Raw genomic sequence first — 288,358 nt, 5'->3', positions numbered from 1 at the left:
TGCTCACCTCCATCTGAGCTGCCCCAGGCAGGCTGCTGTGTAAGAGCAGGCTCACTGATTCACTGATGCCACATGATCACAAGTATCACAAGAGACTTGGAATAGATGTTGAGATAAACCTCGATGTTTTAAGGCACTGAGATTGTAGAGGATGTTTGTTTCTGCAGCATACCCTAGTTTGGCCCAACTGATATACCCCTAAAACTTTTTGAGTGGAAGTAGGGAGAGAGACTCAATTTTTCTCTGACGAAAAAGACAGAAGCCACGCAGATTGCTAACAGCCATGGGTCCAGTCCACTGGAGAAAGCTGATCTGAGAAAATGAGAGAGAGGCAGGGATGGGCAAAGTGTGTTGATAAGCGGAAGTCTGTGGTTCTACATGGCTCTGAGGTCCAACGGGGCCTCTCCCCCCCCGCCCCCCATTACTGTGAACCTATAAAATCCTGGGCTGCCTCTCCAAGAAAACTACATAGCGTAGTCAAACTACCATCTACTGAGTTCCAGAAAAGCAGCAGATGTGGGGATAATAAAACTGGAACAGATCTCAGAGAGCCAGCCCTGTGACAGAGAGGTGATCTGCCTGTAACCACTGCAGAAAAACCATCACAAGAACTCAAATGAGAAGCAACCAGTGTCCTAGGCCTCAGGGACTACCACAACTCTGGTGCTCTCTGACAAGCTCACATTGAGAGACCAGCTAGTAAAAACTCCACTTCTGAATTTTGAATTCAGGCACTAATGATGAGGCTCTCAGGAGAGTGAGTGTAAATCAACCAGAGAGCCATATTTAAGTAGAAGGAGTGGGGGAATTTGCCCTGGAAAAGTGGGCTGTGTGTGTTGGGAAAACAGCCTTCCAGCCCTCAGTGAGATAGAACCAAGGGGAAGGGATCCCTGGGTGGCGCAGCGGTTTGGCGCCTGCCTTTGGCTCAGGGCTCGATCCTGGAGACCCGGGATCGAATCCCATATCAGGCTCCCAGTGCATGGAGCCTGCTTCTCCCTCTGCCTATGTCTCTGCCTCTCTCTCTCTCTCTCTCTGTGACTATCATAAATAAATAAATTAAAAAAAAAAAAAAAAAGAACCAAGGGAAAAGAAGCTGCAAAGCCATATGCAAATGAGCCCTGGGGCGGGGGGGGGGGTTGGGGAGGGTGCCCATGGGAATGGCCTGAGTGTTCCTGGGGTATGGGAACTCTAACACTGGTCACCAAACACCATCAGCTTCTGGATCGGTGATCCAATGAGTCCTTGTTTGACTCATTACAAAACTGAAATGAGTGTAGAGGGAGACCTGGGGATTGATTGGGAAGACCCCAGCTCAAAGATCAATCTCCTCCAACCCCAGGCCTTCTGGACTCTTCATAATTCCTCCCACTTGTAGCTGTAGCTGACACTTTTCTGGGTACCTGGGTACCAAGCCCTCCCACCACTTGCTTCCCTGCGAGCTGCTCCCACCCACCCACCCGCAGAGCCTTTTCCGTTACCCTGTGCCTGCCAGCCCTGGCCCAACCTGGTGGCACAGGCCCAGGTAAAGTGCAGTCACAGTATGGTACAGACAGCAAAGATCCTGTGGCTCTAGAATGCCACAGGGAGTTACCCCAAAGCCCTGGACTTTCCAGGACCTTGCTGGAGGCCTGGGGCACTTCTATCCATTTGTTTGTTTAAGCCAGTTGAGAGGGTTCTAGCAGTGGTTCTTAACCTTTTGTGGGTCACAGATCACTCTAGGAATCCAAAGATGTTAGAACCACCCCTAGAAAAAAGTCACATGTACACACGATTTGACAAACAGCATCAGGGGAGTTGCAGACTTCCGAAATGGATGGGGGCCCCAGGTTAAGAAACCCTAGACTAGAGGCCAGGAAATTTAGGCCAAGAAGGCTAGACAAGAGGGTCCCAAGCCCATGGCTGAACGCTAGAGTGGTGGAAGAATCAGGGAGATTTAGACTCAAATTCTAGTCCCGGTAATAGTCACGTACAAGAACGTGTGTGTCCTGGGGGTGTGAGGGGGGCGGCAGGGCAGGGACAGGGGCCTAGCAGCATGCAGTCATAAAACCCAAAGGTAGAGCTGCATGAAGTGTCCTTAAATGCATGCCTGTGAAGCTCCAAGTCAGAAGATGAGAACATTGCCAGCACTCCAGACACTTCCCTGCTTTTTTCCAGTTGTAAATCATCCCCATTCCACCCCTCACCCAAGGGTAATCACTGACCTTGACCATAATTTTCTCCATGTTCTTCTCTATTATTTTACTATCCCAGTGTGCATCCCTAAACAGAGTGACTTCCTGTTTGCTTATTTTTGAACTTTATATAAATGGAAGTTTAGGAATTCTTTTGGTTCTGACCTCTTTCCTTTAATGCTGTGACATTTATCCTCACTGTTCCATGTACCTGTGGGGTATAGAAGTCCATTCCATGACTACGACAATTTATCCCTTCCATTGTTAATGGACATTTGAATTCTTTCCAGATTATTACAAATAATGCTTTTAAGAATGCTCTTGTACAAGATCTCCTGATAGTTCTGGGCTTACTTCTTAGGTCACACACCTGAGTGAACATGCTGAACCATAGCATGTGAAGGTTTCCTACAGAGGACATATGGCAAATGGTTTTCCAAAGTGGATGCATTACACATACTCCTTACAGTGATATCTGCAAGTTCTTGTTGTTCCTATCCTCTCTTCTGTTTTCCAGAGCTTCCAGTTAGGGTCATTGAGGTATCTGGACTTCATTTCAGATGATGCAGAAAGCGGGCAGCTGCTTGGGCCAAACCCTTGTGCTCCTGGTGACTCTTTTAGTGCCCACAGGACTGTGAGCTCTGTAACTCTGCTTTCCTAACAAGCATCAGAACCTTCCTGAAGACTGAGCATGAAGGGAGCTGTCTGGAGAGCTCAGGCTCTCATGGAGGGAGTGAGGGAAGGGGAAGATAGGATTGGCGGACTCAGGAAACTGGACCAGCATTTAGGACATCGGTATCCTCTCTCTGCAAGTCCATTAATTAGTTCTGTTCTTGAACTACCCATTAGACTCTCTGTGCACCCATTTCTTCCTCGGGAGGAAAAACCCACTAACACTTGCTCAGATAAGGACACTTCTGGACATCACAAAATGATAGAGAAGAAGGTCATCAGAAAAGATTGCAGTGTTCATTGCTTCTTGATTTTGCTGATTAGAGTACCATACAAAACCACCTCTTCCCCTTGTTTCCTATATATAAAAATTGTGTGATGGATGTTTTACTTCATAACATCTTCTGAAAGCCTCTCCAGGGCCTTTGGGGCTTCAAACATGGGAAGAAAGCCAGTTGATGAAGAGGAGACAATATAGACTCCCACCCCGGGCAAGAGTTAATATTCAAAGAAAACTAGTTGTCATCACCACTCGCAATGAACAGTTGGAACTCCCTAGTTTCAATCTCCAGGTCACCTCTGACTGCAGAGGTCACACATTGAGGGCTTCTATGTGATATAAACCCCAGGGGTTCTCTAGCAGATGCCACCTCCATCTTGTTAAGTGATGGTGAGGAAGCAAAGTACATTTGATACCAAGCCAGGCACCGGACCTCTTTGACACATTTGAAAGAGCTCGACTATCCTTATTTTCCAATGGGGGAAACGGAGCCTCAGAGCAACAAAGTTTTCCCAAGGTAACTTAGCCAGGAAGTAGGCTGCAGATTCTGATGGCAAACCTGAGTCTGCCCTGGCTCCAGGAGCCATGCACCTTCCCCGCCAGCTTGGTGTTGGAACCACACTTCTTGATTCTGTTTTACCAGACCAGGCGTCTCTACAAAGGAAATTTCACAAAGTCCTCAGTCAATCGTGAATTGGAAGATCTTCCCATGAAAACTCTATGCATCTATCAAACGCAGGGTAGGAGAGGGGCTAACACAGTTTCTAGTTCTGGTCCTTTCTGAGACCTGACTACATTTTTTGCCCTTGGAAACTGTGAGATGCCCCCCATATCCTTCCCTTACACTGACTTTTTTTTTTTTTTCACTAAGCTGGGAGAATAGGTTTTTGTTTCTAGTAGTCATGTGCACCCTGATTAGGATAGAAATAAAGCCATCTGGTCCTTTTACCTCTCCCTTTTCAAAACCTTTCCAGGAAGCCTCAACAATATTTATGAAGTCTCAGACACCAAAAATGTCTCCAGAGCTGGTCAAGGTGAGGAGCACAAACAAGTTCTTCTACTTTGTTTCCCTTTAGTATCAAGCTCTCTGTTTTCACACCACACTTCTTCCCAGCTGCTCCCTGGGTTTACAGGAGGCATAGCTTAGTGGGAGAAGGTTGGGTTTGTTTGGTATTAGAGCAGAGTTTGAATCATGGCTCTACAGATTTGAACAAGCAGCTTCACTTCCCCAAACCTCAGCCATGAAATGGAAATATCTCCATCTATGATTGTTTGTCAGGGCTGTTGTAATGGATACTGCAGACTATGCAGCTTAAGCAACAGAAATGTATTTTCTCATGTCTCTGGAGGCTAGAGGTCCAAGGGCAAGGTGTCAGGAGAGTTGGTTCCTTCTGAGGCCTCTCTTCTCCTCTTGTAAATGGCTGTCTTCTCCATGTGTCTTCACGCGGTTACCCCTCTGTCTGTGTGGTCTATGTCCTAATCTTGTCTCCTTAGGACACCAGTTCTATTAGATTAGGGCCCACTCTAATGACTTCATTTTAACTTAATTACCTCTTGAAAGGCCCTATTTCCAAATACAGACACATCCTGAGATATGGGGGTTAGGGCTTAAAAAATTGGGGGGCACACAATTCAGCCCATAACACCATTGCAGGCTATTGTTTAAGGGTCTTAGAAGATGAACCAGCACAGAGAAGGTATCAAGGGTGAAGGCTTCAAGGCCTAGCCCAGCCTTGCGCACCCACCCTGGGAGCTCAGCAACCACCTGGTGGAACAGCTCAAACTGGAGGCCAGGGTGGAGAGGTTCCAGGTCTCGGCAGCTGCAGAGCTGCACCAGTCAGTGCTGCATGCAGAATGCCTGCAAGGGTGCCCTGCTGGTGAGAAGTGCAGCCAGAAGCAACACGTTCCAGGAGCCTAGATCTTGGGCTTTGCTTTGGTGACTGTGAAGAAGTCCACCAAGGAATACTTTGAAGCACAAAGTGATGAATGCCTCCATGACTCAAGAAAACACTTTTCTCTAGCCAAATAACTTTAAGATATTTCAGATCTTTCTTGTGCCCTGGTATTACAGCCAAAATTCTGCAGAAATTGGGTGAGTCAGTTCAAATAGGGAAATTGGGCAGAGGAGTAAACTTTTAAAGAATAACGGCCTGGTTCTTTTGGTGAAGGGCTTTATACTTGACAAAGTCTTATCACCAAACATATCAAAATACATTTCTTTCATAAGTCAACTAGTGGTGTTTCTATACCTGGAATATTATATATGTTTTATTTACTGCATGTTTACATTTTAGGAAAGAAAACATTTTAAATTTTTTTAAATTGAATATTTGCAATTTGTGGCCCTAAGATATACTGCAACAAAATTTGTTCTTTTCTCATGGATTTATAATTTATAAATGCAAACGAGTATAAAATTAGGGGAAGAATAGGCTTTAGTAATCAAATTATATCTTGGTTTTTCTAAATGAGATGATTTATTTTTAAACACTAACTATGGGAGCTGTTACTTAGCAGACTTGTTTGGAAAGATTAATGCTGTATTGTGTACTAGATTGCCCCATCCAGTATATTAAATAGATTTGATCTTTGTCTTAAGTTCCTTTCCTTTATATTTGTGGTTGTCCTTTTTAAAAACAATACAGTACTTCATGCCTTTAAAAACTGCTTAAAATATGACCTAGAGAACATTGCAGGTGGTTAAAAACAAAGTAATGTGAAAATATTACAGCCTAAAAGAACTCTCCACATCACAAATGTTTGATGATGTGCCTTTGATTTCATTTCATCTGGGACACTTTTTAAAAGGATACTTTATATTTGTAATAGTTTTTGAAGAGTTTGGAAATAAAATTCCTGCTTAATTCATTTTTAAAAAGTGGTAAATATCACTTTAACTCGAACCTCAAAGTCTCAGGGATGATCCTTATTACAGTATTCACTCCTGTTGTTCCCAGAAACCATTGGATTATCCTGGACATTCTGATATCTTGGCATCCAGTCTCCAGAACTGAGCCCTCACATCCCAGAATCTTGTGTGACATTTGTGGTCCTTGCATTTGAGAGAGATGTGGGCTCCAGGAGGGGTGGACAGGGGCGGCGGCAGCTTGCTGGTCCCTAACAGAAGGACGTTATTCCTTTGAGGCCTGAGAATCCTGCTCTACGGTGACGGTATTGTCCCTGCTGCCCCACAGAGCCACGATTCAGCTCTGCCAAGCTCCCGGGGAGCTCTGGATCCGACCCGAGTGGTCATCGGCCTCCAGTGCCAGCCGTGTGAAAAGAGGCCACTCTACATTGGATACAAAGCGTTAGCCAGGCTCATTCACGGTGCCTGGAACATACTAAGCTCCGGACGTAGGGCTGGAGAGTGGCACTTCAGCACAAATGCGCTTTCCTGCCTCCCCACCCACAAGGCTTTCACAGGCCGGGAGGAACGCGCAGTGGCTTGTCTCTTCCACCCCTCGCCTCCCCAGATGTCAAGAGATGTTGTTCTGGGGAACAGCTTGAGAAAAGCCCTATTCTCGTTCTTCCTCACCTGCCAAGAAGCCCTGGCCTGCAGGTGCCTGGTGGCACCAAGAAGCTGCCAGGAAATGTCAGGCCATTCACAAAGGCTGAGAAGTGGCTTCCCTTCTGCCAAGTCCCAACCTTGGCAGCTCTGTCCACAGGGTCTATTCTCACCAGCAGCACCTGTCTTATCCGCCCCACGCCACAAACTCCAGCTCCGGCCTGCTTGCTTTCCACAAACTCAGGTGACCTCGTGACCAAGGCCTCCCTCAGAGCCGTGGCTCCTCCCCCAACAACACCCTGCTTGTTTGAATCACTGAGGCTCAAGAGGGTCTCAAGTCCTGGAATGAAATGAGAGATGAAATCAGGAGACTGATAATATTGCCCTGAGTGCTTTTGATAGATGGAGACATTCAGGTGGAGGTAGGAGAGGGACCCTGGAGAGTATCATCAGGTCCAAGGGTTCTCAACCCTGGCTGCAGTTAGAATCGCCTGGAGGAGCTTTAAGAAACAAGATCCTGACTTAGATGGTCTGGAGTTGGGGTAGGGGTAGAGCCCTGAGAATACTAAAAATCCCTCATCTGGCTTAACCCACTTGTTTTACAGACAATACAGACAAGAAAAACTGAGGTTTTGACAGAAGGGATTTTTGAGACTGTTGTCTAATCCACTTGTTTTACAAATGGGGAAACTGACGACCAGAAAACTTAAGTAGAATCATCCAAGGCTCCATAGCTAGTAAGTGGTATTTTAGTATTTTGGCAGCCTAACTTTTAATGGTCTCAAAATGCTTCTACTTTTCTATCATGTCTAGTTTTACTATCATAAACTCTACTTTAAACTCATGTTCGTTCCCTATAGCTCCTGAAATAAAATCTGCTTTCCACAGCATGGCATTCAGGGCCCCTTCACAACTTGGCCCTGCTTACCTCTCTAAAGGTATCACCTTCGTACCCAAGCAAGAGGGGCCTCTGCCCTGCTTCCTTCACTCTGGAGAGCTCCACTCCAGCCTTTTTCTGACTGTGTCACACAAAATGGAACACAGTCCGTGTGGTCAAGAAGACATGATCACCCAAGTACTCTGGACCTCAGATAGCCCAAGTTCATCGACAGGACCTGTGTAGGCCTCTGCATAAGTTAAGTACTGCTGAGTCTGAGGAATGGCCCCACAGCAGCTACTCATTGGGACTTGGACATGCAGGGTGAGTGTCCACACATGTACATTCAAGTCTCCTCCAGATACAGGCTGGAGTCCAGAGTGAGAAGAGCAGAGGGGGACGTTTTTAGGCCAAGAACTGGCTCCTTTGGACTCTGAGGAATCCAAGAATTCGAATTTCAAATGTTGCCTTATAGACTATGACAGAGGTACATTTGTTGAGGTAGGAGGATAGAACATGTTACATGGTTTGATTTGAAAATTTTAAACATTTGGACATTGTATGTAGGCCTCCATGTGTACCCTTGGCCTGATGCTCTATGTGCTAGGGAGGGCGGCTGATTCCTGAGGATGGTCAGCCTCGCTGCTGGAAGGTAAGTGGCCCAGCCCTTCAGTAGGTATGAGATTTGCCCTGGCAGTTCCTGGATCTGGATTGTGGGGTCCTCTTGGCCCTGGCTGATGAGTAATTCCTCCCTTTCTTCCTGCAGTGTAGTTTTTATAAAGTCCTGCCTTTAAATTCCTAGGCTGTGACCTTTTATTCACAATAGAATTTCCAGGGAGCATATAAATACTAGGAACAGGACTGCTCGGTCAGAGGATATTTCAGAAATCAAATTGTCTAAGGAATTCCAGATTGTTCTTAGAATGGCTGAATCTGCCTACCATCACCCCAGCTGGCTGTATATGAGGCTTCCATTGGCCCTGTGCCTCTGCCAACACTTGACATTATTCAGCTTTCTAAGTTTTGCCAGGTGGTTGGCAGAAAAGTTATACCTCACTGTTGCTCTAATCTGCAAACTTAAAAAATTGCTGTCTTGGTCTGTTCGGGCTGCAGTAACAGAATTCCATAGACTGGGTGGTTTATACACAATACAAATTTCTCAGTTCTGCAGTCTGGAAGTCTGAGATCATGGTGCCAGCCTGGTGGGGTTCTGTGTGGCAAATGGCCATTTTCTTACTGTGTCTTCCTTCACATGGCAGAGACACCAGAAAGCTCTCTGGGGCCCGTTTTATTAGGGCACTAATTCCATTCATGAAGGCTCTACCTTCATGATTAAAATATCTCCCAAAGGTCTCACCTCTCCTAAAATCATCACACTGGAAGTTAGGATTTCAGTGTAGGAATTTTGAAGGGACATATTTCAACCTGTAGCAATTACTAATGAATTTGAGTAGCTCATCATATGCTTGTTAGCTTCAATCAGCTGCAAATACTCCCACTGACTTTTCAGCCAGTCACCTTTCTCTAGGGTTCTCTGCAAAAGTAGCTTGAGAGGCCAGGAACCAGTCTACTGACATCTAGATTCACTGAGACACTAATTAATGGAGATGCCCATGATGCTGTAGCATTTGCCATTCCTGTTTATTCTCAACTTTCAGGAACTTCATCATCTCCCTTCTTGCCCTTCTAGCTCGCTGGTCTCCGGATGCACTGGCCAGGAACATGCAAAGCCATTCCCACCTCAGACACTTTGGCTCCCCTATTCCCTCTGCCTGGACATTTTCAAGGCTTGTTGACTTCCTTCCCATAAGCTTCTATCCAAATGTCAACTCATTGTTGACAGCTTCTCTGTCCTTTGTATCTAAAAAAGTAGCTCTTTGAATTCTTTCTCTCCTTAAGTTTTTTTTTTTAACTTATTAAAAGTTTAAGTGATCTCTACACCCAACATGGGATTTGAACTTACAACCCTGAGAGCAAGAGTCGCATGTTCTTCCAAATGGCCCCGCCAGGTGCCCCCCTCCCTTCAGTTTTCTTCTTAGTATCCTCCACCACCTGGCATTCCCATTGCCTGTTAGTGTATACTTACGGATCTCTTTATTTAGTGTCTGTTTCCGAGGTGCCCCAATAGCAAAGGCCATGTCACTGCCATATCCCAAGTGCCTGGAAGGGGGCCTGGCACACAGTAGGCAGTCAGTGATCACCTGGTGAATTGAAAAAAATTCTTATTAGTTGCATATAACCCATATCTAATGGGTTAATGTAGGAAGAGCCATTATAGAATGACAAAACTCACAAACAGGGGAATAAACTATGAACTGAGTAGATTTCCCTGTAGAAATTCAGTTAGCTCCCCGGGGTCTCTGGTGTCTTTCCCAGACTGACTGAATCAATGTATTTCCAGATCTGGCTTTGAATAAAAAAAAAAACAACTTTTCTCCTAAATGTGAAAATGTTTCCTAGAGATCATGTGGCACAAATTACTTTGGTTGTCTTATGCTGCTTCTACGGACCCTACTCTGAATGTTAATTTCTTATTTACCAGAAATATATCTTTCCATAAAAAGCAATGGGCTTTTAGGCTTAAAATTTTAGTCCAACACAATTGACAGATCAGAAAAACACTCTGCCACAGTCACAGAAACCCTTTCCCAAAAACTTAGTTCCACTTGCTTTCTCTGAAAGTTGGGGGGGAGGGGGAAGTGGTTAGGAAACACGGGCTATAATTCAGTCCCAGCCATGTCTTTCTTAAAAAAAAAAAAAAAAAGAAAGAGTCAGTTGGAGTGCTAGTTGTATGGGGCTGTCCATTGTTTAAAAAAAAAAAAAAGTTTTAACCCCAGGGTGGAAAAACTAACATTGTCACTAGGATATGAAGAAACCATGGTGAAGAACTAGCGACAGGGAGGCCCCACAGAATGGCCGGTGGCATCTGCTCCTAGGGCCTTTATCAGCAGTCTTGTATGTTCTATTCAAGGCTCTCAGAACGATTGTTGGCATGATGTAGACAAATTGACGCAAATTAGTTTAGCACGGGCTATGCAAAGTTTAAGCTTGTTGAGCAACACACGTAGGCCACATAGCAACAGCTCCCAATCCCATGCAAAAGGTGTTGATGCAAAGTACTAACTACCCAGACTCTCCACTTCTAGATTGGAGAATTTGCAAATTACCAGTAGAGACTGGGAGAGAGCTTCAAAGCGGGGGAGGGCAGGAAGTTGGTAACAGAGGCTGGAGCTCCCACAGGGACCCTGAAGTCCGGGGATGACTGAAAACAGCTCCTGAAAGAGCAGCTTGCAGTGTCTAACGCCCACTGCCTGTTAGATCATGGCCACGAATCCTCAGAGGATTGTCCCCCAAGATTAAGGAGATTCCACCACTTTGCTCTTTACCTTTGGTTCAAATATCTCAAGACAATTCTTTCTGGGCTGGTGTTGCACAGACCACCTAGAGGGGTCTTCTAATTGTAGTTACAGTAATTTAATTACAGCAGGGAGAGCTTCAGAAGGCAGGGTTTATAGAGATCTATACGTGTCGCTGGCAGAGTTTTAATCTGTTAAACTAACAGAGGAATGGTAAAAATAGAGCCACTCCAGAGTTTGGAAACCACTTCATGGACTTCCACCTCTGCTGCCTTTATTTATTTATTTATTTATTTATTTATTTATTTATTTATTTATTTATTTATTTGAGGTTGGGAGGGTGAAGGAGACATCTTCCTGAGGTCCACAGCTCTCCCACTTTTGTTCATATTATTTTATATTCCATACACATCTTATATCCATCTGAACACACACAAGCATACACATGCAAATTAGATATCATAAATGCACAATAGACGTGCGGTGGGTGCATGTATGTGTATGTGTACATGCGTTTAATTAAACATATCTCTGGATGGTTGTCCAAGAACTTGGTAATAGTGGTGTTTCTGGAGTGAACATCTAGGAGAGTAAGAGTTGGAGTGAGAAACAGACTAACTTTTAAACTATTCCTATGTGTTATGGCTTTTTTCCCCAAAAAACATTTTTATAGCAAATAATTTAAAATAGTTCTTCAATGAATTCACAAGGAAACTTTTCCTGCAAATACTAAATCACAGAAGTCAGCAATCTGTATACAATTTTGATTATTTGGCGAACTACCTACCTAGCCTTGTAGATAGATATCTTTCTCTTTGGAGGCCTCAGCTCTCCAAAGTAGCTATACAATGGGAGAGAATGGACCAGCTATTCCTGAAGGCCTCTTCCTTTCTGTGAGATTTATTAACCAGAATCTAAAAACAGCGTGTGCTACTACTGCCATCTAGCAGTCCAGCTGGGACCATGTGGGTTCAGATTTTCTTTGGCGTTTTAAAAAGAGGTCTGTGGGCTATTATGCAAAACACAAAGACTTCATGGGCTATGCAGACATCTTGCAGCCCCTAAGTGCTTTCTGGAGCATGAGAAAGTATAAATACATAAACAAATCCTTAGACATTTAAAAAGTAATTGCCCATCAAAAAACTATTAGAACTAACATATGAATTCAGTAAAATTGCAAGATAAAAAATCAATACACAAAAGTCTGTTGTTTCTATAAACTAATAACAAACTATCAGAAAAAGAAATTAGAAAATAATCCCATTTACAACTGAATAAAAGAGAATAAAATAAGTAGGAATATATTTAACCAAGGAGGTGAAAGACCTGTACACTGAGAGCTATAAGACACTGGTGAACGAAACTGAAAAAGATGCAAATAAATGGAAATATATTCCATGCTCATTAATTAGAAGAATATTGTTAAAATGTTCATACTACCCAAAGCAATCTACAAATTCAATGCAATCCTTATCAAAATTCCAATGGTGTTTTTCACAGAAATAGAACAATCCTAAAATTTGTACAGAACCACAAAGGACCCGAATAGCCAAAGCAATCTGGAAAAAAAAAGAACAAAACTGGAGGCATCACATGCTCCAATTTAAAATACATTACAAAGCTATAGAAATTAAAACAGTAAGGTACTGTCATAAATACAGCCACATAGATAAATGGAACAGAATAGAAAGCTCAGAAATAAGCCCACACATGTATAGCCCATTAATTTACTATAAAAGAGCCAAGAATATACAATGGGGAAAGGATAGTATCTTGAATAAGTGGTGTTGGGAAAAATTAGACAGCCACACGTAAAAGAATGAAACTGGATCACTATCTCACACCATACATAAAAATTAACTTGAATTAGATTAAATAACATAAGACCTGAAACCATAAAATCACTAGAAGAAATATAAGCAGTAAGCTCCTCAACCTAGGTCTTGCTGATAATTCTTAAAATTTGATTCCAAAAGCAAAAATAAGCAAAAGGGACTACATAAAACTAGAAAACTGCCGCACAGCCAAGGAAACTATTCAGCAGAATGAAAAGGCTACCTATTAAATGGGGGAAATAATTGCAAATCGTATACTGAGAAGGGGCTAATAGCCAAAATAAATCAAGAATTCATACAACTCAATAGCAAAAAAACGCAATCTGATTTAAAAATGGCAGAATATCTGAATAGACATTTATATAAAGAAGACATACAGGTGTCCAAAAGGTACCTGAAAAGATGCTCAACATCACTTATTATCAGGGAAATGCAAATCGAAACAACAATGAGATATCACCTTATACCTCTTAGTATGGCTGTTATCAAGAAAAGAAGTAGCAAGTGTTGGTAAGGATGTGGAGAGAAGGGAACCCTCATGCACTGATGGTGGGAATATAAATTGGTGAAACCACTGTAGAAAACAGTATAGAGTCTCTTCAAAAAATTAAAAATAGAGCTACCAGGTGATTCAGCAATTCTACTTCTGGGTATTTATCCAAAGAAAATGGAGACAGTAATTTATGTCCATGGTAGCATTATTTCCAATAACTGAGATGTATGTCACAACAAACTAACTGTCCATAGATGGATGAATGGACAAGGGAATTGTAATATGTCTACAACAGAATATTACTCAGCCACAAAAAGGAATGAAATCTTGCCATTTGTGGTAACATGGATAGACCTGGAGGGCATTATGCTAAGTGAAATAAGTCAGGCAGAGAAAGAACAAATACCATATGATTTCTCTTATATGTGGAATCTAAAAAACAAAACAAAACACCAAGCTCATAAATACAAATTGGTGGTTACCAGAGATAGGGGGTAAGAGATGGGAGAAATGAGTGAAACTTTTTTTTTAAGTCTAAACAGAATACAAATTAAAAAATAATAATTCTGAGCCTGTAATATTTGACCAACAATAAAACCCTCATTGCAGTTCAGTGGTCTCAAGGGCTTTTGGGGATGTTCCCAAGCTGCTCCGTGTAACTGTTGGGTTCTATGTGTGTAGACCACTGTGCAGATGTGGCGGGGAAAAGCAGGAATTTGGTTCTTTGCATTTTAGACACTGTAGCCCTGTTAGGATGAAATATATTCCTATTAGGAAATATATTTCTGATCTCTAGCAGCTGGCATAGCACTGGCACATACCAGGAACTTTGCAAATTCTTGCTTTCAATGAATGAATGGCTTGGATTTGAATTTGTGTTCCCTGGGTTAAAAGGGTATTTTCGTCTCTGAACTTCTATTTCCTGGTCTGTAAAATAGAAAAAATAACCCTTAGCCCTGATTGTGAGGATCTATTGATATAACAAAGGGTGATGTTTTTGTCAACTGGAAAATATAAAAAAAGGAGGGGAAAGGGAATCTCTACATTTTAAGGCTCACCAACCATTTACTTTGCATAAATAAGAAATATATTCCTTTCTCCCCAAAGTTATATTTCCATTTGAGAACTAGAAAATATTTTCTGCCATATTTTCTAAGTTTACTTGATTAACTAAAAGGAATACTGTGGAAATAACCCAAATTCAATGTGAAGTACAGACTGTTCCTCCCATCTCTTCTCCCAACCCCTCACTCTTTCCTGGCAAATGAATAGGTTGTTTTCTTTGCTTTTACTTTATTTTCAGGTTTCCTTATTTACCAATTGAAGGAGATAAATTAAGTGAATTCTATAGCCTCTTCCTTTTAAAATAGATTGTAACAGGGACAGTTGTCCAGCAAGGACACCATAGCAGGCCCAATGTTGTGGAAAGACTGTGACATGCTGCCACCTGTTGGTGATACATTGGATTATTTTTAATTTTTTTTGTCCACCTTGAAGTTTAGCATTTAAACATTATTAGCTACAACCTGAATTTACACACATATTTACAGTAGAAACTCACTACAGTGCCAAGGGAAGGAGTGCCCTCCAGTTAATAGTTAACACTTAAGAAGCATCCAGTACCAAATGCTACATGTATTTTCCCACTTAACTCCTCATCTCCATCTAATGCAGAGATTCTTGGATTATCTCCACTTTACAGATGAGGAAAAAGATGTAGATAATAACCTGCCCCAATTCACAAGGGTGGTAAATATCAGAGGCAGAACTCAAGCCCAGTCCTTTCTGACAAGGCCTCGGGCCAGACATTAACGTATACCCCCAGGAGGAATATTTTATATTATGATTTCCTTGCTTCTGATTAGAAAAGTAACATCTTTGTGGAAATTTTATAAATTGCAAAGAAAATAACTTGAAATCCTATGACTAAAATGAAATCAATGTTAACATTTTGTGTATATCTATGCAGTATTTTTAAGTTTATTTATTTTAAAATAATCTCCACACCCAACATGGAGCTCGAACTCATGACCCCGAGAGCAAGAGTCACATGCTCTTCTGACTGAGCCAGCCAGGCACCCCTCTATCCAGTATTTGTAATGCTTATATTGTGTATATATTTGTACTTTAATATATCATTTTTGTCAAAAGATCTCCTTTTCCTTTTAAAAATCCATTCACTTATCCAATTGAATTTAGCAAATGCTTACTTTGTGCCAGGTGGAGGTATAATGGATAAGATGAAAAAACAAAAATATGACCACCACCCTTGTGAAGCTAACAGTCTCAAAGAAGTGGGCAGATAATCACAATAAAATAAATACTTCAGAGTATTCCATTCTGGAAACTGTGCCAGGAGAATAGGTGACAAGGGAAGCTAGACTACACTGCGAGAGCACAAAAAGCTTTTTTGAGGAGGTGTTTAGAAAAATATAGACATGGCCACGTGGGTGGCTCAGTCGGTTAAACATCTGCCTTCGTCTCAGGTCATAATCCTGGGGTCCTGGGATGGAGCCCCACATCAGGCTCCCTGCTCAGTGGAGAGTCTGCTTCTTCCTCTCCCTCTGCCTGCCACTCCCTCTGCTTGTGCTCTCTCTCAAATATATACATAAAAATCCTTAAAAAAAAAAGAAAGATATGGACAGTTCACATACTTTTTGACCACCTTCATCCCCCTGCCCTTGCCCCCCACCACACACACACTGCCACAACCAACTTCCCAAGCAATTCTTGGCTTCACAGAGGGAAAACCTGGCCTCTCCATTCTCTTCCCACTGCTCAGGTAAGCACAGGGACAGACAGGTAAGCCCTTCTCTAAGCAGATGAAAGAGTGGGAATAAGGTATTATTCTCTTCCTCCAGGTACTCCGATATTTACAAGCGATTTTGGGGGGACCTTCCCTCTCTTGGCTTCAGGGAAAGAAACACTTCTCCCACCAACTCCTCACTTCCACCTCCACCACTGATGGGATCTAGGTATCTAGCGCCGGTGGTTGGTGCCTCTCTTGGGGGAGAGCTAGAGTCTACAGTCTGCAGCTGAGATCCTCATGTCCATTCCTGGGTGACAGGAAAAGGCTCCCTTCACAGTTACCCCACTGGTTCCCAATCTTAATTGCACATTAAAATCCCCTGAGCTGTGGTTCTTGGCCTCGGAGATTGATTTAAGTGTTTGTTCTGGGGGCAGTGCCTGGGGACTTTTTCTTTCTGTTTTTTTTTTTTTTTTAAGCTATCTGTGCAAAGTAAGCAGACAACTGTGTAATTTTTTGGTATTTCTGGAACATTTAAAATTGCTCTCTACTTCCTTCTCCCACATTCTTAAAACGTTGGTTCCTTGGTTTCTGATGTGGTGTGGTTCTAATTGACACTTCCCTGACCACTCCACATTTTCGTACTTTGATGGCTCCTTTCTCCTCTTGGCCCCCAAATGTAGGTGTTCCTGTGTTTTTTTCCTTCACCTCTATTTTTACATTTGTTTATTTGGCATCACATAAACTTCCAGAGCTTCAGCTATCTCTTTCTAGTTCCAGTTTCTTTCCCTAAACTCACTTACATTATATTTTCATCCTCAACATTGATACCTGGACATCTGATAAGACCTACAGAATCATTACTTCTGGGATGCCTGGGTGGCTCTACTGTGAAGCGTCTACCTTTGGCTCAGGTCATGATCCTGGGGTCCTGGGACTGAGTCCCCCATTGAGCTGCCTGCAGGGAGCCTGCTTTCCCTCTGCCTGTGTCTCTGCCTTTCTCTCTGTGTGGCTCAAGAATTAAAAGAAAAAAAAAAAACAATCATTACTTCTATTAAATGTCTTTGCCACATTTTAGTTTCACAATACTGATATAACAAACAACCATAAATTTTTGCCCAAAACAGTATAAATTTGTTATCTTACAGTGGTCAGTGGTCAGGAGGTTAAAACTGGTCTCACTGAGTCAAAATTAAGACATGTCAGCAGGGCAGCCGCATTCCTTGCAGAGGCTTTAGGAGAGGATTCGTTTTCTTTCCTTGTCTAGTTCCTAGAGCCTGTTACACATCTTGGCTTTTGGCTCCCTTCCATCGAAAGCTAGCAACGGCCTGTGGAATCTTCTGCTTCCCTCTTCCCCATTTAAGGATCCACGTGATTACATTGGTCCCACCTACGTAATCCAGGATAACCCCTTTAATTTAAGGTCAGCTGATTAGTATGTCAATTTCATCTGCAACTTTAACTCCCCCGGTCATGTAACAGAATATTCGTTTCTGAGGTTTGGGATGTGGACGTATTTGGAGGCCTTGTTTTGCCTACCATAGTTGTCTCTTCACTACTTCCCAGAATTATTGCTTTCATTCAATTTTTGGTGGGGAGGGGTGCAGAAGGAGTCAGAATCTTAAGCAGGCTCCACTCTGGGCTCCATCTCATAATCCTGAGACCATGACCTGAACCAAAATCAAGAGTCAGACTTTTAACCCGACTGAACCACACAGACACTCCCATTGCTTTTAGTCTAATGCAATCCTTCAACTTTTCTCATCTAAATTATGGATGTTAGCTTCCTAACTGGTCTCTTAGTTTCTCCTCACTTAATATATCCAATAGTGGGCTATGCAATCAGTCTTTAAAGACAGCCCAAATAATACTATTATCTTGTTCAGAAACATTCAGCATATCCCTAAAGAGTTGCTTCAGTAATATTTTGTAAAACAATTAACACTCACTAATAACTTCCCTTTGTTTTCTTCAATTCCAATTTCTTCCCTTCCTTCCCAGGGATAGCCTCACCAAAAATTTTGTGTGACCTTTTGAGTGCATGAATTTATGTATTTCCCACACAAATACGTAAATATTTTGGATATGTTTAAGATTTTTTTTTACATAAATGATAACCCACTGTTTGTATTTTTCTGCAAGTTGCTTTCTTCACCTTGCTTTTGAGGTCTCCCTTGTTCATATGTATAGATCTAGTTAATTATTTCAACTGCTATGTAGACTCAATAGGATGAATATGCTACATTTTAGTTTTTGGATTCTTTGGAGTATATAATTCAGGTGCATGGTTCAGAATTCAAAATTATAGCAAATGGTACACACTGAGATCTTGTTCCGCCTTTGCTCCTGACTACCCATTTACACCCCATTACTTGTAAGTTTCTTGTGTATCATTCTAGCATTTCATTATGAAAATACAAGTATATGTTCTTATTTTCAACTTCTTTGTTTTACAAAAGGTCCAACATTATACTTACCTTTCCGCATTTTGCTTTTCACTTAACAGTATATTCTGGAACCACTATGAAGCTATGGGTCTTTAGCTCTATGGGAAGCAAAGGAATCCAAGCTCCTTCGGATAGAAGCCTCTGGAGCAGCAAGACCTTAACAGGAATGGTTCTGTACCCATCTTAAGAGCCTCAGCAGTGGTCCATATGGCCAATCTTGTCATGGTGAAATATGAACTATTTTCTAATGGAGCAAGGACCGTTTACATTTCTCTAGACTGTTGAATTTGAGAAACATTGTGCACAAGCAAGGAAAAAGACACAGAATAGCAAATAAAGGTCACATGTAGAAATCAACCATGTCTACACCTACTACTAGATGAAAGTAGTTCTGACAGCAGGCCTTCAAAGATCACCCCCCCTCCAACACAAAAATAACATCTAGAATATTATTTATGTTAAAAATCAGAACCCCTACAAGAAAGATGTAGGAATCTTTCTTTACATGAATCAACCAATTTAGCCAACAAAGAATCCAAGACATGTTTGAGAACTGGAGAAGAATATCTATGGTGTTATGATGAATAATCAGGAAAGATTTAATTCTGAATCAATGAATTGGTGACATCTAGTTTTGCCTCTTAGATAAAATGACTGCACACAATTTACTATATTCATGCTTCTAAATATCATCTAACAGCATGTGTTGTTAATAAAACAAAAAGAGGCTCAGCTATATGGATAATACAAAAACTCCTCCAGTGAACACACCAGCTTGTTAGAGCTTTATGATTTCTGGCTAGTTGCTTTTCTTGTTCTTTAATTCAACTGTAATTCAGTAGTCTTCTAACTTTTTTCTTCTTTATGTTAACTTGTACCCGCAAATTTGATACAGTATGCTCAAGAACTCTAAAGAAAGTTTAAATTCTATATAACTAATTATTTAAAAAAAAACAGATTTATTCACAAGCAACACAGAGAGAGTCCCAGAGACACAGGCAGAGGGAGAAGCAGGCTCCCTGAGGGGAGCCCCATGTGGGACTTGATCCCAGGACGCCAGGATCACGCCCTGAGCCAAGGCAGACACTTGACGGCTGAGCCACCCAGGTGTCCTCTCATAGGATGTTTAATATTTGATAGGATTTGTTTCTTCTTATTGTTTTATTTTTTAGAGTTTTACTGGCAACTATTGCTTCTTTTTTTGTATTAACTTCAGATTCAACTTGCCTAGATTTTTAAAAATGGTTTCTATTTTTTTGGAATCAGGTTAAATGAATATATGAACAGTTATAACTTTTTTGCTGCCAAAATTGTCCTATCTTTACCAGTGAAAATCATTTTAATTTGGCTTCAAGTGTTTTTTTAATTAAATAAAAATGGTTATAAAAATTTTAAAAATCCCCTTATGTACACATCCTCCAGGTTTAACTATTATTAATTGAAGGCCAGTCTTGTATCATCTATGATCCTCCTCAATCCCCCACGCACAGATCACTTTGAGGCAAATCCCAGACATTATATATATATTAGATAATTCATAAAATATGACAGTAGGTACTAAATTATAAGGACTCTTTCCCCCCAGCTTTTGAGATATAATTATAACATTGTATAAGTTTAAAGGTGTACAATGTGATTATTTGATACACGTATATATGAGAAATTATTAAGAACTCCTTTTTAGTTTTTATTTATTTTAAAGATTTTATTTATTTATTTGAAAGAGAGAGCATGAGCCGGGGGTGGGGGGGGGGGGAGGGTGCAGAGGGAGAGGGAGAAGCAGACTCCCCGCTGAGCAGGGAGTGTGTTGGAGGGCTCAATCCTAGGACCCCAGGATCATGACCTGAGCTGAAGACAGATGCTTAACCAATTGAGCCACCCAGGTGCCCCAAGAGCTCTTTTTTCAAAAAGGTAGCTGTAATGTCACTATCACAACTAAAAATCAACAATAATTCCTTAGTGTTACTAAATATCCAGTCGCTGTCTTACCATTTTTTTAAAATAGTGGTTAGTTTAAAATGGGACCCAAAGTCCATAACTTCATTTGATTGATATATCTCTTAAGTCTCCTAATCTAGAGGTCCTCCCTTGGTTTCTTTTTTTTTCCCCTTGCAATTTATTTGTTGATGAAATGGAGAATTTTTCCCACAGAACTACTTAGTCTGAATTTGTTGATTGCATCCATGTGCTGCTATTTAACATCTTTCTCTGTCCTTGTTCTTGAAAATCTCTGGGAAAACCTAGAGGTTGGATCAGATTCCCAACTTGATTATATGAGAAAAAAATCCTTCATAGGTGGAGGTGTATAGGCATTTAATGCTTGCTTGTCTTTTTTTTTTTTATAATGTTAGTAGCTAGTGATGACAATCATTAGTAGACTCATTATTTTGTTAATGGCTTGCAGAATGGTGATATTCTAATTTTATTAATTCTTCTTTTACTTAGCCAGGATACTTTTATAACAGAAGCTTTCTTTCACCATTTGGTTTGTCCTGAGTCACAGTTCATATAATAAAGGGCTTATTTCCCTTTATTAATTTTCAGAAAGATTAGTGGGCTCTCTCTAGCAACCTTCAACAATGACTATGAGGGTTTTTTTTTAGTTTGAATAACATCATAAACTCATGGATTCAATGATATTTTATGTTTTACTCCTCTGCAGTTATCATTTTTATCGGTTTAAACAGTCCCATCTTTAATCAGTGAAAAACTCATCAGTCTGGTGCTTGAGTTCCTTCTGATAAGGCTCTAGCAGTCTTTAGTAAATGTCTGATCTTATTCCTCTCTTAAATAGCACATACTGAAGTGCACACTTTTCTCTACCTTGCTTTTTCATTTGATGGTATATTCTAGAAATCTCTCCACTGAAGTGTATAGGGATTGTCCTCATTCCTTTGCACAGGTGCCTGTGATTCTAACGTGTGGATGTACCAAAGTTTATTCAACCAGTCTTCTATTGGTGGTTATTTGGATTGTTTCCAGTCTTTTTCTATTGCAAATAGTGCTGCAGTGTACAAGCTTGTATGTACATCTTTTCATGTTTTTGCCAGTGAATTCTTGGGATAAATTCCTAGAAGTTAGATTTCTGGATCAAAGAGCATTTGCATAAGTAATTTTGCTAGATATTGCTAAATTCTCCTCCATGATGCTTGTGCTATCTTTGCATTCCTAGTGGCAATATATGAAAGTGCCTATTAAACAGACTCCAGCAATATAATCTAATTGTCAAACTCTTGCATTTTTGCCAGTCTGAGAGGTGGACAATGGGATTTTATTTTGAGCCAGGTTGAGATATTTTCAAATGCCTTTGTATTTATTTTCCTGTGAAGAATCTACTCAATATCTCTTGTTCATTTCTCTATATGATTCTTGGTCTTTTTCTTTTCTAGAAATTATATATTAAGGACATTAACCCTTTGTGATATCAGTTGCAAACATTTACCTGAGAATGTGACTATATCGTATTGATGGGCCCTAATTCATTATGACTAATGTCCTTGTAAGGAGATTAGAACATAGACACTGGGGAAGACCATGTGAAGACAGAGAGAAGATGGTAATCTATAAACTAAGGAGCAAGACCTCAGAAGAAACTAGCCTTGCTGACAGGTTGATCTCTTACCCCTAGACTGCATAATTGTGAGGAGTTAAGTTTCTGTTGTTTAAACCACCAAGTTGAACTCTGTTATGGCAACTCTACCAAACACAAATACACAAGAGTTTTCTAAAACCTTGCCAGATTTATCAGTCTTTTCTTTAGGGTGTCGAAGTCTTTTTTTTTTTTTAAGATTTATTTATTCATGAGAGACACAGAGAAAGAGGCAGAGACATAGGCAGAGAGAGAAGCAGGTTCCATGCAGGGAGCCCGATGTGGGACACGTCCCGGGACCCCAGGATCATGCCCTGGGCAGCACTCAACCACGGAGCCACCCAGGCCTCCCAGTGTGTCTAAGTCTTGAGGCAGTTAGTAAATGTCTTGCACTCCCAATAGAGAAATTCACCCTCACCTTTTTTTCTAATATTTGATCATTTCAATTTGCCCATAAGTGTTTGATTTTAGAAGTTTTAGGTTTAAAGGAAAGTTGCAAAGATAGCAGAAAGCAGTCTTGTATAACCCTCAGTTTACCCTGCTGCTACCATCGTATATTACCATAGCATATTTGTCAAAACCAATGAACCAATGTTGACACAGTGCTATTAAACTTCACACTCTGTTTGGATTTCATTAGATTTCTTCTGATGTTTCTTCTTCTGTTTCAGGATCTCATCCAGGACAGCACATTACATTTAACTTGTTGTGCCTCTTTAGGTACCTCCGGACTATGACATTTTCTCAGCCTTTCCTTATTTTTGATGACCTTGATCCCAGAAGTACTGTTCACGTATTGGGAGGAATATCCCTCCATTGGGGTTTGTCTTGTGTTTTTCTCATTGTAGACTGGGGTGTTGGGGCTACTGGAAGACCACATAAGTGGAGTGTCGTTCTCATCACATCATATTAAGGGTACAAGATATCAACATGACTTATCATTGATGATGTTAACCTTGATCATCTGGTTGACGTAGAGTTTGCTAGGTTGCTCCACTATAAAGTCACATTTTTTCCTCCCCTTTTGATACCCTACTTTTTAGAAACCAAGTTACCCCCTCAAGTGTGATGAGGAGTTAAGCTCTTGTTAAGAAAAATGTCTGATGAATTCTTTTTAAAAGATTTTTTTCATTTGGGAGAGAGAGCACATGTGCATACAGGAGAGAGAGAAAGAAGCAGACTCCTTGCTGGGCAGGGAGCTGACATGAGGCTCAGTCTCCCACTGCGGGGAGGGGGGGGGGCGGTCCCTGCTCAGTGAGGAGTCTGCTTCTCTCTGTCTCTCTGTCTCTGTCTCTCTCTCTTTCTCTCTCTCTCTCTCTCAGTTCCCACTCCTGCCCCTCCTGCTTGCACTTGCTCTCTATGTCAAATAAATAAATCTTTAAAAAAAAAAGGAATTTGTAACTTCATTGGCAATTCAATTCAACCATTTTTCTATAATCACTATTTCCCTAAATACTTTTGAAAACAATCACATTGCCATAATTTAAATAAATGATTAAAAAATAATAATAAATAAATAAATTTCTTTAGTATAGAAAAATAAATGTGGTCCTCTTGAGGTTATGTTTTGGAGTATTTATCAGTAGCTGAAATTGTCAGTAACTGCTGTCAGGTATTGACCTCTTTAGCCAGTGTTTGTTTTTATTCTTGAGCTTGGATCAGTAAACTTTTTTTTGACTTAGTAAACTCTTTTTTGAGTTCTACCTGATTTGTATTGTTTTTAGCCAAATGGGTCACACAGCTCTGAAACCTACTATTTATAGAAACTATATTTTAAAAAATCCTGGTACAGCCACTCTGGAAAACTGTGTGGAGGTTCCTCAAAGAGTTAAAAATAGGGGGATCCCTGGGTAGCGCAGCGGTTTAGCGCCTGCCTTTGGCCCAGGGCCCGATCCTGGAGACCCGGGATCGAATCCCACATCGGGCTCCCGGTGCATGGAGCCTGCTTCTCCCTCTGCCTGTGTCTCTGCCTCTCTCTCTCTCTCTGTGTGTGTGTGACTATCATAAATAAATAAAAATTTTAAAAAAATTAAAAAAAAAGAGTTAAAAATAGAGCTATCCTACGACCCAGCAATTGCACTGCTAGGGATTTACCCCAAAGATACAGATGCAGTGAAATGGCAGGACACCTGCACCCCGATGTTTCTAGCAGCAATGTCCACAATAGCCAAACTGGGGAAGGAGCCTCGGTGTCCATCAAAAGATGAATGGATAAAGAAGATGTGGTCTATGTATACAATGGAATATTACTCAGCCATTAGAAATGATGAACTCCCACCATTTGCTTCAACGTGGATGGAACTGGAGGGTATTATGCTGAGTGAAGTAAGTCAATCAGAGAAGGACAAACATATGGTCTCATTCATTTGGGGAATATAAAAAATAGTGAAAGGGAATAAAGGGGAAAGGAGAGAAAATGAGTGAAAATATCAGTGAGGAAGACAGAACATGAGAGACTCCTAACTCTGGGAAATGAACAAGGGGTAGTGGAAGGGGAGGTGGACGGGGGTTGGGGTGACTGGGTGATGAGCACTGAGGGGGGCACTTGACGGGATGAGCACTGGGTGATACGCTATATGTTGGCAAATTGAACTCCAATAAAAAAAAATTAAAAAAAAAAATCCAGACCAGGGACCCCTGAGAGGCTCAGCGGTTTAGCACCACCTTCAGCCCAGGGCGTGATCCTACCTCTGCCTATGTCTCTGCTTCTCTCTTTCTCTCTCTCTGTGTGTGACTATCATAAATAAATAAAAATTTTTAAAAAATCTTAAAAAATAATAATAATAAATAAATAAGTCCAGGCCAATACATACGTAAGTCATGGTTGTCCTATATTGTGATAAGTTGTCAACTCTGCCTTGAGATGCAATATTGTTGCATCAAGTTTACTTACCGGCAACAAATCACTATGTGCTCTTCAGTGACAGGCAATGACAGCGCCTTTATCCAGGAAAACAGTGAGATGAAACCACTTCATTACTTGTACACTTACATAGTTTCAGTGATAAAGACTTCTGAAAAAATCAATTTTTTGCAAGTGAAACGACTTCTTTTTTTATTTTTTTTGAAACTTGACTTCTACAATCTGATTTTTTCTTAAAATTGTGATTTTAATTAACTTTTTAATGAGAAAATGTATGCAATTCTTTATGCATTTTAAGTTAAAATGCCTAAAATACAAATTGAGACACATCCATTTGTTTGTATCATAAACAGTAAGCAATCTGTTTGAGATGTTAGGTTTTATCACCCGCTGCTGTATTTGTAAACAAAGACAAATGTTGCTCTAAGATATAATTGTAATTGGCTATGGATGTGATACTTGATTCCTTAAAGATAAGCTTGTTTGCTCTTGCGTATTATTCTTAAAATTTTTTAAAATGTATTTCCATAACTTTAAAAAAGGTAAGTTCCCCCTTTCTGTTTTTTTTTTTCTTTCTTTCTCTTCCCCTTCTCCCTATTCTTTCTCTTTTCCTTCCCCATGTGACAATTCAGTCCAAGACCATTAAATGCCAGGGGGGCTTTCGCAGCAGGGTAGGGACACAGGGCTGGGGGAAGATGTTGATGTGGGGTAGGAGCTGTATGGGATTTTACAGCCCCTGTGGAGTTAAGAAAATGTTAGTGTAGGAGAGTGGCCATTCCTGTGGTACAGAAGCCCAAGTGGAAGAGGAAAGTGCCAACATGGAAGATGGGGCCATGCTGGTGATGAGAGATTGATTACATGGAATGGGATTAATCAAATAAGTAAATACATTAAAGATAATGGGAACCAGGTGTCTCATCATCAGAGAAAGGACAAATAAATATGGAAAGGGAGAAGGCAAAAAATGAACCTTGAAGTATTAATTTCAAATCAGAGGTATTGGTGTAAACTTATGGTTGTCAATATATAGGTATATAGAAATATAGATTTTATTAATATATCACTAAATGTGTGTTTGTACAACCTAACAGCAATGAGCCTACCCAGTGCCAGATCTTGGTTTCCACATACCACAGATAAAGTTGGAACATTTTGTTAGATGTTAGATGTTTCTGTTTCTTTTCTTTCTTTTTTTTTTTAATTTTTTTGTTTATTTATGATAGTCACACACAGAGAGAGAGAGAGGCAGAGACACAGGCAGAGGGAGAAGCAGGCTCCATGCACCGGGAGCCCGACGTGGGATTCGATCCTGGGTCTCCAGGATCGCGCCCTGGGCCAAAGGCAGGCGCCAAACTGCTGCGCCACCCAGGGATCCCGATGTTTCTGTTTCTAACAGAAAGTTAGAAACTGCTCAAGTTATAGGGACATGTCAAAAGGGCATGGAAGACAACTTAAAAGGGGTTCCCACTAGCCAAAACTAAGCCAATTTGAGCATCAAAATAATGATAAGCTATTGAATAAAATAGAAATCTATGAGTCCATAGTGATTTAAGTAAACAAATTAATTGAATGTTTGATGAGGAATGGGGATATTTACAAAGTGTCACGATCCCTCTGCACAAAATACCTATTAATTACAAAGGAAGAGTAATGTTATAGTAGATACCACCTTAAACAAGTGATCAAAATGAACATCTTGAGTAATGAGACAGATTGAAATCATGAGCCAAATGATTGCTTGAAATAAGAACACAGTATCACTTCTATCATACGCTCGCTGTTCTGGTTACCTCTTGTGGCTTAACAAAGCACCCCAAGCCAGTGGTAGGCAACAAAACCATGTTACATGGTCACAGATTCTACAGGGCAGGATTTGCATGAGGTGTAGCACAGATGAATTGTCTGTGTTCTGTGATGCTTCTGGTCTCAGTTGGGGAAAAGATTATAACTTTTGGTGGAGGGGGAGCACTGAAACAGCTGGGGGCTGGAATCATCTGGAGCTTTCTTTACTCATTTTGGCACCTGGACTGGGATGGTTTGAAACCTGGGCTCAGCTGGGGCTGTCAACCAGAGTATCTCCATGTGGCTCTCCATGTGGTTTGGCTTCCCACAGCCTGGTACCTGGGTTCTTAAAGGAAGCATCCTGAGAGAGATTCTAGGAAGTGAGTATTGCAAGAGACCTATGCAGAAGCTGCAAGACTTCTTTTAACCTAGACTCGGAAGTCACCAACATCACTTCCACTTCCTTCTCTTGGTTACAAGAGAGTCCCTAAGGCCATCCAGATTCAAAGGGGGAAAAATTAGACCCCACTTCTGCATGGAAGAGTGGCAAGGTCACACTGCAGAAGATCATGGGAGATGGGAAAAGTCTGGTTCAATACAATAATTTTGGCTACCCTTTCTTTCATTGTGTGTTTTGTAGTATTGCCTCATTGTCCTCTGCTGTTGAATGTTTCTGTGAGAAGTTGTATACTTCTGAGGAGAAGCTAATCTTTCTTCCTTTAAAAGTGATTTGATGTTTTTACCTGGTTGTCTAAATAATTCCTTATTTCTGCTTCTGGAATATTTACGTACCATAATATTTGCTCATTTTAAGTGTACAATATAATAATTTTTGGTAAATTTACATAATTCTGCAACCATTGCCACAATCCAGTATTAGAACCTTTTCATCACCCCAGAAAGATCCCTTGTGCCCATTTGCAATAGATCCCTATTCACAACTCCCAACCCCAACAACCACAGATCTGCTTTCTATCTTCATAAGATTTGCCATTTCTCTTATTTCAACATAGTGCTAGAAATCCTAACCAGATGAATTAGGAAACAAACAAACAAAAATAGTAAAAGGCATTCAAATCAGAAAGGAAGAACTAAAACTATTTCTATTTGCAGATAACATATTATATATAGAAAACCCTAAAGGCTCCACCAAAAAACTGTTAGAACTAATAAATATGGTAAAGTTGCAAGATACAAAACCAATAAGAGAAATCAGTTGCATTTTTATACATGAATAATAAACTATCACAAAGAGAAATTAATAAAACAATCCCATTTACAATTGAATCACAGTGATTAAAATCCCTGGGAATAGGGGCACCTGGCTGGCTCAGTGAAGAGAGTATATATATGACTCTTAACCTTGGGGTCCTGAGTTCAAGCCCCATATTGGATGGAGAGATAACTGAGAAAATTTTTAAATTTTTAAAAATAAGTAAAATGGGGCAACCTGGGTGACTCAGTGATTTGGCTCAGGGCATGATCCCGGGATCCTGGGATCGAGTTCCACAGGAAGCCTGCTTCTCCCTCTGCCTATGTCTCTGCCTCTCTCTGTCTGTGTCTCATGAATAAATAAATAAATAAAATCTTAATAAAATAAAATAAATAAAATAAAATAACTAGGAATAAATTTAACCAAGGAGGTGAAAGACCTATACATTGAATACTATAAGACAGTGGTGAAAGAAATTGAGAAATATGCAAATAGGTGGATAGCTATTCCATGCTCATGAACTGGAAGAATTAATATTGTTTTTTTTGGGAGGAATTAATATTGTTAAGATGTCTAAGCCACCCAAAGCAATCTACAGATTCAGTGCAATCCTTATCAAAATTCTAATGGTATTTTTCACAGAAATAGAACAAACAATTATAAAATTTGTATGGAACTACAGAAGACCCTACATAGCCAAAGTAATCTTTTTTTTTTTTTTGCCAAAGTAATCTTGAGAAAAAGAACAAAGCTGGAAGCATCACATTTCCTAATTTCAAATTATGTTACAAAGCAAGAGTAATCAAAATAATATGGTATTAGCATAAAAACAGACACATAGATCAGTGGAACAGAATAAAGCCTAGAAATAAATCCATGCATATATGGTCAATTTACAACCAAGGAGCCAAAAATATATAATAAAGAAAGGACAGTATCTTTAATACACAGTGCTGGGAAAACCAGACAGCCACATGCAAGAGAATAAAACTGGATTGCTATCTTACACCATACACAAAAATTAACTCAAAATGGATCAAAGACTCAATCATAAGACCTGGAGCCTAGAAGAAATCATAGGCAGCAACCTCCTAGACATTGTTCTCGGCAATGACTTATTGGATTTGACACCAAAAGCACAGACAATGAAAGCAAAAATAAGCAAGTGGGACTACATAAAACTGAAAAGCTTCTGTACAGCAAAGGAAACTGTCAACAAAATGAAAAGACAACTTACGAATTGGGAGCAAATATCTATAAATCATATGTTTGATAAGGAGTTAATATTTAAAAATATAAAGAATTCATACAACACAATTGAAAAACAATCTTTTTTAATTTTTTAAAAGATTATTTAATAGAGAGAGAGAGAGAAAATGAGAGAAAGAGAGCAGAAGCAGGGGGAGGGGCAGAAGGAGAGGGAAAAGCAGGCTGCCCACTGAGCAGGGAGCCACACGGGACCAAGGAGCCTGGGATCACAACCTGAACTGAAAGCAGAGACTTAGCCGAATGAGCCACCCAGGCACCCTTATTTTTTATTTTTTTTTTAAAGACACATTTATTTAGAGTCATGATCAGACTATAACATTTAGTCATCAATAGCATGGGTGCCAAAAAAAAAAAAAACATTAAAACCCTTTGGTGGAATGCTTTACACTCTCCATACAACAGAAACTAAAATAATCTGTTATACAATTTATCACAAATACAGTGCTTGGTTTTTGGTCCATACACACGAGTATTATCTAAATCATGTCATCTTTGTGGCCGGTAGGTCCTGCCACCACTGTGCTTGGCTGAGTTCTCCAATCTGTTGTAACCTGAGCTTCCCTGTCACTTCCCTGGCTCTCCTCTCCTGCTAAGCTTTGTTTCCTGGCAGGAATTAATACCTTCTGCCACTGCCTTAGCTGCTACTGCTGCTGGAACCATCAGAGCCACCTCGGTTTCGTGGTTTGGCAAAGTATCGGCCTCCAACATGACAGGAGCTAGAGCCACTGCCTCTGAAATGTCCTCCTCTCATGGCTCCAAAATTTGAAGGTTGATTGTTGTCATTGCCAGAACCATTCTACTCTGACATTTCCAGAGTTGCTTCCATCGTTACCAAATCCATTATAGCCATTCCCACTGCTGCTATATCAGCCACCACCTTGACTGCCATCAAAGTCTCATCACCCACGGAAGTTTCCTCCATGACCAAAGGCGTCATTTCCACCAAAACCACCTCCACAACCACCCCAAAGTTTCCAGAACAACTTTGACTTCTTTGGCCGGATGAAGCTCTCGCTGCCTCTTGCTTAGAGGCGGCTCTTCTTACCTCACAGTTGTGGCCATTCACACAGTGTGGTATTTTTGAATGACAGTCTTGTCTGCAGAGTCACGGTCATCAAATGTTATAGAAGCAAAGCCTGTCTTCTTGCCACTGCCTTGGTTAGTCATGATCTCAATCACTTTAATTTCCCCATACTATTCAAAATAATCCCTTAGATGATGTGCTTCAGTGTCTTCTTTCATGCCACCAACAAAAACTAGTTTTTAGAGATTTTTATTTATTTATTTATTCATGAGAGGCACAAACAGAGAAAGGCAGAAACATAGGCAGAGGGAGAAGCAGGGTCCTTGTGGGGAGCCCAAAGTGGGACTCGATCCCAGGACCCTAGGATCATGACCTGAGCCAAAGGCAGACGCTCAACCACTGAACCACCCAGGTGCCCCTAAAACCTTTTTTCACTGAAGTGGGCACCAGGTCTTTGAGATTCTTCTCTTTAAACAGCCCTCTTTAGTTCCACAACTCTTCCATCTACCTGGTTTGGCCTTGCATTCATAGCATCATCCACTTCCTCCACAGTGGCATACATGATAAACCCAAAACTTGCTTGGTGTTTGGATCTCTCATCACTACACAGTCTGGAAGCATTCCCCTTTGCTCAAAATGGCTCTGCAGATTCTCCTCTGATGTTTCAGAGCTCAGCCCTCAATGAAGAGCTTCCACAGCTGTTCAGGGTCTTTGGGAGACCTTGACTTAGATGTGACAACCATGGGATGGGAAACTTTAACAATGCTCATTTGGTGGTGTCCACATGCAGAAAGCCACAATCTGTTTTTTTAAATGGGCAGAAAATCTGAAGAGACATTTTTATTTTTAAAAGGCATTTAGGGGACAGCCCCGGTGGCGCAGCGGTTCAGCGCCGCCTGCAGCCTGAGGTGTGATCCTGGAGACACTGGATCGAGTCCCACGTTGGGTTCCCTGCTTCTCCCTCTGCCTGTGTCTCTGCCTCTCTCTGTGTGTCTCTATGAATAAATAAATAAAATCTTTTTTTTTCACAAACTTTTTTTAAAATTTATTTATTCATGAGAGACACACAGAGAGAGAAAATAAAATCTTTAAAAAAAGGGATCCCTGGGTGGCGCAGCGGTTTGGTGCTTGCCTTTGGCCCAGGGCGCGATCCTGGAGACCCGGGATCGAATCCCACATCGGGCTCCCGGTGCATGGAGCCTGCTTCTCCTTCTGCCTGTGTCTCTGCCTCTCTCTCTCTCTCACTATGTGACTATCATAAATAAATAAAAAATTAAAAAAAAATCTTTAAAAAAAAAAAAAAGGCATTTAGGGACGCTCCGGTGGCTCAGCGTTTTAGCGCCACCTTCGGCCCAGGGCGTGATCCTGGGGTCCCAGGATCGAGTCCCCAGTCGGGCTCCCTGCGTGGAGCCTACTTCTCCCTCTGCCTGTGTCTCTGCCTCTGTGTGTGTGTGTCTCATGAATAAATACAAATCTTTTTAAAAAATAAAAGGCATACAGATGGCCAACAGGTACGTGAAAAGATGTTCAACATCACTAATCATCAGGGAGATGCAAATCAAAACTACAATGAGATAATCACCTCACATCTGTTAGAACAGCTATTATCAAAAAGACAAGAACTAACAGGTATTGGCAATGATATGGGGGAAAATGAACCCCTGAGCACTGTTAGTGGGAATATAAATTGGTGCAGCCATTATGGAAAACAGTACAGAGGTTATTCAAAAAATTGATAGAACTATCATGTGACTCAGCAACCCCACTATGTATATTTATCCAAAGAAAACAAAATAACTATCTCAAAAAGATATCTGTACCACTGTATTCAGTATAGCATTATTTACAATAGCCAAGACATGGAAACAACCTAAGTGTCCATCAATGGATTAAAAAAATATTGTATACATACACAATGGAATACCATTCACCCATAAAAAGGGAAATTCTGTCATTTGGAACAATGTGGACAGAACTTGAGGGCATTACAATAAGTGAAATAAGTCACAAAGAAAAAGACAAATACCACATGATCTCACTTAAATGTGAAATCTAAAGAAACAAACAAACATTTAAAGGAAAGCAACTCATAGATACAGAGAACAGATTAATGGTTGCCAGAGGTGGGGGTATGGGGGCAGGCAAAATAGGTGAAGGTGGTCAAAAGGTACAAACTTCCAGTTACAAGTAGGCCCTGGGGTGTAACGTACAGCACGGTGACCATGGTTAACAATACTGTATCACATACTGGAAAGTTGCTAAGAGAGTAGATCTTAAAAGATCTCACAAGAAAAAAAAATGTAACTGTGGTAATGGATGTTAACTAAACTTACTGTAGGAATCACTTCACAATATACTTATATATTGAAACATTATGTTGTACACCTAAAACTAATACAACAGTACATGTCAATTATATCTCAATTTTATTGCTTTTTATTTTTTAAAGATTTTATTTATTTGACAGAGAGACAATGAGAGAGAGAGAGAGAGAGAGAGAGAGAGAGAGAGAACAAGCTGCGGGAGTGACAGAGGGAGAGAGAGATGCTGGGCATGATCCCAGGACCCTAAGATCATGGCCTGAGCTAAAGACAGACTCTTAACTGACGAGCCACCCAGGCACCCCTATGTCTCAATTTAAAAAAGGATTTGCCAGGGTGCCTGGCTGGATCAGTCGAGTGTGTGACTCTTGATCTTGGGGTTGTTTGGGCCCAATGTTGGGTATATAGATTACTTAAAAATAAAATCTTTGAAAAAATAAAAAAATTAAAAGGGAATTGCCCTTTCTGGAAATGTCACAAAAATGAGATCATGTAAAATGTAGTCTTTTGCATCTGTATTCTTTCACAAGTGGGAAGCATTACTGAGGAATGTTGAAACATGTAACTAATCATGTGTACTAGCTGCACTGGCAGAGGCAACCATAGGGGGTACTGATAAAAATTATGAAGAACAGAATATGAAAGTAAGCCTGATAAATTATGAAAATCAGAGTAAGCCTGATAAAAAATTACAAAATAGATGATGTCAGAGTAAGCTCAGTGTACCTAGTAACACAAATTGAAAAGTTGCTTCTATTGAAAAGTTGCTTTAGTTCCAGATAAATAAAACTAAAAATCCACTGTAGCTTTGTAGCCACTTGTGAGTAACTTGCATGCATTCTGGGTTTCTTTTTTTTTTAACTGGAGTTCAACTTGCCAACATATAGCATAACACCCAGTGCTCATCCTGCCAAGTGCCCCCCTCAGTGCCCATCAACCAGTCACCGCACCCCACCCCGCCCCAGCTCCCTTTCCACAACCCCTTGTTCATTTCCCAGAGTTAGGTGTCTCTCATGTTTTGCCACCCTCACTGATATTTTCACTCATTTTCTCTCCTTTCCCTTTACTCCCTTTCATTAATTTTTATATTGCCCAAATGAATGAGACCATATAATGTTTGTCCTTTGTCCTTCTCTGCTGTTTTTTTTTTTTTTGCTTAATAATAAAATTATCTAATTGTATACTTATGAACTGGCATGTTCCTTTGGGTCTCAATTTCTCATTTCTCTTACATCCATAGTGTGTTTATGTATGTTGTCACGTCTATCAGTGGTTTGTTCCTTTTTACTACAGTCTATTCTCATTATTCCTGGTAGTTATGTTCTATAAAATCACTTCAAACACTGAATTTACTGAATATTGAATTACTGGTCCTAAGGGAAATGCATGGTTAGGTGCCTGCAACATGTCATTTTCATATATATATATATATATATATATATATATATATATATATTCAACATATGTTATATATATATTCATCAACATATATATTTATATATAAATCTTTGTTTTGTGTGTGTTTCTGTTTAAAGACAGTAAATATATATTTAATATATATTGTTGATTTATTAACATTGAACTCATGGCAAACAGCACTATAACTCATGCCCGAATGAAGCTTCTCTAGCACGTGTATTTTTTCCACAAGGGACATCACAACCTTCTTGTGCTGAGGAATGCTAGATGGCACTTCAGCCCCAAGCTTGGATGATATTTTAAACAAAATCACCAACAAAAAGCACAAACAATGTGAAAAACATGGCACTAAATGGATTGCAAAAGGACAGTTCTGTACAGGAAGAGAGCTGAAACAAGAAGGCAGAGAGTGCTGCCCTGAGTGACCTCAGCTGGAAACACATTTATTGGGTGACTCAAATCTGCTGCTGCACATGTGTATATCCAAGAATGGCCAGGAAATTCCTATTGATTCTGAGGTTACAAATAAGTTTTAGCAAGTAGGCAAATTTGCAAATGTGGAATCCCTGAACAATGAGAACTGACTACTATATTTTATCTATTCACCAGTTGGTGAGCATTTTGATTATTTCTACATTTAGGCTCTTGTAAATAATACTGCTATGAACATTTGCAAAAAAGCCTTTGTAAAAATATTTTCCTTTTTTTTTCTCTCTAGGAGTGGAATTGCTAGGTCACGTGTGTTTACCTTTTTAAGAAACTATCAAACTGTTTTCCAAAGTGGTTGTACCATTTTATACCCTCACCAGCAATGTCTGAGAGTTCTAGTTTCTATATGGCTATAGTAAAATCACCATAGGTTGTAGCCTATCTTTTGATTATAGCCATTTTTGTGGGTATGAAGTGGTATTTCATTGTGGTTTTGATTTACACTTCCCTAATGACTAATGATATTGTGCATCTTCTCAGGTACTTATTAGTCATTCATATATCTTTTATAGGTAAAAATGCTTATTATTTTGCTTGGTGGTTTTTTATTTTTTAAGATTTTATTTATTTATTATTGAGAAACACAGCGAGGAGAGAGAGAGGCAGAGACACAGGCAGAAGGAGAAGCAGGCTCCATGCAGGGAGCCCAATGTGGGACTCAATCCCGCGTCTCCAGGATCACGCTGTGGGCCAAAGGCAGCACTAAACTGCTGAGCCATCTGGGCTGCCTTGGTTTTTTCATTGGATTGTCTTTTTATTGTTAAGGTCTTTCTATATTCTGGGTACAGGTCCTTTATAAAATGTATGATTTGCAAATATTTTCTCTGTGGTTTGTCTTTTTATTTCAATGGTGTTTCATGAAGTACAAAAGTTTTAAATTTTGATTAAGTCTAGTTTATCAATTTTATCTTTTCTGGAAGTGATTTTGGTGTTGTACTTTGTCTAACCCAAGATCATGAGGATTTTATGCTATGTTTTCTTCTAGAAGTTATATTCTTTATCTTTTAATATCCAATGATTTTAGTAGAATATTGTGTGGGCCATTGTTGAGGAATTTTTTTGTAAATTGTCAGGTATCAGTCAAAATGTAGATTTTAATTTGTTTCAGAAAAAAATATATTTTAAAATTTTGTCTTGCTTGTGCTTGTGATAACTTAGTCTTTTTTTGTAATGGTTTTGTTTTCTCTTGTTTCTCCTTTGATACCTACCACTTAATGCTTCACCCCCTCCTATTTTCTAGCTAGTACCTCCTATTATCTGGTCATTTCTTTTGTGAGCTCTTTTACCTCCACCATGTGTTTTTCCCTTCTCAGAATCAACAGTTTCTGAAAGATCACATTGGGATATTTGGTAATTATTTTCTTTTGCTTTGGGTGAACATTTTTCTGTTAAGTTTCCTGCAGGGAAATTTTGTTGCCCTTTGTCATCATTTTTTTTTTACAGTATTGTTGTAACAATATTTTTCTAAAGTTATATTTGATTTAAAGATTTATTAGTTATATATTTCTAAGGAAGTTAGATGAGGGCAACTTCTAGGTTTTGCATTACAAAATAGATTTGTCACAAACACACAAAAAAACCTCCCTAATAAAGTGACATTAGAGCAGATCTGAAGGAAGTGAGGTGGAAGCCAGAATCCCAAGCAATCTAGGGGAGAGAATAGCAAGTATGAAGTCCATGAGGAAGGAGAATATTTGACAGGTTTGGGCAAAGCTGGCTGGAGTAGAGTGTTTAAGGGGTAAGAACAGAAGATGAAGTCAAGGTCAGGATGGGGGAAAGAGTACAGCTCCCACAAGGCCTTTGTAGGAAGTGAAAGAATTTTGGCTTTTACTCTGAATAAGATAGAAAGCCACTGGGAAATTCTGAGCGAAAAGCTGACATAATATGATTGACATTGCAAAAGGATCACTCTGAATACTCTGTTGAGAGCTGACTTTATAGGTGGAAGTGTGAGAATAGGGAGACTGGTTAGAAGACTATGCAATAATTCAGGCAAGAAATGATGGAAATCTGGACCACAGTGGTAGCAATGGAAAAGGGAAATGATTGGATTCCGGATATGTTTTGAAGGTATAGATAACAATTTCCCCAAAGACTGAATGTGAGCTATGAACAAGTGCTCAAGATGACTCCAAGGCGTTTGAGCTGAGCAACTAGAAGGATGCAGTTGTCCTCAACTAAGTTGGGAATTTAGATTCTGCTATATTGATCAACAATTCAAAAGACATCCATGTGTCTTAGCTCCTCTGAAGCTCTGATAGCCCCAGTGGATCCAATTTACTCCCAAGCCTCAACAGCTTGAAGGCAGAAGATGTTGTGCCTTCAATTCTATCACAATACAAACAGCTAATATATACTGAGAACTTACTCTGTGAGCAAGCAGTTTAATACGTTGTTACTTGATCATCATCACAATCTTTTTTTTTTTTTAAATAGGTTTTTTCTTTTTTTTTTTAAGTTTTTTTTTTTTTATTTATGATAGTCACACACAGTTAGAGAGAGAGAGGCAGAGACACAGGCAGAGGGAGAAGCAGGCTCCATGCACCGGGAGCCTGACGTGGGATTCGATCCCGGGTCTCCAGGATCGCGCCCCGGGCCAAAGGCAGGTGCCAAACCGCTGCGCCACCCAGGGATCCCTCATCATCACAATCTTAGGAGATGAAGACTATCAGTCTACATTTTAAAGATCAGGAAAAGAAGCCCAAACAAGTAACCTGACCAACGCAGCAGAGTCACGATTAAAACCCAAGTCTGGTTGCAGCACCTGGACTTTGATTTTCCGTATTATATTGCCTAGTCACATCACCTTGAAACTTATATTTATCTATTCAAGGCTCTAGGAATCTTGAGGGAAGTGGGGGGGGCATTATTAAGGCAACCCACTAGAGACCAACTGAGTTGAGGAGGTTGGAGGTCACATCTTTCATAAGCGGAGAGGCACCGACAGATATATCTTGCTCAAATTTTGTCACTCCTATAATCTATCTTCCTAAAAAGCAATGGGCTGTGGGACTAGTGGTCTATTTTGGGACTATTAACTAGCACAGAGGCTCTGAAAAGCTAATTAATCTCTTGGCAAATAAATGATTAGACCCCATGTAAGGATGTGCCCTCAAAGCAATGCAGGAAAGTAGGTCAAGGAGTCAGTGATAACAAATTTTAGCTTGGCAGTTTTAGATCTAGGGAGAGATTAATGTTGGCTCCTTCACACTTTGGTGAAGGATTTGTGGTTATTTCTCTCAAATTCTATGTTGCATATACATGACAGATTTCAAAAGTTGTTCTAAAACAGGGTCTCTTCTCCTGGAACTCATTTGCCTTCACATATTGTTTGATATTAGTATTTCATGGTATGAGAAATACATCTTCCCTGGTTAACAGAGGACTTGACTTAAGATGCTAGAAATCCTCAGTTTTTCCTTCACCTGTAAAGGAAAGACCGTACCCTTTAAATTCATATAGTATTGCCTAAATCATAGATGGGAAATTGTTCCCAAACTGAGAGGCTTTCTTACTGTGGTTCATACAAATCCCAGAAAAATCATGCTGTGTTCTGGGGTCACATGGAAAATGTTAACTCAGTAAGTCTCCCACCTCAGGGCGAACATACATGTTCTTTCAATGTGACTATTGCAACTCTACTGTGTATATTTTTTATTTATTATTTATTTATTTATTTACTTATTTATTTATTATTTATTATATAATAAATTTATTTTTTATTGGTGTTCAATTTGCCAACATACAGAATAACACCCAGTGCTCATCCCATCAAGTGCCCCCCTCAGTGCCAATCACCCATTCACCCCCACCCCCACCCCCCGCCCTCCTCCCCTTCCACCAGCCCTAGTTCATTTCCCAGAGTTAGGAGTCTTTATGTTCTGTCTCCTTTTCTGATATTTCCCACACATTTCTTCTCCCTTCCTTTATATTCCCTTTCACTATTATTTATATTCCCCAAATGAATGAGAACATATAATGTTTGTCCTTCTCCGATTGACTTACTTCACTCAGCATAATACCCTCCAGTTCCATCCACGTTGAAGCAAATGGTGGGTATTTGTCATTTCTAATGGCTGAGGAATATTCCATTTTATACATAAACCACATCTTCTTTATCCATTCATCTTTCGATGGACATGTGTATATTTTTTAAAGCTCCACTTTGCCCATTCTCACCAATTGCTACTAAACCCTTTATCCTTGAAAAACTTTCTATCAGGTAAACTCTGCTACCACTTTGGGTGCTTTGTCCCAAGATGAAGTTTTTATTACTAGTTCCCTTCATGGGTCTAATATCTATACTGGATGTGGGTGGAAAATAGTAATTATTCCACTCTGCCTATTTATAAGTATCCAGCCCCAGTCCTTAAAAGTAGGCACTTAATAGTTATTAAAAGATGCCTTCCTTCCCCCTCTGTATCCTAGAAGCTCTCTGCAGGCCACATCCATATCTATTGTTTCTGTATTCATTCAGTCCTCATTGCCTGACCACTCATTTTGACATTTGTATTCTTCTTCAATGACTTATAAATGGTTAATGTCCATTAAGTAACTATCTTGCCTTAAGAGTGAACTATCTAGGGGTAAGGCTTATGTCACCGATCTTCTAGTGCTAGATATATGGATGATATGTAAGAAATGCCCGATGCTTTGGTTAGATTCTCCAGGCTACAAGAAACAAAGGCTACAGCAGTTCCCTCAAATAATGAGAGAAACTATTCAAAGAGAAACCCCCCCCAAAAAAAAATAAAAACAAAAAAAAAGAGAAACCAAAGCCAAACAGCCCATAGGAAGAGTAGGCCTGCAGCAGAGTCAGACTATAGGATACTTAGCATTCTATCATTCTAGGAGGCAGAGCCAGGAGTAGAAACCAGATTCAAACAGGGGTACATAGGCTGTTTTCCCTAGGCAGATAGACTTGAGTCCAAATAATTATAGTGGGAAAGCTGGTGTGAAGCAAATCTGGTAAGGGATATGGAAAGATAATAGCGGCTTCCTCAATCAGAGTCCACCAGTTCATGGTTAAAGACCTTTGTGAGGTCTGGTTACACTTACTGTTCTTGCCTTCCATGAGATGTCTACACAATCATCTTCCCAATTCCACCTCCTTTTTTTTTTTTTTTTTTTTTTTTTTTTTACTCTAGCTCAAGTGGGTTTTTCTTTCTCACAACAAAATGATCCCTTTCTGGAAACCAATTTCCTACAATAAAATGGTTCCTCACTAAGATCCCAATATAGTAGTAGTCTATGAAAGCACCTACATTATTTCAACCTTACCACAAATTTTATTAAAATCGTTTTCTGGGGTGCCTGGGTGGCTTAGTCAGTCAAGCATCCAACTCATGGTTTTGGCTCAGGTCATGATCTCAGAGTCTTGAGATCCAGCCCCACATTGGCCTCTGTGCTCACTGTAGAGTCTGCTTCAGATTTTCTTCCTCTCCCATCCCTTCTGCCCCTCCCCACTTGTTTTCAAGCTCTCTCTAAAATAAATACATAAAATCTTTTTTAAAAACTGTTTTCTTTTCAATAATCAAATTCCCTCCTTTTGGGAAATATTGGGAAGAGAGAACATTACCTTCAGTGTACACATTGTAGCCTGTGCTATCTCTTCTGACCATGGAGGGGTTAGGGAAGAGACTAAAAATTGCAGACTACACTGGACTTGAGAAAATTCTAAGTCATAGGGAGAGATGAGCCAGACAACCTTCAATGGCTAAAAGAAGAAGATCAAATTGCCAATTGACAGAAGAAATAAGAATCTTTAAACAATCTTAAAAATCTTAAAATTAAATCTTAAAAATCTTTAAAATCTCTGTCCTAGGTCTAGATTAGGAGACTTGGAGAGAATTGCAGAACTGGAAAAAAAACCTCACAAATGCCAAAGAGGAATTTGCATTCAGGGCTAGAAATGGGCGTAAGTCAGATGGAGATTTTTCTTTAAAATTCATGATTGCTGAGCAGAAGGAAGAGATACTAGGGAAATCTGATGATATGTACTCCCTAACTAGGAATACACAAAGATGATTTTCTGAAAGATCTGAAAGTACAAGTGGTTGACCCCAAAGACATACCAGATATGAAATGCTTAACTCCAAAACTTTTCTCCTTCAGGAAAAAAATGTCTTGAATCCCTGACTGGAAAGTTCAGGAAAACAAAGACAATTGTAGCTACTGATATTTGAAGAGTTGGTAGATAAACCAATCTGGTGCATTGAGACACTTTAAGCAAAGAGCTCTATGGCAGTCTGATGAAATTTCATGCTCACCCAGGGAACTATGAGTGAGACTGAATTCTGCAAGTGAAACTAGAAGGTTTCCAGGTACCGTGCAGTGCAGTCTTCTCTAACTGCTACTTAGAAGGGGTCTGTAGCACTTAAAGCAGAATGGAAACTCTGGCCACCACTGCCATAAAGAAATGGGAAACGAGAAAGTCCATCAAAAGGAGGCCTTCTAACATGCACATGAGAAAATGCTCTGCATCACTTGCCATCAGGGAAATACAAATCAAAACCACAATGAGATACCACCTCACACCAGTAAGAATGGGGAAAATTAACAAGGCAGGAAACAACAAATGTTGGAGAGGATGCGGAGAAAAGGGAACTCTCTTACACTGTTGGTGGGAATGTGAACTGGTGCAGCCACTCTGGAAAACTGTGTGGAGGTTCCTCAAAGAATTAAAAATAGACCTGCCCTACGACCCAGCAATTGCACTGTTAGGGATTTACCCCAAAGATTCAGATGCAATGAAACGCCAGGACACCTGCACCCCGATGTTTCTAGCAGCCATGTCCACAATAGCCAAACTGTGGAAGGAGCCTCGGTGTCCATCGAAAGATGAATGGATAAAGAAGATGTGGTTTATGTATACAATGGAATATTACTCAGCAATTAGAAACGACAAATACCCACCATTTGCTTCAACGTGGATGGAACTGGAGGGTATTATGCTGAGTGAAGTAAGTCAATCGGAGAAGGACAAACAGTGTATGTTCTCATTCATTTGGGGAATATGAATAATAGTGAAAGGGAATATAAGGGAAGGGAGAAGAAATGTGTGGGAAATATCAGAAAGGGAGACAGAACATAAAGACTTCTAACTCTGGGAAATGAACTAGGGGTGGTGGAGGGGGAGGAGGGCGGGGGGTGGGTGGGGTGAATGGGTGACTGGCACTGAGGGGGGCACTTGATGGGATGAGCACTGGGTGTTATTCTGTATGTTGGTAAATTGAACACCAATAAAAATTAATTTATTAAAAAAAAAAAGGAGGCCTTCTGAGCACTAGTGGGTGACATCCAGGATGGGCCATTACCATGGACTGTGAAATTAATCTCAAATTAATCCATCTGTATCTCTGCTAGATCTCTATATCACATGATAGAGGTTATAAAAGTATTGTACCATTTTAAATCACTCTTAAATTAGATATTTACCCAAGAGAAATGACAGCATGTTTACACAAAAACCTGGACACATATTTTATAATGGCCCCAAACTGGAAATAATCTAAGTGCCATTTAATTAATGAACAAGCAAATATTCTCATCTTCATTCCTTTTCCCTAGGTCCAAAGGAGAGCAGCCACTTATGCTCCTATAGGGTAGCACTTCATGGCATGCCCACTTCATAAGCATCCCATCAGTAACACAACCTGAGTTTGAAGATGCTCAATTTCTATGTTTTTAACCTACTTTTGCCTACTTGGCCACTATTGGCTACTGGTAGGCTCTCAAATGCCTTTACCTCTACAGTACAGCATTAGTATTCATCTGTGCAATAAACATGTTCCCACAAAGCTGTAAATAGAGTTTTTGAAATCCAAATATATTTTCCCAAAGTTCTTAGTTTCAGACATGTTTTATCTTAATTTGTGACTGATAATCAGTTGGCAGTGACTTTCAACTCCAATTTTAAGTTACTCCACTATAAAACAAGTAGTTCGTTTGTACCAAAACATTTCTTTTTAAAAATATTTATTTATTTGAGAGAGAGTGTGTATGAGAGTGCGCTTGCGCTTAAGTGTAGGAGAGGGGCATAAGGAGAGGGAGAGGAAGACAAGCAGACTCCCCACTGAGTGGGGAGCCCAACACGGGCTCAATCCCAGGATCTTGAGATCATGACCTGAACTGAACTAAAAGTCAGATGCTTAACTGGCTGAGCTGCCCAGGCACCCTGGCACAAAAACATTTCAATGTACTATGAACTTACTCTACAAGAAAGAAAAAAAAGGAGAAATTTTTTTATAATATGGATTATGCACTAAAAATTTCTTTTTAAGATTTAGAATTTAATTATCAGGAGGGCTACTGTTGTTGTCTTTGTATATTCATGGTGCCCTGTGGCCCTACCTCATCTCAATTTTTTTTTCCATTTCAACATTTTTCTCAATCAGGTTTATTGAGATGTAATTGACATGCAATAAAACTGCCCCTGAAATTGCTTCAAAATTTTGAGCTTTGAAAGATGCAATGTGTAACCCACATCACACTCAAGCTATAGAACTGTTACATCATCCCAAAAAGTCCCTTAGTCAACACTTCCAACTCCCATGCAACCACTAATCTGTTTTCTTCTTTTCCTATAGTTTTGGCTTTTACAGAATGTCACATACCTGGAAACATCAGTATACAGATTTTTGAATTTGCATCTTTCACTTAGAAGAATACATTTGAGATTTATGTTGTTATATCAATAGTTTGTTCCTTTTACTGATGACTAGATTCCATTGTATATATGTACCACTATTTGCTTATCTATTCACCAGTTAAAAGGAACTTAGATTGTTTCCAGTACTTGGCTATTATAAAATGGGTGTCCAGGTTTTTGTGTAAACACGTTTTCATTTCTCTTGGGTAAATATCTAGGAATGGTATTGCTGGGTCACATGGTACAGTTACACTTAGCTTTATAAGAGACTGCCAAACTGTTTACTCAAGTGTCTCTCTACTATTCTGCAGTTCCACCCACAATGTCTGGGAGTTCTAGTTGCTCAAACATCCTCAACAGCAGTTGGAATTATTTTTATTTTGGCCAAGGGGTGGTATTTCATTGTGGTTTTGATTTGCATTCCCTAATGATTAATGATGATATCATTTCTTTTGCCACCGATATATCTCCTGTGGTGATCATTCAACTACCCCCAATGTTTTTTGGCTTTAAGATTTTATTTATGAGAGAGAGAGAGAGAGAGAGAGAGAGAGAGAGAATAAATGAGTTAGAGAAGCAGAGGGAGAGGGACAATCAGACTCCCTGCTGTGGGAAGCTCGACACAGGGCTCAATCCAGGGACCCTGAGATCATGACCTGAGCTGAAGTCAGACACTTAACTGAGCCACTCAGGCACCCTAACTACCTCAATCTTAATTTGAGGCACCCTAACTACCTTTATCTTGTGATTGATAATCAGTTGGCAGTGACTTTCAACTCCAGTTTGAAGTTACTCCACTATAAACCAAGTAGTTCGTTTGTACAAAAACACTTCTTTTTTTTTAAGATTTATCTTAATTTGTGATTGATAATCAGTTGGCAGTTAAAAACTGATTTACTTGTCTTTTTTATTGAGTTGTGGTTCTTCATGTATTCTGAATACAGGCATTTATCAGATACATATTTTGCAAATATTTTCTCTCAGTCTGTTACTTGTTTTTTCATTTTCTAAACACTGTCAAAGAGAAGTTTTTATAAATTAATTTTTTAATGGATCATGCTTTGAGTGTTGTAAGAAATGTTTTGCCTAACCCAGAATCACAAAGACTTTCTCCTATGTTTTCTTCTAAAAGTTTTATAATTTTAGGTTTATGATCCATTTAGAGTTATTTTGTATGTGGGGCAAGGTATGGGTTGACAGGTTGTTCTCTTTTTTTCTTGCAAAATAATGTTCAATTATTGCAACATTTTTTTTTCTTTTCACTATCTTTTGGAGACTCCATCTATCACACACTCTATATAGAATCTACAAAAAGGACAACATTCTCTAGCTTTGGTGTGACAATCCTATGGCTAGAGATAAGGGGACGGTTCTCACTTTCTTTGGCACAAAATGCATAAGTAGTGTGCTTTCTGCTCCACAGATATGCATTGTATTGGATAGTCTAGAAAGAATTGTCAATGCTTTCTAGCCAGACATCACCAGGAACACCAGTGGTTGAACAAGGTGACCTTATAACTCATTTCAACAAGGGGAAGGACACACCACGGGCAACAGTGAGGCATCTCAGTAAAAGGATGTTGGAAAGGACTTACATTAAGATATGAATTTGTGTTAGGTGATTTGAGGAATTTTGCTTTAAAGTGGATGCTGTTAGGGAGCAGGGGTAAATCTATGATTGGGTATCTTAATAAATCTTATGTAAAAAAGAGAGACTAGCATGAGGCTTAAGGTGTAATTGGTAAAGAAGTAACAGTCACATTATTTTATATTTTCAGTTTGTATATTCCATTTGGGGGCATGGATAGGTTTATGTTTCTGTCTACATTCAGACATGGTTATGGAGTAGTCTTATTTTTGTCCTGATCCATCATGATCATGTGGTGGCCTTTTCTGATGCTGATGTTTTCTGAAACTGTTTATGTTCCACAGGAGACATCAAGGCCTCACTACGCCAGGCCAGCTCCTAGGAACACCAAGCCCTGGCTGATAGCACCAAGTCAGCCTCTTGATGTCAGAAAAAAAAGTGTTTGACTCCAGGATCTGCTCTTTACTGACTGTAGGCTCTTGGATAAATTATCTAACTTCTCTACGTGTTTCCTCATATGAATATTGCATCATTGGATTATTGGGAGGAATGAGATATGTGCCAAAAAATTGTGTAAATAAACCTTAGTTATATCACAGAAAAAGTTAAGGAAAACCAAGAATAGTCCAGGTAATTGTGCCAGGAAGTCAAAAAAGAGTAAGAAAGTGAGAAGAGAAAATCAAAATAATTTACATTATGTGATAATCTATATAAAGCTGTTAACTGTCCAGCTCATTTCAAAACGCCAAGATGATGCACTACATTCATAAAGACATGATGGAACATTGGAAAATATGTGGACCTTATACCAAATGATTTGTCATTTAAATGAGTTCACATAGAAACACTAAGTGGTCAACAGCTCAGCAATGAAAACTATTATTGTGCCTATGCTAGGAGGCAGACTCCTGCGATGGATAGACTTGGATTGGGATCTCTTTCAACTTCAATGCCTATGAAGAACTTATTTTTTGCTTTCATGTTTCTGGTGTACAGCTTGCTCCCTTCTGGCACCTACTTTTTGGATGCCCCATCCTGTTAAGCATGTGATATTACATCTAATTTCTAATTTTTCAATAATGCAGAAAGCTCTCTGTGTGTAACCAACTAGAGGAAAACTTGGTGATTTAAGAGACTGGATAATTAATATAGGTGCATTAAGAATTTGTTGCATTAAAAGACTGTTATTGCCTGAAGGTTCCGTGGACTCACCATTTTAAGACATTATACAGTCTTTCAAAATAACATCTAGAAATAGTTTCATTTTAATAATCTGAGAATGAGATTTCATGGAACAGGAATCAAGACCTGAGTGGATTCAGTCTATAAAATGAAGAGGGCCTGACTTCCTTGAGGCTCCTTCTGCTGCACCAATGTACATCAAATCAAGACAGCATCCTTCTGTAGAAGCCATTCCATCATGATTATAATATTTATTTTCATTTTAGATCTAGGGGTGGGTGGGCACTGAGTGGTGATATTCATTTTTATAGGTTTGAATACTGTGGTAATAAAAAATGATAGCGTCAACCTTTTAAGAAATACTGGCAGTTTTATAAAGGTCTGGTGAACTCACAAACTTCCAAAGAGCTCCCCTACATTTTGGTTGGTTTATGTGATGGTTTTTAACCACTGCTGTGGATTATGACTGTAATAACTAAAAATGTACAATCTCCCAGGAGTGGCCTCAATTTTATTAATCATTTATACTTTAATAATGATTAAATTCTCCTGTGGAGAGAAAAAAGTGCAAGGGAAGAACAGTGCAATTTTGTACTTTGTAATTCTGCTCAGTGTTCACCCTAGAAGTCATGTATTGGGGCACCTGGGTGGCTCAGTTAAGCATCTGTCTTCAGCTCAGGTCATGATCTCAGGATCCTGGGATAGAGTCTTCCATCAGGCTCTCTGCTCAGCAGGGAGCCTTCTTCTCACTCTCCCTACCACTCCTCCTTCTTGTGTCCTCTATGTCAAATACAATCTTTTTTAAAAAGTCATGTATTAAGGACAGAGGCTTCTGTGATAAGAAGATAGAGTACGTACCCAACTCTTCACATGTGATAAACACACAATCTGTAGAGCCTGCTAATCATCCAAATCATGTTATATTTTATTTATTTATTTTTAGAGGGGCGGGGGAAGGACATAGAGGGAGAGAAAGAATTCTAAGCAGGCTTCAGACCCAGTGCAGAACCAGAGGTGGGCTCCATCATGAGATCATGACCTGATCAAAAACAAAGAGTCCCACATTTAAGCCACTGAGCCACGCAGGCACCCCCATCCGAATTATATTTTAAAGTGACAATATTATTTAATTTCTCCTTTAAGATCTGGAAAACTAAAATATCTTGATAGTTTCAAATCCATAGTTTAAGTGGATCTGATTTGCTGCTTTGATAAATCAATGGCTAGGCTGAAACCATAAACTATATTTAGTCCACTACATTTATGACGTGGATCAAAGTTAGCTTCTTCAGGGATGCTCTCCTCGGTTAGCGTGTCCTTGTCTGCGCCTGGTCAACAGTTAAGATTCGGTTGCATCACCCGGATTATTTTTCATTGGGGCGGGGGATGGGGGGTCGGGGGGAGGGACATTTTTTGAGTTTCCTGACTGGTTACTTCGCATGTTTTGTCTTGCTGCCTGGACCGTGCAGGAAGATCTCACACTTGTATAGGAATTCACCTTTTGGAAAGCCCTTTCACACCCACCATCTCTTGATTCAAAAACAAACCTGTGATGGGCTTACAGTCCTCCTCCGGCTAAGGTGCGAAAGGAGAGAGGCAGAGAAAGGTCAGCGGGTCACGTTTACCTAGTCGAGCATCAGCCTCTCGCCTCTCATCGCCTCCATCCCCACACCTGCACAGGGCTCAGGTGCACGCAGCCTCCTCCCCGCACGGCTCGCTTGTCCACACCGTGCAGAACCGCAGGCAGAGCCTCCGCCACGGCGGGGAGCGGGCCGCGGCACCCGGCGGGTCAGCAGGAGCCGAGGGAGGGGCGCCGCGCCAGGAGTCTCGCTCCCGACTCTCCCGAGTCCTACTACCAAGCCCACTCTCCGGGGCCCATTTCGAGTGCCTGGCGAGCCCTGAGCCCTGAGCCCTGCAGGGCGCCGGGCGACCACCAACCACAGCGGTTCTCCCGCGGGGGCCGGGGCAGGGCAGCTGTACCGTAACGACCACAGGGGTACGCGGGCGGCGTCGCCGCGGAGGCCCAGCCCGCCTCTCCCCCGAGGGGCAGCAGGGAAGGGGAGAAGGTGCTGAAGCCCCCGGGCCACGGAAGAGCCCGACAGACTGGCGACCGTCCACCCCCCCAGGGCAAAGGTTCTGAGTTCCGACCGACCGTTACTCGCGGCGGGACGAGAGCTTCGCGAAGCCGCGGGGCCGAGGCTAGAGGCCTGAGGGCCGCGGCCGGCGCGTTCCCGCGGCTCGGCGCCCCCCGGCCGAGCTGATTGGACGGCGGAGGGAAGGGGGCGGGCGGCCCAGGCCCCGGCGCGCGCGCAGGCGGGCCCGGGGCGCCCGCGGAGGCTCCCGGAGGGCCGGGGGCGGGAGCAGGTCGCGGGGGCGCCGCGCGTGCGCACGCTCAGAGGCGGCCGGGGGGGGGGGGCCGCTGGGAGGGCGGGGCGGTCCGAGAAGCGGGTGGGCGTGTGCCGGGTGGGCGCGGGAGGGGCCTGGGGCGCGCGTGCGCGTCGGAGCCGAGCCGCGGGAGGAGGCGGGAGCGGCGGAGGCGGCGGAGGGGGCGGGTCGCGTCCGGCGCCACGTCCGCATCCAGAGGCCGCTAGAGCCGCCGTCGCCCGCGGAGTCTTCGGGTTCCAGAGCTTGAGGAGGCGCCTCCGGAGCCCGCGGCTGCCCGGGGCCGTGCCCGCCGCTCAGGCGCCCGCAGCCCCGCTCGGTGCGGCCCGCTCCCTCCGCCCAGCCCCGGCTCCAGGCGCCGACCCTCGACCCCGGAGGTGAGTGAGTGGGGCCGGGAGGGCGGGGGGCGCCGTCTCGGCTTCCTGTCCTCCTCTCGGCCGCCTCCTTCCGTTAGCTCCCCTGCGCCTCACCGCCCCGGGCCTGGCTTCCCCGAGCGCAGCCTTTTGGGGGGACTGAGCGGGAAAGGGGGAGGGGCGGGACGATGCTGGGGGCGGACTGAGGTTCGTGGCGGCGTTGTTATTCCTGACGTGTCCCGGACTCCCCAGCCCTGCTTTGTGACCGGGGCTCTCCTGGAAGCCGCCCGTTCACTTCTTAGCCCTCGGCGTCCGGCTGGGGGGGTGGGGGGAGGGCGTCCGCGGCTTGGGAGCGGAGAGGGATGCGGCCGGGGGCCGTGTGCTGGGCTTCCCCGCCGCGCTAACTCCCGACCTGTTGATGAAGCGCTCCTTGGGGCTCAGGCACACAGCTTTGGGCCCCAGTGCTCTTCCAGGTAGAAAGGCTCGACTCTGACGCCCAGCCTCAAGCTGAGAGTGTGGAAGGGAGAGGCGCTGGCGGCGCCCGGGGTGCCTGGGGACCGCGGCTGGAGCACCCGTCGGTGCCATCATTGCCTCCCGAGTCCACATAGGAACCGTGCCTGCTGTGCACACGCAGCCTCGGGACTGGTCCCCAAGCTCCCACTTCCAATCCGATCCCCGCCTAAACACATCGCCTTTTCCGCGTGAGAAGACAGGAATTCTGGAACCCGATGGGAGTGGGGGTGTGCTGGGTGTACAACGTGGAGCAGAGGGAGGAGGTGCTGAGCTTAGCCCTAGTCACGGCTTCTCCAGGGTCATTTTCTGCCTCTCCTGCCACGTCACTCCCTCTGCTAAAGAAAAAAAGAAAAAGACTTGCTTGTGACTAAAGAGAACAGTGCGGGGAGAAGGAGCCGCTGGGGAAGGTTTAGAAACCCCTAAAGAGGAGAGTTCTTATTTGTTACACCTTTGTGAACACTTGTGCTAGTTCCAAGTGAAAATACTTTATTTGCTCTCTCTGATTATTTGCTATATGTGATTGTTTGACCTTTAGAGCATTCACTGGTGTGGGTGCCCTAAAGGGTTCCCAGGAATATTGATACCACATCAGCAGGTCTGTGTTTGCGTATGTGGCCATGCCTGCTTTTTTAAAAGAAATAGGGAAATAATCTTTAATAAACCTATATGCACTCTGTTTTGACTTTTTTCCACTTTCATTTCTTTAGCCTGTTATGGCAGATGTACCAGAAACCAAGTTCAGTAAAAATATGTCCATATAGAAAGAAGAATATCATTAGAAAAGTTTCAGGATAGATGGAAAAGTTCCTCTGTGTGTGTGTGTGTGTGTGTGTGTGTGTTTTGTTAACTTTAGGAAAATCTTTACCTGCCTTTGTCTAGGTCATTGAGTACTTGCTGTTTATGCTACTTCCTGAAGATATCTCACTGGATTACATATAAACCTTCAGAGTAGGGCCTTCACATGCTTGTTCTGGTTGTAACCTCAGTGCCTAACACAGTGTGTGACATAAGAAGGACACAAATATCTGTGGAACTAATGAGGTATAATTTAGTGAAGATAATTGGTGTACTGGTTATCTGATTTGTTCTGCTTAATGTTTCATTTAAAGGCAACACTTAAAAATTGCCATTTTGATACTGTTAGTTGTTACTATCACTAAGGTGATCACTTAAAAGTTTACTGATGGATTACTTTTTCTTCCCTGCCAGATTCAATGCATTTCTTGTAGCCTGTGTGCTGTTGATTTAATGGGCGGGGGCCATGTTTAAAAGCAGCCTGTTCAGGAGAGTTGGTTAACTAGAGGAGCCTAAACACAGTAAGCTGGTGTTTTAATATACACTGCTTATTGGTGTATGTGTATTAAAGCTCTGTATAAACATATTTTTGAAACTCCTTGTAGTTACTTGGCAAAGAAGCTAAAATGGGAATGAGGATGTGGCAAAGTTCCTATATATAGAAGGTGTAGAAGAATTAAGCTAATTCATTTATAGTCTTTTTCTTACAGAAAATTGGCATTTACTATTTAATAACAGGTTTTTGAAGTGGCTTTGACGGTAAGCTGTTGTGTACTGTATTTTGTAGTTAGGCTTCATATAGTATGTTAGTGCTGTTTAACTTCCTTAGGTACACAAAGGAGCGTTTAGCCACAGGGAAATTTGTGTACTATTTTCAGACTCTGTCCTCACCATTAATGAAAACTTTATGTATCAGATGTTATAGATTTCCACAAACAACATTGATTCATCTGTTTTCCTTAAAAAAAGGGACGGGGGTGGGGTTCCTAAGAGGCATTTGTTTACTTATTTCTATTATTGGAAGAAATTACCCTCTAGGGAATAGTGTTGTTATTAATCCTAGCTCAATATATTTACCAGCTGCTATAATGCTATTGTACTGGACAAGAATTACTTCTCCTTGGCCCAGAATGCCTAGATAACTACTGACAAGTTGTAGTCTACAGCAAAGAAGTCTTTCACATTTCACAATTTCTTAAAAAAATACACCAATAGCCAGTTTTAGTTGGTATTCTAAATTTGTTCACATGTTAGGAACAAGTGGTAAAACTGATTTATATCCAAGGATATGCAATTATTTGTCCTGATCTAAAGGCTGTTTTCTGTTTTTATTGCCTTCCTTAGGAAGGTACTTTTTTAAATAGAAATTTGTGTATATTATGAGTTCCTAGAGAGCATATCATTTTTTGGTTTTTGAATGAAATAAATTGATAAGTGCCAGGAAGTGTGTCCGCTTTGGGTAAACTGGTTTAGAGGAGTCCTGTGTGTGCTGAATCACACTGAAGTCTCAGTGCCTAACAGGGTGTCTGGCAGATAGTAGGGACCCAAGTATATGTTGAACTAATGACTCATTGAGTTTTGGTTTGAATAGAGTTTAATAATTTTGTTTAATCTAAATGGTCATTTTGACATTTTGTCAATTGTTACTTGTCTCCATGTGTATACTTCTAAATTTTACATGCAGATTATTTACCTTTCCTAGTTTTAAGAGATTAGGAGTGTGTTTATAATTCCCAATTTAAAAGAAACAAGACTCATGTAATGATGGTGATAAAAAGAATAGTTCTCCTTAGTGATAAGGTGGGTCTGTAAAGAGGTAATATCACTAAAAGTTTGGGACATACATGTGTGTAGGGGTTGGGAATGATTTAGGTGAGTAAAAAGTACAGGTGGCATTGCAGATAGTTAAGGATTTTAGCAAAATACTTTTATAAGGTATTTTATGGCTTATGACCAAATTAGGAATTTAGAAAACAACAATATTCCAAATACTAGCAGCTTTTACACAATTTTTATTACCCTAAGAGTTCTAGAGGAATTTTACTACTACATGCTTGCGTTAACCCCAGTGATGTACAAGAAACTCAAACATTAAAAAATACATACAAAACAAAAATCAATCTCTATGGACTCTTAGGACTTTCAAAGCCCTCTAATAGCCAGTTCCTCTCTTCTCAGTAGCCAGGCTTCTAACCTGGCAGGACTCCAGATTTTCAGATTTTCTATCTACATTTTAAATTCTTCTATCAAAAATAAATAAATAAATAAATAAATAAATAAATAAATAAATAAATAACTCCATTCATTCATTCATTCTTCTACCAAACATATATCTAATTTAGGAGCAGAGTAAATTTGGGGGGTGGGGGGTTGTCGTGGGTTGGGGAGAGAGCTGGTAAATCTGAGAGTATATCCTGAAGAAGTTCCAAGCAGGAATGAAATTTCATGAGAGTCTAGTTATCCTAAAAATTCCCAAGCACTTTTCAATTATCTTTTTAATTAGTGTATATTTAAACACAAAAAGTATTTTAAATTACTGTGTAGTAAAATACATGCATCATATCTCTCTTGTGGTTCTTGAAGCCCCTGGCATACTGCTCTTAAAAGCACAATTCTAGCTTAAAGTATTCTCTTTCTTTTTAATGAAAAATTTGGGCCATATATTGGTATGTTTTTTTTCTTGTGATGCTTAAAATTAATGTGGATACAGATGATAATTTTATCCCATTTATTCTGCAAATACTGTGTGTTAAGCTTACAACAAAAAAAAACATATACTAACAAAATGGTAAGGATATAAGAAATTGAAATTGCAAACCAACCCTGGACAACAGCGATAAGAGTGGAAGTCCTGAGGTGTGAAGTTGGGGGAAAATAGGACAACTACGCAGGCTACAGGAACCTACCCAGTTAAGTTGGGATTTTAGCTGTAAGCTTCCTGGAAGCCAAAGGAAAAAGGGAATTATCATCTTTCTTTGTATCTTTTAAATAGAAAAGTACGTAGGTCTCAAAGAGAAGAAAATGTTCTAAATATGTTGAGGAAACAAAAGTTTTTCTGAATTCTGCTAAAGAAATTTCTTATGTGGAGTTCTGTATCAGAGCTATCGAGTGATGTAGTAGGTAACTTCTTTACAGCGCAGTAGTCAGTGTACTAGTAGCCTGCATAAGACTCTTTGTCACGGTTTCCTTACCAAGGACAAAACCAAGAATTAAACTTGCCGATGTCATTTTCTTCAAATCAGCATTTTGTGATTTAAGTATGTTGTTTGTTAGATGATCAATTTGATTTAAGGATAAAAACCTAAAATAGTATAAAAACTAGGAAGATGAGCTGCGTAATCTTTGAAAATCTCCTTTTTGAATATCACTGATTTCTAAGAATTAAAATTATGCAGTTTTCTTGAAGTATAAAAGCAATACATGTTTATGGTAAAAAATTAAAATACAGATTTTAGATATACATATGTATATCTATATATAAAGGGGAGGATGGTATTTCTTTTTCTCTCTCTCGTCTCTTTATATAAATATTTCTACTCCCTTAGTGGCAGTATTTATCAACATTTTGGTATACTTCCTTTCAGTCTTTTTATGTGCATTTAAAAAATTGGATTATATGATATATATGCCTTTTATATTCTCTAAATGTAACATTATCATTTCCCCATAGTATTTGGTCTCCATAAATTATATTAGTGTCTGCATTGTATGTGTCTCTGGGAAGCTTATAAATTCATCTCTTGCCTTCCATGAGGCTGTACTCATTTGTACACTTTCAGATGTATTTTATATTTTATTTGTTTTTGCTGGCTTCCCTTTCATTTACCTCTTAAATATGAGTAGTCTATTTAGGGTTATCAGTCTTCTTCTCTATTACCATTCTTTTCCTTGATCATATCATCAATCCCCAACATGTGTAGCTATCACTTCAAACCGCTCTCAGGGCCTCAACTCTAACTCAAACTTCATGCTAAGTTTCAGACCCCTTAAGTCCAGTTGCCTGCTAATAAACATATCCTGTAGATGTCCTGAAGGCATTTCAAATCCAGCTGTTCAAAAACAAATCCTTCATCATACCTATAGTCAACAGTAATGTAGTATACACTTATATTTTAGAGGGCAGATCTCAGGTAAGTATTCTTACCACAATAAAATAAAAATTTTTAAAAGTCCGTCATCTTCTCTCAGAAGTAGTTTCTTGTCTCCTATACCTTGTCTTTATCTTTTTTTGTCTACTTCATTGCTCACACTAGAAATTTTACATCCTATATTTTCCTTTTCTCTCATATTAATACCCAAGCTCTTTTCCACTTCATACAAAAAATCCAAGTATTGTCTACCAAGCATCAGGCATTGAAAAAGGCTCTGGGGATGGAGCAGTGAATAAAACCAAGCCTCGTTCTCCTGGAGTTTACATTCAAATTGTGGAAGACATAAAGTAAATATATTTTATATACATATATATGTATACATATATGTATACATATATATGTATGTGTGTATTTATATACATATATATGTATATATACATATATGTATATAAAAATATATATGATACATATGATCAAGTGACAAAGCAATAAAGAAAATAGAGCAAGGTTAGGTGAAAATGATAGGGAGAGGAGTGGAGGGGGGTGCTAATCTATTGTCAGGTGGTCTGGGAAGATCTCTATTAAAGGAAACATTTGCATAGAGACTTGAAGGACTTAAGGAAGCAAGCCATGCACATGTCTTGGGGAAGAGCCTCTCAGGAGAGGATGAGCAGGGAAACCCGTGTTTCTGGACTGCTACGAGTGAGAGGCAGAATGGTAGGAGACGCTATCAGAGTGTTAGATGTCAGGCCTCAACTCTAGATTTTATTCTGAGCAAAACAGGAAGCAGTTGTAGGGGTTTAAGCAGAGTATGGCAGGGCTAAACTGAAGAACAAAGGTAGAAGCTCAGAGGCCAGATAAGAGACTTTGTAGCAGCCCAAGCAAGAGCTACTATAGTTTAACTGAAAGTGGTAGCAGTAGAGGTGATGAGAAATGGTTGTATTCTGGATTGATTTAGGCAGCAGAATTTACCGATGATTAGATGGGAATGTAAAAATCAGAAAGTCGAGGGTTGACTCCTAGGTTTTTTTTTTTAAATTTTTATTTATTTATGATAGTCACACACACACACACACACAGAGAGAGAGAGAGAGAGAGAGAGAGAGAGAGGCAGAGACACAGGCAGAGGGAGAAGCAGGCTCCATGCACCGGGAGCCCGACGTGGGATTCGATCCCGGGTCTCCAAGATCGTGCCCTGGGCTAAAGGCAGGTGCCAAACCGCTGCGCCACCCAGGGATCCCCACTCCTAGGTTTTTGTTCAAACATTTATTTATACTGAAAAAACTGACAGTTTAAACTGTTTTTGTTTTTTTTTTTTTTTTTTGACAGTTTAAACTGTTACTCCCATCTCACCAAACTTCTAAAGTAGCCACTTACGGTGTTTAATCTCTGTCCTTCATCTGTTTCTTTTAAAAAATTTATATTTATTTATTTGAGACCAAGAGAAAGCAAGCATGAGCAGGGGGATGGACAGAGGGAGAGGGAGAAAGAGAATCTCAAGCAGATGCAGTGAGTGTAGAGCCCCACCCCGAGACCATGACCTGAGCTGAAATCAAGTCAGCCACTTAACCAACTGAGCCACCCAGGCACCCCACCTTCATCTGTTCTTGCTTCAGATAGCTTCTTAAAGCACAGATCTGACGATGTTATCTTGTCGTGGCTCTTCATTGCCTACTCATAGGAGGATAAAGTCAATTCATATTATATAAATGAACTTGCATATGTTTTTTTATAAAGCAGCTTTAATCTTTTAAAATGGTGGCCTTTTTCTTTTTTAAATTACGAGATATATGTGGGAAAATTAAGAATTTTTTAAAAAGGGATTCTGGGGCAGCCCGGGTGGCTCAGTGGTTTGGCGCCTGCCTTCGGCCCAGGGTGTGATCCTGGAGACCTGGGATCGAGTCTCACATCGGGCTTCCTGCATGGAGCCTGCTTCTCCCTCTGCCTGTGTCTCTGCCACTCTTTCTCTCTGTGTCTCTTAAAAAATAATAATAATAAAAAAATTAAAAGGGATTCTGTATTAGGAAAAGGAGTCTTTTAGTTGGGATTTGTGGAATATATCCAGAAAGGCAGTTTTGAAATATATGCAATTACTGTCACACCTGTTGTTTAAATAAGCTTTATGCCTACTGTGTGCCTTGAACTCATGACCCTGAGATCAAGAGTCACAGACTGAGCCATCCAGGCACCCTCCCCATTGCATCATACCTGTTTTTATACTCCAGTTCACTTGTGTCAGATGTATATGTGTATGTAATTTCCTCGTATTTCTGTACACAACGTGGTAGCATCTGTTAACCGGTTGATCTGCCAGGTGATCTGGCTTGCACCTATATGATATACAGATCCTGGAAACAAGCTAAACAGTCTCTCCTCTTGGAATTAACAGCTCAGTGGGGAAGAAGGTGGCTCCACAGTAGTTTTTCATTAGGAAGGGACACACATACTCTGCCAGAATTTCTGCATGTTTTGTTTTAAATTCTTTAAATAGTATTCTAATACTTGTAGTACTGGAATACTTGCTTTAATATTTTCTTGGTCAAATGACTATAAAAGCAAATATTTTAAGATAGTAAAGGAAATTGGGAAAAGAAAGTTTAACTGTTTTCGTCATTCCAGTGTAGCTTATTTTATTTCTTAGGTTCATTTCCTTTTCATACTGAGATAATCGCATATATATTTTTTCATAGATCTTGAGTTCTTTTGCTACCTGTGTTTTTAAGAGCTCTAAAAACAATAAAAAAGTAATCAAAATCCTTCTCTTAATGATTCAGATAGGTAATGCCACCTTTATAGAAGGATATCATGATTTTTAGAAAATTTTCAGATAGAACATATTTTTTAGTATAGTATAGGTTTTCCTTAAGTCTGTTGTGAAATTACAGTTAACCAATACTCTGTAGGAGGAAACACTCACGGTTTTTGTCTAATCCCCACCTTCCAACTTTGAATTAGTAAGCAACAGTAAAAATATAATACTATACTTGTTACTGTTTGGTGTTTGAGATAAGATTTATACTGTACACTAGTGTAATTAAAAGCATTTCTTAAACACCACAAAGAGAGGAGTAAGATGAAGTTTTGCTAAAAGTGTTTTAAAATGTTTATCTGAATAAAATGGATTGTCTTAATTTAGTATGTGACAGGAGGTCATCTCAGATTATTGAGGTTACAATGAAATGTGTATATGTTTTTTAGGAGATCATGAATCAGGCAGATAAAAACCAAGAACTCCCATCATACCTTAGTGATGAACCACCAGAAGGTAAGTATGCACCTGACACACCAAGAATGGAAACAAACATCCTACTGAATTAAAATTCTGATTGTTTTTGTTAAATTTAAAGTAACAATCTGTTTACCTTGTCAGTGAATATGTTCGAAAAATAGTTGAAGATCAGCATTTTTAGCTTTTAAGAAAGCACAGATATTGGTGAATGGGGACACCATGCAGCTGTTTTATTATGTAAGATCTTTTCTTTTGCTACTCTTATTAAGACCATTTCATAAGTTAGAGTATCCTTTCATTTGTTAAGAATGGGTGTAGGGTGCAGAGAAAGGATGGACTATATTTAATTTTAATGTCATGCATTACAAAAACTCAATTCAAGAGGCACTTGAGATTTGGAGATTTATTATTAAGCTGTTATTTGTAATTGGTAGCTCTTCTTTCTATATTAATACATGGTCTTAGGGTCTGATTAAATTCTCTTTTTGTTTGAAAATTGTGACATCATGAATCATTTTCTTACCTAAACTTCAAAAATCCTTGGAAACACTAACTGCAAATGTGAATGTCTTGACTATATACAGAAAAGGACTATAGGCATTTTCTACTTATGATTTTGCTGTAGAATATTATTATTATTATTTATTATTATTATTTATTTATTCGTGAGAGACACACACACAGAGACATAGGCAGAGGGAGAAGCAGGCTCCATGCAGGGAGCCTGACGTGGGACTTGATCCTGGTTCTCCAGGATCACGCCCCGGGCTGAAGGTGGCGCTAAACTGCTAAGCCACTGGGGCTGCCCTAGAATATTATTAAACTAAACCAAATAGTGATTTTGTTTGACAGCTGTATGTTCGTACAGGACAGTCATAATAGGTAAGATAGAGAATCAAGGTAAAGAATAAAGGATGAGGGATCCCTGGGTGGCGCAGTGGTTTAGCACCTGCCTTTGGCCCAGGGCACAATCCTGGAGACCCGGGATCAAATCCCACGTTGGGCTCCCGGTGCATGGAGCCTGCTTCTCCCTCCGCCTGTGTCTCTGCTCTCTCTCTCTCTCTCTCTCTCTCTCTCTCTCTCTGTGTGTGTGTGTGTGACTATCATAAAATAAATAAATAAACAAATAAATAAATAAATAATGAATAAAAGAATAAATAAATAAAAGAATAAAGGATGAAATGGTTGCCAGACCCCAGTGGAGTAGCAGACAGACTAGTATCTCTGTAGCTGTAGGTTGTAACTCTGGGTATTTTATTTTCTTCCCAGTTACCCACTGTCCAGAATTTTCTACTTATATTTCTTGTGTTGGTAGACAACAATGAAATTGCTAGGAAAACACAAAAGTTTGTATTAAGCCCTAAATGAAGATGGAGGTAACTAGGTGATTAGTTTTAGTTTGGTGGAAGAACAGCCTAGAAAATTACTAGTTCAGCTGTTTTCTTGACTTATTTTTTAGGCCTAGAACCCTAGGGTTTTGAAAAGTTAGGGCTTAATGAGAAAGTTAATAAGGACTTTTTTTAGGGATAAAATCAGGAAAGAGATAAAGCATGATTGTCAAGGAAGAGAAGGTGCTTTAGTAATGTCTTTATATGGCAACCTGCTAAACCAAGGTAGTCTGCAGAGCAGATAAGTTATAAGGTGGTAATTAAGAGCACGCTGTAATTAAAGAGATCAACAGCATTAATATTTATCTACTTTGACTAAGAAAAATTGTCTTCATCAAATGCGTGTGCACCAAATTTGGCATAGCAGGATAATACTCATGAGGGTATTCAGCCTGAGGCAGTTACCTGTTTTATCCATTTCAAATCAGGATTTTCTGCTTTTCCTACTGTTAGTGACCTTGATTATAAAAGAATTACCAATTATGTAACCCTTTTCATCATAATTTTATAATTAACGTATTCAGATGCTTTTCCACATCTTGTTTTCTATTTCAGCTACTTAAACATTTATATTAACTATGCTTATTACCCAAATAGCTTCAATTTAAAATTTGTTTTTTTTTTTTTTTAAAGATTTATTTATTTATTGATGAGACACAGAGAGAGAGAGAGGCACAGACACAGGCAGAGGGAGAAGCAGGCTCCATGCAGAGAGCCTGATGTGGGACTCGATCCCAGGTCTCCAGGATCACACCTTGGACTGAAGGCAGTGCTAAACCACTGAGCCACCCGGGCTGCCCTAAAATTTGGTTTTTATAAATTTAGCCATTACTATATCCTTATGAACTATTTTGACAAGTCAGTGAGATTTTCATACTTATTACATGATGTGAAAACCTCTTAAGCAGGGGCACCTGGGCAGTTCTGTGGTTGAGTGCGTCTGCCTTTGGCTCAGGTTGTGATCCTGGGTCCTGGGATCGAATGCCACATCAGGCTCCCCGCAGGGAGCCTGCTTCTCCCTCTGCCTGTGTCTCTGCCCCTCTTTCTGTGTCTCTCATGAATAAATAAATAAAATCTTTAAAAAACAAAACAAAACAATGGAAAGAAAATTTTTATCAAAGTAAAATTGTGTTGTATTAGAAAAGCTTGATTTTCAGAATTTTTTCTCCATCAAATATTATCTGTTTTCGGGCAGCCTGGGTGGCTCAGTGGTTTAGCACCGCCTTCAGCCCCGAGAATCATCCTGGAGACCGAGGATCGAGTCCCACGTCAGGCTCCCTGCATGCAGCCTGCTTCTCCCTCTGTCTGTGTCTCTGCCTCTCTCTCTCTCTCTCTCTCATGAATAAATAAATAAAATATTTAAGAAAATATTATCTGTTTCCCAGTGTTATCTTCCCTGATAATCATATTCTGCTAGGAGTTAGTAACTTTGATGGTCCTAGTTGGGCCTGTGTACCCAAGAATTTGCTTTTATTTGTGTCAGTGTACCTTTTCAGTGAATAAAGCCTGATCTGTTTCGTGACCAAGTGTTTTTCCGTGAAGTTTAGAAAAATATAGACATCATAGCTTACGTGTTGTTGGTATCTAAATCATTAGATTACAAAGGAGGAAAGACCTGTGTTTATTTGAGACTGACACAAGCAGATTTTTATGAAATATTCCTGTTATTTTATTCCTGAGTTTGAGGTTACATGCCAGTTTGGATGGCTCTATTGAAAACAAAGTGAAACAAACCAGATAACAATCTCATGACTTAAATAAATATAAATTTTCATATTGATACTACCCTTTCTGGAGTAAAGGAGTTTTTATAGACTAGATGTTTAAATCATATGTTCTCTCCTGTAAGAATTACTGAGGCAGTGAAAGTATTAAGCATAGCTGTAGTTTCTCAACATTACAAAAATGATTTTAGGTAAGTAACATGATTTTAAGAGATGAATAATTTTCCTATTTTTACGTATCATTAGCTCTTTAAATACATTATTAAAATGCAAATAGAGCAGACACCCATATGTATTTAAATTAGTGGTTCTCAAGCTTTTTGGTTGCAAGATGCTTTTAAAAATTGAGGACCCAAAAAGCTGTCTTTGTTGATATTTGGCATATAAATAATAATGGAAATTAAATATTTTATTCATTAAAGACTCCAGTGGACCCATTACATAGTAACACAATTAACATAGATTGTGAAAAACACCTATCCAGATAAAAACAAAACAAAAAATGTGAAGAGGGTGGGTGACCTTGTTTTTAAATTTTTACACATCTCTTTAGTGTTAGGGCTAATAGAAGACGGCTAATTTCTCAGCTGCTTCTATGTTTGGTCTCTTGAGTACTGCACATCATTTAGATTCTGGAAAATTCTGTAGACTTGTGAATGAATGTGAAAGAATAAAAGTGAAAGGATAGATGACATGTTATATTATTATGAAAATAATTTCTATCCTGCAGAGCCCCTGAAATGGTCTTGTTGGATCCCCAGCAGTTCCAGACAAAACTTTGAGAACCACTGCTTTAAATGGAGAAGGTTGTTTGACTAATGACTGAATTCTGTCAAGGAAATGAAGGCTAAATATATTTATCTTCTTATTTTTTCATGCTCCTTTTAGGATATAAAGATTTTTATTAATAACAACAAAACTGTAAATCAAGGAAACATTTAAATTTAGGTTTTAAAATATTTTATGATAGTCCCCAAAGCATTTTTTCTCAGATACCAAGACAGCATTGGACCAGGATATTTTAAAAACATGCATGACTATAGCCTTGAGGGAAGAGCTCTTTAGTGTCTTGATCAAATTTGTATTTATGTGGTTCACCTTATCAAAACGACCTCCTGATTGTTAGGAAGTCTTAGAATACTTAATGATTTGTACTGCTCTTATAAAGACTTAATATTTGACTGTCTTCGTATTTCTCTCACTAGGTTCAATGAAAGATCACCCACAGCAGCAACCAGGCATGTTGTCCCGTGTGACTGGCGGTATCTTCAGTGTTACAAAGGGAGCCGTTGGTGCCACCATTGGTGGTGTGGCTTGGATTGGTGGGAAGAGTCTGGAGGTGACCAAGACAGCTGTTACAACTGTGCCTTCCATGGGAATAGGGCTGGTGAAAGGGGGCGTGTCTGCTGTGGCTGGAGGTGTTACAGCTGTTGGGTCTGCTGTTGTAAACAAAGTGCCCTTAACAGGAAAGAAAAAAGACAAATCTGACTAAAATATGGAGATACACTTGCTCTCCACAGCATTATGATGCCAGTGGCATTGAATTGCTAAATTATGGACTACAACCAAGTCACCTGTTTGGACGTTTATCTTCTAAACTGCTGTGTTGAAAGTATTGATGACTGGCTTTTGTCTAAAAAGAAGAGACCAATACTAGCACAGTGTATGAAGGTTTCTCATACTTAAATTCCAGCTTTTTATCTGGTAAAATGTTACACTTATTCAGTTGTAACTGAAGATATGGTATATTTGAATATTTACTAGAAGTCTTTCAGTTTAAACTAAAAAATGTGAAAGTTGAATTTAGTTGATGATCTTTACAGTTCCATATGTATAATGTGCCAGGTAACTCATTTGCCCCTTAAGAAGGGAACCTTGAACTACATAAACTGTACCTTTGATGTGCCTAATAGTTTCAGATGTCTTAGTTTTTTTTATAACCATAGTTGATTAGGCCAAGAGGCATTCTTTTCTTATTTAAGCTGGTAAAAGTAGCAGGAATTAGAGAAATTTAAAAGAGTAAATGGTTTTATGATACTGAGTGTTAACCATCTTTTGTTAGATATGCATTTCATTAATTTAATCATTGATGCCTTATAAAAGAAAACATCTTTTCTAATACCCTAAACATGTGCAGTTCTTAGAACTATATATGGATTCTTTTTAAAATTGTTTGTGAAATTAGTTTTCCCTCTTAAGAATCTCAGGAGTAGTGGGGTAAAGGCATTTCTTGCGCTCAGCGATAAGGTAGTAAGTTAGTGCTTGTTAATGTTTTGTTAACCATCAGTGTAGTTACCAAACTGTATGCTTCAACCTGGTTTCATGCTCCATCTTAGTACACCTCACAGTGCCTAAGGAACATTTCTTTGCTGGTCATAAGCTGTTTTGGAAGTTTCATATTAAGGAGTAACAATTTTAAGTTCTTAATCACCTAAAGCATCTAAGATATAAAAAGAATTCTTCACACCAATTTTATCTCTAGGATGGCTTAAAATCCCCTTCTTAAAAACACAGTAAAAGCAGCCACAGATATTTGGGAACTGACTTTTAAATTGAATGAAACGGGCTCCATAGATTAGTTTTGAATGTAAAATATCTATAAGTGCTTTGCAGGCTTTTAAAATGTTATCTTATGGTCCTTTGAAGAAGTCGTAGACTTTGTACCATTTCCAAGTCAACTTCAGGCAGGGAATTGAAATTTTTGATTATGGATGATAAGTGTCATGTTTTGTTAAGATGTCTCATCATGTCTCATTCATTCTCAAAGAATATGACCCCTGGAATTCATCTTTTTATTTCATATTCTGTTTCATAAAAATTTTAAAAGTAGCACATACATTTGGCATTCCTCTTAACTAAGGGTTATAATCAAAGCCTAAAAAATCTTAGTTTTCCTTATACTGAAGTCTGGAAATTTGCCTCCATTTTGCAGAATTGTGTATGTGTGTGAGTGAGAGAGTGTGAGGGAGGGGAGGAAAGGAGGTGATGCTCTGGAGTAAATCAGAATACATCCTTGAGAACTTAAAACAGATCACTCCAACATGCAAGGCTTAAATGTTTGTTTCTAAACCACTAAGAGTTTTACATTAATAATGTAGAACAACAAATGGATAAGAACATAACTTTTAAAAGCTTTCATAAACACCAGTAGGGATCTTAAGCAAACCTACAAAGGTTCTTGAGCCCATCATTATATACAAAAAGTTGTTGAGTTTATCAGAAATTAAGTGGTTTATTTCATGTACTATGATTTAAGGTCTATTTGGTATATCTGGTCAAATGTTATAATCAGCAAAAGGGATTTTTAAAACAAACTCCAAAGTTAATAGATGAATACTAAACAGTGATCTAAAATAATGGTATTGGAGAATTTGTTTCCTGCTATTTGAAAGAAATTATTGCTTCATTGCTAGTTTATATTTCTAATTTATCTTCTACAGTCATAGGCTCTGCTGTGCTTTGTACCTGAATTTCTAAATATAGACCTTAGTTTACTGCGTGCTTGCATATTTATTTTCAACCTTGCTTGTCTTTAAAATAGCTTGAGAAAAAATGGTTGTAATTTCTGCCACAGAAAAGCCACCTGGTACGTTTTATCTCATCAAGTTTGCTTTAAACTCTGAACTATAACTTTATTCAGGGGAGGCTTTTGCAAGAATGGCAGAGAAGTGTACAAACGAACAGTCAGTTATAGAGGTTCTTGTAGCAATGAACTTACCATTCAATATGTATAGCCGTACACTTGGGTCTTTTCCAGCTTATTTCTGTAGACTGGCAGTTTGACCTGTGAAACAGTCCTGGTTCACTTCAAGAAACTAAGGTTGATACATACACCTGGAGGCATCTGTTATTCAGTGTATCTTTTGAGTGGGTATTTGGCACAATGCCGATGAACTTGTGTGACCCACTTGAATGACTGATCTAATAATGTTGACATTATGAATCCTGTACTTAGTGAAATGTCAGATGAAGATGACTGGTGATTGAATAAATTTTTTTTTTGTATTAAAGGAATGGGAAAAGAATACATAAGTCTGTTAATAAAGCACTATGATCTGCAAAAGATGAAATGTTTCATTAAGATCTAAGGAAATAAAGGAAATTTGAAAAACAGGGTAGTCTTAAAATTTTTAGTTACATAGTTCAGTAAGTTCCAAAGTCAGTTTTTAATTTTGGATACTAATGCACAAACATGAGTAAACATCTTCAAGTATGTATTTTGATACCAACACAATGAAATACAAATAGATTTTAGACAACTCTGATGAAGATTAAAAGTGCAGGTTTTTAGGTTTTTACCCCAACTTTCTCAGTTTCTGCAGGGTGGGGCCCAGGACTGCAGCTTAACAGCCTCCTCCACAGGTGATTATTGTCTACAGTTTGGGATCTGATGAAGTAGGAGGCACCTTACTCTGTCCTAAGCAACTGTGGCACCAACTTGCACCTCTCACTGGACAGAAGTGACGCAAAAGATGGGAACCAGGTTGGAGGAAGGTAGAAAATTGGTAATACCCTGGGTATCTACTTACCTGCCAGGTGCTGTCCATATATTATCTGATTTAATCAGAACCAGAGAAGTATCTCTTTTTACAAATACGAAACAGGCTTTCAGTGTTAGTTTCCTATTACCACTTTTAAATTCGTGTAAGTCACAACCTCTCCAAGCTTATTACCAGAAACAGAAATGGGGCTACTCAGTAACTAGTCCTTTATTCTTCGGTTGGCATTCAGTGCTGACTATATACGCTGGATTTACCAGGCTAACTTGAGTTCCCGGGAAATCTTACAGGTAATCCTATTTATTTTGGCAGCTAAATACATTGTCAGAGAAATGAATTTAGTATCATTATAAACTGTTTAAAAGAAATAATTTTGTTATTAGAGCCTTTTTCCATGAAGTAAAATTTGACTCTAGTGTTTTATGTAAGGCTGTCTCTTTGCTATGTTGTTGACTTTGAATATTTAAAATTTTATCTAGGAAGAAAGACCTGAATAAGAATGCAATTATGGAAAAAGGCAGAAAGGTTCAAGGACTAAAAACTATGGAATAGGATTCGGTCTAAGGGAAAATAAAGTCTGGATACTGCATGTTTGGCCATGAATGTGTATTTTCTAAAAATTTAATCTTAAGTCAGAGTAAGCTACAAATGTGTATCTATAACTGAAACTGCCTTTGGTTTTCCATACCTTCACCTAAGCACCTCAATTTTGCTGATGTATACTAAGCTTTTTTCAAATTAATGGCCACTCAACTCTGCCGAACTTTCTCATATACCCTCATGTATGTTCGTTTTCTTACTAAGAACCATCACCCCGTACCTTCCTTCCCAACCCTCCTGCAGTAACCCCCTCCCCCATTCTACTGCCCTGTGTAAAGAGGCAACCTAGCAGTAACTGTTCTCTCATGCCACTTACTCCATCAACCTGCCTGCATCCATTCCCGTGTTCTGTGGACCAGTGCTCTGACCCAACATCCGTTCACTTTCACTCCCTGCAGGATATTAATCCTGCAGTTTTTCCATCTCTTCCATCGTTCTCCTGAGTCATACCTATCAGCATAGAAGCACTTTCTGGTATTTGCTTTCTTTAAAGAAAAATTATGCCTAATCTTAAAACCTTCATTTTCTGGCTTCCCTTTGCAGTTCTTGAAAAACTTTATATAGTCCCTGCCTCTTAGCCATCTCCTGTCCTTGCAGTCCGCTCCAGTTGTCTTCTTACATTCTCATTGCACCACAATCACTCCTGATAGGGCCAACCAATGATTTCCTTTTTTTTTTTTTTAAGATTTATTTATTCATGAGAGGCACAGAGAGGCAGGCTCCTTGCAGGAAGCCCGAAGTGGGACTCGATCCCAGAACCCTGGGGTCACGCCCTGAGCCGAAGGCAGATGCTCAACTGCTGAGCCACCCAGGCACCCCCCACCAGTGATTTCCTTGTTGCCAAATCCATTGGTCACTTATCTGTATCTTAGTTGACCACTCTGTGGCATTCAATATTATTGACCATGCCCTCTTTTCTTGGCAGACCTCTTATTTTGATCAACTCTTCCCTGGCATGGCCAGCCACTACTACAAATCTATAATCTATTTCTAGGCAACCCCATTTAGAATTGCAGCTTTAAATATCATAGATACACAGATGATCCCTGAATCTCTCTCTCTCGCCCTGACTTCTCACAGTTCCAGACTTGGCCATTTGCCTGTTTGACATGTCTGCTCAGTTATCTAGCAGGCATCTCAAAATAGAACTAAGGTAACCATTTAAATGTATAATCTATTCCAAACTAGGAGACAGAGTGGAAGATAAAGTGCACCACTGATAATTATGTCAGGACAGCAACCAAAAGAAATTTTCCAAGGGTTTCCCATCACACTTAGAATGAGATGCTCTTCCTCAGATGGACAGGTGACACTCTTAACCTGTGCCACTCTCCCCTGACACTCCTTCCTGACCCAACTATTACTGGCTGCCATTCTTTTTCTTGAACAAACATTCCTGTTTAACTTTGGGTAGGTAAGTGACCCTTTTTGTGCCTGTGTCTCCTCATCTGTAGAACAGTAAATGGTGGCATTCAGCCCTTAGGGTTCTGAAGCACAATATGCCAGGCACTTAGTAGTTGCTGCACAGGAGTCTCTTTCACTACCCTAAGGAACCTAACAGATGTGGATAGTGAGAATTACTTGCATTTGCTTAATGAATAAAGGTCTTTCATTATTTAAGACCATGCACACACAGGACACAGATACTGGAGTGTTAAGGTCAACTGTATATTTGTTACAGAGTTCAAACTGCACAGCTGGAAGTGAGCCAGTCTTTATCTGGGTAATGTTTATCTTGGAACAAGATTTAGAAATAGAAACTTGGAATGCTACTAAAATCAGTACCATCACACACTTTCCCTTTCAGAGCCAGACCTGGATTTTCAGTTTTCTAAAATACTGCTTACTTCAAATGTATGTAAGTTAGATCATTTCATATTTAAGGAATTTTGCATAAAAATCCCTAAGTTTGTAGCTGATACTCCTTTGGCATGTCATGTAAGGGTGTGGCTTTTTTTTTTTTTTTAAAAAGATTCATTTACTTGAGAGAAAGCAAGCAAGAGAGGAGGAAGGGGCAGAGGGAGGGAATATCCAAGCAGACTCCCGCTGAGCACGGAGCCATGAGATCAGGAGCCGACCTGAATCCAAGAGTTGAGGTCAACCTCCTGAGCCGTCCAGGCACCCCAGGGTATAACTTTTCTTAATTAATGCCAATTCTTAAGCAATCCTTTTTCTATTCACAGGTTTGAACAGAAGTCAGATCACAATAAATCTGGGCTCTATCACTTGGCAGGCCTCTCTAAGCTTGTTTCCTCATCTATAAAATGGGGAAAGTAATCAGTGCACATAAAGGAGTTCTATGAGAGGAGATGGTCAGTTTTAAACAAACCACACAAGTAAGCTCTATTCTTTTTTGGATGAGAAATAGTTGGTTCTCAAAGGCACTCCTTTATCACAACCAAGAGATAAAATCAGCTTTCTCGAAAAAAAAAAATATTAGAAGTTTGCTAATTTCACTTAACACTAAGACACACCGGATTCAGACCACAGCAGAGTGATGTTTCAGAGCTGGTGGTGAGGAAGAAGACTGGATCTATGTCCCAGACGAAATGTGCTACACAAATAAAAACGTATCCATACTCTGCATTAAGGGAGTGCACCTGGCAATTTCTTAGAAAGGATTCTCTGATAAAGTTATCATTCTGATGTGCCACTTACTAGTATAGGAGTTTTTAAAAATAGCTCAAAATCAAAATTACCAACTTTATTTACCAAATTTATTTAAAATAAATGCAGTTTATAGTTTAAAATATAGCAAAGGAGTCAGATTGTCTACTTTGGAATTAACTTAGACACAACTCAAAAGGTTAGTAGTTTCTTAAAAGTAGTAGTGCCTATAAACTGCCTGAATCACTTAAGTCTTTGCTACTCAGCTTCACTACTCTGCGATACTATAAAGCAGCAGCAGTCCCCAAGTTACTCTTCAACATTTAATGGTGCCACAGGGTTAAATAACGGCCTTCCTTTTTTGGCCTGAATTTTGCCAAAGTTAGCCTCAAACTCTTTTTTTGTTCCATTTAAATTTGCTAGATGTCCATCTTTTATTCTGTAGCCTAGGGAATTCAGTTTCCTTATCCTGTACTGCACTATCTGTGGTGTTAATTCAAGAACCATGGGAGTCTCTTTTATCTGAGCTATGGAAATCCCTTCTTTCAGTAATCCCTGAATTCTCTCTTCCAAAACTGGAACAGAGTAATATAAAATGGCAGGACATTTCAAAACTAATTGCTTCAGGTCATGATCTGTGCATTTAAAGGCATTTTTAGAGAAGGAAATGCTATTCTGTATATTTCCTGGGCAAAGTTGAAAAAGAAATCCTTTGAGTTTGGATAAAAGCTGGAGAATTTCAAAGTTTGTGAAACGTTGCTCCTGGAGAAATTCTAGTGTTTTCTTTATAGCTGCAGAAGAATTTAGCAATATAAATGGATTCTGGCTTAATAATTTCAGTAACCAAACTTTCATGTTGGCCTCAGAGCCACCCAAATTTAGGTAACTCTCTTGGAGAATACTTATCATTTGCCTATTTTTCTCAATAGGGTTATGAAAAATATTAGATGCAGTTGTCAAAAATCTGCCAATGACCACATTTTTGAGTCCCAACTCTTGAAAGAACTGAATGTTCAGCTTCTGGGTTTCCTGGTCTTTAATAGTAAAGAAAGATTCTGGAAACTGTTCTATTAACTTAACTAACTCTTGCTCGTTTTTGCAGACCAACTGCCAGAGTTCTCTCTGAGTGTTAACAGTGGTTGGACTGCAGACAATTGCTTCTGGGCAGCGTTCCAAAATACTGGCAACAGTAGCTTCATCGGCACCTAGTTGTTGTAAAACATTTGCAACTTCTTCAACATAGGTTTCATCTTCAAAAAGGACCCAGCCTTTTAATCTGCGAATTTTCCTGATGTCAACTGAAAATTTATAGAGTTTTTCCACTGTTCTTTTATTTTCTTTGTTTGACTGATGATCAGTTGTATAGGTGAAGGACGCTAAAGAGGGTCTGTATTTTGAAGCCGACAGCATCTTTCTGAAGGAACACAGCCTGCACAGCTGGGATCTTATCAGCAATTTCCATAGCATGCTTGCACTCCATTGGTGGCTTCCCACTATCCTGGGACTCAGAATGTACTCATCATACCTGTAACAAAAAAAACACAGGTTTTAATATAAGGGGTTCTGACTTTCAGAATACAACCACATATTTGGGCTCTAAGCAATAAGCACAGAAATAACACAGATTTAACTTAGAAAAACTGAATTTTGCCAAAGTTAGCCTCAAACTTTCTGTGAAATATTATATATATCCTCTTAAGTAATTTATAAAGTAACTAATACACCTCTTCACAACTTAAGACATTTGTTACAAACACATTGTCTATGTTGAGCTTTGCCACAACCTTGTGAATAATTTCCATTTTATAGCTCAGTAGCAAGTCCATAGAGTTCAAGGATTCAAAGACCTCAAATGTTATTCTGACACAAATTCCCTTTCCCACAACTGTTGTTTTTCTTTAGGAGACATATTTTACTTTTCACACACACACACACACACACACACACACACACACACACACACAGGGTTTTCTTTTTTCCTAACATTTAGCTAGAGCAAATACTTATTGGGGAGTCATCTCTAATTTTATATTTTAGAGTAAATATTTCTGCTGAATGATTAATACCCAGTCAATTTATTTAAAATTAACATTTTATTTTATTTTATTTTTTTATTTATTTATGATAGTCACAGAGAGAGAGAGAGAGAGGCAGAGACACAAGCAGAGGGAGAAGCAGGCTCCATGCACCGAGAGCCCGACGTGGGACTCGATCCCGGGTCTCCAGGATCGCGCCCTGGGCCAAAGGCAGGCGCCAAACCGCTGCGCCACCCAGGGATCCCTAAAATTAACATTTTAATAATAGTAATAATAATGATAAAAGTATAAACTCTAAATATATAAAGTATAAACTTATTTTATGAGAATTATGTGAAAATCCTTTTTATAAATCCAAAATTAAAGTCCTAGCCAGATAAAGTGAGGAATGCTACGTAATTGCCCCAGAGGAGCAACGGGCAATCAAATTAAGTGGAATAGGGACCGTACTTCTTTACAGCAGTCTAACCAGCTGTCCCCACTTGACAGCCTTAGGTCCCTAGAGATGGCTATACTGTGCTTAATGCATATGGACTTTGGCACGATTTCCTTATCAGCGTAATGTAAACATGTCTAGTTTGCTGTCTTAACTTTTTTTTTTAAGATTTTATTTATTTGAGAGAGAGCATGTACAAGGCAGGGAGGGGAGGAATGGCAGAGAAAGAGGAAGAAGCAGACACTCCGCTAAGCAGGGACACCTTCCCACCAAACACAGGCTCCATCCAAGGACCCTGAGATCATGACCTGAGCTGAAGGCAGACTCTTAACCGACTGAGCCACCCAAGGCGCATCTTAACTTTCAGTACCTTAGAGGGTTAAGTGTCACATCCCTGCCACAAAAGCATGAACTACTTACTTAGCTAGTTAATAACCTTCCTTTCCTATTTATAGGTTTGAAGGAAAGTTGAAAAAAGCCATAATCCAACCCCTACCCTTAATAATGCCATTGCCATACATGCCAAGGACTTTTCACTTTCAAGCCTGTCCTAACTAAGGCAAATAAATCACTATTCTCTAAGGAAAAATAACAAGCAACCATGTTCTCAGTTTGGTTTACCATTTGTGATAATAGCTCATTGTGAGTGCCATGGTGTCCCAAATAATTATAAGCATAGTTTGTTTTACTTCTCATGGTTCAACCAGAGTATTTTTCATATAATTCCTATTACCAGTTTCCTTTAGATGACTCCAAACAACCAAAATGTAAATATTAAGCTATTTAAAAATTTCTAAGAGAAAAAAAAATTTCTAAGAGGATCATGGATTTTAACAGGAAGCAGGAGATATACTACATAGTAAGGATGGGTACAAGCAGATCTAATCTGGAGTCCCACCCAGTCTTGGGCCTCACATCTGTACCACATGCTGGAAGAAGCACTGGCTCTGTGGCCACAATGTCCGAGCTCAGTCCTCGTTCTAATTTATGGGGTCATCTTGTTGGGACAGTTACTTAGCCTCAGATTAAGTAAGTAAACAAGTAGTGATTAGAACAGTGCCTCACAGTAAATGTTCAATAAGTACAACTACTAATAGTACCAACTGTAAAAGGGAAACAAAGTACATAAACTTTTACAGTATACAGAGATACTGTGAGTCCAGTACTTTTGCACAGAGCCTGGTACATAGTAAGCACTCAATAAATAGTAGCCATTGCTAGCAAACACCTGGAGCTAAAATTCTTATAGTAATAGGACTTTAAATTGTATTTTAGACAGAAGTGCATTATCTACAAAGAATAAGTGAAAATTGTGAAAACTAATTTTTAAGATTTTATTTATTCATGAGAGACACACAGAGAGAGAGGCAGAGACACAGGCAGAGGGAGAAGCAGGCTCCACGCAGGGAGTCAGACGTGGGACTCGATCCCGGGTCTCCAGGATCACGCCCTGGGCTGAAGGTGGCAGTAAACCGCTGAGCCACCCGGGCTGCCCATGAAAACTATTTTAAATGCTTTAGTTGTCCCAAGTAATTGCTTATAAAAGCAAGATGTTCTCACCAAAGGGAATTTGCAAAAAGACTAAGGTGTGGGAAAGTCCTTCACAACTGTTCATAATTGACACATCTGTTTTTTTCTGATTCTTGTCCCCTTTGTTATGATTTTTAAATACATAAAGCAAAGCTACCTTGTATATGAGAATTAGGGTCTAAGCTCATCCTACAATTTGAACTTGTGAAGACTCAGAATTTTTCTCAAAAATATCTTAAGCAGAAACCATACTAAATACAGACATGTCTTCTTATAAGTCCAGTATAGCAAGGGGTTCCTCCTGCACTAGAAAATTCTGGTGTTTGGCCAAGCACCAGATGAAATATTTGGTTTAGTGAGGGGGTTGTACTATACAAAATGACAGATTAAACATTAGCACCATGCTGACCACACCAAGACATTCCTGCCCAATGAATCTGAGGGTAAAGCAGGCCGTCTCACATTTCCTGCTTACTTCAGGGTGAACTATTATGTGCTCAGTGAGTTGTCTCACAATTAAAGCCATCTTGCTCCTTCTCAGTCTCTCTCTCTCTGATGAGCAAACAGTTGACTGCAAAAGTGAAGAACACAAATGTTGTGACTCCTCTACAATTAACACACATTATATATACAAATTATTTCTTCTTTTATTTTATCCACTCTAAGTAACCTTGGCATCAAAAACACTCCATAAACATTTAAAATGAGTACATGATATATGGGATAGATATATTGTAATTCTGTAATTCATCCCCTAACACTGAGTATTTGAGCTATTTGTAATACCTGTTATATGGTGACTGTTACCTGTCCACATTTCATCGTTTTTTCTTTTAGGATGAATTCCTAGGAGTAGAATTACTGAAGGGGAGATGTGGGAACATTTGAAAAGCTAGGTTGTTAACTTACTATCCAGAAAAATAACTCAGTTGACCAAGCAGTATGACTGATTCATCAGTTTTTTAATTTTTTTAAAGATTTTATTTATTTATTCAGGAGAGACACAGAGAGAGAGAGGCAGAGACATGGGCAGAGGGAGAAGCAGGCTCCATGCAGGGAGCCCGATGTGGGACTCGATCCCTAGACTGTAGGATCACACCCTGAGCCGAAGGCTCAACCGCTAAGCCACCTAGGTGTCCCCTGATTCATCATTTTTAATTTTAATGTCTGAAAAATGAACACAATACTAATTTAACTTCATTTTCTTCTATTAATGAGGCTGAGCTTAATGCATTATTTTGCCCATCTTTAATTCCTTTTGTGAATGAACTATTCCTGCCTTTTTAAACTGCAATCTTTTTGCTTTTTAAAAAACTTATACGAACTCTTCATATATTAAAAAAAAAAAAACACAATCGTCTCTCTAGTTCACTTTCAGTTTTTTATGGTATATTCCAGAATTATCAAAGTGTTTACATTTTTTATTGTGGTAAGGTATAAACTTTACCACTGTAACCATTTTTAAGTATAAAATCCAGTGGTAGTAAGTAAATTCATAATGTTGTACAACCTCTACCACTATTTCCAGAACTTTTTCATTACCCCAAACACAAACTCCTTTCACATTAAACAATTACTCCTCAAGCCTTCCTCCTCTCAGCCCCTGGTAATTTCTTTTCTACTTTCTGTCTCTAGGAATTTGCCTATTCCTGGTACTTCACATAAATGGTATCAAACAGTATTTGTCCTGTTGCATTTGGCTTATGTTTTGCACTTGGCATAACATCTTCAAGGTTCATACGCAGTAGAGCACGTGTCAGAACAGAGTGGTTAATTTTTAGAGGTCAAGGGTCACAGAAGTTTTCCTTTCCTTGATGATTCCTACTGCTTATATGTATGTGATCAGATAAAAATTCACCCATATGTCCTTCTATATTTTTGATTTTAAAAAGTGAGCTCCTTTAATTCACTTGACATTTCTGGTGTGAGCTGAAAGTCTAAACAGATTATCAAAAGGTTAGTTTGTCTCTAAGCACTGTTTTTGAACAATCTTTCCTTTCTTCACCATCTGTGAGGCCTCCTTAACCCTACATTAGATGTAGCCTGGGATTCCACCTGCCTCTGCCCCCGCCCCCCATCCTACAAGTCCCTGAATGAGCCCTGAGGCTAATTTCTTTGCTGCACACTTGGCTACCTCTGCCACACCTTGTAAAACCACCTCTGGGTCAACGCACTCTTGCACATCCCCAACCAACGATGTCAAATCTCCTCAGCTCGGACCTCCAGCTTCCTCTGCCCTTTCCTATAGCTATACCTTTCAGTATGCAGGGTAATCCCTGCCGCTGTGCTGATCCTAACCTCTCTGCCCTGAAATCTCCAGAGCCCTTCTTTCTCACAGACTCACTCCTTCAGCTCAATGGCTCTTCTCACTCCACTTCCACTAAACACCTTCCACTCCAGCTAAAACCCTATTTTCTCTTACCCTCAGTTAATTCTTGCAGATCTTTCTTTCCACTTCCTCTCCTCCTATTATATAGATCGCAGTAAAAACCTTCCATGCGATTAGAGCCCATGAGTCCTGTTCGTTCCTCTTTTGACCTCTGCAGCTTTCAGCAGGGTTGACTACTTTCTCCATGAAATACTCTCACCTGATTTCCAGGACTTCCCCCTCTCTCAGCTTTCCTCCCCCTCCTTGCTACACTCTGACTTCCCTTTATCTCTCTCCTCTGCAGGCTCATCTTCAAGGCTTGATTCTAGACCTTCTCTTCTTACCTTCCAGTTTCTCCTCAGAGATCCTGTCCTCATCCAGGGCTTCAGTTAATCACTTGGGCTTCTCTCCAACTTCTTCTCAAAATGTGATCTTGTCACCTCCCTGCAATAAACTTTTCAATGGCACTTTAGGATAAAGACATAAAACAAAATAAAAATGTCTTTACACCATGGTCTAAACGGCCTTTCTGTCTGGGTTCTGTTACTATCCAAATCTGTGCTCGCCCGCCTCATCCCCAACCCCACAGCCACCCAGTTCTTTCCAGTCCCTGGTACTGTACCGGTTCCTACCACCGGGGCTCTGAAGGCTTTGCCCATGCCCAAAGTGCCCCTGCCTAACTCCTAGGTCTGAGTGTCACTTTCCCAGGGAAACTTCCATCATAAATGGATGAAGCCTCCAGTCCCCATTATAGGCTTTGATGGCACCACAGACCTCTCCTTGTGCCACTGTCATAGCTGCAGCTGTTCATGTGTTTTTCTCTCACCCTCCATGAGGGCCATGTTCCAATTCATGTTCCAATGAATTGCTTCCCTACCCTTCACTTCATTGGCATTGCTGACTCTAGGGGGCATTCCTGGACAGGAGGACCTCATGTGTGCTCTCACACAGCACCCTCTTGACCCTACTGTAGAAGTGAAACTCCTGTAAAGTTCTTCATTCATCCAACCAGTGGTTTTCCTTTTTTTTTAAGCTCATGCTGTGTTGTCAGTCATTACATTACATTTGTCAGGTCTGCCAAAATGTTTCTTCATATCTTTGGATCACAGACCCATTAGAGAACCTGGTAAGAGCCAGACTCTTCCCAAAAAGGGGCAGGGGGAAGACCTATACTCACATCTTGCAAAAGATTTTACCAGGATTCATGGGCACCCTGCAGCCCAGCTCTAAACAACCTGCACTAGATTGCAAGCACTGGGAGGACAGGGTCTGAGTGCTGTTTGTCTCCCTCTTGTTCCCAGCAAAGAACTTGGCCCACAGAGGAACACAATCAGTTATTTGACAACTGAGACTGAATGCACAAACCCACTCCATGAGGCAATCTAATATGGTATGTAAAACTGTGTTCTGCCAGAGCTTAATTCCTGGTCATTGGTTGTCTTGGGACTTGGGAAAAAGTCACATCACCTCTCTGTGCCTCAGTGTCAGAAAATGGGGACACCATATCCTGAGTGACTGTGAAGACTAAGTTAATACCATAAACTACTTACAGAGCATTTGGAAACGTTATTAAACCACCACAGCCCATTTTAAAGATGAGGAAACAGAGTAAAGTAACATTCCCAAGGCTGCTCAGCTAATAAAGAGCAGACCTTGGATTCAAACCCAACAACTTGGCTCCAGAGTACAGCTCTTAGCCTGTGCCCTACACAGTAATGCTCTTAGCAAATGTTAACTCATAACATGGTCTATCCCCAGATACTTCATGTTTCTTAAGCATTCTTGAGGAGTTAAGTTCAATTCTGGAAATGTGTGCAATTTTCATACTTAATACAGTTCGCTCCACATCATCAGTAATAATTAAGTTCTACTCTTATAACCTGTATGATCTGCTGACAGTTCCAAATTAACCCCAATATTTGTTAGGAAGTAAAAATGAGAACCGAAGGAAGAGAATCTCCGGGAATGAGCGAAAGTCACACATCCATCGTGTGGGGCCTGCGCTTTTCTAGAGGAGCTTCTGACTGCGGCGCCTGGGCATCCATCGCCAAGCAGCCCGAGCGCGCTGAGCGACTGGCGGGGGGCCGGGGGGGGGGGGAAGCGAGGGGGGGTCCGGTTCCGCGGTGCGCGGCCCCCGACCCACGCCTGTCAGCCGGGGCGTGGCTAAGGCTCACCCCCGGGGGCGGAGAAAGGTGTGCGACTCACCTGTCCACTCCATGCAAGACGCAGTGAGTCCCGGGTCCCTCCGTCCTTCCTCCCTCCCCCCGCAGAGATTTCCCGTAGCCTGCAGTCTTCCCGAGGCCTGGGAACAGGGGGCAGGGTCCCGAGACTAGGGTCCCGAGAACGCCGCGAACTCCCCTCAGCACCGCCGTCCCGGCCACCTGCCCCTCTACCCGCAGCCAATCGGAGCCCGAGGATGTAACCGCAGTCCCAACACAGCCAATCAAGGTGCGGGACACAGGCTACGTGACCCTCACGCAAGGCGTGCCTGCGCGGCGGGGCGGGGCTGCGCGGCGGGGGCGGGCTGCGCGGCGGGGGCCGGCCGGCGTGGGAATCCGCCTTCTTGGGAACACAGCCAGGTGCCAGCAGTTACTTCGCCTGGCATTTTCACACCCTTTCCCTGCCAGCAATTAGAAACCCGGGAGTGCGGTACCTTGGGGAATGTCACCAGCCCATAAGAAGAAACGTAAAAGTAACTCAGAAACCGCTGTACCTCTAAGTTATAGCCATTCAGAGTTCCAAAAATAATTTGATAGGTAAAGAACTAATTTACAAAAGAAATGTAGATCAAAAAACAAACAAAAACCTCTTTGGAACATATCTAGTCTTCCTGCTACCTCTCCCATCCACCCCCAGTAGTGAGCGACTGTGTCTAACTCGTCTTTGAAAGCCTCCCTCAAAAAAAAAAAAAAAAAAAAAAAAAAAGCCTGCCACTTTGACCTAAATACTTGCCTTTTCTGATGAACTGCCCAGTGGTTTACATTCTAATTATTACCTGTGATGCTAACCTCATAAACTAATCTCTCCTTAAAGCCAGTCTCAATGTCTATCCCATTTATTTTCACATTTATCTATCAATCAACAAATCTTTATGGTATGCCTATTAAGTTCCAAGCATGTGAAACAGCTATGAGAAGACAAGACAAGAGGGAATAAAGTACATTCCCTGTCCTGATGAAGTTTACACGTAGAACAGTGGAGGACAAAGACATTCACAACCCATAACATTAATCCCAACAAGGTCAATTTCGTTTCCAAAGACAGGGTGTCCCCACCCTGCCTAGTTGTCCTATACTCCTGTGTAGAGTTGGAGTGAGAAAACTGTGATTTTTCCTAGACTGGAGATCTCTCCCTTCATGTTTCACAGCACACCGTGCACAACTCTAACGTGGCCTGAACATACACCACTATAATTCTTCCAGACTGCCCTCTCATTTTGTGAACTCCTTGTGGATACTTATGAATTTATTTTCCTATGAACAGTATGTGACACATTATAGGAACCCAGTAATTGCTAACTGGAGTCTAGCCTTAATATAGTTTGTGCTCAGTAGGCTTTTTGAGAGGGACTGACATTTGTACTTTAATTACACAAAGTAGCAGCAAGAATTCTAGCTCCTTATCTCAAGATCAATTTTGATCTCCAGGACATTCTAGAATTAAATGAGTAGCTAATGTATGTGAGATCAGGGAGTGGTCTAGTAATCCTTCTCCTTCTGAGTTATCCTTATATAAAAATCCTATTAATTTGTGGCTTTATTGAACATTTTTTTCCTGCAATACAAGGATCTGGGGTCCAGATAAACCAAAATGTTTCACTGCATTTAGCAAAAGGGAATTAGAGTAGGATACAGAGAAGAGAAGGAAATTAAGGAGTGTAAACTCAAGCACTTTAGAAGTACATGCTGCAATCACTGATCAGGAAGACAGGAGCAAACATGCACACTAGGCGCTGGCAATTTAGCTTGTACCAGGGCTCCACATAATTGTGTTAAGAAATGGCAATACATATGACCCTGTGCATTGTGATCAAATTGAAATTGACCAAGTCAGCAATGTCAACTGTATTAAATAAATGCTACCTAAAATTTTTTCCATTCCACATATTCAGGGAATTTCTAGGACGCATGCAACCAGGGAAAAAAAAGTCCACTTGAATGGAGAAATGGAGGAAAGAAGCCAATATTATGGATATTACCTATAAGAATATTATAAACATGTTTGAAATTGTGGGCAGATCCTGAAGTGTCTAGTACTTAAGAGGTGCATTAAAAATATACTATTATTAGTCTTTTATATCCCAGGTTTATGAATTTATTTCAACTGAATGTAAAAACATAAAAACTTTGCAAAGGTTCTTTCAAAAGTTCATTTTCCTCAACCCAATTTTTCCAAGTTGCCAGAACAGAACAGTTTTTGTTAACAAGATATCAAGATATATTTCCTGAATGAATAAAAGTTCTTAAATCCCTCAACCACTAGCAGGGTTTTCAGAACACTAACCCTTCTTGCTTAGGGGAAAACACTATTCAAACACTTGCTCTACTGGAATACACTGATACCTGTCTTTCCCTTTCAGTGATTCTTTTTAGTTACAATTTAAACAAACTGAAAAAGCTTTCCAAAACTCCCCTAAGAAACAAAATCCCCTTACATTTAAAAGTAAAATATAAGTGTCAATGCTGAAACACTGTTATTTTACTTAAATATTTATTCATATTAAAACTGAATCTTTTAGGGGGGTACCCGGGTGGCTCAGTCTGTTAAGCATCTGACACTCGATCTCTGCTCAGGTCCTGATCTCAGGCTTATGAGTTCAAGCCCCGTGTTGTGGAGCCTACTTAAAAGAAAACAAAACAAAACAAAACAAAACAAAAAAAACAAAACAAAAAATGACACCGAATCTTTTATTCCCTTAGATGATGGCAAATTCCAGGTCTATGAATTTCTCAATGCTGTACAGTACAATCAAGTCCAAAGAGTAGTTTGTTAAATACAAGCCATCATGAAAAACAATTAAAATATCACTCTTTATTAACAGTGGTGAAAGAAAGGCATATTTTTCTTTCCTCAGTAATGAAACTTATTAATCAGTATTATCAATCAGTATTAATTCATTACTCAGGATGCTTTTTAAAATGCATATCATATAAAAATATATATTACTGTTTTTGGATTTTATTTATTTTTTTTGTTTTTTTTTTTTGTTTTTGGATTTTAGACTCAAATTATTCTTAAGTTATCTTCAAGTACAATTATCACACTGAACATCTATCACAACTAAAGACTGGGAAAATAAAAAGCCACAATTCCAAAAGGCAAAAACTAGCCTACAATAGACAGGAATGGGATAATAATAGTAATGAAAATAACAACGGCCAACCACAGCTGCAGCTTACAGTAAGGCAGACTATATACACACTGCACAATCTAAGGAGCTATACAACACAGAGCAGGCCTGCAGCTAATGCCTATGGACTATCCTGCCACATGCCAGGTGCACTTATGAACATTTCATATGTAGTATGAAGCAGATACTATTCCCATCCCTGTACTGTAGATAAGAAAAAAAAAAAAGGCACAGAAAGTTAATAACTTGCCCAAGATCTCAAAGCGAGGGATGCCTGGGTGGCTCAGCAGTTGAGCGTCTGCCTTCAGCTCAGGTCGTCATCCCAGGGTCCGGGGATGGAGTCCCACACTGGGCTCCCTGCAAGGAGCCTGCATCTCTGCCTCTCTATGTCTCTCATGAATAAATAAATAAAAAAATTTAAAAAAAAAAAGTGTCAAAGCTAATGAGTGGCGGAGACAAGCCTTGGACTCCAGAGCCCACATTATTAACTGTTATGACTAACTCATGGTTACAAGCCCCATTACCTGAAATAACCTCTTTGATTTTAAATCTTTCTTCCAGATAGGTATTTTTTAAAGTATAAAGCATTTGGAAGATAGTAATCTTATTTGGAATAATTTTGAAAAATACTAGACTACTAAATAAAAGGGAGCTGTTCCTTCATCCAGAATGGTTACATGTGGTTTATAGACCCTCTAGTTTGTAATCACATCTCATGTAACAACGCTCTCCCTCTTACCTAAAACAAAAACAAAAAAGAAGAAAAGAAAAAACAACCACCACCAAGTACACAAGATTCCATATATGCATATACTTTAATAACAAGGTCACTTAGCTGTAAATGAACAAAGGGAGACAGGGAGAACTTAACACATGATACTTCCACAGATTTGGGTCAAAACAGGCATACATGAAGCTTTAAAACATATATTGTCTGTGTTAACAGAGGCTCTAACTACCAATTTTGATTGCACACATTTTCTAAAACATTATTATCAAAGTGTAAAGTTAGATCAAACAATGATGTCAAGAAAATTTTGTCCTAAAATTTTAACAAAGTCTTTTAAGAAAATCTAAAAACCTCCTTATTTTCCCACATTGACTCTCAAAACTTTTTTATATCAGAATATCAGTTTGCCACTGTAACTTTTACCATACATGAAAAATTATCAAAAATATATTGATGGGTCTATACTAATTGTGACTATTTATATTTACATTAAGCAAATTTTTTACCAAGTTCTTTATATACAAGTTACCACTTGTCCTATGCGAAATTCATTAAAAAGTTTAAAACTACAGAAATGTCATTAGAAACAATGCATTTCAAAATGTAACTGCTTTCCATCAATGAAGAACATTTTAAATAATTTAACTAAAATAAGTATTGAACTCCCCACCAATTTCAGCTGCAACAGTATTCCTCCTGAATGTTTTCTGTGATTTAAGGGGAAAAAAAAAACTGGGTAAAGTTTGATTGCAAGGAATTAAATGATAAAAAATTTGATGAGTGTTTACTGATCTTCAAGAAATTTACAGTCTAATTAGAATTGATACTAAAAAAACAGCAATTTTTTTAAACTTACTTTTTATTATTGCTGTTTATATGTATATTATTACTGAAGTATAACTAACATACAGTATTATATTAAGTTTCAGGTGTACATCATATTGATTCAACAATTCCATACATAACTCAATGTTCACCATGATAAATATAGTTAGCAATAATTTTAAAAATGCAAACAGTTTAAGATAACTGAAGAAATAAGTCTTTAAAAACTGGCAAATATACTGCTATAGATGCTTTTCATATAAATTTAAATCATAAAATAATATTCCACATGAATATTCCACATGAATATAGCCATGGCTTTTTTATACCTCTAAGAAAAAGGACAATATCTTAAAAAATTAAACTATTCTTGAACTGGAAAGAATTTAGATTTCAGCAGTATCACAATAGGAAAAAGAAACAAATATTTAAGAGACAAAGATTTGGGAAAAAGTTCATAAAAGAATTATATTAATACCACTAAAATAAAAAGTCACTAATTGTTTTAAATTCATGGTCACATAGTAAGGAAATGAAAAAGATATCTTTTTCTGAGAAATCACTTAAGCACAATATCATAAGTTTTCCAAATTTAAAGATCAATTAAGATGACCATAAAATCTAGTGCAACAATTTGAAAAGTAGAGATGCACTTCTCTTGTCTAAGAATTAAATGATTTTATAATAATCACTGAAAAATGTATGCCTCAGTCTCTCTAGTTTGAAAAAAATGATTAGCCCCATTTTGGAAATTGTCTTAATTTATGTTGATTACACACTAAAACAAGAAATCGAGCTCTAAAATATTTACCTAATTAGTGCTCTGTCGCTGGACTTTAGGACCGATAGTCTGTGTGTCCTCTTCCTCACTAGGACGTTTCCCACTGCTGAGACCAGTGCCCATGGAGCTTCTTCCTATATATTTAAAAAATGTATATTTAAGATAGGAAAGGTAGAAAGAACAGTATGCTCAAATGCTTCATTCTTACCTTGCTTTAATAGGTGAGTTTGCTGACTGTCTCCATGAGCATAGTGTAAAATACCACTCCCTTGAGAGCAACCTGTTAGTATTTAAAACACAGTAAAATTACTTAAATTCCAAGTCATATATATTAAGACTACAAATTCATTTTTAAATAATTGTATTAAGGGCATTTATGCTTTTTAGGACTAAACCTCAATCCTTCACAGGAACCAAAATCACATGCCCAAATTAGGAAAATTTAAACTTAGGATCATAGAAATGTTGACTTTTGGTTCAAAGGCAGTATCACTAAAAATCTTTGTCTAAAAAACATTTCTTTACTGAATGACAATTAGACACTTGACCATGGAAGCAAAATATAGGGCAACAGTGAGATATATATCCTTTCACTTCTTCTCCCTCGATTCCACATTCAGTGCCTGGCCAAAACATCTGTCCTTGGAGATAAGTGAACAGGGTCTGCCAGATGAGAATTAAAGCACACAAGGAGGAGGAAACACAATGTGGCAGTTACCTAGCCTAAGGAATTATATTAATATTTCTAAAAAGAAATAATGTTATAGGAGAACAGGTTGACACAGATGGTAGGTCCTAGAGAAACATTTTTGTCAGTGTGTCTATATTATGGACAAATATGCACATTCTAGCCACTAAGAAAAGTCACCTCATGGTTTGAACAAGGCAATCTACTTAATTTCATGCTCAAGTTCCTCTGGATAAAGGATTCAGCTTTTCAGGTACTCCAAATTGGGAAAGTGCATGCCCTGATCCGGGATGAGGCCTTTTACCACTGGAAAGGGATACCTCCATCATAAATAATTAGTATTCCCTGCTTATATTTTAAATCACATGGTTTGTTTGTTTGTTTGTTTGAGGGGAAGGGGCAGAGGGAGAGAGAGAATTTTTTAAGCAGGCTACATAACCAGGGTGGAGCAGATGTGGGGTTTGATCTAACTACCTTGAGATCATGACCTAAGCCAAATCAAGAGTCAGATGCTTAAGGTCACCTCTAATTATACTAAAAACACTCAGTTCTTGGACTTGTAAGGTTGAAGGTCAGATTCTGGACTCCAGTAAATTCACCACTGAATGGTGCTACTCCTGGTTTTATCATCAGACTTACCCTAATAGTGATACTTGCTGCCTTGCATTATTGTACAAGATTATTTAAAACTTAACATAACAGGGACACCTGGGTGGCTCAGCAGTTAAAGTGCCTGCCTTCAGCCCAGGGAGTGATCCTGGAGTCCCAGGATCGAGTCCCACATCGGGCTCCCTGCATGGAGCTTGCTTCTCCCTCTGCCTGTCTCTCTGCCTCTCTCTCTCTCTGTTCTCTCATGAATAAATAAATAAAAATATTTTTAAAAAATAAAATAAAACTTCACATAACAATGTGAATGTACTTAATTCCACTGAATTGTACATTTAAAATGGTTAAATGCTAAGTTTCATATTGCATATATTTTGCAATCACGGAAACTTCAACAGGGGTGCCTGGGTAGCTAAGTAGGTTGAGCACTGGACTCAGTTTCCGCTTGGGTCATGATCTCAGGATGGAGCCCTGAGTCAGGTTCCCCAATCAGCAGGGAGTCTGCTTAGGATTCTCTACCTCCTTCTCTCCCTCCCCCTGCTCGCTTTCTCTCTAAAATAAATAAATTTTTAAAAAAGATTTTATTTTTTTATTCATAAGAGACACACACACAGAGAGAGGCAGAAATGTAGGCAGAGGGAGAAGCAGGCTTCCTGCAGAGAGCCCGATGAGGGACTCGATCCCAGACCCTGGGATCACGACCTAAGCCAAAGGCAGAGGCTCAACCACTGAGCCACCAAAGCGTCCCATAAATAAATTTTTTTAAAAAAAGAAAGGAAATCTCAACAAATACACCTTATACATTAGTCACACTTATACATTTGTCAAGTGCTCCTTTATGCTACAGATTATACCAGGTACTAGGGATACAAATATTACTAAGCTGGGGTGGAGGCTGCTATGGCATACAGTGGGGATACCAAGGAAAGAAAAGTCAATTTTACTGGAAGAATCACAGAGATAGGCTAAATCACGGACTAGTCACCTAATTTTCTCAACTTCATTAATTTTATTCCACTTCCAGTTCTAAGACAAATAAGAATAATCTCATAAACAAAAAATACTGAGTGAAAGCAGCCACATACAAAAAAGAATACAAACAGCAGGACTCTATAAAGTTCAAAAATGAGCAAAAAAAATTATAGTATTAATCAGGAGTGATTAGTTTTGAAGATGAAAGGCAAATTAATAAGCTCAATAAATACATTCAGAATTTCCTTAAGATAGCATTTTATTCTTTACAGAGCTAAATAATAAGCAGTCACTCAGAATCTTCCTGTGTCTCTAAATTCATGAATATCTCAACTGCCTTACTTTCCCATAAAAATACAATAAATTATATTTTCACAAGAATAACAGTATAAGAGACAATGAGTAAAGATCTTTGCTAGACCAATTGGTTTATGACTAGCATAGCTACTTAGAAAAATCAGAAATCCCCATATTCATTATGTCTTCAAAGACATAATGCAGTATTTAAATTTCAAATGCCAAAATTATATAAGATGGGAATTTTAGAATGAAAACAACTTTAAAAAACCCATATTTGGGGCAGCCCCGGTGGCGCAGCAGTTTGGCGCCGCCTGCAGCCCAGGGCATGATCCTGGAGACCCTGGATGGAGTCCCACATCAGGCTCTCTGCATGGAGCCCGCTTCTCCCTCTGCCTGTGTCTCTGCCTCTCACTCTGTGTGTGTCTCTATGAATAAAAAAAAAAAAAAAAAAAATTTGTTGTTTTTTAAAAAATCCCACATTTTCTAAGGGCAAAAAGTTTGTGTTTTTTTTTTTGTTTTTTTTTTTTTTGGGGCAAAAAGTTTATATGATCATACTCCTCTTATGTTACACTGTCCGTAGCACCAAGGGTTTTTCATTCATAAAATTCTAACTTAAAGATATTGTGGAGGGAAAACTGCACAGAAAAGATATTCAAAGGAAATATACCAAAATTTTTATAGTAACTGTCTTTACTGAATGGAATTGTGGGTGATTTTTTCTTCTCTATTTTTCTGAATTTCCGAAATTATATATAGTGAATAGTTTTTTTTAATTTTTATTTTATTTTATTTTTTTCTAAAGATTTTATTTATTTATTCATGAGAGACAGAGAGAGAGAGACTGGCAGAGACACAGGCAGAGGGAGAAGCAGGCTCCATGCAGGGAGCCCGATGTGGGACTCGATCCCAGGACTCCAGGATCACACCCTGGACCGAAGGCAGGTGCTAAACCGCTGAGCCACCCAGGGATTCCCGTGAATAGTTTTTTTAAAAAGCGGTTCTGAGGTACAATTTACATAACATAAAATTCCTGTTTTAAGTATACAATTCAATAATTTTTAGTAACTTTACAGAGTTCTGTAATCATCAGGACAATCCAATTTTAGAACATTTTCATCCCCATTTGCATTCATTCTCATTCCTACCCCGATATCTAAATTAACCATTAACTTCCTTGGTTTATTTTGAAGATACACCTTTTCTAGATAGTTCATATAAATGGAATTATGCAGTATGTGGTCTTTTATGTCTGGATTCTTAATATTTTTGAGGTTTATCCATGTTGTAGCATGTACCAGAATTTTATTCCTTCTTATTAATGAATATTCCATGCGCCATATTTTGACTATTATAAATAAAACTATCATAAACATTCTTCTGATTCTTAAGTCTTTGTGTAGACATATATTTTCATTTCTTTTGAATAGATACTTAGGAATGGAATTTCTGGATTGTATGTTAAATTAATGTTTAGCTTGTAAGAAACTGCCAACCTGTTTCCCAAAGTGGCTGTACCATCTTACAGCCCATCTCTCAACAACATATGAGGGTTCCAGTCTCTTCACATCCTCCACAACACTTTTTATGGTCTATCATGTTTTTAGGCACTGGAGTGAGTTCAGGGTAACCAATTCACTCCAGTTTATCTGGGATTTTTCAAGTGTTAGCACTGCAAGTCCCAGGTCTCAGGAAGCCCCTCAATCCCAGGTAATCAGTGATAGCTGGTTACCCTAAGTGGGTATGAAATATCATCTCTTAGGGGTTTTAATTTGCATTTCCCTAATGACTAATAATGCTAATTACTATTTTTATTTTTTTTTAAAGATTTATTCATTTTATTCAGCGAGAGAGAAAGACTGAGAGGCAAAGACACAGGCAGAGGGAGAAGCAGGCTCCATGCAGGGAGCCAGACATGGGACTTGATCCCAGGTCCCCAGGATCACACCCCAGGCTGCAGGCGGTGCCAAACCGCTGGGCCACTGGGGCTGCCCCGCTAATTACTATTTTTAATAGAAAAAAATTTTAAATAAAAACTAAAACATATTACTATCATAGATTGCGTTTTATCATAAGAACAACAATACTTCAAGTCATCTGTGTACAAGTCATAAAGAACCTTGCCCTTTGAGATACTGTAAAATAAAAGCCTACAAACAGGGTAAGTAGAGGGCATAAAGAGATATGCTACAGAAGTTTCTAAATGTCCTTTCAAATGGAACAGAAACCAGAAGGGAGAGAAATGTTTAATCGCATAGTCCAAACCCTCAGGATCTTTCCATAATCACTCTCATTTCCAGGTCCACAATGCTCTCTCCTTCAGCTGCCTACCCAAATGCTACCCAACCCACCATCTTGCAAGAAAACTTCTGTAGTTCCTTAAGTGCTCAATGATCTTTTTTTTTTTTTCCTATTGCATGTGGAAGCAGCATCTTACAATTTATAACTTTTTTCGCCTCATAGCACCTAATACAAAGTGTGTTACAGCCAACTATTTACATGATTAGAGTACTTCACGATTTATTAATCTTACTGTATCATAAAATACATGTGTATTTGTAAAGCAAAATTATTTCAATTTAACTTCCTACCATAATTATTTTTTATGGTTAATTCCAAATAATAAATACAGATTTGAGTGGAACAAGAGGCAGTCTGTACTATCACCACCCATTAGTTGGGCACCTGAAGCCTGTTGCTTCCTACCCTTCTGTTACCTGCCTACTATTTATGTGCTTCACAGAACTTCTGTCCCTCAAATTCATGTATGGACAGAGGAAGCAAGCTGTGAACTGAACAAGAGATCTGACAAAACTACTAAATTGATATCTTATTGAAGTTCAAATTGTAGGAGACTCTCAGAAGAACACTTCTGAAGTATACTGCCATCACTGACAACTACTAGACATTCCAGTAAAAAAATGCTTGATCTTATAAAAGTACATATGGCATTACATTTGCAGGGGAGGCCCAATAAGGACTTGAGGACTAGTCAGATCTGGATCTGAATTTTACTTACTGTGGAATCATAGTTAAGTTACCTAACCTTTCTTGGCTTATTTCCACCACCACCTCCCAGGTTATTGTGACAATGTGGCAAAAATCCCCTTGCACTGTGCACAAAGTAGATAGTTAAATTGAATATTTTGTTCCTTTCTCCTTAATCTAATTGTTAGAGAATAAATATATGCTCTCAAAAGGATGGAGTGTATTTCTGAATCAGAATGGCTCAATTTTTAAAATAAGTTTTATTCTTAATATCAATTTTAAACATGTGACCTTTTTGGAAAAAAAAATAAGTATCCCTCAAATGCTGCCTTGTTTTTAATCAAATTAATTACCATGATGCTATTTTTGGTTAGAATCTTTGAAAACTGACACAATGATTCAAATTACCAATAAATACTGGCTTCTTGACATTATTAATACACACATTAAGAATATATGTGGCAGAGCACTGGGTGTTATTCTGTATGTTAGTAAATTGAACACCAATAAAAATTAATTTATTAAAAAAAAAAGAATATATGTGGCAACCAAATATTTATCATATAGAAAACCACTATCAATCAGACTGTAAGGAAAAACTCCTGTGCAAAAAGACTAAAGACTATGCGTGTGTATGATAAATCTTTTGGCCATATTCACAGGACCCCTGACCTTAACTAATAACCTTATACCTGATATGCACCTAACAAACTAAAAAATAATGAGCCTTCAGAAAATATAAGTTTCATTTTACCCTTAAAATTGCCCTCTTCAGGGATCCCTGGGTGGCGCGGCGGTTTGGCGCCTGCCTTTGGCCCAGGGCGCGATCCTGGAGACCCGGGATCGAATCCCGCGTCGGGCTTCCGGTGCATGGAGCCTGCTTCTCCTTCTGCCTGTGTCTCTGACTCTCTCTCTCTCTGTGTGACTATCATAAATAAATAAAAAAATAAAAAAAAAAAAATCTGAAAAAAAAAAAAGATTGCCCTCTTCATTCAGTTTGCAAGATCTTTACCTTGAGCTAAATTCTACTACACATAATGTTTTCCATCTCCCAAATATCACTAATGGAATGAGGGAGGGTGTGTGTGTAGTGTGTGTGTGTGTGTGTGTACACATGTATGCAGAAAAAACATTACAGTGAGATTCAATAAAAATATATTTGATTATTAATCTCTTTATGTTAAGTACAGAAATTTCCTTTTCACTTACTTCCACTGCTGCTACAACCTGGAATATTTTCTCCAGGAGAATACCCCATGAGGCCTCCATTCCCATTAGGATTAGAAGGCACTGATGCAAGAAGACCTAAAGGGAAAAAAAACTCCTATTAAAATATGATCAAGATCAAATTCAAGGATAGGTACATAAACACCTGACAAAGAAACAAACCAAAGGTAATTACTGACATACCCAGTCCTCTATATCGTGAAAGCTGCTGGTAGATCTGCTTCATCCTCTCAATATTCAAACGGCTTGCCTCAGCATGATTCACCATTGGTTTAGGATAATTAACTCCTATCAAACATTTGGCTACCTTTTGGATACCTTCTGGTGCATTCCAGGGATCATAGATATATTTTGCAGGGAAACCTCTTAGGACAGGCAAATAACGCCTTTTGGGAGAAGGAAGAAAAACTATTAATAAAATAAACTACAAGCAAATTATAACAAACTTATTATTAGCTATGAATGACCAAAATCAAGTCAATACCATTTAATGATTTGTTTACCCATCTCCTCATCACTGCTGCCCATGATGAGTGGAAAAAAACCTTAAGTGTTGCTTAAACATGAAACGCTCTTCCTGGATTAGTTATTCCAAACTGAGTAATAATCACCCTTGATTTACCTGATATAGTCTCCATTGGGATCTGTTCTCCTACCAAAACCAACAGGGCAATAGCAGTGAAAAAACTGTTGGAAAAAGGAACTACAAGACAGCCACATCCAACTTCCAGCATTTATGCTCCAATCTGCATCAAGCAATAATTCTTCAAATACCTTCAGAAGTAACAGTAACCAATTAGTTTGTACACATATAATTCTCAAAGCAAGCATTTTCCAGGACTCTGTAGATCAAAAGTCAAGGCAAAGAAAATCTAGCACAGAACTGTAAAATTGAACATTCCAATGTGAGCCTCCTTGTCAATGTTCTATTCTGTACTGAGTTATTTCAGGGAAAGAAAAATATCAGTAGTATAAGTGAATTTCTGAATAGAATTTATCTCTCTGGTCTTTGCAATGTTATTGGGAAGAGGATAAAATAATTACTCAAGCTACTGATTCAATTAAAAATGCAAGAAAAAAAGCAGTAAACACTTTCAAGAAAGCAAAGATGCTACCAAGTAAATAACTAACAAAAACTTAGAAGTTTAATATACTGGTCTACATACAGGGAGCAGCCAAATATAAATGACCTTTAAAAATGCACTAGCGAAAAAGAAAAAAAAAAAAAAGCACTAGCATTATAGAGTTTAAATTTGGAATTCCTTCAGCAAAAGGGAAACAGAATTAAAATGCCTTTTTATAAAGTCATTAAGTGTGTACTATATACATCTATCTACCTCATGTACAACTTTGTACTAAGAAATACAGGAGATGAAAAAAAAAGAGGATCAGAAATGGTCCTTGTGGGATGCCCGGATGGCTCAGCGGTTGAGCATCTGCCTTTGGCTCAGGGCATGATCCCAGGTCCGGGGATCGAGTCCCACATCAGGCTCCCTGCAAGGAGCCTGCTTCTCTCTCAGCCTAGGTTTCTGCCTCTCTCTCTCTCTCTCGAATAAATAAATAAATCTTTAAAAAAAAAAATGGTCCCTGGATAGGGAAAATCTAATCCTATTATGTACGACCACAAGTTGATGTCACAAAATGCAGTATGCTTCACTTTACATAATAGATCACTAAAAAGTATAATGTTAAAGTGAGGCAAAATGTTACATAATTTTTATAATATAAATTCATTACTTCTAAGAATTCTTGGGCAAATCCATTTTTGTAACAGAAATGATCACTTATATAAATATTTCATCTAATGAGTCCAGTGTGTTAAACCTTATAGTTCCCTTGATGGCCAGGCTGGTTCAGTCTCTGAAATGACTTTAGGTTCATCAAACCAGTTTTCTGGGGGTGCCTGGGTGGCTCAGTCAGTAAAATGTCTGCCTTCAGCTCATATCATGACCCTAGGGTCCTAGAATGGAGCCCACATCACGCTTCCTGCTCAGCAGGGAGCCTGCTTCTTTCTCTCCCTTTGCCACTCCCCCTGCTTATATTATAGTTTCTTGCATTCCCTCTCAAATAAATAAATAAAATCTTAAAAAAAAAATCAAACCAGTTTTCACCATTTTTCCTGTCTGATACACCATTCTGCTCTCCAATAGTATGCCTGTGTTAGGGAATTAAAATCTTTACCTGCTGAAAAAATTAGACTATAAATGAATCTAAATAACTTCCAGGAATTGTCTTAATAAGGTATAGAGTCCTTCAAAATAAGACTGTGCTAACATTAGTTAGAAGAATACTGACCTTCATTCCTTCTTCCCAACTAATCCACAGGTCACCTCGGGTCAGGAAGCAAGCTACTGCATGTCTGGCTAAATGGTGAATCCAACCCTCCTGACGAAGCTGTGTCATGATGGCATCAATCCACGGAAAGCCTGTCCGGCCTTCTGCCCATTTTGCTAAAGCCTCGGGATTTTTATCCCAAGGAATCTGAACACAGATGGGGTTTCCTTCCATTTTATCAAAGCGTGGATTATTTGTTGCTGCTGTATAGAAAAATTCACGCCATAACAGTTGCCCATAAAGGGAAAGGGGAGGGGAACTATTCTTCTTCACCTAAGGTTAAAAAGCAAAGTATTATCATCAGCAATTTTTAAAGAAGTATTTTGAAAAATAAGCTTCAGTTTTAGACAATACCTTTTTGTAGAGATCTGTGAGTTTGAAGTAAAATAGTCGACATGACAAACAACCAAATCGGAGATAAGGACTGAGTCCAGTAGGGCTAGCGAGCAGGGAATTTGCATTCATTCGAGGTCTTTCAAAGTTTGCCACCCAAGCCTGAAAATACACAGAGAAAATTATACTAACTAACTGCCTTTTCCATATTAAAAGAGTGTTTAAAACAGACATATTTTTTAAAGGTTACACAGTTTTTGGAGATAAAATTTTATTTTCCCAGTCACAAACATGTTTTAATAAAAAAACACAACAGAATAAATGTGAGCATTCTTCTGTTTCAGCCATCCTCATGTAGCACATACTCATGTGAAATAAATTATATTCAAATTCCTAACACCAAGCTGAGAGGACTTTCAACCTGTCTCCTTGACATTGAGGTAAAGGTGAAATAGAAGAATAGCTTCAAAGTTATGGTCATCAGATACCAGCTTACACAGAAAGAATAGAAGAGGTAGTACTGGTAGTAGATAAAGAGGAAATAGCAGAGGAGGGAAAAAATATTCAAACAAAGAGATGGTTGTTAATTTTCAAACAATTAGGTTTATGCTATTTTAACTATTTCAATTCTTCTGTTTAACAGTCTATATATTGCTTTTAAAAAAGAGTGAATTTTTTTTTAATGCCAGTTTGGAAATATAAGCATGATCTATAATTATACTTTTCTTTCCAAATGCCTTTCCAAACGTGTAAGTGCTTCAGTTTCTCCGCCTGGCCATACTGCAGAGGGCAAACCATCTGTATCAAAACCTAAAAAAAAAAAAAAAAAAAAACAGAAAAAAGAAAAAATATTCTTCCAGAACTAAAATAATTTTTATTGAACCATAATAATTGGGAAAAACTATTTTGCAGAAAAATTATGACAGTAGCATAAAAATGAACTGAGGGCCCTGGATAGGTCCTCACATATAAGGATATAACATGGTCTCTATTCTTTTGGACAAACATCTTAAGGTGATAATAGATCATATTTATAAAACAAATAATGTACAGATTTATCACTTCTTTGCTTAAGAGTTTCTTTTAGACTTTTTTCTCCTTTCCCTTTTAAAGCAAAAACCTTATGTATCAAATTAGAAGTGAGATTTTCTGAGAGATTTATTAACTCTCAAACTTCATTTACACCTACCTAGTTCTTCCAGTGAAGGGACCCCATATTTCTCATCATGGTCATCAGACAGAGGAGTTGTGCACTTTTCTACTACTTCCGAAGTAATTGTCTCTACTGGTATCTCTAGTGGTTCCATTTTGCTGATGAGAGTCTGGAATCTTTTATATGTAAGAGGTGGTTGTCCACCATTGAGTTCGATGATCCTATTACAAAGTTAGTAAAATGCAAAAAAAACAAAAACAAAAACAAAAAACTTAGTAAAATGCAGTTAATATTAAAAAATGATAATATATTTTGTTGATAAGTTCTAAGAATACTTAAGATCAGAAAACAAAATTAATTACTTAAGACTTCCAGGAGGATATAAACTTCTTATATGGCCAGGAAACTTATTAAAATATCTAAAAATTATTCTCTTCATTTTCTAGACATCTGTTGTGTGTCAAAAATATACAGCATGCGAATAACAAAACCTTAAGACAAAGGGTATTATTAAGCACCTATGAGTGATGGCTAAATTAGCCTAAAGGCAATAACATAGAAGTTATAAATATATATATATATATATGTATATATATATATATATATATGAAAAGGTAAAAACATTACAACTCAGCTCAAAGAATCTCTTAATCATCAGTAAAAACTAAATCAGACCAATATTATACTGAAGGGCAATAAAGCAAGTATTACTAGGATTCTATAACTATAGAAATAATCAATTGCTACTTCCTGTTGTGCTCATCATGCCTTTGTTAAATTTGCCAGCATATGTGTCTTATGAACATACTTTATATTTACTTCTGATCACTAAATGCCTCAATCAAGTCATACTAAAAAGAGGATTAGAACACCAATAAAAATTAATTTATAAAAAAAAAAAGAGGATTAGCTTTGCCAATCATAGTGTGGATTAGACACTACTCACAAATAACTAATTATTCTTTTTTACTATGGCCATTTGCTTGGCATTTAGCCCTAACAAAGAATTACTGGTAAAATCCAATGCCATCATTTTATGGTTCAGAAACTAAAGCCTACCAAAAGAGCTAAATAAATTAGTCACGGTTGCATAATTAATAAATAGTAAATCAAGGTTTTCTTAATCCAAATATAGTACATTTCTTAAAAGTTTTAAATTCCAGTTAGTTAACATGCAGTGTAATATTAGTTTCAGGTGTACATTTAGTACAATTCAACACTTCCACACAACACAAGGTTGCTCATCGTAAGTGTACTCCTTAATCCCCACCACTTATTTAACCCACTCCTCACCCACCTCCCCTCTGGTAACCATCAGTTTGTTCTCTATAGTTAAGAGTCTGTTTCTTGGATTGCCTCTCTTTTTTTCCCTATTCTTGTTTGTTTTGTTTCTTAAATTCTATTTTTCATTAATAGTGTATAGGAATGCAACAGCTCTTTATACATTGGTTTTGTATCTACATTTTTACTGAATTCCTTTATCAGTTCTAGTAGTTTTTTGGCAGAGTCTTCAGGGTTTTTATATACACAGTATCATGTCATCTGTAAATAGTGAGAGTTTTACTTTTTCCTTTAACAATCTGGATCCCTTTTATTTCTTTATACTGTCTAACTGCTGTGGCTAGGACTTCTAGTACTATGTTGCATAAAAGTGGTGGGAGTGGACATCTTTGTCTTATTCCTGACTTTAGGGAGAAAGCTCTTAGTTTTTCATGTAAGGCCTTTATTATGTTGAAATATGTTTCCTCTAGACTCACCTGCAGAAGATTCTTATCATGAATGGATGTTGCATGCACTTTGTCAAATGCTTTTTCTGCATCTACTGAAATGATCATATGGGTTTTTAAAAAAGATTTGAGAGAGAGAGAGAGCGCACACATGCGCATGTGAGCATGTGAGCACCCAAATAGGGGTAGGCACAGAGGGAGAGGGAGACGCAAGGAGACTAATGTGGGGCTCAATTCCAGGATCATGACTTGAGCTGAAAGCAGATGTTTAACTGACTGAGCCACCCAGGGACCCAATGATCATATAATTTTTATCCTCTTACTGATGTAACATATCAGGTTGATTATTTTGCAAATATTGAGTCATGCTTACATGTTAGGAATAAATCCGACTTGATCATGGTGCATAATTTTTTAATGTACTGTTGGAATCTGTTTGCTAGTATTCTGCTGAAAATTTTTGCCTCTACATTCATGAGAGATATTGACCTATCGATCCTTTTTATGGTGTCTTTATCTGGTTTGGTATCAGGCTAACACTGGCCTCACAGAATGAATTTGGAAGTGTAATTAAGAAAACAGTCTCATTTATAATTGCGCCAAAATAAATAAATAAAATATCAGGGCACCTGGGTGGCTTGGTCGGTTAAGCAACTGCTTTCAGGTCAGGTCATCATGATCCCAGGCTCCTTGCTCAGTGGGAGTCTGTTTCTCCCTCTTCTCCCCACATCTACTTGTGCTCACTCTCTCTCTCTCTCAAATAAATAAATAAAATCATTTAAAAAAATTTTAATATATCTAGGAATATAGTTAACCAAAAAGGTGAAAGACTTGTACTCCAAAAACTATAAAACGCTAACAAATTCTAGACAACACAAAGAAAGAGAAAGATACTCCATGCTCCTAGGTTGAAAAAACAAATACTAATGGGGCACCTGGCTGGCTCAGTCAAAAGAGCGTGCAATTAATTCTTGATGTTGGGGTCATGACTTTGAGCCCCATGTTGGATGTAGAAATTACATAAACTTTAACTTTTGTTTAAAAATTAACAAAATTGTTAAAATGTCTACACTACTCAAAGCAATATACAGAGACACCTGGGTGGCTCAGTGGTTGAACATCTGTCTTTGGCTCAGGGCATGGTCCCAGAGTCCTGGGATCGAGTCCTGCATTGAGCTCCCCTTGAGAAGCCTGCTTCTTCCTCTGCCTATGTCTCTGCCTTTCTCTTTGTGTCTCTCATAAATAAATAAATAAAATCTTAAAAATAAAGCAACATACACATTTAATGCAATCCCTATCAAAATATCAACAGCATTTTACACAGAGCTAGAACAAACAATTCTAAAGCTGGTGTGGAACCACAGAAGACCTGTAATTGCCAAAGCAATTGTGAAAAAGAAAAAACTGGAGGTATCACAATTCCAAATTTTAAGTTATATTACAAAGTGGTAGTAATTAAAACAGTGTAGTACTGGCATAAAAAGAGACACACAGATCAGTGGAATAGAATAGAAAACCCAGAAATAAACCCACAATTATAAATGGTCAGTTAACCTTTGACAAAGGAAGAATGAATATACAATGGGGAAAAGTCTCTTTAACAAATGGTGTTAAGAAAACCTGATAGCTACATGGAAAACAATGAAACTGGACCACTTTCTTGCACCATACACAAAAATAAACTCAAAATGGATTAAAGACCTAAGTGTAAGATCTGAAACCGTAACAATTCTTGAAGAGAGCACAGGCAGTAATTTCTCTGACATCAGCTATAGCATCATTCTTCTAGATATGTCTCCTCAGGCAAGGGAAATAAAAGCAAAAATAAACTATGAGGCTTCAACAAAATAAAAAGGTTCTGGCAAAGGAAACAATCAACAAAACTAAAAGGCAACCTACCGAATGGGCGAAGATATTTACAAATGACATAGCTGATAAAAGGCTGGTATCCAAAATAAATAACGAATTTATAAAACTCAACACCCCAAAACCAAATCATCCAATTAAAAATGGGCAGGATAGGGATGCCTGGTAGCTCAGCGGTTGAGCATCTGCCTTAAGCTCAGGGTGTAATCCCAGTCTGGAGATCAAGTCCTGCATCAGACTCCCTGCAAGGAGCCTGCTTCTCCCTCTGCTGTGTCTGTCTCTTTCTCTCTCTGTCTCTCATCAATAATAAATAAATAAAATCTTTTTTTTTAAAGAGCAGAATATATGATCAGACATTTTTCCAGAGAAGACATCCAGATGGCTAAGAGATACATGAAAAGATGTTCAATATCAATCATCAGGGAATTGCAAATCAAAACTACAAAATCACCTCACACCTGTCAGAACAGCTAAATTTAAAAACACAAGAAACAAGTATTGGTGAGGATATGGAGAAAAGAGAACCTTCTTACACTCTCAGTGGGAATGCAAACTGGTGCAGTCACTATGGAAAATGATATAGAAGTTCCCCCAAAAGTTAGAAATATAATTACCCTAAGATCCAGTAATTGTACTACTGGGTATTTACCCCCAACATACAAAAATTAGTATTAAAAGGGATACATGCATTCCTACATGTATAGCAGCATAATTTACAACAGCCAAACTATGGAAGCAGTCCAAGTGTCCATCAATGGATAAAAAAGACACACACACACACACACACAGGAATATTATTCAGCCATAAAAAAGAACAAAACCTTGCCATTTGCAACAACACGGGATAGAGCTAGAGAATATAATGCTATGTGAAATAAGACCCCTGCCTGAAATCAAGCCATAGTTTTTTCATACATTTGTTTTTTTTTTATTTTTTTAATTTTATGATAGAGAGAGAGAGAGAGAGAGAGAGAGAGAGAGAGAGAATGGCAGAGACACAGGCAGAGGGAGAAGCAGGCTCCATGCACCGGGAGCCCGACGTGGGACTCGATCCCGGATCTCCGGGATCGCGCCCTGGGCCAAAGGCAGGTGCCAAACCGCTGCGCCACCCAGGGATCCTTTTTTTTTTTATTTTTATTTTTTTTAAATTTTATGATAGTCACAGAGAGAGAGAGAGAGAGAGAGAGAGAGAGAGAGAGGCAGAGACACAGGCAGAGGGAGAAGCAGGCTCCATGCACCGGGAGCCCGGTTTTTTCATACATTTGGAAGAGGAGAATAAAATTAACTAGTTTGTCATGTAACACAGAATTAGCTTTATTAACTAGATAAAATGATTAAATAACTAAAAGTAAAATAATTTAAAAGGTACATAAATTATGAGGTTTCAAGTTCAGGACTTACAAGGACAACAGTATGCCAAAACTTACTAACTTAATGAATCTTGTGAACCTTCAAGACTCAAACCATGTAATACTTCCTAAATTCAAACTTGACTACAGAATCTTTTTTGGACAAAGCATCACCAAGAAATGTTATTTCAAGAAATATACTTTGGGAAATAAGATACTATGCCACTGTTCAGAGGGCCACAGTGATACATAGTAATATCACATACAATTTGCAACTGGACTTAAAATCCAGATAGACAAGATAAACACAAATGAAATAAAAAGAAAAACTTCAATCATACTAAATATATCACAGCATTTTGTGTCATCTAAACTATGAAAGTAATATTGCTAAGAGCCCAAAAAGTCAAGACCACAGGCCAAGTTAGAATAATCAAGGAAACTTTTGTGATACTCTTAATAGTTTTTTATTTTTAAGATTTTATTTATTTCCCCATGAGAGACACACACAGAGAGAGAGGCAGAGACACAGGCAGAGGGAGAAGCAGGCTCCATGCAGGGAGCCTGATGTGGGACTCGATCCTGGGACCCCAGGATCACGCTCTGGGCCGAAGGTGGCACTAAACCACTGAGCCATCCGAGCTGCCCACTCTTAATAGTTTGAAATTGAAATTCTAAGTATTTTTATCTTCTGCACTCATTTGTCTGGATTCTGGCATCTGTCACTGAGTAAGTAAAAAATCAGAGAAGTTAAATAAAATGCTAAGGGTCTGACATATATTCATTTAATTCTCCCACAGTTCTATTATGTATATGTTGTTACTTCCATTTTAAAAAACTTAAGTCCTGTGGGTTAAAATTTAATGGTCCATGTATTTCTTTTAAAAGAATCCTGAGGGCAGCTCTGGTGGCACAGCGGTGTGATGCCAGAGGCCCGGGATCAAGTCCCACATCGGGCTCCCTGCATGGAGCCTGCTTCTCCCTCTCCCTCTGCCTGTGTCTCTGCCTCTCTCTCTGTGTCTATGAATAAATAAATAAAATCTTAAAAAAAATAAAAAATAAAAGGATCCTGAGATTAAGACATGAGCTGAGATCAAGAGTCAGATGCTTAACTGACTGAGCCATCCAGGTGCCCCTTATCCATGTACGTAACACCACCGATCTGTACACTTAAAAATGGTTGAGATAACAAATATTATGTGCATCTTATCAAAATAAACAAAAAGAAAAAAAAACTTACTTGTCCAGGTCATACAATGTATGTGAAATTCGTACAATTACTTCTACTCCAGCTTCAGTAGCCAGTTTCTTAATAGCTGCATCTCGTTCCTTTCCAAAGGGCTCAGAATCATACTCAATTGAAAGTTTAGTAATGTTCCATTCCTAAAATAAGGAAAAGGGACAAAATGTACACAAATTTTAATTATTATTTTTCCATTATAACAATATTCTGGTAAAAATGTGAAAAGCTCCAATTCTACATATAAAATGATCATACATAAACTTTGAATATGCAGGAAAAAAACACACAATTTATAAATTTAGAATTATGTAACTAAGAAATGAACACTCACTAGATTTTAGGCACTGCAGTAGGCAGTAGACAATCTAGTAGTATGCTTAAGATCAGCTTCCTACAATAATTGTGTTTGTATAGCACTTTACTTTTCAAATAAATTACACTTATATTATCTCATTTGCTCCTCAAAATAAACCTCAGTTTAGCAGGTTGATAACTCTGGTTGATAACTCCATTTGGCAGATAAGGTTATTTTAAAAATTTAGGGACCTGCCCAAGTTCAAAAAGAACAGGAATACTTAGAGGGTATTTTTGTCTGCTGATTCTAAGAACTGGTCTTACACAAACCTTTTTTTTTTAACTTTATTTTATTTTTAAAGATTTTATTTATTTATGAGAGAGAGAGAGAGAGAGAGATCAGCAGAGACACAGGCAAAGAGAGAAGCAGGCTCCGTGCAAGAAGCCTGACGTGGGACCCAATCCCGGAACTGCAGAATCACGTCCTGGGCCAAAGGCAGACGCTCAACCACTGAGCCACCCAGGCATCCCTTTCACAAACCTTTGATAGTTAATATGGTACTTTGCAGAGGTACTCTGTTTTACAATTTTTTTATTTCTAATTACCAAAAAAAAAAAAACTGTGGAGATACAAAGATAGTAATAATGTCAGATATTTATTGAGTATCAGGTGCTATATTGATAAGCTCTGTACACATTTCCTTACACATTGTGATTTTCAATGTGGAGGCTGTGACTTAAAGCAGTTGTGATTTCCGAAGGGGGTAGTAACTTTTTTAATTTATTATTTTTAAAGATTTTATTGGAATCCCTGGGTGGCGCAGCAGTTTGGCACCTGCCTTTGGCCCAGGGCACGATCCTGGAGACCCAGGATCGAATCCCACATCGGGCTCCCAGTGCATGGAGCCTGCTTCTCCCTCTGCCTGTGTCTCTGCCTCCCCCCCCCCCATCATAAATAAATTTAAAAAATTTTAAAAAAATTAAAGATTTTATTTATTCATGAGAATACACAGAGAGGAGAGAGAGAGAGGCAGAGACAGCCTCTCTCTCTCTTTAGACAGCCGAAGGCGGCGCTAAAACTCTGAGCCACCCAGGCTGCCCAAGTAGTAACTTTTTCAATTCTTAAATGTACTCTGATATATCTTACAAGAAAAAAAAAATCAACTGTTAAGTCTACTATTATTTAACTAACTATGTGGTAACACACTAATTCTCCAAATCTGTACAAATTAGACAAGGACTGTTCCCAATGGTAGGTTAAAAAAAATGCTAGTATAAACACTGCAGTGTATATCCTTATCTTTATGAATGCATCTTAAACATTTTGGGGCCTTAGTTCTATTTTTCCTAGAAACAGTTCCTTGAAAAACAATGAATAGATAAGTGCATTTAAAATTTTGACAAACATTGTCAAATTTTCCACCAGATATATTGTACCAATTCGCATTCTCATCAGTAGTATACCAACGTGTTTGGTCCCCATATACTTGCCAGTAGAGTGTGTTGAAGGTTTTTTGAAACTACTAACAAATACACATGGTATAGACAGAAAAATAATATCTCATTTTAAACATTTTCCTTCCTTGAACATTTTGAAGAATGCATACCAAGTCATAGATAGCTGTTACCTTTGGATAGCTGTTAGCTTTGAAATTTCAGAGTGCAAAAGGGAATTATTTTTATTTTACACACTGTTGCACTGTTCACATTTGTTAGAACAATCATGTATTGTTTTTGAAATTTAGAAACAAAATTAAAATAAGGGTGGGAAAGCATTATATTACTTTGTTTCTATACTGTTAGTATAAAATAGTAGTTTAAATCACAGGATCTAAAGTCAGACCTGAGTTCAAAGACTGGCTCAACTATTTGCACAAATGGCTAAATTCTTTATGCCTGTTTCTTCACCTATAAAATGAGTAGAACGTGAGTAATGTGCTTAGAGAGTACCTACCACATAATAAACACTATGTGTTTGCTGCAATAAAATGAAAAAAAAATCATACAGGGTTGCTGAAAAGATTAAATAATACATGTAAATTGTTAAGGATATAGTACACAGTAAGTCCTCAATGAATGGCAGCTATTATTACTAGCCATTTGTATACTTCTTCTTTAGTAAGTTGCAACTTATGTTTGCTTGGTTTTCTAGCACAGTGAATTTTTCTCTTGCGGACTTGTAAGAGCTCTCTAAATTTTAATGAACGCAACCTTTCTCTGCCATATATGCTACAACTTTTTTCCTAAATAGTTTGTAATTTTATGATTTTTTTATAAATTTTTTTTTAGTTTTTAGATAAATGGTAGAGTTTAAAATAAGTCAATAACACTTTTGAAAAGGAAGGGAATCAAAATATAGACAACATTACTAGTAAAGATAAATTGGAGAAAACATAATAGGTTTATGGGCAAGTAAGCTTGCTAATATTTCACCCCAGAATTAAAGAGATTAACCCATCCAATGATAAGCAGCACCTTCCCTTCAGTATATACTACCCCCATAAAACTTAGCACACAGGAGAAAAGAATAGGATGTATGCTCTCAGCCACTGAGAAGAAAAGGTACAATCTGAGCTATACTCATCTAGCTCCTTTTAGTAAACTGATCAATGAAATCTTTTACTTCTTCCTTGGGGATAAATTAGTGAACATCACTCCATAAGAAGAATGAAAAGCTAGGGAAGAGAAGGTTCCCCAAACATTAAATGTATTAATTCATACATGGAATATTATAATTCTTATTACAGGGGGATACAATGCTAGGTCCCTCCCTCTTGGAGCTTACAGGAAGACTGGCAACACAAAGGTAAATTTAAGAAATAAATACATAATAACTATTAGAAAAAAATATAATGCTATGGTAGAGAATATGGGGATGAGGGTAAGTTAGTAAACTAATTATCTACTCTTTCTTCTCCAATTCTACTTGCAAGGCTTTCAGTTGGTAGTGAAAGTTTATATCCTTGATTGCTCCCTATCTTAGGTGGAAAGCACTTTTTATTTTACCATTAAGAATGACATTAGCTATGTTTTTAGTAGACCATCATTATCGGAGCACCTGGGTGGCTCTGTTGGTTAAATGTCTGCTGTCAGCTCAGATCATGATCCCAGGGTCCTGGGATCAAGCTGCACATCAGGGAGCCTGTTTCTTCTTCTCCCTCTGTCTCTGTCTCCCTACTCATGTTTTCATTCATTATGTTCTCTCTCAAATAGGTAAATAATTTTTTTTAAAAGACAGCCTTTATCAAATTAATATTTACCAAGTTTATATTCCTAGTTTGCTTATTCCTAGTTTTAAGCAAACCATAAATGGATGCTGAATGCTTTTTCTTCATCTATTGTGATAACTGTAATAGCTTTTCCTTTATTCTTTTAATAGGAAGAATTACTTTAATTGATTTTTATAATGTTAAACCAACTCTGTATTCCTGGGATAAATTGAGGTAGCATTATTTTAAAATATTGCTAATTTCAATTTGTTAATATATTGTTAAGGATATAAGCCTGTTTCTGGGGGACACTGGCTATCCTTACTTTTTTTCTTAAGATTTCTTCCTCGGGTTTTGATATTAGAGTATGGTATTAAAGTTATGCTGGTCTCATAAAAGAAGTGTTTTGGGGAATTGTTCCCTACATTTTCCTATGTTTTCTGAAAGGTGTTGTAAAACTGGTATGATTTCTTTCTCAAATATGTGATAGAATTCACATCTAAAGCAATCTTGAGGGATCCCTGGGTGGCGCAGCGGTTTGGCGCCTGCCTTTGGCCCAGGGCACGATCCTGGAGACCCGGGATCGAATCCCATGTCGGGCTCCTGGTGCATGGAGCCTGCTTCTCCCTCTGCCTGTGTCTCTGCCTCTCTCTCTCTCTCTCTCTGTGACTATCATAAAGAAAGAAAGAAAGAAAGAAAGAAAGAAAGAAAGAAAGAAAGAAAGCAAGCAAGCAATCTTGGGCCTGGAGTTTTATTTATAAGGAAGGTTTTCAATTACAAACTCAATTTTTTTTTTTTATAGATACAAACTATTTTTTTTATTTTTTATTTATTTATGATAGTCAGAGAGAGAGAGAGAGAGAGAGGCAGAGACACAGGCAGAGGGAGAAGCAGGCTCCATGCACCGGGAGCCCGACGTGGGATTCGATCCCGGGTCTCCAGGATCGCGCCCTGGGCCAAAGGCAGGCGCCAAACCGCTGCGCCACCCAGGGATCCCCAAACTCAATTTTTTTTAAGAGATTTTATTTTGGGACGCCTGGATGGCTCGGTGGTTAAGCGCCTGCCTTTGGCTCAGGGCGTGATCCTGGTGTCCTGGGACTGAGTCCCACATCAGGCTCCCTGTGTGGAGCCTGCTTCTTCCTCTGCCTAATAAATAAATAAAATTTAAAAAAAATTCTAAAAAAAAAAAAAAGAGAGAGAGATTTTATTTGAGAGAGAGAGAACGAGACAGAGCAAGCACACACATAGGCAGAGTGGCAGGCAGGGGGGAGAGGAAGAAGTAGGCTCCAGGCTGAGCAGGGAGCCCAATGTGGGGCTCGATCCCAGGACACTAGGATCATGACCTGAGCCAAAGGCAGATGCTTAACCAATGGAGTCACCCAGGCGCCCCTATAAGTTCAATTTCTTTAAGAGATATAGGGCTATTTGTGCTTGCTTCAGCAGCACATATACTAAAATAGGGCTATTCATTTTTTTTCTGAGACTTTTATAACTCCTACTTTCAAGAAATTTTTCATCTTAGTCATATAATTTATTGGCATTATGTTTTAACATCTTTTACTATCCTTTTGAAATTTAGAGAATCTCTATTGATATCCCCCTTTTTATTCCTGATAAAAGTAATTTTCTCCCTTTTTCACCCTGATCAATATTGTTAGTAGTTTATCAATTTAATCTTTTCGAAGACCTAGCTTTTGGCTTTGCTGACTGAATCAATCAGGGTTCATTCAGTCAGGAAAAGAAACCACATCAGCAGTTTGAACACAGAAAATTTAATATAAAGGATTATTAGCAAGTAAAAGGTGGTCAACAATGACAAAGAGTAAAAGAGAATGAGTTAAGGGTACACTATCCAATATGGTATATAGTCACTAGCCATAGAAGTGGCTTCTGAGCACTTGAAATGTAGGTAGCTGGAACAGAGATGTGCTGTAAGCATAAAATATATGCTGGATTTCAAAGATTTCATATGAAAAAAAGTTAAAATAGCTTAAAATTTGAATAATCATCTTATATTGAAAGGAAAATATTTTGATATCCTGGGTTAAATATTTTTTTTAAATAAAATATATTCTTAACCTTAACTTCATCTGTTTCTTTTTACTTTTTTTAATGTGGCGATTAGAAAATTTACAATTGCTTATGTGGCTTCTGTTGTCTAAGGTGTCCAAAATTAGCAATTGCAGAATACAGCTACTAAGAAATTAAGAAAAGAACCCTCCATTGATATTCACACCTCAATGCCTGGGTTTTGCTGCCACAATAACACAAAACCTTCCCTGGAGGGAAAGAACTTGCCAAAGGGCTAGGCAGACCTGGTTCATAGGAATAGCACCTTGGGTGGCTGAAAAACTTCCTACAGGGTATAGGTGAGCTGGAGTTGGTCTGTGTAAGTGGCCTGGGGGCAGGGAAATTTGCCAGAGGATGTGGTTAGGCAGGGGCTTGTCCAAAAGGGAAGCTGAAATAAATACTACTGGGTCTCCCACATGCTCAACTGCTGGCTAATGTCCCAAGAAAAAAGCATAGGGCTACCAATAAGGAAAGCCACTTTTCTCCTATTATGACTTTGCAGAGAACTACCAACATCTGTTGACATAACCTAGCATCAAGCCAGCTGACAAAGGAGAAATATTAACAGCATCCAGCTTCACTATCACAAAGCAGGACCTAGAAGGATAGATTAGAACTGAGAGACAATAAACTGAGTATTGCAATTTATTTTCTCTATTGTTTGCCTGCTTTGTTTCATTGGTTTCCATTCCTCTGTTTATTATTCCCTTTCTTCTACTTACTATATACTATAGGCTTGATTTGTTCTTTTTTTCTATTTTTTAAGGTGGACTTAGTTCTTTGATTTTTTTCTAATAGAGTGCTAAAAGCTATTAATTGTCCTCAAAGCACTGCTGTAGCTGAATCCCATAAATGTTTGTTTTTTAATAGCAAGTTAAAGTTTAATATTTTAAAAACATTATCCTAGTATTAACACTATTTTTTAACTGAAGTATGTTAAGTCCCATAAATTTTTGTGTATTATTTCTATTATCAGTTATAAATATCTGCAATTTTCTTACCATTCATTTCATTCTATTAAAGTCAAATAATATATTCTATAAAAGATGCTGGTTTTTAAAAAATTATTGATATGTTTTGTGGCTGAACATATGGTCTTAGTATTTCATATGCACTAAAAAAAAAAAGTGTAGTTTTGGGGCATAGTGTTCTGCAAATATTAGTACACCAAAGTGGTTGATAGCATTATTCATATTATCCATATCTTCATTAATTTTTTTATATTCTATCAGTAACAGAGTTTACCAGTTTGAGATTAACATATTTTATACTGTTAGTTGGTATATATATATTCATTTATAATGGTTATATCTTCTTGATGTAAGATTGCTCTTAATTTCTCATATATATTTTTTAAGATTTTTATTTATTTATTCATGAGAGATGCAGAGAGAGGCAGAGACATAGGCAGACAGAGAAGCAGGCTCCTCGCAGGGAGCCTGACGCATGACACAATCCCCATACCAGGGATCAAGCCCTGAGCCAAAGGCAGACACTCAACAACTGAGCCACGCAGGCATCCCGATAATTTTGTCTTGAATTTGGCTTCCTTATGCTTACTGTTTACATCTTTTTCATTTCAAACTGTTAATTTTTTTTTATCTGAGTAGAGTTAATACAAAATGCTACACTGGTTTCAGACCTACAACATACTGATTCAAATTCTCTATATGTTATACTATCCTCACCACAAATGTAGCTACCATCTATGATTAAAAAACACTATTACTGTTACAATATCATGGACTACATTCCCTATGCTGTGCCTTTTATTCCTGTGACTTATTCATTCTACAGCTAGAAACCTGCATCTGTTTTTCATATTCTTATATTTTTTAAAGATTTATTGATTTGAGAGAGAGAGAGAAAGCATGAGCAGGAGGAAAGGCAAAGGGAGAGGATGAGCGAATCCTTAAGCAGATTCCCCGCTGAGTAAGGAGCCCAACACAGGGCTCCATCCCAGGACCCTGAGATCATGACCTGAGTCAAAATCAAGAGCTGGGAGCTTAACTGACTAAGCCCCCCAGGTGCCCCTCTTCATATTTTTAAAATGTCTCTTCTAATCAGTATACATTTGGGTTCTTGCTTATTCTTTATCCAGTCTGACAACTTGTGCCTTTTAAATCGTGAGCTTAAAGTAGACCATTTACACTGAATAAAATTGATATAGCTGAGCTTAAATTTATCCATCTGCTTTCATTTGAATGAGTCAAGTATTTTTAGTATTCCATTTTAAACTCTATTAACTTTTTTGAAATAGCTCTTTATGCTATTTTAGATCACTGTGCATTCTTATCACTGTCTACCTTCAAATCATATATTACTATTGAATAATATAAGAACTTATAGATACTTGTATTTCTTTTGCTTCCATCTTGTGTGGTCCTTTTATAAATTTTACTTTTGTATGTTATAAGCCTTTAATACTGGTATTATCTCTTACAATTCACTGCTATTAGTTGGTTTTAACCTGTTAATAGTCTTTTAAAGAAAATAGGATAAATAACATAACTAAAAATAACAAAAAGGTTGGTCTTTTATATTTACCCACATATTTAGTGCTCTTTCATCTTTCTTGCAGATCCTGTCTTTCATCTAGAATAACTTCCTTTCACCTAGCAGAGCTTCCTTTAGTATTTTGTATAGTATAAATCTGTGGAAATGAATTGTTCTGTTTTTGTCTACCTGAAAATGCCTTCATCTTACTTTTTTAAATCAATCTTTCTTTCTATCATCTATCTATCTATGTATCTATCTATGTATCTATCTATCTATGTATCTATCTATCTATCTATCTATCTATCTATCTATCTATCTATCTATCTATCTATCTATGCCTACAACACCAGATAGCTATCTATCTATGCCTACAGCACCAGGTAGGTATTCCCAGGCAGACTCCTATCCAAGTACTAATTGCTTAGCTTCTAAGATCAGACAAGATCAGGCACATTCATAATGGTACAGTCGTAGACTACCTTCTTCCTTTTTTAAAAAATTATTTATTTATTTATTTATTTTGGGGGAGGGCAGAGGGAAAGAGAATTTCAAGCAGACTCCCCCCTGAGCTCAGAGCATGACACAGGGCTTCTCACAACCCTGACATCATGACCTGAGCCAATATCAAGAGCTGGATGCTTAACTGACTGAGCCACCCAGGCACCACTACTTTTTTTTTTTTTTTAATGAATATTTCTGCTAAGTTAACAAAATTGTTTGTAGTTCTTTTTTTCTAAAAGATTTATTTTTAGAAAGAGTACCCAAGTGAAGGGAGGGGCAAAGGGAGAGAATTTTTTTCTTTTCTTTTTTTTTTTTTTTTTTTTTTTTTGAGAATTTTTCAAGCAGACTACCCACTGAGTAAGGAGCCGATCGATGCAGGGCTCAATCTCACAACCCACGAGATCATGACCTGAGATGAAACCAAGAGTTGGACGCTCAACCAAATGAATCTCCCAGGCATCCCTTTTGTAGTTCTTTAAAGATGTCATTCAAGTACCATCTGGACTCAACTGTTTCCGATACAAACAACACTAACATTCTTATTGTGGCTCCCTGAATATGTCTTTTCTCCTCTGGCTGCTTATAGAATTTTCTAATTTTGGTTTTCAGTTAATTGACTTTGATGTGGCAATATGTGGTTTTCCTTACATTTATGCTGTTTGGGGTTTTGTTGAGCATCTTGACTTGACACTGTCAAGTGTCAACTTTTATCAATTTTAGAAAATTCTTGGGGCACCTGGTTGACTCAGTCGTTTGAGCATCTGCCTTCAGTTCAGGTCATAATCCCAGGTCCTGGGATGGAGCCCTGCATCAGGCTCCCTGCTAAGCAGGGAGCCTGCTTCTCCTCTCCTCCTCACATGTGTGCTCTCTGTCTCAAATAAATAAATAAAATATTTGAAAAAAATTTTAGAAAATTCTTAATCATTGTATCTTCCAACATTTTTTTTCTGTCCCACTCTCTTTCCCCTCTTTTTTCCTAGGTCTATAGTTATACATATGTTAGGCCATTTACTATTGTTCCACAAGTGTCAGACTCCACATGTGACCATGAAAAGCTTGGTAGATTTTGACTGGTTTCTTTTTACTCTCAACTACAGTGGATTCCCTTCTTTTTCTGCTGTGTCCCCATGGATAGAGACATGAGTCTCTTTTCTATGAAAGGTTCATCTCTTTAAGGAATTTAGTTTAGGTTTCTCTGTGGCCTCAACTCCCTAGTAGGTTAACAAAAAAACAACCATGATTTTGTGGCATATTCACTTTCTTCTCATTGTTGAGATATTAGCCTTAGCAACATATTTATGAATGTCTCTTCTGACGAGGAAAACAAAAGCAAATTAAACTATTGGGAAAAAATAAAAATAAAAAATAAACTATTGGGAATACACCAAAATAAAAAGCTCTGCACAATGAAGGAAATGAACAAAACAAAAAAGACAATCTACTGAATGGAAGACAATATTTGCAAATGATATATCCAAAATATATAAAGAGCTTATAAAACTCAACATCAAAATCCCCTCCAAAAATCTGATTTAAAATGGCCAAATGACTCTCAGTTTGTTTCCTACAGCTAAGAGTCTCTTATGGCATTAAGGAGGACACTTGATGTCCTGAGCACTGGGTATTATATGCAACTGATGAATCAATCATTAAACTCTATCTCTGAAATGAATAATATACTATACATTAATTAATTAAATTTAAATTTACAAAATGGTTAAAGGATCTGAATAAACATTTTTCAAAGAAAATATACACATGGCCAACAGATAAAAAAAAAAAAGGATGCTCAATATAACTCATCATCAGGGAAATGCAAATCAAAACCACAAATAAGATATCATCTCACACCATTCAGGATGGCTAGTATTAAGACAAGAAATAACAAGTGTTGTTGGCAAGACTGTGGTGAAAAAGAAACCTTGATGCAATGTTGGTGGGAATATGGACTAGTGCGACCACTGTAGAAAACAGTATAGAGGTTCCTCATAAAATTAAAAATAGAAATACCATATGATCCAGTAATTCCACTACTGGGTATCTACCCAAGGAAAATGAAAACAATAATTCAAAAGATATATATGTACCTCTGTTTGCTGCAGCATTATTTATAACAGTCAAGATACAGAAGCAACCTAAGTATCTGCTGATAGATGGATGAATAAAGATGATGTTGCGTGTGTGTGTCTATACACACACACACACACACACACACTAGAATATCAGTCACAAAAAAGAATGAAATCTTGCCATTTACAACAATACAAATGGACCTAGAGTATATTATTCTAAGTGAAATACGTAAGACAGGGAAAGGCAAATATATCATTTCACTTATTTATAGAATCTAAAAAACAAAACAATTAACAAACAAACCAAACAGACTCTTAAATACAGAGGACAAACTGGTGGTTGCCAGATGGAAGGTGGGTAGGAAAAGGAACAAAACAGATAAAGGAGATTAACAGATACAAACTTCCAGTTATAAAATAAATAAGTCATGGAGATCAAAAGGTACAGCATAGAGAATATCATCAATAATATATAACATTGTATGGTGACAGACGGTGACCACACTTACAGTGAGCACTAATATATAGAATTGTTAAGCTGATATGCTCTATACCTGAAACTAATATAACATTGAATGTCAAGGGCAGCCCCAGTGGTGCAGCGGTTTAGCGCCGCCTGCAGCCCGGGGTGTGATCCTGGAGACCCAGGATCGAGTCCCACGTCAGGCTTCCTGCATGGAGCCTCCCTCTGCCTGTGTCTCTGCCTCTCTCTCTCTCTGTCGAATTAAAAAAAAAATTTTTGAATGTCAATTATACTTCAATAATAAAGAAAAAAAAGAAAACATAAGTGAAATCATATCACTCCTACTCAAAAATTTCTACGGCATCCCATTTCACTCAGAGTAACAGCCAAACTTTTAAACATGGTCTATAAACAGAGTCCTGTGATCTGGCTCCTTGCAACATCTTTGACCCTTTCTCTGCTTTTCACTCACTGCTTCTAGTCATGCTAGCCTTCTTGTTGTTCCTAAACAAGTCATAGCACACTTCCATATGAAGGCCTTTGTAACTCCTGTCCCCTCTGCCTACAACATTCTTTCCCCATGTTACAGTAATCTTAGCAGTTCAAAATGATCTTCACAAGTCTATCAATTAACTAGATGGTGTGGTTCTGTTGATCTCACCTGGGCTCACAAATGAGCTTGCAATCAGCTGACAGCTTGGCAGAGCCTAAAGGATCTAAAATAATCTCTTCTACATCTCAGACGTTGGTGCTGGCTGTTGATTGGCCCTCTATCTCTACACAGTCTCCCATAATTTGATATTTTAGCCAATACTCTCTGCATGATACAAAAAGCATTCTAAAAGGGCAAAGGCAGACTTCAACGTTGCTTGAGGCTTAGGATTTGGAACTCAGTGTCGTCCTTGGCAGTAGGTCAAAGTAAGTTATATGGCCACCCCAGATTTAAACTTGACCTTTTGATGGAACAAGGTGCAGAATGTTGTGGATTCACAATATCACACTCCAGATATTTTTACATGGCTCAGTCCCTTCACATGTTTGCCATATAGATCATCTTAGAAGTTAAGCTTCCCATGATTCCATATAAAGTAATTACCCTTCCCTTACCTCGGCACTTAATATCCCACACTTTATTTTAGTACCTATTACTGCCTGACATTGCATATTTACTAGTTTATTATCTGCCTCCTTCCCACTATCATATAAGCTCTGCCAAGGTAGGAATGTCTTCTCTTTGGTTCACCAGAATATCCATACCCCCTTGAACTCTGTCTTGTACATAATAGGCACTCAATCACTATCTGCTGAATTAAGCTCTTATTCAAATAAGCATGTGCAGTGAATCAACATTTATAAAACAATCAACGTGACAGATCACATCAATAAAAGACAAGAACCATATGATCCTCTCAATACATGCAGAGAGAGCATTTGACAAAATACAGCATCCATTCCTGATTAAAACTCTTCAAAGTGTAGGGATAAAGAGAATATTTCTCAGTATCATAAAAACCTTTATGAAAAGCCCATAGTGAATATCATTCTCAATGGGGAAACACTGAGAGCCTTTCCCCTAAGATCAGGAACATGACAGGGATGTCCATTCTCACCACTGCTATTCAACATAGTACTAGAAGTCCTAACCGCAGCCATCAGACAACAGAAAGAAAAAGCATTCAAATTGGCAAAGAAGAAGTCAAACTCTCCCTCTTTGCAGATGACATGATACTGTAAATAGAAAACCCAAAAGACTCCACCCCAAAATTGCTAGAACTCATACAGCAATTCAGCAATGTGGCAGGATACAAAATCAATGCCCAGAAACCAGTAGGATTTCTATACACTAAACATGAGACTGAGGAAAGAGAAATTAAGGAATCAATCCCATTCACAATTGCACCCCAAACCATAAGGTACCTAGGAATAAACCTAACCCAAAGAGGTAAAGGATCTATACTCTAAAAACTACAGAACACTTCTGAAAGAAATTGAGGAAGACATAAGAAATGGAAAAACATCCCACACTCACGGACTGGAAGAATAAATATTGTGAAAATGTCTATGCTACCCAAGGCAATTTACACATTCAATGCAATTCCTATTAAACTACCACGGACTTTCTTCAGAGTTGGAACAAATAATCTTAAATTTGTATGGAATCAGAAAGACCCCAAATAGCCAGAGGAATGTTGAAAAAGAAAACCAAAGCTGGGGACATCACAATGCCTGACTTCTGGCTGTATTACAAAGCTGTGATCATCAAGAGAGTATGGTACTGGCACAAAAACAGATAGATCAATTGAACAGAATAGAGAACCCAAAAATGGACTCTCAACTCTATGGTCAACTCATCTTTGACAACACAGGAAAGAATATCCACTGGAGAAAAGACAGACTCTTCAATAAATGGTGTTGGGAAAATTGGACATCTACACGCAGAAGAATGAAACTGAACCATTCTCTTACACCATACACAAAGATAAACTCAAAATGGCTGAAAGATCTAAATGTGAGACAAAAATCCATCAAAATACTAAAGAACACAGGCAACACCCTTTTTGAACTTGGCCACAGCAACTTCTTGCAAGACCCATCTTATGCTGGGAAATAAAAGCAAAAATGAACTACTGGTACTTCATCAAGATAAAAAGCTTCTGCACAGCACAGGAAACAATCAACAAAGCTAAAAGACAACCTACAGAATGGGAGAAGATATTCGCAAATGACATATCAGATAAAGGGCTAGTATCCAAGATCTATAAAGAACTTATCAAACTCAACACCCAAGAAACAAACAATCCAGTCTTGAAATGGGCAGAAGACATGAACAGACATTTCTCCAAAGAAGACCTACACAGAGCCAATAAGAACATGAAAAAATGCTCCACATCACTTGCCACAGGGAAATACAAATCAAAACCACAATGAGATACCACCTCAAACCAGTGAGAATGGCTAAAATGAACAAGACAGGAAACAACAAATGTTGGAGAGGATGTGGATAAAGGGGAACCCTCTTGCACTGTTGATGGGAATGTTAAGTTGGTACAGACACTCTGGAAAACAGTGCGTAAGTTTCTCAAGAAGTTAAAAATAGAGCTACCCTACGACCCAGCAACTGCACTACTGGGTACTTACCCCAAAGATGGATGTAGTGAAATGATGGGACATTTGCACCCCAATGTTAATAGCAGCAATGTCGACAATAGCCAAACTATGGAAGGAGCCAAGATGTCCTCCGACAGATGAATGGATAATGAAGATGTGGTATATATATATATATATAATATATATATATAAAATGGAATATTACTCAGCCATCAGAAAGGACGAATATCTACCTTTTGCTTCAATATGTATGGAACTGGAGGGTATTATGCTGAGTGAGATGTCAATCGGAGAAAGAAAATCATCATATGGTTTCACTGATATGTGGAATATAAGAAATAGTGAAAGGGATTATAAAGGAAAGGAGGGAAAAACTGAGTGGCGAAAAAACAGAGGAAGACAAACCATGAGAAACTCCTAACTCTGGGAAACAAAGGGTTGCAAAAGGGGAGGAGGGTGGGGTGGTGACTGGGTGATGGGCACTGAGAAGGGCACTTGATAGGATGAACCCTGGGTGTTATATGATGTTGGCAAATTGAATTTAAATTTAAAAAAATAAAAAAAAATAAGCATGTGCTATAGAATAGAGCAAGAATCAAAAATAACTCAAAAAGCATAATATAAATTTTATGTATGTGAAATGTTAGTGTTAGTGGCTGTAGATGTACTTTGATTTATTCTGTGATTTCTGAATAAAACTTTTGTTACAATTCAGTGAAATCATCCATAAAGACTTTAGTCCCTGTTTCTTGGATATAGTGAGAATGTTTTAATGTTTAAACTCTTCATTGAAGTTTCTTCCAGGGGTGCCCGGGTGACTCAGGGGTTGAGCGTCTGCCTTTGACTCAGGATGTGATCCCAGGGGTTCTGGGATCGAGTCCTACACTGGGCTGCCCCCAGGGAGCCTGCTTTTCCCTCTGCCTGTCTCTCTCTCTCTCTCTCTGTCTCATGAATAAATAAAAATCTTTACAAAAAAAGTTTCTGCCAGGCCTAGAATGTACATGGTTTTGGCAGCTTACCTTTCTGGGACCAAATGTGGAAGATGTAGAAGATTTAATTGCATAATAATAATTTATGTAAATTTCATATGCTTAATAGTGTATCCTACATTGGTATCTGCTAAGTTTATCATTTCTTCAGAACAGAAAAAAAAGTTTTAAAAAAAGCCCCATATAAGTTCAGAACTGGGAAAAATTCTAAGTTAGAAAACACACCAGAAAATACAACAGTTTATCAGACATATATATAAATACGTGTATATAAAAATGCTCTGACTCTATCCCTACATCTACTCAATAAAAATAGAATAAGTGAATGCTCCAGAGAGGAGAGATACATACTAAACATCACTACTGGAACCACTGTCATCTCAAACACCTATAGCAGTTTCACCTCCCAAGTGGGAAACAGGATTAGTTATCTATTTCTTTTTAAAGACTTTATTTATTTATTCATGACAGACAGAGAGAGCAAGGCAGAGACATAGGCAAAGGGAGAACAGGCTCTACGCAAAGAGCCCAGTGTGGGACTCGATCCTGGGACCCCGGGATCACACCCTAAGCCAAAGGCAGACACGCCCAACCACTGAGCCACCCAAGTGTCCCAGATTACTTACCTATTCTATTTTCTGTACTAAAATAATAAAACCAGAGACAATAATATAAATGAGTCAGCTGGTTACCAACAAAAGAAGTATATTTTCCCTCAGAGAAGTGGTGGTGTGAGGGTACAGGGTGGGAAGGAGACCTGTTTTTTATTGTTTATCCTTTCAGGCTCTTTTTTTTTTTTTTTTAAACACATGCATGTAGCATCTCTAAACAAAAAGTAAAAATAAAAACATCGAAGCAATAAAAAAAAGGAATTAATTCCTTCTACAGCTCTATACATAGTATATAATCTGGAATGAAGTTTTCATAAGTCATATTTTACATGATATTAGCCCAAGGATAAATCAGAATAAAACAGTAAGCACCCCATGTGTCTGTGTGTATTTTTATGTAACAGTATTTTATGGCCCAAGTGGAAATCACTCCTTTTCTGCTAAACCGATAAAGACCAGGACAGCACCTAAATGCAAAAGGTAGTCTGATCCAATAATATGTTAATTTAGGTAGAAGAAACCTTAAAACAAAAATCACAAAAGACTTGCTGACTTAATTTTTTTAAAACAAGTAAATAAAAGTTTTGTGATATTTTTGTCTTTATCTTTTTTATCTTAATTCCAATATAGTTAATATACACTGTTATATTAGTTTCAGGGGTATAATACAGCAATTCAACAATTCTATACACCACTCAGTGCTCATCACAAGAGCACTCCTTAATCCCCATCACTTAATTTATTTCACCCATCCCTTCCCCCACCACCCCCTCTTCTCTGGTAACCATCAGTTTGTTCCCTATAGTTAAGAGCCCGTTTTCTTGATTTTTTTTTCCTTTGCTTGCTTGTTTTGTTTCTTAAATTCCACATAGGAATGATGTCATACGGTATTTGTCTCTCTATGACTTATTTCGCTTAGCATTTGCTAAGCATGGCACATATGGTGTAAAATATGTGTGCCCTATCTTTGTTATTAGAAAGGGGGATGGTAACACACATAAATGCAGATTTATATATATTGATGGACCTACAGGTTTTAGATAAATAGATACAGATACATGCACATATATAGTCTTATTAATGCAAAAAAAATTTCTAATGCATACATAAGAAATTGGTAGTAGTTGTTGCTTCTGGGAAGGGAACTAGCACCTTAAAGCAGAAGGAAGATTTAACTTTTCATTGTAAATCACTTTTTTCACTGTCTGATTCTGCCATGTGAAACTTTTATTAAATAAAAAGAATTTCCCAAAACTTAAATTACCTCAAATACTTTATATATCAAATATGTGTCTTCTCTGACAAAAGATTATTACTTTATGCAAAGATTTTTAAGATTACCTTAAAAAGCCTGGGAAACACATCTGCTGGCTGTCCACGAATCACAAACAGACGAGAGTTTAACTTTCGCAGATTGGCATCAAGGTCTTCAAGACATTGAAGCAAAAATCTACAGAGAAAAATATTAAAATTCTTAAACATGCGTGTTTAGAAGATAAAGTATTACAAAAGCATATTATTCTAAAAATTGATATGCCAACCTCATAATTTTATTATCTCTTATTTCTAACTGATCTATAAATTACTATTTTCAGAAATTATATTTATAATCTTTTAATTACAAGTTTCTCGGTGTTTTAATATAATCCCTAAATTAAATCACTAACTTCCATTTAAATAATAGTGAGTGAATGTTAGCAATGTTTAATTTGTAAACATAAAAATTATATAATAAATGAAGTGATTTGTTTCATTGATGAAATGAACTCAGGTTCAAACAGAGAAGCTACTTTGAAAAATCTAAAAAATTTTTTTCTACTGAAAAAAAAATGGAAACATCCTATTTAATCACTCCAAGCAAGTGAGTAATTTAAGAATTTGAGTATTAGGGGATATTGTAATCATCTAAGAGAGAGAAAACATAATGCCAATTTTCAAGTTTCTTATATAATTAAAAAAACTGATAATAAGTTGTTAAATTATGTGGCATTAACTCAGTTAATTCCAGGTTAACTAAAAAAGAAAAATTTCATGAGACAGATGGATTTTTCTCAATGAAATAAGTATCAACAAGATTTACACATGATAGATATGTTGGGAAATTCTGGGGCAGCACCAAAAGACTGCTTACTGTGTATCTTTTATTGTGAAGAAATGGAGCAGTCTCTAAGGGCAAATCTGAAAAAGAGGTCACCCCTGGAAAATTCAACCTGTTTGCCTCATGTTAATTTCTCTAACATTTCATGTAGATTTTATTCCCCTCAGCTGGACATATCTTATTTCCTCTTTATTCTGCTTCTTTCATGTATCTGATGGCAAGGTTAAATATTTGTATGCCTTTTCCACAGGCCACATGGTCTCTGAGAATAGTGATTGTGTCTTACTTGTGAGTAGTAAATATGAATGAAAGGCATGTTTCAGAAATGTGTTGTTCAATACGGTAGCTACTAAGAACATATAGTCATTTAAATTTAATCAAAATTAACAGTTCAGTTTCTCAGTCACACTTGCCACACTTTAAGGCCTAGTGTGCCACACACAACAGCCACATGTGTGCCTAGTCGTACCATATTGGACAGCACAGGTGAAGAACATTTCTATCACTGCAGAAAGTTCTACCAGACACCATTATTCTAGGAAGTTGTTCAGTCCAAATCATCTGCCTATTCTGATCCCATCATTTCATCAATAAAGTTTTGTTAATTTTTTACAGTTGTAGTTATTAGTAACATCAGTATACTTAGTCAAGTTTGATATTCTTTTGATATTCTCACAAGGACTCCCATCATATCACTTTTAGGATGCCGCATAATTGTCTTTAAACAAATAGGAAATAAACTCTTCTATCTTCACATTTATGTTTTACCTCATACCTGCTCTGTCTGGGTTTGGAACCAGTCACTGCTCTAACACTGACCCCTACCCCAACCTACCACCACAAATGTACAAATACTTTGGGGGAGAAGATTGTTATTGTTAAACCAATACAAAAGTACCTGAGTTTTAGAAAATTATCCATAATTGAATAATTTACATGTTTGGTGATGTTTATTAGAAAGCATCTAATTTTATGATTTGCTTGATAAAAGTTTTTTTACACTGTAGCAGTCAGATAAAAAATTAAGAAGTTGAATGAACTAGCAAATTTACATTTTCTTAAACAGTACAAAACTAAAATGTCCTGGAAGGATAATCCAAGGCAGATATAATCCTCAAATCTCTTTTGTACCATTAGTTTCAGAATGGAAATGTTTCCATATGGTGAAACAGGTCAATGACAGATGGAAAAAAAATGGGAAAAGAAAAAAAACCCTGATTAATACATAAAATAAACAAGTAAGCCTGGATTAATTAATAACTGGCCTTATTTTTCCCTTTCTTGTTCACAGGCTAAATAAACATCCTTAATTCTTTTCAATAAACACCCTATGAACCAAAAACACTGTAGAGAATGCTATGGACTAAAGCAACATGCTACAATGGAAAATGCAACCAAAGAGTTAATTTTGTTTTGATACTGCATAAAACAAAGGAATAGATATATTTAAGTATGTTGTTTTTCTTCCATAGTATGATGTTTTTCTTCCACAGATGTTATCATCTACAGCATTGTAATTTCACATAAAAATTAAAGAAGTACACCCAAATACAGAGAAGTAAATACAAATATATGTACTTTAAAAAATATAGTACCTTTGCACTGTGCCTTCTAAACCCAAATGCATCTATTATTTTCATAAGATAAAATTTGCACATATTTACTTATGCTGTATGTGCATAAGAAAATTATTGGCAGGATACTTACAAATTATTAGTAACAGCTACCTTTGGGGAGTGGGAATTTGGGGTGGGAGTAAAGAGAGAAACATGCCTGCTTTTTTTTTTTCTTTTACTTCATAAAAGGTACAAAATTGATAAGGAACATACAGTCTTTCAGAGTAAAACAAACTGAGAAATACTGTATCTACTGCAAACATGGTTTAACACACAGTAAATATCTTTTCAAAACAATAGACATACTTCTATGGCATCAATTTTGATGGTTTCATAGCATTACATGGATGTCACATAATTTAACAAGTCTAGCAACAAATTACTGTCCTTCAATAAATCCTGAAAAGTGCAATTTTCCTTACCTATGTGACAGGGATAGTAAAAGCACCTATATCACAGCATGTGTGAGAATTAAATTAACTAATATACTTGAAGCCCTCAGAACAGTGGCTGATCCATAATAAGCACAATTATGTGTTATCTATTATTTTTGGTCCCCTTCTTCATACCACTTGTGTTCGAGCCCTTGTTATCTCTCGCTGGTATTATTTATTGCAATGCCTTAAAAACACCTTCCTACCAACATCTCTTCCCTATTCTAATCCATTTTATGTACTACACCAAATCTTTCTTTTTTTTTTTTAAATTTTTATTTATTTATGATAGTCACACACACAGAGAGAGAGAGAGGCGGAGACACAGGCAGAGGGAGAAGCAGGCTCCATGCACCGGGAGCCCGACGTGGGATTCGATCCCGGGTCTCCAGGATCGCGCCCTGGGCCAAAGGCAAGCGCTAAACCGCTGCGCCACCCAGGGATCCCTAGACCAAATCTTTCTGAGGGAAAAGAACACATTATTTTGCTTGGTCACTATCTTAGGGTTCCAGGATCATTTTTCTTTCTTTCTTTCTTTTTTTTTAAAAGATTTTATTTATTTATTCATGAGAGAGACAGAGAGAGAGAGAGGCAGAGACACAGGCAGAGGGAGAAGCAGGCTCCATGCTGGGAGCCCGACGTGGGACTCCAGGATCACACCCTGGGCCAAAGGCAGGCGCTAACCGCTGAGCCACCCAGGGATTCCCCCCCAGGATCATTTCTTACCATTCCCCCTTCCTTCCCACCATACGAAACTACTCTTCTTGCCACATATCCACTCTCCTGGAATTTGCTCCATGATCTTCCCTCAGCCTAGAATTTCCTTCTCTTCAATTTCCATCTCTTCAAGTTCATATACTATTAATCTTCAGTCTTTGAGGTGAAAGTAATTTCCCCATCATCTAAACTACCACAGGACACAATGGCCTCATCCTAGAGAAATGTTCATATTCACTTTATATTATAGCTATCATATATAGACATCACTTTCTGATATATTTCAAATACATCAGATGTATTTGAAATTAAGTATCTATGTATTCTTCCCCTTCTGATGTATTTCAAATTAGTATCTATGTCTCTTTCCTAACTGTGCAGTTTTCTTACCCTGTGTTTTGGTTTCTATATTTAGTAAACGAATGCCATGTGATCAATATAACCTATTGAAAAAATTAAAAATAGAATTAAAAAAAGCCCAAACCCATAGAGTTATCTTGTTTGTTGAAAAAACTAGAAACACTATAAAATCACCTGGTAGAATTACTAGCACTTGATAGTGCAGAAGTTATCATTATTCTCCTCTTGGAATAATTTATATTTCTAAAAAAAAGTAACATATATTTCTATATGTAAATACCTGGGCATGACAACAGAAGATAATTAGCTGGATGTTTACATCTGTATGAAGAATTGTCTCAGATTCATAATTTCTCCTGAATGTGACTTTGAACAAAGGGTCATTGAAAATCTTTCCCAGTGACAAGGCAATGTGAACATGAATAGATATATAACAGGAGCAAGGGAAACAAAAGCAAAAATAAACTATTGGGACTACATCAAAATAAAAAGCTTCTCCACAGAGAAGGAAACAATTAACAAAACTAAAAGACAACTTACTGAATGGAGGAAGATATTTAACAATGACATATTCCAATAAAAGGTTAGTATGCAAAATATATAAGAACATAACACCCAAACATCCAACTTAACACCCAAAAAACAAATAATCAATTAAAAATGGGCAAAAGAAATGAATAGACATTTCTTCAAAGAAGACATCCAGATGGCCAACAGATACATGAAAAGATAAACATCATGCATCATCAGGGAACTGCAAATCAAAACCACAATGACAAATAACCTCACACCTATGAGAATGGCTAAAATCAAAAACTCAAGAAACAAGTGTTGGTGAGGATGGGAGAAAAAGGAACTTTTGTGCACTGGTGATGGGAATGCAAACCGGTGCAGTCATGCTATAGACAGTATAGAGGTTCCTCAAAAAGTTTAAAATAAAAAATTTAAAAATTTAAATAAAATAAAAAGTTTAAAAATAGAACTTTCTTATAATCCAGGATTGCACTACTGGGTATTTACCCAAAAAATACAAAAACACTAATTCAAAGGGATACACACACCCCTGTTTATTACAGCATTATTTAAAATAATCAAACAATGAAAGCAGCCCAAGTGTCCATCAAAAGATGGATAAAGAAGATATACAGATATACATATATTTAGATATACCATGGAATATTACTCAACCATAAAAAGGAATGAAACCTTGGCATTTACAATAACATATAGCCATCTAGAAAGTATAATGTTAAGTGAAATAAGCCAGTCAGAGAAAAACAATAGGATTTCACTCATATGTGGAATTTAAGAAATAAAACAAATTAACAGGGATCCCTGGGTGGCACAGCGGTTTAGCGCCTGCCTTTGGCCCTGGGCACGATCCTGAAGACCCGGGATTGAATCCCACGTTGGGCTCCCAGTGCATGGAGCCTGCTTCTCCCTCTGCCTATGTCTCTGCGTCTCTCTCTCTCTCTCTCTCTCTGTGTGTGACTATCATAAATAAATAAAAATTAAAAAAAATAAAAATAAAACAAATTAAGAAAGGAGGGGATAAGAAAGAGACAAATAAAAAAACAGACTCCTAACTACAGAGAATGAAAAGATGGCTATCAGAGGGGAGGTGGGTGGGAGAATGGATGAAATAGGGAAGGGGACTGAGAGTACACTTATCTTGATGAGCATTGAGTAATATATGGAATTGCTGAATCGTTATATTTAGACCTGAAATGAATATAACACTGTATGTTAACACAGGATTAAAATTACACACACACACACACAAGACACAGTGCAATTAAGATCCTGAATCAACTTATCTAAGTATATAATCCTTCCTTGATAATAGCATAAAATGAAACCTCTAATATCCAAGAGGTTCAAAGTATCAACTCACTGACATGTAAGATTTCTTTTCAGTGCTAAAGGGATAATAATGTCATTTGAAAGGGTGTTATATAAAAATCTAACCTTTCATCCTTTACCCTTAATCAGGAAGAGTCAGTTCTGCCAAAGTTCAGATTCAGTGTGTTCCAGAGAACACATCAATTTCAGCCTTTATATATTACATGTGCCTCAGAACAGGCCTCTAATATTCAATGGAATAATTCAATATAATACTTTGAAAATACATAAGGTACACTTTTAACAGGAACATATTTTCTGATCTTCTCTTAATATGGCATATTATGATACCCATTTGGAGGCTCAGTTAATAAAGCTATTAACCACATGCAACAGGTTAGTTTTTAAAGACCAAAGGGTAGTAAAACTCACAACTCTTTGCATAATTATATTAGCTATACAGAAGCACAGTTCTCCTGTTATTTACATTGCTAATTGCATCACTTCAAAATAAATAGAATGGGTGTTAAGTAAGAAAATAAACTCCTTAGCTTTAAAAATATTAAAGTTTTTTTTTTAAACCTCCAGAGATCGCTAACTTACTGCCATTAGGAAAAAAAAAAAAAAAAAAACAAAACTACATGCCATGAGTTTCCTTATACCATTTCCAACAGATGATTTCAACATGAATCAACAGAAATAGTTTCTTAAAGTAGGTCATTGCTATAGCAACCAATGGGCGGTTTGGTATACTCCCCGTCACAATGACCTACTTTCTCGCCTGTGCTAGAATAGCTTTATATAACCAGAATTTCTAGTTCTGTCTATAAAATAGTCTAAAAAAGGCAATGATGGGATACAACATAATCCCACGGTTGTTGAAAACAAGGCATACAAATTAAAATGTATCATACCAGAATAAAACCATCTGGTTCTTGACTTTAGTTTATAAAATATATCTTATCATATGCTCAAAGAAGAAAATTACACTTAGAGTATCTACATCAAAATAATTCATTGCTGACCCTAAAAAGCTAATTTAAAAAATAATTAAAATCACATAGAAAATATCTTCCGTCCTCTGCATGAAACAATCCCATGGGATTGAGCCCCACGGCCAGCTCCCTACTCAGTGGGGAGTCTGCTTCTCCCTCTTCCTCTGCCGTTCTTCCCACTTGTGTTCTCTCTCTCTCAAATAAACAAAATCCTTAAAAAAAATAAAATAAAAATTAAGGTTCTGGACATATATATATATATATATATTTTTTTTAATGATAGTCACACAGAGAGAGAGAGAGAGAGAGAGAGAGAGGCAGAGACATAGGCAGAGGGAGAAGCAGGCTCCATGCACCAGGAGCCCAACGTGGGATTCGATCCCTGGACTCCAGAATCGCGCCCTGGGCCAAAGGCAGGCGCTAAACCGCTGCGCCACCCAGGGATCCCTATATGGGAGAAATTAAAGGAAGGTCACTTATATTTTAAAAATAACACATACTTCCAAATGTAAATATCTGAGTATAACAAAAGAAAACAATGAATTAGTTGAATGTCTAACCTACATCCAGAATCATTTTAAATTCAAGAGCTACAAAAACAGAGTGATACAGTTGTATTATTGGTGACTCAAACACTGTAAGTAGTACTGCCTTTGGTGACATGATTTTCTGTAATGTTGAGTAAGACTTAGTAAAATTCTAGACAAAAAGTACAATCTTTCCTTAATTTACAAAGGAGATAAATACATTCTAGGAAAACAGTATACATTAAAATTTCATAAGGAGGCACTTGCATGGCTCAGTCTCTTAAGCAGCAAAGAATCTGCTTCTCCCTCTCCCACTCCTGATCCCCCTGCTTGTGCTCTCTCTGTCAAATAAATAAAATCTTTAAAAAATACAATAAAAATTTCATAAGAAATACCTAGCACTTACATGTAAACATGGACTTAGGCTCTAGATTCAGAGAATATCAAAAGTTTTTCACTTACATGAAACATCTGGCAGAATATTTGAAAGTTATTGGGACTCAAGACAACAATTTATCTTGAGAGACTGTCCTGAACATTGCATTTCATTCTTGGCTTCTCCTCACTAATTCCACTAGTGCCCTCCAATTATTGTGATGAACAAAGATGCCCCACAAATTCCTAAAACACCTCTAAGGAGTGATATTATTCATTATTCACATAATTTCATTGATTTGAGAAATAGAAGATAAGTGATAGGTATATTCAATGCTCAAGAAGCTGAAAATCTAGAAACTTAAAAATATACATGATGTGTATGAATATAATAGAACCTGCCAGGTAGAATGCAACATATATTATAAGAGATATGTATAGATAACATTACTATTGCTTTAAAAAAAAAAATCAAGAGGGAAAGGGTACCAGGGTGGCTCAGTGGGTTGAGCCTCTGCCTTAGGCTCAGGTTATGATCCCTGTGTCCTGGGATCGAGTCCTGAGTCAGGCTCCCAGCTCAGCAGAAAGTCTGCTTCTCCCTCTGGTCCTCACCCCTGTTCATACACACGTGCATGTTCTCTCTCTCTCTCTCTCAAACAAATAAAATCTAAAAACAACAACAACAAGAGGGAGAAATCACTTTTTGATTTCTCTTTTTGAGATGGGGAAAAATTTAGGCAAAAATTTCAAAGATGTGCTGATCATGGAGAGAGGCCTTGCAATATTAGTATGATTTTAATAGCTGGAGATAGGGAGCAAGAATTACTGGCTACTGGACTGTAACCTCCTTAGACTGGGACTCGATCTTGTTATCCACTTTCCAGCGCCTAGACAATGTATAACATATAGCAGAAGTTCGGGATCCCTGGGTGGCGCAGCGGTTTGGCGCCTGCCTTTGGCCCAGGGCGCGATCCTGGAGACCCGGGATCGAATCCCACGTCAGGCTCCCGGTGCATGGAGCCTGCTTCTCCCTCTGCCTGTGTCTCTGCCTCTCTCTCTCTCTGTATGACTATCATAAATAAATTAAAAAAAAAAAATTAAAAAAAAAAAACATATAGCAGAAGTTCAAAAAATATTTATCTAATGACTAACCAAATAAATTCATGAAGGCAAGAGAAAGAGATTTTTTCCCCAAGCTTTTATTTAAATTCCAGTTACTTCACATACAGCATAAATTAATATCAGTTTCAGGTATACAATATAGTGATTCAACATTTCCATGTAACACCCAGTGCTCATCACAACAAGTGCACTCCTTAATCCCCATCACCTATTTAACCCACCTCCTCTCTGGTAACCATCAATTTTTTCTCTATAGTTAAGAATCTGCTTCTTGGGACAGCAGGGTGGCTCAGTGACTGAGCCTCTGCCTTTGGCTCAGGTCGTGATCCTGGGGACCTGCGATTGAGTCCCGCAACAGGCTCCCTGCAGGGAGCCTGCTTCTCCCTCAGCCTATGTCTCTGCCTCTCTCTCTCTGTGTCTCTCATGAATAAATAAAATCTTTAAAACAAAAGAAAACTGGATACACATCGAATATATGTTTTTTTTTTAAAAAAAGAATGTTTCTCGGGTTGCCTCTCTTTTTACCCTTTGCTCATTTGCTTTATTTCTTAAATTGCACAAGTGAAGTCATATGTATTTGTCTTTCTCCGACTTACTCCACTTAGCATAAGACTCTCTAGCTCTATCCATGTTGTTGCAAATGGCAAGATGTTCTTTTAAGGGTTGAATAATATTTCATTGTGTATGTATATATGTGTGTGTGTATGTGTATGTATATACCACTTCTTTATCCATTCATCAGTCAATGGACACTTGAGCTGTTTTCATAATTTGGCTATTGTAGATAATGCTGCTACAAACATTTGGGTACATGTATCCCTTCAAATTAGTAGTTTTGTTTTCTTTGGATAAATATCTAGTAGTACAATTAATCACAGGGTAGTTTTATTTTTAACTTTTTGAGGTAGTACTATTTTTCACAGTGGATGTATCAGTTTGCATTTCCACCAAAAGTACAAGAGGGTTCACCATTCTCCATCCTCACCAATATTTGTTGTTTTCTGTGTTTTTGATTTTAGCCATTCTGACAGGTGTGAGGTGATATCTCATTGTAGTTTTGATTTGCAGTTTCCTGATGAGGAGTGATGTTATGCAACTTTTCATGTGTCTGTTGGCCATCCGGATGTCTTCTTTGTTAAAATGTCTGTTCATGTCTTGTACCCATTTTTTCATTGAATTACTTGGGGGTTTTTTGGTGCTGAGTTTTATAAGTTCTTTATATATTTTGGATACCAACCCTTTATCAGAGGTTATTTGCAATTATCCTCTCCCCTTCCACAGGCTGATTTTTAGTTTTGTTGAATGTTTGCTTTGCAGAAGCTTTTTATTTTGATGAAGTCTCGACAGTTTAGTTTTGCTTCAATTTCCTTTGCCTCAGGGGTTACATCTAGAAAGAAGTTGCTACAGCTAATGTCAAAGAGGTTGTTATTGCATATGTTCTCCTCTTTGATTTTTTTTAATATTTTATTTATTTATTCATGAGAGACAGAGACAGAGAGAGGCAGAGACACAGGCAGAGGGAGAAGCAGGCCCCATGACAGGAGCAGGATGTGGGACTTGATCCCAGGACTCCAGGATCATGCCCTGGGCCAAAGGCAGGCACTAAACCGCTGAGCCACCCAGGGATCCCCTCCTCCTCTTAGGATTGTTATGGTTTCAGATCTCGCAAAAAATTAATCAAGTTTTTAATTTATTTTTGTATATTGTGTAAGAAAGTGGCTCAGTTTCATTCTTTTGCACATTGCTGTCCAGTTTTCCTAACACCATTCGTTGTAAAGACTGTCTCTTTCCCACTGAATATTCTTTCCTGCTGTCAAAGAGTAATTGACCATATATTGGTCTAGCTGCATGTTCATTGCTGAGTTTTCTGTTCCATTCTATGTATTTATTTTTTGTGCCAGTGTTATACTGTTTTGATAACTACAGCTTTGTAATATAACTTGAAATCCAGAATTATGATGCCTTTGGCTGTTCTTTTTCAAGGTTGCTTTGGCTATTTGGGGTCTTTTGTGTTTTCAAACAAATTTTAGGATTGTTTGTTCCAGCTCTGTGAAAAATGCTGCTGGCATTTTTGATAGAGATTGCATTAAATGTGTAGATTGCTTTGGGTATTATAGACATTTTAATAATATTTGTTCTTCCATTCCATAAGCAGGGAACGTCTTCCATTCTTTTGTGTCATCTTCAATTTCTTTCATCAGTGTTTTATAGTTTTCAGAGGTCAGGTCTTTCACCTCTTTGGTTAGCTTTATTCCTAGGTATCATATTGGTTTTGGTGCAATTGTAAATGGGATTGATTCCTTAATTAGTAGAAAGGAATTTTTAAGACTTGAGTCAATAGTCAATGGGAAGAACATTCTCTGAATGTAAATACTTTACATGTATTTCCAACAACTTTATAAGTTATCTCATTTAAAGAATGAATCTAAAACTCATCAAGGACATTTTCCAAAGTAACTCAGCTAACCAATAAAGTAAAAAATTTAATTTGAATATGTCTGACCCCAAGCCCATGCTCTTTGTACTATATAATGCTGCTTTCCTACAGGGTATATAATAATCTAAAATGTTTTACGGAAACTAGTCCAACAGCTTTAAGGACATAAAAAATTGCCAGAATATAGTTTTTGCCTTCAAGATGGGGGTGTCAATCAAGACAGAATATGTTTACACTGAAGTAACAAAACCCCAAAGAGCTCAGTGGTTTTGTTGTTGTTGTTGTTTTTTTAGTTTTTTGGCTTTTTGTTTTTTTTGAAGATTTTATTTATTTATTCATGAAAGACACACACACACAGAGAGAGAGAGAGGCACAGACACAGGCAGAGTGGAGAAGCAGGCTCCATTCCGTGCAGGAAGCCTGACGTGGGACTTGATCCCGGGTCTCTAGGACCACATCCTGGGCTGAAGGTGGTGCTAAACCACTGAGTCACCCGGGCTGCCCCGAGCTCAGTGTTTTAAAATAACTAAACTTTATTTCTCACTCATGCTATATACATCTACTGCAGGTAAGTGAAGGCATTTCTGCTCACATTTAATTGGTCAAAACAGGTCACATGGCCAAGCCAGACTTCAAGAAAGGCTGAAAGTATAAAATAAACTTCCTGCAGAAAAAGACACCAAATAATGGTAAAGAGAATAACATCTACCATAATATGTAAACCAAACACTGATGTTTATGTACCACATGGTAAATTTCTTAATGGTGTATTATGGCAGCACAGAAGTAATCTAACTCTGTGTATGGGAGCAGGGAAAAGGGGACATGGGAGGGCATGAGGAAGAAAACATTTGAGCAGAGTTTGGAATCCATAAGTGTTGACCAAGAGGATAAAATAGGAAAGGATAATCAAAGCAGAAAAAAAGGTAACTTTAAATCAAGGATTTCTTAAGAACTGTATGTATGCTGGGGGTGGGGAGGAGGCTGGGAGAATGATACAAGTATCATACTTCCTATGCTAAGATTTATATCCCCCCCCCAATCCAGTGTTAACACTCCAAAATATGTTCAAAATCAATGTCAAAGAAACCTGCCAAATTCCATTGCTGACAGAACATTGAATTAAGATATCCCTACAGAAATAACTAATAACAAACTAACAGGTACAACAAAACAAAACTTTTAAACATAATTCACCGGACTGCCCCAAAAGTAAGGAGTCACAAGAGTTTAAGTAGGTTACTAAGGTCAGCTTTAGCCTAGAGAATTTCTATAGACCACCGAAAACCCTTAGCTTAATCCAAGTTGAGAAGGACCAGAGATAAAGCGCAAGGCCCATCCAAAGTGAGGAAGCCAATAAAAGACCCTCAATATAAACCTGGATTTCAAAAAGCTCTATTAATAGTTCAAGTATAAAATAAGGCATAAATCTTAAGTCACAGTATAGAGCAACAAGGGAACTTGCCTGTCTTTACAGACTGGGTTGAAAGAAAATAAAATTTCCCATTCCTGAATGGAGAGGGATAACATAGTAACTTTACAGTGGAGAAACCTGGCAAACAGCACCTTAACCACATAATCAGAATAAACATCACAACATGTTGATATCCTGTACATCCTGACATGATAAGATGAGAAGCACATTTTACCACTATGGGTTTTTCACAAAACCCATATCCTAGTCTAATTATGAAAAAAAAAATCAAACCTAAATTGAGGGTCAGTCTACAAAAATACATAACCAGTACTCAAAACCATAAAGATCATAAAAAACAAGAAAAACTTGAGAAACTGTCATAGAAGAGATTAAGGAGACATATGACTGAATGCCATGTGATATTTTGGATGGGATCCTGGAATAGGAAAAAACCATTAGTGGAAATCTGAATAATGTCTGGAGGTTAGTTAGTGCTTCTAAGATACTGTTTAAGATATTAATATTAGGGATCCCTGGGTGGCGCAGCGGTTTGGCGCCTGCCTTTGGCCCAGGGTGCGATCCTGGAGACCCGGGATCGAATCCCACATCGGGCTCCCGGTGCATGGAGCCTGCTTCTCCCTCTGCCTGTGTCTCTGCCCCTCTCTCTCTGTGACTATCATAAATAAATAAATAAAATAAAAAAATTTAAAAAAAAAAAAAAAAAAAAAAAAAAAAAGATATTAATATTAGGGAAGACTGGGTAGAGATTACACAGGAACTCTCTACACTATCTTTGTATGTTTTCTATAAATCTAAAATTATTTTTAAAAATTTTAGGGGATCCCTGGGTTGCTCAGCGGTTTAGCGCCTGCCTTTGGCCCAGGGCGCGATCCTGGAGTCGCGGGATCGAGTCCCGCGTCGGGCTCCTGGCATGGAGCCTGCATCTCCCTCTACCTGTGTCTCTACCTCTCTCTCTCTCTCTCTTTATGTCTATCATGAATAAATAAATAAAAATCTTTTTAACAAATTTTTTTAATTAAAAATTTATTTTAAAAAATACCTTGTGCCCAAAAGGATAATCTCAATACCAATTCATGGAATTTAAGTGGTCCCAAACACCTCAAGCATAAAATTGCATTTAAAGTGGTCCCAGGTAGATTGTAATCTGGAATAATTTAAAAGAAATTATAAATCCTCTCTGTATTCAAATCCATGCCTCAATTTCCATTTAAAAAATTCCACCAAAAATTAACCAATCACTAAATATCCAAGGAAACAGGAACTTAATCTGAGTTGCAGGCTGAGAGGCCTGAAGATAACTGAGAATTTTCTGGAACTGCTAAAAGGTACCAATTCAGGTTAGGAATGAGGGGGATACAGGGTAGGAGATGGGGAGTAGGACAGAGATGGTGGGGGTAAGTAAAGATAGAAACAAAGAACAGACAGAAAAGGGCAGAGATACAGGGAGAGAGAGTCAAGAGGGAGACAATTTTTTTTTAAGATTTTTTTTTAAGATTTTATTTATTTATTCATGAGAGAGGGGGCGGGGCAGAAACACAGGTAGAGGGAGAAGCAGGCTCCATGCAGGGAGCCCGATGCGGGGACTCGATCCTGGGTCCCCGGGGTCACACCCTGTGCCCAAGGCGGGCGCTCAACCTCTGAGCCACCCAGGCGTCCCGGGAGACAGACAATTTACATCTAGACTCATCCAACTGAAACTACACAAAACCAAAAGCAAAGATACAGTATACAGAGCAGCCAAAATACAGTTATACCCGATAAGCAAAGAATATGTATTCAAGTGTATGTAGAACATTTATGAAAACTGACCCTATACTTGGTCATAACACTGTACTTAACAAATTTAAAAGAACTGATACTCTTACATCTTGAAATTTTAAAAACATTTTTCTAAACAATTAACAGGACAAAGAACATAATAGATTTTGGAAAATAACTGCAACTGAACGATAATGAAGAAAATACATCTCAAACGTGAAGAATGCAAAACAAAAAAGATAGTATTAGAAGAAAATGTGCAGGCTTAAATGCTTTATTAGGAGACTTGAAACTGAATTTCACAGAAATTACACAGAATAAATTCTAATAAAAAAGAAAGAGGGAAATGATAAAGAACAGTAATTAATGGAAACAGAATACAAATACATAATAAAACAAAGCCAAAAAGTATTATTTGAAAGCTAATAAAGAGGAAAGGGGGGGAAGAGGCGAAATAAGCAATATTAAGAATAAAAAGGAGATATAATCTCAGATATAAACTTTTGTAAAAGACTTCTTTATTTGAGACAGGGAGCTTGTGGGAAGAAAGGGACAGAGTCTTGAGCAGACTCCATGCTGAGTGCAGAGCCTGATGCAGGGCTCAATCTCACAACCCTGAGATCATAACCTGAGCCAAAAACCAAGAGTTGGTCACATAACGGACTGTGCCACCCGTGTACCTCTCAGATAAAATTTTTTTATTAAGAATAAAAAATACTAAAAAAGAAAAGAATAAAAAATACTGACAGAATTAAATAGAAAATAAGATAATATGAACAATTGTATGCCAGTAAGTTTGAAACCTTAGACAAAATTGATAAATTCCTCACTAAAACTGACTCAAGAAGAAATTTACAACTTATCAAAACTGACTTAAGCAAAAACAGAACATGAACAGTCCTATCACCATTAAAGAAACTGAATCTGTGGTTAAAATTCTTATAAGCAATACACAAAAGCCAATCAGCTTTAGAGATAAATTATACCAAACTTTCAAGGAATACATAACTCTAATGTAATGCTAATCTCATACAGAGGATAGACAAGAAAGGAACACTCTTCAACTCACTTTATGAAGTTAAATTTACCTTAACACCAAAATTAGACAGACAGTACAAATGAAAAATTACAAACTAATCTCATTCACAAGGATATTAAACATATCATATTTGTTTGTTTTTTTAAGATTTTATTTAGTTATTCATGAGAGAGACACAGAGAGAGAGGCAGAGACACAGACAGAGAGAGAAGCAGGCTCCTCCCAGGGAGCCCGATGAGGGACTCAATCCCCAGACTGGGATCATGCCCTGAGCCGAAGGCAGACGCTTAACCGTTGAGCCACCCAGGCATCCCTAAACACATCATATTTGTAAACCAAATCCAACAACATATAAAAAATATTATATGTAATAATCAAGTTGGACTTATCTTCAGAACAATGATTAGTCTAAAATTGGTTAATGCAATTCACCTCATTCACAGAATAAAAGAAAAAAAATCGTATTACTAATTGTACAAACAGAAAGAGCAGCCACTAAATTCAATTTCCATTTAGTCTCAATAAGCTAGGTCTAGAAGGTACCTTCCTTAACGTGAAAGAGAGCATCCAAAAAAAAGTACTTACAGGAAACATATTTAATGGTAAAATATTGAAACCACTAGATTGGGGGCACCTGGGAGGCTCAGTGGTTGAGCATCTACCTTGTGCTCAGGTCATGATACCAGGGTCCTGGTATCAAGTCCCATATTGGGCTCCCCACAGGGACACTGCTTCTCCCTCTGCCAGTGTCTCTGCCTCTCTCTCTCTGTTCTCTCATGAATAAATAAATAAAATCTTTCAAAAAAGAAAAGAAAGACACCACTGGGTTTTAGATCAGAAAGAAGACAAGGATGCATGCTCTCACCACTTCTAATCAACCTGGCTAGCAGAACTAACTGAAAAAGTAACAGAGCAAGAGATGAAAGGTATAAGAATAAGAAAGGAAGAGGGATCTCTGGGTGGCGCAGCGGTTTAGCGCCTGCCTTTGGCCCAGGACGCGATCCTGGAGACCCAGGATCGAATCCCATGTCGGGCTCCTGGTGCACGGGGCCTGCTTCTCCCTCTGCCTGTGTCTCTGCCTCTCTCTCTCTCTCTCTCACTGTGTGACTATCATAAATAAATAAATAAAAATTAAAAAAAAAAGAATAAGAAAGGAAGAAACAAAGGCCTGATTATTTACAGATGATATGAGCAACAATACTATCAATATAAAAAAAGAAATACACAGAAAAATTATTTGAATAGTAAGACTTAAAAAGGGTTAAAAATCACTTAATTCCTAGAATCAATTTACACTAATACAATCTATGTAACTTATGCCTCTCTGACCTCAAATGTCACGCAAAGCTATTTATAATTTAGAACTCATATTATTCCTTCTCTAATTTTAGAAACCACAGCATTGTGACTTTACCAGGTTAGAACAAAATTAAGTGTAAGATGTACTTGTGGGCTTTAAAGGATTTACATACAACTAAATAAAATCTGTCCAACATGTGGCCAAAAGCATGCTGTCCCAGATCTACGTAGAATTCTTCTCTGTAGTTGAATAGTACTATTTGAGATTTCTCTCCTTCCAAAAAAGACTAGTTTTATGTCACTAGTTTTATCTCAATAGAGCTGGAAAAAATTAATTATATTTCACTTTTCACTTAATAAAATTTCAATTTCCATAGGTGAAAAGAAAAAGACTAATAATGCTGAAAAAATTTTTTTCTAAATCTATGACCTAGCACCTATCACAGGTCTGTCCATGGTTTGGCCAATGGTCAAGATCTTACCCACATTGACATTACTGTGAAAAGTGACAGCCATTCTCATGCAGTCTATCCATCCATCTATTCATCAAAACTTTATTGAGAGCCTACTAACATTGGTCCCTGGGATAAAGGAAAAACAAAATTAAGTGCCTGGTCTCATGAAGTTTTCATGATGATGATGATGATGATGATAGCTGCAAACACTTAGGAAGTGTACTATCAGATGCTGCTCTAAGTACTTTACATGCACACACAAACCTTTGATATAAGTATTTCCCTCATTTATAAATGAGGAAACTGAAGCATAAAGAATAAGTAATTTCCCCAAAAACACATGAATAGAAAAGTAGCAAAATTAGTATTTAAAACTCATTCAGCCTGCCTGACTTCAGATTCTAAGCTCTTGAATTACTGCACTGTACTTCAGTTGTGGTCATTTCTATGGAAAAAAAATAAAAATACAGTAGAGGAATATTGGAGGAGTGTAATTTTATATACAGTGGTCACAGAAGGGTTTTTTAAATATTCTACAGCCTTGATTCAACATCTTCCTTTGAAAATCCCCTCAAATCTTCTCTTCCCACAGTCTTTCCCAATCTTAGTTACTGACGATTCCATCCTTCAAGTTACTCAGGCCAAAGTGCCACCTGATTGGAATAGGATATGCTTATATAAGGTAACAACCAACCCCCCAATCAGCAGCTTGATAAAACAAAAAATTTTATGATGCTCATGCTGAGCTTACTGCAACTCCAGGTAGCTACCCTCTTAGTGGTGACTTTACCAATCCAGTTCCTTTAATCTTGTGGCTCTATACTTTTAACACAAGGCCTCCTTCAAAGCAGGAACTGGAGAACAATATAGGGGCTTTACCCTGCTTCAGCCAAGTACATCTTTACACAATTCACTGGCCATGACTAGTTATGTGGCTTCACTAAACTGTACAGGGAGATAAGGAGATAAATATCTCATACGCTCAGGTAAGAAATGGATAATGGTGAGCAACATCATACTGTCCTTGATTCTATTTTCTTTTGTAGCCCACATGTAAAACTTTGGCAAATCTCATCAGTTGTAGCTTCACAATACATCCAGAATGTTAACTACTTTTCACTAACTTTTACCTTACACTCTGTTTCAATCCTCCATCATTTCTGACCTTCTATCTCACTGCTTCTATACTTGCCCCCATTGCCTGCCCGGTCTTCACCCAAACACAAAGTGGTCATGAACAAACCCTCCAACTGCAATGACTTCTCATCCATCAAAAAAGGAAAGTCCAAAAAAAAAAAAACCTTAAAAAATAATAAAAAAATAAAAAATAAATAAAATAAAATAAAAAGAAAAAAGAAAAGTCCTGGGCAGCCCAGGTGGCTCAGCGGTTTAATGCCACCTTCAGTCCAAGGCAGGATCCTGGAGACCTGGGATCAAGTCCCATGTCAGGCTCCCTGCATGGAGCCTGCTTCTCCCTCTGCCTGTGCCTCTCTGCCTCCCTCTCTCTCTCTCTCTCTCTCTGTCTCTCATGAATAAATAAATAAAATCTTAAAAAAAAAAAAAAGAAAAGTCCTTAAAATGACCTTCTAGGCCCCAAAGGACAAACCTGGGCAAGTTATTTCTCTGATCTCATCTCCTACTACTTTCCTTTTCCTTTACTTTGTTCTAGACACACTCTTTGAGATCACTTGAATATAAGAATATGACAGAAATGCTCCTACTTTAGTGCCTTTCCATAAGCTATTCTTTCCATCTAGAATACACTCCCCTCATATATATATACATGGTTCAATTTCTCACTTTCTTCAGCTCTTTGAGCTCAAATATCACCTCTGAAGTGCTACGCTCTCTGACCATCTTACTAAAATTGATTTCCCCTCACTTTTGCCCCTAGCAATCCAGATCCTCCTTCCTTGCTATGTTTTTCTTTTTAACACATGCTCTTACATACTAATATATATTATTATATTTATTGCTTGTTTCTCATTTCCATCTAGATATAAATTCTACAAGAGTGGAGTTTTTGCCTTTTTGGTCACTGCATTCATTAAATATATTTTTATATAAAATAATGAAGATGCCATGTGTGCAGAGAGAAACACTTAAGAGAATAAATGACCTATACAGATAACTGAGAAAACAGAATATTCACAGAGGGTAAAGGTATATGAGGTCTTGTGTTTGAGGGACAAAAAATATGCTTAGAGGCCAATCAGTGAGGAGAAAGAAAAAAAATAAAATGATAAATGGTGTTAAGGATGCACTAGGTGTTGAATCACATAGAGACTTTGACTTTTATTCTGAGTAAGAACAAGAATCCTTTCAACAGTTTTGAGGAGAGGCAGGGACATGGTGTGAATTAACTTTTAAAATAATTGCTTGGGGGATCCCTGGGTGGCTCAACGGTTTAGCGCCTGCCTTTGGCCCAGGGCGCGATCCTGGAGACCCAGAATCGAGTCCCACATCGGGTTCCCGGTGCATGGAGCCTGCTTCTCCCTCTGCCTGTGTCTCTGCCTCTTTCTCTCTCTGTGTCTATCATACATAAATAAATAAAAATTTAAAAAATAAAATAAAATAAAATAAAATAATTGTTTGGACTTCTGGGTAGAAAATGGGTATTAGAAACAGGGCAAAAATAGACCACTTAGAAGGCTACTACACTTCTGTAGAGGAGAGATGATGGTGGCACAGATAAGAGTGGTAATAATTGTGAAAATGATAAGAACAACTTAATCTGGATAGAAATTTAAGGGATAGCAAAGGATGTGGAATTACTAAGTCTAGAGTCCAAAGCAGAAGTATAGGCTGAAGATACAATATTGAAGTCATCAGCACACAGATGGTAGTCATAAAACTAGATAAAAGAAAAACAGATGGAAGAAAGGACCTTCACTTGGTATGAACAGATGAAATTGACAGAAGAACAGTAAGAAGGCTGGAGAGAAAAGGAAAAAGAAAAAGGATGGATGAAGTCTGGAGAGACAGAAACAAGGGATAAACGTATATATTCCTAGAAGGATGGATGGACAGAATGACTGATGGAAGGAAAGAAGGTAGGAAGGACAAGACAAATGGGATAATGATATGATGACACATGGGAGAAAGAAGTAAGGACACATGATAGAAACAAGAGTATATGGAACAAAAAAGCAAAGAATGATGGGGCAGAGAAGCAAGAATGGACACAGAGAGAGGGAGTGAGGGATAGGATGATAAAAGTCAGAAAAAGGAGAGCAGGGCAGCCCTGGTGGCACAGTGGTTTGGCGCCGCCTGCAGCCTGGGGTGTGATCCTGGAGGCCTGGGATCGAGTCCCGGGACAGGCTCCCTGCAGGGGGCCTGCTTCTCCCTCTCCCTCTGCATGTGTCTCTGCCTCTCTCTCTCTGTCTATAAATAAATAAAATCAAAGAAAGAAAGAAAAGAAAAAAAAAGAAAGAAAGAAAGAAAGAAAGAAAGAAAGAAAGAAAGAAAGAAAGAAAGAAAGAAAGAAAGAAAAAAGAAAGGAGGAAAGAAAGGAGGAAAAGAAAAGAAAAAGAAAAGAAAAAAGAAAAGAAAAGAAAGAAAAGAAAAGAAAAAGAAAAGAAAAAAAGAAAAGAAAAAAGAAAAGAAAAGAAAAGAAAAGAAAAGAAAAGAAAAGAAAAGAAAAGAAAAGAAAAGAAAAGAAAAGAAAAAAAGGAGAGCAGCCCAGGTGGCTCAGCGGTTTAGCATTGCTGGGGCGTGATCCTGGAGACCCAGGATTGAGTCCCACATCTGGTCCCCCACATGGAGCCTGCTTCTCCCTCTGCCTGTGTCTCTGCCTCTCTCTCTCTCTCTCTCTCTCTCTGTCTCTCATGAATAAGTAAATAAAATCTTTGGGATGCTTGGGTTGCTCAGCGGTTTAGTGTCTGCCTTTGTCCCAGGGCATGATCCCGGAGTCCTGAGATCGAGTCCCACATCAGGCTCCCTGCATGGAGCCTGCTTCTCCCTCTGCCTGTATCTCTGCCTGTGTGTGTGTGTGTGTGTGTGTGTGTGTGTGTGTCTCATAACAAATAAATAAAATTTAAAAAAAAAAGAGTCAGAAAAAGGGGAAAGTAGGAAGGTGGTAGGAAGGAACAATCCAACTGAAATTTGAGAATCCTAAGTTTTCAGTAATAAAAAAAAAGAGCCAGTTTGGTTTAATTACTAATAAATGAGGTTATGAACTAGTCATGGACCTCAAACACATTCCATATATATTTGATTTCACAGTTGAAAGTAAGAAATGTCACTTTCCTTATGCATGCTATATAACTATATTCAGAATTTGTTCTAGGCTTAGAGAAACGTATGAAGTAAAACTAAATGAATTCCAAATATATCACCATTTCTTATTTGGTAAAGAGATTTAGATTCACATTAACTTTTACTCTTTTTAGAGATATTTGAGAGTTAATTATTAGCAATCTAATAAAATGTAGAATCACATATTCTGAGTATAGTCTTTCATTTACACAACCAACATGTGGGTACCTACACAGGACACAAAAAATAAATCCAGATTTCTAGTCCTCAAGAGTCTCCAAGTTTAATGAAAATAAGACATGCAAATTTATTATTATAGTAATTAATACACTGTATTATTGAAGTCCCTATTATTTTGTTCTGTTTTTGAAGTCCCTGTTGTTAAAGGACATATCAAAGGAAGGTAATTAGACTGAGGAATCTTTGTAAAATTTTACAAAGAATATGACTGATGAGCACTTTGTGATAGCAGTTTAAGTTGGTTTTTACTTGAAGTAGTTTTTAACTTCTGAGGTTGACTTACACTAGCATAAGACTCTGTAATCTATGCCTCCCTAACCCCCAAGTCACATAAAGGTATCTGAAATCTAGGACTCTTACTATTTCATGTGTATTTTTAGAAAACAGTGCATCATGACACCATGAGAATAGGCCAAAAATCAGCTTTAAAATCTACTTCTAGGCTTTAGAGGATTAAAATGGAACTACATAAAATCTGTTCAACACATGGACAAAAAGCAAGTGACAGAGCTACATATACTATTGGTTTTCTGACATTCCTATCATAAGGTTCTCTCCTCCTAATAATGATAATTTTATTTCACATATAATTCTGGTTTTTCAGAGGTTTCCAGAGTATAAGGACTGTGAAAAAAACAAAGTGCCAAAAAAGAAAAAAGACTATAAAAGATGAAATAAGCACCCAGATCTTGGTTTCTAAACAACCTTCTCCAATAAGAAGAACCAGAGTTCACTGCAATGGCTGTTTCCAAAGCTGAACAACCAACATCTCATGATGCCAGAAAGTAAGAAAATACTTCAGAGAAATAAAATGGGTGCATACCCAAAAAAACAAGATGTGTGCCAAATTTTTTTTAAAAAGTAATAGTAATATAAATCTAGTAATAGATTTATAACCCAAAGAATAAAATACAAATACTCATGTGCATAATTCCACAAATAAATTATTAAATAAGTAAATGGGAATTCTTCATTACATGAGAATTCCAACAACTCCTCATTACATAAGAATAGATGGAATGAAAAAATCATGACTGGAATAGCACATAATAGTTGTTTTCAGGCTAGATCCATTGCTGAATACTAAAATCAATGGCTGAAAGTATAAGGAGAAAGGATATTAGGATATTTACATAGGTTCAAAATATCTCTCCCTATTTTTATTTTTTATTTTTTTTTAGGGAGAGATATTTTGAAGCTACATAAATGGGAAAAACTAGAGACGAAGACAAACCATTAGAGACTCCTAACTCTAGGAAACAAAGGATTGAGGAAGGAGAGGTGGACTGGGGGATGGGGTAACTGGCTGATGGGCACTGAGGAGGGCACTTGATGGGATGAGCACTGGGTATTATACTGTATGTTGGCAAACTGAATTTAAATTTTAAAAATGCCAAAAAAAATCTCTCCCCAAATATTAGTTATAAAGGAAAAAGTAATTTTACAGTGGAGAAACCTATCTTAGCCACATGATCAAGATTAATATCACCAGAAATAAGACATACTGATACCATGTGTCTCCTGATATGAGAAGGTATAAACCTTCTGTGGTATTTTTCAAACATGTATGACCTCAATCTAATTGAAAAACATCAGAGAAATAAAAATTGAGGGACATTTTATAAAATGGCTTCTTATTACTGTAAAAATCTCAAGGTCATAAAGACAATGGAAAACTGGAAAATTGTCACCAGATAAAGGAAACTAAAGAGATGTAACTACTAAATGTAATATGGAATTCTGGGTTGTGCTATGGGCCAGAAAAAGACATTAGTGGAAAAACTGGTGAAATCCAAATAAAGTCTGTAGTTTAGTTAACAGTAATGTACCAATACTAATTTCTTAATTTTGATAATTACACTATGGTTGTGTAAGGTGTTAAAGAGATTCTGGGCGAAGGGTAGGTTAATAGTAACTCCATTAGTTTTGCAACTAACTCTAAAATTATTTCAAACTAAAAACAAAACAAAAAAAATAGATGAATGAGAACATCACATCTTGAAACAGATAGGTGTGGAAAGTTCTTTCCCATATCAATATTATTTATTTCCACCTCTCTACCCTGGTAGTAACCACTTCAATAGTTCCATCCACGCATTTACTTATTTAACAAACAACACATGCTAGGCATATATTACAGAGAAAAATACAAAGTAGAAAGTGCCAAGTATGGGGGTTTGGGATTGCTGTATTATGAACTGATTTTAAAAGATTTCATTAATAAGGTGATACTAGCAGAGTTCTGAAGTAAGCTAGTAAGCCATGTGGATATTTGGAGAAAGTAACAGCAAGTGCGAAGGCCCAGATATTCAATGGCATTCTGAAGAAGAGAGATGGACAGTGTGGTTGCAGCACAGAAAGGGACAGAAGAGGACAAAACATGAATCCAGACAAGCTAATTATTTAGGGTCTCCTTGCCCATTGTAAGGCCTTTCTTTGGTTTGTATGCGTAGAGAAATGGAAAGTAACTTGAAAAGTTATGAGAAGAGTGACATGAAAGTTTTGCAAGGAAAAAAAAAAAAGAAAGTTTTGCAAGGTAATTTTGACCACTGTGTGAAGAAATGGGTAGAGTGAGGACAAAGGGGTCAATTAAGAAATTATAGCAGTTGGGGCGCCTGGGTGGCTCAGTCAGTTAAGCAACTGCCTCCAGCTCAGATCATGATCCTGGGGTCCTGGGATCGAGCCCTGCGTCAGGCTCCCTGTTCAGTGGGGAGCCTGCTTCTCTCTCTCCCTCCTTCTGCTTGTGCTCTCTGTCAAATAAATAAAATCTTAAAAAAAAAAAATTACGACAGTTATCCAAGTAAGAGATAACAATGGTTTAGGCCAGACTAATCAATGAAGATGATGAGAAGTGACTAAATTCTCGATATGTTTTTATGGTAGAATCCTAAAATCATCTGACAGAGTAAATGTGAGTTATAAAACAAAGAGAGAAACTAAGGTGATTCCAAAATCAGAACACATGATAGGATGAAATTTCTCTATTTATTGAAATGGGAATACAGGATGAAGAGGATTTGGGGATTTTGCTGTTTGTTTTATTCTGATTATTTCAAGAGGTGGAAATAATACATTCGGTTTTAATTTTTTGTGCATATTTATTATTTCCTTTATTTCACTTTGTTTGTTTATTTTCCCTTTTTTCAACCTCTTGGACATGAACCCTTCCTTAGGCCACAGATTTTTCAATCTTTGTTCTTCCTCCCTATAGTAGTAAGGTACCTTACTACCTTACTACCTACCTTTTAGGGCCATAAATGTCATCTAAACACAACTGTAGCTGTATTCCACAAATTTTAATATGCCATTGTCACTGTCATATGCCATTAGCAAAAATGTTTTCAAAATTCCAATGTAATTTCCTCTTTGGCCCATAAATTAAGCATATTGCTTAATTATCAGCATTTGGGGATTTTCTAAATTTTGTTATTAATTTCTAGCTTATTTTATTGTGGTCAAAATACACACTGTTATTTCAATGTTTTGAAATATAAGGCTTGATTTATACCTAAGATACAATTAATTTTGCTAAATTTTCAATGTGCACTTGAAAAGAATGTGCATCCTGTAGATGTTGGATGAAATGCTCTATGTGAATTAAATCAAGATTGTTAAGCATACTGTTGTAATATTTCTTTTTGGGGGTCCAATCTTTTTTTTTTAATTTTTTTTAATTTATTTTATGATAGTCACACAGAGAGAGAGAAAGAGGCAGAGACATAGGCAGAGGGAGAAGCAGGCTCCATGCACCGGGAGCCCGACGTGGGATTCGATCTGGGGTCTCCAGAATCGCGTCCTGGGCCAAAGGCAGGCGCCAAACCGCTGCGCCACCCAGGGATCCCTTGGGGGTCCAATCTTTTATAACTCTTCTGATTTTTGATCTGCTTGTTCTATTAGTTACTTACTTAGTTATTTAGTTAGAAAGAAATGTATTTATATTTCCCTCTGTGATTATGAGTTTATTTTTCTATTTAGTTCTATCAGTTATGGCTTTTTGCATTTTGGGGCTACATTTCACACATAAAATTTAGACCTGTTATATCTTCCTGGAGGACTGACCATTTTAAATAACCATGAAATATCCCATGAAATATCCTTCTGTATCTCTAATAATGCTTCTTTGCTTTAAATTCTACTTTATCTGATATCAGTAAGCCATACCAGCTTTCTTTCTATTAGTGTATGCACAGGCATACCTTTTTCCATGTGTTTTTAACTTCAGCCTATCTTAACCTCCATATTTAAGGTTTATTTCTTTTAAGCAGCATGTTTTAGGTTGAACCACATGAAATTACTTATACTGTTTTGACCTACAAAAAAGGAAATTTCATAGTTCAATCTCAGTTTCTTACAAACAATCCTTATTAATTTGAAAATGTGGTTCACTTATAATTGAATTACTGACATACATAGGTTTAAATTTACCTTCTTAATATTTGTTCTACTTGTTCTGTGACTTCTTTTAAATTATTTTACTATGCCATTTTCCTCCACTGTTATAACTTCTTTTAGATGTTACCTATAAATCAAAATATACAGCCTTAATTTTTTTTTAAGATTTTATTTATTTATTCATGAGAGACAGAGAGAGAGAGAGAGGCAGAAACATAGGCAGAGGGAGAAGCAAGCTCCATGCAGGAAGCCGGATGTGGACTTGATTCTGGAACTCCGGGATCACACCCTGAGCTGATGGCAGATGCTCAACTGCTGAGCCACCCAGGCGTCCTACATCCCTAATTTCTTAAAGTCCAATATAAATTAGCATTTTTATTGATTCTCTAATAATGCAAAGATCTTAGAATATACTGACTCCATTTATCTCCATTTAACATATCTACATATACAAAAGATATTATTATTACTTTGAACAGCGGGTACTCATTCATTCAGTATCCACATACTAACAGTTTCTATTACTCTTCTGTAATTCTATCTAGAATCATTTTTCTTTTGCCTGACAAACCCCTTCTAGAATATTTTTAACATTTCATCTGCTTCTCCTGAATGATTTTCTCTCTTCTCCTGGAATTTCTTTTTTTTTTTTTAAGATTTTATTTATTTGAAGGTAAGAGAGAGCAAGAGAGAGAGAGATCATGAACAGGGTGAGGGGCAGAGGAAGAAGCAGACCCTCCACTGAGCCACAGTACAATGCAAAGCTCAATCCCAGGACTCTGGGACCATGACCTGAGCCGAAAGCAGACTTAACCAAGTGAACCATCCATATGCCCTTGCTTCTGGAAGTTCTCAATACAAACATGCTATAGGCCTCTCTGCCTTGCCCCACTTGTCTCTCATACTCTTGTGTATTTTCTATCCTAATGTGTCTCTGCTTCAGAGTCTAGTTATTTTCTTCTGATCTTACAGTTTACTAATTCTTTACTCAGTTACATCTAATCTCCTGTTAAACTTATTCACGGAGTTATCATTTTCAACTATTGTGTTTTCTTCATTTCTAATATTTTTTTAGATCAATAAAGTTCTGTGAAAAACTTTATTTTTTTCATTTCTAATACTCTGATTATTTTTATAGCTCTTCCCAAGATTCTCTATTATCCTACTTCTTGAAAATATTAATCATAACTATTTTAAAGTCCATGATTAATAACTCTAATATCTGGATTTCTTACGGGTTTCCTTCTAATTATTTTCTTCTTTCATTTCTTCATGGTTTCAGTCATTTCTTTTTTTTTTATTGGAGTTCAATTTGCCCACATACAGCATAACACCCAGTGCTCATCCCGTCAAGTGCCCCTCTCAGTGCCCGTCACCCAGTCACCCCAAACCCCGCCCACCTTCCCTTCCACTACCTTGTTCATTTCTCAGAGTTAGGAGTCTCTCATGTTTTGTCACCCTCGCTGATATTTCCCACTCACTTTCTCTCCTTTTCCCTTTATTCCCTTTCACTATTTTTTATATTCCCCAAATGAATGAGACCATATAATGTTTGTCCTTCTCCGATTTTGACTTGCTTTACTCAGCATTATACCCTCCAGTTCCATCCACGTTGAAGCAAATGGTGGGTATTTGTCGTTTCTAATGACTGAGTAATATTCCATTGTATATATAGACCACATCTTCTTTAACCATTCATCTTTTGATGGACACTGTTTATTTTTGAGTGCATGTCAAGCATTATGTATTTTAAAAATGACAGAGGTGCCTGGGTGGTTCATTGGTTAAGCATCTGGCTTCAGTTCAGGTCATGATCTTAGTTAGGGTCCTGGGATCAAGCCTTGAGTCAGGCTCTGTGCTCAGCAGGAAGCCTGCTTTTCACTCTCTTCCTCTTCCTCTGCCCTTCTTCCTGCTTGTGCTCTCTCTCTCAAATAAATAAATAAAATATTTTTTAAAAAGATTTTTAAAAACTATAGATATTCTCTTTTATAGAATGACTTTCACTTGTGGCAATTTTAAAATAAAGTTGAATACCATTAATCAATCAATGATTGAGTTGATTTAATGCTGGACTTCAGTGCTTGAATGGGCTATTTTTTTTTTTTCAAACGGTGAAAAATAGAATAATGCCCTGCAAAGCTGAGTATTTCCAGGGCCTTCATTCCTTGGTAGGCTCTGAACTCCATTTTTTCCCCTTCTGGCTCTGAGACTGCTAGAAATTCTGCTCAGCTTCTTAGTCACAATTTTAATTTTCAAAGATTTTTTTTTATTATTGATTTATTCAGAGAGACACAGAGAGAGAGAGAGAGAGAGAGGCAGAGACACAGGCAGAGGGAGAAGGCTCCATGCAGAGAGCTCGACGCAGGACTCGATCCAGGGTCTCCAGGATCATGCCCTGGGCTGCAGGCGGCGCTAAACCACTGCACCACCAGGGCTGCCCACAATTTAATTTTCAGAATTGACTCCTGCATTAAGGAAAAAGCAGCATCAAATGCCAGTTTCAAATTGTCTTTGTTTTCCTTTTCTTCTAGATCTTTGCTCTACCAATTCTTTTTTTTTTTTTCTCTACCAATTCTTAATATCTTTGTAATTCTCCAATGACTTCTAAGAGGTTTTTTTTTCAGGTTTTCTACATGTTTTTAGCAGTTGGTTGGCCGACAACCTAATCAGCCATTTTTAGAAGCAGAAATGCTCAGGAGTTCAGTTTTACATATATTTAGTTTGAGGTGTCTATTAGATATCCAAGTGAACTTGTTAATTATCAAATGATGTATATAACGCTGATATTCAGGAAATATATCTTGATAGTTAGACATAAACTTGGGAGTCACTGTATTAATAGTATTAACAGCTATGAGACGAGATATATGGATGGAACAACAGATGGACAGGAGTAAAAAGTAAGAGTTGTAGAAGGAAAGACTCAAGGAGGTGAAGAGATAAGAAAAAAGGAATGGACTCAAGAGGAAAAGAGGGAGACAAACGGGGAAAGAAAATATGAAGAAGAGTAATGGAAGAAGCTGGAAAAACTGGGAGGATATAGGGGACATTATGAGGACGGCTAGGCAGAAAGATGGCAAGGGGAAGGAGGTTGGGAAAAAGAATTGTAGGAAAGCAGATGGTACGCGCGTGCGTGCGCGCACACACACACAAGGGAGAGACAGTAAGGAAGAAAGGCTGGCAGAAAGAATAGGTCTTTGTAAGACAGATCTCTGAAAGAATGACATGGATGAAACAACCAGTCTTTGAAAGGACAAACTGACATCAAGACTCCATCTGTTCTAAGTTTGGTTAATTAGGGAGTTAAGAGGTAAGAAGAATGAAGACAAGGAAAGGTGGATTGGAAGGGAAAGAAAGGGAAAGACAGACACTTGGATGAGGAGGACTAATGGGAGACCAATGTAAGGGCTCTAAAGAAAAGAAGAAAAATGTAAGAATTTTTAAAATCCCATTAAGATAGCTACTAATATGACATAGTTTTCAATGCAGGAGATGAGGGGAAAGAGAGAAACTTTCTTTAAATTCCAAAATGAAGGTCTGAACTGGTCATGGGCCACAAACTCTAATTGCATGTATTTACACATCTGAAAATAAATGCTCCCTGACCACACAGGTATTGCATAATTATACAATAAAAACACATTCTAAGTAAAGAAATAATAACAACAGAAATCCACTTAATTAACAGTGCAAGCTATAATATCTTATTTAGGTAAAAAAAAACATTTCAGTCTGTATTAACTTCTACTATGTTTCTAGTTCCCTGGTAGGATGGTCCAAACAAACCATTTTTTTTTGCTTTCCTAGTCAATTACCAGTGACTAATAAAATACAGAAAAGTATATCAGAAGCACTTTCATTCATTCATTCATTCATTCACTCATTCATTCTTTAAATCAACATTTGGGCATTTTCTTGAGATATAATAATAAATACAGACTCATATTCCTTAAGGTCTCCTAAATTTAATGAAAATAAAGTATAAAAATAAACTATTAGTTATTAAATTATATTATAAAACTTCATGGCACTAAGGAAACACAGAAAAAAATCTGTTAAGGGAGGACCACAGTTTCACAAAGATGTTTAACATGTATGGATCTTTTACTATCACAGCATTGTGATAATAGCAGTGCTTTATAATAGCAGTGTAAGATGATCTTTAACAGCAGTATCATATATTTTCTGCAAGTGAATTACACTAGTACATGTATATGCAATTTATTCTCATTTTTAAAAAAAGTCACATAAAAGTATTTGTAATCTAGGCCTCATACTAATCTTTGTCTATTTTTAGAGAACACTGAAATTTGACTTCAAAAGGATCAACAAAATTATGCAGGAGAGCTAATTTGGGGCTTTAGGGAACTCACAGATAATTAAATAAAATCTATTAAACATTTATAAAAGGCACACTATCTTAGAGAGCCATATATAGTGTTTTTTTCTGTAGTTAGCCTGAAACAAATTTCTTTTCTGAAAAACATTTAAAAATGCTGAAAGTTATACTCATTTTTCTGAAATTGCACACAATTATCTCAAGTTTGCCAGAGGTTTTTCCCAAAAGCAACCAAACAAGAATGCACTCTTTCAAAAAAAAAAAAAGAAAAAAGAAATAAAAAAGTTCACAGAAAGTAAACCACAGTATTCTAATTAGATTTGTGACTCCCAAAATAACAGTACCTACTATCGCCACAATTGCAATCCCTTGAACAATGTCATGTGACCATTTTTTATTCAATAAATATTTTTTGAGAACAAATTATGCACTACAAACTGCACTAGGTATTAGGGTCACAGTTGTATTATTTTTTTAAAAAATACATTCCCACCATTTATTGTGTAGCTTATGTTTTATTGATGGAGGGATGCAGACAGAATAATAAAGGAATGAGTCAGATGGTACGAGCTGAATAATATAAGATTAAAGAGGAAATAGTGATTTTATAGAATAAAGGAATAGAGATTGCTATTTCACATAAGACTATCAGCAAATCCTTAGTAATAATGGAACACTTATGCAGAGAACTGAAGGAAAGTGAGAGACCAAATCATGCTGAAGAAAAACATTCTTTGCAGAGAAAGTACCATATGTGTAATTCAGATGAATATGCGTAATATCTTTAAAAGATTACTCAAGAGCCTAGTATGACTACAGCATAGAGAGTGAAAGGCAGACTGCCAAAAAATTAGGTAAGCAAGTTATCAAGTTCCACTTCACACAATATATTATGAATTATAATATGGAGGGCAGCCCCAGTGGCGCAGCGGTATGATCCTGGAGTCCCGGGATCGAGTCCCACGTTAGGCTTCCTGCATGGAGTCTGCTTCTCCCTCTGCCTGTGTCTCTGCCTGTGTCCTGCCTGTGTCTCCGCCTCTCTCTCGCTCTGAATAAATAAATAAATAAATCTTTAAAAAAAATTATTATATGGATACCACCTTTTACAATGAGATGTCATTAGAGGATTAATCTTACCTATGATTATGAAGGATAATAACAGGTGAAAGCAGAGAAAAGGAAGAACCAGGGAACTCTAAAAGGAAACTATTGCAACATTCTATACAGTGGCTTTGGTAAGACAATTAATATATAGTTATGAGACATGGTCTGAGTTTGGATACATTTTGAAAGCAGAGCCAATATAATTTAATTAATACATTTAAAGTTTAAAAAATAAAAGCAAGGAAACAAGCAAGAATCAAAAACAAAACAAGTTTAGGGAATAAAAAATCGAGTAAAACTTTTTTTCAGATATGTGAAAAAGAATGAAAGAAAACCTCTCTTTATAAAAACATAATTGAGGGATGCCTGGGTGGCTCAGCGGTTGAGTGTCTGCCTTCGGCTCAGGGTGTGATCCCAGAACCCTGGGACCAAATCCCATGTGATACAGTTAGAAAGAGAATTATGTAATGGAAAGCTGATATAAAGAAATTTTACAAAATAAAACAGAAAAGCAAAGAGCTGAAAAATATAAAGAAGACATTAAGAATGCAATGAAACATCTATCAAGTGTACAAATAGAGTTCCAAAAGGAGAATGAGGTAGGAGCACTTATTTGAAAATTAACAGCTGAAGAATTTTCAGAACTGATTACAGATACTAACTCACAAGTTCAAGGAGCCTTATAAATGAAGAGGAATAAATGTAAAAAATACACTAAGATCTATCACTGAAGAACATATCAGAGAAAGAGAAGATTTTTATTTTTTTAAAGATTTTACTTATTTATTTGTTAAAGATTTTATTTATTTATTCATGAGAGACACAGAGAAAGAGAGGGAGAGAGAAGCAGACTCCATGCAGGGAGCCTGATGTGAGACTCAATCCCAGGACTCCAGGATTATGCCCTGGGCCAAAGGCAGATGCTCTACCACTGAGCCACTCAGGCATCCCAAGATTTTATTTATTTATTCCTGAGACACAGTCCTAGGCAGAGGGAGAAGCAGGCCCCTCAGGAGGGCTCGATCCCTAGACTGGGATCATGCCCTGAGTCAACCACTGAGCCACTAAGGCATCCCGAGAAAGCAAAGATTTAAAAGCCAATCCCCTCACCCTCACAAATTACCCTCAATAAAGTAACAGGAGGCACAGCAGCTGGCTCTACTGTATCTCTAATATGCTGAAAAAAAAAATAAGTGTCAACCTACAATTCTAAAGCCAGTGTAAATAAGGATAGAAAGACAGCACCTTTAGACAAACCCTGAGTGTGCCACTAGCAGTCCTTCACTACAGAGCATTCAAAAAGATATTATTAGTGATAAAAGAAAGTGATTCCAAGTGCAAGATTTGAAACGCTAGGAGAAATAACACAGAAAGTGGTAAATATGTAGTTAAATGAACAATGGCCTTATAAAACAGCAAAGAAGAAGGTATTTTGGATTTTTTTAAAAGCAAAAAAGAAGGGGTGTCCAGGTAGCTCAGTCAGTTAAGTGTCTCACTCTTGATCTCAGCTCAGGTCTTGATCTCAGGGTCTAAGTTCAAGCCCCATGTTGGGGCTACTAAAAAGCTACTAAAAAGCCAGGAACCATTTTCCTTAAGATTTTTACCTTGGCAAAAATTTATGTAATGAAAACCTAAGCAAAAAAGCATACTCAATGGAGAAAAATATTTAAATATTCCCATTACCAAATACCAAATTAATAAATAGAAGGTTGGAATCCCTGGGTGGCACAGCGGTTTAGCGCCTGCCTTTGGCCCACGGTGCGATCCTGGAGACCCGGGATCAAATCCCATGTCGGGCTCCCGGTGCATGGAGCCTGCTTCTCCCTCTGCCTATGTCTCTGTCTCTCTCTCTCTCTCTCTCTCTGTGTGTGTGTGACTATCATAAATAAATAAATAAATAAATAAATAAATAAATAAATAAATAAATAAATAAATAAATAAATAAATAAATAGAAGGTATATGGATTGGAAGGGGAGAAAAAATTGCCATTATTCACAGACAATATAATGTATACATAGAAATTCAATACACTATAAGTAATTTAGACTAAGACATTGATGATACAAAATCATCTCTATATTCTCCTAACAAATTATTACTTTTTAAAGATACCATACTATAGCATTAAAAAACATGAAGGACCCAGGAAAAAAATGTAACAGAAGTTTAAAAAATTTTTATGAAAAAAATGTCTTTTGATAAAATTTTAACTATAACCAAAATAAATGAACATACAAGATAAATTAGGACCCTGTGGGGTAAAGATGTCAATTCCCCCTAATACATATATAGATTTATTACAATAAAATTCCCAACTAGTAGGTTTTTGGGAACAAGGAAGAAGATGGTTAGAGAAGGGACAAGGACTACTTTCTGCTTTTTCTGAGGGGTTTTAATATTTTTTGGACATTTTAAACTATATTTAACTTTGATAGAAGTAAACAAGCAAAGAAAAAATATAACAATTGATGAAAATGTGCAAGTACTACGTCTTTTTGCTCTTAAAAATATAATAAGCACACAATAAAATATACCAATCACAACTTACTCCACAGTGAATTATTATAAAGTGAACATTCTTAAGTAAAGACTCTAATATGAAACACCATGAGGCTGTCTATACTCATTTATCTCCTGATAATTTCATTATTACTTTAAATTACACAAAGAAACTGGAAGGATTTTGAATGTAATAATCAAGTTTTATGTTAGGACACTATCAGCACAGACACGGATGGGGAGAAGTGGTTTAATCTCACTGGGCGATTTTCTCCATCTGATAAGTAGATTAAATCAGCAACTTTCAAACTTTTTAACAGCGATCCTTAATAAAAAATATGATCAAGAACAACTAATCATGTATGTGTTGGTATATGTAACAAAAATTTTGTAAAGTAACTGATCCTTAAAACATAGTGCCCCCTGATATTTCCTATTCTGTATTACTATTTTTAATGTTGATTTTGAATGTAATTTCTTAGACACAGTGCTAAGTATTTTCCTTTACCTAATTTAATCCTCTATGAGATAGGCAGTATAATCTCCATATAAAATATAAATAAATAATCTCATAAAAGTTGAATACCCTACCCAGGTCACACAGATTGTTAACATAAATGAAGTCAGGACTTGAACCTAGAATTGCGTGAATATAAACCAGGATCTTTTAATTTTTTATCAGTGTTGATTAAATTATCTGCATCCATAGCTTTAATGACCACAAATTTCAGGTAAATTAATAGAAAATATATTAAATGTTTAAAGACTCCCAACTATTAATAACAATAATAATAGTTTCCCACCACTAAGAGGGATGCTATTGTTTGCAATATTTTTATCAAGGTCTCTTTACCTTAGTGATGGGTAACTTAAGCAACAGAAACTAATTCAAAGAATCCCTCCAAAAAGCTGAGGACAGCAGAATGTTTCAATTTGAGAAACAATGACAAATGGATTACTAATCTATTTTTTAGTTACATTTGGACTTAGAAGGTATTCTTTCAAATTCTATTGCTATACAAAACATTCACGTTTTCTGTTAATGTATCTACTACTATGTCATTAATTACTAATCTATTTTTTAGTTACATTTGGACTTAGAAGGTATTCTTTCAAATTCTATTGCTATACAAAACATTCACGTTTTCTGTTAATGTATCTACTACTATGTCATTAATTTCTTTCTCTAAACAAATGAACAAAATCAGCCAAGTGCTAGAAAAGAACCAAACTTTACTATCAAAGCCATCTGTACTACAGTTTAATCTTCAGAAATCCTGTTATATATCCTCAACATTAAAATTGACCATTTGGACCCTATTCAAGAAACTGTAACATGTCATTAGACACACCACTTAAAAGTAAGCCACTAGCCATCATGGAAATAACATTTTATGGGCATCAGTTTTGTAAAGAGATGCACACAACTCCTGAGACTAAAACCCATATAATCATTCCAGGATTGCAGGAATTCTGCAGAAGAAGGAAGAATTATTATGGCTTGACACTTTGGTCCCTCTAGGTTAGGACAAAAGACCAAAGGAAAAACTCAGTGGTCCTAACTATATATAACTAGACAGAGCTGTTTACTTCTATCAACAAAGTCTTAGCAGAACTGAAAATAAAAGAAAAACTAATTAAGATCCTAAAAAGGTACATGAAAATCCCAGGGTGAAACTCCCTAATTCACTACTCCCATTTCCAGCAACTACCAATAATGGGGCCAAAACCCACAGGAATCCTTATCATTTTTTGCCTGAGAAGACACAAATGCCCCTGGGGAAATATAGGTGACTAACTTTTTTAAATATTCAAACAACCATGAGACTTTAATTTTCAAAATACAGCTCCAGGGCCACATACTGAAGACGCTGCAAAATTAAAAATCTGAGAATATGCCCCCATTATAAAAGGGTAATTCTCAAGCAACATGGAAAGAATTCTATTGCAAAACTTTAACACAAGTTAACACAGTGCAGAACTCAGCTCTAAAACAAAAGCTATATAATCTCATGGAGCTATCCTTTAAGCAAAACACACACATATATAAATATACACCAATGCCCTCAAGTAAAGAGAAGTAAATTAAATGCAATGGCTTATAGTATAGTTTCTAGGGAAAAAATTTAAAAGTTCTCAGATAGACAGGAGTTAAAGATAATACATACTATTTCAAAACAGAGGACTTCAAAAACAATTCCTGGGCTCTGAATGCCAAAACTATAAATCAGATATTTAAAAAAAAAAATCAAAGACCTAAATAGATAGTGAAGTTTATTATGTTCACGGATTGGAAGACTCAACATTGTTAAGATGTCAATTATTTCAAACTGATCTAAATTTGATGCAATTTTAATCAAAATCCTACCAGGATTTTTTGTAAATATGGACCAATTAACTGTAAAATTTACATGAAAAGACCAAAGAACAAGAATAGACAGAACAACTTTGAAAAACAACAAATTTGGAGGACTCATACTACCTGATTTCAAGAAAATATAGTGTTGGTGAAAGGACAGATATATAAATCAACAGAACACAGAGAGCATAAATAAATTCACATATATATGAGTACACATACACACACTGACTTTTGACAAAGACACAAAAGCAATTCAATGGAGAAAGGATAGTCTTTTCAATAAATGGTGCTGAAACCCCTAAAAACTCATAGGTAGCAAAATGAGTCTTGACATATACCACAGACTTTATACAAAAGTTAACTAAAAACAAATCAAAAAAGGAGTACAAAAATACTAATTCTATGGGATACATGTACCCTGTTTTTATTTATAGCAGCATTATCTACAATCACCAAATTATGGAAACAGCCCAAGTGAAGTTCCATAGATTGATAAGTGGATAAGAATATGTGGGGGGGGGGTGTATATTAAATGGAATATTACCATAAAAATATAGCCATAAAAAAAGAATGAAATCTTACCATTTGCAATGACATGGATGGAGCTAGAGTATTATGCTAAGTGAAATAGGACAAAGACAAATACCATACGATTTCATACATATGTGCAATTTAAGAAACAAAACAAATGAACAAAGGGGATAAAAAAGAGAGAGAAAGAGGTAAACCAAGAAACAGACTCGTAACTATAGAGAACTGATGGTTACCAGAGGAAAGAGGGGTAGAAGGATGGGTTAAATAGGTGATGGGGATTAAGGAGTGCCCTTATTGTAATGAGTACCAGTGCTGCATGGAAGTGTTGATTTGCTGTATTGTACAATTGAAACTAATATTACACTCTGGGAATAACTGCATTTAAATTAAAACTTAAAAAAAATGAAATTAAAACGATGAAATGTCAATATATACTTACTAGAATGAGGAAAAAACTTTATAACAACAAACCCTCACAAGGATGAGGAACAACTAAGACTCTAGTATAGCCAATGGGACTGCAAAATGGTACAGCTACTTTGAAAAACAATTTGGTAGTTTTTAATAAAGTTAAAATGTTTACCCTAAGACCCAACAATCTTACTCCTAGATATTTGCACAAGTAAAATGAAAAATCATGTTCACACAAAAACCTATATGTCAATGTTTATAGTAGATGTGTTTAATCCTTCCAGCAAGACAAGTGAAGTACTATTTATGAGGGAGACTCACCTGACCCTAGGATATAAGGTTTTATTGGGGGCTGGTCACACAGTTACCCTAGCTTAAGGAGTACCAAAATTCCATACTTTCTGAAGGAAAGAAGGTGTTCAGAATGAATGGTTTAGGAACATAAATCACTCTTATCAGAGAATGGTGGGAACTACTCTGGAAATCTAAGTTCCAGACTATAGCTACAAGCCAACCTTGCTTGCAAACAGGCCTAAGACCAGTGATCTCAAGCCTGCCTTGTTAACTCTTTTCTGCATAGTGCTTTGTTTTTCTTTTAACTTTATGAGAGAGAGAGAGAGAGAGAGAACATGTGCACTTATGAGTGGGGGCGAGGAGGGGGCAGAGAGTGAAGCACTGAAGCACACTCCTTGCTGAGCAAGGAGCAGGATGCGAGGCTCCATCCCAGGACCCTGGGATCATGAACTGAGCCAAAGGCAGATGCTTAACCAACTTAACCACCCAGGCACCCCCAGCGTGCTTTGTTTTTGTTTTAAATGAAGATCCCAGACATTAACTTTATTTAGATATTATACATTTCATTCTTTCTAACTAAAAACAAACTCTAACATAATAAGAAATAAAAAAGTAAATATATTATACAGACGATGCAGAAAAATATCATAAACAAGGTCATTTTTCCATGAATTCTTGTGGGAGTCTTAGTTTGGGATTTTTGTCTTATTGACAAGAGTGACAAGCACAGAAAATTTAACAGATTACAATTTTCCACCTGTTAAAGGTTTCAGAATCAGGGGATCCTTGGGTGGCTCAGCGGTTTAGAGCCTGCCTTTGGCCCAGGGCGCAATCCTGGAGTCCCGGGATGGAGTCCCACGTCAGGCTCCCGGCATGGAGCTTGCTTCTCTCTCCTCCTGTGTCTCTGCCTCTCTCTCTATTTCTATCATGAATAACTAAATAAATCTTTAAAAAAAAAAAAGGTTTCAGGATCACTAATACTACAGAAGTACAAGGCAGGCAACAAGCATGGTAAGGAAGTTGTAACAATTTAAAAATTAAATGGATCAATGGCACAGAATGAGCAACTTCGGTTTTAACACACTGGAGAACAGAAAGGGAGTTGTTTTATGCTGCTGAAATAAAGATCTGAAGATCAACTTAGTTTATAATTAAGGACTCAGAATTTGGTGTCTGTATCTCCCACTTTTTTACTTTAAGGAACAGAATTTCAAGTAGTTTTAAGACCCATAAAAAAAAAGTATAATTGCTGGGTCACATGGTAGCTGTAGTTACTAAACTTTTCCACAGTGGCTGTACCATTTTACACTCTAACCAGCAATGTATGAGAGTTCAGACTTCTCCACATCTTCAACAATGCTTATTTTCCTTTAAAAATGTGTTTATTATAGCCATCCTAGCTAGTTGGTGCAAAATGGTATTACACTGTGGTTTTTTTTTAATTATTTATTTATTCATGATAGTCACACACACACAGAGAGAGAGAGAGAGAGAGATAGAGAGAGGCGCAGAGACACAGGCAGAGGGAGAAGCAGGCTCCATGCACCGGGAGCCCGATGTGGGACTCGATCCCGGGTCTCCAGGATCGCGCCCTGGGCCAAAGGCAGGCGCTAAACTGCTGCACCACCCAGGGATCCCTACACTGTGGTTTTGCTTTACATTCCCTAAAGACTAGTAACGCTCAGTATCTTTTCATGTGCCTGTTGATCATGTTTGTATCATTTAATATAGATTTATTTTTAAATTCCAACAAACAAAATTTTAGAAGACAGTAACATCAATAGAAAAATGGGCAGTGATGCCTAGGTGGCTCAGCGGTTGAGCTTCTGCCTTAGGCTCAGGGCCTGATCCCAGGATCCAGTATTGAGTCCCACATCGGGCTCCCTGCGAGAAGCCTGCTTCTCCCTCTGCCTGTGTCTCTGCCTCTCTCTCTGTGTGTCTCTCATAAATAAATAAATAAATAAATAAATAAATAAATAAATAAATAAATAAATAAATAAATAAATAAATGTTTAAAAAAAGAAAAATGGGCAAGACTACTAAAAAGCAATTTACAGAAGAAAAAAAAAGGGATCCCTGGGTGGCTCAGCAGTTTAGCGCCTGCCTTTGACCCAGGGAGATCCCAGACTCCCTCTAACTGTGTCTCTGCCTCTCTCTCTATCTCTCATGAATAAATAAATAAAATCTAAATAAATAAACCTTTTTTAAAAATCTCCAAAGCTAATATAACAAGAAATGTTCAAAACTATTAGTAACCACAAAAGGATATATTAAACACAAAGATCACTTTACATTTATTAGATCAGTAAATTTTAGAAACCTGGATATTTTTTAAATGTTGGGATATAAGAATATAAGACACTCATTCATTGCTAGTGGGAATACAGACTGATTTGGCTATTTTGGACAAAGCAATTCAGCATTTCTTAGTCAAACCAAATATAGGCCTATCTTATAACCCAGCAATTCCATTCATATGTATAAAGGTTCCAAAGAAATCCTTACACAGAATCATGTACAAGGATGTTCACTGCAACACAGTATGTGATGTCAGGAAATTGGAAATCAATAGGTAGCTATTCCTAAGATAACACGTAGGTAAAACCAGGTAAACATCTCATAAAGTACCATGCAGTTACAAGAAGCAATGGATTAGTTGGGGAACCTGGGTTGCTCAATTGGTTGAGTGACTCTTGATTTCATTTCAGGCCATGATCTCAGGGTAGTGAAATGGAGCCCTGCATCAGGCTCCATGCTCAGCAGGGAAGCTGCTTGAGATTCTCTCTCTCCCTCTCCCTCTGACCCTTCTAGCACCCTGCACCCTCTCCCTCACTTTCTCAAACTCTGTAAAATAAATAAATAAATCTTTAAAAAAAAAAAAAAGTAGAAGAAGAAGAAACCATGGATTAGAAGTATCAACATGAGGACACCTGGGTGGGTCAGTCAGTTAAGCGTCTGCCTTTGGCTCAGGTCATGATCCCAGGATCCTGGGATCAGCCCCACTTTGGACTCCCTACCCAGCAAAGTCTACTTCTCCCTCTCTACCCCTTCCACCACTCATGCTCTCCCTCACTCTCTCTGAAATAAGTAAAATCTTAAAAAAAAAAAAAAAGTACCAATATGAGTAGATCTTAAAATTTTGGTGCCTATGGAAAAAAGACAGAATAAGATACACAATGAAGTAACTTTTATGCAAATTTAAAAATAAGTACACACAGGATAACAATACCTATTTTGCAAAAACACAAATGCAAAAAGATAAACACATTAGAATATAAACAATATATAACACACTATACAATTACTTTCTGAAAATAGCATAGACAAATATTAAGACATTTGTTTATAAGGGGGAAGGGAGGGATCCCTGGGTGGCGCAGCGGTTTGGCGCCTGCCTTTGGCCCAGGGCGCGATCCTGGAGTCCCAGGATCAAGTCCCACGTCGGGCTCTGGGCATGGAGCCTGCTCCTCCCTCTGCCTGTGTCTCTGCCTCTCTCTCTCTCTGTGACTATCATAAATAAATAAAAAAAAAATTTAAAAAAAAAAAAGGGGGGGGAAGGGAAATTCTTTTTTTTTAAAGATTTTTATTTATTTACTCATGAGAGACAGAGAGAGAGAGAGGCAGAGACACAGGCAGAGGGAGAAGCAGGCTCCATGCAGGGAGCCCAATGTGGAACTCGACAACAGGACTCCAGGATCAGGCCCCGGGCCAAAGGCAGGTGCCAAACCACTGAGCAAACCCAGGGATCCCCGGGAAATTCAAATAGATAAATATAAACGAGAACTAAAGAAGCTAAAGAAAGAAAATAACTAAGAGAGAGACTATACATACCAATGATGATGATGTGTCTTTTTTTTTTTTTTTTGATGATGTGTCTTGAATAGAAGGTTAGTTTAACCTCCTGCTCTTAAGGTTAAGAAAAATTGTACCTACATCACTGAGTTCTTTTATTATTAATAACACTTTTTTCAGTTAACTGGATATTTCATGTGTATAACTGTCATGTAAAAACAGCAATAATTTTACCTTCTCTTCCAATTTTATGCCTCTTAGACTGCATTAGGTCTAGCACAATGATAATAGCAAGCATCTGTATCTTGTTTTCAATTCTATAAAAATTCTTCCAAAATTCACCCATTAAACTTGATGCTAGCTTTTCAGCTGGTATTTTTATATAGCCATATCAAAAAGACTTTGGGCGCCTGGGTTGCTCAGTTGGTTAAGTGTCCGACTCTTGATCTCAGCTCATGCCTTGATCTCAGGATCATAAATTCAAGCCAACACCTAGCATGGAGCCCACTTTTTAAATAACTAATTAATTAATTAAATATAGGCTTCTATTTCTGTTTAGCACTAGTTTTTTTATTAAGAATGGATGTTGGGGGCATCTGGGTGGCTCTGCTGATAAAGCATGCAACCCTTAATCTCAGGGTTGTTGAGTTCAAGCCCCATGTTGGGCATGAGCCTACTTAGGAAAAAAAAAAGGAGAATGCTGAACTTTACCAAAATTCTTCTTGGCATCTATGAAGATGCTCTTGTGATTTTTCTCTGCTCTGTTAGTATAGAGGTTTGTATCAATGCATTTCCAATATTGAATTATCCCTGAATTTTCAATATGCACATAGAATATATATTTTTAAATATGACTTTGTATTCTATTTGATAACTACATATATTTTATTCCTAAATAATATTGGACTGCAGATTCCTCTTCTTTTATTATGCTTAGAACAGTGCTTTTCATAGCACCAAAGTTACATACTCCTTAAAATTCTGTAGAATCCGGGATCCCTGGGTGGCGCAGCGGTTTAGCGCCTGCCTTTAGCCCAGGGCGCGATCCTGGAGACCCGGGATCGAATCCCACGTCGGGCTCCCGGTGCATGGAGCCTGCTTCTCCCTCTACCTGTGTCTCTGCCTCTCTCTCTCTCATTCTATGTGACTATCATAAATAAATAAAAATTTAAAAAAAAATAAAAATAAAAAAAAGTTCTGTAGAATCCAACTATGAAACCATCTAGGCCTAATGCTTTTTGTAAAAGTAACTCTGGCAATATTCTGTATTTCTTCTGTAAGAATTGTGCTTTCACAGCAATGTCCACAACAGCCAAACTGTGGAAGGAGCCTCGGTGTCCATCGAAAGAGAAGGATAAAGAAGCTGTGATCTATATATGCAATGGAATATTAATTACTCAGGCATTAGAAACAACAAACACCCACCATTTCTTCAACGTGGATGGAACTGGAGTATTATGCTGAGTGAACTAAGTCAATTGGAGAAGGACAAACATTATATGGTCTCATTCATTTGGGGAATATAAAACATAGTGAAAGGGAATAAAGGGAAAAGAGGAGAAAATGAGTGGGAAATATCAGAGAGGGTGACAACACATGAGAGACACCTAACTCTGGGAAATGAACAAGGGGTAGTGGAAGGGGAGGTGGGTGGGGGGTTGGGGTGACTGGGTGACAGGCACTGAGGGGGGCACTTGACAGGATGAGCACTGGGTGATATTAGCAAATTGAACTCCAATAAAAAATTTTTTTTAAAAATAACTGTGCTTTCAAAAGATCAGTAAAGCAGAAAAGCATCTGGCAATCTAACTAAAAAACAAAAAGGAGAAAAAAATACAAATACCTACTAGTAAATGTAAAAAGGGGACTAGAACAGCAATTCTGGTGATAATAAAAAGAAAAGAATGGGGCATAAACTTTAGCAATCCATATGAAAATGTAAGACTAGATTAAATGGTAGACATCTTAGGAAAATATGAATTATTAAATTAAATTACCAAACTGACGGAAAAGAAACCTTGAGAAAATTAATAAACACCAACAGAATTGAAAAGTATAACAAGATAATCTAATTCAGGAGTTGTTTCACTGCAATAAACAGAAATCTACTCACACTAAGTCAAGCAAAAGAAAAAAGAGGTACTGGAAAAATACTGGAATATCTCATCGACCTGTGTTCACGGAGTACAGTCAAGCTAAGGATTCTACAACGTTAGGAATCCCTTATTCCTGCTCCTTTTTGAAACTGAATGGTTTCATTTGTTCCTTTCTATATATGTGCCCCCTTTTTTTTTTTTCCTCTTTCTACAATCACTTTTCTATGCTAAGATTCCTGGCTTTTTATGGCTGTTCAGTGTCAAGGCCCAATACCAACCACCTAGAGTCTCTGTGTGCCTCTTCAAAACTTCCAAATTCCAAATGGTACAGCTTGGGTCAGGTATCAACTCTAGATCCAATAAACTGTCCACAGGAGAAAGATGAAAAATAGAGTACAGAGTCATAAGCTACTAAAATAAAAGCTAAATTCATCCTTTCAATAAGCATTTTGACATGGACAGTTTAATGTGTGAACTGTGCAGGTTCCCAGAGATAAATACAAAAAGAATCATTCTGTTCCCCAAAGCCCCCAACCCGAAAGACTTTATGGGTGAATTCTAGCAAACCTTTATGGAACATAAAATCTCTGCTATTTATTCTGTTAGGGAGCATAGAAAGGATATAAAGTTACAATTTTATTTTACAAGGCTAACAAACAGGATCATATCAGCACAAACCTAACAAAATTAACTCCCAAAGCAATGTCCAATGAATTACTTGCATCTTTTAAGAGATGCCAAAATTAACACATAAATATGCAACATATTTATATGCATTCATATTTTTTTGCATTCATATTTTTAACATACTACCAATAGTATACTTCTTAGGAGTGATATTGTAGAGATCCTTTCTTCATATTATATGAATTATTTATAATTATTATATTCTTCATCAGAAAAACATTTTTGAAAATTAAATAGCCTAGAATTAGACCACAAAACTTTAAAAACTTACTGTATAGTGAAGATAACAGTTCAGTAGGGATATTAGTAGTCAAATGACCGACCACCATTATGGGGGAAATCACCATCATATGTCAATATAAATTCTAGACAGAAGAAAGATTTTTATGTATAAAAAACATAAGTGTATTATAAAACCATATAGATATTTATTTTATTATTTTACTTTGTTTTTGTTTTTTTTCTTAGAGAAAGAGAATGTGCACAAGCCAGGGAGAGAGAGAGGGGCAGTGGGAGAGGAAGAAAGAAAATCTTAAGCAGGCTCCACTCGGGGCTTGATCTCAAGACCCTGAGATCATAACCTGAGCTGAAACCAAGCACATTCTCCAGCATGTATACACTATACAATAATTTAATATTAAGTCATTAAATTTATAGCCTTTTAATTCCTGCTGGCCATTATCACTTGAAACAGAAAAAATTAAAGACACTACAAATGTCTTTAAGATATTTAGTTTGTTGTTATTGTTGCTACTGAGAGGTAAAGATGGAATAAGATAAAAAAGACAATGGGACACCTGGGTGGCTCAGTGGGTGAGAACATGCCTTTGGCCCAGGGCATGATCCTGGAGTCCCAGGATGGAGTCCCAAATCAGGCTCCCTGCTTGGAGCCTGCTTCTCTCTCTGTGTCTCTGCCTCTCTCTCTCTCTCATGAATAAATAAATAAAATCTTAAAAAAAAAAAAAAAAGATAAAAATGGCAAAAGTAGCTAGAGTCAATAGAATCCCATTTTTATTTTTTTTATTTTTTTTTTTATTTACGATAGTCAGAGAGAGAGAAAGAGAGAGAGAGAGGCAGAGACACAGGCAGAAGGAGAAGCAGGCTCCATGCACCGGGAGCCCGACATGGGATTCGATCCCGGGTCTCCAGGATCGTGCCCTGGGCCAAAGGCAGGCGCCAAACCGCTGCGCCACCCAGGGATCCCTAGAATCCCATTTTTAAAATAGCATTTTTCCTTCTTTTATCTCTAGGAAACCTTAATACCCAATTAAAACAAATAAGCAATCCAAAACAAAAATATGTGAGAATTTTAAAATGCCAAATCTTAAAATAAAATGTCAGATCTTTAAAACCTGTAGTTACATCTTTAATAATACTAATAATTATTTTTCCTATTACCATCAAAGAAATCATAAATCTCTCTAAATCCTCTGTAAAACAGAGCCCAACACTGACTGATGGCCAAGGCTAATTTCAGCTTGAGAAAAGCAAGCTATCACTTTCTAGTACATCTGATTCCTGTTTTAATCAGTTAAAGTTCTAGGCATATCAAGAGTCAAACCTGCTTATGTCAGTTGAACTTAACTATAATCGTGTAATTAAATTTTGTATGTACTGATTAAATGAATGTAGAAAGAAAGCAGTTTTTTTTTGTCAACTCACTATGCTGTACACCTGAAATTAATGTAACCCTTATGTTAATTATACTTCAATTTTCTTTTTTTAAGATTTTATTTATTTATTCATGAGAGACAGAGAGAAAGAGAGAGAGGCAGAGGGAGAAGCCGGCTCCATGCAGGAAACCCAATGTGGGACTTGATCCCAGGTCCCCAGGATCAGGCCCTGGGCTGAAGGCGGGGCTAAACTGCTGAGCCACTGGGGCTGCCCTATACTTCAATTTTTTAAAAAAAGTTGTTTTATTGAAAACTAAATTGAATGCTTCAAAATGGCTTGATAATAGGTGAATCACTAAAAAAGTTTCTAATTTCTAATTTATAACAAATCATAAGAAAAAATGTACTAAAGAAATGTTGTACTCAAGTTTGCTTCACAGGGGTCTTTAAGGTTTTAAGCAACTTTAAAAAAAGATAGGCAGTATCAGACTATGGGTGTAATTTATGAGAGCCAACATGAAACTCCATCAATAAAATCAGCAGAACAATATTCACTTATACACTCAATCCCCAAGTACATGTGGAACATCTATGTTAACTTTTTGGTCTTAGAACCTTTTATATTCTTTAAAATTACTGAATAATCTCAAAGAGCACTATCTTATAGGTAATATCTACCAATTATTTACGTGAGAAATTAAAGCTGAGAAAACTAAAACCCAAGACTACACCAGCACATATTCCATTAGCGATCGCTGTAATGTCACTACTTATCACGTAGCTTCTAGAAAACTTAGGGTATACACATGGGAGCAACAATTTCAAAAGTTAAATAATGTCAATATTATTATGAAGACAGTTTTGGCTTAACTAAAAGTGTCTCAGGAGCCCATAAGCATCTCTGCACCAACAACTAAGAACCACTATTATAGGGCTGAAGAGCCAATAATGAATAATGAGGAAGCAACAATGAATTAATCCCTCTTTTGTGTAATCTGCTAAAGGAGTAATTAAATACATAATTTCAGGTAGTTACAGATGCCATGGAAAATAAAACAGGGCAAGGAGACATAAAGGGAAAAGTGGGAAGTATATAGAAGTAGAGACAACTACTTTACATAGGATGGTCAGAAAAAGTCCCTCTGAGAAAGGCTATTGAGGAGATGAGCCCTGCCAAGGTCTGACATAATATTCCAGGTAGAGAAGCAGAAAATACAAATACCGTGGAAGTGATGGGAAGATGCTGACCACAGAAATGGCCTGATCTAATCAAGGTTTTTAAAATATTCCTCTGGCTTCCACGTGGAACAGACTGGGAAGGCAGGTATAAAAATGAAGTAGAAGTTAGGAGGCTATTGCAATGTTCTGGAAAAAAAAATATTGGTGACTTCGATAGTATGACAGCAATGAAAGGGTGAGATTTGAAAGGGTAAGAAAGTTATTTTTAAGGAAAAGCCATAATAATTCCCAAAGGACTAGACATGAGGTTCTGAGGGAAAAAAGAAATGAAAAAAAGATGGCTCCTGGGTATTTTCAGAGCACCAACGTCAATGTTGTCATTTACTGAGAAACCATGGTAGGTGAGGAAGATGGAGGCAAAACCAAGTGGAAGACACTTATTTGGAATCCGCATAAAAACACTGGATATGGGGATGTGGAGCTCAAGACAGAGGTCAGGGCAGGAAACACATGATAGCAAATCATGAGGTATTCAAGTTTGTGACTAAATGAGACCACCTAAGGAATGAATATGGATAAAGAAGTGAGCAGAATTGATATCTGGAATTTTGTCTTACATCAAAAGCTGTCAAATTAACATATACTTATGTATGTTCTTCTTTATGTTTGCCTTTTTCAGACATCTAATTGCTGGTTCCAATGGTATCAGATATTAGAGCTTTTTTGGTACTTTCTTTTTCTTATCAGGATATTGACTCAAGAATCTCTGGAACTCTGGAGATCCCTGGGTGGCTCAGCGGTTTGGCACCTGCCTTTGGCCCAGGGCGCTGTCCTGGAGTCCCAGGATCGAGTCCCACGTCGGGCTCACGGCATGGAGCCTGTTTCTCCCTCCTCCTGTGTTGTCTCTGCCTCTCTCTCTCTATGTCGATCATAAATAAATAAGTAAATCTTTTTTAAAAAAAAATCTCCGGAACTCCTCTTAAACCAGTATTTCACTCCCTCCTTCCTCTTACCCACTCCCCCTTCCCACACACACACTAATCATCTCTACTACTACTTTCTCCCTCTCCTTCTCCTAGGGTTGTCTCCTCTGTGCTCCCAAAATCTGCATATTTTTAAAGAGGTCCTATTTAACATTCTATATTCTAATCATTTGTCCTTTAATGGTGTGAAGGTTTCTCTATGAGCAGGAACATTGACTTTCATCTTTGTACCCCCAGTGCCTTGCAAAACAGGCTCTTAACGAATGTTTCCTAAATGAATCAAATGAAGGGCAAGTGACCTACCCAAAATCAGTACCACTGCTACTCAGTAGGTAAATAGGGATTAGAATCTAAAGAGCCGGATAGCCCGGGTGGCCCAGCGGTTTAGCGTCCGCCTTCAACCCAGGGCGTGACCTTGGAGACCCGGGACTCCTGTGTGGAACTCCCTGCGAGGAGCCTTCTTCTCTCTGCCTGTGTCTCTGCGTCTCTCTCTGTGTCTATCATCAATAAATAAATAAAATCTTTAAAAAAAAAAAAAAAGAATCTAAACAGCCAGATAATTCTTTTTTTTTTTTTTTTAAGAGCCAGATAATTCTAAACTCACTTCAGTCTGTCATTCAAAGAACTCTACAGTGGGGCCTCACATTTTATTTTATATATCTTATTTCGTATTTATCACCCTGTCTTGACTAGAAGTCTGGTGATGTGCCCAGGATTCACTTTCCTCAGCCTGTCCAGAATCTGTGCAACCAACTTATGTCTTACCTCTCCCATAAAAACTCATCAATCCCTCAATCATGACTCTCCTAAAAATATTAAATGAATATGGCAGAGATTTTACTTAACTCATAATGAATGAACCAATAAGATGTTAAAACTCGTTAAAATGAGAATCTGCCATACAGAGAGTTACACTGCTCATGCTACAAAATTCATTTGAATGACATGAACAGAAATAATTTGCATTGCTATGGACAGGAAACATTTGTTATCAGTTTTCCAACTCTTAACTTTTTAAAATATTTTTATTTCAAGTGTAATTAAACACAGTGTTATATTAGCTTCAGGTGTACAATGTAATGATTCAACAATCCTGTAAATTTCTCAGTGCTCATCAAGGTAAGGGTACTTTTAATTCCCTTGACCTATTTCACCCACTTCCACACCCACCCCTTCTGGTAACCACCAGTTTGTTCTCTGTATTTGAGTCTCTTTTTTGTTGGACTCTTTTTCCTTTGTTCGTTTCTTAAGTTCCACATGAGTGAAATCATATGGTATCATATCTGACTTATTTGACTTATATTCTTTAGGTCCACCCAGGATGTTGCAAATGGCAAGATTTCATTCTTCTTTATGGCTGAGTAAAATTCCACTTTTTTTCCACATCTCCTTTACCCATTTATCTTATCAACAGACACATGAGTTGCTTCCATATCTTGGCTATGGTAAATAATGGTGCAACAAACACAGAGGTACATACATCTCTTTGAATCAGTGTTTTCATTTTCTTTGGATACATATCCAGTAGTGGAATTGCTGGATCATCTGGATTTCTATTTTTAATTTTTTGAAGAATCTCCATACTGTTTTCCACAGTGGCTGCACCAATTTGCATTCCCACCAATAGTGCACAATGTTCTCTGTATTTGAGTCTCTTCTTTGTATTTGAGTCCCGTTTTTAATTATAGCCATTATGACAGGTGTGAGGTATCATGCTGTGGTTTTGATTTTCATTTTCATGACTAGTGATGTTGAGCATCTTTTCATGTGCCTGTTGGTTATCTGTATGGCCAACTATCTATTCAGGTCCTCTGACCATTTTTTAATCAAATTGTTTTGTTTTTTGGTGTTGAGTTATATAAGTTCTTCACAAATTTGGGTATTAACCCTTTATCAGATATATTACCTGCAAACATCTTCCATTCACTAGGCTGCCTTTTTGTTTTGTGCATGGTTTCCTTCACTGTGCAAAAATTTTTATTTTGGTGTAGTCCCAATAGTTTAGTTTTGGGTTTGTTTCTCTGGCCTGAAGAGACATCCAGAAAAATGTTTCTACAGCTGATGTCAAAGAAATGACTGTTTTCTTCCAGGAATTTTATGGTTTCAGGTCTCACAGTTAGGTCTTTAATCCATTTTGAGTTTCTTTTTGTGTATGATGTATGAAAGTAGTCCAGTTTCATTCTTTTTCATGTAGCTGTTCAGTTGTCCCAGCACCATAACTTTTTTTTTCCAGAGTTAGAATTTAGTGATTTAATGGTTGCATCTAACACTCTGCTCATTTTGTCAAGTGCTTTCCTTAATGCTCATCACCCAGTTACCCCCCCCACCTATGTCCCCTCTAGCAACCCTGTTTTTTTTTCTTTTTAAAGATTTATGTATTTATGCATGAGACAGAGAGAGAGAGAGAGAGAGAGAGAGAGAGAGAGCCAGAGACATAGGCAGAGAGAAGCAGGCTCTTTGCAAGAACCCGATACAGGACTCGATCCCGGATCCCAGGATCACAATCTGAGTGGAAGGCAGCCGCCCAATCGCTGAGCCACCCAGGAGTCCCCTCTGTTTCCTATAGTTAAGAGTCTCTTATGGTTTATCTCCCTCTCTGATTGTCTTATTTTTTCCTTCCCCTCCCCCATGTTCATCTGTTTTTTTTGTTTTGTTTTGTTTCTTAAATTCTTCCATATGAGAGAAACCATAGATTCGTCTTTAACTTATTTCACTCACCATAATACCCTCTACTTCCATCCACATCATTGCAAATGGCAAGATTTCATTCTTTTTGATGGCTAATATTCCATTGTGTAGTATATGTGTGTCCGTACACACAGACACACACACTCACCACATCTTCTTTATCCATTCATTTGTTGATGGACATCTGGGCTCTTTTCATAGTTTGTCTATTGCAGACATTAATGCTATGAACATTGGGGTGCATGTGTCCCCTTGAATCACTATGTTTGTATCCTTTGGATAAATACCTAGTAGTGCAATTGCTGGGTCGTAGGGTAGCACTATTTTTTTAACTTTTTGAGGAACCTCCACACTGTTTTCCAGAGTAGCTGTATTTTGCATTCCTACCAGCAGTGAAAGAGAGTTCTCCTTTCTCCATAACCTCACCAATATCTGTTGTTTCCTTAGTTTGGCCATTTTGACTGGCCAGCACCATAATTTTTATCTACACTTTGTCTTTGATCTCTTTTTACAGAGCTATAAAGCAGTCTAGACAATCAAGGACAAAAGTACATATCCCTAAATTAGAATAATACAATTTCTGGAGGGTCCTCTAAATCCTGGAGGGTCCACTGCCCAGCATTCAAGACACAAAGTTATTTCTTCCATCTGTTTCCAAGTCACTGATTATTTTTCCCACATAACTGTCAAAAATCCTAATCTGCCTTCTTCAGCACAATGAAGAAAAAGTCTTGCCACCTTTGATTTCCATGATGCAGTACTTGGCAGGCTTCTCTTTCTACCTCTTTGATTATCCTCAGTCTCCTTCACCAGTTTCTATTCATCTTATAGAAACCACCAAGATTTTGATGCATCTTACTTTATCCAATTTCATCAGTCATGTTTTACCTATTATGTAGGAATTATTATTCCCATATCCACAGTTCTAATGTCTATAATCTCCAAACGTGAACTTCTATTTTTTCCATTTCTCATGTTGATATCTTAGCAGTACCTCAAATTCAGCGATGACCTAAACCAAACGCATTCTTTTCCTCATCTAAATATGGTCTAATCCTGTGTTCTAACTTAATGGCTAATTGTCAAAGAGGCACAAAGCATGAGAATCTCCCATTCTACTGCCTCTCTGAAACTGCCTTTTTTAGACAGTCACCTAAAGTGTCCATCACACCTCTACAATCACTCTCTTGGAAGTTCTCCTTCCTTACAGACTTTTCTCTAATTGAAGCCTACATTATCTTTCAATGGACTACTGATAAAGCCTCCACACTGCTCTACTAGCTCTTGCCTCTATAATTTATTCAGCTGCCAAAGTTACATTTCTTCAAACAGGAGTCAACATTTTTCTGACTTAGTCCCACCTTCTGATCTGAGCTCTTACATAATAGGTATCTATCGTTTTGGGACATCCACCTACTTTCTACTCATTCTACTTCAGTTACTTCAGTCCAGTTGAGTTGATTCCACCCATGAGGCACACAATTGCAGCTCACAGAAATGTTTACAATGACTGGTTCATAAATTGGTCATAGGAGAGCCACTGAAGTGCCACAGACTTTTGCTAAGACTTCTGGGGCAGAGGCATATGCTTTTACTTCCATTAACTACTATTGTTATTGATATATTTCACCACCAGAGGACAGCCAGAAAAGCCAAACCATATAAGTGAAGTTTGGAGATGCAAAGCGGGAAATCCGGTCCTGGAGACATCTTCTGAGGCCTAGCACCAATCCATGTCTGAAGCCACTTTCTCTTGGACTATTCAGTTACACTTGCAAATAAGCTAGCTCTCTCTGCTTAAGCCTGTTTGAGTCAGACAAAACCATCCAGAGTATTAAACCAAAAGAGTACTATATAATACCTCCTGTCCTTTCATGCACCATAGGATTCAGTTATACTAACAACTATACCAGTAGCAGAATACTGTGCATTCCCTCATGTTATTTCCTTAGGCTGAAATTTTCTTCCCTCAGCCTGGGTGGAATTCCTTCCATCTATCCTGTGATTATTCAGATTCATCTTATACTTCAAGGCTCAGCTCAAATGCCTCAATGAAGCAATCCTCTAAGGCTGGAAAATGAAGCAAAGGACTAGATTATACAAGGATTTTATACTATGTTATGGTTTTTGAACTTTAACCTAAAAGGTAAAGAAATGTCACTGAAGGATTTTTAAGAGTAAAGGACATAAACAGATTTGCAATTTTAAATTTTTTTTTTAATTTTTATTTATTTATGATAGTCACACAGAGAGAGAGAGAGGCAGAGACACAGGCAGAGGGAGAAGCAGGCACCATGCACCGGGAGCCCGACGTGGGATTCGATCCTGGGTCTCCAGGATCGCGCCCTGGGCCAAAGGCAGGCGCTAAACCGCTGCGCCACCCAGGGATCCCCCAGATTTGCAATTTTAAAGGATCACTCTGGTAGCCCTACAGAGAATGAATTAGAGAAGGGGAAGGGGAACAATGATTCATAAACTACTCAAATAATCCAGGCAAAAAAGTTGGCGGTATGTGCTAAAGTGACAGTGGAGACAGAAGAATGTATTTCTATGATTATTTTATTTCTGAATAAATCCTTCTTTATATTGTAAATTCTCTGAGGGCAGAGAAATTATCTATTGACTTCCATTTACCCACAGAAATTAACAAAGTGACTGGCACACAGTAGGAACTCAAATATTTTCTGAATAAATTTAAATATAATTAACAATCTAATCTGTCAGTTGAACAACTGGGCAAATGGTAGTATTTTATATATGAAGATAAGACACAGAGGAGGGATCCCTGGGTGGCGCAGCGGTTTGGCGCCTGCCTTTGGCCCAGGGCGCCATCCTGGAGACCCAGGATCGAATCCCACGTCGGGCTCCCGGTGCATGGAGCCTGCTTCTCCCTCTGCCTGTGTCTCTGCCTCTCTCTCTCTCTCTCTCTGTGACTATCATAAATAAATAAAAATTAAAAATTAAAAAAAAAAAGACACAGAGGAAAAGTCAGTTTGGTTTTGAGATAGAGATAATGGAGATGATCTCTGTGGTTTTTAATTTTTTTTAGAGAGGAGAAGGAGGGAGGTGAAGACAGGGAGGGAGAGACAGAATTTCAAGCAGGCTCCATGCCTAGCACGGAGCCTGACACAGGGCTCCATCTCACAATCCTGAGATCATGACCTAAGCCAAAATCAAGAGTCAAGATGCTTAACTGACTGAGCTACCCAGGTGCCCCAATGGTCTCTGTTTTGAACAAGTTGAGTTTAAGGTAATACAATACATTCAAATAGGCAGGAAATTCATATATAATGGATGCACATCTGGAGATCAGGAGATAGGAGCTGAAGATGATTTGTGAATTCTGGGTAAACAGTAACTGTCATTCATTAATTCATTCATTCACTTATGCGAGACACACACAGAGAGAGAGCCAAAGGCAGATGCTTTAAGTGCTGAGCCACCCAGGCATCCCATAACTTACTTTTTGAAGAGAGATGAGACTGCCTAAGAATGTACAATGAAAAAAGAGTGGAGATCACAGACCTAAGAGGCATTTAAGGGCTGAACAGAAAAAGAGAAATCAAGGAAGAACACTAATAGCTTTGGCAGAAAAACAGGGCAGGGTCCTCTAACTAGTGCAAAGGGGGAGGTGGAAAATGTGGTCAAAAGTGCCAAACACAGTAAAAAGTCAAGGAATGAAATATTTTAAAATATCCTTTGGTTGAAAAATGTTTTGGTGGAGTAGATGAAGTGGAACCCAGACTAGGAGTGGATCGAAGGTTGAAGAGAAGATAAAGAAATGAAGAAGTTAGCCAATATTAGATATCTTGTTCATGAAGTTTGGCTATAAAGGAACTGAAAAACATAGTTGCAGGAAAGAAACATACTCAAGGGTAGGTTTTGTTCCTCTATTGGTTTTCTTGTTCTTACAGAACCCCGACTTAAACATCTATATATGCTGACTGGAAGCAAACCAAAAAAAGGTTAAAGAAAGGATAAGAAAATAAATTATCAAAAATGAGAGTCATGGGGCACCTCTCATGGGTGTCTCAGTCGGTTAAGCATCTGCCTTCAGCTCAGGTCATGATCTCAGGTTCCTGGGATAGAGCCCCACATCAGGCTCCCTGCTCAGCAGAGAGCCTGCTTCTCCCTCTCCAACTCCCTCTGTTTATGTGCCAACACGCATGCTCTCTCTGTCAAATAAAATCTTAAAAAAAAACAAGAGTCACAATATGTGTTTGTGTGTGGGATGCCTGGGTGTCTCAGCAGTTGAGCGCCTGCCTGCCTTCACCCCAGGGCATAATCCTGGAGTCCCAGGACTGAGTCCCATATCAGGCTCCCCGCATCGAGTCTGCTTCTCCCACTGCCTATGTTTCTGCCTCTCTCACTTTCTGTGTCTCTCATGAATAAATAAATAAAATCTTTAAAAAATATATGTGTGTGTGTGTATATCAAAGCATCATACTATACACCTTGAATATATACAATTTTTGTCAACTATACCTCAATAAAGTTGTAAAAAATATAAGCAGTTTAAAATGGGGTATAGCTGAAGACTAGTTTTGAATAGGGAAAGCAATGTCTCTTCTACCAAAATTAGACAGAAGGAAAGAATGGGTAAGTATGTGGGTATATTTATAGATTTGGACTGAAAATTAAGAAAATCTACGTGTGATAACATCAATTGTATTTTAAACATGTTGAAGTTTAAATGTCAAAGATAATCCCTTCACCGAAAATTATTTCTCTGAATTTTAAGATACACATTAGCATCAAAGTTAAAAAAAGCAACTGTCATACTCCTAAACCCTAGACTTAACAAAGAAAAATTTAAAAATATTTAGCAAATGCCTACTTTGTATGGGACACTATATTAGAAACTGTAGAGAATACAGAGAGAGCTCTCCCCCCTAAATATCCGTACAGCCTTTTGCCTCCCTTTCTTTAGGTCTCTGTTCTCACATTCTGCTTTATTTCTCTCCATTACACTTACTACCACCTGACATATTATATTTGTTTTACTGCCTCTTTATCCTCCTGTACTAAAAGGACCTCAAGGGCAGGGACTTTTTCTTATTCACTATTCTATCTCCATTACCAAAATAGTGCCTACCATATATACGAATGAAAAATAAATTTTTGGTTGATGAAATGGTACCTTCTCTTAAGGAAAAAGAGTTGCAATCTGTTAAACGAAGGAAAAAAGAATATATGAGGACTATATCAATATTTACAAATTAAAGAAGTATTTACTTATTTTTAATGATATTTGATGGTGATATGAGAAGCAATATCAAAAAATGGCCTAAAAGTTCACAAGACTGTAAAACATCCCAGACAACATGATAAAAAAGATTATTATGGAAAAGGTGGCATGTGGACTGGACCTTAAAGGAGTGGGTAGATTTTTTTTTCGTGTGTACAATCCAATATTTTCTTAGTATATTCAAAGAGTTGTGCAACTATCACCTTCTAGAACATTTTCATCACCTCACAAAGAAACCCTGTGCTCCTTAGCTACAACATCTCGGCTTGCCCAACCTGCCTAGCCCTAAGAAGTCACTAATCTACTTTCTGTCTCTACATATCTGCACATATTCTAGACATTTCATATAAATATAATCAAATAATTTGTGGAATTTTGTGCCTGGCTTCTTCACTCAGCATGTTTTTAAGCTTCATCCATGTTGTAGCATGTATCAGTACTTCATTTCTATTTATGATTGAATATTTGCATATAAGTTTTTGTGTAGTATAAGTCTAAAAAGAGATAAGGAAAGAATTGAAATTTTTTTAAGTAGGCTCTATACCCAAAGTGCAGTGTGAACTCACAACCCTGAAATCAAGAGTGGCATATTCTACAGGACGCCTGAGTGGCTCAGCAGTTGAGCATCTGCCTTCAGCTCAGGGCATGATCCCTGGAGTCCAGGGACTGAGTTCCACATCAGGCTCCCTGTGAGGACCCTGCTTCTCCCTCTGCCTATGTCTCTGCCTATGTCTCTGCTTCTCTCTGTGTCTCTCATGAATAAACAAACAAAATATTTAAAAAAAAAAAAAAGGTAGCATACTCTACTGACTGAGCCATAACTGAAATATTTTAAATCATTTAATCCTAAATATGGGGTAGCCCTGGTGGCCCAGGGGTTTAGCACCGCCTTCAGCCCAGGGTGTGATCCTGGGGACCCGGGATCGAGTCCCACGTCGGGCTCCCTGCATGGAGCTTGTTTCTCCCTCTGCCTGTGTTTCTGCCTCTCTCTCTCTGTCTGCCATGAATAATAAATAAAATCTTAAAAAATAATAATAATAAAAATTAAAATTTAAAAAATCCTAAATATGTCAAATTCAAGATAATTTCACTGATATTTCCACCGATATCAGTGATATTTTCAGTGATATCACTGATATATATATCACTGATATATCAGTGATATCACTGATATTTTCACTGATATTTTTCACTGATAAGGCAAAGTGAATTTTCATAAAGCTTAATTTATTCAAGTCAAAGGATTATCCTTTATTTTCCAATAATGTGCTTCAAACTTTCTTTTTAAATGTTAAAGCATCCTTTTTAAATGAAATGATGGCAATATTAAAAGGTAATTCTGGAGGGCACCTGGGTGGCTCAGTCGGTTGGGCAACCTACTCTTGATCTCAGCTCAGGTCTTCATCTTAAGGTTGTGGTGGGTTCAAGCCTTACACTGGGCTCCATGGTGGGCATGGAACCTACTTAAAAAAAAAAAAAAAGTTTTGTTAATTTACTTAGGCAAAATAAATTTTATTAAATCAAATCCAAAAATCTAGGAAATGCTGTTGACTGAAAGAAATGGCAGAAGGAAATATGATAGAAACCACCAGATAGCCTGAATGCCAAGTAAGGAGATTGCCCATTATACTATGGTAAATAAAGAAATGAAAAAAATTGTTTAAGTATAAAATTACTGACTCCTGGATGTCACTTCATTCAATAAACAGTAACTGAGCTATAAGTATATGAAAAGCACTGAATTTGGTGCTATGAGAACAGACTAAATAAAATTCTGTCCCTACCTTTTTATAACTTAGTCTCTAAAAGAAAAAAAGTCTATTCATTATTTCCATCTTTATGCATCTTTTAGAAAGACCAATATTTAATAGTTAAAAATAATCTTTTAAAAAGGAAAATATGAGAGAAAAAAAAAGAAAATATAGGACTATTCCTACTATGCTTACAAGTTATATTTCACTCATTTGACAGTGTGAGTTGCTGGGTGTACAAAGATAAGCAACATATAATCCCCATGCTACAGAAGCTTAAAGTCTAGATTTTATAAACTTATCAAATACTCTAGAAGAAATTGACTGCAAACATTTAATTAGATATTACTCACCTAGGGCTTTCAATTTAGTAGCAAATAACAAAAAAAGCACTTACTACTATCAGTCACATTTTAAGCATTTTACATTTGTTAACTAATCTAATCCTCTAACAATCTTATGAAAAGGGAATTATTACTATTTTTAAAGATACTGTTAATACACTAAAATATATTACATTTATCTTTTCTCAGAATTTGCATTAATGACATCAATTCTGCTAATGAATGCTTTTATATACAGTTATTATATCATTTCCATAAGCACAGAAACATACTGCAATTTCTCCAATCTTTAAAAAAAAAAAAAAAAAAAAGTCCTCTCGAGTTCACATCCCAATCCAGGAACCATCATTTTTCTGATCCTATGACAGCAAAACTCCCCTAAAAGAGCTGAATTGTCCCCCAAATTCTCTCTTCTCAGTCCCTCTTTGGCATTCCAGAAACTACTGAAACCACTCCAGTCAAGACTATAAATGGCTTCAAAATCTTAAATAAGATTTTTAGTTTTTAGTCTTCATCTTACTTGACCTATCAGCAACACCTGACATAGGTAAAGCACGCTGTTGGAAACATTTTCTTTACTTGGCCTCTAAGACACCAAAACTCTTCTGGGTTTTCTTATCTTAGTAGATATTCCTTCTCAATTTCCTATGCTAATTCTTCCACAGCTCCACAATTTCTATACATTAGAGTACTGAAGACTCAGTCCTTGGACCTACTCTGTTTTCTATCTACATTCACTTCCTTATGTTCTCATACAGTCTCATGGCTTCACTAGAATTTAACAGGGTAGGGATTTTTTAGCTATTTTTGTTAATGCTGAATGCCCTAAAACAATGCCTGGCATGTGATAGGTGCATGATATTTGTTCAATGAATGGATGAACGAATAAATGGCTTTAAATGGTATCTACAAACTGATAACCTTCCAATTTATATGTCCTGCCTGGAACTCTGTCCTGAGCACCCAATATATCCAACTGCCAATCTGCCATCTCTACCTGGATGTGTAATAAACATCTCAAACTTAATCAAGTCCTAAAGAGAACTCCAATCACCCTCCCACTGGCTTCTGCAAACAACTTCACTTAACCCTAGGTCCTCGAACCAACAATTTTGAAATAATTTCCTAATCCCTTCTCTTTCTTTAATACCACATATTCAATCTGCTAACACTGCAGATTCTCACTTCCAAAATATGCCCAGCATTTGACTACTCATCACATCCACCACTATCACTATGGTTCAAGCGGCTATCATCTCTCACCTGGATGAATGCAGCAGCCTCCTGTTTCTTGTCCACCTTCCTCCCCCCCCCCCATTCACAACTATGATCAGAGAAATTTTTTCAAACTACTATATACTTGACTTTCTGAGACATGTGCTGGAAAAGGGCAAGCATTTTTGTCTGTTTCATTCCCTGCTACCTCCCTGGTGTTTAAAGCAGTGCCTGGTAGACAATAGTGATCAATAACCTATCTGTAGGGCAGCCCCGATGGCTCAGCGGTTTAGCGCCGCCTTCAGCCCAGGGCGTAATCCTGGAGTCCTGGGATCGATTCCCACGTTAGGCTCCCAGCGTGGAGCCTGCTTCTCCCTCTGCCTATGTCTCTGCCTCTCTCTCTCACTCTCTCTTTCTGGGTCTCTCATGAATAAATAATAAAATCTTAAAAAAAAAAAAAAAACTCTATCTGTAAAACAAACGCTTTCATTTCCACCAGGGGGCCTAAAAATCATCTAGCCTGGGATTTCAGGAAAAGATCATAAAGCTAATCGGAAGATTTTTTTTTCAGTGCTCTAATCCCTAGAAGGCTTTATACTTTGCCTAGAAAGAAAAACTGTGCTTTGTCTCGTCAACCACAAGGAGGAGTTGAGAGGAACAGCTGAGCAAAGAGAAACCAGATGTTTGCCTTGCTTTTCCTACGGCGACCTCGAGGTGGAAGAAAAGTGGATTTGCAAGTGCCTCTACTGAATGAAAGATTTTCTCCACACTATGAGTTACCTAGACACACACAAACGTAAACACCCAAAGCCGCGATCCTTCCGAAAGCCGCCAAGAAGCCAAGAACATCAATCCAGCGGCCACTGAGAACCGGGAGGGCGTTTCTTGTGCTCCACCGCTAAGAACTGCCCCACAAAACCAGGGGAAGAGTTTCCAGTGGCGCGGAGGCACGTAACTCACACACGAAGGCCAAGGCGATCCAGGCTGCCAGCACGCTCCGGCAGGGAACTGCTTAGCCAATTCTACGTACTACCCGAGGCACCTCTAATCCGAAACGGCCTAAGGACGGCGGCCCCGGGTCTAAATTCTCAGGTCCGGCCGGCTGCCGGTCAAGCCCTGACCCGTTAAACACCGAAAGCCCCAGGTCCCACGGCATTTCCACTCACCGCCACCTGTTGATGCCCACATTGGAGGAGCCGGCGAACCAGGGGTCGAGGATGTAGACGCAGCGGATGGTGTCGGCGCCCTGGATGCACTCCTTCAGGGCGGGGTTGTCGTGAAGCCGGAGCCCCTTTCGGAACCAGTGCACGGCGTTCACCCCCATCCCGGGGGCGCGGCGGGTCCTCGCCCAGGTCCCCCTCCCCAGACAGTCAAGGAAGGAAGGGCCGGCTCATCCCCGTCACCTCCGCTTCCAGGGGGAACCGCCACACCCAAGCAGTGGGGACAGGGCGGCAGCGGGGGAAAGGGCCAACCGAGTCCGAGGAGGGGGCCGCAGAAGGAGCGGGCGCTGGAGGCGCAGCTGGAAGATGAATGGAGGTTGCCCAGTCAGCGGAGTCCGGGTGTGACGCCCTTTAGGCGCTGGCGCCCTCCGCCACCGCTCGCACGAGGCGCATCGCTCCGAGGCCTCGGAGCCCGGCAGTGAGCACGTTCCACGAGCCCGAGCCGCCCCGACGGCCCCGACCGGCGCCGGCAGCCCCAGGAGGTTCGTCACGGAAACCTCGCCCCACCGAGGCGGCCCCTGAGAAGAAAACGGCCCGCCTGAGGCCAGCCACCGAGAGGGAGGAGCGGAGATCCAGCCACCGTCGGCCACGCAGTCTCTCGGCCCGGGGAAGAGGAGCGAGCACGGAGGCGGTGGTCGAGGCCGCTGGACGGTTGCCGGCCGGTGACCGGTCCCGAGGCTGCCCGGGTGACTCCGCCGCCACCGCCGCGTCAGCGGCCTCGGCCCCGCCCCCGGCTCCTCATTGGAGGGCGCGCTCCCCACGTGACCCCCGGCACCTCACGTTTCTGAAGTGTGTTTACTACAGAGGCTCCGACTGAGGAATCGGCTCGCGATTCAGTCGCTTCTAGGGGGCGGCAGCTGCTCGATCTCAAAGCCGTCGACCCCTGCTCAGACTCTGAGCTCTTTTCCTCGGCCCCTTTGCTCCGCCGGCTGGTCGCCTAGAAGCGCGCGCGGCGACCACAGGCCCCATGTGAGGGAAGGCTTAACCCCGCCCCTGGAGGCCGTGAGCGTCTCCTATTGGCTGAAGTTCTCTGAGGCCCGGATGAGCACGGGGATGCGGGGAGCTCGCGGGCGCGCGCTCGGCCCCGGTGGTGCGCGTGCGCCCTCGCTGCGTTCCCGAGGGGAGGAGGGCGCGGCCGGCGGAGGGAGCGCGCTCCGGGATTCCTCCCGTGGCGTTCCGGGAAGGCCTGCAGCAGCCGGGGGTCCTCTGAGAGTCGGCGGAGGAGCCGGAAGGGGAAGGAGCGCAGGACGCGTTGGCAGCAGAGAAGAAAGCTCAATCCCAGCCTTGTGCTTCAGTGCAGGCTTGGCCGAAAAACCCGACTTCGGAGTGTGTGGAGCTGGCGCCCTCCTCCCCATTCTTCCGGCCCTCGCGGGGTGGGGGTGGCTCCCTGGGGCCCCACCTCCGTTCTTCTGGCCCTCGTGGGGTGGCTCCCTGGGACGAGTCCTGGGGAATAGGGGGAATGGGCAGGGCGGGTGCCAGGCACCCGGAATCCCTTCATGCTGTATGTGTATCTTCAACCTGTCAGCCCTGATTTCTCACCCTTGGTGTGATTAACAAGGCTCTTCATAAAGGGGCCTTGGTCCACCTTTCTAGCGACGGTGAGCATCAGGCCAGGCCATTCCTTTCGCCGTGTGATGCCCTTGTATTCGTTAAGCGATGGCTGAATGAACCAGGCACTGTAGGTACCCGAGGGAAATAGACAAAAGCCTCAGCATTGCTGGATTTTACGATTCTGTCTCTTAACCTTCACACGTGCTATTTTTTTTCCTTTATCAAATGCTCTTCTTTAGAATGTGCTACTCACCACAGCAACCTTTGAGCTATCTAGTGTATTTCTACACAGGCCTTTAGACTCAGATGAAGTGCTACCTAATTTGCAAAAATATTCCTGTCGTCCAGAGCAGATGTAGGACAGACACCCATCTCCCCAGGTGTGTCTCTGATACATCACCCCACATACTGTTGTGAAAAGTAAATGAAGGGAACCTACTTTAATACCTAGCATGAAGTAGGTGTTCAATAATAGTATTTATTTCATAATAATGTGTCTCTGATTTCCTCTAAAGTGTGACTTCTCAAGGACAGGGTGGCTGTCCAGTTTGTTTTTTGCATCATCAATACACAGTAAAGAGCCTGACACATATGCACTGCAATGTTTATTGAATGAGTGAGTGAATGAATGAATACTCTCTGCCACCAATGTGTCCAGCAAGGTTAAAAGGAGGAAAGATAGGGCAATTGTTGAGTTGTGTCCTAAAATTCATATAATCCCTAGTACCTGTGAAGGTGACCTTACTTGGAAATAAGGTCTTTGTGGATGATCAGGTTAAGATGGTGTCATTAAGGTGGGCCCTCGTGCAATATGACTAGTGTCTTTATAAATTTGGAAATTTGGACACAGAGGCAGACCCACACACAAAGAGAATGGCTTGTGAAGATTGGAGTCATGGTGCCATAAGCCAAGAATTATTCAAAGCTAGAAGAATGACCTGGAACAGATCCCTCTCTAGCACCTTCAGAAGTGGCATGACCCTGGAAACACTTTGATTTCAGATTTCCAGCCTCCAGAAGGATGAGACAATAAATTCCTATTGTTCTAAGCCACTCATTTTGTGGTACTTTGTTATAGCAGCTCTAGCAAATTAATACAACAATACTGTAATTTTAATCATGTAGTGAGCCAATGTCTGGATAGTCTTCCCTAACCTTGCTTCTACTGCCGTAAAAAGGGCATAGTATCTTTTCTTTGGTTTCTGAAGAGCATTTAAAGCTATATATACGAAAACCCTTTGTTCTCTATAAAGTATTAAATATTTGTTATTTTTATCAATGGAGATGAGCCTTGGGTAATTACCACCCTGAAAGATCCATCATCTATGCATAGGATGTAGCACACAGAGTTGTGCCCTCACTTGGATTGCCTCGTTCTCCGGGGTATATTGTACTTTTTAAATGTAATGTTTTTTTTTTTTTAATTTATTTATGATAGTCACACACACACAGAGAGAGAGGCAGAGACATAGGCAGAGGGAGTAGCAGGCTCCATGCACCGGGAGCCCGACGTGGGATTCGATCCCAGGTCTCCAGGATCGCGCCCTGGGCCAAAGGCAGGCGCCAAACCGCTGCGCCACCCAGGGATCCCTGTACTTTTTAAAATAATAGTGTTTTGGGATCCCTGGGTGGCGCAGCGGTTTGGCGCCTGCCTTTGGCCCAGGGTGTGATCCTGGAGGCCCGGGATCGAGTCCCACGTCGGGCTCCCGGTGCATGGAGCCTGCTTCTCCCTCTGCCTGTGTCTCTGCCTCTCTCTCTCTCTCTCTCTCTCTCTCTCTCTCTCTCTGTGACTATCATAAATAAATAAAATTTTAAATTAAAAAAAAAATAATAGTGTTTTATGTTTCACTTTATGTAGTTTTAAAGTAAGTAGATGATGCCTAAAGACATAAGAATTGCTTTCAAGCATCCAAATGAAATTGTGGAATGGAGAGAGAGAATATTGATCTGTGTAGAGTTGACTTATGTTTACTAATTGTTCATTTTTTCTAACAGGCAGCTGTATGTGGGGGTGTGTGTGTAACTTTCATTTACACATAAAAATACTGACTTACTATAAAAGTGTCAGTACTGTCAGCAGTGCATTCCTCAAAGACTAAAGGGTTTTTACTGGCACACAGGTAAGGTTACTCTAATATATCTATTTGTGGGGACGCCTAGGTGGCTCAGCAGTTGAGCATCTGCCTTTGATTCAGAGCGTGATCCCGGAATTTGTGATCGAGTCCCACATCGAGCTCCTTGCATGGAGCCTGCTTCTAGGCTCCCTCTGCCTAGGTCTCTGCTCCTCTCTCTATCTTTCTGTGTCTCTCATGAATAAATAAGTATATAAAATGTTTAAAAAATATGTATCTATTTATGGAAGGAGTAACCATTTAATAATTGCTATGATTTACTGAGTACCTACTATGTGCCAAGCATGTTAGGTTATTATTAACCCTCATAATCTTCTGAGGCAGCTTATTATTATGTATTAATAACTTATGGCCGCTTTGCTGATAAAGATACTAAAGCACAGAAATACATGTAAGTAGTTAAACAAGATGAAAAACCAAAACCGGGCAGCTCTAGTGGCTCAGCGGTTCAGGGCCTCCTTCAGCCCAGGGCATGATCCTGGAGACCTGGGATCAAGTCGCACATCAGGCTCCCTGCATGGAGCCTGCTTCTTCCTCTGCCTGTGTCTCTGCCTCTCTCTCTCTCTGTGTCTCTCATGAATAAATAAATTAAAAAATCTTAAAAAAAGAAAAAAAAAAGAAAAAAGAAAAACCAAAACCATTTGAATCCAATCTCCTTACTTACATATACTGTCCCTCACTGCTACCACCATTCACCTTCGTTTTCAGAATGAGTATTTATGATTAAAGGTATAAAGGAGTGATGAGGAGCATTGTCAGAAATTTATGAAAGGGATGCCTGGGTGGCTCAGCAGTTGAGTGTCTGCCTTCAGCTCAGGTTGTGATCCCAGAGTCCTGGGATTGAGTCCCATATCAGGCTCCCTGCAGGGAGCCTGCTTCTCCCTCTGCCTGTGTCTCTGCCTCTCTCTGTGTGTCTCTCATGAATAAATAAATAAAATATTAAAAAAATATATGTGAAGTTCTGGTCGGCTCCAACATCATGGGGTAGAAAGAGTATGGGACTAAGAAGAAGAGACTAGGTAATTAACTGGCCATTAATTAGTTGATGATCTTGAACAAGTCACCTAAGTTTTCTTAGCCTGATTAATTCATTTATAAAATGAGTGGATTGGACTAGATGATTTCAAAGTTTTCTCTACTATTTAAAAATGCTAGGACTCTACAAACACAGGTGTGTAAACCTCTGAATTGAAGGACTGTGTTCTCTCATGACCCCATCTTGCAGAGGCAATTTTTGAGATATGTGCCAACACACAAGTAAGAAGTAGAGCATGTGATCAGTGCATGCAGCTACAATCACCCCATCTTCAATGAAGTCTGAATCCCACCCTTAGAAAAGACCCTCACACTCTCCCAAATTAGGTCCTCTCCCTCAGGCGGCCTGGAGTAGTCACCATAGTTCCCTTACCCCCTCCTTTATCATTAGTTATAGTTAATTATAAATCCCCATTATAATGAATAATTCTTTTAATGAAACTTCCCTGTTGGATTTACTGTGTTGTTTCTGTCTCCTCATTGGACACGGACTGATACAATCTGTTAACTGACTGAGTCCACACAGATGTACTTGCAAACAGTTTTCTTGGTTGTTGTAATCTTTTTTGTTGATCAAATGCATTTAGAAAGTGTAAATAGTAAAAAAAAAAGTGTAAATAGTTACAAATGTGGTAATATGATATTGTGTAATATTACCCAACCTTTTTCCGCCACAGATCTTTTTTTTTTTTTTGTCTTGTGGTCATCCCCATTCAGGTCATTGGATGTGAGTCCTATGTTGCCTCAGAGGGGCAGAAGTTGAGGACAAAGGTTTTTTGTTCTAAATTCAAGGACTTCGATCTAGATATAAATCAGGAAGAATTTGCTGCTTCTCTCCTCTCTCCCCAATACTATATAAAAGTTCTTCAAGCTGAGATGGGGTATGCAAGACAAATAAAACAGATATGCATTGATCTTTTCTAAAACAAAAAGATAGTATTTCACCAATTCTTGCTTAGGATTAGCTCCAGATTCCTAGAGGACCTTAGGGCATTCTGAGAGTAGAAGACATTTATGCCAACTTCCCATCTGAAATCTGGTGCCTGACCCCCATGGAGTCCCCATACCACTCTACTATGGCCCAGAAAAAAAGCCTGTGAGGGATGCCACTGGGCAGACAGGGCCTGGCTAAGAGAACAGCTAGATTTTTCTACATGTCCCTTCTTCCTTAGAAAGAGAAAACCAACTAACTAAGGGATTTTGCCAAAGGGGACAGTATTGTGCAAAATGTCGAGAAAGGTTATAACCAATGACCACACAACCCTATGCGCATCTCAACAGACGCCATCCTGGAGAGACAGCAACACAGACATTTCGCAGATGGCAGTGTAGGCAAGTGAGGAATGACAGCCAAATCACCCCCTTTCCTCTAAAGATTTACTGTTCCTTAGACATCTGGGAACTTAGAAGCTAACCTGAAGAGTAGCTGAGAAACAGAGATATTTTTCACAGTGGACTGAGTTTAAACGTGGGTTCTGAAGTGGCCAAGAAAATCCAGAATTCACTATCCCAGTTTTTGACCAGGGAGTAGGTTGAGATGTTAAGACCAAAACTTAGTTTAGCTATAGAAAATAGAGACAATTACTTTTGGACTCTGATTTGTGAACAAAAATATTGTACTTGTTACAAAATCCAGCCAAATATTATAGAAGCTCTAGAGACCATATATCGGTGATCTGACCCTGGGATCTGGCTGGCCTCCCTAACCTTCCCTCTCTTCATCTTACTCCCTCCTTGCTGTTCCTCAGGCTGTCTGAGAGTGCTCCCACCTCACGGATTTTGCACTCCCTGTTCCCTCTATCTAGAACATGCTTCTCCAAGATGTTCTCTTAGCTCCTCCCTCCTTTCTCTCAGGTATACCTGCTCCAGGGCCATCTTCTTGGGGAGGTCTTTTCTGTTCACTGTATCTCTTCCTCATCATTGTGTAATCCCTTTACCCAACTTTATTTTTCTTCATAGCGCTCTCTCTCTCTCTCTCTCTCTCTCTCTCTCTCTCTATATATATATATATATATATATATATATATATATATATATATATTATGTATGTGTATTTGTCTCTGGAAGCTACCCTGACAAAACACCACAGACTGTGTGGCTGGAACAACAACAGAAGTTTATTTCTCATAGTTCTGGAGGCTGACTGGACATCTGAAATATCAAGATGGCAGGACACCTGGCTCAGCAGTTGAGCATCTGTCTTCAGCTCAGGGTGTGATCCCAGGACCCTGGAATCCAGTCCCACATGGGGCTTCCTGCATAGAGCCTGCTTCTCCTTCTGCCTATGTCTCTGCCTCTTTCTCTCTGTCTCTCATGAATAAATAAATAAAATCTTTTAAAAAAATATATCAAGATGGCAGCATAGTCAGGTTTGGGTGAGGGCCCCCTTCCTGGCTAGCTGACCGCCTTCTCACTGTACCCTCGAATGGCACGCACACACAGCATGCACGTGGAAGCCAGCACCACTGGAAACTCTTTGGTATTTCTTCTCATAAGGACACCAAACTTTATTGGATCAGGGTCCTACCCTTATGACCTCATATAACTTTAATCACTTCCATAAAGGCTCTATCTCCAAATCCAGTCACATTGGAAATTAGGGCCTCAACATTTGAATTTGAGGGGACACAATTCAGTCCATACAATATGTCTTTCCCTACCCTGTGGAGTAAGCTCCATGATATGTGCTGAATGCTATGTCCACCCCCAAATTCATATATTAAAATCCTAATCCCTAAAGGGGATGGTATTAGTAGGTGAGTCCTTTAGGAGGCACTTCGGTCCTGAAGGGTGGAACTCCAACTCCTGGGATTAATGCTCCGTGAAGGAGGCTCCAGAGAGATCCCTAGCCCTTTCCACCACGTGGTGATATGGCCAGAAGTTGGCAGTCTGCAACCCTGAAGCAGGCCTTCACTAGCAACTGATCTTGTACAAACTGCTTCTAGAAGAACTGTGAGGGATAAATTTTTGTTGTTAAGTCACCTAGACTGTGATATTCTATATAGCAGCCTAGATGGACAAGACAACCCACAATATTTATTAAGTGAATGGATAAAAATGCAAAATTCTGTAATTATCTAAAATCAATTGAGTCCTTAATGTGCCAGACACAGAGCTACTACATTAAGCACTGTGCTAAGTACTTTAGATCCATTTATTTCTCACAACAGCCCTATGAGATAGATATTACTCTTCTTGTTTTATAGATGAGAAAACCAGTGCTCAGAACAGTTACATCCTCACAACTTATCCTCAAAAGTGGAAGAGGCAGGAAACAAACGAAGACTTTCCCAGCTCCAATTGCTGTGAGTTGCCCGGCACTCTCCTGCCTTCACTGGACTGGCATGTAGGTCATAGAAGAGCAGAATAAGCCCCGTCAGAGTGTGGGGGAAGCTGAATCATTCTGGTGAAGATGAATCCAGGTAGATTTCTTGTACAATGTAGTATTTATGCTGGGGAAATAAACTACATTTTTTTTAAACTTAAAGGAATAAAGGAAAGGATTCCAAAGGAGTAGATGATTGTGCAATATGAGGCAATTGTTTATTTAAAATGTTTATGCAGTGGGGCATCTGGGTGACTTAGTCAATTAAATGTCTGACTCTTGATTTCGGCCTAGGTCATGATCTCAAGGTTGTAAGATCAAGACCTACATTGGGTTCCATGCTGGGGAGCCTGGTTAAGATTCCCTCTCTCTCTCTTCCTCTCCCTTTGACCCTGACTATCTAAGAAAAAGAAAGAGAAAAAAAACCAAAACTGTTCATGTAGTGAACTAAGTATATACAAGTTGAAACCCTAATGGGCAGTGACAGAAACTTGAGAGGTATTTGTTATAACTGCATCATCAATACAGCCTATTAATAAGAAAGAGAACCTTACACCAAGGTCAAAGAATGACCCTGAATTGGGCCGCATTACCCAGAGCTGTCAATGTACTTCTAAAGGGCTCATCTCCACAGTACTTCCGCATTCGGAGAGGAATAAACCCGCCACTCCTGGTGGTGTTGTATCGAGATGGTAGCATTTGGAGAGGGGTTGGGATAGAGAAATAGATGTAGGAGTTGCTTTTTAAGTTAACCAACACCAGAAAAGACTGCCAGGAACTCTCTAAAGAACATACTCACAAATGGCCAATATTATAAACTCAGCGCGGAAGGAAAAAGAACAAGTTAGAGGAGGCAAAGTGTGTGTGAATGCTGGTGTGGGAACAGGCGATTTACTTTCCCCGAGGCCAACCTCTCAGAGTTCCTGGAAAGCAAAGGAGTCTCCTGGGGCTAGTCATGCCACCTGGTGGCTAGTGCAAGAAGTACAAGTAGTTCCACAAGAAGCCATACAACATACTCCGAAAAATCTCCACTCTGCCCCGAGGTACTCTTAAAACATTAAGGTTTATGAAAAACATTTGGTTGACAAAGACCACTTAAAATGTATACAACTTAATAACTGTAACACACCAAAAAAGTAACCATCCTAATAAATTAACAGTACAGGAGACACCTGGAGGGCTCAGTGGTTGAGCATCTGCCTTCGGCTCAGGGCATGATCCGGGGTCCTGGGATCAAGTCCCACATGGGGTTCCCCGCAGGGAGCCTGCTTCTCCTTCTGCCTGTGTCTCTGCCTCTCTCTGTGTGTCTCTCATGAATAAATAAATAAAATCTTTTAAAAATAATAATTAATTAACAGTACAATTAAAAAGACAAGTTTAATCCCTACTAAAGAAATAATAGAGGACTTTACTTTTAAAAAATGAAGGTAGCTTCATGTAAAGGGTATAAGAACAGGTGGAGGCCATTGATTTATGGAGCCAAGAATTCCATCAATAAAGATGGGATACAATTCTGACTCTAAGACAGAGGACGTGGCTAAATCAAGATGAGAGAATAATCCAGGACAAGTCATGGGTATTCTATCCAGTACTGTATCCCTCTGCAGCTTGCTCTCTTCAGTCATGTGCAACCACCTTGACATCCAGCTGTTGGTATTTAGTGGAACTGATTTAGTGAAACAAAACATTAACCTATTGGGTAAAATTGTGTATGAATCAACACAACTTTAGCCCTTTTCTACATCATTTCCCTATTAACTAATAAGATACAGACTAATTTGCATATCAGAAATCCTTGTAGTAGAAGAGCTTGTAAATCACTTCCTTTCCTCAGCCCTCAAGGGGACCTTGACCTCTGAGCACTGTGTATCCAATCCCCACCAGTCCCCACCCCCACTCCCATACTCAAATTTCTTCCAGTCTTCAAAATGTAATCCCACCTCAAGCAAGCTCTTAATAACTCTTATTTTGTGACGCTCAGTTCATAAAGCCAGGTGTAGAGAAAAAAATAATTTTCTAGAAATCAACTTACGGGGCCCCTAGGGGACTCCATCAATTAAGTATCTGCCTTTGGCACAGGTCACAATCCTGGGGTCCTGGAATCTAGCCCTGGGTCCAGCTCCCTGCCAAGGTAGAGTCTGCTTCTCCCTCTTTCTTTGCCTCTCCCACCACTCATTTTCTCTTTCTTAAATAAAGAAGTAAAATCTTTAAAAATGATAAATCAACTTAATTTTTCACATCATGCTCCACCAAGTTGTCAGGAAATCTATCCTAGTCATTGTTGGTGTTTTCCTCTCAATTCTTGGGAGCCATGTCAAGATTATGTGGCCTATGCAATGGGGCCCACATTTTGGGAGCCCTCAGTCATTTGTCCATACTGACCTCTACCTCTACAGAGATGGCTAATGTTTTTCTCACATGATCCTTTCAGAGCTGGATGTTATCTGTTGAGTTTGTGTCTCACTTACAGAGTGAGAGTTTACTTTTTGCTGCTGAGATCTGTCCTCATCCTAGCCAGGCAGCTACCACCCTAGAGGATCACTTTACCCACCGCCCCCCAGGTATGGGGAACCCCTGCCCCTTCTCCATTGATAGTGACATCTCTTTCTTCTTAATCCCTGGTAATCTCAATTCCTCTACTTGCTTCTCTGAGATCCCTTCTTTTGCTTTACATCCTAATCTCCCTCTTATCAATTAGGAATCTTAGTTGTAAGCAATACAAAACACAGCTCAAACTGACTTAAATGAAAATATATTGGCTCAAATGACCGAAAATCTAGACATAAAGTTGGTTTCAGATTGGGATTGATTTGGTCAGTCAAAAAAACTGATTGGAATATATCCTTATTGTTACCAAGTCCTTGTCCCAGATATACTAAAGAATTGGAGACCCGAGGCCAGAATGGGGAAACAGTTTCTTGAGTAGGTAAGTATAGCACACTTTCAAGAGTGAAAGCAAGCCATTTCATTTGGGGAATATGAATAATAGTGAAAGGGAATATAAGGGAAGGGAGAAGAAATGTGTGAGAAATATCAGAAAGGGAGACAGAACATAAAGACTTTTAACTCTGGGAAATGAACTAGGGGTGGTGGAGGGGGAGGAGGGCGGGGGGTGGGGGTGAATGGGTGACGGGCACTGAGGGGGACACTTGACGGGATGAGAACTGGGTGTTATTCTGTATGTTGGTAAATTGAACACCAATAAAATTTAATTTATAAAAAAAAAAGAAAAAAAAGAAAGAAAGCCATTGCCAGAGCAAGAGTAGCAATGTCTCCAAGAAGCCCTAACTGCATCCTTTTAAGCCTGCTGTATGTACCTATAAATTTGGCTTTGACTGACATTTTTGATTGATAGCTGGTGGTTATATAAAATTTTGACTTCTGCACATGCGCCTACCCAGGATGCATTCTGTTATAATTGTAAGCATCTATGTATTGTATATTTATGAGTGTCTAACAAGACTTTGTTGTGACCTTAAAGGTACTTATGGGCAAGTTGCATCCTTTGTGCCCATGCTCGGCTCTTGGAAGTCCCCCTGGTGGCTTTTAGCCAGTCTGTGGTGAGGTCTTTCCTGTTCTGTTAACCCTTAGAGATGGCTCTGAAGGTCTGGTTGTTAACTCTCCGGGATGGCTCTGAGGGTATGACCAGCATCTGCTTTATCTCTCCTTGCTCATGCCTAACTAACTGCCTAACATTCCCAACATTCCCCCCTCAAGTGATTGGACTCCAAATTACTGGGAGTTGGGACAGTGACCACTCTGGCTTCTTCAGGCTGTTAGGGAGCATTGGGAAGATCCTGGGGGTCCATCACTTGCTGACTATGGAGGAGAGAAGGTGGTGGTGGCTGGTGGTGTTCATCCAAAAGACTTCCAAAGGGGAAAGAGTTGTAGGTATCTAAAGTTTGATATCTTTGGTTGAGAACCAGTTGGGAATTGATGGCCTATAACCTGGAGACAAAGGATAACAATATATTGATTAGTTGTGGTCCAAAGAATAACATTAAGAGAGCCCATTGAACAAAGGGAATAAAGGGAGTAGGAGTGTAATTGTAAGTAGTTGTGGACTGATTACCCAGAAAGGCAGGTGTACCCCTAGTGGGGAAACTTTTTTTTAAGATTTTATTTATTTATTCATGAGAGACACACACAGAGAGGCAGAGACATAGGCAGAGAGAGAAGCGGTCTTGCAGGATCAAGCAGGACTTGATCCCCGGGCCTCTGGATCATGTTTGGAGCCAAAAGCAGACTCAACTGAGCCACCCAGGCATCCCTGGTATGGAAATTTTTAAGGTAGAGAAGGAAATGAAAGGTTTGTAGAAGAAATTATTTCATAGTAGCCAAAAGAACAATTATTTGTAAAAAGGAAAACATGGTTATGGCAAGCCCTATTCCTAATGGGATGACACAGAGAAATATGGAAGGGTAGCCCGGGTGGCTCAGTGGTTTAGCGCTGCCTTCAACCCAGGGCATGATCCTGGAGACCCGGGATCGAGTCCCATGCTGGGCTCCCTGCATGGAGCCAGCTTCTCCCTCTGCCTGTGTCTCTCTGCCTCTCTCTCTCTCTCTCTGTCGCTCATGAATAAATAAATAAAATCTTTAAAAAAACTGAGAGAAATATGGAAGACTTATCTGTCATGAGGAATCTTTTTGAAGAGTAGCTTTAGGTCTTTAAGGAGTTCATCTGAGCAGGCATCCATGGTGTCAGCTGGGGGTTGATTCCAAGGTTTGATTATGGAGTGATGGATCCAGCTAGGGGTTCCTGGTAACTTGATGGCTGTAAGGGAAGGCAAAAGAACAGGAAAGACCCTTTCTAAGTAGGTACCAGTTAGGACTTAGGGGAGCCATCTTTCTACACTTTGATTAGAACTTGGTCACCAGTTCATATAGAGGAGGTGCCTCTTGTTAGGGCATATTCCTTTAAAGCCTGTTGAAATTTGGATAAAGAGGTAGTACAAGTTTGTTTTCCTAGAGTCTCAAATCTACCAAGAGATCTATTCTTAGGAAGGGTTGCCTTGAAAGAACTTAAACGCAGGGCCTCCTTGGAAGCTATACCACTATGGAGAGAGGCATGTGGCAAGGCTTCTTTCCAGTTTAGTGATTTTTTTTATGTGAATATTTTAATAATACCTTTTAGGTGCTGGTAGGCCCTTTCTACCTTCCCAGAGGACTGTGTCTTCTAAGCACATGGAGGTGGTATTTGATACCCAGTGCTGTGCAGACAGATTGAACTATGGTGGCCACAAAACAGGGTCCACTGTCACTTTGAAGTGACTTTGGGAAGCCAAATCAGGGGATGATTTCATGTAGAAGCTTGTTGACTACTTCAGTTGCCCTTTCAGTCCATGTGGGGTATGCCTCTGACCACCCTGTGAAAGCATCAACAAACATGAGGAGGTACTTGTATATTCTGCAGCATGGCATCTGAGTAAAATCCACCTTCCAGTTGGATTGGCAGGATTGGTTGGATTAAATGAGACTGAAGGATGCCCTGGGTTTTTTTTATATATGCAGGTGGGGCAAGAGGAGGCTCTTTGTTGAACCACCTGGGAAAGTCCTTTACCTTGGAATGTTCTGAAAATAAGAGTTTGTGAAGCATCTCACCCTAAATGAGTGGAGTCATGGCTTTAACTAGTTTCCACTAAAGATTTTGAGGCATGATCAAGGTTCCATCTAACAAATACTATCTGATGTTGTCTAGGGAAAATCCCTTTTGTTTGCCCAGGCTTTGTCCTCTTCTGTATATTTGGGTTGTGCAGTGGCAGAGGGGCAGGTATGAGGGCCCCCTGCAGGGAAACTCTTATCTTGTCAGGCTGCAGTCTGGTTGCCCTTCTGAATCTCCTGTTTGATGACCCTTACAATGGATCACTGCCACTTCCTTGGGTTGGTGTACAACCTTGAGCATAGGGGTTATGTGGGGTGTATATTTGATGGGTGTATTTTCAGAGGTGAGGTATCTTCTTTCTGCCCAAATGGCGGCATGGGCATGGAGGACTAAGAAGGCATATTTGGAGTTAGTGTAATAATCCTCTTATTTTTAGCCAGCTCTAGTACTCTAGTAAGGGCAATGAGTTAAACTATTTGAGTTGTTTGGGAGGACTTCTGCCTCAATGGTAGAATGAAGGGACACAATGGCACTCTTGCCCTCCTCCACAAAGGTACCACCATCAGTGAACCATCAGAGTCCTGTAAAGGTTAGTAGGTGAGGTTGGGCTTAGGCTTTATGGATCACTAGGTAAGGGGAACTCTATTTCTTTCCTAAATATCTTGGCCTGCAGGCGGTCTGCCTAACTGACTCTGTTTACCATTTTATTTCCTTTTACCCCTCCCCCATCAAGCATCCTCTTTTGCTCCCAGGAATTCCTTTTCCTCTAGTCACCTGTCCGCAGAAGCATCAGCCTCAGTAGAATGTCTTGATGGTCTTCTCCCTTGATTCACTCTAGAAACAAAATTCTTACACGTGAATTTCTTTAGCTGGGCACAAGCAGGAGACATCTTCCCCAACTCCCCTTTGGTGCTGAACAATAAACTGAACCACGGATTTTGACCTCAGGATTGGGCTCTCTAATCCAATACTGTTTTCTAAATAAGGAATCAAGAATCCATCCCCAGGGAAACTCCTCTGACCTGCATCTTAAAGAACTGGCCATAGTTTGACCCTACAACTCTTTCCAAAAGAAAGTTGCTGTTCTATTGCAACATGGCCTCACCACAATATCACCTCCCTGATGGGGAGGCTTGGCTCATTAATTAAACTCCAATACCATCCTTCAAGTGGACTTATATTGCAAAAGAGTGGATAAATGGGCAGAAATCCCTTATATATATATATATCTCCCTTTCTTAGGAGAAAGTGTTCTTTCTCCTAAGAGAGAGTAAGGATCTATGGGGAAACTGTAAGATTATTATTCTTGCCACCCTCCAATTAGAACAACTTCACCTATCTCCAGCGTCCCCTTAGGCTCCTGCCGAGGCACCTCCACATCGACCATCCAATCATGGTCCTCCACCATACCAGGGACCTTCCTTACCCCCACCATAAAAAATCTGTTCCCTCTTGGAGGCAGCAGGTGGCAAGTTTGGGACTCAGTTGGTACATAAGCCTTTCTCCCTAGTAGAACTAAAACAGATCAAAGCTGAACTAGGACGCTTCTCAGATAACCCTGATGGATATATTGAGGGCTTTGAACATATTACCCCTGTGTATGAAATGACTTGGAAAGACATTATGGTTATCCTGGGACAAATGCTTTCTGACATTGTGTTAGAAAGGGTTAAAAAGGAAGCAAAAGGGCAGCCCCGGTGGCTCAGCAGTTTAGGGCTGCCTTCAGCCCAGGGCGTGATCCTGGAGATGTAGGATCGAGTCCCACGTCAGGTTCCCTGCATGGAATCTGCTTCTCCCTCTGCCTGTGTCTCTGCCTCTCCCTCTCTCTCTCTCTCTGTCTGTCTCTAATAAATACATAAAATCTTAAAAAAAAAAAAAGGAAGCAAAAACATTTGCAAATGGTCTACATTTCTCCAATCCTAAATATCCTATTGGAGAGACCACAGACTGCAGATCTGTGGACACCGGCTGAGACTATAACAATGAAGCCCACCAATGGGAAAAAAAAAAAAAAAGCAAAACCACTTCATTATTTGTATTAAGGCAAGACTCAGGTGTGCCTGCCATAAAGTCATCAACTATTCAAAATAATGGCCGTTAGTCAAAGCCCAGAAGAAAACCCAACTGCCTTCCTGTTAGACTAAAAGAGGCCTTTCACAAAAATATACCAGCCCTGACATAGCAGGGCTAAGTAATAATTCTAAAGGGCAAATTCCTATCCCAATCAGCCACCAGCAGTGTCCCAGATGATTGCCCAAGAATGAGGAGGCCCTCTCCAGTCGGCCCACCTTCATGGATCCATATCACTGGATTGAAGCCAAGGGTGCAAATGGATGTGGCAGGTAGTCCAATGATGCTCCTACTTGATACTGGGGCCACCTATTCTGTCTTGACTTCCTTCTCTGGACCTTACTCCTCTAAAACCTGTACCTTCATGGGAGTGTCTAGCCTCCTGGCTAGCAAACATTTCACTGATCCCTTGTTCTGTGTTTGGTAGGGACAAGCATTTACCCATAGTTTTCTAATTATGCCTGAATGTCCCGGCCCATTATTAGTCAGAGCCCTCTTACAAAAAAGGAGGGCTGAAGTCATCTTTGAGCCTTATACTGAAAACTGTCTATGGAACCTGCTGGGGACTCTCAATATCACCTGTACCCATTCCATCACTAGTACTAAAAGACTCTGATTTCCTAGTTAACCCATACATCTGGGACCAGAGAATCCCTGGAAGGGCAATATCAACCACACCCATTGTAATTCAACTTACAGACCCCATTACTAGTATCATAAAAAAACAGTACGCTCTCAAACCTGAGGCTAAACAGGGGCTACAGCTCATAATCACTAAGTTTTTAAAATGTGGACTTCTGGGGCACCTGGGTGGCTCAGTGGTTGAGCATCTGCCTTTGGCTCAGGTCGTGATCCCGGGGTCCTGGGATCCAGTCTCATATCAGGCTCCCTGCAGGGAGCCTGCTTCTCCCTCTGCCTATGTCTCTGCCTCTCTCTCTCTCTCTCTGTCTCTCATGAATAAATAAAACCTTTATAAATAAATAAATAAATAAATAAATAAATAAATAAATAATAAGCAAATAACATGGGCTTCATATTCCCACAATTTCACCCTGCAACATTTCCATCCTAGCATTTAAAAAAATAAAGGACAATAATTATCACCTAGTCTAAAACTTATGAGCATTTAATGAGGTTGTTATATCCCTATACCCAACCATGACAATTCCTTATGTCATCCTGGGCACCATTCCTCCAAACAGCCTCTGGTTTACAGTCCTGAACCTTAAAGATACTTTCTTCTGAATTTCATTGGCTCCACAATCCCAATGTCTGTTTGCATTTGAATGGAAACCCTGTGTGGGTCCACTCAACATCTTACCTGGACTATTCCCACAAGGATTCAGGGATGCCCCCATCTGTTTGGCCAAGCCCTCTCTAAGGACTTACAAGACTTACAACTTGAGGGGGGAGCTATCCTCTAATATGTGGACCATTTGCTCATTTGCTCCCCCACTCAAGAGTTGGCCATCCAACATACTGTCCAAATGTCCAAAAGTCTAAACTTTTTGGCCAAAAAAGGATACAAAGTCTCGAAATCCAAAGCTCAACTGATAGAGCAGCAAATGTCCTACCTGGGAGTTATCAAAACCCCTGGGAGACACAGTCCTTCCCCAGAATGGAACCAAGTCATAATTAACCTATCCATACCTACCATCCATAAGCAGCTGAGGGCCTTCTTGGACCTGAGGGGTTACTGCAGAATCTGGATTACCAACTATGGACTTCTTGCCCAACCTCTTTATGAGGCCCTAAAAGGCATATCAGACTCCACTGCCCGTACTTGGAGACCTTCACAACAGTTGGCTATGGAGAATTTAAAGAGTCTCTGAAGCAGGGCACCTGTAATATATTGGTCTCCCCAACCCAGCCAAAACTTTCCAATTTTATGCCCAGGAAAATGTGAACATCACCTTGGGTATTTTAACACAAAACCTGGAACCACCTCCCAGCTCAGGTTCTGAAGGTGTGGCTGTTAACCTTGGGAAATGGCCAGCATCTGCTTTATCCTTCCTCTCTCATGCCAAACTACCTGCCTAATGCTTATATTCCAGGCCTTGTTCTAAGCACTGGAGATACAAGGGTGAGCAAGTGGGTCCTCTGTCCCCAGGGGAGGTGCCATGTAGTTCAGAAACATTTGTCCCTATCAAGCTCTGTTCAAATTGTACGCTTGTGAGCAAACTAATGATTACTGCAATTTGAAGCCACTAAGTTTGGGTTGTTAAGCAGTATTAAAAGGAAAACCACAGGCCCAAAATGGCATTAGTTAGGCCTAGTCACCAAACCCAGGGTTTATCACCTAACCTAACTGCAGTTTCAAACTCCTCCAGAAATGTAAATCTTCAAGGTCAGTTATGCATTTTTTTTACCAGCACCAATAAGGTCATCAGTCACAGGAGCCCTTTTACCCCCATACCAAAGGAAGGTTGAAGGTATTCACCTAAAAAGACCCCCTGGCTCTCCTCCTAAGGAAAGGTGACCTCCTCTGGAACAATCTTTTCTTTTCTTTTGCTAATAACTTTCTGCCCCCACCCTCCTTCCTATCAAAACCTTCCATTTTGTATACGTCCACAGAGATCCCTTCTTCTTGTTAGAAGGGATGCTGCTCAATCCCTGAACTGCTTAATAAAGCAAATTAGAGGCACACTTGGGTGACTCAGTGGCTAAGCATCTGCCTTTGGATCTGGTCATGATCAGGTCCTGGGATCAAGTTCACATCAGGTTCCCCACAGGGAGCCTGCTTCTCCCTCTGCCTGTGCCTCTGCCTCTCTCTCTGTGTCTCTCATGAATAAATACATAAAATCTTAAAAAAAAAAAGCCAATTAGGTCTTCACATTTACTGGGTTCAATTTTGTTCTTAAAGAATAGCAATGGTATCTGCAACATCACTTGCAAGCCCAAAAGAAATTCTAGTATTTACTGATAAATGTAAGGTTAATGCTAACAAGATAAAGATACTTTTATCAAGGATAAAGAAGACAGGACAGCCTGGGTGGCTCAGCGGTTTAGCACCTGCCTTCATCCCAGGGCATGACCCTGGAGAACTCGGATTGAGTCCCACATCGGGCTCCCTGTATGAAACCTGCTTCTCCCTCCACCTGTGCCTCTGCCTCTCTCTCTGTCTCCCCTCTGTGTATTCTCATGAATAAATAATAAAATCTTTAAAAAAAAGGATAAACAAGACATTTTGAAATTAGAAAAAATACTAGTAACAATAATAATAGCATCTGTACTGATCAAGTGCTTTTCCTCATAGATCCATGTGTACTCCCACATACTCTGTTCTGAACTTTGGTGAACCACCTTTCCCAGGCCCCTTGACCTCTGGTTTCCAGATAGATTTGGCCAGTGGTAATGAAGCATAGTTAGAAGAAAGGCAGGCAGGGACAAGGGGCCCTCACCCTACGAGGAAAGCACTTTGAAAAGGATTTTACACCACCCTGGAAGGAGCCTCCACCCTTTCCCATGTGATAGGTAGATGACAAAAACATGATTGGGTGACAGGTGCATGGAGGGTCAATCAGATTAAAACAGCCCTCCCGAGAAGCCCATGGAAACCCCTGGACTTAAAAACTCCTGTGAGGGATCCTTGGGTGGCGCAGCGGTTTGGCGCCTGCCTTTGGCCCAGGGCGCGATCCTGGAGACCCGGGATCGAATCCCACGTCGGGCTCCCGGTGCATGGAGCCTGCTTCTCCCTCTGCCTGTGTCTCTGCCTCTCTCTCTCTCTGTATGACTATTGTAAATAAAAAAAAAAAAAAAAAAAAAAAAAAAAACCTCCTGTGGCAACACTCTCGGGTCCCCTCCCTCTTTGGGAGCTTTGTACTACTGCTCAATAAACTTTATTATCGCTCAATAAACTTTACTTTCCTGCCCACCACTCTGTTTAGTCTACCTCTTCATTCTTCAAAGGGATGTGACCAGGAACCCTGGGCACAAAGGAAGGAAAAGAAATCCTATAATAGGGGATCCCTGGGTGGCTCAGCAGTTTAGCACCTGCCTTCCGCCCAGGGCGTGATCTTGGAGACCCGGGATCGAGTCCCACATGGGGCTCCCTGCATGGAGCCTGCTTCTCCCTCTGCCTGTGTCTCTGCCTCTCTCTCTCTCTTCATGAATGAATAAATAAAATCTTAAAAAAAAAATAAAAAAAAAAGAAATCCTGTAATAATAGGAGAGGAGTCGGAAGAAGCTTGGATTTATCTCCACCCACCCCTCCCCAACCACCACCATTTCTTGTGACATCATTTCTGGCATTGGCTGGGACTCCAGGGTTCTACCAGCCAGACCACCCCTCTCTCAGGGGTGCGGATTTCTGCCTGGTTACCCCTATTCCTCTGACAGCCGGCCTTCTGGGTGCAAATAAGACTATTTTCTCCTTTTCTGCCTCCAGGCCAAGGGATACTACCTACTTGCTGTTGTGAATGACCTCTGGGTTGTCTCATCAAAGTGGCTTTTTAGCTCTTCCAACACAGGGTCCCTTTGTGATTTTCCCTTTGTTTGAAACACTTAAAATGGTTACTATTTGTGGGATAAACTGTGATTGATTCAATCGTTAATATTTTTGTGTATTCTAGGAATACCTCTATTATGAAGTTACTATTATCATTTCCATTTTTCCAGGTAAGAGAAGGCTCAGAGAGATTAAGCTGCCCAAGATCACACATTCATATTTGGTGCTATTAATGTTTACAAGCAAGGAAAAATACTATCCAATATTATTATTTTTTAATTTATGTTGAATAAAATTGAAAGTCATTGTTGGGGTCAGTAGGAGGCCTTCTTGGGTGCTGAAAATGTTAGATTATTGTAACCAAACCAATGTGAGTTTGCTCCGTGGTAAGTCAGAAACTGCACCAGATTGAGATGTCCCACAAAGAAAACTTTTATTTGCAACAAATAAAGAAATCACTGGGAATGGCTTTCAAAGCCCTGACTCTCTGAGAGAGGATGAATGGGGTCCTTTTGGTCAGGGTAATAGTGATATAGGGAAGACGTTAGGGTTTGGAGACGATGGCCAAGAAAGAATTCTTGAGACATCTTTGGTGTGAAAAGGTGATTTTATTAAAGCATGGGGACAGGACCTGTGGGCAGATAAAACTGCACTGGGGTCATGAGGAATGGCTCATTATAGACATTCATGTTGGGAGGCAGTTAGGGAGAGCTTCAGCCTCCCAGTTATTTTGAAAACAGGGTTTCCTGGATCCTGGATCCTGAGGGGGCTAGCTATTGTTAGGAAAAGATCATTTATTACTATTTACTAAACTCAATCATGAGACCCTTCAGATGTATATTGGTGGATCATATGCTTGGGGGATGTTTGCTAACATGTATCTTGGGGGGCAGAGATAAGGATTTTTCCAAAGGAATTTTTCTATGTTAAAGTAAATTTACAGCATCCTGGGGGTGGGGCTAAGATTACCTTTTGCCCTTAATGAAGTAGTAACAGTAGTAAAACCGAGGCAGCTGAGTCCCTAGAGGAAGGTTGCTCTGCCAGTTTCAAGAACTTATCAATGGGCTATGTTGTGCCCAAGATCGTGAATCCGAGAAACCACCAAGGAGCTGACACCAATGCAAACACACTAGGGTTTATTTACAAGCTGGAGCTTGGGTCCAAGTATACCTGACACAGCGGAGCAGGGACTTGGACCCCGAGGTGGGTTTCAGCTTAGTTTTATGGGCTGGTCTAGGGGACCTCCAGAAGGCGGGGAGGAATTTCTCAAGTTCTGTTTACATTCTGATACGGGACTTTCAAAGGCATTGAGCTCTGTTCTCATTCTAATATGGGGCTTTCTAGGGCATTAAGCTGTAAGCTGTTTGTTTTTTTTTTTCTCCTGTAACTGAAGTAATGTAAATTTCAGCTCTTATTCGCAGGGGCCTGGGATGGCTGTACTTGTGCTGAACTTAAAGTGGAATGGCCTTAATTTTCTCGGCTTCCACAGGCTATAGATAGTAAGGAAATTTAGTAAGGAAATCTAATAATTTTTCTTCTGCCTTTGTTTCCCATATCAGTTAGGATGGCCATTTGGGTAAAGAAGCCTTGTCATCATATGTAGAGACAGACATAAGGTTGCACATGCAGCTTTAGGAAACATGCCTATACATACATACATACATTGTATGTTATGTAAATGAGGCTGAGGCTCCTCCTTGGGTGGAGACTTTAGCATTATGATAAAGTAAAGGTGATTGTAGGTCATTCCAGAAGTCACTCCAGGGTGGTCTGCACAGGTACAAGTGGCAGAGGCAGGGGGTGGGGTGAGTGGGGTGGGAATGTTAGGTCAAAAGGTCTGGTAGTCTGAGCCAGTGGGAGGTCTTGTCAGAGAAGTTTTCACCTGTTGAGTGGTTTCTGGTTTCATTTGCCTGAGTAAAAAGGTAAAACTGAAAGAAGAGCTTTAAGGAAAAAATGTAAGATGAAGGTTACTGAGTACAGCAGGTGGGCAGTAAATGTCAAGTCTTGGGGTCTAGCTGGTGACACTATTTGATCTGGGGCTGGTTACATGAAAGTGCTCACTTCGTGAACACTCCTCAGGCTGAACATTAATTTGGGCACTTTTCTGTGTGTTGTACCTCAATAAAAAGTTGATTCTCTATAGATAGGTCAATTCTTGAAATCCCCAGAAATCTTGAAATCCTCATTAACTCTAAAATTCCCAAATGTTGAATTTCAAGATATATTATTTCTTTAGAATTTTAGAGATTGGAGTTCCAATTTCAATTCAAGTCCATGGTATAAATAGTTTTGGTGGCACAATTATGTGCCAGACATGTGCTAGGTGTTGGGAACTTAAGTGGACATAAGCCTAAGTCCCCACCCTGGTGGTGCCCTGGAGAAGACCACAATGAAAAGGAATCCCAAACCAGATGTGGGTCCTACCCAAGAGGAAGTTTATTAGAAATATAGGATCTTATAAAGAAAGGAGTTAAGCCAAAAGGAACTGAAACTGAGATCTGAGGCTAAAGGTGGGAGTGGGGGAGGGCAAGGAGATACGTGGAAGAGTCGCCAGAGAGTAAAGGTCCTACAGGAAGAGCAAGCAGGAGTGACTGACTACAGAGCAGCAGTGCAGGCTGTGCCGCCGCCTGCAGGGGGCGGGGGGCGGTAATGGTAGAAAGGAAGTCATAGAAAGATAAAGCAGACCATCAAAGGCCATATTTCAGAAATGAATTTTCTGGCAAAAAAAATGTTATCAGTGGCTATTAATGGATCTCAAGTCTGCCTGCAAAGAAGTACTAGGGCTACTTGGGCTAGCAGGAAATCAGAAGTACATATTCCCATGTGGCATGAGACAAATCCCTACAAATTCACCCACCATCACCACTGCATTGGGAGGAGGAGCAGAGGTCATACTGATGTAGTTTTGAGTGTAGGTGAGGTCCAGAGGACAGCCAAGAATGAATTTTTGAGACATCTTTGCTGCAAAAAAGTGATTTTATTAAAGCATGGGACAGGACCTGTGGGCAGAAAGAGTAGCATTGGAATTGGGAGGAGCAATTGATTATATACCTTGGGGCTGGGATTGGTAAGGAAATAGGAAAGTGTCCAAAAGGACTTGACTTTCATATGCTAAAGAAGACCCTCAGGATGGTGGAGGCCTTGCTATTATCAAGCTAACTTTGTTTTTCCCTCTACCAAAGCACTAATACATATTTTTAAAGATTTTATTTATTTGAGAGAGACACACACAGAACTTGAGCAAGGGAGAGGAGGCAGATGGAGAGAAGCAGACGCCCCTTGGAGCAGGGAGCCTGATGCGGGACTTGATTCTAGGACCCTGGGATTGGGACCTGAGCCAAAGGCAGATGCTTAGCCAACTGAGCCACCCAGGTGCCCCCAAAGCATTACTATTAGGATGGTTGTAAGTTTTTTGGAGGAATGTCAAGCACATATCCCAGGAGTGGGGGAGGGGGGCGGTTAAGAGGGTGTCAACTTGTGCTTTGTCCTCAGTTAGTCTTCTGCTCCTCCCTTATTACTAGGAAGTTGAGGACAGGGTTTGGAAGCAGGGGGGTGTGGAGTTACAGAGTAGAGACTCCATGCCTTGAGCCACAGTTACAATTATGCCTCTCCTCCCAAGGACATACTTCTTGATGTCCGGTCAGTTTTTTGCCCCTCTCTCATTACACTCAGAAGGCCACTATCTTCCTGTCCCAGGCAGGCTCTTCTTCCCCTTTCCTGCTTCACAGAGAATACAGCCTCAAAGTGATCCTGGTCAGCATTCCTTCCTTGAAGCAAACACGTGCCATCTGTAAAGACTTAAAGACTGTGCAGATAGCAGACAAAGATAAAAATGTTAGAATAAGGCCCAATTCAATCAAATAGTGAAAAGATGAGTTGAATCCAGTTAAGCACCATGGGGGATGGGATGGGTTGAGGATTCAAATAAAGGCCAAGAATTAGATAATGGTGTAGCTCAAACCCAGAAGGCCAGTTTAGCAACATCAACCATTTCCACTGGAAAGTTTTGGGCTTAAAGTCCCCTATTGGAATAAGTGACTAATTTTTTAAAAGGCGAGTGCATCTATTTTTGGTGCTGGAAAATAACCCTGGAATTCAGATGTTGCCTTGGGCCAAAAATCTCTGGCAAGAAATCAGTGCAACTTGCTTGGGATGGGAACATCAACACATTTTGAGAGGGTATAACTGTTACCTTAGTCTAGAGAGTGTATGTATTTTAGCCTTTGGAAGATTTGAATTAAGTAGAGAAAAGTCAAGAGACCAAATCTACACTGTTGTATTAAATTTAGGAACAACAATCTGTGTACATTTGGTATTCACAGTATTTATAATGTTTGAAATAATTGGGTATATGAGAATATCTCAGAGATTAGCCTTCTGATTCCAACTTGAAATGTATAATGGAAAATTGACTTTAGATTTGTAATTTATTGCTGAAAGGGGTAAGAAGATTTTATGGTTTGCAAGCAGTATGGTATTGGAATATTTAAGAGATTTGTTATATTTATAAATTTAGTCTGTAAGTACTTGAAAGTGTTTTGCTTGTCTGAGTAGGTAATTAATGCTCTTAAAAAGAAAATTGAATATGTTAAATTTATTAATGCAGTTTAAAACATTTAAGGGAAATTTAATTAAACTAAGCTTGTAAACATAACTGGTTGAAGGGAATTTAGTTTGTTCAACTTTAGTATATTAATCAAAGCTCCCTTATTAAAATATACTGGACTTAGAATAATAAAATTTGTACATTGAATTTAAAGGCTTCATGGAAATTGGATTTAAAATTTTATCGCCTAAAAAAATTGAATATAGGTTTAAAGATAATCTTTTCTGTACATATCACCAACCTTCCACCTCACCTCCTCCGTGGGCACCAAGCTAAAAGAACAGTTTAAATTTCTTCCCTAAGAACTTTTACTCTTTGCAAGATTGGGGAAAAGGGAAAAAGAGGGTAAAAATTCCTGGCTGGATGAAATCCCAAGAGTTCAGGAGAAGAAAATGAGGATGGAGAGGGAAGGAGAGCTTTAGAGACCAAGAGCCCAATTTAGCTGCATCAGCTATTCCTACAGAGCGATTTATGCATAAGAAACACATACTTATTGTAGCTTTCTATGCTGAAGGCTCTCTTAAATAAACGTGACAGTATTGTTTTCTACAATTTTCAGTTCAAACGCAATTTATTTTAACTACAATATGAATGTAATAGGCTTGGGAAACTGTTGACAAAATTGTTTTGATTAAAATGAAATTCCGTAACATTTTAGATCTTCTAAAACAGAAAACATTTTGTAAGTTTGAAGTCAAATGTTGACTTTCACAAACAAGAGGAAAAAGATGCAAGAATATCCAAGGAGAGTACTGTGAACTAGCTGCAAATGACTTACCCTGAAGATAATGGTGTGTATTTTTGTATATGGCCCACCTTGTGGTCTATGATAGGAGCAGGTGAGCATATGCTAATGTTGCTGCTCTCATTATAGCTTTTGTAGGACTATATCTAATTTTGTTTTTGTTTTTTTGAGAGAGAGAGAGTAAGTGAGTGGATGTGGGAGGGGCAGAGGAAGACTGAAAGAGAGAATCTTAAGCAGGCTCCATGCCCAGCCTAGAGCCTGATGCAGGGCTCAATCTCAGGACTCTGACATCATGACCTGAGCCGAAATCAAGAGTTGGATGCTAAACTGACTTAGCTCCCCAGGTGCCCCACTATATCTAATTTTAAGGGTTATTAACAAGTGTAACAAGGTGACACTGTGAAGTGTTAGCTAGTGTTCTCTCTCCTCGACCCCTCCAAAAAATCCTTTGAATTTCTTCCTATTTACCACAGGCAGACAGGACCACTTGAGTTGCCTCAAAGGGAAGGAGGCTTAGCAGGACCAATGGAACACAGCCCTCGAATTCTTGGTTTTCAGGTAAAAACAAAACAAACAAGCAGATAAAACCCAAACAAACTAGAAAACCTAAGCAGGGTAAAAAGATGTGGATAATTTCTGCTAAGCCACTTATGACACCTGCCCCTTCTCCAACCATGCAAAGATCCCACTGACAGGAGGGGCAGGAAGGGATCTCTGAGAGTAGTTAAAAATAAAGGGCAGACTATGAACATCTAGATTTATTAGGGGAATTCACAGGGAGAAACCTCCTACAACGGCTCTAACATGGTAGCCACAAGCACCTGCCACTCTCAAACCCTGGAAATGTGCCTAATCCAAATTAGGATGTGTGTCACATCAGATTTTACTTAGTATAAAAAAAGATAATGTAAAATATCTCACTGATAACTTTTATATTGATTGCACACTAAAATGATAATATTTTAGATATATTAGATCAAATAAAACATCGTACTAGAACTCATTTCACTTTCAGGTGATCAAGGTCAACACCAGTGGTTGTCATATTAGTAATGTACACTTGATATGATATGATGAAAATAACACTTTACCTCTGTGATTTTCCTCACAAATACCATAACCTCAATATAATCATGGAAAAAAAAACCATCAGACAAATTCCAGTAGAAGGATATCTTATAATATCTCTGACAAACAATCCTCAAAACTCTCAAGGTCATTGGAACAAGAAAATCTGAAAAACTATCACAGCCAAGAGAAGTCCAAGAAAACATGACAAAGTAGTGTAATGTTATGTCTTGGATTACATTCTGGAAGAAGGACATTAAGTAAAAACTAAGGAAATCTGAATAAATTTTGGATTTTATTGATAATAATGTATCAATATTGGTTCCTTATTTGTAACAAATACACCTTAGTAACATAAGACGTTAATAATGGGGGAAACTGGGTATGTCCATGGGGGCATATTGGGGACTCTCTGTACTATCTGCTCATTTTTTTCCCCTATAAATCGAAAACTGTTCTAAAAATTGTGTCTTGGGACACCTGGGTGGCTCAATAGTTGAGCATCTGCCTTTGGCTCAGGGCGTGATCCCAGAGTTCCAGGATCGAGTCCTGCATTGGGCTCCCTGCAGGGAGACTGCTTCTCCCTCTGCCTGTGTCTCTCTCTCCCATGAATAAATAAATAAAATCTTTAAAAAAATAAATAAAATAAAAATTGTGTCTTAAAGAAGAAGAAGAGTCAGGGGACAGATAACATATAGAAGCAGGATTGGGTTGAGATTGGACCAGGCCACATGAGAAGGCTTCTGGGGGTAGCCAGCAAAACCCTATTTATTACCCTGCATAGTAATTATACAGGTGCTTACCTTTTAATAATCATTCAGCCATATATTTGTTCTGTGAGGTTTTCAGTATCTATGGTCCTATTTTTCTTACAATATAAAAGTTAAAAACAAATAAACCAAAAATTAACATGTGTTCCTTCTTATCTCTTTTTTAACATGTGTTACATTAACATTTGTTCCTTCTTATCTCTTTTTTTATTTTTTTAAAGATTTCATTTATTTATTCATGATAGACATAGAGGGAGAGAGGCAAAGACATAGGCAGAGGGAGAAGCAGGCTCTATACAGGGAGCCCGACATGGGACTCGATCCCGAGACTCCAGGGTTGCACCCTGGGCCAAAGGTAGGCGCTAAACCGCTACGTCACCCAGGGATCCCTATTGCTCTCTTTTTTTTTAATGCAGCTACTAGAAAAATGTAAATTACATACGTCATTTGCACTATTTTTGATTGGATCATTTTGCCCTAGAAGCTTTCAATATCAGAATATTGTTTGCCTTTGCATGAAACTTTCATTGAAGATGCTTGTCAGGCTCCCAAAGGACAGAGGGCGGGGCCTTCCCTAAAATTATGGTGACAGATGACAAGACTTTTTATGTATACTTGCTAATGAATGCTTGTATGTGTTGCTTTCACTGTATGGTACCATCTGGTAGTGAGGTTGTGTTTAGAGACACCTTAGTCCCTGATCCCGTGGGACACTCCTGATCCATACCTGACAGTTACAGGACAGACAAATTCATTTAGGTCAGTTTGCAAGAAAGAATAGGCAAAATTTCCAAAAGTCTACACAAAAGGCTTAGAAATGAGCAGAGAAGAGAGCAGGTTTACAGGAAATTTCTCAGTTGCAGTGAGGGGTCACTACAGAGAGCAGTGTGGGTGATGCCACCTGGGGGTGACTCCCTCTGTGGAGGCCTGCAAAGATGAATATCCATGTCCCAAGTTCAGCTGAGACTTGCCCTTTGAACCAACGTCACGGAGGGCTCAAGACAGCTGCAAATCAGGCATTTCCCTGCCTTGCTTCTAAGCTGCCCAGGACCCAAATGAGTCCTGGGAAAGAGGGAATGAAAAAAAAAAAAAAAAAAAAAAAAAAGAAAAGAAAAGAGGGGGAAAATTCAAAATCAACTTAGTTTAAACCCAGGGTAGCTTAGGACATCCTGCACGGATTGGGAAAAATGAAAACTTCCAGACTGTTTTCTGCCCCCAGGTAGACTGGGAGCTCAGCTAGAAACAGTGTGGCTAGTGAGCAATGTGCTTGATATCTGTTTGCTTTTTAAATATCTGAGTTTTGTGGCTTAAGAAATCTATAGTCAGTACATAAGCAGATGAGCCATAGTTTCCTAGCTTGTCTGAAAGATACAAAACAGGTGTGCACCAAGTACACATTCCGTCCAAATACTCAAGAGTATTATAATGAGGTCCCAAAAGTGAACATTACCACCACAGAATTAATTTCTGGCTCATGAAAATGTGGTAGATTATTAGAAAAATGGCCTCGCTTATACCCCTCTTATATTCATGGCCCCCGTTTGATGGTGAGGATACAATTTTCTGAGGCAGTCCCACACACAAAAAAGCTCTATGCACCATCTGAAGACAGTGGGTTCTATTTATTGAAGCAGACATAAAATTGTCATCAATTTCATTTTTTTATTCCTAATATTTCTGCATGTACTTGCTGCCTCACACCATCCCTTGACCAAAATATATATATATATATATATATTCTTAAATCTTGGGTCTAGAAATGTGGCGATGGACCAATTTAAATGGCTTCCAAGGTAACACAGTTCTCTGCATTTCCATCTGCAGCTCTGCTTTTGTGGTCTGCACACCAATTTTAGCATCTTCCCTGGCAAAGAATGATAGGAGCATTCTTTGCAGATAAGAAATACTTGCTCTCTTAAGGAATATTGCTTTGGTTACTTCTTCAGCAGGTTCTGGCATATGCACAACTTTCTCTGCAGGCAACATTTGGTGGTTAGTAAGCCCTGCTATATTGGTATTTTAATCTGCAAAGTACTGCATTAAAGGCTTTCTTTTGTTCAAGCAGCCTTTTAAGGATGTAATAGCTATTTCATCTTGTTTGAACATCTTGTATAAGTACATGACAAGGCAATTTCAAAATCCCTTGTCTGCCTTGTGTTTTGCCTTTTCTTGAGGGAAAATGATGAAAGTGGCCTGTTATCTTTCTGTTTACAGTACCTAATTCTCCTTCATTAGGCTGCACGCTAATTACTTGCAGAAAATGCAACTGAAGATTCATGGCCTAAATGGACTTAAATAACTAAAAGCCAAATACACTTTTTGAAGGTTGTTTGGTTTAATGTTATGAATCCTAGAACACCAAACAGTACTATGAAGATTAGAATTAGAATCTAGGGGCGCCTGGGTTGCTCAGTTGTGTCTGACTTTGGCTTGGTCATGATCTCAAGGTCTTGGGATCAAGCCCCACATGGGCCTCAGCTGGGAGTTGGCTTATCCCTCTCTCTCTCTGCCCCTCCCCTCCCATTCATCCTCTCTCTCTGCACCCCCACCCCCACCCCTTATGCTTGCATGCTCTGTCTCTCTCAAATAAATACATAAAACCTTAAAAATAAAAAAGAATTAGAATATAATCTCTATTATTCTGCCTTATGGTATTCATGTTTTTATAAAGCTTCGTTGACTCAAAAAAGATGTTCTTTCTAAAGTTTTCTAGTTAATGCTGTCTCTACTTATGTGTTAGAAATTAATTAGTAATTTTTTCCATAGCATGAAGTGCTCTCATAATCCTCATGAATTATTCTAGCACTTTACTCTTACAAACTAAAAATATACATTTAGACTTCAGCTGAGTGATGGAAATTCAAAATCCAAAACACACAAATCTTTTTTTCTTGATTATATCTAAAATGTTTGCCTATATTTGAAAATACATATTCAGATATTAATAATGACTCCGAATGATAGATCTTAATCTGTTATTGACAATGTTGTGCTGATTAGATTTAATGGTAGCTATGCAGTCGCTTGCATATCGATCAGACACAAGTTCAGGGAGGGCAGAAATAGTATTAAAGTTTGCATGTTGCTACTCAGAATGCCGGAAGGCTTTTGACCTTCAAAAAGCCAATGCCAAAAATGGATTTTGGCCAAATAGAGTGGCCAAAGCCAAGCTGTGATACAACCCTCATTCTTGGGACACAGTGAATGAATGCAAGCCAGGCATTTTAGGCAGGAAACAAACAAGAAGGCGGCTGCAATAGACAGAAACGATTTGTTGCTTAAATTAAGAGGAGAGGGCAGCCCTGGTGGCTCAGAGGGTTTGGCGCCACCTCCAGACCAGGGCATGATCCCGGGGATCCGGGATCGAGTCCCGCGTCGGGCTCCCTGCGCAGAGCCTGCTTCTCCCTCTGCCTGTGTCTCTGCCTCTCTCTCTCTGTGTGTGTGTGTGTGTCTATGAATAAATAAATGAAATGTTTAAAAAAAATTCAAAAAAAATAATAAAAAAAATAAAAAAATAAAAAAAAATTAAGAGGAGATAAAGAGTTAGGCCAGGAATAGGATTTGGTGATCAGGGCTAAGGGACATTACCATCGATTAAGGAGAAGCTTAGATTAGGCCTGTCCCTTATGAAGAGCCTAGTAAATATCACACAGGCTAAGTATTTTCCATGTGCAGCCCAGATGTCTGCTAGATTGATGGATCCTGCTCATTAGCTATACCACAACCTGCCCCCACCCCTATCAGTACCTCTAGTTATTTCTGGAAGACACTCAAAGGTGTGACTCACATCTTTCCTCTGTTGGTTGATATCACATATCTGTGGACACTGTCTATGGAGCTGCTTGGAGAAGACCCACCACACAGCATGGGAACCCCCAGGACCCTGCCAAGAACACTATCTCTGGATACACTCAGGGCCAACCCCTGGGTGCCTGAGCCTTGTTTGGCAAGGATTTGGGCAGTGGAGTGGAGTGGTTTCTTCCAAAGTAGCTTTGCTTATGCCCCGAGTCCCTCAAATCCCTCTTGAACAGCCTTGCCTGCATCTACACTCACCTCTCATTGGGGGCTGAAAACTAGATCCTGTTCTAGCACTTTTCCCCTTTCTGGATCTTTCTCCTCACCCACTACTTGGCTCTTTTACTTATAAAAACACTCTTCTACCTTCTTCCAGTTAAAAACAAACAAACAAAAAACTCACACCCAAATGTAGACAGAGATAAATCAGTACTAGTATGTGTAGAGGATAGAGAGACAGGAATAGGATATTGTTTCTAACCATTCCCAAGTTGGGATGTTATTCTAGTTTTCTGTTGCTACATAAAACATTACTACAAGCTCAGTGGCTTAGAACAACATCCGTCTTACTATCTCACAGTTCTGTAGGTCAGAAATCCAGGTGAGCTCCCTTAGGTTCTCTCCTTAGGATTTCACAGATTTTTCTCTACTGCTATCAGCTGGAGAGAACTCTCTGTTCTTGAAGGGTTCATGTGATTAAATGAGTCTCATTCAGATAATCTCCTTTTTAGGGAGTGACATCTCATTATAACCACAGGTTCCATCCATACCCAAAAGGGAGGGGATTATGCAAGAGTGAGGGTCACTGACAGTCATTCTTACAATTATGCCCACCATATACACACATCAGAATTATCACTTTGATGAGAATCACATTTCTAGATTCTCAGGCATCTCTCCTCTTTTCTGACATTCTGGTTTAGCAGAGCTAAGCATAACTCAGGAATCTGTATATTTCATGGGTTTCCAATGTGATTCTGAGGCAGAGTCTTTTTGGAAGAGGGTTTGGGCTACCAATAAAGAGCCCAAAGAGGTCTGCTACAGATATATGCATCTTTTAATCTCACAATAACTTTTTTCAGATAAGTATTATTTTTCCTTTATTTTGGAGGTAAGGAAACTGAGATACAGAGTCTAAGTAACTTTCCCAAGGCTTCACAGTAAGTGGAAGAACCAGACTTAGAATTCTCAAAGTGTGGTTTGCAAAACCTCTTGGTTCATCGGTCTTTTAGAAATGAATTGATACTAAAATGGATACTTAGAGTTTCCTGGGAGCCAGACAGATGGGCTTACATTTAGAATAAGTTGGACTAAGATGTTGGGCAGGAATCCCAAATTAAGGGAATTTGTAGATGCATTCCATACTTGTTAAATTTAACTTCTCCTAGACAAAGTTAGACTTTGTCTACTCCATATATCTTTAATAACTTACCTATGTTCAAATCAGTTGAACATAGTTATTGAATGTCTTATTCATTCATTAACTCATTTTAAAAAATAAACTTATCTACAGGAGGAGAATATTTGAACATTAGGTATGCATTGATCCATGATGGTAAAATTTGCAGGAGAAGTTTCATATAGAGAAATAGATGTATAATTATCAAAGCTCACAAAGGTATCTAACGTTAGTATTGCACAATACATATGGCCATGATGCAGTAATAAGAATATACTGTCACATACTCATTACACTTTGAGTTCCAAGGGACAACAATAATTTAGGACCTTTTTCGCAAAAGGAAATTTCTATTAGCCCAAGCATTCTTTGTTCGATACAACATGATACATTCGTATTTCTACTCTGTAACAGAAGAATGTCTTGATAAGTATTTGTAAATAAAATGTATTACTTGTTTAACTATTTTTTTCTGACCTTATATTTTACTCATTTCTCAGGCAATTATTGTCTGCCTGTCATGTGTCAGGACTCGAGCTGGAAGCTAGCAATATAAGAAAGCATAAATCCTTCAGGAGTACATAGCCTGGTTAAGGAAAAGGGTCACGTAGACAGAAAACACAAATATATATATATTTCAACATTGTTTATTGTGTAATCACTATATTCTTTCCAGATTAAACACCAAAACTTTTTTTTTTTTTCGTTTTAAATCTGCTGCCACTTCCTGGGGTGCCTGGGTGGCTCTGTTGGTTAAGCATCTGGTTCTTGATTTCAGCTCTTCAGATCATTTCCAAGCCATGATCTCAGGGTTGTGGGATCAAGCCCCACATATGGCTCACGTACTGGGCCTGGGGCCTGCTTAGAATGCTTTCTCTCCCTTTCCCTCTGTTCCTCTGTCTCTAAAAAATAAATAAATAAAATAAAATCTTTTAAAAAATTGATGCCACTTCACCTGAAAAGGAGTCTGAAGATGGAAGAAAAAAATGTATTGAGTATATTCTTCGAAAATTTAGTACACATACTATTTTTAAAATAATTGTATTCCATGTTTCCTAATGTTTCTGGCACCCTGTGAAAAGTGGAAGTGCTATAGTTGAGCAGTAATTCTTATCACAGACACCAAAGAAGTTACTTTCTGACCTTTGAGCTACAGCTTCAAGAATCTGGAGGAGACCAGTTGCTTTAGTAAAAGTGCAGGAAGAACAATCCAGGCAGAGGGAAGAGTAAGTACAAAGGCACAGAGGCATGGTGTAGACAGGAAAACAAGGAGGATCAGTTCACTGAGCCTGGAAGAAAGAGAACATGAGAGAAAGAGCGAGCACATTGCCTAAAGCCAGTTCAGAACACACCTTGTCTAGCCAAGGAAGGACTGTGGACACTTCCTGGAGTTTGAGAGAACTCAATACGGCTTCTAAACCGGGGATTGAGCTGATTCACATGTTAAGAAAAGAGACATTTCTGGCAGCAGGGAGGAGGATTGACTGGCCCAAGCCAGGAACCACTCTTGGCAAGAAACAATGAAGTATGTAGGAATAAAGATGGAAAAGGGAGCAAATTTGAGAAGTAATGGGAATGTGGGACGTGCATCTCCCACCAAATGCAGCCCTTGAGAGTTAGCTTGGGGACTGTGGGAATTAGGAAGTGGTGATTAGACATGGAGCTTACTGTGTCGAGTTAATGGATGAGGGCTTTGTAATGCAACCCGATATCTTTATCATAATAAGATCGATGTAAACCAAGATCAGGGTCAGAGGGACACTGGTGGGAGGTGGGAGGAATGTCATACGCAGACCGGACACAGGCCTCTTGAGATGATTTTCTGTTGCCTCTATGATGAGTCTGCTTAATTTGAGATATTCCTCAACAAAGATCAACTTATTTTTTCCCCTCTCCATTCTTCTCTTGGTTCCAGAAGCTTCTCCCAGATAGCCCTATGGCTTATTTTCTCAGTGCCTTTTGGTCCCTGCTAAAGATGAGGAGGATAAATTACTAGTATAAACTAGAAGATTGAAAGAACACATCCAAGTTGCTCTTTTGTATACTATTTTTGGGCAATAAAGACAAGGGAATCTAGTCTCTTTGTCTTTAAATTTTATTTATTTATTCATGAGACAGACAGAGAGAGGGAGAGAAGCAGAGACAAAGGGAGAAGCAGGCTCCATGCAGGGAGCCTGAAGTAGGACTCATCCGATCCGGGGTCTCCAGGATCACTCCCTGGGCTGAAGTCGGCACTAAACCGCTGAGCCACCTGGGCTGCCCTGATAGGGTATTTCTACCTTGTTGTTGCTGTTGTTCTTCCTTTTTTTTTTTTTTTTTTTAAGATTTTATGTATTTATTTTTCAGAGAGAGAACACAAGCAGGGGGAGCAGCAGACAGAGAGAGAGAGGGAGAAGCAGGCTCCCTGTGGGGAGCCCCGTGTGTAGACCCCAGTGAGGGGCTTGATCCCAGGCCCCTGGCTCATGACCTCAGCCAAAGGCAGGTGCTTCACCAACTAAGCCACCCAGGTGCCCCTGTTCTTCTTTTTTCTGCTTCTATATAATGTTACAATTAGCTTAGTTGATCACATCTCCCCCCGCCTCCCCACACACATCTATTATATATGTTTCTCCACTATTTGGTCTTGTTTAAAAAGATACACTGAGGCATATTATGATTTATAAAGTTTATTGGAGCCAAAAGCAATTCAAGTTGGGCAATGCCAAACTGGAAACAGGAGGGCTCCACCAACAGGAACTAGGGGAAAGATTTACAGAGAGGAGGCAGAAGCAAAGCAAGGAAATTATTTGGCTATAGTTAAGGGTTTGCATTACCAGGGAGAGCTAATGGCTATTTGTGATTGGTCGTCCTTGGGTTTCAGTTTTTCAACGTTGAGGCATCCCAGGCTTGGGTTTTGGTTAGCTTACTTAGGCTACTAAGGCATTAAAGCCACCTTAGCCTAACTGCCTTCTTGCTTAATTAACTTAATAGTCTTCTTTAATGCCTTTTAACATTAGATTTATAATTTTCTCCACAGATCTCTTACAGGTCTTTTATTGGATTTTTTTCTAAGCAACTTTTTATTGTTGTTATAAATCCTCTCTGTCAACTGATATATACAAATGCAATTTACTATTGCATATTGATTTCATAACCAGAAGCTTTTCTCTCATTAATTTTTAAACTTTATCTTTAGATTCTTCAGAGTTTTGTATGTAGACAACCCTATCATCAGCAAACAAAGACAGTTTTGTTTCTCCTTTTTCAACCTTATCTATTTTATGTCTTATCTTTATCTTACTTCACTGGTCAGAACCTCTGGTACAATGATAAATAGAAGCCTTTTCCTTGATCTTTTTTTTGATTTATATAGTCACACACACAGAGAGAGAGAGGCAGAGACATAGGCAGAGGAAGAAGCAGGCTCCATGCACCGGGAGCCTGATGGGGAATTCGATCCCAGGTCTCCAGGATCGTGCCCTGGGTCAAAGGCAGGCGCCAAACCGCTGCGCCACCCAGGGATCCCCTTTTCCTTGATCTTAAAAGAATATTTATATTTCTAAATCTCAGTGTTTTTTTTTTTAGAGACTTTATTTTTAAGTAATCTCTATAACCAAAGTGGGGGTCGAACTTATGACCCTGAAATCAAGAGTTGCATGCTCCCCTGACTAAGTCAGCCAGGCACTCCTTTATATCTTATTACTAAGCATGAATTTTTACTATAGCTTTTTCCCCTCTAGATAAACTTTATAAGGTTAAAGAAGTTTTCCCATGAGAGACACCTAACTCTGGGAAATGAACAAGGGGTAGTGGAAAGAGAGGTGGGCGGGGGGTTGGGGTGACTTGGTGATGGGCACTGAGGGGGGCACTTGGCAGGATGAGCACTGGGTGTTATGCTATATGTTGGCAAATTGAACTCCAATAAAAAAATAAAAATAAAAAAATAAAGAAGTTTTCTTGTATTTCTAATTTGTTGCAAAGATTTTTTTCACCAAATCACAATTTATTTATTTATTATTATTTTTTAAGATTTTATTTATTTATTCATGAGAGACACAGAGAGAAAGAGGCAGAGACACAGGCAGAGGGAGAGGCAGGCTCCATACAGAGAGCCCCATGTGGGACTCGATCCCGGTACCCCAGGATCACATCCTGAGTCAGACGCTCAACCACAGAGCAACCCAGGCATTCCACCAGATCACAATTTAATGTTTCATTCTATTGAATTATTTTCTTACGTCTGTTGAGACAATCAGATGGTTTTTTCACCCATAACTTGTTACCTTGGTATATTAAAATATTTTCAAAAGATGAAAACCAGCCTTGAATTCCTGGAATGAAGCCAACTTTGCTAAAATCAATTTTGTTTTTTTATTTGTTGCTAGAGTCAGTTTGCTAAATTTTGTTTAGGATTTTTGCATTTGTAATCATTATTGAAATTGATCTATAATTTTTTTCAATCTTGTATTGCTCTTGTCTATCTTTGTTTTTTAATTTTATTTATTTACTCATGAGAGACACAGAGACACAGAGACATAGGCAGAGGGAGAAGCAGGCTCCATGCAGGGAGCCCCATGGGGGATTGGATCCCCGGACTCCAGGATCACGCCCTAGGCTGAAGACAGACACTCAAATGTTGAACCACCCAGGCATCCCTCTTGTCTATCTTTGATCTATGTCATGCTTATGTTGACACTATAATGACTTGGAAAGTATTTCTTCTTTTTCTATATCCTAGAAGAATGCAAGATTGGATTTACTTGTTCTTTAAAAATTTGATAAACCTCCCTGTGAAACTATATGGGCACAGTGTTTTTCATGGAAAGATTTTCAATTAATTATTCAACTTTTCAAAAAGTTATATGATTGCTCATACTTTTCATTTCATGTAGAGCCACTTTTGGTAAGTTATATTTTTCTAGCAATTTATCATTAATACCCTCTATCTCTTTATCGGTTAATTATATCTTTTATGACCCTACTAGTATGTCTTCTCTTTTTTTCTTAATTGCTTTTTTCCAGAGATTTGTCAATTTCATTAGTCCTTAAAACAAACAAACTTATGGGTGCCTCGGTGGCTCAGTCGGTTGAGTTATCAACTCTTGATTTCAGCTCAGGTCATGATCTCAGAGTTATAAGATGGAGCCCAGAGTTGGGCTTGGCACTTAGTCCGGAGTCTGCTTGGGATTCTCTCTCTTCCTCTGCCCTTCCTCCCAAATAAATAAATAAATAAATAAATAAATAAATAAAATCCTTAAAAAAAAAAAAAACTTCCATTTCGTTGAGCCTCTCTGTTTTGTATATGCATTGAGCATACCATACATGTCCCTCTAATTACTCCCTTAGCCACATCTTATTAATTTTGACAGGTAGTTATTGTTTAGTTCTAAATATTTTCTAGTTTTTACTAGGATTTTTGTGCTATCTACTTAAAAGTATGTTTTTCAATTTCCAACTGTGTGATTTTTTTTATTTATTTTTGAAAATTAATTTCTAGGCTGTCTGAGTGGCTCAGTTGCTTAAGCATCTGCTTTTTTTTTTTTTGTAAGATTTTATTTATTTATTTATGAGAGAAAGAGAGAGAGAGAGAGAGAGAGAGAGAGAGGCAGAGATACAGGCAGAGGGAGAAGCAGGCTCCATGCAGAGAGTCTGACATCGAACTGGATCCCCGGGCTCCAGGATCACGCCCTGGGCTGAAGGCTGCCCAAACATCTGCCTTTGGCTCAGGTCATGATCTTAGGGTCCTGCTCAGCTGGGGTGGGGGGAGCCTGCTTCTTCTCCATCTGCCTGCCACTCCCCCTACTTGTGAGCATGTGCTCTCTCTCTTTCTCAAATAAATTAAAAATAAATAAATAAAAATTGATTTCTAAATTAATTGTATTGTAGTCAGAGATTGTGGATACTAATTTTGTGGAATTTGTTGAGAATATTTCATGATTAGTCCACAAGTCATTTTTCATAAATTACTCCACAAGGCCTGTAAAGAATGAATCCTTTACTATTTTAGGCTCAATGTACTATATATAGATATTATATCTGGCTTACTCATGGCTATTCAGTCATCTTTATCATCACTGACTTTTCTACTAGTTTGAGTATAAACTATATGTTTATTTTATGTTTAATTTCTTATCTTACTTCAGAAAGCTGTGCCTGTTCTATGTTTTCAAGCCTCTGTTTGAATTCTATTGGGTGACTCTGAAACTTGATGATCTAGTCTACTCTTCATAGGTTATGTGAGATAACCCCCAAAATCTCATACATGCACCCTGATGTTTGAAGCAGTGTTTTCTACAATAGCTAAATTATGGAAAAAGCCCAAATTCCATATGATGAAAAGATGAAAAAGATGTGATGTATTTTATAGTATATATCATTATGTATAATATATTTATACATATTAATTAGTATTTTTTTTAAAGATTTATTTATTTATTCATTCAGAGAGAGTTAGAGAGAGGCAGAGACACAGGCAGAGGGAGAAGCAGGCCCCATGCAGGAAGCCCGATGTGGGACTTGATCCCGGGTCTCTGGATCACACCCCAGGCTGCAGGCGGCACTAAACTGCTGCGCCACCAGGGCTGCCCTATTAATTAGTATATTAAAATATATGTCATATAAATTTGTTACATATATTTTAATATATATTATATATATAATGGAATATTGCTCAGACATAAAAAGAATGAAATCTTGCCATTTGCAATGACATGGATGGAGCTAGATAATATGCCAAACAAAATAAGTCAGAGAAAGACAAATACCACATGAATTCACTCATACGTGGAATTTGAGAAACAAAACAATTGAACAAAGAGGGAAAAAAAGAGGGGCAAACCTAGAAACAGACTCTTAACTATAGAGAACAAATTGATGGTTACTGGAGGGGAGGTGGGTGTGGGGGATGGGTGAAACAGGTGATGGAGCTCTGCTCCATGTCTTCTTCATTCTGGGCCCTAGGTTGGAGGAGAAATCCATACCCAAGATGGGCTGCTTTGTGTTAGAGGGAAAAGAGCAATGTGTAAAAACTGGAAAGCTGTTAAAGCTTCTGCTTGGATGAGGCATACCACACTTCCACGCACATTGCATTAAGCGAAACGAGCCATGTGGCTTAACAAGCCATGTGGCTAAGCCTGATGTGGGGGGTGGGTGGGGTGGGTGGGTGGAAGTATAATTATATCACAGAGAGGGAGGAGAGAATGGTAGGGAACAATAATATAATCTAACACACCTGCCTTTTTGTTCTCTTTGAGTAGTCTCTACATAGAATTTCTAAACAAGATCTTTTGGTAACTAATTCAGAGCTGCCCCTGCCTGGCCCCAATTATAGGGTACATTCAGTTCAAAGTAGCTGAGCTGGATGATTTGTTTACACTTTGCTTATATATGCTCACATATGTTTTGCATGCAGTCTTGTCTTACCTCAACCATTAGACTGAAGATTAAAAATGTGAAAACAATGAAAAATGCACATAAACAAATATATTCAGTTCTATTTACCACCTGAGAGATATTTAAGAACTGCCTAAATTTCACATATGAGGTATAGGTCCCTGTTAATTTTGCAACTGCCTATTAACACATCTGCATTCTCCACCAAACCACTCTGTGAGGTTGGATTGCATCTGTTTTGTTCACTATTGTGTGCTGTGACTGGCACAGCATTTGGCATATAATAAGCCTTCGATAAAAATGTGTGCAATGAATAAGCAAACTAAACTGGAATTAGAATACAAGGCCAGAGTCCCACATCAAATAAATGGGGTCAAGTTAATAAAGAGAAGCTGTGGTCATTAAAAGCCCAGGATAAAATGGAGATAATATTTATACAAAATTAACAAAGTCTTTGGAGATTGTCTGCTTCTTTTGTGTAAAGTCCAAAGAATGACAAAAAACCTGGACAAATTGAGCTAGCTTCCAAGTTAGTGTAAGTGAATCTTTTTATTTTATTATTTTATTTATTTTATTTATTTTATTTTATTTATTTATTTTATTTTATTTTATTTTATTTTATTATTTGCCCTCTTCTCTTCAAGTGTTCACAGTCAGAGCTTGTCACTAATGATTACTTCTATTTTATGTCATACCCCTCTGAGAACAGCACTCTATGGGAGCCCCAGAAAGGTAGGCAGCCTGATGAATGAGTGGGCCATTCTGGAGATTTCTGTTTGAGGATCAGCGTCTCTTCTATGCCTAAAACTACCAAAAGATGTCATGCCTGATCTCTGTGGCGATCCTGCTGTCTGCTTTTGTTGTTTTCATTACTCCATGTGTTTCTATATGTGGTATGCTTCATACACACAGGGCATATTTTCTCTCTCATCTCCCATGATCAAGGACAGCTATGATATGCTTATTTATTTCTGTAATAAAGATCTATCATGTGCCTACTCTGTGTCCTGTACTGAGATTACTGTGGGGAGCAAAATAGACACAGCCTCTGCCCTCCTGAAGAATTCTAGTGGGAGGGATAGTTAGTTAGTTAGTTAGTTAGTTTATTTATTTATTTATTTATTTATTTATTTATTTATTTATTTATTTATTTATTTATAAAAAGACTTTATTCGTGAGAGACAGAGAGAGGCAAAGATACAGGCAGAGGGAGAAGCAGTCTTCATGCAGGATGCCTGACGTGGGACTCCATCCCGGGACTCCAGGATCATGCCCTGGGCTGAAGGCAGGCACTAAACTGCTGAGCCACCCAGGGACCCCCAGGGACAGTTAGTTTAAAGAGTAATTTTTAAAATTATGAGTTGGGTTATGCTAGTTAAGGTAGATGGCGCTGGGAGGGCAAGTGAAACAAAATGGACCAAATGTAGCTTAAGGAAACAGGGAAATTCTTCTAGGAAAGCAAGATTTCTAGTGAGTTCTGAAAGATAACTAGGTTAAGTGAACCAAGAACCAGGGAGAGAGCCTGTGATTTACCTTTAGTGAATCTTTGTTCTTTTAATGAGGAGAAAAGACAGTGTCCTGTTAAACACACAGGCTCTGGGCTATGCTTCCTGGAATCAAATCCTCCCTCTGCCATTTCCTAGCTATGCTTCAGTTTCCTCATCCGTACAATCAGGAAAGTCACAGAATTCACTTCTCAGGGTTACTGTCAGGATTAAATGGATTAATTTATGTAAGTGTCTGGCGTAAAGTAAGTACTCTGTGCGCATCGACTCCTGTTTTCATTTCTTGGAATATTCAGCAATATCCATTGCATATCAATTATTTTTCAGATTCAGAAATTCTCTGTGAATTGGAACTGTGTGAACCCAGTGGACTCCCAATTGCTAAGTTTTGTTTCTGAGGCACAGCCACCTTTGGCTTTGGTTATTACACATGTGTCTTGTGTAGATGACATATGAGAATCCAGCTAAGTTTCACATGATAGCACGAGGTGTATAACTTCAAACCACATAATTTAGCTATGAGTTGTATAATGTAATTTTTTGTATGATGTAATCTTTTCTTCCTAATCCCATAGATACCCTGGCCACATTGATAGAGTCCTTGAATCTTAAGGTAGCAAATCACAGACTTTTTTTCAAAGTTACCCATATACACAGATCTTTGTAGTGTTTTATTTTTAATTAGTTTTAATTGTAAATTTTCCTCTCACTTGACAATATTATTCCTTCAGTCATGACTGCCCAGCATCTGAAATCACAACACTTTCCTTGACATTTTAATGAGGATCTTTATGGTTAGATTTTGGGGAGTGCTTTGAAGTCTGTTTCCAAATATAGGGACACTAAAAAAGATGTATAGAACATAATTAAATGGTCTTAGGTTGTTGTAGAGATTAGAAGCAAAAAACTGCAACATATACAAATGGACAGAGCAGGAAAAAATGCCTCCAAAAAGAAGAGTACAACTTTTATTTTTTATTTTTTTAAAGATTTTATTTATTTATTCATAGACACAGAGGGAGAGAGAGAGAGAGAGAGGCAGAGGGAGAAGCAGGCTCCACGCAGGGAGCCTGATGTGGGACTCGATCCCAGGTCTCCAGGATCACACCCCAGGCCACAGGCAGCGCCAAACCGCTGCACCACTGGGGCTGCCAGAGTACACCTTTTAAATTGCATAGTTTTTAAAAAAAATTATACTATATTCCAGAATATCAGTCAAATATCAGTCAAATAATATTGTCAGGTGAGAGGAAAATACTTTTATTTTTATTTTTAGCTGAAGTATAGTTGACATACAATACTGTATTTGTTTTAGGTATATAACATAGTGATTCGACAGTTATATACATTTCATAAGTGCTTATCCCAATAAGTAAGGATACTATCTGTTGCAACATTATTGACTATATTTCCTATGCTGTACTTTTCATCCAGGTGACTTACTTATTTGATAATTGGAAGTTTTCGCCTCTTAATCCCCTTCACCTATTTTGCCCATCCCTCCACTCCTCTGCTCTGGCAACTATCAGTCCATTTTCTGTATTTATGAGTCTGTTTCTGCTTTTTTGTTTGTTCCATTTTTTTTTCTTAGATCCTCCTGGGTTTTGAATATGACAAGTTTCAGTTTTTTAACTTGCCCATTATTCATCCCTTGTCAATCTTTTTGACTTTCAAAGTATGCCAGAACTGTCTTTATGGCTATTTTTAAAAAAGATTTTATTTATTTATTCATGAGAGACACAAAGAGAGAGGGGCAGAGACACAGGCAGAGGAAGAAGCAGGCTCCATGCGGGGAGCCCGATGTGGGACTCGATCCTGGCACTCCGGAGTCACACTCTGAGCTGAAGGCAGAAGCTCAACTGCTGAGCCACCCTGGCATTCCATATGGCTATTTTTCTTTAAAAAGTTATAGATTTGACAACGATTTTATTCACATCTACATACAGATATATAGAAAAAATACTGGAAGACATGACTCATGATTCTCTTTGGTTCTGGGATTGTTTTTGTTATCATTGTTCTATTTATAATTTTAGTTTCATAATAAAAATGCGTGGTGTTGGTTTTCTAAGGGGACCTAGGAAATAGTTCTCAGTCCTAAGCAATTCCATTTGAATATAATTCACTTATCTTATTTTTGTAAAGATTTTATTTATTTATTTTAGAGAGAAAGAAAATGAGAATGCAGGCACATGAGCAGGGGAAGAAGGGCAGAGGAAGAGGGAGGGAGAGTCTCAAGCAGACTCCAGGCTGAGTGTAGAGCCTGAAGCCAGGCTGTTTCAGGACCCTGAGATCATGGCCTGAACCAAAATCAAGAGACAGCTGCTTAACTGAGCACCCCCTTACCCCTAATTCACTTATTTTAAAACAATAACAAAGCCAATTTAAAAAAGTTAGTTGGTAAAAGGAATGCTAAAATTTATTATCAAATGCTCCAATTCCAGAAATGCTTTGGTTGTCAAGCGTTAAAATACTATAGCTGCAATTTGCCTTTATGTGGTTCTTAGGGGTCTTATCTTTTGATTGATTCATTATTGAAACTAAGTTAAATTTTCTGGAAAAAAAGAATTCCACTTCTCAGCAGGCTAGTTGCCTTCAGACTGGTCACATTAACTCTATCTCCAACGTAGCCAATCACTAAAAGCTGGTGAAGTAAGACTAGTCATAAATTTGATTTCCATACCCCAAATCATTTCCATTCCAGGCTAATCTCACGACAGCAGTCTGATCTGATTGCAAGGTCACTTTCCCCACATGTTGTACTCAGCAGTTTGAAAGGTACAGTGTGTTGGTTAAAATCAGATCCTTGGAGAATATTCGCTCATTTTATAAGTAACTCCTCAATTTGACATAATTCAGTCCAATAGGTAGTTGCTCCTTAGGGACCCCGACGTGCTAAAACTCCGAGTTTTTTCAGCCCTGTCTCAATGGGTGTCCTGACAAAGCCAGCCCGAGCTCTGCTGGGCCGAGCCATTGGTGTTCATGCTGTGCTTCTCCTTCCCAACACCCCCCATCTCCCACCTCCTTCCGATTCAAACCTTTAATAAAGACCTACAAGCAAGTCTTTGTGCTCCAAAAATTTTCTCTTATTTATGATAGCTCTAATGTGGGGGGAAAATACTCAATGTAAAGATTTGATTGGAAAGCATTTTCCTAGCCTCAGAATAGTCATTTTTATAATAAGAACATTATTTCCATTACTCAGAATTTTAAAAACCACTTTAAATGTAACAGAGCTCTTTGATTTTCATTTCAGAGATGAAAAGATCAGGGGAACTAGAGATATTATCTTGTAAATGAAGAAACTGAGTCTCAAAGAGAATGAATTAAACTAGCCTCCAGTTAAAGGGCTAGTTCTTGATGACTCTGGGATAAAAACTTTAGGTGTCCTAATTTCCAGCCCAATGCCCTTTCCAACTGCCTCATTCTGCTCGTCCAGTCCCCTTAGCCATGCTGACTAAGGGACTATTGCATTCAGTATCATTATTATTAATAATGATCACTACCATTTGAGCCCTTTCATTTTTGCCTGATGCTGTAAGTCACACTCAATCTGTTGTGCCCAAGACTGTGAATCTGAGAAACCACCAAGGAGCCGACACCGATGCAAACACATGAGGGTTTATTTACAAGCTCGAGCTTGGGTCCAAGTATACCCAACACAGCGGAGCAGGGACTTGGACCCCAAAGTGGGTTACAGCTGGGTTTTTTATAGGCTAGTCTGGGGGATTTTTCAGAAGTGGTGGAGGAATTTCTCAAGTTCTGTTTACATTCTGATATGGGGCTTTCAAGGGCATTGAGCTCTGTTCTTATTCTAATATGGGGCTTCCTGCCCCTGGCTTGGGCTCTGTTCTCATTCTAATACGGGGCTTTCTAGGACGTCAAACTGTAAGCTGTTTTCTTTCTGTAACTGAAGTAAGGTAAAGTTCAGCTCTTATTCACAGGGGCCTGGGATGGCTGTACTTGTGCTAACGCTGAACTTAAAGTGGAATGGCCTTAATTTTCTCGGCCTCCACAAATCTCCATAACAGCCTACTAGGTAAAGTCCTCTTATTATCCCATTTTACAGCAAAGAAAATGAAGTCCCGGAGAGGATAAGAAACTTAATGAGTATTTTAAATGACAGTGGAGTAAAAGGCAGGACTAAGATTCAACTTCAGTTTTTCCTGATCTCAGCACCCAAGCTTTTAACTATTTGGTACCAGCCATGGTTCCCAGAACCTTCTTTCCTTGGCAATTTGATATAAAACTCTCTTTTAAAATGTGTTGGCTTCCAAGGCTTACGTTATCCTACTTGATACGAATAGCATCCTTATCCAGGACTTAGGATCCCATTATAATGCTCTCTCTTCCTCCAGCAGAGAAGTCAGAATATAATTCTTTTCAAATAAGCTCTCTTGGGGCTTCTGGGTGGCTCAGTGGGGTAAGCATTTGCCTTCTGCTCTGGTTGTGATCCTGGGCTCTCTGCTCAATGGGAAGTCTGATTCTCCTTCTCCAACTGCCCGCTACTTGTGTTCTCTGTCAACTAAATAAATAAAATCTTTAATTTTTAAAAAATACTAACTTTGTTATATACTTTTAACCCCATTAAGTCCATCTTACACCAAATTCTGCTCTTTGGGAGATGCGTTAGAAGCAAATCCTAGTAGAATTCGCACAATGATTTCAAGTGCCCTAATGGGTAGTTGCTAAAGCCAACATCTTAAGAACTTCTTAAGAAGTCAAGGATGCTTGAGCAGAGGCTTCATGTCTGGAAAAGACAAGAGAGTGAGGCCCATCTGGGCAGCCCACCGGATCCAGGCAGGCATAGCACATCATAAATAACCTCCTACACAGGCCTCACTGCCAGCTAGAAATGGGTTTTGAGTGTTTTTGGTTTGTTTTTAAAGAGAGTGTGAGCTAAAGGCTGTCATTTAAAATTGCCCAGAACCCACGTCACAAGAGCAGGTGGGCCCAGATTGAAAAGAAAATAAATGAGAGGCTGAATTTACCAAAGCAAACATTAGGGAGTGATTATTTTGCTTTAGAACAGGATTACTCTTGGGACTCCTTAAAACAGTGATCTCCCTTACTGCAATTAAAATGTAAATTTCTCTATTCAAATTTGGTTAGCCCTCAAGACCTGTCAGGAAAGTGCTTGTTTTATTAAGCAAAGGATCCCTTATACAGCAGAGCAAATTAAAGGTTAGTTCTTTCTTATAAATACTGAAGAAGGCGTGCCAAGCTTTATTACTTTTTCTTTCTAAATGTTAAGGCTGTTATAGTAGCTGCTTTGTGGGAGAATTTGTGTTTTTAAATATTACCTGAAACTCTTTCCTCAAACATACTGATTCCCAAGATGAGGAAGAGCTAACCCTTTAAGAGTGCATTTTATCTGCGGCCAAAATCCCCTTTAACAGTAGGTGGCGCTCTAAGAATGACATTACTATACTAGGGGTGCAATGCATTCGTTTTAAGAAAGCAAACTTGCACCCTTCTTGGGCATTTCCCTGAAAGATGTGGCTTTGCCCTGTCTCCTTAGAGATTGCACCCCTTCTCCAGATGCTGTGCATCTTCTGTTTGAGTGTTGGATGCCCACACTGAACCCTTCTTGGAATCACTGTCTGCAGAGACTAGGGAACACATCTTATGTAATGGCTTAGTTTGGTCCTGAAATCATAGGCTTTGTAAAGCTTGGAGGAACCTTAGAAATCACCTTCAATCCTCTCATTTTTTTGATGAGAAAGTCGAGACTTGAAATGATGATCACTCATGGTCACCTAGCCTGTTCTTACCTTAGTTCAGCCGGATGGGAGCCCTAGCGGGCTTGTTCTGCATCCCGTGCTTGCCAGCCAATTGGTGAAGTCGTGGGGGCACGGTGGAGAGTGAATAGGTACCAGTTGTATGTAGGGAGACAATGGCCTGCTTGAGGAGATGGGGTGCAGGTGGAACTCACTGACTATGCTAGAGGATGTTAAATGTCTAATATTTTCTTCCTCTACTCTTTATACTCCATGATTGCTACTCTAGGCATCTTATTTCTGCCAACCGAACCACCATTTCCCCATTACCCAGACTGGAAACTCTGGAGTCCCTATTTGGCTAGTTCCTGCGGCATGGATTCATCATGTGCTTGGAATGTTTTGTTTTGTTTTATTTTATTTTATTTTATTTTATTTTATTTTATTTTATTTTATTTATTTGAGGGAGAGAGAGAGAGGGAGAGTGAACATGAGTGGGGCGAGAGGCAGAGGGAGAGAGAGAAGCAGACTCCTCACTGAGTGGGGAAAGGGACTGGGGCTTGACCCCAGGCATCATGACCTGAGCTGAAGGCAGATGCTTAACAGAATGAGCCACCTAGGCACCCCTACTTGGAAATGTTTTAGGCTTCCAGAATACAGACGTGAACATAACACACAAAAATCTCTGCTCTCATGAAGGAAACAGAAAATAAGTAGAATAAATAAGTCAAGTAGATAGCATGTTATAGCATGATGAATGCTAAGAAAGAAAGGGGGAAAAAAGCAGGAAAGAGGGATATGGAATGTTAGGGAGGGACTGAAAAGTAGGTCAGGGAAAGCCTCACTGAGACAGTCACTTTTGAGCTAAACTGAAGGACAGGAGGGAGCTAGGTTAAAGCTATAGAGAAGAAGAACATTCTAGGCAAAGGGAATAGTAGATATGAAAGTCCTGAGTCAGAAGCAGGCTTAGAATTTTAAGAACATCAGAGAGACCAATAGATTATTTCTAAATTCTTACTGAGTACCAATTTTTTCCCCTTTATTAATATGTCTTCTCGTTCATTCCTGTTTTCATCTCCTTAGGCTAGATCCCTAAACCTGAATTCTTACAATTCTCATCAAACTGGACTCTTCACTTGGAGTCTCTTCCACAGGCTACCAGGTCTTTGGCCAAATGCCGAGCTTGAGATGTGGCAACTAAATGCAATGTAGCACTGTGCATTGGATCTTGGAAAAGATACAGGACATTGATGACAAAACTGTTGAAATACAAATGTCTGGAGTTTATTTAACAGTAATGTAGCAGGGGATCCCTGGGTGGCGCAGCGGTTTAGCGCCTGCCTTTGGCCCAGGGCGCGATCCTGGAGACCCAGGATCGAATCCCACGTCAGGCTCCCGGTGCATGGAGCCTGCTTCTCCCTCTGCCTATGTCTCTGCCTCTCTCTCTCATTCTGTGTGACTATCATAAATAAATAAAAAATTAAAAAAAAAAAACAGTAATGTAGCAATATTGGTTTCTTAGTTGTGATATATGTAAGGTGTTAACAACAGAGAAAACCAGGTGAGGGCTAATATGGGGACTCTTGTACTACCCTTGCAACTTTTCTATAGATTTAAAGTTATTCCACAATAAGCTTTTTTTTTTTTAATTCTATTTATGGTATGTCACTCATCTGCTCCAGATTTTGAATGATGCCCTAGGGCTTTGGGGATGAAGTAAAAACCCCTCACCCTAGCATGTAAAGAGGCCTATAGACAGTGACATACCCATTCAACAGATGTTTTTTGGCTCCCCTACAGTGGTCCAGACACTGCTAGACCCTGAGTGGTGAATAAGATCGACACAGCCTTGCTAAGGCAGCTTACTGACTGATGGGTGGTGGAGTCTGGCAAGTCAACAATGAATTACAAAGTGATGGCTACTAAAATGGGGGGGGGGGTGCAGTATGAAGTCCAGGAAGGCATCCTGGCAGAAATGTCAGAGCTGAAACTGAGCAGATGAGTAGGAGTAAGCCAGGTGTAGGCAGTTGGGAGAGGTAGAGATAAAGAAGGGATAAAAGGAAAGTTCTAGCATGCCATAAAGTTCTGTTGTTCCCAAAGACTCATTTTGAGCCAGACTAGAGACTAGAGGACTAACTTACTGTCTTTTTTTTTTTTTTAAGATTCTTTATTTATTTATTCATGGCAGACACAGAGAGAGAGAGGCAGAGACACAGGCAGAGGGAGAAGCAGGCTCCATGCAGGGAGCCTGATGTGGGACTCGATCCCGGGTCTCCAGGATCACACCCCCCGAGCTGAAGGCGGCGCTAAACCACTGGGCCACCGGGCCTGCCCAACTTACCGTCTTTGGAATGCGTGTTGTTCATTCTTCATTTGTGGCCTTGCTGACTATTTCCCCATTCCACCTCCTGGAGTCCCATCTCCCTCTCTCTAGGCTTAGTCTTCCACTAAGACTTGAACAATCTTTTAGGACCCAGTAAAAATACCATTTCTTTCTTGAAGGCTTGGGCAGTAACCCCATCTTCATATGATCATTCCCTATCTTGAGTCCCATAATGTTATAGACTATGTATGCCATTTGCTTCTTAATCATATTATACTTTATTACCTATCTTTGATTTGGCTGTGTGTTGCTGCACTGTTGTGAGCCACAAAAAGCAGGAGCTGCCTTTCTCTCTCTCTCTCTCTCTCTCTCTCTCTCTCTCTCACACACACACACACACACACACACACATATACACAGAGTACTCCGCAGATCACTGAACTGGGAATGTACAACAAGAAATGTTCTTCCTCATATGTGAACTACAAGTAGGACAATCTGCCTCATAGGAAAGTTGTAAGGACTGCATGATATACAATAGCTGAAGTCCTTATATAGGGTCTGGCTGCATTGTAACTGGTTATTGAAAGATAATAGTAATTTTTGTGGTTAGTGGAAAAACCATAGGACCTCTAGTTCAGCTTCTCATATCACTATGTATCAGCTTTGTGACCTTGGACAAGGCGTCTATCTAACAGGGCTCGTGGGGCTCTCTTCTCTCATCTGTGAAATGGGATAATAATAATAATTCACCTCTCAGCATGATTCTAAGGCCTAAATTGATAATCACGTATCTGTAATCAGTTCTTTGAGGGTCTCAATCCATGTACTTACAAAAACCAGGCAGAGGTTTTATTTTTCCCAGTCTTGCTTGCAACTACGGTCTGTTGTATTCCTTTCCCCTGGGGGAGGACCCCCTTGGTGATATCTTGGACAGACTTAATGACTTCCTAGTCATCTTGGCAATGGAAGCAGTCTTGTTTCAGCATTTAGGACCTAGTTCTTCTTCTCCTTTCTTTTTTTTTTTTAAGATTTTTATTTATTCATGAGAGACACAGAGAGAGAGGCAGAGAAAGCAGCAGGCTCCATGCAGGGAGCCCGACGTGGGACTCGATCCTGGGACTCCAGGATCATGCCCTGGGCCAAAGGCAGGCGCCAATCTGCTGAGCCATCCAGGGATTTCCTAGGACCTAGTTCTGACCCCGTATCTTCATGACCCCAGTCAATGTCAAGCTTTATTAAAAGCTCTGTTCCCCCCATTCCTGGCCCCAGGGCAGATGACTCTCTCTGACCCCAGGAGCATGGAGTGGAGTGTCAGAGATGCCTCTGAGAAAACTCAGATGCCCCACCCTCTTCCTAGGTCTCTCCTGATGTCAATAGTGCAGGGAGGAGGCCAGAGGAAGCAGAGGCGTTCTTCTGTAATTGCCTGCTAGAGGGCAGTATCTGGCTTTTCCCCAGTTTCAGCATGTTTTATCTAAGACTAGTGCTGTCCATTGCAAGTCTCCTTGTAAGTAATGTGTGTGTGTGTGTTTTTGGGATGCTGTTCAGCCTTTTCCTCTGTCTCTGATGACCGCTTCCCCTGGTGGCTGGCAGCCCATCACTTGGCCCAGTGTCACCAGAGCCACTCAGGACACCTGCTCTTTTGCTTACCTTGGTATTGCTCCAACCAGGCGAGCCACAGAAATTTCCAAGGTCTTCTCTGCACCCTCTAAAGGCCACAGACACCTGGGATGGAGTGGGGTTTCTGTCCAGCTATATCTTACTGCACCATAGATGCTTCCAGCTCTGTGGGTATGACCCATCCCATCAAGATGCTTATCTTCAGAAATCATTCAATGAGTACCAGTCTGTTTCCCAAAGCTCCCAGATTGAAGGCTACACATATCAGACACTCATTTTTCTTTACCATAGTAAAGAGAAGGATGAAAAGATTGATGGGCTGTTTGTAGGCTTCTAGAATATTCTCCAAGAGCACTTTCACTATAGTATGCTTGGGGACAGTTTGATAGTGGGTCGGTGGATACAAGGATCCTCCACTGGGGAATAGGCTCTACTTTTTTGAAGCACCCTTACACTCACAAGAAGTTTTCCTGGCTTACCACTAATGCTAGATTTCCTTTAAAACCAGTGATCTTCTCTCTCCAGTTCTCTTATGGGCATTGAGTCCTATGTGAGGAGTGACCAACTGGGGGTAGATGAAGGTTTTTACCAATCTGGAGGCTCTTCAGCAAACCTGAATCAGGGAAGAAGCTGGAAAAAGCAAGGAAGGATTCTGTATTAGCCAGGGGTCTCCAGAGAAATAGAACCAATAGTATGTAGGAGGGGTGTGTGTGTGTGTGTGTGTGTGTGTGTGTGTGTGTGCGTGTATTATATACATATCATAAGGAATTGACCCACACAATTATTTGGGCTGACAAGTCCCCAGATCTGCAGTTGGTAAGACCCAGGAGAGCTGATGCTTAGATCCTGTCCAGGTCCAAAGCCTGTGCATCAGGAAAGCCAATTGTGTAGTTTTAGTCTAGAGCCCAGGAGGTTTGGGAAAAGGGAGAGCCACTATTTCAGTATGAGTCCAAGGCAGGAAAAAACCCCCAAACTCCTGCAATCTCGGTTTGAAGACAGGCAGGCAGGAGGAATTCCCTTTTATTCAGGAGAGAGTCAGCCTTTTTGTTCTATTCAGGCCCTCAACTGATTGGGTGAGGCTCACCCACATTGGGGAGGGCTATCTGCTTTATTTAGTCTATCAGTTTAAATAGTCTATCTAATTTATTTATAATCTCTCCACCCCATGTGGGGCTTGAACTCATGACCCTGAGATCAAGAGTTGAATGCTCTACCAACTGAGCCAGTCTATCAGTTTAAATGTTAAACTCATCGCAAAACACTATCACAGAAACCTAGAGTGATGTTTGACCAAATATCTGGATACCTCTGTGGCCCAGTCAAGTTGGCATGTAAAATTAACTATCACAACTAGTTAATTTGTCTACTTCCCAATTTGTCAACTTGGCATCCACATGCCTCTCCTTAAACCATAATTAATCTCCGAATGAAGACAATTACAAAGTCATAATTCCACCTCACATGGTATAACTATCCTGCATACAACCAAAAATACACTGACTCCTTCCCCAGGAGAGGAGGTAAAATGAGTGATGTTTACTCTTGAGTGATGTTTGCTATTCTCCCTGACATTCCATAACTTAAATACTATGCTGTAAAATTAACAAAACTTAAATATATTATGATATAAAGTCAATTCATCTTATGTTACATGATAAGGGAAAGGGGGAAGAAAACAAAGATGTTTTATGCATACACACACAAACATATTCATTACAAAATAAGAAGGAAATACTCATGACAATCACAGTCCTTGTTTCTTAACTGTTCGTGTGGTCTTAGCCAGTATTTATAATTATCTTCTTCTACTTCCCATTCTGTGTTCCCTTTGCCTTCAGTAAGTACTTCAGCCAATTGTTCTTTACCTGGTAAGGTGACCCAGACCTTCATTCTGGAAGGATCTGGACCATTAAGTAGTCCTGCCTGAATTAGGTTGGTGCATACTAACAGTTGCTTTAAGGGATCTCCTGATTGTCTTCCCTACCTTCACAGTGGAACAGTAGTCCAATTTCCCCTTGGGAGTCAGGATCAACCACCAAGTCAACACAGTAGCTCCTTTTTTATCTGTTAATTCAGATGCATAAGGAGTCAAAAGTGGCTGGGTACCTGTCTTAACTTCCAGCTCAATGGAATCATTGTGTCTCCTGGGGGTCTTCCTCTCTTTGGAACTAAGACCTCTAGGCCAGCAGAGCTTGTAGAAACAGAAAGCAGAAATTTTGCTAGTGGGTCATTAGGGGTAATAGGAACAGTGCCATTCCCATTTCTACTTGATGCCTGGACCCATAAATTCTGGCTATCAGAGAAACAGCACCATCTATTGGATACCGATTCAAAGCACACACAGCCTTCTGGAGAACCTTGCCTCAGCCCTACCAGGTATTGACATCTACCTGGTACTGTCACTGAGTCTTCAAAAGGCCATTCCTTGGTTATATGAAGCCAGCTCTTTCAGGGTGGTGGAGAACATAACAAGTCCAAGAACTCCATAAGCATGGATTCATTGCCATACTTCTTTTGTTGTGAAGTGATTCCATGATAGTGGATAAATAATTCTGTAAGTCCATGGATGGTAGTTTTGGCAGAAGAATTGTTTGCAGGGAAGGCAAATCTGTATCCAGAGTATGTGTCTATTCTAGGAAGAACAAAATGCTGCCCCTTCCATGATGGAAAGTGTCCAATGTAATCAACCTGCTACTAGTTAGCTGGCTGAGCACCCCAGGGAATGGTGTCATATTAAGGATTCAGTGTTAGTCTCTGCAAGTGGCACTCAGCAGTGGCCGTAGCCAGACTGACTATGCTGAGTGGAAGTCCATGTTGCTGAGCCCATGCATAACCTCCATCCTTGCCACCATAGACACTCTGTTCATGAGCCATTGACAATGACAGGGTGGCTGGGAAAGGGGTGGACTGGTATACAAACACGGGTCACTCTATCCACTTGATTTTTAAAATCCTCCTCTACCGAGGTCACCCTTTGGCAAGCATTTATATGGGACATAAATATCTTTGCTCTTCTAGAGAAGTCTATTTATCTCTTCCTCGAACTTCCTTGTCACCAATCATGTTCCTTACAAGTTTCTGAGCATTCAGCCAAATAATTGACCACAGCCCAGGCATTGGTATAAATTCACATATCTGGCCACTTTTCCTTCTAAGCAAAGTGAACAACCAAGCACACTTCTTAAAGCTCTGCCCACTGAGAGGATTTCCCATCGCCCCTGTCCATCAGGGACATCCCAGAAGGGGTCTAGAGCGCTGCAGCTGTCCACTTTCTGGCGATGCCTGCATATCGTGCACACCACCTATAAGCCAGGTCTCTGTCGTTTCCATCTGATCAGAGGGAACTCCCCAGGAGGCCATAGGTGCCAGCTGGGAGAGAGGAAGGGTAGCCCGAGAGGGAGCCATGGGCGTTCTGGCCACTTCTTCATGTAACTTAATTGTGTCTTCAGAACCCGCCTGCATCTGAGGATGGAGTGCTGCAGTGCACACCGAACTCTATGGCTTTGTGTGTCTCTGTCTGCCACTACCACTCAAGCATTGTGGGATCTGTTGGATCCGATGGTCCAAGTGCCAGAGCAGCTGGCACGGCCTCCTGGACCCATTGCAGGGCCTTCTTGCTCTGAACCCATAGCAGCTTTTGCTGTATGATGCCTTCCTTGCTAAGACATTTCTTTCCACTTAAAGTGTTTTTTCTTCCTCCCTCTACATTTTCATATTGGCTTTAGAAGCTTAAAGAAGTGGAGTAAAGTGCCCCTAAATAAACAAATAAATGGTGAATTGTGAAGAAGGAACTTGAAATTAGTCTAACTCCAGAGTCCATGTACTTAATCACTGTACTGCGTAATATATATTGGTAAACTTCCCCCACTTAATAATATATGAGAAGCGTTTTCTCCCAATATGTTTCTCACAACATGAAAAATATAAAAACATAAAAAATAATGTTTCTCACAACTTTAAAAAATTCCTCAAAAAAATTTTTGGGATGGCCCAATAGTCACTTGCATGACCTTTTTAGGCTATTGAAAACAGCCTCGAGTCAACATCTTTTTACACATATTTTTTGTCCAGGTTTCCTTTTTTTTTTTTTAAAGATTTATTTATTTATGATAGACACACACACACACACAGAGAGAGAGAGAGAGAGAGAGAGGTAGAGACACAGGAGGAGGGAGAAGCAGGCTCCATGCCGGGAGCCCGACGCGGGACCTGATCCCGGGACTCCAGGATCGCGCCCTGGGCCAAAGGCAGGCGCCAAACCGCTGAACCACCCAGGGATCCCCCGGTCCGGGTTTCCAATTGTGTATTTAGAATAATCTTGGAATGAAATTACTGGGTTAAAGAGATGAACATTTCTTCAGGCAAGATTTCTTTCCATGGAGTTTTTGAATTCCTTTGGGCACCTCTTGGGAAAGAGATGATATGATCTGTGATGTTAAGCATCTAAACTTCTAGGTCCTCCTGTGGCTCAGGGCATAGCTCTGCCTACATACTAGGCACATAGTAAACAGTTGGGTTGTTTGAAATGGCTGGAATTGAATCACTTGGGGTCCCTTATTTTGTATGGAGGGAGTAAAACCCAGGTGAATAACAGCTGGATAAGAAGTAGGGAGACCTGGGCAGCCCGGGTGGCTCAGTGGTTTAGTGTCGCCTTCAGCCCGGGGCATGACCCTGGGGTCCCGGGATCGAGTCCAACGTTGGGGTCCCTGCATGGAGCCTGCTTCTCCCTCCGCCTGTGTCTCTCTGCCTCTCTGTGTCTCTCATAAATAAATAAATAAAGTCTTTAAAAAAAAAAGAAGTAGGGAGACCCGCTTGGTCCATGTAATTAAGGGGTGAAGTGCACGTTAAAAGGGACATACATCAAATGTTAACAGTGGCTGACTCTGGATAGAAGACATAGGAGACACCGTTGGTTGGCTGATCCTATGCCCATATTCCAGTCCCCAACCCCCATGGATGATCTCAATCCATCGACAACCTTATTCTCCACTGAGAGCCTTTCAACTCGATGTGAACATAGAACACAGTTCTGTCCAATGAGATGAAAGCTGTGCAGGACTGTCAGAGATGCTATATATATATATATATATATATATATATATATATATTATTATTATATTCTTGACTTAAAAAAAAACCACAAACCAGATTTAGCTGGTTTTAGCTGCCATTTTCATTTCTTTCCCCTTCTTCCTGTCCAGAACACTATATGATGCCTAAGGATGTGGGATGTGGGATGTGGGAGCCTTCTTGAGACCATTAGGGGCCAAACATGAGGACAAAATCTAGCTTGTTAAGGCTAGCAGGATGTTAATGTTAACAACTGTAACAACACATGCTGCCTACTGCACTATTTTAGTGGTTTGCATATAGTAAATTATTAATCCTTTCAGGGATCCCTGGGTGGCTCAGCGGTTTGGTGCCTGCCTTTGACTCAGGGTGCAATCCTGGAGTCCCGGGATCGAGTCCCGCATCAGGCTCCCTGCAAGGAGCCTGCTTCTCCCTCTGCCTGTGTCTTTGCCTCTCTCTCTCTCTCTCTCTCTATGTCTATCATAAATAAATAAATAAATAAATCTTTAAAAAAATCCTTTCAATAGGCCTGGGAGGTGGGAGCTATTATTATTATTATTAAAATGATATAATTTTTATTTTTTTATTTTATTTATTTATTCACGAGAGACACACACACACACAGAGGCAGACACATAGGCAAAGAGAGAAGCAGGCTCCACGCATGGAGCCCGACGTGCGACTCGATCCCGAGTCTCCAGGATCAGGCCCTGGGCTGAAGGCGGCGCTAAACCGCTGGGCCACCCGGGCTGCCCCAAAACGATATATTTTTTAGACCATTTTAGGTTCATAGCAAAATTGAGAGGGAAGATACAGAGATTTCCCGTGTATCCCCTGCCCCCGCACATGCATAGCTTCCCCCACTACCAGCATTTCCCACCTGAGTGGTACCTTTATTACAATTGATGAGCCTATACTAACACATCACAATTACCCAAATCCCTAGTTTACTTTAGGGTTCACTCTTGGTGTTGTACATTTCATAGATTTAGTCAAATGTATAATGACATGTATCCATTATTATAATATCAGAGTAATTTCACTGCCCTAAAAATCCTCTGTGCTCTGTCTATTCATCTCTCCCCCTAGCACCTGAAAACCACTGATTTTTTTCCTTTTTTCCATAGTTTTTCTTTTCCCAGAATGTCATATAGTTGGAATCATACAGTACGTAACCTTCTCAGATTGGTTTCTTCCATTTAGTAATATGCTGCTAGTATTCAAGATCCCTCTGTGTCTCTGTGTGGCTTGAGAGTTCATTTCTTTTTAGCACTGAATAATGTCCCAGTTTTTGAATGTTCCACAGTTTATTAATCCATTCACTTACTGAAAGACACCTTGGATGCTTCCAAGTTTTGGAAAATACGAATGAACACCCTGCTATAAACATCTGTGTGTAGGGTTTTGTGTGGACATAAGTCTTCAACTCCTTTGGGCAGATACCAAGGAGCAAGATGATTGGATCATATGGAAAGAATATGTTTCCTTTTGAAAGAAACAGCCAAACCATCTTCCAAAGTGGCTGTACCATGCTGCATTCCCACTAACAATGATAGAGAGTTCTTGTTGCTCCACATCCTCACCAGCATTTGGTGTTGTCAGTGTTCTGGGTTCTGTTTTTTTTTTTTTTTTTTTAATATTTTATTTATTTATTTGAGAGAGAGAGAGATAGAGACAGAGACAGAGACAGAGAGAGCACAAACTAGGGGGTAGAGGGCAGAGGGAGAAGCAGATTTCCTGCTGAGTATAGAGCCCAATTTGGGGCTTGATTTCAGGACCCTGGGATCATGACCTGAGCCAAAGGCAGGTGCTTAACAGAGCCACCCAGGCACCCCTTTTCTGGCCATTCTCATGGGTGTTTAGAAGCATCTCATTACTGTTTTAGTTTGCATTTCCCTGATTATATGGGTAGGACGTGGAGCATATTTTCATATGCATGTTACCATCTTTGCTGACATGTCCGGTAAGGCTTTGGCCTGTTTTTAAAATCAGGTTGGGGCTTGTGGTCTTACTGTTGAGTTTTGAGTTCTTTGTATATTTTAGGTAACAGTCCTTTATCAGATGTGTCTTTTGCAAATATTTTCTCCAGTTTGTGGTTTGTCTTTTCATTCTCTTGATATTGTTCTTCGCAGAGCAGAAGTTTTTAATTTTAATGAAGTCTAGCTTATCAATTATTTCTTTCATGGATGGTGTCTTTGGTGTTGTATCTAAAAAGGTATCATCAAACCCAAGGTCATGTAGGTTTTCTCCTATGTTACCTTCCAGCAGCTTTATAGTTTTGCATTTTATATTCAGACTAGTGATCTATTTTGAGTTTAGTGAAGAATGTAAGGTCTGTCTTTAGAGTCACTGTTTTGCAAGTGGTCATCTAGTGGGTCCAGCACCAATTGTTGAGATGACTACTTTGCTCCATCATATTGTCTTTGCTTCTTTGTCAAATATCACTTGACTATATTAATGGGGGTGGGGGCTATTATTTTCATGGCCACTTTACAGATAAGAAATTGGAGAACTGAAGAGAGGTTAAGTAACTTTCCCAGCATCACACAGTAGCAGAGCCAAGATTTAATAATAAGAGTTAACAAGAGCTGATAAGTAACAGCCTCATGGCAGCATCCCTGTGCTTCCCATGGTGCTGCACTCCCTGTGTAGATATAGAGGCTCAGTCTGGGTGCTGCTGTCATGTTTGAGCAGTCGCACCTTCCTTGGATGGCTTATGTTTACATTTCTATGTATGAAAAATAAATCTCTATTTACTGGTATTTCTTGTTGTGTGTGAAAAAGCAACCTCTGTTCACTTAAGCTGCTATTATTCAGATATTCTGCTATAGGTATCAGAATAAAGTCCTGAAACTCAACCATGGGGTAGCTAATCCCCTAAATCACTTTGATGTGCCTTTGTTGTACATCAAACCTTTCCTCCTGTTAGAGCGTTAGCTCAGTGAGCACAGCGACCACAGCAACCTTGTGCATTATGGTACCTTAGTGCAGTGCCTGGTACATATTAGATGCTCAATAAAGAAGTTGGAATAAAATTGATAGCGAAGACTAAATAAATAAATGTAATCTCCCATTCCTGCCTTACTTAGAATCGTGCTAATTTACATTCTCTGTGTATAGACTAGCAAAGAGAGGGCAGGAGTTCTTTATTTTGTGGTCATGTCAGTCTGACGTGGCACTAAAAAAAAGAAATACAAGGAATGAATCATCAAGTCCATGAACTGTTGAGAGGTAAGTGTCCTTTTGGGTTTTTGTTTCCTTTGCAATTTTCCATCCCCTTTCAGCCCTGTCTTTAGCTATCAGTTTCCTACTTCCTTTTAATTCCATACCACCTCTAACATCAATTTATCCTTTTGATTTATGTATCTCATATATGCTCTTTTCTTCTTCCTTGTCTCTCCTTATTTCCCTGGACGTACTGCATGGTTCCTCTCCACTTCTGATAGAGTAATTTCTCTAAGGTATAGAGAACTGTTTGCTACCCTATAATGTACCCTGCCTGTGCCATCCTCACCACTCATTTCAATTTCCTGGTGTGATTTATCCAGCAATCAGACCATTGCCCAAAATTGGCTTTGCAGAAAGGCTTTTAATATGTTTGTCTTACTCCTTCAGGGACTGCTCCTGATTATCATACAGAGAAGCTCAGGTCCCCATTTTGCTGATCCTTCACTTGGGCCAGATCAGCCACGTGAGCCATTTCGTTTAATACCAAATTGAGCTATTAATTCCCAGAGTAATGTGCAATATGTGGAAGGAGTCATATGCCTCGGTTGGCAGGAAGGGATTCTGCTTCTTCCCTGTAACACAGCGTGCCTTTTCTCTCTGGGATGCACTAGAGAGGGCACTGGAACCCAGGTGAGCTGGAGGCCGGGCTCATCTCAGGGAGACGTTGGTCTCGAGCCAGTCATTTGCTCAGTTTTCTCCCTGGACCTCAGCTTCTTAACCCTCAGAGAGTTGAACTTAGTAAACTCTAAGATATCATCCAGCCTTGTAATTAATGATTTTATGAATAAGAAATGGCAAAATAACTTATAAAAATCAAGATTACCCAGGGAATCTCAGTCAAATGCAAGTAAAAAGGCTCAGAGTTCTTTCCATCAACATTTATTATGATATTAATCGCATTCAATCTTATAGATCAAGTTCAGAAAATTGGACTGTAAGAACCAAATAACAGGTAACATCAGAATCCAGGATTAAAGATTGGATTAATGACAGGAATCAAGAACAAAGACATCAAGTCCAGCCAGTGACTTGAGTGGGGCACAGGGGAAGGGGCTTCTCAGAGGTGAAATGTGTTTCTATGCCTTTCCCAGTTCTGCTATTTATGCTCTCTTGTTTCCTGACTCCTTTCTTTCAACTGGCCTTCCTCTCTTTCAACAAGCATGTTTTAAATATTTGTTATTTTGGTTTTGTGTATTATATAAAATTTATTTTTAATATTTTTACAGGAAATTTCTAAAATAAATAATATTTATTTATCTAAAATAAATAATTTTTATCTAAATATTTATCTAATATTTATCTAAATAAAATAAATAAATATTTATCTAAAATAAATAATATTTATTTATTTATCTAAAATAAATAATTTATTTATTTATCTAAAATAAATAAAATTTATTTTAATATTTTTACAGGAAATTTCTAAAATAAGAAAGTATGTATTTTGTTGTTCTCCCATGATCGTATTCAGGTATGCTCAGCCTTTCTGGGCTATAGCTGTCTAGCCACCAGGCAGCCACGACTGTGGTCCCAGGTCAGCAGGTAAATGAGCTCCTGATACTCTGCTTTAAGGTTCCCTGCAGGTAGTGATGCCAATGGGTGGAGCAGGAAAACATCATGGATATGCAACCATGTGATTTATTATGGACTCCATCAGAAGTCAATAGGAAAAAGAACATCATTTGGAACCCAGAAGCTCTAACTGCACAGGCTGAATTTAAGCCATTTACACATAACTCACATGTGTCACCTCTAGTACACAACCCTTTCCCAAGCCCCCTCCCTGACCTCCTTCTACAGTGAATCCAGTTAGACCACACGGCCCTTTTTTTTTTTTAATATTTTATTTTTAAGAGGGAATGAGGGAGCAGCAGAGGGAAAGGGGAAGAGAGACAATCTCCAGCCAATTCCCCACTGAGTGCAGAGCCTGATGCGGGGCTCCATTTCACAACCCAGATCATGACCTAAGTCAAAGTCAAGAGTGGGGTGCTTAACCGACTGAGCCACCCAGGCGCCCCCACATGTGGCTCTTTGACTTGGCTCACATGGAATTGCCTCATCATGAAGTGGGGATCCTTTAACTGAAGTGTGGCTGTTGTGATGGTTATTTTATGTGCCATGGTTCCCAGATAATTTGGTCAAACGTTATTCTAGCTATTTCTGTGAAAGTGTTTTTTGGGTAAGATTAATGTTTAAATCAGTGGACTTTAAGTAAAGCAGATTACTCTTCATAACATGAATGGGCCTCATCTAATCAGTTGAAGGCCTTCATAGAATGAGACTGACCTCCTCCAGCAAAGAGGCAATTCTGCCGGCAGAGAGCCGGTCTCAAACTGTAGCTCTTTCCAGATTCCAAGGCTGCTGGCCTACCCCATCAGATTTGGATTTGCCAAGTCTCCATAATCATGTGAGCTCACTTCTGAGCACAAGTCTCTCTTTATATGTGTATATACATCCTACTGGTTCTGTTCCTCTGGAGATCCCTGACTAATACTGATTTCCAGGGCAGTCTTGCACACAGAAAGCTTCTGGACAGGCAGGGAAAGAAAACCCCTGGCCTTGAAGTGCAAGTGCAAATAATAGAAGATTACCCCAGTGCAGAATTTGAAGTCTCGGAACCAGGGTCATACGCTGAGATGACCTAACTGGATAAGAAGCTGAGTTTCTGTCTTATGAGGTAATGTTAGTTGTTTCTAGCCTGCTGGTTGTGGGTGTAGAAAACATCGAGCTTGTGACTCTATGCAACTCAGATCTGGTGATACCACATCAATGTGGGCTAAGTCGAGGTGCACTTTGTTGGGAAAAGTGAGGATGGGGGCCAAGTCCATTCTCCTGCATCCTTGTCCTATCTGTACTCTGTGCTGCTTCAGGAGTAATTCTGAGGAGAAGGAATTTTGGACTGAGTCTAACCTAGCCTAGAACTCTGACGAAATGCTATGGTCTTGGCCAAGTATATGCAGTAAAGCTAAGCCCTGCAATTGTCATCTCACATGGACTGGCTGCTCCATTTGATCAAACTCCACTGCTCTTGGCTACCTTGTTTTTTTGGTCATAGAATGCAAACATTCTGCAGTTTTCAGTTTCCACCTCCTTATTTTACATGTTTTTCCACTTGTTTTTATTTGCATAAAAACATAAAGCAACTCATTGCCTTAAATTTACAGATTTCTTATCTGCTCTTTATTCCTGGATCTGTTCCTTTCTCTAATATGATTGATTCTTCCCCTAATCAATGAGGCAACAAGGTGAACTGCAGTGCCCATTTATTTAGGTTGGAAGAACAAGTTTCAGAGCTGGATCTTGGGGTGTAGAGGAAATTATGAAATCAATCTTGGAAAAGTTTGTGATGCATATTAGATACCTAAGTTCAGAAGTAGAGTAAGCAGTTTGATATAAGAGTCTGGAGCTCCTGGAAGCAGCTCAAGCTGGAGCTAGAACTTGCAAATTGTCATAGTACACAGAAAGTGCATACAAGGCATTCAAAGTCATGGGCAGAATGAGGTCCCCACAGGATTATCAAAAGAAAAGAGTAGAGACCTGAGGATTGCATCCTGGGCTCTACAATGTCCAGAATTGGGGAGAATGAAGAGGAACCAGCAAAAGAAGATTAAGACACAGTTGAACAGGGAGTTAGGAGAATAAGAGCCAAGTTTCAGAAGCTAAGTGCAGGAAGAATATCAAGATGTAAGCCATCGACTGTGTCAAATGCTGTTGATAAGGTCTAGGAAGATGAAGAATGAAAATTGGTCAATGGACTTGCCAATGTGAAAGTCATTGGTGACTTTGACAAGAGCAATTTTGGTGGAGTGGAGCCTGATTAGAGAGGGTTCCAGAAAGAATGGGAAGAGAGTGAATTTAGTGACAGTGAATTTAGATAAATCTTCCTAGTAGTTTTGCAGAAAGGGGGAGAGGGGTGGGATGTAGGATGGAGGAGGACATGGTGGGTCAAGGGACAGTGTCTTTTTAAATAGAAGGTATGACACAAGTTTGAATGTTGATGGTGACAGCCATAATACATTTACTAAGGAATATGTATTTCATTTAGGAGTGTGCCATGGTTAATCCAATCAGTCCTGCATTAGAACACATTTTGTGTTTCCAGCTTTTGCTCTTATAACTTAACATCTGCACTATTTCAAGTGCAAGGGAAACCCAGCTTGAGAAATAACTTGCCATCCCTGGACCAATAAATGATGATTGGTCAAGGGGGTGGGAACTCTTAGTGTCCCAGGCTGGGTCAGGGTCCAGTCCTGCTTCCTCCAATCAATGGTGGTGAGGGGGTGGGATCAGTGGAAAGATGACATTTCAACCATGGGAGAAGGGGAATTTCCACAAAGGTAAGTGTGTGTAGTGGCTGCTCTGGACAAATTTCAGAAAAGGTATTTATAATAGTATCCCTGTCTGCCAATCAGTGTTTGAATTTCTAATTATTTCCTTAGGATAAATTCTTGGGTGACATTAGTGGGCCAGAGAATATGAACCTTTTAAAGGCTCTTGCTAAGCTGTTTGCCAATCTTTGTGTCTACCCAGTGAATCTGAGAAAATCATTCCACGCCCCTACCCTGTCTCAGCATTGACTGCTACTAAAAAAAATCAAGTATTTGAAAAGTGGGAAATAATCTCTCATTGTTATGATTTTCATTAAAAAAATTATCATCGAACTTAAATTCATGCAAAAATTTTCATTAGCCTACACATGCTTTAATAGTCCATTCATGGGGCTAATGAACATGGTGGAACTGAGAGTTGCCAATGCTCTGCAGCCACTTCCTGTCACAGCAGCAATGCCAGGAAATGTTTCAGAGACCTCCCTTTTAGACTCTCTAGTTTGAATTGTTAGAGACTCCATCTAACCACTTCAGGGTCACAGCAAGGAGTAGAGGCCAAGAGATGCTTAGGGAGCCTGTCTCAAGGCACCTGAAAGTGAATTCTAGCCTGAGCTCAGGATTTCTTTTGTGTTCTCCTCTGCTCACCTCAGTGACTTTTCCTGTCAGCTGAAAGAGAACATGCCTGAGGCCTTGGAAAGCCTGGCTCAGTCTTCTCCTTCTTTCCAGGGGCTTGTTCTGATGTCAGTATGATCCATGGGACCCTTTCCATTCCAGGCACCTCTAGCCCCAGCCCTGGAGGGCCTAATACATGAACACTAATCCCAAACTATTTGCTGCAGTGAGTGAGTTTCTCAGCAGTGAAAAATAGGCCTTTAATCTCAAAAGGGGGAGAGGAAGAGGGTAATAAAGTTTCATCTTTAAGATTTCCTCTGTGTGGCACCTGGGTGGCTCAGTCACCTGCCTTTGGCTCAGGTCATGATCCTGAGGTCCTGGGATGAAGCCCTGCTTTGGACTCTCTCTTCAGCAGAGAGTCTGCTTCTCCCTCTTCCTCTTCCTCTCCCCAGCTTATGTGCTTCCACTCTCTCTCTCTCTCTCTCAAATAAATAAATAAAATCTTTAAAAAAAACAAAATTTCTTCTGCAAGCCTGAGGCCTATGGGATCTTTACAAGCTCAGAATTACACAGACGAGCTCCATCCTTCAACTCACTACTCAACTGCCTGGATTGGGGTCCTAGGGCACACCACCAGAATGTATTTTGATTTCTTAATTGTATTTGGGTAAGCCTCATGATCACTGTGCTTCCAAATTTGTGGAATAAGGAGAATAACTGGTCACTCTCTTGGGTATCATTAAGGCCTGTTTGAGTGGATTTATATAGTGTTTGCTTCTAACAGTGAATTGAGCATTGTATAACCAAGATGTACATCATGATGTTGTCTATTTTCTGGCTTTTTAGGAGATTACAAATGAGAGGCCTTGAGAAAGGTTAGAAAAATTACATTTCTCTCCTCAGTATATGTCAGTTGTGGAGTGAGACAAATGTGAGTCCACATTTCAGTTCTCTTACTTTCTAGACACATAGATCAGGGGCAGACTCCCTAACCTCTCCTTTCCTTGGTTTCTCATCTATAAAATGGGGACATGAGTTGTAACTACTTCATGAAGTTGTTAATGTTAATACATAAAAAATAATAATGTTATTACTAAACTATCATTAGTTAGATAGAGCTAAGGCTCTGACACTAGCTAGACCTTGGTTCAAATGTCAGATCTCAAAAAACAAAAACAAATGTCAGCTCTCCTATTTAAAATCTCTGTGTCTCTGTTCCCTCATGTGTAAGATGAGTTTAGTAACAATACTACCTAATTAATGTCATTAATTAGTTAATTAATACTAGTTAGTTAATACTACCTAATTAATGTCACAGGGATTAAATGAAATAATGTAAGTAAATTGTATGGTATAAATTGTATGCTCTGTAAACATTGGTTATTTTACTACTGATCCCTCTCCTGGGCCCACCCTCAGATAAACTTATGAAGTTGGTAAAATATGTCATCTGGGCTTGAGTGCCCATCCGCCTGGCTCTGGCAGGAGCTCCTATCCCTCTGATGCCTCCACTTCCCCAGATATCCATCCATATCATGTTCCTTCTCCACCCTGGTGAAACCTTGTTCAAGCTCATAGAATAAATTTCAGTTTATGAGACATCTCTCTCGTGGGTATTTGCAACATAAGCCTTATCTTGAGTGGAGAAAACTAGACTCTGGTCACTATCCCAGGGATTTCAAGCATCAGCAACCAGGTAAGTATGTTTCTCAAGCAGATGGCTATTTCAGTGCTCTTAATATTGCAGTACTTTGGTAGCAGCTCTTGGAGAAGGCCAGACCCAAACAGAATAGTAATTCAAAGTCAGGTGTATAAGGTGACATATCAATTAGGAATTGTATTCAGCTGCTAATAACAAGCAGAGGTCCAACTACAACCAAATAGGGGTTTATTCTTTCATATACAAGAAGCCTGTAGACAGACAATTTAAGGAAAGGATAGTATTCTGTGATAGCATTAGTAATCTGAGTGCATTTTCAACTATGCCATCCTCAAAGTAGCTCCATGAGCCCAATATGGCTATTGGAGGTCCAGCCATCACATCTCCTTTCCAAAAGATGAAAAGAAAGGGCAAGAGTGAAAAGAAAAGCCTTATCTCATTGAGTTAATATTCTTTAAGAAGCTTTGCATGTACACCCAAAGATTTGCATGTACATCGCCCTTGTTGCAAAGGGGGCTAGGAGAAGTAGACTTTTAGCTGAACACATTATTTCCCTGAATAAAACAGAGTTCTGTTCATGATAAAGAAGGTGAGAAGGGATGATAGGTAGATAACTTTTGTCTCTGCCACAGATAATATTTCTTTTAGGCCAGTACCTTCTTTATGCTGTTTTGTTTTGGGGGGCTGAAGGCGGACATAGGATAACACACTTGGCAGAGTTAGGCCATCACCCCAAAATAAGTGGCTTACCCCCAGCTGATTAGTTTTCTTTCAGCTAGATCAAAGGTCTGAATTATAGGAGATGAAAAAAAAAAAAGCCCACTGTAATTTTCTCTCCAACTTCCTAACCATGCCTTTAGCTTCTTCTCCCTTCTCCATAGCTTCACTGCAATTTGGTTTTTAAGTCTGAAATTATTCCTATCAATGTCTCTCTTGAGACTTACCCTATGACTGGATTTCAGGGATCCACTTCAGTCTTTCTCTTTCTTGAACTTGCTGTTGTTTTGACACCAATTAACACCCTGTGGTCTTAAAACCATTGACTCTGTGCTGCTCAGGCCTCTTTCAACTCTTTCTTCATTGTCTCCCTGACTCTGGGGTTCTCTCCCAACCTCTGCCCCCACTTCCTCCAACACACTTTCTGAGGAATATCAGTCACTCAACCACTATTTGCCACTGTTGCCAAATCTGTATTTCCAACTCAGACTTCTCTCTTGAGATCCTATCTTACGTGTTCAGGGGCTTACCAGGCATCTTCACTTGGAAGACTCACAGATAACTCCAACTTAAGTTCACAACTGAGCTCATCATCTTTTTCCTCAGATCTGTTCTTCCTTCTTTTCTTCTACCCACTCCAGATGCCCAACTGGAAACTTGATAATCATCCTTTTCCTTGTCTTTCCTTCCTACAACCAATCTCAAAATCCTGCTGTTCTAATTTCCTTTATATCCCTTGAATCTATCTCCTCCTATTTCTCCTTCTGTTATGTTGGTTCTTGTTTGCATGGTCTCTCTCATGGATTTTGCAGTAGCCTCCTCTCTGGCTTTTTTCCTTTGTCTCAAATGTGTTCTCCCCACTACTGACAGAGTTTACTTTTTAAATACAAAAATGGTTTTGTTGTATTTCCCTCATGGAAGTCTTTCTATGGCTCCCAATTAGGGAGGGATAACATTTAAAACTTTGGCACAACACATAGGGATCTTTGTGATACAATCTCTTTTGCTTGTCTTGTCTTGCTTTTCAACATTCTCTCCTGAGTGTTTCACCAGCAGACCCATAACCTGAAGTCCTACATTGATCAACTAGTTTAATCCATTCATTGAACAAATATTTATGGACCTACTGTTCTGAACAGCCTCTGCCCTTACAGGGCTTCCATTTCCAATGGTGGTAATGAAAGTCTATAAATATGTAAATAATATGTCAGGTGATGTCAAGTGCGATAAACAAAAATGAAGAAACCTTGAGAGTGCTGGAGGGTGGTTGCTATTTTAGCAGAGTGGATAGGGAAGATCTTTCTGATGAAGTGACTTTTGAACAGAGACCTGAAAATTATGAGAGGGGGAGCCATGGGAATGTGGGAGGAATGGCATTCTGGATTGAGGTTGTAGTGATTGCAGAGGCTTTGGGACAAGATCGTGTCTGGCAAGAGCAACAAGGGAGGACTGGATAGTAGGAATAGAGTGAGCAAGGGGGAACAATGGTTGAAGATGGGGTCAGAGAAGTAGAAGGGAAACCAGGTCATGTAGGATCTTAAGGGCATAGGAAGATTTGGATGGCTCTGAGTAAGATGAGAAGTCCCTGGAGAGTTTTGAGAAGAAAAGGGACAAGATAGGACAATGATTTGAAAGGACCTCTCTAATGCAGTGTGTAAAATACTGTAGTGGGCAAGTGCAAAAGAAGATATGTTAGGTGGAAGACCATGAAAATAATCCAGACAACAGATAATGATGACCTAGATAGATAGAGTGGTTACAGTGGAGATGGTGCAAAGGGGTCAGATACTGGATATAATCTGAAAGTAGAGTTAATAGGATTTGCTGAGGAACTGGATTTGGAGTATGAGAGGTGAGGCAGTGATGACCCCAAATTTGTGGTGTATCAGCCAAATATAATGACATGGAACCACTACAACCATGATTATGAAGACTATGAAATACTGCTGAATATTTATGATAAAACGTTAAGTAAAAAGGATTCAAAACAGCATGTCTCTGATGATTATAAGCCTATAAATTGCCAACAAAGTGTAATATGCCAAAATAGTAACAGTTCTATGATAAATAAATTCTAAAAATTTATCAGCCTTAAATCCAAGGGTAATGCTGACAAAAGGTTAGTATGCCCTTTACAGGATTTGGCCATCAAGTAACTCCATAAATTGGCTTTCTTGATCTCAGCACATAAGAAATGGAATCACAGAATTTAGACATGCACAGGGCCTTGAAGATCACCTGGTACAACCCTCTCCTCTTACAGATGACAGAATCAAAGACCCTAAATGTCAAAGGGGTTCCATAAGGTCAAACTGCTAATTATGAGCACACCCCAACCAAAAGTGCAGCCTAACTCCTGATCCACTAGGTCTTGTAAATCCTTGCATCTAATTTTATTTTCTGCTTTAAAAATGATCTTGGAAATGTGTTTCTTACAGTTTATTGAAACCTTGTTTCTTGGTGATTTATTCAAAATCACTATACTCACATAGACTTGTTTGCATGCAAAGTATACCCTATTTTCAAAGTCAAGAAGACGTGAAATGTCTTTTTCTCTGCAAAGCCTTGCACAACATGTGAATCCTAATATTAGACCTTCAAATGCAGAAACTTGGTAAATCCCATATGTGCATAACAAATGCTTACTCCACATTTTTTCAGGGTCTCTGATTTATTCAGCAGGGTAAGTTATTAATAACTCTGTAGTATTGGGTGAGATAGAATTACCTGTCATAATTCATTTGAGTCTGGAAATAAGTGAAGTCAAAAACTGGGAAAACCCCACAAACCCCACCAAGATCTTACGTTTATTAGATTTCCATCAATGTCACATTCCTATTACTAAGGCATTTGGAGAAATACTATAGAAGAATTGGAGAGAAAAGCCCCGATAATAAGATTGGTTACATATCTTTTAGAGGAATTCAGATACTGCAGGGAGAGAACAATGATTCTTGAAAAGAATGCAGAACTAAATTCTCATATAACTGGATTTATGATATTGAGGTGGTGCTAGGTAGTAGAAAGAGCTTCAGGCTAAAATTCAGCATACCTAAGTTCTAGCCCTGATTCTACTACCAGGATGAACTTAGATAGTTAACTCATTCAACCTTGAAAGCCTAATACTGACATTCAGTCTACAAATATTTATTGAGCTCTGAATATCCATCTCTCCTTCTTCTCTGCTCACAGAGCCCCCAATTTTTTCTGGAGAAGGTAATGCACTCAGCTAAAAATTCTCTTTTCCAGCCTCCCTTGCAGCTAGATCATGTGACACAGTTTTGGCCAAGGACACAAGCAGAAGATAGCTGGAGATTTACATGGAGGTCAGAAGTTCCTGAGGGGGAGGGGAGAACACTTGGAGTCTTTCTATGAAGCATTCAGAATTTGGTTCTATCATGGACACGTTCCAGGCAGAAGAAGTGTACCCCAGTCAGCTTGAGAGAGGAGAAAACTGGAAAAGTTTATTGGAGGAGGAGATGATACTTAAATCGGATCATAAAATACCTCTGGTCTTCTGTTTCCTTATTTATAAAATAAGAGGATTGAAGTAGATCCACTATTTATGTCTCGAGTTAAAAAAAAAACCTAGTGATTTCAAAACTCTTACTTATAAATACAGAGGAAATTTAAAACAACAAAAGGCACATTTTATTTGGAATAATTAAATAGAAAAAAAAGGAATAATTAAATAGGATGTCTGGAGACACACACACACACACACACACACACACACATCTTTTGAGGGGAGGAGAACACATAGGAGAAGTCCAACAACTTCATGGAGAAACTACAGCCCAGGGCAAAGAATGAGCTCTATTGTAAACCCATGGCCCTAAAATGTACAGAAGTTATTTCTATTAATTTGTTTTTGGACCCAGTTTTTAAAATCATTCTTCCTTGGGCAAAACTCAAATTGCAAAAATTCCAAACAATAAAAAGAACTACTTTCCTGTTAATAGAGGTGAGAGGGAGTGGAAAGGAAGTGAACCTCACCATCTGAGAGAAAGGGAAGGGGAGCTAACTTGACAACACCACAACCAGAGAATGAATTTAAAAGGTAAATGCAGGGATCCCTGGGTTGCGCAGCGGTTTGGCGCCTGCCTTTGGCCCAGGGCGGGATCCTGGAGACCCGGGATCGAATCCCACGTCGGGCTCCCGGTGCATGGAGCCTGCTTCTCCCTCTGCCTGTGTCTCTGCCTCTCTCTCTCTCACTGTGTGCCTATCATAAATAAATAAAAATTAAAAAAAAATATTAAAAAAAAAAGGCAAATGCAAGTTGACTCCCTGTTCTTGGAGATGAGAACTGATTTTGTCAAAAGCTTTATTGTGAACAAAGTGTTTCCATATCCCTTATCTTATTTGATCCTCACAACAACCTGGCAGAGAGGCATTATTAATATCCTTGCTTGACAGAGATGAGGGCTGATGGGACCTGCCCAAGGTCAGGCGGCAGAAGGGAAGGGTAGGACTTGGCCTGCAAGATTCTAAATACAATATTCTTCATATGATTCCAGGACTGCATCAAACTGCAATTTTACAAAAAGAAAACAATGCAGATGTCCTTTAACAACAACAAAAATTCAGTGCAAATGTTTCTGCCACAGAATGGTAAAAAGCAACATCTTGGTGAGGAGCTAGTGGATGATTTTCTATTCCGGTCTTTTATTCTAATGACTGTAATTTGAAGCCAAGGGTGAGGAATTTGAAAGTGAGATTGCAGGAAGTAGCTACAGAGGAAAGGGTCTTACATTTGTCAGGATAGGCTAACAGCTATAGCAAAGGACTGACCACTTTTTTTTTTTAAAGGTTTTATTCATGAGAGAGGGTCAGAGACACAGGCAGAGGGAGAAGCAGGCTCCACGCAGGGAGCCCGACACGGGACTCGATCCTGGAACCCCAGGATCACACCCTGGGCTGAAGGCAGGCACTTAAACCGCTGAGCCATCCAGGGGTCCCATAGAACTGACCACTTTTAACACAATAGGAGCTTATTTGTACTTTCAAAATGTGGATATTCCTGGTCAGGTGACTCTCCTGAGTCGTGTTCACCTAAGTGGCAACTTAGGAATTAGGGTCTTTCCATCTTGCGACACACCTCAGTCTTCACACATGACCCCTAGTGTGAACTATAAAAGAGGAAGTGTGTCTGAGGTCAGGCCTTGGCCCTAATGGCCTCAACTCTACAAACCCAAATCACCTTTGCTTTCGTTCCATTGGTTGGAACTAGTCACCCGACCCTCGTCTAGAAGAAAGTGAGGCTGGGTAATGTAGTCCCTCCCTGGCTGGCTGCTTCCCACTACCAAGGCTGCATCATGGAAGGGAACGTGGCTCTCTGGTGTCGGCTGTCTCTGCTGTAGTTTCAGAGCAACCAGCCAGGTGGTCCTTCTCACCCTACTAAAGCCTAGCAAGACCTAAAGACATTATTCCATGGCAGCTATCTAGAAAGAAGGCATTTTGTACAGGAATATCTGAGAATTGCCGGAGAGTAATAACACTGTTAGTGTTGGCTCAGGAATAAGTAATAGGTCAGAGAAAGAGGAATAGCTAGAGCCAGGGAAATATGTTGCGAAGGCTCATGCTTTATAAGGCTGCTTTGCTAGTTGCTATTTGGTGCGCACTTTATGTGGTAGTCGTAGAAGTACCAAGTCATTGAGGCATGGACCAGCTATCTTCTGTGAATCCCCTAGATTCTCTCTCACCCTTTTCTGCTCTTCTCTGCCCTAAGAGCTTCCTGGCTTGTCCTACATTAAGCTCTCCTTTGCCCTCTGGGGCCCAGCTGGATTTAGCCAATGGCAACCTTTGCAGGAGGCTGAAAGAGAGGAGAGGAGAGTAGGGATCTATGCTTTCTTCCTGCAGGGCAGCCTTGGGTTTTGCATGTCCCTTGGCTGAAGGTTACTGCTCCTCTCAAGGCTCCCCGCTCTATGTGACCCTCTCCCCCTCCAGGTCCTGGTAATCTCTCTCTCCCCAGATTTCTTCTGTCCTCCCAGTGGAGAACAGCTCTTCTGTTGCCAATCTAGGATTTCTGCATTCTCTCTTGTGGTTCCCCTAGATCCCACTCAACATTTTCATCCTTAGCTCTTCGATTTTGCCAGTTGTTTCCATCCGTTACTTTTTATTTTTAAATCTGTTAACATTGTGTTTTCGGCCTAAGCAGCAGGCTTAGACTCCGTATACACTACAAGGGTTTTTTTAAATCATTCGTAGCATTTTAAAATAAACTTTAGAGATCTGGGCATCATTCATGTAGGGCTTTGCTCGTCTTCGTGTATTTAGTCTTGATTATGTGTCCCTCATCCCCTCTTCTTGTGCATGCCCTCTGAAAATCTGAGCTCATCAGCACACTCTCCACCTAGTCACATGTCCCTCATCATTGCTCCCTGGATCTTCTATTTTTTTTTCCCCCTGGATCTTCTAAAAGCAGAAATTGCTAACAAGGCAAGTGGAGGATTCAGCAAATGTTTGCTTTGGTAGAGGGAGAGTTCCATCAGATATCAGAAAAGCTGAATTAGGAAGAATCTAGCAGGGGAGGTGAAAACTTGTTTTGAGATTTCCTCTGATACCAGAGAAATCCAGATACACTGGGTATCTGAATTCAACTGGCCTTTGTCCAGCTCTTTTTTTTTTTTTTTTTTTTACTATTTGAGAAGCCTCTGTGTGTTTTCTTGGCTTTATCTGTTTCTGTCCCAGCTCCAAGCTAGGTTGTCTTTCTCTCCCAGTTCTCTCCAGTCTCCAAGGAAGAGTTTGTTTGGTTTTCAGTTCCTGCTCATAGCTCTACTCTTCTCTGATCCTGCCTGCTTGAGAAACACCTTTCTTCCAGGCTTGACTCTTATAGGGCCCACTCCACCTGTTCATTTTCCTCTTTTCTTCCCCTCTGGCTGAGAGGCAGTGGAGTATAGTGGTGAATGACAGGATTTTTGATCAGATAGGAATGAGCTTGAGTCCTGGTTCTGTTACTTCCTAGGCTGAGTGACCTTGATGAGGTTATGCCACTGAATTCTAGTTTCTTCATTTGTAAAATGGAGCTAATAAAGGTTCCTAGTTTAGAGAGTTCTAACGTGGATTAAATGAAAAAAAAAAAGAATATAAAATGTGTCGCATATAGTGAGCACTCAATAAATAGTGGTCATTTTTATTATAACCCTTATACATCACTGAAATACAGCGTTGTAACTGTAATCTGTTGTTCAAAGTGGATGCAAGTTCTATGTCTCTTCTGGAAGACCCTAGAAGAGTTCCTATTGGTTTACTGCTAACTGGCACCCATCAATTAGTTCTGGTTATTTCTCTAAATGCAGAATAGTCACTTAAAATATGTTATGCAAAATCAAACTCAACCAATATTTATGGAGTACCTTATAAATATCAGATATCCTGCTCATAGACTTTCTACCAAAAAGATGAATGCCAGTACAGAATCAGATGCAGGCAATGAAGAGCTTTGCTTTGAATAAGACCTGCAGACAGTCTGCAACTCCTTTATTCCTTATTCTGGTTTGACTTTCAACTTGTTCTAATCATCTGATTATGGGCAATCTTTTCTGGAAAGATGGTAGTTATAAAAAGCAACCATAGACACATAAAATTTAGATGGGAAGAGATCATTTTGAAGTCACTTGTTTTTAGTACTTTTTTACTTATCAAAAGATAGCACTCACTTTGAATGAATATAATTTCAAAAGACTTTATGGTCATTTGTTTCTTGATAAAGCCCTGCATTTATTTGGGTTATATTTACAGTCTAATTCTGATCTTACAGACTTGCACGAGCTCTTTTCCTTCCTCCACAGGGACCTGACCTAATTTTCTGTTTCTATGGGCTTTCCAATTTTCATTTCTAGATTTTATGCCATGCTTGTTACCTGATTGATATATCTAAGTTTATCCCACCTTCAATTGTTTCTTCTCCTTTTAAGACTTTTCCTATCACTTCATATATTCCAGGACAGTGACTCCCCCTCCCCACTTTGGAATGTTATTTAATATGAGGACAATTTTGAAAATGGAAAGGCTTCAAAAAGTTGTCTACTTTGTTGGTTAGGAATGTTCTTGGCTGCAAGTAAGAGGATATGCAGATAAAATGATTCAAACAATGGGGAGCATATTTTTCATATAACACTCAGACTGGAAATAGGTTGTCTCAGGATTACTTCAAAGACTTGACAAGGTCACTGAAGACCCTGGCTCTTCTAATCTCTCTGTGCTGGATCTTCAGCATGTTTGCAAGTTCTCCCCTCAAGGTGCTAGGCAAGATGCAGTGGCTCTAAGTATTGCAGTCTTACATTTCAGTATCTCAAGAAGAAGGAAATGAATAGGGCCAAAAAGTCTCCTTTCTTGTGCAGCTTCCTCTTTTCTCAAAGAGGCAAAACTTTTAGTAAAGTTCTCCTGCAGATTTCCCCTTAATCTCATTGGCCATCACCTCACTACAAGCTTACTTTTAGACTAATTGCTGTCCAAAAACAAATTTCCACTGTTGGTTTAAATCAACCACAATTTAATTTAAATTATTTAAATTAATCCTCTGAAGGTCAGCAGTTGACACCTACTTACAGTTGGAGTTCCATTATCCAAGAAGTGGAAGGACTACTGGATAGGCAAGCACTTGAGAGTTTCCATATATATTCTCCCACCATTTGTTTATTTTTATTTTGAAAGAGAAAGAGAGAGTGTGCATGGGGTGGGGAGGAGCAGAGGGAGAGGGAGAGAGAGCTTGATCTCATGACCCTTAGATCATGACCTAAGCCAAAATCAAGAGTCAGACACTTAGCCAACTGAGCCACTCAGGTGCTTCATTTCCCACCATTTGTAGATGAGGAATCTGAAGTCTATTGAGGTGATAGGTTTTGCTAAAGACCACATGCCTAGAAAATGTCAAAGCCAAGACCAAACCCTTGGTCTTATGTTCTAGAATTCACTTCTCCATTTTGTGCTCTCTAAAGTAACCTTTTAAACCATAGAAGTTCTGGGAGAAGAAACGGAAGTTGGTAATGAGCCAGTTCAAGGAGAATTTCTGCTTGTATTCCAAGTCCTAGACTTATAGGGTGATGAATTTGTCATGTCCAAATTTGTGAGGTTAATTCATTCATTAATTCTACAAATATTTAGTGCTTTCCTACAATATGTTAGGAATAGTGTTAGGTCAAAGGGATGCAGTTCATTTGGTTCATTTTCATAATGACCTCCTTAAATAATAAACAGAAATGTAAGGGCAGAATTGTAGAAGTCATCATACTTGGGACAGAGGTAACCTATACATTTCTTAAGGCCTGTTTCATTTTCCTCCTCCTAGTCACCAAGGAAGACTTCATGACTTCACTTCTTAGCCTTCTTTGCAATTCTGTTGTACCATGTGACTGGCATCTGGCCAATGGGACGGGAACAGAAGTAATGTTTGCCATTTCCAATCTGGCCATAAAACCTTATACACCCTTGGTGTATAGAAGTCTCAAGGTTAAAGCAATGCCATCTCTGGTAGTCATTTTGCCTGTAGTTTGGATTATCAAACAGTACCTCCACCTTTATCCCCTATAGCTTTTTATGGTTTAGAAAACTGACAGCTTTAGGGTTAGTCTTGAACTCACAGCTTTTTTACTTCTTCCCATGGATTCCTTTTAAATAATAGCTTCATCTTGTTTTATTTTTTAAAGATTTTATTTATTTATTCATGAGAGACACACACAGAGAGAGAAGCAGAGACACAGGTAGAGGGAGAAGTAAGCTCCATTCAGGAAGCCCAATATGGGACTCAATCCCAGGATCCCAGGATGACACCCTGAGCCAAAGGCAGACTGCTGAGCCACCCAGGCATCCCGCTTCATCCTGTTTTACCTCCGCTTCTTTAAAATAAGAAAAGGCTTTCCTTTTTAAAATCCAAAACAGAATTCAACTTCTCTATCCAGAGAGAAAGGTCTAGAATTAATAGCCCAGTTAGTGGAGGTTCAAGCCCAGCCAGAGATGGTAGAGAAAGATAATCAGGGGTTGTGCTTTGTTACTGTTTAGTTCCCTTTTAGTCTTGAGATTCTGTGTTTTCAGACATTCACTCTATTTCTGCCTCCTAATGCCAACAGCTAAATGGGGAGAAGAAAGCAGAAACAGGTAATAAGATAAATCTCAGCCTTTTAAAGTTCTAGACTCCTCATCCATAATATGGCAACAGCAAACCCAACTTCACTGGGTATCTGGAAAGTTTGAAGGAGATAAAAGGTGGTCTCAGAATACTTCCTTAGCACAGGCTAAGAGCTGGGGAAAAAATGACATAATTTAAATTATTGTTGAGAGACACCAGACTGCAGTGGTTAAGAGCCTGGATGTGGGAGCCAGACTGCCTGCATTTGAATCCCTGCTCAGCCGTTCACATGTCACATCATCTTGTATAGTTCACTCAATCTCAGGTAGCACGTTGTCCCTATCTACAAAATGACAATAACAATACTATCTGCTTCACAAAGTTGTTGTGAGGATTGAGTTAATACATTTAAAGTGCTTAGAACAGTACTTAGCATAGTTAAGCACCCCAAAATGTTAGCTATTAGTGTTGTATTTTTAAGTTGCTGTGGCCTAATTACATCTTTTTCTCAAATGAGGCAGCATAGCACCAAAGAGCTGTCAGGACTTGATGGAGGCTAAGTGACATTGGCCCTTTTGTGTTCTGTTAGAAAATGGGAAGGTCTCTGTCCTGGTTTTATATATGCAGGTTACTCCTGACATGTTTTATAACTCTCTGTCCAGTACTAGGTATAAACAGTAGATCCATAATTAATAATGTATTAAAATTCACCTATATATATGCATATAATATATATAATGAAATTTTATTCCATGATTATGTCACATGTTCTAATATTTAGAAGTGTCCAATCATTTCTTGTTTTTGTTTTTTTGAGAAGGGGAGAGAGAATATGACAGGCAGAGGGAGAGAGAATCTTAAGCAGACTCCATTCCCAGCACAGAGCCTGACTCTGGGTTTGATCTCACGACTCTGAAATCAGGACCTGAGCTAAAATTAAGTCAGACACTTAACTAACTGAGCCACCCAGCTACCCCCAGAAGGCTCACTGCTTCACCTTCAGAGTGTCACGCTTTCCTCATCTGTAAAATGGGAAGAACGACAGTCCCTATCTCTGGAAGTAAGTGTGAGAATTATAAAGCATTTCACAATGGACCTAATGCTTAGTAAATGTAAAATAAATTTATCTATTATCATCATTTTGTTTAATTTTTATTAGGTAAGTCACTTCAGCTCTCTGGGCCTCAGTTTGTCTCATAAATCAAAAGAGTCATGACGACTTATACTCATTTGAGGGCACAGGGATGCATTAGATGACCTTCCAAGGTCATGTCCTATGATTTGTAGATGAATATATATATATATATATATATATTTATTTATTTATTTATTTATTTATTTATTTATTTATTTATATATTCATCTATTTGTCTTCAGGGCATAGGATTCAAGCTGATCTCATAATGAATCAAGATATGGGCAGATCCAGCCCTAGATGGAGTCTCTCTAACACCTCTCTTTTCTTTACACTTCATATTCAATGTATTATTCATTAAACAAATACATAACAAATATATATTGAATACTGGTTATACAGCAGGCGCTATTTTAGGAACTGAACATAAAATGATGAAAAGAAAGGTCAGACAAAACAAGACACAAAGTTCTGGCCCTCTTCGAGGTCATTTTCTACTGCCAGAATGGACAATAAATAAACAAGTAAATGAATACTCTGGCATCACATGCTGTGAAAAGTATCTTCAAAATGCATCTCAAGTCTAACCATGCTTACTGCCTCTCCTGCTGCTACTGCACAAGTCACTGTCGTTTCTGGTTCTGGTTACTGAACCAGCCTCCTAACTAGTGCCCTGTGTCCACTCCTGTCCTCCACCCAGCAACATAGGTAGTGATCACACCGTATCATTCCCTTATTCAAAACCTGTGAATGGCTGCCCATCATCCTTGAAACAAAAGTCTAAGTATTTCCATGTAGATCTAGCCCCTGGCTACCTCAGCAGTATCTTCCTGTCACTTACCCTCTCATCTCCACTCCAACCACACTGTTCTTCCTTGAACGTGACAAACACACTGCTGACCTGGGGACTTTGTACTTCCTGCCTTCCTGTCTGGGGTACACTTTCTGTACCTTTCTCCTTCACCTCATTTGGGTCTTAGGCCTTCAGAGAGGTTTTCCCAACTACTGTTTTAAAAAGCAAGCTCTCCCACCCATTCTTATTAGCCCCTTAGCCCATTTTAATTATCTTCATAGCACAATCCCATGGGATTCTATGGTTATGGGCTTGCTTGTGTGTTGCCATCTCCCTGTGGTGGAATGTAAGCTCCCAGAAGATCAGAACTGGGGTGCACTGCTGCACCCCTATCTGTAGCACCATGCCTGGTGCACCATGGTCTGCAGGTACAGGTGCAGAGCACGGGTTCCGGAGCTAGATGGCCCGGCTGGAAAGTTGGCTCCTCGCCTACCAGCTGTGAGATCTTAGGCAAGTCCCTCAACCTCTCCTCACCTGTACAATGGGGAGAAGAACAGGCCTGCAGGCATCAGGCTGTAGTTATGAGGATTAAGTTGGTGAATATTTGTAAGGTGCTCAGAAAAGTGCATAATGCATAAGACATCTATATAGATACTTGCTATATAAAAATACCTGTGAAATGAATGACGTCAGGGGGGCCTCTGTCCAAAAACACCTTACATGGCTTGTTTCTGTGTCTTAGATTCTATCATCACTGATGAATTTTTTAATAGGTTATTATTTTTCTTTTTTAAAATTTATTTATTCATGAGAGAGAGAGAGAGAGAGAGACAGAGAGAGAGACAGAAGGAGAAGCAGGCTCCATGCAGGGAGCCCGATGTGGGACTTGATCCTGGGACTCCAGGATCACACCCTGGGCTCAATGTGGCGCTAAACCGCTGAGCCACCTGGGCTGCTCTCATCACTGATGAATTAATGAATTTATTTATTGTACTACTTCATGCATACTTATCACACATGGCCTTTTTGTTGTCTAGCTTCTTCCCTCTGTCTTTCACTCATGCCTCCCTCCTCACCCAGGATCCACATGCACAGCATCTATGCCTAAGGAATATTCCCAGAAGTATAGCGCTCAGGGAAGGAAGGTTCCCTTATAGGCCATCAAGTTACCAAGCCCTGATCTGATTCGTGGGTCCCTCCACATCTCGGCCTCTTAAGCTATCTGTGTTTATGCTTCTAATTACAGGGAACTCATCTCTTTTATTCTTTAACTGACATTTTATTTTACTGCAACTTATTGAGTACTTGTTTCACGAGGAGCACTGCAGTAAAAGTGCTTGATATGCATCATCTTCTCTAATCCCAGCGACGACTTCAGGATACAGATCCAGACATCACCCCCACTTTGCAGATACAGGAACTCAGTTTTGGAGCCGAGATGTAAACCCAGGTGGACAGTCTGACTGCCCAGTGTCCACCACCGTGTCCCTCCAGATTCCTTCCTTAAGACGATCCCTTTGGTACTTGAAGGCTCTTTTACTTTCTTTTAATCTTCCCTGTGTAAGGGGGGTTATTCTGACACATCTGTTTACTCTGTCACTATGAGCCTTTGAAGCTGGAGATGAAGTTTTATTTATTTTTGCATCTCTACCATCCAGCAGAGTCTGGCCTGTAGTAAGCATTCAGTACCCATCTACTGAACTGACCTCTATTAAAACATAAGGAGTGCCGGGTGGGGGGGTGTCTGGGCAGAGCACAGCCTCCCTGGCTTCTCCCCCTCCTCCGTCTCCCCATCACCCTCGCTCATGCCTCGTCAATGCCACACTGTTCAAAAGTTTTCCAGGATGTGGATTTTTTAAAATTGAAGATTACAAATAATAGCTACAGGGACTGATGTTCTCTCTGGCTCTGCTCTAGGGTTTGAAGGACGTTCAAGGCAGCTGTGGGTAGGTGGCCAGAGCAGGAGTGGCCCTGATTTATAAGTCAGGCAGAGTGGGAAGTGTGGACACACGGCGTACACACACAGGCGCACACGTATACTCATATACAGAGAGGGACAAAGCAGAAGATTTTTCACATTTTTCCAGCTCTAACCACAATATGTTGTTTTAGTTTACTGGAGTGAGTGATTATCCACTCCACAGAAAATTACTATTTTGGTTTTTGCTAACGGCTGGTTTTGTTCTACAGTAGAGAAGTACAAAAAGACTAAGTTTCCAAAACGAGTATTTTTGTCCTGTAGCAGAGCACCAGGGTGTGGAAGAAAGAGTACTGGATTGGGGGTCAGGACTTCTGCATCTGTGCCCCTTTCTGCCCTGGATAAATGGTTGTGCTGGGGGTGAGTCCCCTTTCTGGAGTCCAGATTGGTCTGGGATGATTGCTCAGGTATCTATAAAAGAAATAGTAAGGAAGAAACCCTCACCTCCCACTCTTGCCTCTGCGATCTGACCTATAGTAACCCTGGGAAACTGAGAATGCAGGTTTGGGGTCAGATGGAGTCAAGTTAAGACTCAGCATGGCTTCGTCAGCCAGTGACTCAGCCTCTGGAAGCCCATGTTTCTTCCTTGATGAAATGAAATGGTGTTAATGGTGCCCACTTTCTAGGGTTGCTGTGAGGACTAATAAAGGGGTGCATGTGAACACTTGGCTCAGTATTTGTCACACGGTATGTCTGTGACAAGGGGGGAACAATAAGAATAGTAGTGATAATAATAATTAGCAAAATAACACAATAAAACAAATTTGTCAAAATAGCAAAAGAATGATCAAATAGCAATAATTATCAAAGCCATGTGCCAGAAGAGATGGGGAGCAGGAAACAGAGGACACAGTCTATGACCTTGAGGAGACAAATGTGTAAAACGTGGAAACAATAACAGCCACCCTGAGTGGCAGGAAGGGGTGGAGAGAGGTGATGTCAGGATTCAGAGGAGGTGAGAGCCCCCTCAGACTGATGTGGTCAATGGAGGCTTCCCAGATGTGAGTGGGGAAGGAGCTGGGCCTTCTTACATCTGGGTGGCAGGAAGGAAGATGGTGATATTCTCAGGAGAGGATGTAATGGGCTTTCAGAGGTCAGTACATAGACTGCTTTGATGGAGCAGAGGGTTTTTAATAAAATATAAGTGGGGCAAAGGCCTGTCTAGTTTCTTTCTCAGGGAATACAAATCAAGAGCATTGTTGTCTCCATGGTACTGGGGACTATGTTGCAGTGGCTGGAGCATTGAGATGTCTGCACCTTCCTGGGGCACGTGTGTGACTTATAGACACAGCCTGGGCCTGGGATGGGGGCAGGGGGACAGTGGATGTGTTCACAGGGGCCAGTTCTAGCTTCCAGCTGGGCAGGGCCTCCAGGTAGCCAGAGAATTTGGCTGGAGAGTAATAGAAGGTGAATCCTCTTCGTAATGTCTCTTTTACTGGCTTGCTCTGTTATCTGTGGTTTGGATTCCCTAATGCGGCCATCTAGGAGTCTGCATGTCCAGAATTATTCTTTTGAGTAAGTCATGAGTCTGGGTGCTGAGTCTCACGGTTTGTAGAGATTCTTTAACAGGATAAATTATTCACACAACACACACACACACACACACACACACACGACTAGCTAACTCAGCATCTACCCCCCACCCAAGCCCCAGGAAATAAGGCCAACACTAGATTTCTAGAGACCCACCACAAATTATGGTGAAGGGAGGAGCTTGTGGGCAGGGGAGGTAATAATGGTCATCCAAGAATGGGGAGAAGTATAGAGATGGGGTCCCAGATTGGAGGGTGACTGCAGGATGCCATGTCCTTGCACCATAGAGACCACTCCTGAAAGGTTATGTCTGGGGCCATCTGCATCCAGCAGCAGCATCCATGAGATGGATGGTGGAGGCCAGTGCTCAGCAGACAAAGCATGAAGAGGCAGTGGTAAAGCTGGTGACCACCAGAGGAAGAGAGTCCTACCTTTACCGCCGCCCCCCTCTACCCCCAACACACATAGTTACTGAGTTCCCAGTATGTTTCCTGCCAGCCAAGAGAAGGTTGGGGAGCTTGGAGGAAATTACATTTGATTTCAAGAAATGGGTTACTTTGATATATCTCGCACCCTAGATTTGTGGACTTATTTCTTTTCCCACTAAACTTCTGCTCTTAAGTTAACCATAAGCAATTGGGTAAAGAAGTATATTGACTTGCTTGCATCCCCACTGTTTTTCTAAGTGGAAAGCGCAGGCTAACCAGAAATCTCTGTGGCTAACCTTTCAAGACAGCCAAATCTCCTAGGTCTCTCACCATAGTCTAAAGATTAGCTGCTGAGTAGGCCTGCCCCCTGAGAGCAGAGGCTGCCCAGGGAGCAGGCCAGGTGACAAGCAAGTATGACATTTGTACTTACCGTGCCCACATGATTCAGCACCTCAAGGCCAAAGTACATTTACGACTGCAGAACTTACAAAGCCAACTTCCAAGAACAATTCTGTGACCCTTGAATTCCTGGACCAGATCAAGGATATAAAAAGGGTCAGTGTGTGAAAGAGAGAGTCTGGGGAAAATGTTCCTTGGGCAGGAGTGTGAAAGTCCTTTCTCTCTCCCAGGAGGGTGGGCAGTTCTACCTCTTTCACCCCAAGTCTAGTAGGCTACAGTCAATTTTATAACATTTGCATCATGCCAAAAAGAAACTCTATACCCATTAGCTCCCCATGTCCCCCCAAGCCCTACAAGCCCAGGCAAATACTTATTTATTTTCTGTCTGTATGGATTTGTTTAATCGGGGCACTTCATAGAAATGGAATCATATATAGTGGGGTATTTTGTAACTTGCTTCTTTCACATAGCATATTTTCATGGTTCATTCATGCTATCTCATGTATCATGAACTCATTCCTTTTTCCTGCCCAATAATATTCCATTATATGAATATGTCACATTGTGTTTATCCATTTATCAGATGATGAACATTTGGGTTGCTTCCACTTCTGACTGTCATGAATAATGCTACATGAACACAGTATATGAACTTTTGTTTGGACCTATGTTTTCATTTCTCTGGGGCATACACCTAGGTCTACGTTTTAACCTTTTGAGGAACCACTGACTGGTCGCTGGATCACATAACCATTTATTTATTTATTTTTGGTCACTGAATCACTTTCAAAGAAATGGTAGGAGACAAATATAAAATTGTGTTTTGTTTATGTCACATGTTGTGCTTGTTCAACATACTGATTACAGATAAACTCGGCCCCTACTCCCCACCCCCACCCTGCATGGCCTTGGAGGTCAGGCCCAGAGGAAGGAGGAGGGAAAGTGGGAGAGAGAGAGCCCAAAGGAGCAAGAGAGCACAGGCAAACAGGAGCTTAAAGACAAGGCATAAGCCCTCAGGAGTGGTAAGAATTGGATAAGAAGTGGCTTGGATCCAGAGGTCCATGAGGCAATTGAGCTAATAGCATGTACTTGGAACTGATTTACTCAATATTCAACCCTTATGTGGCTGCTGTGTGCCAGGTACTATCTTCAGGTGAGGTTGTGATTATACACACATTGTTTTGTCTAATCTTCACAAACATGTCAGGTGGCTATCCTCCCATCTTACAAATGAGCAATCTTGGGCTCAAGTAACTGATTTGGCCAGGGTCATATAGCTCTGACTGGCAATCTGGGATCAGGAACATTGTCTGCCGGACTCCCAGGCCAGTGTTGTTAATCTACATGCCTCTCAGTTGGCCTGGACTCCTGGGCTTAATGTGCCAGCTCCTGATTTTGAAGGCTTCCAAAAATCCTATGTAGTGAGGAATGCTGGTAAAATAGCCCTCAAAACACAAAACAAAACAAAACAACAACAAATCAGGATATGTGATGCATGCCAATTTCCATGGTGTAAATATTCCTACCAGAGCAGATTTCAAGATAGTATCACTTTAACAAGTAGTTCATCAAATTCCTGAATATTTAACAATTAGCATTCAAGAACCAGTATTAGCAACTTCAGTACATCTCTGCTTTTCTGCCTTTGAGTTTGTATGGATCTTTGCTCTTAATCTTTAGAATCTGATTGCCAAAGCTCCAGAACAACATGTGTCCTTGAGTGTCCTGGTAAATTGAGGGGTTTAACCTGTAATGCTAACTCAACAAACCATTTCTGGGGGAAGACATGTTTCTAAAGCATGATGTTTCATGACTCACAGAAATAGAAGCAAAGTCATATTAAAGAAATGCACTAAATTTGTATGCATTTTCTCTTTTACCTCTAAGTAATAGTTAACATACTTTTAGGCTTATTCCAGAAATGTCAGTTATAAGTCAGTGACCATATGATAAAAGTTAAAGTAGACAGAAGCCAGATCTTCTTCAACACAGTATTTCTTAAACCGGGGTCTGCATGTTCTACTAGAATTAAAAATATAGTACTCGTTTTCCATGGTAACTGAAAAAAAAAAAACTATCAGTTATAAGGATCAAATTTCTCTTTGTGCATAATTCACAGCCATTTAGCGGAAAAAGTTTCAGTTTCTTAGGAAAAACTGTTGTGCCCAAGATTGTGAATCTGAGAAACCACCAAGGAGCCGACACCAATGCAAGTGCACGAGGGTCTATTTGCAAGCTCGAGCTTGGGTGCAAGTGTACCCGACACAGCGGAGCAGGGACTTGGACCCCAGACTAAGAGGCGTAGCAGCTTTATAGGGGCCAGTGGCCAATGAGATTGTAACACACACAGAAAGCTGCATAGTCATGTCAGTGCACACGCAGGTTGGCCAATTGAATTACAATTTACCCTATAGTGACCGTTTGAACTAGCCTATCACTGGTCAGAATTGGCGCGCAGGTGTGGCGGGCAAAAGGCGGGGTTTACATTCTTTGGCTGTTAGGGGTTCCGCATTCCTATATGAGCGGGATTCTGGTAAGGGTGTGCTCAGCAGCTTGACTAGGGTGGAGGAGCACTTTAAGCAATAAGCAGGTCATGTGGGGGTCATACAGGAGGTGGCGGGTGTAGCACAAAATGGAGTTAGTCCTGCTCTGCTTGTCCAGGGGTAGGGGGTTTTTGTTAAATTCCTTGGGTCCGGGATCCCTGGGTGGCGCAGCGGTTTGGCGCCTGCCTTTGGCCCAGGGCGCGATCCTGGAGCCCCGGGATCGAGTCCCACGTCGGGCTCCCGGTGCATGGAGCCTGCTCTTCTCCCTCTGCCTGTGTGTGTCTCTGCCTCTCTCTCTCTCTCTGTGACTATCATAAATAAATAAATAAAAAAAAAGATTAAATTCCTTGGGTCCCACAAAACGAATTATTTGGGGGTGGGGGTACAATTTTTTTTTTGCTTTAAAATGAGTGTGTGGGGGAGCACCTGGGTGGCTTAGTGGTTGAGCATCTGCCTTCGGCTCAGGTCATGATCCTGGGGTCCTGGGATCGAGTCCCACATCCGGCCCCCTGCATGGAGCCTGCTTCTCCCTCTGCCTGTGCCTCTCTCTCTCTCTGTCTCTCATGAATATATAAATAAATAAAAAGAATAAAATGAGTGTTTACATTCCTCATGGATGAGCAATCCTGCTCCATTCCTTATAATCTGATCACCTTAAAAAAAAATGATCTATAAAAAAAATCTAATCACCTTTGAAAAAAATCTCCCTTCCATATTGTTTCCAGGTTGTTGTTGTTACAGATTCCTTTCAGCTTTATTCCGCTTCTTTTGTCTTCACAAACAGGCAACCCCAACTCTCACGGTGCGACCCATCAGGGAGAGCAGGATAAACTGGCGATCTGTAATCTTCCAGGCAAGGCCACTTGGTTGGGTTCACGGGAGCAAGATCTGCAGGAATGGTATTCCTAGCTGCTAATGACCAAATTCATTATCACGGGGCCCTGAGCTAACATTTTGCCTTTGGCTTACAATGGGAGTCATTAGATTCTAGAAAAGTCTCTGTCCTGTTTCTAAATTTGATTTCCCCGAATCAGAGAGAATACAAATTCTCCGGAGCTTTGCGCCTAACAGGTGAAGGTGTGGATGAAGGGAGAGCTCGCCCCACGCCCGCGCTGCCCGCCCGCCCTCGGCAGATGGACCCTGCAGCTGAGCTCATCCCAGAGCACGCTTAGGGTTTTCCATAGGAAATTAACTAAATACACTAACATTCTTTCCCTCCCCTCCTTTCCACTCTTCACTTCCCCCTGTAATGGAACAGCTTAAGCTCAGCCCTTTATCTCTCTCTCGGGGGCAAAAGTTTGACAATTTCATTCTCTTGTGACCCTTCCATCAAAAAGAAGTCCCTTTCCTCCTTCACTTGCTTATTCTAAAAAAGGGTTTCTTGTCAAGGCTATTGTTTTTCACTGAAGATGCAACTTTCTGATACATTCTGCCCCGAAATGGTTAGTTCAAAGATGATCCTTTAAAAATGGCAAAAGCAGGGATCCCTGGGTGGCGCAGCGGTTTGGCGCCTGCCTTTGGCCCAGGGTGCGATCCTGGAGACCCGGGATAGAATCCCACGTCGGGCTCCTGGTGCATGGAGCCTGCTTCTCCCTCTGCCTGTGTCTCTGCCTCTCTCTCTCTCTCTCTCATAAATAAATAAAAATTTAAAAAAAAATTTTAAAAATAAAAATGGCAAAAGCAACACTTTAAGGAGAACCCAATCATGCTGTGAATGGATCCGATCCTGTATTCAACAAAATAATTGTGGCACAAATAGCAGCTTGCTGGTGTTGTAGACAGAAAATCATCCAATGAATCAAGATGAGGGTCAAATCTTCCCCAAGTGGTCATTCTCTTGTTTAATGCATGTGTTCCTTCTTCAGTATGAACCTGATGGAAAGTTTAAATGGAAATGTTCAGTAGCAATTTAAAAATATTGATGGAGTGCCTTGTAGGTGCGTAGCAATTACTATCTACTTTAGACACACAATTCAATCGACTTTTGCACACTTCATGGCCCACAGGGCAAAAAGCTCTGTGACAGGTGATGGGGGGCATAGACAGGTATCCCTGCCTTCAGAGAGCTTATAATTCAGGGTGGAAGAGAAGCAAGTCTAGAATCCAGGCAGTTGCACATGCAGCATGTATTCCCTGAACTCTCATTGGCCAGGCACTGTGCTGAGATGATTGAGGCACAGTGATGAGCCCAGGAGAAGTGGTACCTCCCATAAAGGGAGAATGCCATGCTGATAGCCCTTCCTTCCTTCAATAAATATTTATTGAGCATCTTTTGTGTGTCAGCTGCTCTTTTTAGAGCTGTGGATATTAGCAGTGAACTTTTCATAATAATCATGGAGATTTTGAGCTATTGGAGACATACAAAACAAAGATATAGTTTCAGGTAGGGGCAAGTGCTGTGAAGACTATAGAAAGGGATGCCCAGCTTAAAAGTGACGGTTGGGGGCTATTTTAGAAAGGGTGGTCAGGAAAGTCCTCTCTGGGAAAACCTTGGAGTAGAGACCAGATCGTGGGAGAGAACTGAATTGTCTTTTTGAGTCTTGAGCCTGCTGGCCTTTGGACCGGAACTACACCACTGGCTCTCCTGGATCTGCCTCATCCTGCAGATCTTGACACTTCTCACCTTCCATAATCACGCGAGCCTTTTTGTCCTTTTGTCCTATTTTAGAACACCTGATTGGATGGAACCCACCTACATTAGGGAAGGCAATCTGCTTTATTCAGTCTGTTGACTTAAATGTTAAACTCATCCAAAAACATCCTCACAGAAACATACAGAGTGATGTTTGACCAAATATCTGAACACCTTGTGGCCTAGTCAATTTGGCACATAAAATGAACCAACACACCGACAGTGGGATGTACCCCACCTCTTTTTCCAGTCCAATCTATTACTCTTCCACGTGCTCTGCATCTCACACCGACCCCCAACTGCGGCAGGTCCCCCCACCTGCCGTCTCTGCCTGTCCAGGTCCTGCCCATCACTGAAGCCAACACCACCTCCTCCACACAATACATCCTGTCATCCTCAGTGTGACGATATCTCACCTCTCCTTTGCTTATGTCTCTCTTTGGCATTGAACATACTTCCCTCGTGTCATTGTTATTTCTATAATTTATAATTGAAGTGAGATGCTTAGCAAGAAAAAAATTTTCCCCCTCACTCTTCTGAGAGATGTTTTATGAATTCACCTGGGAACCACAGGAAGGATGGAATCCCTGGTGAAGCCATTTTACAGGAATGAATTGCCTTGGCAAATGGTTTGCTGTCTCTTGCTTCCTTGTCTGGAAGTGATAGTACCTACCTCCCAAGATTAAACATGATGATGCATCGAAAGCACCTGACACAGGATGTGGTGAAGAGAGAGCCCTCATAAACAAGAGTTATTGCCAAGGGCATTGAGGAGAGCCTCCCTCAGAGAGGTAGACACACATCTCCCACAAGTCCCGGGGTGGGGGGGAGTTTCTCACAGGAGGGTGGAGCAGACAGCACAATTGACTGGAGAGGGTACGTGTGTGAACTGGGAAATAAATTCTTTTTTTTTTTGTATATTTTTTATTGGATTTCTATTTGCCAGCATATAACATAACACCCAGTAAAAAAACAAACAAACAAAAAAAAAAACAAAAAAAAAACCCCAAAACAACAAAAACAAAAACCCACCCAGTGCTCATCCCGTCAAGTGCCCACCTCAGTGTCCATCACCCAGTCACCCCATCCCCCCACCCACCTCCCCCTCCTCTATCTCTTGTCTGTTTCCCAGAGTTAGGAGTCTCTCATGTTCTGTCATCCTCACTGATATTTCCCACTCATTTTCTCTCCTTTCCCCTTTATTCCCTTTTACTATTTATATGGTCTCATTCTTTTGGGGAATATAAAAAATAGGGAAATAAATTCTTTGTTTAAGGTTGAAAAAGAACTGGTCTCTTCCCCTCTATATTTCCCAGGAAAGGGCAAGTGGTTCTAGATTTGAAAGATGATGATGCTTAAATGTTCTTGATAAAACCCTCCAGGGCAGCCAGAGTATGGAGGCAGGGGAGGGGATGGAAATGGCATGCTGATGGAGCTGAGGACTTGGGAAGGTGGAGACATCCTTGGTCCTGTATGTGTGGCCTGCATCCCTCAGAGGACCCTGGCAGCCGTCTGTCCTGGGAGCTGAGCTGGGCCATAGAGGCAGCACTCAGGAGTAAGCCAGTTGTTCCTATCAGGGCTCTGGGAGACCCAGCCTCAACTTTATTTATTAACATTTTTTCATTTTTCACTTCTTTTAATAAATGTATTACTAAAGTATATCACACATGCAGAGAAGAGCAAAAATCTAAATGCTCAACGAATCTTTGCAAAGTGAACCCAGCCATGCAGGCACCACCCAGGTCAAGAAATAGAACATTACCAGCCACCCAGAACCCTCCCACCTCATGCCCTGTCATTAATCTCCACCCCCATCCTGAGAAGTCATCACCAGTTTGACTTGGACAACATAGATTAGCTTTGCCCATTCTTCATCTAAAATGGAATCATACAGAATGTGTTCTTTTGTGTCTGGCTTTTTTTGCTCAAGTTATTTTCATGAGATTCATTTCCTTATTGTGTGTGAGAGTCATTCATTCTCACTGCATATGAATATGTCGTAATTTCTTTGCCCATTCTACTATTGATGCCCATTTGGGTTGTTTCTGTTTTGGAGCTATTGTGAACAATACTACTAGAAATATTCTAGTACATAGTTGGTGTTTGCATTTCTGTTGAATGAATACCAAGAAATGAAATTACTGGGACTTAGGGAATACGTATATGTAGTTTTAAAAGTAAGAGGGTTGTGCCAATTTACACTCCACAAAGAGTGAATGAGTACAAAGGTGTCACTGTACCACTCTCTCTATATCATTGCCAACGTTTGGTGTCGAAAGGCTTTTTTGACCTTAGTCCTTATGTTGAGTGTACAGAAGGATGACCAGCTTTTCATAGCCCTGTATTGTGGCAGTGGAAGGCAACTGCCAGAATGGGTCTGATTCATTACCCCTGAGATCTCCAAAGTGAGGTGTGCTTCCCCAAAAGAGCATGAACCAAGGGGTATATGAGAGAACTTCTTTTGTGTGCTTTATTAAGATCTAATCTATATACCATACGAGTAACCCATTTAATGTATACAATTCAATGGCTTTTGGTGTATTTACAAATACATACAATCATTATCATAGCCATTTTAGAATAATTCATCATCTCAAAAGAAACCCCATAGCCCTAGGTATTACCCTTCTATCACTTGGTATCCCTACTAGTCTTAAACAGTCACTAATCTAGCTTCTGTCTCTAGAGATTCCCCTATTTTGAACTTTCATACAAAGAAAATTATATCCTTTGTGGTCTTTTGTGACTGGCTTTTTTTCATTTAGCATAAAGTTCTCAAAGCTCATTCATGTAATAACACATATCTGTAATTTGTTCCTTTTTATGGCCAAATACTATTCCATTGTAAGGATTATATGTACTTTTGATTATTTAAAAAATGTTGATGTTTTCTGTGTTTTATAATATAGTAAAGTAGCATAAAATTTAATATATTAATATAAAAGGACTCATCTGTGGTTTATAAATACGTAAACGGGGATGCTTGGGTGGCTCAGCAGTTGAGCATCTGCCTTCGGCTCAGGGCACGATCCTAGTCTGGGGATCGAGTTCTACATCAGGCTGCCTGTGGGGAGCCTGCTTCTCTCTCTGCCTGTGTCTCTGTATGTCTCTCTGTGTTTCTCATGAATAAATAAATAAAATCTTTAAAAAAAGTAAGTAAACTTCTACATCCAAATATACATACACTAGAGAAACAATCTTAGAAAGGCTTTACTGATAGAAGTTGATCATCAGTAGAGTTTGAAGACCCCTGCCTTAGAACCAATGCTCTCTTTCCCTTGGGGTTAAAAGTAGACTTGACTTCCCTTTTGGGCTGCCTAACTTCCAGAGTTTGTTTGTTTCAGATAATCATGGTAGAAAAAGGAGCTAAAAGAGTGAATATTCTTGATAATGTGGTAAATGAGTGCTCCAACTAGTTTAAATTTAATTTAGAAAAATAAGAGAGATTTGACCATATTTATACCTCAAATGTTAAAAACCTGTTCAATCTAAAATTATATTATTCTCCCTGTAGTAACCTCTAATAGCAGAGGCAGTGCTTTTCTTAATTTTTTGTCTTCTCAAAGAGCTCAGTGCCAAAGTCCAGTCTAACTCCTCTATCTGAGCACTCTTTCTGCTGTGTCTGCATCTAGCAATGCTGGGGGAGAGACCAGCCTCCTCCTGGAAGGATATCAGCCAGGGCCCTTTCAGCTCCAAATAACAGAACCTCACTCACTCTGGCACAGTGGTTTGCCCCCACTCCCACCCAACCCCCTCTGGGGACATTTGGTGTTATCTGGACACCTTTCTGATTATTACAATTGGATAGTGCTCCTAGCATCTGGTGGGTAGAGCCAGAGCCCAGGGATGTTGCTAAAATCCTATAGTACACGTGCTGTTCCCCAGCAACAAAGAATCACCAGCCCTAAATACTAATAGTGCCAGTCTTACTCCCTGTCTCCTGTCTTGGTCTCTGTCTCTCTCTCTCTCCTTTCTATCTCTCCAAGTAGTAGCCCATCTTTCCATCTCTCTAAGAGTGAGTTTTATTCTCCTCTGTTTATAGACTGGCTGTCTTTTTTGCTAAACAGATATAGCAGTTGACCACGCACAGCTCCCTAATTCACATGTCCTTAGTTTAAGTGATCATCGAAGACTGATGAGCATCCCTGAACCACAATTCCAGAGGAGAGGGACCATAGTTCACCCAGTTTGGAGAGCTGTCCACCTCTAATCTCATCTGTTATAGCTGAGTGGCTGGATCACTGTCCCAAATCATTGCCAGGTCTTATTCCTGTGGATCAGAAGGTGGCAATTCTCAGAGAAATGAGAGTCCAGGTTGAATGCACTGTACCTAACTGTATCGTAACACCTATCATGCTTCCTGGAAATCTTTCCCTACCCCTATTTTGTCTCCTCTACTACACTAGAAGCTCCCATGGCACTCATCTGTATAGCACACTGCCTGTCACATGGTGCGTACCCAACAAAGACTCTTTAAATGAAGGAGCATTTATTTATTCATTTGCTTTCATTCATAAGTGATGACAAAAGCCCTTTTGTCAAACCTGTCAATCAAATACTACAAAATGAAACACAGTTTGTAATCAACAACAGGGAGGGTCATGCGTCATAACCTTGGAAAGTGTGTACTCCCATACAGAGAAAAGAGAAAAGAACAAACCAGAAATGTGCTTGACCAGAGTTAGAATAGGAAAGCTTCCTTCTAGGGTAATCACTGTCAATCATGGGCAGTTTAACTGTTACTTATGAAAATACTGATGTTAGACCTCATTACGGAAGGTGATTTAAAATCTCACTTGGCATTTCCTTCCACATTTTAAAAACAGGACTTATTTTCATAAAAAAAAAAAAGAAAGAAAAGAAGAAGGAAAAAAAGACACCGGATCCTGCAGCCTCAGAGACAGCCTCTGTGTTAGGGCTCCCCATCCACAATCTCTCCGGGCTCAGGCTTTACTGTCTAAAACCTGGTGTGCAAAAGTTCTCCATGGTGATATCAGAGCGATCATAGAAATTACAAGTGAAAACAATATTAAATCATTGTTATGTGCTGAATTGTGTTACCCTCCCCCCCAAATTCATATGATGAAGCCCTAACCTCCAGTACCTTAGAACATGAGTTTATCTGCAGATGGGGCTTTTATAGAGGTGATTAAGTTAAAACAAGCTGTCAGGATGCGCACTAATCCCATCTGACTGGTTTCGTTATAAGAGCAGATTAGGCCACAACCAAGCTCATGCACAGAGGGAAGACTGTGTGAAGATGAGATGGTGGCTATTGCAAGTGCAGGAGACTGGCCTCAGGAAGACTTTTTGATATTGAACGTCCAGCATCCAGAAGTGTGAGTAAATAAATGTCTGTCACCTGGTTCGTGATGTTTTGTTATGGCAGCCCTAGCAATCTAATAACATCACTTTCTTTGATGGCTCTTCATCTTTCCTACTTCTATTATTTGTTTATTCTTGCAGGTAAATTACTTCATTGAATCAGCAAAGGAAAAGCATAGATGATTTAGCTCCATAACAAGTTTATCAGATATCCACAGAGAGCCTGAGAAAACCAAGGATTAGGGCCAACCCTAGGCCAGGATGACCTCTTATTAACTTGATTACATCTGCAAAGACCCTGTATCCAAGTAAGGTCCCATTCACAGGTACTGGTGGTTAAGACTTAAGTACACCTTGTCTAAGCGATAATGGTATAGGAATAATGTGCAGTGGTAAAGAACGTGGAATCTGGAGTCAGACTGACTGGGTTGGAATCCCAAACCGTTGTTTCCTTAGTATATGAAACTGGTGTGTGCCTAGTTTTTCCACCTGTAAAAAGGTGTGATAATAACAATACTTAACTCCTAGGATTATTGTATTAAAATAAATTAATACATGTGAAACACAGTAACTAGAAGTTTCTGTTACACAGTAATTGGGCCAGATTATATACAAGTATTAGATATTATTATTATTATTATTAGGATTTGCAAGTTGTGGTTATTGGCAGAGTGAGGGTCTGAGGAAGGTGGCTGCCCTACGCCTGACTGGAGTAGATATTAGGGATACAGATTATTTGGGGAGAGAAGTTCTTACCTTTTGGCTACTGTAAATTATGCTGCCATGAACATGAGTACACAAAAATCTGTTCCAGTCAAAGCTTTTGATTCTTTTGTGTATATACCCAGAAGTGGAATTGCTAATCAAATGATAATTCTGTTTAATTTTCTGAGGAACCGCCATACAATTTTCCACAGCGATGGTCCCATTTTATACTCACAGCAGTTCCATTTTTCCACATTCTCACCAACACTTGTTGTTTCCTGTTTATTTGATAATAGCTGCAATGATTAATTCTATGTATTAATTTAACAGGGCCTTGGTGCTCAGATAGTTGGTCAAACATTATTCTGGGTGCTTCCATGGGAGCATTTCTGGATGAGATTAATAATCAAGCCAGTGGACTTTCCCTTCATAATGTGACTGGGCCTCATCTGATCAGCTGAAGGCTAAAGTGGAAGAAAAAAGTCCTGCCTTCCTGAATTGTAGGAATCCTTCAACAGTTGGCTTTTAGACTAGAACTGGAATCTTGGCTCTTCCTGGTTCTTTTTTTTTTTTTTATTGGAGTTTGATTTGCCAACATATAGCATAACACCCAGTGCTCATTCCATCAAGTGCCCGCCTCAGTGCCTGTGGGCGACCATGAACTAGCTGGAGTAACTGAACCAAACCAGGCCCGGACTTGTGTCCCTCACTCACTCAAAAGGCTCGGGAGCCTAAAGGGTGAATAGTTGGTAGACATTTGAGAAAGGGCTTGAGCAATGGTTCTCAGGGCTCACTTGTATGTGATCGCCCACATAACACAATAGATACAACTTATTCTGGCCTGGTCATAAATGTAAATAAGGGTCTGTGCTGTCCTTGCTGGTCTGTTTACCATATCTAATATTCCTTTGAAGTATGCACATCTGGAGCAACAAGCTTAGATAAGCTTACCAAGGTCTTCTGGCACCCGTGACTCTGTCTTACATGCTGAGAAAGGGGAACTTTGGAGGGTTTCACAAACCTGCTAAAAATAAACACTTCTAGCTTTGTTTTGCTCATGCTATAAAATGTTGTAAACCCTTGAATAAAGCTGGCACTGCTTGGACGTCATCCACTGTGTCCCTCCTGTCCCCATCTCCTTTCTTTTATTTTCCTCATCCCCTTATCCTCAGGACCCTGATCGTGTTGCCGCAGCGCAAGCAACAAGTACCATCACCCAATCACCCCAACCCCCCGCCCACCTCCCTTTCCACCACCCCTCGTTCATTTCCCAGAGTTAGGAGTCTCTCATGTGCTGTCTCCCTTACTGATATTTCCCACTAATTTTCTCTCCTTTCCCCTTTATTCCCTTTCACTGTTTTTTATATTCCCCAAATGAATGAGACCATATAATGTTTGTCCTTCTCCGACTGACTTATTTCACTCAGCATAATACCCTCCAGTTCCATCCACGTTGAAGCAAATGGTGGGTATTTGTCGTTTCTAATGGCTGAGGAATATTCCATTGTATACATAAACCACATCTTCTTTATCCATTCATCTTTCGATGGACACTGAGGCTCCTTCCACAGTTTGGCTATTGTGGACATTGCTGCTATAAACATCAGGGTGCAGGTGTCCCGGCAGTTCACTGCATCTGTATCTTTGGGGTAAATCCCAGCAGTGCAATTGCTGGGTCATAGGGCAGATCTATTTTTAACTCTTTGAGGAACCTCCACACAGCTTTCCAGAGTGGCTGCACCAGTTCACATTCCCACCAACCGTGCAAGAGGGTTCCCTTTTCTCCACATCCTCTCTAACATTTGTTGTTTCCTGCCTTGTTAATTTTCCCCATTCTCACTGGTGTGAGGTGGTATCTCATTGTGGTTTTGATTTGTATTTCCCTGATGGCAAGTGATGCGGAGCATTTTCTCATGTGCTTGTTGGCCATGTCTATGTCTTCCTCTGTGAGATTTCTGTTCATGTCTTTTGTCCATTTCATGATTGGATTGTTTGTTTCTTTGCTGTTGAGTTTAATAAGTTCTTTATAGATTTTGGAAACTAGCCCTTTATCTGATATGTCATTTGCAAATATCTTCTCCTATTGTAGGTTGACTTTTAGTTTTGTTGACTGTTTCTTTTGCTGTGTAGAAGCTTTTTATCTTGATGAAAAGATAGGATTTTTGCTTTTGTTTCCCTTGCCTTCACAGATGTATCTTGCAAGAAGTTACTGTGGTCAAGTTCAAAAAGGGTGTTGCCTGTGTTCTCCTTTAGAGTTTTGATGGATTCTTGTCTCACATTTAGATCTTTCATCCATTTTGAGTTTATCTTTGTGTATGGTATAAGAGAATGGTCTAGTTTCATTCTTCTGCATGTGGCTGTCCAATTTTCCCAGCACCATTTATTGAAGAGACTGTCCTTTTTCCAGTGGATAGTCTTTCCTGCTTTGTCAAACATTAGTTGACCATAGAGTTGAAGGCCATTTCTGGATTCTCTATTCTGTTCCATTGATCTATGTGTCTGTGATCTATGTGTCTGTTTTTGTGCCAGTACCACACTGTCTTGATGATCACAGCTTTGTAGTACAACCTGAAATCTGGCATTGTGATGCTCCCGGCTCTGGTTTCCCTTTTCAGTATTCCCCTGGCTATTCGGGGTCTTTTCTGATTCCACACAAATCTTAAGATTATTTGTTCCAACTCTGAAGACAGTCCATGGTATTTTGATAAGGATTGCATTGAATGTGTAAACTTCCCTGGGTAGCATAGACATTTTCACAATATTAATTCTTCCAATCCATGAGCATGAAATATTCTTTCCATCTCTTTGTGTCTTCCTCAATTTCTTTCAGAAGTAGTTTTTAGGGTATAGATCCTTTACCTCTTTGGTTAGGTTTATGCCTAGGTATCTTATGCTTTTGGGTGCAATTGTAAATGGGATTGACTCCTTAATTTCTCTTTCTTCAGTTTCATTGTTAGTGTATAGAAATGCCACTGATTTCTGGGCATTGATTTTGTATCCTGCCAAACTGCTGAACTGCTGTATGAGTTCTAGCAATCTTGGGGTGGAGTCTTTTGGATACATGTACAGTATCATGACATCTGCGAGGAGGGAGAGTTTGACTTCTTCTTTGCCAATTTGAATGCCTTTTATTTCTTTTTGTTGCCTGATTGCTGAGGCTAGGACTTCCAGTACTATGTTGAATAAAGGTGGTGAGAGTGGACATCCCTGTCATGTTCCTGATCTTAGGGGAAAGGCTCCCAGTGTTTCCCCATTGAGAATGATATTTGCTGTGGGCTTTTCATAGATGGCTTTTAAGATGCTGAGGCATGTTTCTTCTATCCCTACACTCTGGAGAGTTTTGATCAGGAATGGATGCTGTATTTTGTCAAATGCTTTCTCTGCATCTATTGAGAAGATCATATGGTTTTTATTTTTTCTCTTGTTGATATGATCAATCACATTGATTGCTTTACGAGTGTTGAACCAGCCTTGCATCCCAGGGATAAATCCCACTTGGTCGAGGTGAATAATCTTCTTAATGTACTTTTGGATCCTATTGGCTAGTATCTTGTTGAGAATTTTTGCATCTGTGTTCATCAGGGATATTGTTCTGTAATTCTCCTTTTTGGTGGGGTCTTTGTCTGGTTTTGGAGTTAAGGTGATGCTGGCCTCATAAAACAAGTTTGGAAGTATTCCATACCTTTCTATCTTTTGGAACAGCTTTAGTAGAATAGGTATTGTTTCTTTAAACATTTGATAGAATTCCCCTGGGAAGCCAGCTGGCCTGGACTTTTGTGTCTTGGGAGGTTTTTGATGACTGCTTCAATTTCCTCCTTGGTTATTGGCCTGTTCAGGTTTTCTATTTATTCCTGTTCCAGTTTTGGTAGTTTGTGGTTTTCCAGAAATGCATCTATTTCTTCTAGATTGCCTAATTTATTGGCGTATAGCTGCTCATAATATGTTTTCAAAATCGTTTGTATTTCCTTGGTATTGGTTGTGATCTCTCCTTTTTCATTCGTGATTTTATTATTTAGAGTCTTTTCTCTTTTGTTTTTAATAAGGCTGGCTAATGGTTTATCTATCTTATTAATTCTTTCAAAGAACCAACTCCTGGTTTTGTTGATCTGTTCCACAGTTCTTCTGGTCTCAATTTCATTGAGTTCTGCTCGAATCTTTATTAACTCTCTTCTTCTGCTGGGTGTAGGTTTTATTTGCTGTTCTTTCTCCAGTTCCTTTAGGTACAAGGTTAGCTTCTGTATTTGAGTTTTTTTCCAATTTTTTGAGGGATGCTTGTATTGCAATGTATTTTCCTCTCAAGACTGCTTTTGTTGTATCCCAAAGATTTTGAATGGTTTTATCTTCATTCTCATTAGTTTCCATGAATCTTTTTAATTCTTCTCTAATTTCCTTCATTTTTTAGCAGGATGCTCTTTAACCTCCACGTGTTTCAGTTTCTTCCAAATTTTTTCTTGTGATTGAGTTCAAGTTTCAAAGCATTATGGTCTGAAAATATGCAGGGGACAATCCCAATCTTTTGGTATCGGTTAAGACCTGATTTGTGACCCAGTATATGGTCTATTCTGAAGAAAGTTCCATGTGCACTTGAGAAGAATGTGTATTCAGTTGTGTTTGGATGTAAAGTTCTGTAAATATCTGTGAAATCCATCTGGTCCAGTGTATCATTTAAAGCTCTTGTTTCTTTGGAATGTTGTGCTTAGAAGATCTGTCATTTGCAGAAAGTGCCGTTTTGAAGTCTTCCAGTATTAGTGTATTATCTAAGTATGTCTTTATTTTGGTTATTATTTGATTGATATACTTGGCAGATCCTACATTAGGGGCATAAATATTCATGATTGTTAGGTCCTCTTGTTGGATAGATCCTTTAAGTAGGATATAGTGTCCCTCTTCATCTCTTAGTACAGGCTTTGGGATAAACTTTAATTTATCTGATATAAGGATGGCTACCCCTGCTTTCTTTTGAGGACCATTTGAATGGTAAATGGTTCTCCAACCTTTCATTTTTAGGCTGTAGGTGTCCTTTGGCCTAAAATGAGTCTCTTGTAGACAGCAAATAGATGGGTCTGGCTTCTTTATCCAGTCTGAAACTCTGCGTCTTTTGATGGGATCATTTAGCCCATTCACATTGAGAGTTACTATTGAAAGATATGAATTTAGTGTCATCATAATACCTATTCAGTCCCTGTTTTTGTGGATTATTTCTTTGGGCATCCTTTCTTTTACAGAGTCCCCCTTAATATTTCTTGCAGAGCTGGTTTGGTGGTCACATATTCTTTCAGTTTCTGTCTATATTGGAAGCTCTTTATCTCCTTCAATTCTAAATGAGAGCCTTGCTGGATGAAGTATTCTTGGCTGCATGTTCTTCTCATTTAGGACCCTGAATATTCCTGCCAGCCCTTTCTGGCCTGCCAGGTCTCTGTGGAGAGGTCTGCTGTTAATCTAGTCTTTCTCCCCATATAAGTTAGGGATCTCTTGTCTCTTGCTGCTTTAAGGATTTTCTCTTTACCTTTGGAATTTGCAAGTTTCACTATTAAACGTCAAGGTGTTGAATGTTTTTTGTTGATTTTAGGGAGGGTAATCTCTCTATCTCCTGGACCTGAATGCCTGTTTCCCTCCCCAAATTAGGGAAGTTCTCAGCTATGATTTGTTCAAATATGCTTTCTGGTCCTCTGTCCCTGTTGGCGCCCTCTTGGAACCCCAATTAAACATAGATTTTTCCTTCTGGGGCTGTCATTTATTTCCTTTAACCTTTCCTCATGGTCTTTTAATTGTTTTTCTCTTTTTTCCTCAGCTTCCTTTCTTGCCATCAACTTGTCTTCTATGTCACTCATTCTTTCTTTTACCTCATTAACCCTCATCATTAGGAACTCCAGTTTGGATTGCATCTCATTTAATTGATTTTTAATTTTGGCCTGATTAGATCTAAATTCTGCAGTCATGAAGTCTCTTGAATCCTTTATGCTTTTTTCCAGAGCCACCAGTAGCTTTATAATTGTGCTTCTGAATTGGATTTCTGACATACAATTGTAATCCAAATTTTGTAACTCTGTGGCAGAGAGTACTGTTTCTGATTCTTTTGTGGTGAGTTCTTCTTTCTAGTCATTTTGCTCAGTGCAGAGTGGCTAAAATCGAGTTGTACTTGTTAGAAGCGCAAACTCTTCTCTCTGTAGCATTCCAGCTGTTCTCTCTTTAAATCTCAGGTTGAATTCTAGGTTTTCAGGATGATTTGAAAGTTATCTAGGTAAGTTGGTGGGGACAGGTGACTTGGGGACCCTACTCCTTCACCATCTTCTCTTCCTGGTTCTGTAGCCTGCTGGTCTACCCTGGAGATTTTTGGACTTGCCCACCTCTATAATCATGTCTCAACTCCTTATAATAAATATAATAATTTATATATACTAAATAGATAACTATATATTAAATATATAGTTTCCTATTGATCCTGTTTCTTTGGAGAACCCTGACTGATATAATAGTTACCCTAATATGTGTATGAAGGTCTCATTAGTATTTGAATAAGTACTACAAATAAATACATAGCATATTCACATTGTATATAAAACTTTCTCTTTTTTTTTAAAGACTTTATTTATTTGACACAGAGAGAGAACACAAGCAGGGGGAGTGGGAGTGGAAGAAGCAGACTCCCTGCTGAGCAGGGAGTCCAACGTGGGGCTGGATCCCAGGATGCTGGGATCATGACCCGTGCCGAAGGCAGACACTTAGCCAACTGAGTCACCCAGGTGCCCCAAACTTTTTCTTCTTCTTTTATGTATATAAAACTTTTATCAAGACTCACTGTATGCCAGGTACTACCCTAAGCACTTGCTATGTCTTAATTCATGTGATGTGATCAATTCCCTGAAGCTGGCCTTATTATCTCAAATTTATAGATGAGAAAGCAGGTACATAGAGGTTAAGTAAGATTTGTCTAAGGTCATGCAGCTGGTATGGGGTGATTTGAACTCAGCAGTCTGGCTTTGGGATCTTTGCTTTTGACAAATGATATTCTGGTAGCTTCACTTAATTATCTTGGAGACTTGTTACACACTGGATTTCCCCATCACTTTCCTTGTTCCTCAAAGTCCTACTGTACTTCTCTTCCCTAAAATCAGTCAAGGCTGAGTGCTGCAATATTCCCTATTATGGTGTGTGCTATGAAGGGGAAGAACGATGGCTTCTGGTCATAACCAAACCCTGCAAATATGCCCTTGAGAAAAAAAAATTAGGGCTGCTAAATCCCTTATACTACAAGAGGAAAAATTAAATCATTTGAAAATGAAAATTATTCCCATAATGTATTTCAGCCAAATAATTAAAGTGTACTCGTACATTAATTACACTTCAAGACTCTCCTTGCCCTGCTTTGTGGGGCTTTCTTTTTCCCAGGGTTAAGTGAGGACAAGGTTTTTGAGGTAGAACTCAATTCCATTTCAAGAAAATTCTCCCAAGGCTGGTTAGGCAAAGATTTCCATCCAAAAGAATTGCCCAGCCAAGCAATTAAGTCACCTTCAGAAGTTACTAATTTCCAGCTGACCTTTGCGGAAACCAGAGCCACAGTGATCACACACAGGTTTGATATTTCTTTAAAGATCAAACTCCCCCTCTAGAAAAAAAATGTATCCAGCACTTAAACTTGGAAATAGGACCCAGCGAGGTCCCTCTCTTTAGAATCACTGCAAATATTTTCATATCCTGTTGGTCTCACAGTGTCCCATCTTTCCAAATCGAAGCCCGGATAATTTCCTCAAAGGTGTCTGCTTTGCCCTTCATCAGTTTTCCAGGATCACCGTCTCCACCTTCTGCCGTGGTGTCTTGGAAATGTGGGCCTCCCCAAGGTGTAAAGCATTAGCTACCGCTAAAAGGAGGAGGCTTAGCAGGGCATGTCACACCTTGAATAGTCCCAAAGACTTTTTTTTTTAAATATTTTATTTATTTATTCATGAGATAGAGAGAGGCAGAGACACAGCAGGAGGGAGAAGCAGGCTCCATGCCGGGAGCCCAACGCGGGACTCGATTCCGGGACTCCAGGATCGCGCCCTGGGCCAAAGGCAGGCGCCAAACCGCTGAGCCACCCAGGGATCCCCTGTTTCTAGACTTTTTAAATCAGAGAGGAATCTCAGAGACCATCAACTTTTTCTCCTTGACTTTACAAAAGGTGAGGAAATAGAACTCAGGGTTTTGCGGGAACACTCCAAAGGAATTTAAATAGGGATGAGCCAACAGGGCTCTCCTGCTGAAATCGCTTACTAAATCTGTGGGTGATAAAAGCAAAGAATCTGATGGCTATATAGTGGAACAATGGGATCAAGCTGGCGTGATGAAATTCAACAAATAGTAATACTAAAGGACTGCTTCTAGTCACAGAACCAGCAGGTTCCCCAATGTTGGAGACAGATGAGGTTCAGCTGACCCCAATCTCTGGAGGAGCCTGTAGAGACAATGGTCAGCCAGATGTTAAAAACTTAATTAAATCGAATAATGGCGCAATCGTGTTGTGTTAGTATATGGGTGAAGCCTAGAAGGACACAAAATATTTCGTTAGTATACAGATGAAGCTTAGAGGGATGCATAAAATAGTTCATGGTAGTTACCTTTGGACAGTGGAAATAGGAAGAATAGAGGGCTATACTTCTTTCATATACACTGTATTACCCAACTTGGTTTACAGTGAGCATTGTATTAATTTTGGAATAAACAAATTCTAACAACCAAAAAAAAAAAATAGTGATTAATGAAAAACTGAGGGTGAAGGCGAGTTTCCAGAGGAAGAACAAGAATGTCCTAGATAGATTGTATAGGATGACTACTGTCTAGCCTCAGGTATCAAAGGGATATCAATAAGTTAAAAGAATTCTATTCAGAAGGAAAGAGATCAAATGGTGGAGGGGGCTGGGAATCAGGTCACGGAGATCACTGAACAGATTCAACTAACTTCCAACTTTTGAAACAGGAGAGGAGTTATTGTTTATCTCATTCTGAAGAGCTAGCATATGGAAATTCATCCATTCATTCATTCACCCATTCATTCAGCCAGAAGCTAGGATTTTTGCTTTTGTTTCTTTTGCCTTCGTCGAAGTGCAAAGAAAGGGTGAATTAGGGATGCCTGGGTGGCTCAGTGGTTGAGTGTCTGCCTTTGGCTCAGGGCATGATCCCAGAATCCTGGGATCGAGTCTCGCATTGTGCTCTCTGCATGGAGCCTGCTTCTCCTCCCTCCGCCTATGTCTCAATTTCTCATGAATAAGTAAATCAAATCTTAAAAAAAGAAAGAAAGAAAGAAAGAAAGAAAGAAAGAAAGAAAGAAAGAAAGAAAGAAAGAAAGGTTGAATTATTCACTGTGACATTCAAGTCTCTTCAGAATGTTGCTCTGACCTCCTTTCCCAGTGTCTCCTACTGTCCCCACTAGGCACCCATTTCCCAACCTCCCTGGTCCATTTGTCAGGCACCTTCTGCTCCTTGTGTCTCCTTTGTTCACTATATTCCTTCCCAGAATGCCCTTTTGGCTTTTCTTGACTTAGTGAAATACAACTCATTTTCCGATTTGAATCATTGAATACTACCTTGCTTTGAGGCTTTCCCTCTCTCCCAGATACTACTTTTCAAAGCTGATGTTCCCCGGTAGAAACCTGGTTGGTTGGTGCACACACATATTGGAGGTTAAGAATATAAGACACTACCCCAGTGTCTGGGTAACGCGTCTAATTTTGTGTCATGGCTGGTTTTCTGTGCTCCTGTTCTTACTACTAGATAGGAGCCTCTTGAGGTCAGGACCAGGTCTAGTCAAATCCAGATCCTCTGGGCTTTGTAAAAGGCCTGTCACCTCCAGAGTCACCTGGAAATCTGTGTTGAATGAATTAATGGATTTTGAATACCTCTCATTCTGTTCCTTACCGGCCAGTTCAAATTTCCAACTTCAGCAAGTTGTCGCCACCCTTGTGCTTAGAGACTTTAATTGAAATTGGCATGATGTACAAATGCACTATTTCTTACTACTTTAGAAGTCTTCAGGAACATTCTGAGAATACACCTAGTTGGTATAGTTCAACTTTTGAAGAGGAGGGATACCTGAGAGCACAGACCAATTTACCAGTCCAGCAGATCTGACTTTGAGTTCTGTGTATACCAAGTACTAGCCACGTGACTTTGAGTAAAATTATACACCTAAGCCTCAGTGTCCTCATAAAAAGGGAATAAATATGGCATCTTTCTCCTAATGTTCTTGGAAGGAAAATTTCATAAGATTCTGCATACAAAACAATGAGCCCAATGCCTGCCACACAGTGAGCACTCGATAAAAATAGATATTATTATTGCCTTGCGTTCTGAGTTTGTCCACTTTAGAAATAATCCTGGATTCATGAGCAACTACTACCTGTTCTAACTTCCCCTGGCTGCTCACAATATCACCTGCACATATTTATAGTGCTTGGTTCCTAAAAGGCACTAGAAGATGTTGAATGCCCTCAAATCTGTATTTTAATATTTAGAGCATTCACTTTCAAGAGGAATGTGCTTTTACATTTGTTATGTTTAACATTGCAGTTTTTGCCTTAAATCCACCACCAAAATGACTTGACCCATTTGTATTAAGCCCTTTACATGAGCAGAACATTGTGGCTTACACTTACTCAAATCCAAATTAAGGTCTAAAGCTGAAGAAAGAAAATCACCTTTTTAAAGAACCAAACTCCATGAGGAGAGAAAGTAGGCCAAACACCTACTGGACAAACTGTTGGAAAGGATCCACCATTTCTTTTAGCTTTTGTTACTTGCTACTGGCACTAAAATAAATCCGTTTGTGCCAACACCTATTATTTCCCCACTTCCAAAGGTCAGCATTCAAACAATAGAGAAGATTCTGGATAGGACCTCATAACAGTGATTACATCTTATGGAAAGTTTAAGCTCTGGTTCTACAGCTTTCTGGCCATTTGATTTTGCCATACGTCAGCCTTTCCGAAGCTCAGTTCTTGTTTTCCAATCTCTGAAATGGGGGTAATAATGTAACTTTACCAGCCCCGTAACAGTGATTCCATTTTCTTTCTGATCTATACAATAGGAATAATTATACCTACTTCAGAGTTTGTGGTGAAGACTAAATGAAGAATATATATATATATATATATATATATATATATATATATATATATTCAATGCTATATATACTATGTATATCATTTAGTATTAATTTATTTTCATTTATTTTTTAGTTTTGAGAGAGAGAGCATGAGTGTGTGTGTGTGGGGGGTACAGGGAGAGGGAGAGAGAGAATCTTTTTTTTTTTTAATTTATGATAGTCAGAGAGAGAGAGAGGCAGAGACACAGGCAGAGGGAGAAGCAGGCTCCATGCACTGGGAGCCCGATGTGGGATTCGATCCCGGGTCTCCAGGATCACGCCCTGGGCCAAAGGCAGGCGCCAAACCACTGCGCCACCCAGGGATCCCGAGAGAGAGAATCTTAAACAGGCTTTACTCCCAGAGCAGACCCAGACACAGGGCTTGATCCCACGACCCTGAGAACATGACCTGAACCAAAATCTAGGGTCAAACACTTAACAAGTTGAGCCACCCAGGCATCCTTGTATATAGTATAAATACATACTAATTATTAGTATATATGTAATATATATGCACAAGTATATACAGTTATATGTATTAATTATTTTATATATATGTGTGTCTGTATACTATTCCTCATTGCTTATGGGGTTATTGAAAGGACTGGTGGAATTATGGACTATGATATGTCATGAAAATATGCTGTGACCTATAAAATATTATACGAGTATGAAGTGCTATAATTGATGAATATGGATGGCATAATGGAAGGGATTTTTAGGCAGCAGTTCACTTGCTGAGGTGGTAAATCAGGAGACCTACATGGGCAATTTACTGCATTTGTTTGCCCTACTGATTGGCCATCCCTATCTTGTAGAATTTTCCTTTAAATCGTTTTGTTCTTGCTTCATAAATACTCATACTGTATAAAATTTTAAGATGCAGGTAAGCAAGGATAAAAAAAGAACTAGAAGAGTCACTCATAATCCTATCATCCAGATGTAGTTTTGGTGTACCCTTTCCAGACTTATTTCCATGCATGAATTTTGTGTTTATTTTTAAAATGAAATTGTCCCATGTAGTGTTCTATAATCTCTTTCTCCTTTTTTTTTTGCTTAACAGAGTATCTTGAACATCTTTTGTTGTTAATAAATATATTTCCATATGATTTTAAAATGTGCATTATTGTATAGCATTATAATATTCTACTGGATAGCTATACCACATTTTATTTAATCGTTGTGTTGAACCATATAATTTCAAATTGTTTACTATTTATAGTGAAGGTTGTGATAAACATCCTTAGAGCTAAATCTTTGATCATGTTAATAGCTATGATTATAAAAATAAATTGAAGTGGAATTATCGATTAAAATGTACATACCTTTTAACAGCTTGATTGAAGTATAATTTATGTACCATAATATTTGCCAAACTAGTATAATTCAATGGTTTTCAGTAAATTTATAGAGTTATACAACCATCACCACAATTCAGTGTTGGAATGTTTCCATCACGTCCCAAAAGTACCTTCATGCCATTTTCAGACAATCCTTACTTCTATCCCAGCCCCAAGCAAATACTAATTTGCTCTATAGATTTGTCCTTTCTGGAAATTTCATATATATGGACTCAAACAATATTTAGTCCTTGTGTCTGGCTGTTTTCATTTAGAATAATGTTTTAGAAATCCATCTAGTAGCATATATCAGTATTTCATTCCTTCTTATTGCCAAATAGTATTCCATTGTATGGATAGACCACAACTTTATCTGTTCATCAGTTGATGGACATTTGAGTTGTTGCAGTTTTTTGACTATTGTGAATAATGCTGCTATAAGTATTCATGTGTGAGTCTTTGTGTGGATGTGGGGCATACATTCCATTTCTTGAATAAATACCTAACTATGGGATCTCTGGGTTGTATGCTAAGTTTGTTTTTAACTTTTTAAGAAACTAGACATTCTTTCCCAAAATGGCTGTATCATTTTACATTCCTATCAGCAACACATGATGGTACTGGTTTCTTCACATCCTTGCTAACACTTGATATTGCAGTCTTTTGGATTGTAGCCATTCTGGCAATGCATCATGGTATCTCCCTATAGTTTTAGTTTGCATTTTCATAATGATTAATGATGTTGAGCATCTTTTCAGATGCATATCAGCCATTTGTATATCTCCTTTGGCAAAATGTCCATTTAAATATTTTGCCAATTTTTAAACTGGATATTTTTGTCTTTTATAGTTGTAAGAGTTATTTTTAAAAATATTTTATTCATTTATTCATAAGAGACACGGACAGAGAGGCAGACATAGGCACAAGGAGAAGCAGGCTCCCCGTGGGGAGCCTAATGTGGGACTCAATCCCAGGATTCCGGGATCATACCCTGAGCTAAAGGCAGATGCTCAAACATTGAGCCACCCAGGCATCCCTGCAAGAGTTATTTATATATTCTGGATACTCCTTTATCAGTTATGTGATTTGCAGATACTTTATCTCAATCTATAGCTTACCTTTTCATAGTCCTAGGTATTTTGTTCTTGATGGTGCACTTAATGGAGCTTTTTTTTTATTTTTAAATTGTTTACTGTCTATATTTGGAAATACAATTGATTTTTGCATTTGATTTTATTTTCTGTAATCTTGCTAAAATTATATAGGGGTTTTTATGTATTTTATTTATTTATTTATTTTTAATTTTTATTTATTTATGATAGTCACAGAGAGAGAGAGAGGCAGAGACATAGGCAGAGGGAGAAGCAGGCTCCATGCACGGAGAGCCTGACGTGGGACTCGATCCCGGGTCTCCAGGATCGCACCTTGGGCCAAAGGCAGGCGCTAAACCACTGTGCCACCCAGGGATCCCCACATAGGGGTTTTAAAAAAATGTTGGTAGATTTAGAATTTTCTACATGTAGGATTTGTATTTTTATTGAGGTGAAATTCAATTAGAATAATGAATATAAAATCATAATATTCACATAATATCAAATCAACCATTTTAGAATGTACAATTATGGGGCACTTAGTACATTCACATTGGTGTACAACCACCAACTCGATTTACTTCCAACACATAACACTCTAAAAGAAACCCTATGCTCATTAAGCAATCATTCCTCACTTCCCCCTCCAAACCCTAGGTTCTGACAACTATCTGCTTGTCTGTTTCTGTGGATATACCTCTTCTGGATCTTTCATCTACATGGGATCATACAAGATGTGACCTTTTGTGCCTGACTTCTTTCACTTAGCATATTTTCCAGGTTAATCTGCATTATAGTATTGTATATAAGCATCACATTTTGTTTGTTCATTCATTCATTGCTGGGCATATGGGTTGTTTCTATCTTAGGGCAATTACAAATAGTGCTGCTATGAGTATGTCTGCACAAGTAGTATCTCTTTGAATCCCTGTTTGAATTTCTTTTGGGTATATACCTAGGAGTGGAATGATAATTCTATGTTTAACTTCTTAAAAAACCACCAAACTGCTTTCCACAGAATTTGTACCATTTTACATCCTCACCTGCAATTTATAAGGTTTCTAATTTTTCAATCCTTACCAACAACACTTGTTCCTGTCTTTCTTTCTTCCTCCATCCCCCCTTTCTTTCTTTTCTTATTCTAACCACTGTAGTGGGTGTGAAGCAGTGTCTCATTGTGGTTTCAATTTGTATCTCCTTAAATGAGATCATGTTTTCTAGCTATATATTTTTAGTTGTTTTCTTAGCAATCGCTTTAGGAATTATAGTATGTATCTTATCCACATTTTAATTGAGGTTATTCCTGATTTAACTTGAGTAAAATATGGTAACTTTGCCCCAGTATATCTGCATTTTATTAGCCCTTATTTGTGCTGTTATCATATATGTTACATCTATATATATTATAAACCAGATCATATTGGTTTTATAATTATAAACAGTATTATAATTATTGCTTTATACAATCTTATGTCTTTTAAAGACTTTAAGGGAAAGACAAAATATATGCATACTGTCTTTTCTATTTACCCACATATTTACCTTTTACTTCTTTCCCTCATTCTCTTTCAGCCTAACAGACTTCCTTTAGCATTTCCTGTGGGACAGATCTAGCAACACACTCCCTCAGTCGTTGATTTACAAATATCATTATTTTCCCTTCACTTTTGAAGGATAGCTTTGCTGGATATAGAATTCTTTTTTGACAGTGTTTTCTTCAGCATTTTGAACGTTTCATTGCCCTGCCAGTTGCCTGTTTTATGTTTCTGAGGAGAAGTTAGCTGTTAATCAGACAGTGTTTTCCCATAGGTGAGGTCATTTTCTTTCAGCTGCTTTTAAGATTTTCTATTTGTTTTTTGGATTTTAATAGTTTTGACTAATATGTGTCTAGGTGAGAGTGTCTTTGTGTTTCTCTCTCCTATGTGGGGATTGTTGAACTCTTCAGATGTGCATGTTAATGCACGTAGGCTCCTACATAACCAAGGATGCATGGACTACTCATCTACCTCCTCTGACTCTCATGTCCGGTATTTCCCTATTAAATTTCTGGCTAGTCCTCCATCCTGCCACTCACCCGAACTGGCAGTGTGACTTCAAACTATCATCACTGTAGATTTTCCCTGTTTGTTTTCCACCAAGTTCACTACTTTTACTGACCATATTGTTAGGCACTGGTTTTCCTCCACCTACTCCAAATCAAAAATGTTCCATTAGCAAAGTTACTGCTATTCACAGATTGCCCTGCACCAATAGTACCACTGTGTCATGAGTTCGGTAGAGGGGTGGGAGTAGTTCTAGGCAAGAATACCATAGACTCTTTTTGTAAGACTGAGTCTTACATGAAATTCAGCAGTTTCTTCTTCTTTTTTTTAAAGATTTTAAAAAATTTATTTGAAAGAGAGAGAGAGGGAGGGAAAACATAGTGGAAGAGGAAGAGGAAGAAGCAGACTCCCCGTTGAGCAGAGATGTGGGGCTCAGTCCCAGGACCCTGAGATCTGATCTGAGCCAAAGGCAGATGCTTAACTGACTGAACCACTCAGTCTCCCCAGTTCAGCAGTTTCTCATGAGTAAATAGCTTTCAATTTTGTGTTTGCTTTTGGCCTATTTCCAGAGCTCTGAAATGATCATTTTTGAACAATTTTATCCAATTTTATTGTTGGGAGGGGCAAAGAATTTGCCTACCTCTTCTCTCTGCCCTAGAGAGTTCTGTGCATGCATTTTTAATACTTTTGATACAGAGAGATAGATTGCCCTCCAGAAAGATTATACCAATTCATGCTCCCATAAGTAGTATATGAGAGTGCCAATTTCCCCCTAATATTTCCAGGATTGGATAATAGCATTAAATAAATCTATCATAATTTATAGGTAAAAATTTTACCACACTATGGGTTTAATTTAAACCTCTCTAATTATCATTACTTCAAGGATCTTACTTGAGAAAAGGATGAAATGAGATTGGAAGTGTTAAAATGATGTAAAAAAATTCTGTAGAAATGGGAAGGATATATTATTGTCTTACAATGCTTAAAATTTGTGAACCAAAATAGTTCCCACAAATTGTTGTGTTCAAGATGCTTGGGAAAAGCCCAGAAAGATGCCTGCCTTATATATGAAGAACTCAGGGTTTAGTGCATGTACTGTACCCACTCTTGGGAAAAATGAATGATGGTATTCCAGCAAACCAAAGTTAGAATAATTTCTCAGTAAATGCAGGAACTTCAGGATTCAGCAGGGAATTGAGGGGTGGGGGGCAGAGCACAACTCCACCTAGAAGGTCAGTGTTTGCAGACAGTTCTAATATGGATTTAATATCTGAGAGCATCAAGGCAACAGTTGTATGACAGTGTCCTAAGACTTTCTACGGATGATGTATGCGAGGCTGAAATTTATTCAGAATTTCCTCTGAAGGCAACAAGGGGATAAGAAGGAAAATCCATGGAAAGTCTATGAAACCCTAGAGAATAAGACCTGAACTCTTCCCCTTATAACCTAATACATATTCAATGTAAAAAATACAGGAAATTCAGATATGCAGAAGAACACACTTCTACTTATGGTCTCATCACACAAAGACAACCAAGCTTGTATATATCCTTCTTGGTTTTATGTCCGGGAAGGGGAACAAGGAAGAAATATGTTGTAATCCACGTGAGTTTGTTTGTTTTAAACTCTGGTATTTCTTTTTAGACCCTCCCCCTGAGACAGCAATCTGCTAAGGAGAAGTCAGAATAGAACTTGAACAAAGACATCAGAATCAATTTTCAAAGGCCAGGAGGTAAGAAGCTGATGCAGGATTCATCTATATGAGATAGTTGGACTTTTCATGCCCAGGAAGACAATATCAGTACCTGTTGTTTGCAGAGAGAGGTATAGAACAAAGAACCATGAGAACAGACTAAAACAATACTTCTGAAACAACCTGTGGTGATGGATCAGTTTTAAATTTCTGGTCTACCCTAGATTGATGCTTTTGTGAAAAAAATATTATATATATATATATATATATATATATATATATATACACATATTTGGAAGTCACAGCAATTTCAAATTGCTATAAAATACTCTATTTCTGTATTTCTGTATTTGTTGCAGACTGAAAATACACAGCTTGAAGACTAGCATAGGTCCATGGATAGGACTGTACTAAAATACTGTCTCTTTACAGTGACTATTGAGATACCAATAGGGATAAAGAGAGTTG

The 288,358-nt window shown here is 39.3% G+C and overlaps 3 protein-coding genes across 5 annotated transcripts; 1 reads left to right on the top strand and 2 right to left on the bottom strand.

Annotated features, from left to right (window-relative positions):
• Positions 1-48,307: 48,307 nt before the first annotated feature.
• Positions 48,308-64,359, top strand: TMEM263 (transmembrane protein 263). Its single transcript, XM_055329286.1, has 3 exons — positions 48,308-48,530; positions 57,104-57,170; positions 61,452-64,359. The coding sequence occupies exons 2-3, from the start codon at positions 57,110-57,112 to the stop codon at positions 61,736-61,738; spliced, it is 348 nt and encodes a 115-aa protein (XP_055185261.1). The 5' UTR covers positions 48,308-48,530; positions 57,104-57,109; the 3' UTR covers positions 61,739-64,359.
• Positions 64,360-65,614: 1,255 nt separating this feature from the next.
• On the bottom strand, positions 65,615-69,419 carry MTERF2 (mitochondrial transcription termination factor 2). The gene has a single exon (XM_055328626.1). It carries the CDS (start codon positions 69,417-69,419, stop codon positions 68,262-68,264), a length of 1,158 nt encoding a protein of 385 aa, XP_055184601.1. The 3' UTR covers positions 65,615-68,261.
• On the bottom strand, positions 69,364-177,348 carry CRY1 (cryptochrome circadian regulator 1). 3 transcript variants are annotated; one of them, XM_055328622.1, is made up of 13 exons: positions 176,315-177,344; positions 115,949-116,057; positions 98,789-98,931; positions 92,643-92,827; positions 92,175-92,263; positions 91,475-91,615; positions 91,082-91,393; positions 89,409-89,560; positions 88,970-89,172; positions 88,769-88,864; positions 82,217-82,288; positions 82,039-82,142; positions 69,364-69,477 (listed from the first exon to the last, which is right to left on the bottom strand). In XM_055328622.1, exons 1-12 carry the CDS (start codon positions 176,470-176,472, stop codon positions 82,039-82,041), a joined length of 1,764 nt encoding a protein of 587 aa, XP_055184597.1. In that variant the 5' UTR covers positions 176,473-177,344; the 3' UTR covers positions 69,364-69,477. The 3 variants fall into 3 exon arrangements, with proteins under 3 accessions (XP_055184597.1, XP_055184598.1, XP_055184596.1); XM_055328623.1 differs by lacking the exon at positions 69,364-69,477 and adding an exon at positions 80,469-81,109 and having other exon boundaries at positions 82,039-82,138; positions 176,315-177,348; XM_055328621.1 differs by lacking the exon at positions 69,364-69,477 and adding an exon at positions 80,469-81,109.
• Positions 177,349-288,358: the final 111,010 nt, after the last annotated feature.

This window comes from Nyctereutes procyonoides, unplaced genomic scaffold (assembly GCF_905146905.1).
Source record: "Nyctereutes procyonoides isolate TBG_1078 unplaced genomic scaffold, NYPRO_anot_genome, whole genome shotgun sequence".
NCBI classification, from domain to species: Eukaryota; Metazoa; Chordata; class Mammalia; order Carnivora; family Canidae; genus Nyctereutes; species Nyctereutes procyonoides.
Note: the sequence above shows the minus strand (reverse complement) of the source record. Positions and strands in the feature narration are given on the sequence as shown.

What these genes read in the sequence shown, in the direction of transcription:
- TMEM263 (XM_055329286.1), top strand. Translation starts at nt 57,110, where the DNA reads ATGAATCAGGCAGATAAAAACCAAGAACTCCCATCATACCTTAGTGAT. An exon ending in TAGTGATGAACCACCAGAAG is followed by an intron (nt 57,171 to 61,451) that starts GTAAGTATGCAC and finishes TTCTCTCACTAG; the next exon opens with GTTCAATGAAAGATCACCCA.
- MTERF2 (XM_055328626.1), bottom strand. Translation starts at nt 69,419, where the DNA reads ATGCTATGGAAATTGCTGATAAGATCCCAGCTGTGCAGGCTGTGTTCC.
- CRY1 (XM_055328623.1), bottom strand. Translation starts at nt 176,472, where the DNA reads ATGGGGGTGAACGCCGTGCACTGGTTCCGAAAGGGGCTCCGGCTTCAC. An exon ending in GTGGGCATCAACAGGTGGCG is followed by an intron (nt 116,058 to 176,314) that starts GTGAGTGGAAAT and finishes TTTTCTCTGTAG; the next exon opens with ATTTTTGCTTCAATGTCTTG. An exon ending in TCACAGATCTCTACAAAAAG is followed by an intron (nt 91,394 to 91,474) that starts GTATTGTCTAAA and finishes TTTTAACCTTAG; the next exon opens with GTGAAGAAGAATAGTTCCCC.